Here is a 208,506-nt window from a genome sequence, read left to right as displayed (position 1 = left end):
CAATCTTATAAAATTAAAAAAGAGAATATAAATTAAATACATAGAAGGATACTGCAGATGCAACTCACATTGATTTAAATGGGAACTCGATATGCAGATAAGCTGCAGTTTTAGGGTCTTTCCCCACCCCCCCATCAAAAGGTAATAATCAGCATTTGGTAATCTCTGCCCCTGGAGGTAATGGTAGACTCTACCCAAGGTTGGGGTTTTTTTTGTTTTTGGGGGCGGGGAAGGGGTTGTGGGTTTTTTTTTAAATAGGCATTTTGACACTAAAGTTATCTTGAGGGTTTAAACTTGATTATGTCATTAATTATGGCGATTGTCAAATTTGACGTCATGTCATGAGAGGATCAGGTCCACGCCAATTGGGTGGTATCTGAGAGCTGCAGGTGCTCAGCATCTATTGTGGTCCTAATTCAGGGAATGCTTACTTGCATTCCTGAAATGGGGCCAGGATCAGGCCTTTTATTTCCACTGCCTGTTTTCTGTTGGAAAGATAAGAGTAGAGCCAATGCAAGGCTATTTTGATGAAAGCTAAATTCTGTAATTTTTAGAATAAAATATTGTGTTTAACAGGCTTGTTTTTAGATAATTCTACAAAAGATTGCAGCTTTCCTCTTACTTGCTACATAGCCAAAATATAACATCAGTGAGAAGAGTAACCAGTGCAGCATGCTGGACTCATGCCAAACGATGACAACTGGAAATGTTTTGAGTACTTACAAATGCCATATTTTTTATTAAATTATGTTTTCTGAAAATTAGCTATATTAGGCAGAAGTGAAATTACCTGATAATTTGAAATTTCCTAGAGGTTGCCAGGCTTCATGATAAGAATAATTGATGCAACCTTCCAATTTAATGGACTTTCCATTAATAAAAAGGCAGAATAAATCATTCTGTCAATGGCTCATGTAGGATATTAGCAACTATTTTTGGCAATTTTTTCCAAATGCTTTAGTTGCATCAATGTATTTCAATAAATTTAATATTCACAATGGAAGAATTCTCCTTGAATTCAGCACTGCCCTGAGACAGCTGTTCATATCCAGCCTTGGTCAGTAATGACTAAAAACCATTCCATCTGATGGTGGTTTGGTGACTTGCAGTATGTGAAATGACTTTGGTTGTCTCTATCCAGTTCTGAGTAGACATGTCTCCATCACAAAAACGATCACAGCTGGTAACGACTGGCAAACGTGGCAGAGAGAGTGCAAGAACTGAATTAGCAAGACTCAATTGTTCTTTCTCTTCTAAAGATGATGCCTTCAGGTCAATTCTGAGGAACAATGGTGGGAAAGGTTGCACCATGCGATACCTGTTCTATGGCTCAGCATAGGATTTAAATCTCCAGTGCCATCTCTCTTAGGTACTTATATATCTCCCATCACTGCAGTACCTGAGCACCTCACAACCCTTAAAACATTTATCTTCACAACACCCCTATGAGGTAAAGAAGTACGATTATCTCCATTTTACCGATGGTGAACTGAGGTTCAGAGAAGATAAGTGACTTGCACAGGATCACACAGGAAGTATGTGGCAGAGCTGGGAGCTGAACCTGAGTCCCAGGTTAGCACCCTAACAACCAGGACTCATGTCTTTGCACTTTCATAGAAACTATAGAAAAATAGGGCTGAAAATGACCTCAAGAGGTCATCTAGTTCAGTGTTTCTGAACCTTTTTGATACCAGACTACAGCTTGTTGCCTTCCTAAACTGTGTCATGGAAATCTCAGGGACTGGTGCTGGTCCACAGACCGGTCATTGAGAAATGTTGTTCTAGTCCACCCCCATACTGAGGCAGGATTAAGGTCATCCCTGAAAGGTGTTTGTCTAACCTGTTCTTTAAAACATCCAGTGAGGGGGATTTCAAAACCTCCCTAGGTAACCTGTTCCAGTGTTTAACTACCTTTATAGTTAGAAAACTTTTTCCTAATATCTAACCTAAATCTTCCGTGCTACAAACTAAATCAATTACTTTTTGTCCTTGCTTGATATGGAGAACAATTGACCTCCTTCCTCTTTGTAACAACTTTTTACATGTTTGAAGATTCATTATGTTCCCGCTTTTCCCTCCCCTCCCGTCCTCCCGGCCTTAGCCTTCTCGTATTTAGACTAAACTAGCCCAATTCTTTCACCATTTCCTCATAAGTCCTGTTTACTAAGCCATATATTTTTGTTACTTTCCTCTGGACTCTCTCCAATTTGTCCATTTTTTCATGAGCATAAACAAAACAGTAATGGCACATTTACATGATCTGATTTATTTTTGTGTGTGTGAAACTAAGCACCCCCATATTCATACCCTATGCACTATCATAATAATATTTGTACAAAATACAACATATCATTTGAATGTAAGGTATCATTTGAAAATTAACTCACTGATCATTAAGATTCTTTCGTGATGTATGTATGTGGTGGGTTTTAAGATTTATGGGTATATGGGAGAATTATGACTAAAGTGTGTTTAAACAGGCATGTCAGATCTGCCTTACACAAAGGAAAGGATATTTGATTCTCTGATCAGCCCAATCTTCAGGCAAAGATAATGAAGGTCCCTTTACAAATTAGGTAAACAAAGCTATTAAGCTAATAAATGGGGGAAGAAAGTGCATGGAGCTTCCTTTACCACCAGACTCCATGTCACCTTCCTGACAGCTTGAATAAACTTTAGTTTGAGGGGTTTACTAGTCTATAAAGATGGGGGCTCTGAACCTCAACTGATAAGCAATTGAGTCAATTTATAAAATATTATTGTATTATGAAAGTGCATAGAGTGAGGTCTTTTCTGTAAGCTAAGGACACAATGGTGATTAATATAATTGTGAAATGTCTGTATTATATATGAGGAAATATTGATACTTATATTATGCTTGAAAATCTGTGGCCAAATGGGGAGAAAAAGATATCTTTCCAGATAGGAGACAAGGCAGCCATCTACCTGTCTCCAGTGAGATTAAGCAGGGTGTGAGGCTGGCAGACCAGGTGCCAGCATAGGTGCTGGAACTAAGTGTGCTGGGGGTGCTGCCACACCCCCTGGCTTGAAATGGTTTCCATCATATATAGGGTTTACAGCAGTGGTGGGCAACCTGCAGCCCATGGGCCACAGGTGGCCCATCAGGATAATCTGCTGGCAGGCCACCAGACAGTTTGTTTACATTTGCACAGCTGCCCACACTCCCAGTGGCTGTGGTTCGCTGTTCTCGGCCAATGGGAGCTGCAGGAAGCGGTGCAGGCCATTTGTTTTATTTTTTTACTTTATTTTATTTTTACTTTATTTCAGTGTTGTGTTTGAAGGGAAGAGTGTATTTACTCCAGTTAAGTTAATAAGCTGTGATGTGTTCTGTGTCATTCAAGGAAAAAACCCTAACATTATTTCTCTGAACTGTCCAGGAGAGGGCTAAACATTCAAGATCACATGGTTTGGGGAAAATTCAGGAGTGGGAGTCACCTTGCTGGTTGTAACCAAGAGTGGTGGAAGCCAGAGTGGGGCTGTGGGACTGTAGACAGGCTGCGAAGCTCAGCTGCTGAACCAGGGCTGTCTAGCACACAGACACTTCAGTGTGTGACATGCATGATTGTAGGCTAGTTGTGAGCATCCCAGGCTGGGAGCTATAGCAGCAAAGCACTGTAAGTCACCCAGGGTTGTAGGGCAAGTGGTGATACAACCCCTCACTGGTCTGGATTGCTCCTCAAACCTAGTCACAATCTGATACATCTGGAGATCTTCATAGGTATGAACATTTTCCCCAAAAGACAGGCTTGAATGAAATAACTATTAAAGAGGTCCCTATTGTCTCTCTATATTAAACATACTGAAAATTTCATCAAAGTCTTCCACACAACATTTAATAGTTATTCCAGAATGTCTTAATGTCACACAAAATTCAAGTGTCTTCTTTAAATAACATACAGCCTTTTGTTTTGCTCAGCAAGTGTGATCACTAGGTACACAAGCTATATGGTTGATAACCACCCAAATTATTCGGGGGGGGGTCATTTTCCATAGCTTTGCTCATTTTTCAAATAACTTCAGTCTCTCAGGAGTGATCTATGAGCCTGTAATTCTTTTCCATTTATTGGGATACTTTTATTACAGATTATTTTCTAGCTCCCCATACAGAAACTGCCAAGTTGAATCTACATCCAAGATCACAGAATCATAGAACTGTAGGACTGGAAGGGACCTTGAGAGGTCATCTAGTCCAGTCCCCTGCACTTATGGCAGGGCTAAGTATTATCTAGACCATCCCTGACAGGTGTTTGTGAAATCTCCGTCATTGGAGATTTTTAAGAGCAGGTTAGACAATCTCCCCAGGCAATTTATTCCAATGCTTAACTACCCAATCTCTGTCATTCTATAATAATAAGATGAATTTTTAAAAGCCTATTCATAAGAAAGTTTAAAACATCTCTATTTCACCTGCATAAGTCTCTTTTTAAATGATTCCTTAATTTTGTATGGATGCAATAAGTTATCCACATTGTGGTCTTAAGTTCATGACCACTGAAGTACATTTGATGAAGGCGGCAAACTATCTAATGTTTTAAGGTAGCAGGGTTCTATCCTGGCTTGATTAAATATTGTTAGGAACAGAAAACTAGCAAAATGGAGCAGAAGCAGTGTCCTACAATAGTAAATAAGAGGTACATGGATCTATTCAGTATGATCAAATAGGAATATTTGACATCTCACCAGAAAGTAAAATAGTGAAGAATATTTTAGGTTTATATGGCACATTTCTTTCTGAAAGATCCCAAAGCATTCACACGTTGTATAGCATAACGATTTAGATAATTATAAAGCTGTACAGCACCTCTGGAATGCATCTGCTTCCCAGGTGGCAAAGAACAGCCAATCAGCACACTGCCCAGTACTAAGGCCAAGGGCACTGGGGTAAAACCCTATTTCTTACCCCCCAAAAAGTGCTATGAAACCTTTAATGTCCACACAAAGAAGCAGACAGGATGTTGTTTTTAAGAAAAAACAACAAGGAGTCCTTGTGGTACCTTAGAGACTCTCAAATTTATTTGGACATAAGCTTTCGTGGGCCAAAACCCAAGAAAGATACTCATACACAGAGGAGACTGTGATGTTACACCCCATACTCTTCATAGAAATGTGTTTCTGATATGACTATGGCTTAACTAAGATATATTTTATGCGAGGTGGATCTTGTAAGGTATTGGAAAGGTTATGATTTATTGAATGTGATTATATACAGAAATGACATGCATACAAATTGGATAAAGTTAAGAATATTGACTATGTAACAGTTACAACTGTGTGTATATTTGGGAGACATCCACCAGACAACCGGCCATCACAGCCTTGATGGGTCATCAGGAAGAAACAATAAGACTGTGAAGATACTAATCTCTCTCCTTCCTGATAGGCATCCTGGGACATTGCTGTGACACTATCAGGTCAGATGATAAGATCACCTGATACAAAGTGCCACCTTGAACACTGCTGGTCCTTTTCCTTGGTAGGGGGATGGGGATCAAACAACGGTTTCCTGCCTTTTAATCTGGACTCTCCTCCATTGCCTACCCAAGAAGAAGGGCTGCTGAAAGTACCTGAAGGGACAAAGGAATCAACCTGAGGTGAAAGGCCGGGGTGAGTCCAGACTGAGACAGGGGGTCCAGTCTGTAGAACAAATAAGTGGAACTCTAAGCTACAGAAACTCTGCAACTTGCCTAAAATAACATTTAGGATGAGAAATTACTTCTTGAAACCAGTCTCTTCAAGATCTTAAGCTTAGTGTGCATGTTTTGTTTTATTTGCTCAGTAATCTGCTTTGTTCTGCTTGATATCCCTTATAATCACTTAAAATCTGCCTTCTATAGCTAATAAATTTGTTTTGTTTATTTTTAAACCCAGTTTGTGCAATTTCTAACCGGGGGGGAGAAGTTGTGCATCTCTCTTCACATTGAGAGAGAGGGCAAATTTTTATGAGCTTGCGCTGTGCAGATCTTTCTATACAGCGCAAGACAATATCCCTTTGGGTCTGCACTCCAAGGGAGGTGGGCACCTAAGTGCTGGGGCACGTCCCTTAAACTGAGTCTTTCCAGAGCTGATCTCAGTGTCTGTGTCTTTCTGCAGCTGGGTCTGGCCCTGCCTGTGTGTGTGCTAGAGGAGACTTAAGAGCCTGGCTCAGCAAGACAGGGTAAAGAGGGCCCAGGCTGGCAGAACAGACGGGTTCAATGGTATCCTAGTACATCAGGTAGCACCTTAAAGTGGGGCAACCTGTCACAGAGATGTAATGGAACAATTTATTTTCCTCAGAACTGGGAGTTAGCCCTACCAAAATGTAAATGTTTGATTTCAGGGAGCATAGTATTCTAAATGTAAACGGCTATTACCTCCAGCTCGAAGAAAGAGTAGTGCAATATAAACCTGTGTTCAGATAGCCATGCATAGAGAAAAGGTACATAAACAGAAAGGCTCACTTCCTTTTTCTGACTCTCTGTGGTCTTGAGGCTGGTTTAGTCAATACCCTTGTGCAAAGTGGGTGCAAAATTCAATCAAATCCTAATCCTTCACTCACTGATGGTGGAGATAGTGTACATCCATGGTGCACAAGGATTGATTGTCAATGCAAGGTGGAAGACAGTGGCAAACCAGGGCCAGAGTTTCAATGTTCTGCATGGACCTGCTCCTCTTGAAGCCAATGGGGGTAAGTTCAGGCCCCATTGTCTTTTTCTTTTAGAGCAAGTCTACATTACAGCGCTACATCAATGTAGCTGCACCGATGCAGCTGTGCTGCTGTAGCGTGTCTGGTGAAGACACACTATGCCGACAGGAGAGCGCTCTGATGTCAGCATAATTACTCCACCTCAGCAAGAAGCAGAAGCTATTTTAGCTGGAGAGCATCTCCCACCGACATAGCACCAGTGTCGACAACGCAAAACTTGCGTTGCTTGGGGGGAGGGTCTATTTCACACCCTTGAGTGACATAAATTAGATTGATTTAAGTGGTAATGTAGACCTGCTCTCCGTCTTTTCTTTGATGTCAAATCACACTATACAGTACATGTTTATAGCAAAAACTATAAATTAGTGTCTTCATCCTTTACTTAACTATTTCTTCGTTCAAAATTGTATTTGTTTTGCTGCTTCTTTGTTTTTTATAACACAAATATTCTGCCAGCTTTCACTTTAAATTGTCTATAACCATTTTTATTTTTAATTAATCTAACATGATACTTATTCATCTGTTTCCTTTTGAATGATGAACCTGCAATAAAGTTAGTTGAGAAATTTCCATCTAAATTAAATATATGATAAAATAGATTTCCCCCAAAAAACATCTAAGTTTTCTACCTTCCAACTAGTTCTCCCACATAATCATTAATCTGTTCTGCATGGGAATAGCAAATCATCCAAAATTTATACTGGAAAAGTTTGTAAGTTACAATGTCTAATTTAAGCAAATAACAAGAATAGTAGTAATTTGCCACCTCACATTCTGCACCACTACAGTTGAATCGTTAGAAGATTCGGCTTGATGGTACCAGCCACTGTCTTTCCTATACTTGCCAACTGATTTAAACAAAATTGGAAAACCAAGCCAGAACCAATATATTTACAACTACATATTAGAGGAAGCCTTCCCATAGTCCCACTAGGCATGGGATCCTATTAGTACATGCAATAATCACAGGGCTTTGGAGCTGTGCTCCGGCTCCATTCCAGCTCTAGGCAAAAACCTGCAACTCCATTGCTCCGGAGCTGCTCCGCACTCCAGCTCTGGGCTCCGCTCCAAAGCCCTGAATAATCATGCTTACAACATAGAATATTTTGCCCTTTTTTCTATTACAGTGTCAACATATCATATGAGAAAGTGAATAATGTTTCTTCAGACTTCTAATTTTTAAACTTACTAGGATAAAACCCCAGTAGAAAGTCCTATTCCCTTCTCTTCCCCTAACTTTTTCTGACATAAATGATGGAGCAGAGTATTTCACCATAATTGGAAAGTTTCCCTACTCAATGAAGCATTCCATAGGTAAGAACCAGTTACACCAGGAGTGAAGGTAAAGGAAAACCCCTACCCACCCAAAGACTGATTATATTTTGCATGTCTAGAATAACAATAACTTTGCCTGGGTGTGGCACGCTCCCCTCTCTGCCTCCAGTGCCTCCACTGCAGACTACTGCAGGCAGGAGTTGCTAGAGCTAAGCTTGCCATTGGTAATGGAGTGCAGTATATAGAGTAATTATGAGCAGTCTTTGAGTGGGTGGGGGTTTTCCTTTACCTTCACTCCTGGTGTAACTGGTTCTTACCTATGGACGTATGTAGTAGTACTACATTGGGTTGACCACTTGGTCACCAGAAGTGGTCTACAGCCAACACTTGTGTAATCGCTGTGTGTCACTAGGCTGAGTCAGACTCTTGGGTTATATCTACACTGCAATTAGACACCCATGGCTGGCCCATGCTTTAATTACAGAGTAGAGTTAGGGTGTGGGGTGGAGTCTGACCTCTGGGACCATCCCAGGAGCCGAAAGCCCAGGCTCCTGAACGTCTACACAGCAAACAGCCCCTTAGCCAAGTGCCAAGAGCTGGAGTCAGCTGGCAAAGGCCAGTGCATGTGTCTAATGGCAGGGCAGACATACCCTTGGACAGGACAAGCCAGCTTTAGGGAAATGTTTACTATTTTCCCCTAGTCCAGCTCACTGAAATGGCCTTTAAGACATGTCCCTATTGTTCTTCCCAAGGAAGGCAATGCAGGGGTAAAGGCCAGTGGTGGAAGGGGTTTGTGAGGGGTCTGGAAGAAAAGTGGCGGTGGGGGAAGAAAAGTGGAGAGATTTGTGAGCGCAGGAGGAGAAGTGCGGGGGGCCACTAAAGACAACTTCCCTGGGTGCCCCCAGCTTCTCCTGCCAGTCTGTATAACTTACAGCGGGCGGCTGGTCCGGGGCTGACACCGCTGTGCGCTTGGGCTGTGTGCCAGAAGGCGCCCGGGTGCTGGGCTGGTGAGGCGGAAGCGCAGGTCTGTGGCGCGGCCAGGTGTGTCTGTCTCCTGCCTCCGCCCCACGCTCCCTCCTCCCGCGCCGGGGAGCCGCAGAGCGCAGTAGCGGCCACACGGGCGGAGCGGCGGTAGCAGCGGCAGCAGCAGCAGCAGCAGGAGGCGCCGAGCTCGCAGCGCAGCAGCAGAGCTCCGCTCAGCGCGCACACCCCGCGGCTCAGCCCCTGCCGCCCGAGAGCCGCCGCCGCGATGGCGAGGAAAGGCAGGAGGAGCTGCGACTGCCAGCGCTTCCTGAGGAACAACTGGCTGCTGCTCAGCACGGTCTGCGCCGTGGTGCTGGGTGAGTGGGGCCGGGCTGCGGGAGCTGCGGCATCCGCCCGGGCTGGGCTTGGGAGGATGCTGCTTCCAGCCAGGCGAGGAAGCAGCAGGGTGATTTCCGCGGCCCAGCCGCAGAGACCCCAGCCCCACCTCTCCCTCCAGCTATTCCTCTCCTGCCTCGTGGCTAAGCCCTGCTCTTCATCGTGGTCTTCAAAAGGGGGAGGGGGATAAAGGGCCGCTCTAACAGTCCCCCATCCACGCAGCCCCGGGGGGCTTACAGTCCGAATTCTCCCACCCCCAAATACCTTCCCTTGGGGCTTTCTGGAGCATGTCTCCGTGGAAACAGCTGCAGGAGAATCAGCATCCTAGTTTAGCCAGGCAGCGGCACGTTTGTGATGATGCTGATGAATGTTACGATCTCGCAGCGCAGCAATCCGATTACCGTATTTTACATTCACACGGTGTGTGTGTGAGAGAGAGCCAGTGCTGGAATGCCAGTAATGACAGGGATTCATTTCTATAGCACTGCCTACCCAGGGGCCCTATCCTGCGTTCCTTATGCACCAAAACGTTACTATTAAAATCAAGGGCGCTTTGGGTACACAAGGAATGGAAGATCCAGGTCCTAAAAGTCTTTCCTGAATGTCTGGCACAGGCACATTTGTTTTTTAATTCTCCTTCCTGGCATATATCAGGGATAATGTTCCCTCCCCCAAGATGGAGAGTTCTTTCAGTGTAATTATTTACCGGGGGCAGACACTTCAATCTCATGTAGGCAGGCTCTCTTTCAGCTTCGACTTGCCTCACTGTAAAATAAATAAAGACCCTCCGTGGTTTTCCTGCCAGGATTTGCTAAATAATTAATTTGTCATCTCATTTACTTGACAGATTGTATGGTGGATTGTTAGAAGTGGAAATTACTCTTATGTAGCCAATGCACTTCTCATAAAATATTAACACCTGTTAATGACAGAAACTTAAAATAATTAATAATAATTTGAGACAAATTGATGTCAGACTGAATAAATATTTTTCTGTTCCTGCATATTGGCTTTCTTGTTGGTTAAATTGTTTTTCAAGGTTAATGACAGAATATAATCATTACACTATAAAAATAAAACCACAGCTTGAACTTTGCTGTTCTGCTTGTTAAAAACAGAAGTTTTACACAAATTAAATAAACCAATTGCTGTTATAGCCACAACAAGAAAGGGGGGGGAGAAGTATTATGGACTCTCCTAAAATTTGATAGTATGCTTATCTAGCCCCTGTCTATGCCTTTTCTGCTACTTCATCACAGTCTCCAATATTTATGCCACAAACTTTGAATAATAAAAATATAATTAATAGGCCTCTGAAATTTTTTCAGTCTGACATGAAAAATCTGCAAACGTATCTTCTGTATCAATAGGGGGTTTAAAATGTCATGGGAATGTAATGCTCATTAGTGGTATCAGACTGATTGGCCCTGAAAAATTGAAGTCATTTGTGTATCCACACTACGGGTGCAACACACTGCAAGAAGCTTCCGCCTACAGACTTGTCAGCGTGCCTCAAATCTGACAAGAAAGACCCCCTCTAGATAAAGAGGGGAGTTCATTCTCAATGGCCCATTCAGTGTTAGGCCTGTAGGTTGAGGCTGTAAACAAAGATGCAAACAGTGGTGATGTTTTTTGTATTTGAGCATCTGCCTATCCAGGTCACAGGCCACTGAACTTTTGGTAATCTCTGATGCTTAGTTTGTGCCAGCATCCTACAGTGAAAAATTCTGCTTTTTGTTACCAATCCAATGTGCCATCTAGTTCCCTCTAAAGTGATTTCAAATGGATTTCAATATTTTAGGGAAGGATCATCTTTTTTTTCCCCCTGAGGAAAAAATGGCATGAATTTCTGCAAATCAGAGAATGTGACCAGAGTGGCTGAAAGAGTGGTTATTCAAGTTTTGCATGACACATTTAAAGATATTTTTGCATGAAATATAATACTTGTCACTGGCATATCTCCCACCCGTTTTCTTCTGGTTATTATTTTATGACTTTTTAGATGAGGACAGCATCCTTTACTTTTTTGCTCCTACACAGATATGTTGCTTCCATTGTTTTATTACTTACATTTGCCTTTGGACGTTTTTTGTTTTTTTCAGATTACTTAGTAAATTATTTGAAGTATGTGTGTGTTTGCGGGGGTATAATTATTATTATTATTATTATTTTGTGACTCCCCCCATACTCTAATCTGGAGATAAAATCAGTTTATGTCCTCATGCATGTTTTTGTGTGTGTGTGTTGTCATCTAAGGGCTAGATTTTCAAAATATCTGTGCTCAGTTAGGCACTACAATAAGTGGCCAGATTTTGAAAAGAGGTCATTACACTGGATGCTGAGCTCTATATACACCACCACTATTTGTTAATTATTATTATTACCCACACACAGTTATTGTTCTCAGATATGTTTTTCATGAACTGAACTAGTTATTTCCTAATTATAGAAATGCTACCAAACAATATTCATTTTCACATTAGCGTCAACAAATAGAACTGAAATTTATGGCCTGACTGCAACCCCAGGTAAGCAAAATGCCTGCTGACTCCAGGGGGAGTTATACAGTGCAAGAGTTAAACGAGGTGCCAAAATATTGAGGTTGAGTGATGTCGGAATTATGGGGAAGACTTTCAGATTACAAATAGGGGGCGTACATGCAAATTCCGTATGTGCCTTTGAAAATCAACAAACTAGAACCTTAGTCTGCTTTTTTGATTATTAACGGAGTAAATCAGCTTGATATAAAGCGATCTTCAGGAACAAAGTTGCCTATTGCAACAAGCTGCATGATATCTACTATATTTTTTATGTTTCTTGGTGGTGGTATAACTTATATACCACAACATCAATAAAACCCTTATCAGAACAATTTAATTGTAATAATAAAATGTCATTTCCTTATTACAGTCTGAGGAATGTTTGCAATATACCAGTGGTTCTCAAACTTTTGTACTGGTGACACGTTTCACATAGCAAGCCTCTGAGTGCAACCCCCCTAATAAATTAAAAACACGTTTTTATATATTTAACACCATTTTAAATGCTGGAGGCAAAGCAGGGTTTGGGGGTGGAGGCTGACAGCTCGTGACCTCCCAGGTAATAACCTCACAACCCCCGACCCGCAGTTTGAGAACCCCTGCAATATACCAAAACTCCATAAGTCTCAGAATTGTAAGCCTTTCTTAATTAAATTAGCAGACATACTGGTTTTCTGCATACTAGAGCACACAATTTAGTTAGGAAATAGCTTTTTTCTTTATAAAGATGGTTAGTTTGAAGGAGGAGTATAACATCCCATAAAGAGAAAGAGAATGTAATTCAGAGATCATTCTGATGATAGAAAAGATACCTGGCTTTTATAGAAAACTATATATATGGCAAGGGATGGATATGAATACTGCAAATTACTCAAAAGAATGTTTAAATTGTTAAACTATTTGGGGAAGCAAGCATTTTATGGTGGTTTGATATAGCTTTTGCCAGTCATCACTAAGGAAGATAAGTAAGCTAGAGAACAATATCACACTCACCTCTGGAGATTAAAAACAAAAACAAGAAAGGTTCAAGATTCTGGTGGGGTTTTCTTCCGCATACTTGTAATATAATGTGGGAAGCATTTATTTATCTGCCTGAGCTATTCATCTTTTCATATGAATAACCTTTTTCATTTTTAGAAACCCATCTTATGTAGTTTTGAATTTCTTTTTTTACAATCTGAAAAGAGATTTATGATCTGTGGTTTAAGATTTATGCAGAAAGCATTTTAGAAGCCTCATGCTCTTTTGTGTGTGAGTACATCCATCTGCATTAACTGAAGAGTAAGAATAAGGATTTTTTTAAAAAAGGATTTGTGTTCAGAACTGTTTATTCTTAGTTTCTAAGAAATACTGTGTGTATTCAGTGAAATAACACAGACAACATGCTATAATTTTTCAGATTTCAAGCAGAAGAACTTTTTGGAACAATTTTGGTTGGATTTTTTCTGTTTTAGTTTTTATTTGAAAATGACCCTTTGAATTAAAACTACAGACTGAAGTGATTATTTAGAAAGCATACTTTTTCTGGACTGGCTTACAGCTTTACAATCCAGACTGAGAAAAGGGTAAGAGCAGAGAAGGGACTGAACTGTCTCTCTGAGAGTCATGCTTGTGACTTTGAAATTTCCTTTTAACAAAAATATGTGTGCCTAAAATACAAATATTCAAGGAAAGAGCACAAGACTGGCCAAAGTGAATTCATTTATAAATTCAAAAGAAAGTTTACAGAAATTTTGTAGATTGTTTCTGTAGGTGAACCAGAGAGTTAATGCAGGTCAGATACCCTCTCTCTGTTTTAGCAGTTCACATTTCTTTGCCAGGGTAAGCAGTTACCAATAGTGCTACGTTCGTGTTGTCTAATTGCAAGACTACACAAAGGTGTGGAGGTAAGCAAGTTAATCTAGAACACTACAATGTTATTTATAGAGTGATTATATGTTTGGGTACCTGACATTAGATAGGTAGTTATTTAACTAATCAAGAAGAAAGACAATCTGGTCTAATTCACTCCTGAATTTGAGAATGAAAAACAAACCTTCCCCTCCACCCCCACCATCTCCTGCAACATACACTAAATAAAGAGAGTCACAAAGCATATTAACTAAAGAGAATGAAGTCATTTTGCTTGGAGGACTTTTAGACAAGCAACTATCCCACTCTCCCCCTCCATATTGTGCATCTGCTTAAGAATCAAAGCAACATTGACAGGTCAAATTTGTCCCAAATGTAGATTTTGTAAAAATAATATTTTACAGAATTGAAGGCCAATAGCTAAAGAACCTATAAGAGAAAATGACGAGACTATTTTCATTCTCTAACCCCAGAGAAAATCAAAAGTAAACAGAGAGCATCCATGATGGAAGTTACTGTTAAAAATTCTTTCACTTCTCAAACTGTAACATTACATGGAACATGGCCAACAAGATTTTAAAAATATGTTTGCTATATTGACAGTGCTGCCTGTCGATGGGACTGAGGATGACAAGATTCCCCTTCCGTGGTCAATTTTATATCCCATTTACCAAAATGACTGTAACCACTGCATTTGTGAGAAGTGAGGAATAGAGTTTCTGTACTCTGCCATTAACTCCCTTCTTTTCTCCACACTACATCTGCCTATTCACTTAGACTACTTCCTGAATTCCCAAACAGAACTCGGACTATAATGGTGGCCACTAAACAGTTAACATTTCTTACAGTCACCACATGCGAGGAAAGGAGATGATCAAAGAAGGCCAAAACATATGGCAGGGGTTAAAGAAGAGCTGGGAATGGGGTGTGGTAGGGTTTAGGGAAGTAGCAGGAGCTGTCCATGGTAGTTAGGAAGGCACAGCAATGGGAAAGAGACAGAAAATGGGTTGGGAGAGGGGGAGAAGGGTTGAGGAAACAGAGGAGGGGAAGGCAGCATAATAAGTGGGAATATAATTGATGGGGAGAGAAGGTTGATGGGGAGAGCAGAGAAGAGAGCAGGGAGAAGACGACATGCTTCTCTGCAAAGCACTTGTTAGCCAGAACCATGGAATCCTGCCAGAGGGAAAAAACAAAGAAAACTAAATTGAGAATCCTTGGTTCATCTCCATGCTGGAGGCAGGAGAGAAATGAGCTCATTGAAGGCCTGATCCTGCACCATTGAAGCTAATGGGAATTTGGTCATTGACTTCAATGAGCATGGGATCAGAGCCTTAGCTTGTCCAATCTTTTTATGAGAAGCATTACATCACTAATGCCATGTTTGTTTTCCCACCTTCATCTCCTTGGAGGAGGATGATATGTGCTAGGAGAAGAAACACTGGAGTAAATAAAAACAGTGTAATTAATGGTGAATTACAGAGCTATAATTCCTGCTCAGAATTTTGATTATTATACAAACTACAGGCGCTTCATTTCTGTTTTTAACAGTATCACTTCAGTAGTATCATAGGCCCAAATTCACCATTGCCCATTATTTATTCTAAAATTAAAATATGATTATTTTATATTTCATAGTAGTGACATATGTCTGTCTGATATCGTACACACAAAAATACATTAAAAGAACAGTAAGGCTGCAAAATCAAGCACTCAACAGTTAGGAAGTGCGAGAACTAAAGTTGCTTGTGCAACCTTAATTTGGCCTCCTTGTGTGTATGCATTGTGCTACACTCTTTAATTACACAATAACATATTACTATTTCCTCTGGACCCCTGCTTGATTCAGTGCACAGGATGGATTGTACATCCTTAATGAGTAGAGAGTCAATATTTTGTTGTCTTTTCATTGAACAATATCTGACCCCATGGCTTATTTACTGCACCGTATTCAAACCCTGTTCTGAAGGCAGAATTATTAATTTCCTCATGGGTTATTCCATAGCACTCATTGTAGTATCTCAGTGCTTCACAAACATTACCTTATTTTCACACCACAATGAGATAAAGGGTGGTATTATCCCAGTTTTACAGATGGACAAGTGATGCACAGAGAGATTAAGGTAAAAATATCCAGTAATTGTGGGTGCTCAATTTAAGAACCTTAGGACTCAATTTTGCAGTGTACTTAGCATTATATAGCACTTTGTATATTCAAAGCCTAGCTCCCATTGTCTTCAGTTGCAGAAGTAAGTCCTCAGCTACCTGACATGGAAATTTTCAACATTAAGAGTTAAAATTTGGCAAAGTTATAAGCAACTGAAAAAAGGGCCTTATACTGGGAAGAGTCAGGAACCCTTAATAATAGACAGAGTCAGAGAAGGGATAATGATGACGACACCTCATCTTTCAGGGATAAGATTACAAAATAGACTTTGGTTTCACGTCACTTATTAGACCTCCATTTTCCATTGGCCAATTAGTCACTCTTTGTAGTCATACATATTTTGTCCTGAGATCTCCCTGATACAGTTTAGCAAGGCAGTCCCTGGTATCAAAAAGGTTGAGAAACACTGTATCTGACAAAGGAAGGAAGTGTTATAATGAGGAAATTTACTTTTAGAGTAGCTGTGTAACTTCATCAACTCATTTATGAGTAAGGCTCCATGTCTGTGATGGAGGTCATGGATTCCATGACTTTCTGTGACCTCCGTGACTTCTGTGTCGGTTGGTGCAGCTGATCTGCTCGGTGCCCGAGCAGATCAGTTTTAGTTATGGGGTATATAGTACAAGTCATGAACAAGTCACAGGACATGAATTTTTGTTTACTGTCCATGACTTTTATTAAAAATGCCTGTGACTGAAATGTAGCCTTATTTATGAGATAGGAAACACAAAAATTCCACCTTGATTTGGGAAGGGTTAAAGATAAAAAGAAAATTAACCCCTCTGTAGCTGCAGTTGATGGGAGTGTCCAGCCAATCAGCAAGACTCTCCTCAACCTCAATACTCTAAGATGATAATGTTAGAGGCACTTGGGAATGTGTACAACAGGCACTTGGGAATGTGTACAACTTCTGGTTATTTCTTTATAGAGCAATCTTTACTTTGCTGTTATCAATTTATCATTTATTTTTACTACCATTGTGCCAGGAGCTCCCAAGCAAGATCAAGGTCTCAGTATGCTGGGTGCCATACATACACATGGTAGAAGATCTTTCCAGTCCTGAAAAGTTTACAATCTAGATAAGACAGACAAATGGGGGGAGAAAGGAAACACTGTTATCCTCATATTACATATTGGGAACTGAGGCACAAACAGATTAAGGACCAGAGCCCACTGAAGTTAAAGGGAGTTTTTTCAGACTCTGGGTTACACAAGGAGTCTATGGCAGACCTGAGAAATGAACCCAAATCTCCTGAGTCCCTGTTAAAAAGGGGAAAATCTTGTTAAACAGATGCTGGAGGAAAAAAAGAGTTTACCTAAGATTTTGAGGAGAAACACAGCCTTTCTTCAAAGTAAAAATATTAGTTTGACAATCTTCCATGGGACATGTTCATTTAAGAAAACACGGTGTGAGAATCTCATTGCCAAGGGCATGAGACTCTGCCTCTGGGTATAATTATATCTACTAAATTTTCTTACAAATGCCACTAATTAAATAGAGAGACAAGGTGGGTGAGGTGTAGTATCTTTTATTGGATCAACTTCTGTTGGCAAGAGAGATAAGCTTTCGAGCTACACAGAGCTCTTCTTCAAAATTTAGTAGGAGTGCTACGTATTTAATCATCGAAGGGCCTGCTGCAGTCAAATGTAACCATGGCTTTATGAGTTGAGCAAGCCCAGAAGGCCATAGATGCTGAATTAGTGGCAGGTCATCTATGCAGGAAGAGGAGCAATCGACTATAAAAAAAATAGCCTTATATATTTGGGCCACAGAGCCCTATCCAGGGAAAGGATCATTCTACCATGAATGCGTCCTACCCTTGGAGTAAACTCACTGCCTGACCTGAGGTGATACTGCTGGGGGTGTTCTCTGTAGGTATATATATCTTCTTACTATATGTTCCATTCTATGCATCTGATGAAAGTGGGCTGTAGCCCACGAAAGCTTATGCTCAAATAAATGTGTTAGTCTCTAAGGTGCCACAAGGACTCCTGTTCTTTTTGCAGATACAGACTAACACAGATGCTACTCTGAAACTAAATCATCTGTTTTCTTTATTTAAAAAACATTTTAAAGCTCTACATGTGTGTTTTTGAATATGGGGAGCATGGGTTTTTCCCAGCCACTGCAGTCTTGGTGGATGGGGGCTACCCCTTATTAGGAAAAATCCTTTCCGCCCCATCCCTGTTCAATCTCTTTTATTTTTAAAGGTGGGTGAGACTTTTGTCTGTTGTCAGCATCTGTTTAACAAGATTCCCCCCCAGTTTTTCCTCCTTCTTTCCAGCTACCAGGAATTGAACTGTTAGCTTCGAATATCCTCAGACATTTGGCCCCTATAAAGTTGAGTTGTTCTCTGAAAACTGCCTGTAGAAACGGCACAGGGAGATCCATGTCTACATTGTCTACACTGGGAGAAAAAAAAACAAGTGTGTTCTTAATTTGGGTTAAAATAGCAGTGTTGCCATGTCTTCACTGTTCTAACTTAGGTTAGTAGTTTGAGTTCAACCTCAGGCTCCCCTACAGGCTTTAACTCGAGCTGCTAAGAGCTGAGTGTTTGCAATTTCCATTTCCTTGTTCTGTTATCTCTGGGGTTCCCTTATCTTGGCTTTTCTCCTGAACCATTTCTGTGTACTTGCAAAACACAGCATGAAGCCTATAAAAAAGGATAAGCCATCATTGGAAACACATTTGTGAAAACAGAACTGTTCCTATTTTTGTGATTAGGACAAAACAAAGAGATTATGATAAAGCAAGTGAATTACTGTCTGATAGGTTCATGATAATGTTGGTTCTCCATTAAACATCTGATATTCACCTCCTTTCTTTAAATCTTCAAATACATCTTTTATTAATTTGGAATTTTTAATGAATGCAAACCAGACATCCTGAGTCGACAGTTAGTCTGGAAATTTAATGAGAGGTTTCAGTTTCTTCCTGCTGTGAAACTAAGTGTAACACAGTAGTACCTCTTTAAACAGCTGTGATGCTTGTCTCCCTTTCCTTCTCCAAAACTCAGTACAATTCAATTCAATTAACTTATACATAGTAGCACAGAAAGACAGAATCTGTGCTGTGAGTAACAAGACACAATCTCTAAAAGAGACTCTGGATTGACTATTAAGACACAAAACAGACGGTGGATGGCTTTATTTCAAAGTTTCACACTAGTGTTGAGGTTCGAAAAGCATCCTCAGACTAGAAATTTATCTACAGAACAAAAGCAAAGATAATTGAAGTTAAACTCAGTTCCTTTGCTGTCTGACAAGAAGTTCTGAAACATTTTTTTTTCAAAGCAAGATTTGTTCATTGATTTGACAATTAAAACATTCCCCTGCCTCTCATGTAAATTGGCTTTTTATTAGGGCTGTCAAGTGATTTAAAAAATTAATCTCAATTAATTGCACAATTAAAAAATTAATCTCAATTAATAGCATGATTAATCACACTGTTAAACAATAATAGAATACTAGGTCTGTCAAGCGATTAAAAAAAATCGCAATTGCGTGATTAAAAAATTAATCGCAATTAATCGTGCTGTTAAACAGTAATAGAATACCATTTATTTAAATATTTTTGGATGTTTTCTACATTTTGAAATATATTGATTTCAATTACAACACAGAATACAAAGTGTACAGTGCTCACTTTATATTTATTTTTATTACAAATATTTGCACTGTAAAAAACAAAAGAAATAGTATATTTCAGTTCATCTAATATAAGTACTGTAATGCAATCTCTTCTTCATGATGGTTTAACTAACAAATGTAGACTTATGTAAACATAAAACTGCATTCAAAAATAAAACAATGTAAAACTTTAGAGCCACTTGGTCCTACTTCAGCCAATCGCTCAGATAAACAAGTTTGTTTACATTTGCAGGAGATAATGTTGCCCACTTCTGGTTTACAATGTCACCTGAAAGTGAGAACAGGCGTTTGGATGGAACTGTTGTAACCGGCATCACAAGATATTTACGTGCCAGATGCACTAAAGATTCTTATGTCCCTTCATATTTCAACCACCATTCCAGAGGACATGCGTCCATGCTGATGACGGGTTCTGCTCGATAATGATCCAAAGCAAAGCGGACCGACGCATGTTCATTTTCATCATCTGAATCAGATGCCACCAGCATCTGGTTTTCTTTTTTGGTGGTTCAGGTTCTATATTTTCCTCATCGAAATATTGCTCTTTTAAGACTTCTGAAAGCATGCTCCACACCTCGTCCCCCTCAGATTTTGGAAGGCACTTCAGATGCTTAAACCTGCAGTCGAGTGCTGTAGCTATTTTTATAAATCTCCCATTGGTACCTTCTTTGCGTTTTGTCAAATCTGCAGTGAAAGTGTTTGTAAATCAAACAACATGTGCTGGGTCATCATCTGAGACTGCTATAACATGAAATATATGGCAGACTGTGGGTAAAACAGAATAGGAGATATAAAATTCTCCCCCAAGGAGTTCAGTCACAAATTTAATTAACGCATTATTTTTTTAAACTAATACCACCAGCATGAAAGCATGTCCTCCGGAAGGTTAGCTGAAGCATGAAGGGGCATACAAATGTTTAGCATATCTGGCATGCAAATACCTTGCAGTGCGGGCTACAAAAGAGCCATGCAAATGCATGTTCTCACTTTCAGGTGACATTGTAAATAAGAAGCAGGCAGCAGTATCTCCCGTAAATGTAAACAAACTTGTTTGTCTTAGCGATTGATTGGCTGAACAAGAAGTAGGACTGAGTGGACTTGTAGGCTCTAAAGTTTTACATTGTTTTATTTTTGAATGCAGTTATTTTTTGTACATAATTCTACATCTGTAAGTTCAACTTTCATGATAAAGAAATTGCACTACAGTACTTGTATTAGGTGAATTGAAAAATACTATTTCTTGTTTTTTACAGTGCAAATATTTGTAATAAAAAATAAATATAAATTGAGCACTGTACACTTTGTATTCTGTGTTGCAATTGAAATCAATATATTTGAAAATGTAGAAAACATCCAAAAATATTTAATAAATTTCAATTGGTATTCTATTGTTTAACAGTGCAATTAATCATGATTTATTTTGGGGGTTAATTGCGTGAGTTAACTGCAATTAATTGACAGCCCTATTTTGTACATGAAACTTCAGGCCTAGATCCACATGCAGAGTTCAAACTGATGAGCAATTTGGACATATAGATAAAGAACTTTATAAGAATTTTTCAATAGAGGGAGATTTGGAAGGAATGACTCTTAGGTGCCTTTCCATGCCATAAAACCCAAAATAGAGTAAAGCCACTGAAATTGATGGATCATTCCTCCCCTACCTGAAAAGCAATAAGACCACCAGTAAAATATTTCCTACCACTGATTTCCCACTGACTGTCTAAAAGAACCTCTGTAGGACTCCTGGTGCTGTTTTCCCATTCCACAAAAATATAAAGACACCTTCTGCCCATATGCCCCAGTAAACACAGATAATGCACCAATTGAGGCTAATCACAGATATTTGCATTGTAATCTACCTCTTCCTTTTCCAGAAACACTGTAGCATCTGTAGCATTCTTGCATCTGACCCTTGCAAGCAATACATCATCTGATGAGTACATATAGTCTCATGCCTTTAATTGCTTTCTAATGCTGAAGGGCATAACTATAACAGATTAAAAAATTGCCAGAGTCCAATTCATTTTTTTTAAATTGTTCCTCGTTTGAAGTGTTTCACATTCCATGCTTACTAGTTGACATCTTGAGAGACAGAGTGTAACACATCATGTCCATTTACAAAGATTACAAATTTTCCAACCCTAACACTTTCACAATATATTGCAAAACAAACATTTCTCAGACCTCGACACCTTTTAGGAATCACAAGCAAACTGACCTTGCTTAATCAGAACTCCATTTCTAGGTCATCTCTTTGATTTCTCAACTTTGCTGTAGGGATTAGTTTGAGTAATAGTTTCTCTACACGTCACTATTGTGTGTCTTCAGTTTCTTACTAAACAGCCTTTCCAATCTCAACTATTATAGCCAGAATAAAAGTTTTAAAAAAAATCATTCGGCATCAAATGAAACATTTTTTTTTATTTTGAGCTTTGTATGTTTTAGTTGTTTTTTCATTATATTAAATGAGATTTCTAAATAAAAATCCATTTCCAGCTGAAAAATTAAAACGGTTCATTTAGAACTTGTCAGAAATAAAATGTTTTTATTTTGGGGGAGAGGTGTTTTTTTATTTTTTTAAGAAACACAGACAATTTGGTAAAACCCATATGAATTCACAAAATGTTTTGGTGTCACCAAATCTGCATTTTTCACTGAAAAATGGTTCGGTCAAAGATTTTTGCCCTGCTGTACTCAGGAGAGGGCAAGTAGATTTGCCAGTCAATAGTTGAAGCCATGTGAGTGGAGGAGATTCTCCAAAGAAAGGGTGTAAAGTGAGATGGGAAGAAGGCTAAGAACAGAGACAGATGGTGAGTAACTCAAAGCTGATAAGCTTGTCTCCTGCAGACTGGAAGCTGAAATGAATATTATGTCTTGAGAAGACCCAGGTTTATTATTTGTCATCTATCTAGTCCTAGTAATCAAGAATAATTAATGACCAAAATAAAATTTAAAAATATCACAGTGAATGACATCAGATTTTTAGAACAACAAAAATAGAGGTCTGAAACCAATAGGTCACTAGAGTTGTTATCTTGACCCATCCAAAATAACTCATTAGGGGAAGCACGGAGATCTGATTGTTGGGAAATAAGCACGTTTTTCAGATTATATTTGAAATTATTTTGTAATAAAAACAAAGTGTTCATTATGTTGTGGCTATAAATATTTTACTTATTTGGCTGTCTGTAGGGATTCATTAGTTTTGTTCTATTTTCAGGTTGTGTTTGATCTATACAAAGAGCAAAAACGTATCTCTGGTGTAACTCATTGACTTCAGTGGAGTTACATCATGAATGAACTTGACGCCAAATAACTATGCTGTAAAGTTTTCATTATGTTGCTGAACAATGTCCATATTCAGATTAAATCTAAGGAGCAGTTCTCACATCTTTAGGAAATGTATGTACATGTATATACAGCACATAGAAAGTCCCCATGGATAAAACCCCATTCTTTCCTTCACTTTACCCTAACTTCCCAGCAGTATCATTTTATCTCAGTATTCTGAGCTACACGTTTTAAATATTTGGAAGTGGAGTGAATATAGAGTCTGCCTATGTCATATGTAAGTTCTTTGGGGCAGTGACTATCTTTTTGTTCTGTGTTTGTACAGTGCCTAGGGCAATGGGGTCACAGGCCATGACTCTATGGCTCCTAGGTGATACAGTAATACAAATAATAATAATTCAGATAGAAGGAAACTAAGTTTACAGTGAACAGAAAAGACATTCAGGTGGTCTAAATGAACTGCAATGTAAACATTACAGTCTGGTCATAATAGCAGCATTGCAAAACTCTGCTCATCCCTAGTCCTGGAGACATTCTTTCTCCCTCTCTACATGGGCAAATAAAGTATTTTTTAAAACAATCATCCTCGGTGTGTGATAGGTGGATGAGTAGAATGTGTGGCTTGGCGACTAAATTTTAATGCAAGGCTGCCTTATAGTGAAGTTGTTTTGAAAAAAAGTAACTTTGCTACAAGCCAAATCTTGGCCAAGTGTCTCTGTGATGTGGAATGTGGCTGGAAACTGCATGGCTCTCTGGTTGCAGAGGCCTACACCCGTTCTGTGAGTGAGGGGAACACCTCAGTGGTTACCACATAGTGCTTCTGTAGTACCCAACTTTTCCCCTCAACAGAACTCCACCTCACCTGCATTCATGGGGAGCACTGTACATTCAGAGCTTCTGACACTAGGCTCTTGGGCAGCTGGTTCCGCCCCAAGTGATTGACAGTTTGTGCATAGGTGCTAGAAGTAGGGCTGCTGTTGCATCCGCTAAGTTGAAGTGGTTTCCATCATATACAGGGTTTACAGTTTGGTTAAATGGCTCTCAGCACCCACACTATACAAATTGTTCCAGCACGTGTGAGATTGTGCACAGGAACTTACATGCGCTTTCCTGAAGACAATCTGCACCTGTGGCTGAATTGTTAGAGGGCCCAAGCAGGGTCCACCAGGCTAAAGAACCCATTATGCCTCCCTGTTCATTTCCCAGCAACATACCCATCTTTTTTTTTTTAAATAAGGATCTGGCTTTTGTTCTCCTCTCTTTCTTCATAGTATCTCCATGAGGAAAGTGCAGTCATGGGGGTCCAGTAGCCTCCATGTAGAGAATCTGTGGAGAGCTGCAGGAGTAAAACAGGGGATTTTATTTACCCAAGATGAACTTCCCTTTCTTTCCCAGAGCATGTTTGCACTGCCACCTGTGGAGCAGGTGTAGAGCCCCACCATCCCTCTCCAGTCTTCAGCTGACTAGCCACATTGGGCTGGTGTGCTGCCAGGCTACAGGCATAAGAATTTCATGGGTTACTCCATCAAAACCATGAGCTACTTCAGCAGAAGCATAGGCCAGGGTTTGGAGCTGTAAAAGGGTTTTACTGTACACATCTTTCTAAAGCAAGTTGGTAGTTTGGAAAATGCCAGCATTCTGAGGGTAAAAATCTGTTACTGCAATTTTAAAAATTGCTGGTGAGACTAAACCCTGACTTTGCGGGCCCATGCAGCTTTCTAGAGGCTCTCAGAATCTTGCCTGTGTTACATCAGCATCAGTATCTTTATCATAAAAGGCACTAGTTGTCAAGTAACATGCAAAACAAATCTGAGCAGAGATGAATTAAGAGGTTTATTGTAATCCACTTGTTACACACCTAGATTTTAGTACAATGTTGTTGCACTGGATACACCTGAGTGATTAAAAGTTAGTCAAACTATTATAAATCCTCTAGTAAGACCAGAAACAACATGGACCTTTATAAAATATTAATGAAGGAGAGCAGATTCTCTTGCAAAGTGAAACAAGTTGCCTGTCCATGTTGCAGTCTAACATGTTAAAGCTGAACAGTTTTTGTACTGCCTTTCAAAAGATGTCAGTTAACAGTGGTTCCTAAACTTGTCAATCCTATGAATGGTTAATCATAAAAAATAAACCATTTAATGACACTGTTGATATGAAAAAACAGAACAAAACTTTGTCCGCTACAAAGAATATACACAAAGCTGTCACAAGATGTATATTACTGTGGTCATGCTTCCGCAGCAGGGGTGGGCAAACTCTTTGGCCCGAGGGCAACATTGGGGTATGGAAATTGTGTGGCGGCCATGAATGCTCACAAAATTGGGGGCTGGGGCATGGGAGGGGGTGAGGGCTTTGGCTGGGGGTCTGGGTTCTGGGGTATGGCTGGGGATGAGGAGTTGGGGGTTCAGGAGGATATTCTGGGCTGAGACCGAGGGGTTTAGAGGGCAGGAGGGGGATCAGGGCTGGGACAGGCGATTGGGGCATGGGAGGGGGTTGGGCTGCAGGCTCCAGGCAGCATTTGCCTCAAGCAGCTCCTGGAAGCAGCACCATAAACTGTTGCTAGATTAGCATCTAACACAATGTAACAACAATACAAAGGAAATCGCGTCAGTCACTCCTACCATATCACCTGGGCAAATGGAAAATGGTAGATACATTAGAGGATTTGTGCCTCCTAATTCAAGGCCAGATTAGAGTTGGGCCATATGTGGATATACAGGAGTGCAAGGAGCCTTTACTCACCCCTCTTCTCTTGTGCAGCCCATGTAGAACCCAACTATTGTCTTTGTGCTTGGAAGAAGTGCAGGGGCTGCTTCCTCCATGCAACCCCGAGGCCATGGCCCTCCCTTGTTGCACCAGGAGAGCTAGCTGACTGGCTGTGGAGATATGAAGGCACATGGCTGCAGTGATGTAGCTCCACAAAGGCCCCCATGTGCACAGCTGAGTCCTGAGGAAACAGGAGAATGTTGACAAGGCACCTCTTTTATTTTTTTAATAATTCCTAAATTTCTGTCATTTGCCAGATAACACAATGGTTAAAGGGAAGAACCACTGTGACTGTAGTTATCTCCCTGCTAATGTTATGCACCAGTCCTAGAGAATGTTTCAAAAACAATAGCTATAAATAACAAGATGCAGAGACATACTTTAAAAGTGTGTCAGATTATGACAAACAGGTGAATGCCTACATGATGCCCCAAATGAGACAGGCACATCTAAGTACCTGGTTTGCAGCTGCACCATTTAGAGGGTTCCCTAATCACAGCTTACCTAGTCTCTGAGGTTCATACCCGCACAGAGCAGGCAGGTACTATCACCTACTTAGAGAGCTCCCATCCCTCACGGATTTTGAGAGGCCTCAGATTTGATAGGAGTAGCACCACAGTTCTGCTTTGCAGTGTAGCTAACTCCAGATGCTATCATTTCACATCATTTCCTGCTTCCTCTCCATTAGGCAGAGCTCTAGGAGAAGCACAGGGTTCCCTCTTCAAAAGGCAGGACACCATACTCTACAACTTTCTGTGGTGGAGACTCTTTTGTGATGAATTGGTGGGTAGTTACCCTCTCTTATCACACCTACTGCTATTAGGGTTAGTAAATAATTGATTTTTTCATTTGCTGGCAGTTCCAAAAATATTTTCGGTGGGAGCTGGGGTGGGGGGGACATTGATTCTGGTTGAAGCCAATCCAGAAATTAAAAAAAAAAATTCAGTAAATCAAAAAAGTCTATTTTGGGTTAAATGAAATGTGCTGTGCCTGTGCATTTTTAAAGGGCTTGAGTCACAAAAGGGGAAGGGGAGGAGCCCATCTTAATAACCATTAGCCAACTAGTTATAGGTGCTCAACTGGGATGTGGGAGATCTTGCTTCAATTCTTTCTTCTGCCTGATGTGGAACAGGGATTTGAACTTCAGTCTCTTCCCACACAGGAGTTTGCCTAGGGTTGCCAACTTTGGTTGGACATATTCCTGGAGGTTTCATCACATGACACCTTAGTTAAATCCTTAGTTAAAATTAATCTTTAATTCCTGGAGACTCCAGCCCAGCCCTGGAGGGTTGGCAACCCTAAGTGTGCCTGAATCATTGGGGTATTTTGGGGAAGAGGTGTCTCAATATCTCCTGTTGAAGCTGTTCCATTTTTATTTAAATAATTAAGTGGAGCAAGGAATTGAACCAAGAGCTCCCGCATCCCCTATTCTGCATCTTAAATACATCAGAAGCAGAAAGCCTACTAAACAATCAGTGGGGCTACTGGATGATCGAGATGCTAAAGGAGCACTCAAAGATGATAAGGCCACTGCAGAGAAACTAAATGAATTCTTTGCATCAGTCTTCACTGTTGAGGATGTGAGGGAGATTCCCAAACCTGAGCCATTCTTTCTGGGTGACAGATCTAAGGAACTGTCCCAAATTGAGGTGTCATTAGAGGAGGTTTTGGAACAAATTGATAAATTAAACAGTAATAAGTCTCCAGGACCTGATGGTATTCACCCAAGAGTTCTGAGGGAACTTAAATTTGAAATTACAGGACTATTTACTGTCATCTGTAACCTATCATTTAAATCAGCTTCTGTACCAAATGACTGGAGGATAGCTAATGTGACGCCAATTTTTAAAAAGGGCTCCAGAGGTGACCCTGGCAACTGCAGGCCAGTAAGCCTCACTTCAGTACTGGGAAAATTGGTTGAAACTATCATAAAGAACAAAATTGTCAGACACATAGATGAATATAATTTGTTGGGAAATAGTCAACATGGTTTTTGTAAAGGGAAATCATGCCTCACCAATCTATTAGAATTCTTTGGGGGGGTCAAAAAGCATGCAGACAAAGGAGATCCAGTGGATACAGCGTATTTAGATTTTCAGAAAGCCTTTGACAAGGTCCCTCACCAAAGGCTCTTAAGCAAAATAAACAGTCATGGATAAGAGGGAAGGTTCTCTCGTGGATTGGTAACTGGTTAAAAGATAGGAAACAAAGGGTAGGAATAAATGATCAGTTTTCAGAATGGAGAGAAGTAAATAGTGGTGTCCCTCAGGGATCTGTACTGGGCCCAGTCCTATTTAACATATTCATAAACGATCTGGAAAAAGGGGTAAACAGTGAGGTGGCAAAATTTGCAGATGATACAAAACTACTCAAGATAGTTAAGTCCCAGGCAGACTGCAAAGAGCTACAAAAGGATCTCACAAAACTGGGTGACTGGGCAATCAAATGGCAGATGAAATTTAATGTTGATAAATGCAAAGTAATGAACATTGGAAAACATAATCCTAACTATACATATACAATGATGAGGTCTAAATTAGCTGTTACCACTCAAGAAAGAGATCTTGGAGTCATTGTGGATAGTTCTCTGAAATCATCCACTCAATGTGCAGTGGCAGTCAAAAAAGCTAACAGAATGTTGGGAATCATCAAGAAAGGGATAGATAAGAAGACAGAAAATATCATATTGCCTCTATATAAATCCATGGTACACCCACACCTTGAATATTGTGTGCAGATGTGGTCGCCCCATCTCAAAAAAGATATACTAGAACTGGAAAAGGTTCAGAAAAGGGCAACAAAAATGATTAGGGGTATAATACAGCTTCCATAAGAGGAGAAAATCACCCAGATATATAACCATTTCATGAGTAAGTCACCATCTGGGATAATTAAAAAGACACTGTTCAAAGACATTTTTGACACTGTTCTTACAAGTAACACCTAAGATGACTGTAACTGAAAGAGATTAAAGGAAAAGAAATATTTTCCCTATTTTTCAACTTGCTTGCCATGTGCCTCTGACAGCTCTTTGGGTATAATCTGTTCCCTTTTTCCCCTGTCTAGTCAACTAGACCCAATCCTGGAGAAAGAGCACATAAGCTGGGCTCTCTGCAGAACCTGACTGAAATCAGTGGGGCTCTCTGCGAGTGCAGGGGTCAACCTGCACCATTGTCTTTGCAGAGCAAAGGCCTTAATCAGTTTTCCTGTTTGTGTTGGTCTTTTATGCAGCAATGTGGGAGAGAAACACGTTTTTTAAAATAGGACAATGTGCTTTGGAAACCACAAAAATTGTCCAGGAGGCACAAGGGCAAGTATAGCACCCAAAGCTACGTTGAACTCTGTTTTTTGAAACTGACTAGATTTTAAGTAGATGGTGTCTCTAGCATTCCCTTCTCCCCAATCCAATGCTGCCAGCCACTCTCAGTTCTTAATTTTCCATTTGCCCTCTCACCTAAATATTGCATACTTAGCAACACTGAACATTTCCGTGCATGGGCGGCTCCAGGCATTTTGCTGCCCCAAGCACGGCAGGCAGGCTGCCTTTGGTGGCTTGCCTGCGGAGGGTCCGCTGTTCCCGCTGCTTCAGCAGACGCCTGCGAGAGGTCCACTGAAGCCACGGGACTAGCGGACCCTCCGCAGGCAAGCCGCTGAAGGCAGCCTGCCTGCCGCCCTTGCGGCGACCGGCAGAGCGCCCCGTGTGGCTTGCCGCCCCAAGCACGCACTTGGCGTGCTGATGCCTGGAGCCGCCCCTGTTTCCGTGGCAGAAGTGATGGGTTCTCTTCAGCTCGTGGCTCAGCCTGACATCAGTTCATACTCCCTAGCTAGCACCTCTTTATCCTTAGAGTGGGAGATCAGTAGCTAATGTTTCCTTTTCCCATCTCACCCCTTGAAGGCATTTTGGAAAAGTTAGCCACATTTGCCCCCCAGCCAGAGCTCCTGCCTAGAGTAAAGGAAGTAAGAAGCAGATCTGTTAAATAGCAAGACTTTTTCCCTAAGATTTCAGAATTATTTTTAAAGACCAACCTTGCTCCAAGACTGTACCTATTCCATTCTATATTAACAAGCATTTGTATATATGATGGAGCTGTAGTTTATATATATTACAACACCTTATTTTAAATGTAAACTCCAGTCCTGAAAACACTTACAAATGTGCTTAACTTTAGGCATGTGAGTAATTGAAAACACTGGGATCTAAATTTAAACATGTACATAGGAGTTTGCAAGATCAGGGCGTTAGTGACTTACCTTGATAAGTACACATTCAGGGGTGTTTTTTTTTACATTTAGGGCTTTAAGAGCCTTCTTTGGAATTAACATAGAACTCAGACTAGTTCTTTTCCAACACATTTCATTTAGTCACTTAGATTAACAGCAGAGAGTTTTGTGTGTCTCCCTCCACTGATGAAGGACATTTACATAATATTGCAAATATCTTAAAGGTGGTTAAGATTCAGGGTGTTGCAGGAAGGTTAAACTGTCTGTGCTCCCTGATACAAATAAATCAGGAATAGCTTTTTAGTTGCTTAGGATTTGGCTGAAAGGTTAACTTGCACATACTTACAAGCAATATAAACAAGGTAGAAGTTCTGGCTTTGGAATCTATGATTCTATAATTATTTAGGGAAACAAGAGCTAAACAGCTGACAAAACATTAGTAAACGTGTCCTAACTCACTGATTTTCATTTCTTAGTCCAGGTTAAAATTGAAAATAAAGGGTTTGTTCAGTCAGAGTGGAGGGATTAACTCTCTTGGACTAGGATTTGTTTTCAATAATATTTACTATCTTTTACCTCATTCCTTTAAGCAGAGCAATCACCTAATTCATTTAAGAGAAAGATACGAATAAATACAGATGTGTCTAGTAATTTCTTTTAGCCATTGATTATACTGACTGGCTGGTATTTTCTGGGTGGCTCAAATGGTGGAATAATGCAAGTATAATTTGTTTGAGTAGTGGTTTAGGTTGATTGAATACCTGGTGATTATTAAACAAATGTAGGGACTACAATGATGCTGTGTGATTTTTCACATGATGTTTTTCTAACAATATGGAGTATATGAACTAAAAATATTGCTAATTTATATATATTTTAGTTGATATGGAGAAGCCAAATTAGAAAATTCCTTACATATCAGATCATCTTAGTTTCTTTTTTAATATACCAGTAGCATTAATGTGATAAATGTTTAATTTTTTAAAAATTCCATTTGCAAACCCTCCTGGTAGAGGTAAATAGAGTAAGCTGTACAAAGTCCTGCTGGCCTTGTAGTTACGGGACAGGGCTGAGCCTCAGAAGACCTACGCTAAGATTTTCCAAAAGAGATGCTTAAAGTTAGGCCCTTGTGTCCTTATTTGGTTGCCTAAATTAGTGATCCTCTCAACTTAGACATCTTATTTTATTAATTATTGTATTACTTTGTTACCTGACCATAAGGGAAAAGAGAAAAGACTAAGGTGTATGTATCTCTGTTGCTAACATGGAGTCATTTAAAAAGTCACATTACTTTGGGGAAAAAAAATTGGTAGCCAGTTTTGTTTTATCCATTTTCTTTAATACTTGTATTTTCTTCTCCTCCACCTCTATGTATTTATGACAACCTACTGCATAATCCTGAATATGTGTTATGTTTTTAATGTACCCTCTAGGTATTGGGGTAGGAGTTCTAGTACGAGAATATGGCAAGCTCTCCAATCTGGATAAATTCTACTTTGCATTTCCTGGAGAGGTTCTGATGAGAATGCTCAAACTCATCATTCTACCCTTGATCATATCAAGCATGATTACAGGTATGACTAGAAATATGCTGTTTGTTATATTCCTTCAACTACTGTTTGGTATTTCTTCTAAATTTTTATGAAAATAAAGTGTAAGAATATTTTATTAAACTCTTTTATCTGCAATCCTAGATTATAAAAATTCTATTTAAGTGAAATGTTTCTATATAGAATGTGAATGGAAATAGAAGATTAAGTCAGAATGTGATAGATAACACTGCTAAAAACCAAATGTATGATAAAACTCTCCCATAATCATTTGCAGGTTTTGTAAATCATCTCTCCCACCCCATTCTTGATGGTGGATTAAGTCCTTACCAATTATGGGTCGAAATCTGCAAATTCTAACTCTGAGTACTCTCTATGAATGCACGGAAATAAGTACTACAACTGGTAGTAAAATATTTGCAGGATCAAGCTTTAAATGCAAAAGGTGGCAGAACTGGCTGTCAAATATGCTCTAACTAAAAGGTCGTTGTGGTGTTTTTTTCATTTGTTTATTTTGTTTGTTTTTTATTCTCTCATTTTTTGTTCAGGAAACAAAAGCTCAAGTAGTCTTCCTTTAACATTCCATAATAAACCCACCCATGTTTGCCAAAGTGCTCTACTCTATCATCTCCACACAGTCTTTGCTTTTGGCTTGTGTTCAACATGCCCTTCGTTGTTTGGCTGGGTTATCATGGAAAGGCCTTAGGGATTTGACTGAGGAGAGGAAGATCACCTTGTGGTTGAAGAGTGAGTGAGAGAATGCTGAGCATAGGGATGGCATGAAAGAAGGGTTGAAGACAAGATTGGTAGGAAGGAATAAAAGCAGCAGTCAGAGGCGTGTACGCTGTAAGGGACTCAATCCTGAGTTTATTGAAGTCCACGGCAAAAATACCATTGATTTCAGTGGTGCAGGATCAAATGCTATGCAATAATTGCCAGGAAATGAGTGCAGCAATGGAGGCAGGAGTGGAGTTGGCCAAGCCTTGGAGGCATGATTATGGTATAAAGGTGAGAGGAAACCAGTGAAGGGATTTGAGATGAGAAGAAACAAGAGCAGCAGCAGAGAAGGGTTTTGTTTTGGTTTTTTTGTTGTTTGTTTTTTTGCGACATTATTTTGGATACACTAAAGGGAGACCAAAAAGGAAGTTGCAAGAATCAAGATGAGAAATGGCCACAACATAGACAAGGGTTTTATCAGAAGTGATTAAGATGAAAGAGGAGATTTTAGAGATTTCCCAACAGCCAGGATGTGGGGGGGAGAAAGAGAGGAGTAAAAATGCCCTGAGTTTTAAATGATGGAGAAAGCAGTGGCAATTTTATGGTGCTGGAGATGGGAGGGAGAAGAAAGCAAAGAGGAGTTCTATTTTTTATCATGTTGAATTTGAGTCAGTGATAAGAGTTCCAGGAAAAGCTATCAAGAGGAAATAAGCCCTTTTCTCTTTTCAAACAAGCTGTGAAGTAGGCTCGCTCCTTTGAGTGGTGAATGAAACTGGACCTGGATTTTCAAAATAAGTGATATAATCTGGTTAATTTGTACAGGCTTCAGAGGAGCCAAATTAATTATTTGTGAATAAGGCTACGATTTAATTGTGAGTATTTTTAGTAAAAGTCACGGACAGGTCACGGGCAAAAAACAAAAAACAGCCCCATGATCTGTCCATGCCTTTTACTAAAAATACTCATGATTCAATCTTGGGGGTGGGGTGCTGCAGGGGGAAATCCGGGGGCCTGCTGCCGCCAAAAGGGGAGTCCCACAGGGCCCGCCCCCACTCCAGCTGCCGCCAGGAGAGGGGAGCCTCAGGGGGCCCGCAGCCGCTCCAGACAGTGTCATTTCCTGGGCAATTGACATTCCAGTTCTTTTCAGTAGTTTATATATTGCTTTAAGTTCTGTAACTCCTGGAGATATTGACAATAACTTCCACTATCCAAATAGCTATGAAGTGCTTGCTAAGAAAACAAAACATGCAAGGTAGCTGTTTACACTGCTATCACTATTTTCCTTCCTCCTGCTGTGCAAGACATTGAGTGGATACTGCTTTTGCCACATGTACAGTACAATATGATAGTATTGAGGAACTGTCACAGACTGAGGTGTCATTAGAGGAGGTTTTGGAACAAATTGATAAACTAAACAGTAATAAGTCACCAGGACCAGATGGCATTCACCCAAGAGTTCTGAAGAACTCAGATGTGAAATTGCAGAACTACTATAATTTAAATCAGCTTCTGTACCAAATGAGTGGTGAATAGCGAATGTCATGCCAATTTTTAAAAAGGGCTCCAGAAGTGATCCCAGCAATTACAGGCCGGTAAGCCTGACTTCAGTACCAGGCAAACTGGTTGAAATTATAGTAAAGAACCAAATTGTCAGACACATAGATAAACATAATTTGTTGGGGAAGAGTCAACATGGTTTTTGTAAAGGGAAATCATGCCTCACCAATCTACTAGAATTCTTTGAGGGGGTCAACAAGCATGTGGACAAGGGGGATCCAGTTAATATAGTGTACTTAGATTTTCAGAAAGCCTTTGACAAGGTCCCTCACCAAAGGCTCTTAAGCAAAGTAAGCTGTCATGGGATAAGAGGGAAAGTTTTCTCATGGATTGGTAAGTGGTTAAAAGGTAGGAAACAAAGGGTAGGAATAAATGGTCAGTTTTCAGAATGGAGAGAGGTAAATAGTGGTGTCCCCCAGGGGTCTGTTCTGGGACCAGTCCTATTTGACATATTCATAAATGATCTGAAAAAAGCGGTAAACAGTGAGGTGGCAAAATTTGAAAACATAAATGGTTGTTACTAGGAGGAGAGAAGAATAGTTCTTCTTAACCTTTGAGGATAGGACAAGAAGCCAGGGCTTAAATTGCAGCAAGTGGGGTTCAGGTTGGACATTAGGAAAATCTTTTTAACTGCCAGGTGGTTAAGCACTGGAACAAATTGCCTTGCTTACAACACTCCTGCTAATACATGCCAGAATAATGTTTACCTTTTTTGCAACAGTGTTACACTGTTGACTCATATTTAGCTTGTGATCCACTATAACCCCCAGATCCATTTCCACTCCTTGCTAGGCAGTTATTTCCCATTTTGCATTTGTGCAGTTGATTGTTCCTTTCTCAATGGAGTACTTTGCATTTGTCCTTATTGAATTTCATCCTATTTACTTCAGACCATTTCTCCAGTTTGTCCAGTTCATTTTGAATTTTAATCCTATCCTCCAAAGCACTTGCAACTCCTCCCAGCTTGATATAGGCTGCAAACTTTATAAATGTACTTTTTATGCCATTATGTAAATCATTTATAATCTGGTCTCTGGAATTTCCCTTGATACAGGATACACTTTAAAATAAATTGACCATGATGGGTAAAATCTTAACCCCAATGAAGTAAATAGCAAAATTCCAAATGATTTCTTAAATGAGGCAAGGATTTTACCTGATGTATTTTCAACACTGGGAAGCAAAATCCTCCCTCTCTTGTGTAAATGGAGAGCTTGGCAAGAGATACTTTTCCTCTGCTGTCTTGGTTTCCCAAGCTGTAAAGGAGAGATGATAATACTTGCATGGCTACCTCACATAGGTATTGTGAGTATGAAAGGCCTACTCCTGTTGAAGCTAGTCAGAATTTAGCCTTTGATCTTATAGCGAAAAGGACCGGGCCCTAGTAGCTAGTCAATGTAAGTGCTAGGTGATAATATTATTTCTGACTTCCCATCTCCCCTGATAAAGCTTTAGAAGATCTTATTCAAATATGAGAAATGTGGTTATTAGGCTGTCAAGAGCTCTGGGAATATAGGAGATTCAGTATAATACAGTGTTCTTTTTAATTAATTTTAGTTTACCTCAGAGACCAAGTTGTAATTATTCTCATCTCCCCATAACTAATTTTATTGGCTAGTAGATATAAATTTGACTCTGTCCAAAGGGCCCATTAAAGATAATTTGGCCCAAAATAGCTAATTTATTTGGTGCTCACTGAAAAATTAATCTTTCAAAGTGCAATTTCCCTAAGACTGGTAACATTTTGGACTTTACCTGTATAAAGACATAAACGTCTTAATCAGCTAGAGGAAAAGAATGATATTTTACTCAGATTTGCCTAATAACGTGTCATTCATCTGCAGCAATTCTTCACATAAAGGTTATGGTTATGCCTAATAGGAAATAATAAGAAAGTTGTAGAACTGGCTAGAAAGGGACTAGATACAGTTCACTAGTGATTAGAGAAAGGGACTTGGTTAATGGATGAAATCAGTTATAATTGGAATGAAATACTGTTGAAGAGGGAGCCCGTGGGGAGTTTGTGGGCTATTGTGGGCTTGATTTACTAGAATTTAAAAAAATTCCAGAAGGTATGCAGATGCAGGGTATGTATCATCTATTAAACCTGTTTCCTAATAGAGCTCATCTGATTAGTTTCAGCCTCTGTTCTTCACAGACTTAAATTTACAAAGTGGTTGTTTTGCAGTCTAACTCTAGCAAATGTGAAAGCTGCTGATGAATACTGCAAATGCGTGAATAATGTTTAGTGACTGCCAAACATCAGTGCATAGAATCATCTGACTCCATATGCGTTAAGAGAAAGGAAGCGGTAGGAAATAAATGATGGACTGAAGTAATGAAAACAGATCATTCTTCTGAAGCAAAATGTAAATATTGTCAGCTTTGTGCTGATTCACCTAATCAAAATTTATCTTTCCTTGTAAGCGTGTAAACCCCGATTACCACAACAGGTGCAAACCCCAGCTTGTCCTTGTTTGCTGGTCAGCATCAGTGCAGTGGCAATGATTGCTAGCCATCAATGACTGAATCGGGGCTATTCCAAATGCAGATTAGACCTGAGTAAAAATCCTTTTCCCCTTACACTTGCTCAACTTTCACTGTTTGTTGTGATTATACCATTTTACTAGCTCTGAAGTCAGCACAGAGTGCTCCAGAGCAAATAAGACCTGCATTTCTATGTAAAAAAAAACAAAAACTTTTTTTTAAAAAGGAAAAATTGTTTATACCTTCTTTGTAAATCATAAAGGAGCTCCCCCCTCCCTCCCAAAAAAGGCATAAGCCAATTTTTGTTTCCTGTAGTGTTTAGGAATTAGGTAGTATCCCTTTAAATAGTTTTGACCCTTTAGTGTTCCTCACTGTCTTCTGTAGTTCAGAAGCCACTATAGTCTTGCAGAGCAGCAGTGTGTATATGTAGCTAGGCCCTACATATATATCATTAGTAAACAGTTATTTGGATCCCACTGTGCCCAGCTGGTTACTTTACATCATGTCTATTGTGTAAAGAGCAAAAATACACATTTCCCTTGTAAGTCACCTTTACATTTTTGGGCTGAAGGATGCCAAAAGCAAACACCCCATGATGTTCAGTGTTACTGAGGCAGAGAGAACTGCAGTGTCATGGGCTATTAATAGACAAGGATTTGCTTCCATTCTCTTAAGACTGTACAGCCAGTCCTGTCCCATCAATATTGGTTGCCATCATGAAACACAGGCAGGCTCTGCATTATTTAAGGTTTTTAATTATAATAATAAAATTTTGAAGTGCTGTTCTGGTTCACAGAGCATGATCACCACCAACTCTCAAGGGCAAAGAGTCTAGAGAAAGCATGCTGCAGTATCTGCAGCCTTCAATCTCTTTCCAACTCATGTCACTGAGGATCTATTGCTTGTGGCAATCTGATCAGACCAAAAGTTGAAGTAATCCACTGTGCTGTACTGGCTTTCTTTATGTGCCATGACCCCCTTCCTTTCCTGTATTTCCTTATATGTAGTAACATTAATGCCACAAGCAGTTAAAATACTTACTGTCTTAGAGTTTCCTTTGTAGGAGCCTGTAAGCTAATAATTGCCCCTCTGTTCCTTTGACTACTGGTAATGCCTGTCTAAATAAAGCATTTTCAGGGCTTGCCTCATTAGCAGTATTCACATCATATTTTATGTGCAGTAATTGGGAATTGCATGTCTCCTATATCCATTAACTAACTCTACATTTTCCTGTGAAATCAGTTAGCCTTTTTTGTTTGGCAGTGATGTGTTATCCCCCCTCTAATTTAGACTTTTAGTACATCCCACGTTCTACGTTCATATCATGGATTCAGAGCCATATAAAATCTGGTTTTGTTTAATGTATTCCTTAGTTTTGTGTGAGCTAAGTACTATACTAAGGGTTTTGTTAAACTTTAAAATGTACTGGAGAATGATCCCATATAACACTGTGGGAATTAATACTACAGGTAACCAGGTCACTAGCTATCATGAAATAGTCTATTTTGGAATATGTCTGTTGCCGGTAAAGCAGTAAGTATATCTCTTTGTGTGGAGCACAGGAAGTATCAAAGACTTTACTTAACCTAGTTATTGTGTCCCTTCAAGGAACAATAGTCATTAACTTGGACTTATCTAGCCTCTGAGACCTGATTAAAGTTCCCTGCAAATGTCATTTGCAAGTGTGTTAGTTTTTTCTTTTTTTTCTTCTAAAGTTGGATTCTGTCTCCTATGTTTTTGTCTTATGTTTTATTATCGAAATGACAACTTACTGAAATTTTGCAGCAAATGTTTCGGCAGTGAGCAAATTACTTTATATCCATCCATATAAAGTTTTAAAGTTGGTGAATTTGCATATTTGGTATGTGATGGTACTTTTTGTATTCAACACATATTAAACTGCTGATTACTAATTAGTCTCTCATATCTTTCAGGTATGGAAAAAGTTATTTGAAATGTTATATACTTATATTCTTCTAATAATTATGATTGATCACTTTTTCTATCATCTGTTTTTAATTCATTTGTGTCTTTTATTCTGAAAACGTTCAGTAGATACTTTTTAAAAAATCAATTAGTGAGTGAGTTTAGCTTTCCATGAGTTGTCAGAGCAAATGACAAACATTTAAGTGTCTTCTTTATACTCTATCGAAACTATCTCTTGCTGCGCTTGGTTATAACTGACAGTATTCTTTCATTCTGTTAACAACAACAAAAGCTAGGTAGTGCATTCTTGACTGGACAGCTAGAATGGGTTTCATTCTTGGGTCTAATTCTAGAACAAGCAGAAACCAATATGTGATTAGTGTATAATCCTTACCTATGCATTTATTTTTCAGCAGCCCTGCAGTTGAGATCCCACTCACTGTCAGATATGCCCAAAAAACCTACATCAGCATCATAGTGCAAATTGCTCAGCCCATACTATATGCAGAGGCACACTACCTTTTTTCCTAATTATTTGGTGGCGAGGGGTTAAACTAAGGACTGAAACGACCCCCAAACTTCCATTATAATTCATTGAACAGTGAGCAGTCCTATACAGAGAAAAGCAAGTGCCAGGATTTTCAATAATGCTCGGTTAGATTCCTAAGCCCATATTTAAATTCCTAACTGACTGGACTGATTTTGAAAAGTGCTGAGCACCCAACAGCTTCCATTAAATACAACTCACAATCTGGCAGCCCGCTCCCTTCATCATAAAATATTTCCTTACAGTTAAAATTTTAGGGCCAAACTTAACCTTTACAAGCAAACAAATGTAAACTGTGTGTTTTATTAGCAGTCATAGAATGCCTCAACACTAGAAAGGTTTACACTGAATTTTGCTGTGAAAACACTTAACAACTGTGGAGCAGTGACAATTACACCAGTGTTTAATGTAAGGGTTATGCTAGCTGCTCTAGATGTAGATAGACAACATTTTAAAGCTCTTTCATAATTCTTAGGTCATCTAGTCCTGGAGAATGAACGGCCTTAGTCAAGACTAGATCCCTCTCTTCTCCCCTGCCCCCTATGCAAACTCTAGTGTTCCATGAGTAGAGATGGTTGGAAAATGGAAGGTTTTTCTTTGTTTATTTTTACTCCCCAAAATGTCTTGTTTTTCCATCAAAACATCTTTGACCTGAGTTTTCTGACCACATTCTGGCTCCAGTTCAGCAAGGTACTTTAGCATAGTAAGAGCATGTCTACACCACAACTGAAGATGTGATTGCAGCTCAGGGAGGCATACCCATTCTAGCTTTAATTTAGCTAGCATGGCTAAAACTAGCAGTGAAGAAGCGGTGGCATGGACCTCAGCACAGGCTAGTTGTGTCAGTGGCTACCCAGGGTTCCAGGCAGGTTTGTACAGCCCACATTGCTGCATCTTCACTGCTATTTTTGGCCATGCTAGCTAGATTAATGCTAATGTGAATATGCCTATCCGAACTGCAATCACACCTCCAATTGCAGTGCATACATAGCCTAAGACACAAAGAAAGAAGGATTTACTGTGCAATCCAGATAAGGGAATAAATTTAATTTTCATGTATTATACTTTATAAAGTCAAGATTCGTGGCCATTGTGGAAGAGATGAGTTTTTGGAAAGGGTGTGAATAAGGAGAGAGTGGTGTCATTGTAAACTAGGACTGGAAGATGATTCCAGATATGGGGGCAGTATAGAAAAGACAGAACCAGAAACGGGAAAAGGGAAATTGACAGGAGGGTAAAAACTGGCATCATTGAACCATAGGAGTAGGCTGCTCTTAATTATGCTGGGGTCACACTGACTGGGATTAACTGCAGCACAGCACTTTCCAGCCAGACCCTTTCCACTGCTGAGGGTGGTAGGCGTGCAGCACAGAACTATTGTGGCAACTTCATGCTGCTGGGAGCATCACTTTACAGCAGCGGTAGTGCTTGGGGTTTGTTTCCACACTCCTTTTAAGCTGTTCCAATGTACAGCAAACTCTGCCCTCCTATGTCGTGAGTCTGGCTCAGTTTTGTCTTCTGTATTTCCACATTTACTTCTCTCCTTTAACCTACTTGTCTTACTAAAATAGACCAGTTGGTTGGTTGGGGGTTTTTTTAACGTTGAAAACTGGCCATTTTATGGCATACACAATCACATTCCACTTCAAGTCAACCTGCAAGATAGCGCAATTTACAGATATGGTACACTCTATTTGGTGAAAATATTTCAGGACACTTTATGCAATAACACAGGTGCATACTCCTGCCCAGTGACACTTTGTATAGCCATATCTTCTATACTTAGGGCTTGATACTCATTTACAGTAAAATCAAATACAATGCTTTTAAAAGTGTAGATTTCACCCACTTTTAGGAACACTGCCAGAATGGTGTGAATGGTGTGAAATAATTTCTCTAACTTCATGAATGCAGCCAGAATGAGCTCTCAAGCCAAAAGCATAACAATTAGACTACTAGTTGAATATGTCATTCTGCAGACTATTTGAATGAGCTCTCCAAAACTCAGTTTACAACCTTTTTTTTTAAAAAAAAAAATGTTCATCTACTCTGAGTTTGTGAAAGGAGACAGGATGAGTTACAGTATAACTGCTGGAGCAAGAAAAACTGAATGCTCTGTAACACTAATTGCAGATTCAGATGCGCTAATTAAAAAAAAAACACTACCAGTTGTTAAGCCAACTACATGCAGGGAATCCTTTGCTCAGGCTGCTTCATCTCAGCTCATCCTGGCCATATCTAGATACTGCAGAGATCTTCTAATTGTGTGTGAGCTTGAATGGACTTTATGGTACAGAAGTTTAACACATCAGAAAGGAGACTGCAGTTGTAGAGCCAGTCACAGGGAGCACCAGTGGGGATGCATCAGCTCTGCAGCATACTCACCCATTTCCTTCTGACCCACTGGGGATGTTTTGTGGGGTTCTGGGAGGTTCAGATTCTGCATATGGGCAGGGGGACAAACTGGGGAGAAGGCTGATTTTGTGTAACAAGAATACTGTACAATGTGTAGTGTTATTACCATGCCAAACTTCAGCACCTGGAATGGCAAGACAATCGCTACTACAGTAAGAGCTATGCACTGTGACTTGAATGATGTGATCTTTGAAGTATACATATTATACAAAATCTGTTATGGTTCTTCTGCGAGTTCAAGGATTCCCCTAGCCCCGTGCACTCTAGGGAATCTCTCAGACCCATAGTTTAAGGGCCAGTATACACTGCAGTCAGCGGCATTTCTGCTCCCCACTGCAGCAGGATGACAAAGTTATACTGCCAGACTGAGGGTTTGGACAGAAACAGTTTACTAGCTATCCCTCTGGGATACTGGGTGGGAGAAGCAAGGCAATGGACAGCTAATGAAGGAACGGTAGGGAGGAGCAGGCCAGTCATCTACCCCTGAAAATATGAGGTGAGTGTGTTCCCTTCCTCTCAAGGAGAGGGGGAGTCTGGGGCGTGTTACCAGAGGAGTATTCTAGAGTCAGCAGACTTCTCCCAGACCCGGGCATCTGAAGAAGTCAATGCTCGGGGCCGGGACAGCATGCAGAGACCCCATCCCCAGGGGCCGCAGGAACGTGTCGGCTGCTTCCAGGAGCGGTGTGGAGCAGCGGAGCGAAGATGGGCAGGAAGCCTGCCCTAGCCCTGCTGTGCTGGCGGCCGGGGGCCCCCGGGCCCTTTTAAATCGACCAGTCCTCTGGTCAATTGCCCCCTTGCCCCACCTCCCATCAGCAGGCCTGAGGCCAGGGATTATTTGCTCCCACTGATGGTCGTGAGGAGGGGAAGTGCCCAGGCCTGCTGATGTTACATTGCAAATAAAACAAATATGTTTTCATTTGATTCACCCATTCTTTATTGTCAGGCAGGTGAATACAACATTCGCCCCTACTTAGATACAGTGGTATTGCTCATTTCCTAAAATGGCTTTGAGTTCATCCTGCTCTACTCAGTCATAAAGGAGACCACATGCATGAAGACATGCAAGCTGAATGCACATGTCACTGGAGAGCTGAATTTAAGATCACAGACCTTTCAAGAAATTGCAGAATAGTGTAAAAGACCCTTCTCCATGTGAAAAGATATTTGCATCTATAGCCTGATGTAACATATGATGGCATGAATTACATGAAAACATGGTAGAAACAATACTTGCAGAGTCTAATATTAAATTTTCCAAATTTCACTGCAACTAACATCCATATATGTTTGTTACTACTAATTAGCATTAATGTCCTATGGAAGATGAATATAAACTTGAATTCTTTTATATAATAAAAAGAGGAGGAGTATATGTAATAAGACTCCAACACTGGACATAGAACCCTGGATTTTCAGTTCCTAGAGATAAAAGAGTAACTCTCATAGCGGGTAGCAGTAGTAAGTGCTGATCCTTATTAGACTAGCCACTAGAGGACGATACAACACTCTTGCCCAGCAAGTTACAAATAGGCAGAATAACTTTCCTTAGATTTGATTATTTTATATTCTCATTAAATTCAGATTCAAATTTGGATAAAAGTGAGGAACAACCCCTGGATTTGAGTGTTTACAGGGCTTTTGTGTGTGGGTAGCTCCAGTGGTCACCCTTAAAAATTTAGTAATCTCTTTAGATAAATTTTCAAAACTGATGAATGATTTCAAGTGCCTCAATTTTAGGGTAACCTCTTGCGATGCCTTGAAGGACAGGGCCAGCCTGGGGGGTGATATGGGTGGTTGCCCTAGCCACCACCATCCAGGGGCACCAATGAATATCCGGGCACACTGCCTGGCTGCTCTGACATTTTTTGTGTTTTGGCTCAGTTGCTCGGGGGTGCCAGAAACGAACTTAATTTCCTCCTTTGACAGGGTTACTGCCCTAAAGGACAGAGAGGAAGCAGTAGATGTGATATATCTTGATTTTTAGTAAGGGTTTTGACACAGTCCCACATGACATTCTCACAAACAAACTAGGGAAATGTGGTCTAGATTAAATTACTTAGGTACACAGCTGGTTGAAAGACTGTACTCAAACAGTAGTTATCAATGGTTCACTGTCAAAATGGGAGGACATATCTAGAGGAGTCCCACAGGGATCAGTCATGGGTCCAGAACTATTCAATATTTTCATTAATTAGTTTGATCATGGAGTGAAGAGTATGCTTATAAAATTTGCAGATGACACCAAATTGGGAGGTGTTGCACACTTGACAAATTGGAAAACTGGTCTGAAATCAAGATGAAATTCAGTAAGGATAAGTATAAAATTCTACACTTGTGCATTTGATTTTTCCTTCCTAACTACAAAATGGGGAATAGCTGGATAGGTGGGAGTACTGCTGGAAAGGATCTGGGGGTTATAGTGAATCACAATTTGAATATGAGTCAACAATGTGATACATTTGCAAAAATGACTAATATCATTTTAGGGTGTATTAACAGGAATGTCATATGTAAGAGACGGGAGGTAACTGTCCCACTGTACTGGGCCATGGTGAAGCCTCAGCTGGAGTGTTGTGTCCAATTCTGGGTGCCACACTTTAGAAAAGATGTGAACAAATTGGAGACAGACCAAAGGACAGCAACAAAAATTATAAAAGGTTTAAAAAATCTGAACTATGAGGAAAGGTTAAAAAAATTGGGTATGTTTAGTCTTGAGAAAAGAAGACTGAAGCGGGACTTGATAACCATCTTCAAATATGTTAAGGGCTGTTATAACAAGGACTGTAATCAATTGTTCTCTATGTCCACCAGCACTAGGATAATAAGTAATGGGCATAATCTGCAGTAAAGGAGATTTAGGTTCCTTATTAGGAAAACTTTCTAACGGTAAGTATAGTTAAGCTCTGGAATAGGTTTCAAAGGGAGGCTGTGGTTTTTAAGAACAGGTTGGTCAAACACCTATCAGAGATGGCCTACGTTTACCTGGTCCTGCCTCAGTGCAGGGGGCTGGACTTGATGCATTCTCAAGGTCCCTTCCAACCTTATATTTCTATGATTCTATGCTCATACTAACAAAACTACACTACTGTTACTGCCTGCTGAAAAGCACTAACTGCATTTTGAGATGTCTTATGTATTTCCCCCATTCATGCTACTGTTGTGACAGCCTATAAATAAAATTTAAACATATGGTTCTGTTTACATAGGATGTCCATGGTGGCATTTCCAGAGCTTAGTATTGGGAGGTGGCAGCTGGAATGGCTAAAATAAATGAATAAAATAAAGCAGCAGCAAGCAGCAGTAGTACTGGTGTGAGCTGAACACTGCACTAATGGTTCCCTGAGCTGCTGCAGAAATTTCTCATTTCAAGCAGTGAAGCAGATGCAATTTGGTGCAGTTTTAAACTGCATTTTATCCATGGATCAGCCTCTGAATTACTATGCAAATATAGATAATAGGGGCGTGAACAAAGGGGGACAAGCAGGGGTATGGGCCCTGGGGCCGCGACAGGGGCACAGAGCTCCTCCAGCCATGGGCCATGGTGGGGGCACAGAGGTCCTGTAGCCCTGAGGCCACGACGGGGAGAGTGAGCGCCTCCAGCCCCAGGGCCTCAGTGGGAGCTGACAGCTCCTCTGCCCCGGCCAGGGCACAGAACGTGCCTCTCCAAAAGCGGTCAAATTTAAATTCCTGTGCACGCTCCTGATAATAAACATGATGCAAACAGATGCAAAAGCTCATTCTTCCTCTCAAGGGCCCTTACTTCTGTTTAATATATTTTACAATGGCAAATTAGGTTCTAGAGAATGGGGGCGGGGGGAGGGAGCTGACCCCTATGATGCCCCAGTGGGCATGTCCCTAAATGTCAATTATTTCCCTGCAACAGTGTGATTTGGTTTCTCTACAGACCAAATACAAATACCATGCAGGATTTTGGGTGGCTGGTGGTTGTTGGCCAGGCAGTAAACACCATAATCTTTTCATTAAAGTAACAGAGGAAGTGGAATGGTCCTTTGATTAAGTCGTTTGTCTCAGCAGTCAATTCCACACAGAGCACAACCAGTTGCCATCTGGCTGGGAATTGGCCAAGTAAGCAGTATGAAATCAGTCTCAGTATACAGAGAGTTTAAGTATTGGTCATCAAATGTAGCACCACTGAAAAACACAGTTAAATAGTCTGCCTTTTGCTGATTCTACTTAATGGCCAATTTATTGTGTGGGCTATGTGGGATGGTGGAAGAAATGGATTCTGTCAGTTTCCACTAATCTTAAATTGACTTGTTTCAGTCTTGCTAAGAGAACTGATGAGAAATACTGCAGATATGCATTTGATGATGACTTTCACTATTTCTAGAGCAGGGTGGGCAAACATTTTGGCCTGAGGGCCGCATCTGGGTATGGAAATTGTATGGCAGGCCATGAATGCCTGGTGGGGAAGGGGGACTCAATGGGGTGTAACCTGGGGGGGCTCTAGAAGGGATGTTACCGAGCAGGGGCAGGGAGGACTCATGGGGTGTGGCACAGGGCATGGGCAGCTCTACAGGGACAGTACCAGGGACTCGTAGGGGCCCTGCCGGCAGTGACACCAAGGCAGCCATACCAGGCACCGCCATGGGCGGAGGCACTCTAGCTGGGACGAGTGCGGCCCCTGGGCGGTTTTGAGGCTCTCAAGGGTGGGGCTGTTGGAGACCGTGAGGGGATTGGGGTGCTGCCGTGTGGGGGGGGGCTGCCACATAGGGGCGGGGTTCTGATCCTGGAAACAGCACAGTGAAGTCGTGCCTGCACACTGTGGCTCTGCGTGCCAGAAGATGAGGCATATCATGGGAATTATGAATTAGGGGCTGGGAAGCCCCTGACCCCGCTCCCCAGTGGGAGCTCGAGGGATGGATAAAAACGTCTGATGGGCTGGAAGTGGCCCGTGGGCTGTAGTTTGCCCACCCCTGTTCTAGAGTCATAAAAAAAGTTGTAGGTTTCCGAGTGGTAGCCATGTTTGTCTGTATCAGCAAAAAGAACGAGGAGTACTTGTGGCACCTTAGAGATTAACAAATTTATTTGAGCATAAGCTTTCATGGGCTAAAACCCACTTCATCAGATGCATGTAGTGGAAAATACAGTAGGAAGATATATATACACAGAGGACATGAAAAAATGGGTGTTACCATACTAACTATAACAAGAGTAATCAGTTAAGATGGGCTATTATCAGCAGGAGAAAAAAAATCTTTTGTAGTGATAATCAGGATGGCCCATTTCCAACAGTTGACAAGAAGGTGTGAGTAACAGTAGGGGGAAAAATAGCATGAGGAAATAGGTAGTAGCTCGATGTGAGACTTGGTCTTGGACTGGGACCACTACAAAAGCGGTTGCATTAACATGGACATCATCCGTAAGGGGCAATGGAAAAAGAAGTCTCAAGAATTTAAGCCCTTGCTCTCAAACAGAATAGCTCCTGAGACAGGTGAAAGGAATGAGAAACATGCCAGGACAGAGCTGCTCATCCACCGAAGAGACCATAAATATCCGTAGTATATAGCTCCACCCGGTTTACTTCCAAATCTCTAGGGACTTTTGAATTAACTAAGTAGAGTTCTAATAAAGCAGAGTGATACAAATTTGGCATGGCAGTATAATGAATGAGTGGCAACGTTTAGGAAACAATAAGAAAGTTATAGAACTATTCAGAAGCCTAGAGGAAAGGAGAATAGGTAGAGTTCATTGGTGATTGGACAGAGTGAGCCTTGTGTAGGTAGTAGGGGCAAAGAGTTGTCTGTTACTGGAAGAAGAAAAGAGAGGAGTTCATGGAGCTAAAAACAATGAGGGATTATTATTTTGAAACTTCTGAAAGAAAGTTGTCAAGCAGCAAGACAGAAAAGACTGGTGCCCATCTCAAAAAGTGTAAAAAAACCTGATCTCTTCTGATTCTTCAAGATCAAATGTACTATTGGATGAAAACTTCGTCTATTGAAATAGAAGATCAAAACAGTAATGATCCTGCAAAATATACCAGCAATAAGATGTTAAAAGTTTTCAAGCAGCTCTTAAACATCAGCTTCATTCAGGAACAGTCTCGGATCCTCTTTGATACTCAGGATTATTCCATAAAGTAAAATGAAATGCAAAAACTTGATTTTGAGGAAACTGAAAGTTTCTTTTATAGTAACACATCACATTCAATGTAGCACAAACGAAGCATCTGAAAGAAATGATTGATGCCCCAGCTTCTCAATGACTCTCGGTGGCACTTTAAGGAACATTGTGTTTCTGCATTTGCCTTCAGCTTTGCACTGGGCAAGAGGAAGATTTTGATCAGAACACATCATTCATTTTATACAACAAGGGTTTTCAGAGAGCAGCAGTAATTTAACAAAAGAAAATCAAAAGAGGTTTTGGGGAGATTTAAGAGATTACAGGTGACTGTCGCTAGTCTCCAGTGTAAGTGGAAATTTGGCTTGATGTAATTAACAAAGAATTGGTATCACACAAATACAAAATTTAAAAAATGGGCCAGAGAAGCTATGAATCTTTTCTATTACTTAGCCAGCATCACTGATCCCAAATGCAAACATCAAAGATTGAATCCCGAAAGGAAGAAACATGACAATTGTCAATGTTGCCACTTCTGGTATTTTTATCAGAAGTCTTGCCATATTTTGTGTTTTTCTTAAAGACCAAGCTCCTGAAGTCTTGTAATAATGTAAGAATCTCACTTTTTTAAAGTTAAGTCTCTAGCCCTCACAACTGAGGAGAAAAGCAAGAAAAAGTTACCTCCCCTAAAAGCTCAAAAACTAGAACGTAAATAGAAAAAGCTCATTTTTTTTTTAATTTCAATCATTATTTTTGAACGATTATAATACTTATATACTATAACCTAAAATTATTTCCTTCTCTTCTAAAACTGAAGATCCATATTTCTGCACTAAATTTCTGTTTGCAGAGAATTTTGCGTTTTAGTCCATTATGTCAATATGGTGACAAATTGTGGAAGTAAAATCCCAGAAGATAGGACAATTGATTTCAGAATGTTGTTACATTTTAAGATGCCTGCATTCTGTTCCAGCACATTTGATACATAGATTTATAGATTACAAGGCCAGAAGGGACCATTGTGATAATCTAGTCTGATGTCCTGCTTAACACAGGCCATAGAACTTCCAGGAATTAATTCCTGTTCAAGTCCAATAGCTGTGGTTGAACTAGAGCATGTCTTTAGGAAAACATCCAATCTTGATTTAGACTTCCAATAACTGAGAATCTACCACATTTTCCTCTATACAGTACATTTTCCGCTATACAGTACATTTTCACTCTGTTCCAGTACACTTGGATGGTTTGGTCAAAACTTGATACCTATCAAGGTGCTAAAAAGTAAATAAAACCGGTAAAAAATTATGGTATCTAAGGGCAGATACAAAAGCATGGTAGGGCTATTATTGTATTCTCATATTTTACTTACAGAATTGCAAGCTTTATGTTTTTGATAATGTGTTTGCCACATTTGAGCAATAAATATGCTTATGAACTGAAACATGTAGTGTGTTTTCTGTGTTTCATTTTATAAAACCTCCAATACTCTTTTCAATTTTTTCTACTGGGATTTTTGAGTGATTTTTTTTTTCAGAAAAAAGATTTTGGGGGCAGGGGCCGGGGGGAAAGAGGGAGTACAACACCCTTGTGCTATGCCAGTATGGTAAATTACTCAATCACTCCTTGCTAATGGGGGACTAATGCATTTGTGTGAGAATTGTTTTCTACTTTTTAAAAATAAAGTGTACACTGCGTTTTTCTATGTGAAACAAATCCCAGCAAAGGAAAAGTGCACATTTTTAAAATCAGCCTGATGTACCAGTATAGATCTCCGTCTCTAGACACTGTCTGTGGGAGTTGTCATGAAATACTGCTTTGCTCTCGAGGTTGGTGGTGTAATCATAAAATCTGAAGAAAATCCATTTTTCTATAAGTACTTTTTTTAAAAGTATAGCTCTTCTCTGAAAAATGACTGCATGAGAATAGCATGTTTTTACTCAGAGCAGCTCACCATCACCTCAGTTTATGTTACTGGCAAATATATTTTTGGACTCTTTTTTTAGGTTTGGACTACTTTTTACTGCTATTAATGCAGCACACCTAGTACTGCAATGGGCGAGTAAGCTGAATTCTAGCATGGCTTGCTCATCAGCAACAGAATTGTTAAATGAGTTAAAAATGCAGGGCCATATTTTGCCTTAAGTTACGCCACTCTAACTCCATTGAACACAATGAGACTGCATAGGAACATCATTTTGGAGCCAATAGAATTGCTGTGACAGGAACTTATCTTAGTTCTAGAATCTTTATTATTAAATACATGAGGGAAATAACCTAGCTTGATTTTTCAGCTCTCAGGTTGAGTTAGCAAGGCTAGCAGATTGAAGAGAATCTTAAATCAGAGACTTGTTTTTAAGGAACCCCATCCCTTTTAATGTTTATGGTAGGGTTTATATTTTATTACTACTGAAGCCACACTTGGAGGCCAGAACTGATACTAAGTGCAACAAGGTTTAATACAAAATACATAGTTTCCTTAACTTTATATTTCCTACCAAAATATGATTTGTATTTTAGCAAAAATCTATCCATTTCCTTTTTACAAAATGGTTTAAAATCTTGTAAGTGAATTTATCATTTGTGGGAGGTGTGGGATTGACAACCCGGGAAACCAAAATCCTTTTATTATACATAAAGCCAGTATAAAATTCATTATCACACATATCTCAAGAGCACTTATAATTATGATATCCAAGCATGGACAGTGGCAGTGCAAACTCCCCCACTCTACCCTATGTATTATACCAACTTCCTGACATGAAAAGTGAAAAATGATAGTCTGGTCTCCCTGCACATTTGCTTCTTTGATGGGATTGCTACCACAAAGATACAATCAGCACTAATTGTGGTGCTGTTTTTTCTGCTGATGACCTGAGAATTCTGGGAAATGGGCTTTGTCCATTTGCAATATATATATATATATAAAGGGCTTTTTACTGTGCCCAGAGTGTTTGTTTCATCGTACATATAGTCTTACTGTACATAACCTGGTTCTTCTCTGTTCTCTGTTAGGTCTTGTAATACCATGAAAGTCCAAGTAGTCAAATAGTTATGGGTCTATTACAGGAGTGGATGGGTGAGGTTCTGTAGTCTGCACTGTGCAGAAGGTCAGACTAGATGATCATGATGGTCCATTCTGACCTTAAAGTCTATGAGAAGAAAACAACATACTAAGAGAATCTCCATACTTTTTTTAAATTGTTGTTTATATATATTGTGGAAAACGATTGAATAGTACTATCAGGATATTATCTAAGCACCTGATGCTCAAGCTATTGTTATCATGTGCACAGAGTACATTTGCCACAATCCTTGCTTTGGAGAGAGGTCCATATGTGAGATTTTTGTCTTTGAAAATATTTAAACTTACACCCACTCACTTTTCTGAGGTTAAACATCATGAGTAAGTCGTTTCTTTTCTAGTCTGAAGAGAAGCCAACCAACCTCTGAGAACCTGACTGCATATACTGATGAGTGCAAACATGAGGGGATCTCAGAGGTATAACAAATAGATAGTAGTGAGTCATTAACTAGCTGTGGTTATAGATTATTGAGTTTCAGAACCTGTTTTGGTGCTTGTTTTACAATTGTACCCTGGTTATTGAACTTAAGATATGTGGGCATGATTGTAAATCTTTGAAATAGTTAAATCTTCAGTGCAGAATTGCTTTGAACTTAAGAGAACCCCTCTCAAAAGCCTGGTATTTGATATATCATTGCCAGAGGTTAACATTTCTTAAAGGTGACTTCAAATACAAACTCCACATCAGAATTCCTGCTTGACTCCTGCACCATCAAAAACTGTTCTCTCTTACTGGCAGTGGCAGATCTAAGCACAGTGGTGGAAGCAGCTCTACTCACTCCTGCCCTTGTCAGAAGAATTTTAAGTTTTCACTTTTAAACAGAAAATAAGTTTTTTGCTTTTCTGGTTACAAAGAAAAACCTTCCATGGCAGAACCAATGCATTGTTTCTTGCCTGAGTATGTACCCAAGCAGACTGAAACAATAGCTCCGAGTGGCATGAACTGCCTTCATGCTTTTCAGTGGGTACTAATTCTGAAGCCAAGTGGCAACTTACAAATCTGAGATCTTTTAAAAGTGAATATTCCAACAGCTTGGGAAAAATTCCATTATATCCAGATAGGGGTGATAAGTCACTTGCCTCAGCAAGTTAGCAAAACACTGAAGCTTTTTCCTGCAAGCTCCACACATGCGAACAGAATGTGGTGTCTCAAGCAAACACTGTAAGCCTGTTACAGAAAGTTTTCCAGGGTATTATTAGTACTGGGTGCTTGCTAGTTGTTTAGGAAGATTTAGGATGATGAACTATCTCCTTCATAGAAATAAATCACTTTATATACACAACACGTTTAGTCTTTAAAATCGGTTCATTTCTTTTTTTTCTCCAGGTGTTGCTGCTTTGGACTCCAGCGTTTCTGGGAAGATTGGTTTGCGTGCCGTTGTATATTATTTCTGCACTACAGTCATAGCTGTAATTCTAGGTAATATCTGTAGCCTTTAGAAACCTTAAAATATTGTATAATTGGAAGTTTACAGCATCATGCAAATACTGGGTTTTCACTGCTAACATGGAGATTAGCACTTGAATCAATTCTCAGTGATCCAACTTCTAAAGTCGGGTAAGATCTTTCTTAGGGGCCTGTGACAAACCTGTAATGAATATGGGGATTTCAAGAAAGAATCTAAAGGCCTGATCCCATACTTCTGAAATAAGTGGGAGTTTTGCTATGGATTTCAGTTCAGGGACTCTCTGCCCAGGTAAAGTTTAATTATCAGCATGGTGTAATTGACTGAAGAGTATTCTGCCTTTTTGCAGGCCAAACATAAAAGCAGATAGAATCTTCTCAACCAGAGTCCAAAAAGCAAAGTTATAAATTGAGACTTGTTTCAGCCACAGTCCTAGAAGCACAAATACACAGTGTGACTCACCGCCCCGGAGAGAGAGAAACCCTGCTGCTGCTTCCCTGGTCAGCTCCTTCCCTCTCTCCTTCTCACTGCCAGGTTCCACTCCTGCCTTCCTGCAGCACAGCCCTCTTGTAGTCCACTAATTCTATGCAGCAGCCCAGTCCAGCCACCTTGCAATTCCCTGCACTCAGGGCAGGCATCAGTGGCCCTTCTTCTTAATCCAGAGGAGAGAATTAACCCCCTATATGCCAACTTCTCTGTAGGGTCAAACACAAGAACAAATTATGGGCCCAGATATCTCCCATTTTTGGAAATAGTGTAAACTCATTTAAAAGCAGAAGTCTGCTCCAAAAATGACCCATTTGCACATGGAAAGGCTACTTAACAGTTGAAAAAATGGGAGTGTCGATGCATGAGCCTGATTCATCCCTAGCAAAACTTCACTGATGTCAAATACCAGGATAAATTTGGCCTGTGACTTGCTGAGCTTAGGATAATACTTTATTTAGTTTAAATATGTGTGTGAGGAACTTTCAGTGATTAATTGCAAACCAAGATTGAATACAGAATACGTTGGGAGTTTCTGGTTCCTGCTTTAGAATTTCAATTTCTGAGGGGAGTTTACACGAGGTTAGTTCTGCCTGTATCAATAAAAGTAATTCATTGACAGGGGTGTTGAGGGATCACGGAGCTACAATTTGATTTATTTTTGTTCATTTATTTTGAACAAGAAGGAACACCATGACAAGGGCTTAGCTTTTATTATTCCACTGATCCCACTCAAGTCAATGGAAGTTTTGTCATTGACTTCATTGTGAGCAAGACTAGGCCCTATGTTTACAGTATGTTTACAGATATTTTTAGTTCTGTCTGTTTCTGAAACCTAGTCTTATGTGAACCTAATGCTCTAGGCTATCTTTACAAAAGCAAATTCAGTTCTGTGGATTCATGGAATGAGGCAATCCCATTATCATCTGAAAGCAGTAATGAAAACTAGCTGTGTGAGGAAAAATTAGACCAGCTCTTGAAAACATCACAGCAGGAAAAAGCAACCATTTGTTCTTAAAGTAATTGCTCTTGAAATATATAGTTTGAATAGATAATAAACTCAAGAAGAAGAATGTCAGTAGGGTCTGACTCTACCAGTAGCATCATAGAACTGCCACTGCCACTCTATTCTATTGGTAGAACCTACTCTTTAAGGATTCCAACTACGGGGTTTCTCTTGATTACAGGGATTGTGCTAGTTGTGACCATCAAACCTGGTGTATCTCAGAAAGCTGATGAAATTGACAGAACAGGCAGTACCCCTGAAGTCACAACAGTGGATGCCATGCTAGATCTGATTAGGTGAGTTTTTCAGCTTCCATACTGTTGCTTCAAAAGGCTAAATGATAAAGCACAATGATTAAAGTTCATAACATACAAATGCTTCACAATATCATTTGGAAGAGTAAGGATACAGAAAAAAACCTATGTTCCCACAGGTTAGATAAATGATCACATAGCTTTAGATGGATTCCTACAAAACAGTTTTGTAAAATACCCTTTTGCCTACACTAGCACCTGCCTGGGTTGCTTTTGCATATAAGGTGGTGTACATGAGACACTTCCGATAGTAACTCACCCAAGGATCCAGCATCAACATTGCTCCTGCCATTTATTTCCTCTGCCTCCAATGGAAACAAAATTTTACACTTATTGTCCTATCATGAGAAGAGTATCCAAAAAAAGACAGATCAAAAGGCTAGTTGCCCCATGGCAGCTCTGGAATTCTGTTTCCTAGAGCACAGAAGACTGCATAGTGTAGCTGTGCTTTCTCTTCTCAATAAAGGAACAAAGGTAACTGATATACAGCATGTTTGTACATTTCCTCTGCTTGCCTAGTCTACTGGTTTGCTGTGTCATCTGGTTTCAAAGCAATCTGGTTACTTGCCTTCCCTGTCCACAGTACTGTACAATGATGGATAAATGAAGTGGTTAGAAAAAAACAGCCAGGTGAAGTCTGTACAAAAGACCTGAGCTACTGGTCTCCCCAATACAATTTTTCATCCATGGCATCAGCTGAATAATATATAATTTGTTGAGAGGAATGCCGACATCAGACCAATGGGCTTCTTTCCCAGTAATGGGTCAGTAATGATAACAATGTTTTATGGCTTCCCAACTCGCCCCTCCCCCCCACAATTACAGTTAGACATTGCCCAGAATCACTTACATCTGTGGATGCTTTTCTTTCTGTGGCATTTTTGCTTAATTTCTAATCTAAAAATCAACAGCTGAACAGCTAGGATAGATGTTCTCATCACCTTTCACTATCAAAGAAACCAAAAACTGGCTGATGATTACAGCAAATCTTTATTGGCATGATATTCATAAAATATCTGTCCCTCCTCTACCATCTTCACAGCTCACAAGGAGGCCTGTGTGACACCACCACGACCATAGTTCTTACTGGTGCCACTGTGTCCCCCACCCCAAAGCCTGACATTCCCAGTCTCTGTTCCCCTCTCACTTTGCAAAGCAGGAGCAGCAGGTGGCTGAAGAAAACCATCTCTCCCTATTGCAGCATAGCTGCAGCAGAAGCACTCAGCTGGGCTCCACCTGGTCAGCCATGCTGGAAAACTTAAGGTGGCCTGTTGCTCACCATTTCGGCAATGCATATGATCATGTAGGCATAGCATGCACAATGATTCTGTAAATGCACAAGAGGAGCATATGCAGGTTTAGAAAAAGTAATTGAATTACTTTTAGTTTAGATAATTGTCCAGTTTTAGTCACAATCTCATGGCTACCAGTCTCGTAAACCACCTGGAGGTCATGACCTAAAAGTTATGATGGAGATCTAAAATTCTGCTACTATGAATTATAGCCACTTTTGCATCTCAACTGTTTTTAAGGGAAAATCCTGATGTCCTGGTTCTGGTTTCACTCAGTCCATACTTGTGCAGAGTGCCCAAGACGTCAAAGGAATTTTGCCTGACTAAAGAATCTGAAAAATAAAGAGGATTTTAAAAATTATTTGGAAGGGATATAAATCCTCATGCTTCAGGGCACAAGTCAACCTCTAAATAATGGGGTTAGGAAGAAACGTTCCATCAGGGTAGGTTATCCCATAATTGCTCATTACAGAGTTTCTTGCCACTTCCTTTGATGCATCTGGCACTGGCCACTGTCTGAGACAAGCAACTGGATTACATTGACCTCTGGTCTGATCCAGCATTGTGATTTCTGTGTTCCTAATTTTTTCATTAAATGAAAATGGTTCTTGATGTTGGAACATGTGGGAATCTTCCAACAGCCAAGATTTATTTTGGAATCCAGGCTTATAACAAAAAACCTGTTCCCCCACCACAATGTTAATAAACATCATTCCTCTTCCTGTATATCTCTGCCCGATACATGGTGAACTATATAAAAATGAGTTTAGACTGATTACTGTACTCCTCATGCAAATGAGGGAGACAGCACAGTATAGAGGAAGGATCCTGGATCTGGTGGTTCATCAATTTAAATGTCAAATACTGAAAAGTCACCCTGGAATTCCACATTAGATTAAACAGACACCTTAGCATTATAAATCTTGAAGCTTTGTCTTGGCCAGTGCTTCAAAGCAGACAGTGATAAATTCACCACTGTTTGGAAAGAGTGATTGTGTACAACAGCAATACGCCCCATTCTGTTTTTCGACTAGCTGGTTATTTTATTTGGGAAAATAGATTGTTTTTAGTACACTATAATATTGTAAAGTCTTTAATTTATTTAACAGGAATATGTTCCCAGAAAACCTCGTCCAGGCTTGTTTTCAACAGGTAAGGTCAAATATTTTTTGTTGTTGCAGTTTTTATTCCCACCTGTTCAGTTCTTCTTATTTCCAAGCCCCGAGGATGTTCCTTTGCATTGCAATGTAGTAGGAATTAGTTATGAAAAAGGATGGCTCTTGCACAACACTGAGACAAATGTCTAGTGGTAAGAGTTCTATTGTTAAAAAATCTCATTTTCCTTTCCACTGAAATAGACTTTTTATTGCTGGCTCAAAAAAATGTATTCATCCCTTCCAAGACCCACTGCTTTGGGAACTAGAAGAGCCACCAAAGCAATATGTGAGCATAAAGTTTGCTCTTCAGAGATAATGCATGGGCAGAAGTGTAATAATTTTATAATTACCTGATTGCCCTGTTCTTACAGTTCCATTGAGAAAATCTTTAAACTCTTCCTCTGTCTGATGAAATCTGTATGCACACACCCCTAACTCGCCCCCTACACACCCCACACATGTCTCTCAAATCTGCTGTAGATGGATGGAACTGATGTCTGGGTGTCTACTCTGCATGATATACACAGATTATAGTTGAAAGATCTCTCTTAGAAAGAATTAGACCTAGAAGAGTTAAGGTTTTTATTGGTGCTACAGCAGAGATAAAAAGATCCGTCCACCCAACAGTCCTGTTCCCGATTCATTCGCATCTAAAACTGGGGAAAAGACCTTTGAGGAAATTCACAAATATATTTGTTGAACTTCATGATGTCGTCTGCTTCCCTTTTTTTGCCTTCCTTAACAGTTGCCTACCAGAGTTATTGCAGGGCAATAAAGCTCATCTAATACAGAACTAAACTTTTCCCAAGAAAAGATGTTAATCTTTCTGTACAAAATACTGTGTGTGTGTGTTCAGTATGTATAAGTATTTATAGCAGTAGTAATTTTGTATGTATATTTTAAGGACAAATCCTGCTCCTTGCACCAGTCTTGCGAAAGGCTTCCCTGCAATAACCCATCTTTGTACCCTCATGGCTACAGCATCTCCCTCGTGGAGTATATGTTCTCCACCAGCAAATGAGGAATAGCTGGTGGAGCTACATAGTTGCTCTGGCTCCATCTTCACTACCAACCTCTCAACAGTGACTCTCAGAAATTCCTCTTTGAACGTCTGCTCCACTATACCCGCATATTGCAGATCTCTTGTGCTGGGTTCAGGAATCCTGCTCTGTCCCCACAGAACTGCACAAGTTCCACACTGCACCAGAAGGGTGGGGAGCAGAATTTGCATGATGGTATCTGTGTATGAGTGTGCCCCTTTCCAGTGGCTCAAATGGAGAAATTCAGTCACTCAAAGTCATTTGAAAGCTTTACGTGTTTGTATGTAATTGCTGGCCAAAAACCTTATGAAAGTCAGAATTACATCTTTTCCTCAGAATTACTGGGTAGATTTGCCATTGTTAATTTTCCTACTGTAATAAATGTTATCATTTCCTCCCACAAATTTTAGTATAAAACCAAACGTGAAGAAGTGAAACTTACAAATGAACTGGAAAAAAACAGCACCACAGTTACAGAAGAGCCTGTTACAATTGTCATGACAACAGAGGTTTTGGAGGTGCGGTTTTTATTATTGTATTCTGTGTTACGAAGAGAGGTATAAGAAATAGGGAAGGATTTGTAGACTGATATGTGGTTTGTTCAATATATTAATGATCTGGAGGAGGAAGTAAACAGCAAGTTGGTGAAATTTATCTTGGACAAAAATAAGGTAATACGCAATGAGGGAAAATAATCTAAAGTTCTCATGTGATGAACTCTAAACTTGCTGACTCACTGAAGGAAATAGTCATTACGGATGGCTTGCTCAAGATATATGCCTAATGTGCAATAGAGATTAAAGAAGCAAATAAAATAGCTGTGGGTATTACAAAAAGAAAAAGAAAAGAAAAGAATGTGACCACATGATGGCATTCTGATAAATGGTAGTAGTTAAACGTTCTTGCGTTTTGGTAGTTCCTCAAGAAAAATATAGTACAGAATGAAAAATAAAGAAGAGATTTAACAAATATGAGCACAAGTATGGAAAGACTTACATATGATGACAGCTTGCAAAGGCTAGAGTTAGCCTGGAGAAGAGAAGAGTAAGAAGGGATTTAATAGATGAACACAGAATTATGAGCAGAACAGTATAATTAATATTGATCAGATGCTCTTTTTTTAAAGCTGGCATCTCATAATATAAGAGCAAAGGGAGATTTACTTAACTTAAATGCTAAAGTGGAAGGCAGTGGAGAATCAGGCCCTGTGTCTATTTAACTTTTTCCTCATACAATTATACTGCACTTAAGATCCATATCCAAATCAGATCACGGCGGTCTGTAGCACACCCCAAGCACTATCTCAGGGGAGGCTCTAGTAGCTTTCCTCCCCAATATGATTTTTGCCCAGACAGAGTCTGTCTTATCCATTCCATCCCTTCTTATTTCTTTACAGTCTACCTCATCATTGATATACAATGCTATTCCACCACCTTTGCCTTTATTTCTGGCTTTCCTAAACAGCACATACCCTTCAATACCTGTATTCCAGTCATGACTACTATTCCACCATATTTCTGTTATCCCTATAATATCCGGTTTTACTTCCTGCACCAGTAACTCTAGTTCCTCCATTTTGTTACCTAGGCTCCTCGCATTGGTGTACAAACATCCTAATTCTTGCTGTTTGGCTTCACTCACATTCTTTACCCGATTAGGCCCAGACGTTCTACCACCAGTATCACCTATTAGAATTGTATCTACAGTACCCTTCCTCCGTATGTCCATTCTCCTACCCATGACAGTATCCTTTCTTGCTTGGTTTTCTTCCCTCTCAATGTTAAAATTCGGCGTGGAGATTACCTGGACATCTCCCAACCATCTCCCCCCAATTCCTAGTTTAAAGCTCTCAATCAATTGTGCCAGCCTCCATCCTAGAAGTCTATTTCCCTCCCTACTCAGGTGAAGTCCATCCCAAGAGAACAGTCCTCTGTCCATGAATGCTTCCCAGTGGCCATACATCCCAAAGCTCTCCTTATAGCACCACTGCCTGAGCCATCTGTTGATCACCATAATCTTGTCACACCTTTGTTGTCCTTCTCTAGGAACAGGCAGAATCCCACTGAAGATCACCTGAGCCTTGATTTCCTTAAGTGTCTTCCCCAGTCTGGCATAGTCTCCCTTGATACGTTCCAGCGAGAATCTAGACGCATCATTCGTTCCCACATTAAGGACAATCAGCAGATTCTTTCCCACTCCCGTTAGGATCCTCTTCAGCCTCAGATACATCCCATATCTTAGCACCTGGGGGACAGCACACCCTTCTGTTCTCTGGATCAGCTCTGGTTAAAGGCCTGTCTATTCTTCTCAATAAGGAGTCCCCAATCACCTAGACCTGCCTTTTCCTGGTGACGGTGCGATTCTCCGGTCTATCTCCTGTTCCTTCTGGCCGCAAGTCCTCTCGATTCCTATTCACCCTTGCAATCCTCTGCAACCCATCCCATATCCTCCTGGGGCTCATGTTTGGTGTCATCTCCATTGACTCTTCCCCTCTCCTTATAGGACTAGCTGCTCTTCTCTTCTTCCTTGCCCTCTCACCTTCAACGGCCACCTGCTGTGCCCCTTCTTCATTTTCCAACTCCGCAAACCTGTTCCTGAGCTCCATTGCACCTTCACTAGCCCGTCTTTTCCTCTGCCTGGTTCGCTTAGTCACATGCTTCCACCGTCCACTTTCCTCACCCAGCGGTCTCCTCTCAAGAGTTCTTTGGTCCTGCTTCCATCTGCAAGTCTGAACTTTTCCCTTCACCCTTCTAAACTCGACCAGAGTTTCCACCTGCATCTCCAATCCTTGGCTCTTTTCTTCCATCAGCTCTATCAGGCGGCACTTCATGCAGACGAAACTCTTTTCAGGTACCCCCTCCAGGATCATATACATGCTGCAGCTTCCACATCCAGTCATCTTCATTGTGTCTTCCATTGCTTGGGTCACTACAACTGCTGCCTCTGTATCTGTCATAGGCTTCCCACCTAAATCCTGTAAATTTGGGAAACACAAACCAACCCAAAACACCACCATCCACAGCAAAACAAACCCTCCACAAGCACCAAGACACTGCTAGAACACTGCACACTCCTTTCAGTAGCCTGTGTGTTCTTCTGCCTGCCTCTCTTAGTCTTCCCCAAAACTCCCCCTGTGAACTCCCACTCAGACTCCCCTGTTTACAGCTCTGTTTGCTGGCTCCTGTGCTTAGGGATTAATACGAAGAACTGTTGTTATAAACTGGGGAGGCATCAGTTGGAAGTAACAGGAGGAGAAGGACCTCGGAGTATTGGTCGATCACAGGATGACTATGAGCCACCAATGTGATATGGCCATGAAAAAAACTAATGCGGTCTTGGGATGCATCAGGCGAGGTATTTCCAGTAAAGATAAGGAGGTGTTAGTACCGTTATACAAGGCACTGGTGAGACCTCATCTGGAATACTGTGTGCAGTTCTGGTCTCCCATGTTTAAGAAGGATGAATTCAAACTGTAACAGGTTCAGAGAAGGGCTACTAGGATGATCCGAGGAATGGAAAACCTGTCATATGAAAGGAGACTCAAAGAGCTTGGCTTGTTTAGCCTAACCAAAAGAAGGCTGAGGGGAGATATGATTGCTCTCTATAAATATATCAGAGGAATAAATACCAGGGAGGTAGAGGAATTTTTTAAGCTCAGTACCAATGTGGACACAAGAACAAATGAATATAAACTGGCTATCAGGAAGTTTAGACTTGAAATTAGACGAAGGTTTCTAACCGTCAGAGGAGTGAAGTTCTGGAACAGCCTTCCAAAGGGAGTAGTGGGGGCAAAAGACATATCTGGCTTCAAGACTAAGCTTGATAAGTTTATGGAGGGGATGGTATAATGGGATAGCCTAATTTTGGCAATTAATTCGTCTTTGACTACCAGTGGCTTGTGATGGGATGCTAGATAGGGTGGGATCTGAGTTACTACAGAGAATTCTTTCCTGGGTGCTGGCTGGTGAGTCTTGCCCACATGCTCAGGGTTTCGCTGATCACCATATTTGGGGTTGGGAAGGAATTTTCCTCCAGGGCAGATTGGCAGAAGCCCTGGGGGTTTTTCATCTTCCTCTGCAGCATGGGGCATGGGTCACTTGCTGGAGGATTCTCTGCACCTTGAAGTCTTTAAACCATGATTTGAGGACTTCAATGGCTCAGACACAGGTTTGATACAGGAGTGGGTGGGTGAGATTCTGTGGCCTGCATTGTGCAGGAGGTCAGACTAGATGATCATAATGGTCCCCTCTGACCTTAAAGTCTCTGATTCTAAGACCCATAACTAATTGAATAATACAATTTAGGTCTTTCATTGAAATATCATGCATCAGATTCTACCTCATTATACTCATGCAAATCCACTAACTTCAGATGAATTATATTCATGTAACTAAGGGCAAAACTGGATACCTTGAACATGATTCTCAGTTGCACTAAGGCCCCTTTACAGTGATCTGGATATTGGCCCCTGCACAGAGGGCCTCCCTGTCTGGCACAGAGTTGGCATAAGAGCTGTACTGTACATCAGCCCTGCTTTTAATCCCCAGTGCAGGAAGTGAATCATGTTCATGTTGGGGGTGTGGGTAGAGCACACTATGCTATAGTTATTCTCTGCTTCCCAGGGCCCTGGGAAACTGTGCAAATTAGACCAGCCCCGGGGCCACTGTAACTTACCCTACAGTATGGACAGGTCCTTGCATTCATAGGAGCTGGAACTAGGGGTGCTGGAGGTGCAGCAGCACCCTCTGCCTTGAAGTAGTTTCCATCATATACAGGGTTTACAGTTTGGTTCAATGGCTCTCGGCACCCCCACTATACAGATTGTTCCAGCACCCCTGCTTGCATAATTTAGGATCATAAAGGCATCTTAAAGCCACCTTAACCTCCCCCCACCCCCACCCCCACACACTCCCTGCTGTAAGTGTGAGACCAGAGAATCAGGCACCTTGTTTTTTCAGTGAAAGATCTAAGATGTGGTTTCATTTTAGGACTCATGTAAACTAAATATACTGTTCCTGTTCAGTAACTCTCTTCTTGGTTTCAATCTACAGAACAAAACCAAAGAATACAAAATAGTGGGCATGTATTCCGATGGCATTAATGTGCTGGGCTTGATTGTCTTTTGTCTTGTCTTTGGAATTGTTATTGGGAAAATGGGAGAAAAGGGACAAGTTCTGGTGGACTTTTTCAATGCACTGAACGATGCTACAATGAAAATTGTTCAGATAATCATGTGGTGAGTACAATGATATCCTGATATTTCCTATTACCTCCTTTAAGCAAGTTTTTTCATTAACTTTAATGGAAGCAGGATCACGCTCTGTGTTTATTTTTTTTTACATCGCTTCTTGCAGCAAACTACTTTAAAAGAAAAGTAAGTCCAATAAATGGCTTGCAAATTCAAAATACGAAACAATAATATGAGCCAGTTTAGAATTTGAACCCTCATTTATTCGGAATTCACAAATACAAAGTGGTTGCGTAATTTAAAACTTCAGCATCATTAGCCTAATACTAATAGGTTTTGTGAGATTATACTACATATACTTTGGACAAGGAAACCAGATTACAAACACAGGTCTTGATCTTGAAATTGAAGTACAGTTGAACCCTGTTATGTCGCCGGCCTAGGGGTTTGCCAAAAAGCGTCGAGGTAACCGGGGAAGCGGGGGAGCGGGCGGGCCGGGCGGGCGGGCGGGCGGGACCGGGAAGCGGGGCCGGGGCGGGCGGGCGGCGAGGACCAGCGGGCGGGCGGGCGGGACCGGGGAAGCGGGGCCGGGGCGGGCGGACAGGCGGGCGCGGCGGGACCGGGAAGCGGGGCCGGGCGGGCGGGTACACGGGAACCGCGGGCTGGGAGCCGGGAGCGGGCGACCGGGAAGCGGGCGGGCGGCGGGCGGCAGGCGAACCGGGAACCGGGTATGCGGGGCCGGGCGGGCGGCCGGGGACCGGGGAAGCGGGGCCGGCGGGACCGGGAAGCGGGCGGGGAGCCGGGCGGCTGGGGGCTGGGACGAGGCGGGCGGCTGGGGGCGCGTGGGTCGGGGATGCCGGGAGCGGGGCCGGGGGCGGCGCGGCTGGGGACGCGGGGCTGGGTGGCCGGTGAGCGGGCGGCTGGGGGCGGGGAGCCGGGGCGGGGACACGGGAGCCGGGGGCCAGGGACGTGGGGCGGAGCCGTGGGCGGGGCAGGAGCAGCGGGGCGGGCCGCGGGGCGGGGGCGAGCGGGGCGCGGGGGCCGGGGGGCGAGGCGCGCGGCTGGGGCGCGGGGCTGGGGGCGGTGAGCGGGCGGCTGGGACGCGGGAGCTGGGCGGCTGGGGCTGGGAGCCGGGTGGCCGGGCGGCCGGGGCCGCGAGCCGGGCGGCGGGGGCTGGGAGCCGGGGCGGCCGGGGACGCGGGGAGCCGGGCGGCGGGGCGGGAGCGGGAGTCGCGGGGCCGGGCAGGAGTCGCGCGGCCGGGGACGCGGGGCCAGGGCAGGAGCTGGGCAGGGCCGCCGCCGGAGTTAGTAGTTTACCGGTAAGTGGCAAATTCAGCGCTCTTCTGTGCTCGAGATATTAGGGTTCGGCGAGATTAAAGAATCGACATAACCGATGAGAAACCGATAAGACAAAGAGGGAGTTTGGCGGTTCCACTTCTAAAACGTCGACTTAATACGATTGGCAAGTTAACCGAGGTCGAGATAAATGGGTTCGACTGTAAAATCCTGCAGCCTGACCACACAGCTGTTCAGTACTCCATCATCTGTACTAGGACTTTGTGGAAATCAGATTACAGGATCAGGGCCATAATTTTCACCCAGGCCTTTATAGGATTTGACCCTGAAAACACTTGATAATGAGAGTGTGTTGTTTACTACTGTGACCTGAAAAGGACCGCCACTCCTGGCAGTGTGCATTATACACGCTAATAAGAGTTTATAGGATCGGGCTATAAGCATGTGAGATCACATGTGAACAGAGCCAGAGGTGATCTGGCTGTAAAGCAATAGCTTTTGCCTTAATTAAATGGTAGTTCTGTTCTTTATTACACAATGCGAAGACCAATGCATTGTCCTGATATAGTAAAATGTATATTCTTGTATAAAGATATAGACCCTGATTCTGCACTGCAGTCCATGTGAGAAGAAGGGAACTTTCCCACCTCGATCTCTTTGCAGGGTAAGGTTATAGGCCCCAATCCTGCAAACTCGTACATATGTGAGCAAAGTTATGCACATGCATAAGATTCTGCAGGGTTGGGGCATAGTCTGTAATCGCTCACCCTTCTCTCCAACCTCTGTTAATATGTCTTTACTCATTACATGTAGGACTGTGGTTACTGCTATATTTACTTTGATGCCTAAACAGGCAAACACTAATGTTTTAATATTAAAAATCACTTCTAATGTAGTACATTTGAAAGTAAGTACAGCTGTATTGCAGAATCCTCTATCAAATTCTCCTTTATTTTTACAGTGATGAAAACAAATCTTTCTTCTTGCAGAAAGAAAATGTTATTGTGCCAGATCTGTATAGCAACATTAGCTTTAAAAAAGGATGCGTTTTTAATTAGGCTGTTTTGTGCACCGTAGGTATATGCCACTTGGCATTTTGTTCTTGATTGCTGGGAAGATAATAGAAGTTGAGGACTGGGAAATCTTTCGCAAACTGGGTCTTTATATGGCTACAGTACTAAGCGGGTATGTCATTCCTTGAAGGTAAAATGAAAATGTATGATTTGATTGGACCACACTTTATTAGGTTTTAATTATCTACAAGAAACCAGCCTCTGCTATACCCAGAAAGAGAATGATATAAAAATAAGATCTGAGAAAAGATCCCATCTATGAAGTCATTTGAGGATAATTTGCATTAGAAGTGCACCCTTTACTTTAAACTATCAGCTGCCTTCCAGCCACGGGTGCTGGAATAATTTTTATTGTGGGGGTGCTGATGATGGAAACCATAGTGTTTGTTATTACTGCTTCAATCCAGCACCCCTAGTTCCAGCACCAGTGCTTGCAGCATAAAATGAAAAGGTGCATATGGAACTCAGTACTTTCCCTCTCTCTTAGCTGGCTCCTCAGTAGGTATGTTGCTTTTGAAAATGGGGTGATGCCTCCACTAAACACAGGAAAGATGGGGCCAGGGAAGGAAGTCTCCTGGTATGAAGAACCCTGCTGCTCCCGCCAACTTCTTGTTGGTGGCCCGGGTTTGCCAACCTATTGACAAGGATGTGTTGCCCTCCTCAAATTTGGTAGCTCCCTACGGATCTTTGGGAAGTGAGAGTGATCTGCATCGAGGACCTGTGCCCCTACACCAGTGGTAGCCTCTGGTGGCTTAACTCCAGCTCCATTGTGTGGGAGAGGGAGAGGAAATGGTGCCAGGGAGGCAGCTGTACCCCATTTCCACACAGAGCAGGCGATTTGCATCCAGAGCGTCTACACTGTGAATTGGTTTGGAGGCATGATCTGAGACATTGGTTCTTCAAGACAAGAGTAGCTGACAAAGCCACAAAAGCAGTATTTACTCTCTAATTTTAATCCAGGGCAACTCAAAGAAAAAAAAATCTATTTTAGACCCCATGACTCTGCAAAGTGCTCCTTGTGTGTGGACACTTACACTACACTAATCCCTTTGCAGGTCTGGGGCCTTAGAAAGGACAGTTTAACTGCTGTAAGCAATTTATCTTATAGCAATAGATAATCCACATCTCTGAGGAATATCCCACAAAGAACACTGTTAGAAAGATAAATACACGCTTACAGTACCATTAAGTTAGGTGTATTTAAATGTCTGTTTCCAAGGCACTGAAGCATAGCATCCAGATTGTGTTGGTTCACTGCCGTAAGCTTCAGCTCTTCAAAATTTCATCAGCATACTGATGATTTATTCATGTTTTGTTTAGAGGCCAGATCCAAAGTAGCTTCAGAGCTTCTGCCCCCTTTGTATACAGGCACACACTATTCTTCAAAAGCATTTCACAAGCTTTCTGAAAACTGAGCAGGGGGGAAGGTAATATAAATGGGTTTAGCACAAGCCACTCTAAAAAGAAATGGAAGGATCTGATCTTTATTTTTTAGTGAATCTTTGTTAGATACTGGGTTTTTTATTTCAAAAGTTTTTGGTTTTTGTTTTTTTTTTAATTGTGTACACTTTCATGTTGGGACTAGCAAGAAAAAAATTTAAACTTCAAATAATTATTGTTTGAAATGTAATGACTATATAAATATTCAGAAATGGAATATTTGATTCTGATATTTCTGGACTATTATTGCCCTTTGACTTCAGTTTTATCTAGGACACTAAATATTATTATTATTTATGTGGTAGCACCCTAAGGCCCCCAATCAGGCCCCTGTCTTCCTGGGTGCTGTACAAACACACAGGTAGAGACACTCCCTGCCCTGGAGTACTTACACTGTAAATGAAGTATTGTTACGCATATTATCTTTCTGTTTAGATAGCAGCCAAATGCCCCAGGGCATAACAATTGTAAATAAGTCCCCAAGTGCTCCTTCGAAGGTCAAGAGCTCTGACTTTTCAGCTTTGCAGAGAATAGGCTCTCACTCTGCAAGGCCCAGTGATGCACACTCCTTGACTATGCAGGAACTTATGGGAAACTCTGCAGAGAGCCATGCTCTAGCTGCCATGGGGAAAGGCAAAGGGCAGCACATTCTCTGCAACTGTGAACAGAAGGGAAAGGGTTTCATGACAAGATTCACAGAAGTGAGGGTGACAATGTATGTAACGGGCATTAGACAGCAGGGTCAGGGAAAGGTGCCTGCTCTTCCTTCTCCCATCTTTAGGCAGCTAAATACCTAGCTCCCCTTTACTATGTAGGAGAGCACAGTAGTTGTCCCTCCTCATCCTCATTACTATATTTTCCCCTAGACTCAGCTGGGTTTTCATTATTAATCTCTTCCATTTTGACCTTCTTTCTTGTTCTTCTCTGTCTTTATATTTTGGTCTCCTCTTTTTCTGCAGGTTTCTGTTCTGATTTTTCTGCAATCATCTTTTCATTTTTTCCCTATGCCTCTCTTTGGGTTTTATCCATGTGTGATGTAGAACACCCTCAACTTCCATTGCATTCACCCTTTATCGTTTGTCCCTGTCTTTGTACACTCCTTTCACTCCATCCCCTCTTTCCCTCTCCTGTCTCCAGCTCCCATCTCCTATCTCATCTCTTCCCAGATTTCTTTCTTCTGTCCTTCCACTTTTTAATGTGTTCCTCAATTACCCCATGTCTCTTTCTCTCCCTCTATTCCACTCCCCCAAATCCCTGTATAATTTCTCTCACATCCCCAAACGTCTTCATGTTTCTGAACCCCATTATGTCTCACTCTCAGATTTGTTGTAATGCATCTCACCCCCAATGTCTCTCCTTCAAGTCATCCAAGGGTATGTTGCTCCCAGTGTCTCCCCCACCCAAACCCTAATTGGTTCCAATGTCTCCCTCCTTCACTCTCTGTCTTCCCCAGTATCTCTCTACCCCAGTGTGTACTTCTCCATCTCACAGATGATGTGTTAAAATGGGGACACTTTAGCAGCCTAAAGAAAGAGGAATTGACCTAAGATGCACCATGAGCAGGCCAGAGGAACCAGGGCCCAAAGAGAAGCTGGGGAGGAGAGGACAGGGGACTAAGTGGTGTCCCTGTAATCTGCTCCTTCTGCTCCTTTAAAAGGCAAAGAACTGCTTAAATCCTGATGTTTTTCTATGTTCTTGGGCAACAGGCTTCTATCTCAGGAAGAGCTCTATTTCCCAGAACTTCCCTTCTTGCTGCTGATAGGATTATTTTTTAAACTGTAAAAATTTTATCATCAACTGAGAAAGGAAGTTTTATGGAAATAAATTTTCATAAATAGTAGAGCAAGATATGACTAAATTACTGGCATGAGTACTGAGATGAGCACAAACATATTTACTTGGGATAATTCTGATTAATTACTGATTCTAATAATACCTAAGAATACAATTTTCAAAAGTGCTTAAGTCAGTTGGGAGTTGTTAAGCCCTAAGTCACTTAGGCCCTATAGAAAATTTTACCTTTAGTAACTTTTTGTAAAAGAGGTCCCAACACCAGCACATAACATTCTTTCCATTCTCTCTTTATTCACTTGTTGTGTTGGATCTAAAATATCCTTTCTGTGCATCATCATAAAGGGCTTGATTTATTTTCTGTTAAACACCTGGTTCAGACTTTTTAGAGACAACCATTCTGTCCAAATTTGGCTTAAATGATTAGATATATACTGTAATTTTGTTTTTCACACTTATGGTTTAACCAGCTCCCTAAAATTCTGCTTTCGTCCTGTTTATAGGCCAATGATCATTAAATTTGCTTTTACAAGAAAAGTGAAAAAGTTCCTTTTTCCAATATTACAAAGAGTAAAAATCCTTCTCCATCCACTTCCTTAGCCCCCAGAATCTCTCAACACTTCCATTCTGCTTGCTGGACCAAGCACTCACATTACAGATTTAAAACTATGAAGTCCAATGGTGTAAAACAGATCTCTCTTCCTACAGTCTGATAACTTGCCCATTTTATGTGCCACTGTAAATTTCTGTTCTGTAGGTAGCTATTGCTGTGTTAATTGCCTGATTTTGGCAGAACAGGTGGTCCCAGACTTTCTCAATATCTTTATCAGCTGCTGTGAGATCATTAAATGGTGTTGCAAACACACTCGTGCTCCCAAGAACATCCTGTGATGGTACTATAGGAGTTCCAAGATGGTACATGCCACGTATATGGTCTACGCCTTTTCCAGGCTCTGACTATTCCTATCTATGACAATTGCTGTTGCTGTGATGGCATGTGACCTTGGAATGCCAGAAGTATTTTGCAGACCTTTCATAAACATTTCACTTCAAATATACTTAACATAAGCTATATACCTCCAGCCTCATAAGAACATAAGAATGGCCATACTGGGTCAGACCAAAGATCCATTCAGCCCAGTATCCTGTCTTCTGACAGTGGCCAGTGCCAGGGGCCCCGGAGGGAGTGAACCTAACAGGTAATGATCAAGTGATCTCTCTCCTGCCGTCCATCTCCACCTTCTGACAAACAGAGGCTAGGGACACCATTCCTTACCCATCCTGGCTAACAGCCATTTATGGACTTAACCTCCATGAATTTATCCAGTTCTCTTTTAAACCCTGTTAGAGTCCTAGCCTTCACAACCTTCTCAGGCAAAGATTTCCATAGGGTGACTGTGCTCTGTGTGAAGAAGAACTTCCTTTTATTTGTTTTTAACCTGCTGCCCATTAATTTCATTTGGTGGCCCCTACTTCTTATATTATGGGAACAAGTAAATAACTTTTCCTTATTCACTTTCTCCACATCACTCATGATTTTATATATCTCTATCATATCCCCCCTTAGTCTCCTCTTTTCCAAGCTGAAAAGTCCTAGCCTCTTTAGTCTCTCCTCATCTGGGACCTGTTCCAAACCCCTAATCATTTTAGTTGCCCTTCTCTAAACCTTTTCTAATACCAGTATATCTTTTTTGAGATGAGGAGACCACATCTGTACACAGTATTCAAGATATGGGCGTACCATCGATTTATATAAGGGCAATGCCGATAAAGGAGCTACAGCATTCACATTCATGACCTCTGTGCTCAGATTACCAGATGTGTGCTAGGCAAGTATAGTAATTAAAACACCCAGGGCCAAAATCTTCCTTCAGATACATGCTCACAACTCCAATTAACTTCAGCAGGAGTTGCTCCCATATATCTGAGGGGAGAATTTTGTCCTCCTTATTCTATCAATACAAATAAAAGTGATCTAAGTAACAGTGTTAAATGACAATCCTTCAGCATCTAACAACATTCAGTACTGCAGGGCAATATACTTTCATTTACACCAGGATAAATCAGGAATAACTCAGTTGAATTTAATCGAGATTTACACTAATTTAACAGAGTAGAATTTGAACCAAATTTACATCTGCAATTTCCCACAGTACAAAAATGTGATGTTGAGATGGATGTAATCAAAGCCATTATGAAAACCCATCTGTAAACCAAATTTCCCTTTAACCCCAATCAGAAAATATTTCCAAAGGTGATATAATACTTTTTAATAGTGCTAATCCATTTTTTAGCTCTAGCCTCTAGTCTTAGTTATAAGAATATTTTGGACTTTTTCAACACTGCCCCTGTTCTTCTGTTTAAATATTCTTCATTTCTTTTATTTGTTTTACCATCTTCAGTTTAACTTTGTTCCTAACATATTAATTAGTTCATCTGATTTCATATTGTACATTGAAAACAGAGACATACAATGCCTATCCCCCCCAAAAAATGTTTCAGGAGAAGTGCATCTGTCCAAAAATTACTAACATAAATTGGGCATAATTTGCCCTGGAACACATGCATGTAATTATCATTGAAGTCAATCTGAGTTGCACACAGGTATCTGAGGGCAGAATTGGACACAGGTTAACACCTCCTCATTAAGACCATGAGATCAGATAGATCTAACTATTTGAACAGGCTGTTTTCTTTTGCAGACTTGCAATCCATTCCGTTGTAGTTCTGCCACTGATCTACTTAATAACAGTAAGGAAAAACCCTTTTCAGTTTGCCATAGGGATGGCTCAGGCACTTCTGACAGCCCTCATGATCTCCTCCAGGTAATCAAAATAATTTTTTCCCCTCCAGCATTAATATACTTTGTAATCATCATCTCTTTAGTTTATCTGTTGCTCTGATTTTATTGCTGCCTGTATTTCTCATCCTGATCTCACATGAACCATTGTAAATCCATTGGGTGTAAACCTAGAGGAAGTATTACTCTTATAATTATTTTTTATATAGCACCCAAAAGTGTGCTGTTGACTACAATGGAGTTATCCTGGATTTATACCAATGCTTTTGAGATTAGTTTCTAGTCTCTTGAGTGTAAATCCAGGAAATAGTGCTGTAAATTAGTTCATTGCTCACAAAATAGCTGAAGCTAAATTGTGTCATTGCTTTATTGTGTTATTTTAAGAATAATTAAAACTTTCAGTTATTGTTCCAGGAATTAGAAGAGATGGGAATTATGATTTCAATCCAAGGGACAAACTGTACTTTCATTGTATGGGCACAATTCTCCTTTACACCCCAGGGCAGAATTTGACTGCAGTTTGGCTTGGGGAAAAAAAAAAAAGTACATCAGATTAATAAAAAACAGGCATCCTAGTGGTGTGGTGCTTATTTGTTTGTTTATTTATGACCCAGTTCAGCAACTTTGCCTGTCACCTTTCGCTGTGCAGAAGAAAAAAACCATGTCGACAAAAGAATTACCAGATTTGTTTTACCAGTCGGAGCTACAATCAACATGGATGGAACAGCCCTATATGAAGCTGTGGCAGCTGTGTTTATTGCACAGCTTAATGACTTAGAGTTGGATGTTGGCAAAATAATTACCATTAGGTGAGGGTGATACCATAACATGAGTTGTGTTATTTTTGTTACTGAATTGTGGATTTACTTCAGGCACCCTAATAGAATCTTGCTGATTTCACACCTGTCATTCACACCACTTAGCAATAAGAGTCAAATGTTCACCTCTTCCACAAATCCTCAGTAAATAAGCCTTGCACAGAGGACCTATCTAGGAATTTGGGGTGGGGAACGAGGTAGCAGTGCATGGGGCCAGAGTGTCTGGAAGCTGTAGGTACAGTAACAGCTGAAGCTTGCAGTACACCCCCAACCTGGACATTTTGTCCAGTAGATCTGCATACTTTGCAATCCCATTGGCCATGCCCCTTACCCCTTCTAAATTCCTCCTCAGTGCTGCTGTTTAGACAGCTCCAAAGCCCCCAGGCTGGAATAGTCACCATGGTGATTGCCCTGTGCAGCAGAACCATGGTAGCTCCATAGCCTGTACGCCTTGTTTGCCTGCCCCAGGAAAGGCCAGGATCTACCCCTAAATGTGATCAGCCACTATGTCAACAACAATGCTGATAAAAACATCTGCAAATGATAGAAACCCAATGGGGCCCTGGATCCCACATGCCTCTATGCAGGTATAACTCCCAGTGAAGTATGGGATTGGCATGAAGAAAGATTTTTAAACATTAGTTTTATATTTCAATGAGCACACAATTCTGAATGTAGCAGAGAAATCCACGCAGGAGGAGGACATTTTCAAACTGTCTTTTCACTGATTTGTCTGGGATTTAGTGTCACAGCTACTGCAGCCAGCATCGGAGCTGCAGGGGTCCCCCAGGCTGGACTCGTCACCATGGTGATTGTGCTGAGCGCAGTTGGGCTGCCTGCTGAAGATGTTACCCTTATCATAGCAGTTGACTGGCTTCTGTAAGTTTAATATATTCAGCATTTAATTATTTCAGTAGTGTATTTTATACATGGTGCATGAACATCTGTGACCGGACTTTTAACCTGAATTTATTTCTCCTTCTAACTAGGCTGTTCAATAATATGTTTAAAAATTAACTAGAAATAAAGCTGGTTAGAGATAACACTGCCACACATCTGATTTGTAATACAATTATATAAGCAACATCATTGTTAATCAAAACAGCTAACAGTCTGATCAGATCTGGGCCCTTTTTATTATTCTTTTATGTGAAGATGACATACAAGGCCAGATTTTGATAAAAAAAACAAGGACCAAGATCTGTACACTCTATACATACAAAAATTACCACAATTGCATATGCACCTCAATAGTTAAATACCTGTTTATACCCCCATGTGCCCCAATTCACCAATGCAGTTATGGTAACTGCATATACAGAGTACACAAGAAAATGGCCTCAGTTCATGAAAATCTAACTCAAAATATACAGACTACAAAATGTAACTAAGAAAAGAACTGTAAGCAAAAATATCCATTTCAATCAGAGGGTATTTGTAAAATAATGTTATGGTAGTTACATAATTTATTTGCAGTAATCAGATGCAAGCCACAAACATAACATTCCAGCTAATTTTCACAAAGCAAACCCTTTACTTCTGTTATTTTTGTTTTGTTTTAGAGGGGAAAAGTTCTAAGCACATGTCCAATGTACAGTCGCACAGGGCTTCTGCAGTGGCAACTTATTTCCTGCATGAGCTGCTCTCCACACTGAAAGATCGACATGGACATGCCCCTCCCACCCCCCACACACACCTTGATTCCCCCTTTCCAGCTCATGAAAACTTTCCTGATCCCGTTAAGCTATTTTTCCAGGGGAGGGACAAAGATCTCCTGGGAGCTTGTCATGTGCCTTTTACTCACAGACCTCTCTCCAGGAAGAAAGGTCTCAAAAGTGTTGGCCTTGCCCATTTGGTTATCTTGGGGCACCCCTAATGCCAGGTGCTGGACTGATGGAGGAGAAAGTATCCTCTGATTAAGAATGAGACACCCAAGCCCCAGGGAAGCAACATGATGAGGTGCTGGAGTAGAAGACTGGAGTAAGATCCTGGGTCCTGACTGTCATGGATGTACAGTGTTAGCTGGAGCAGAGCAGCTGCTCTGTGCCTCAGTTTCCCTATCTGTCATTTGGAGATAGTGGTGCTACCCACTTTGTAAGAGGCTTAGAGACCTATAGGTGAAAAGTTTGACCAAGTATTACTCTTAAAAAAAAGGAAACCATAGCAGGAAAAATCTCTGATCTGTGAGCCACCCACTTTGTGCAGCCATCCATTCCTCCTGTGTGTTACAGTCAGACAGCTGATGGCTGTCAGAGTTATAACAGGATGAGCATTTCTATTTCTGTATTCCCAAAACAGCCAGATAAAGTCTCTCCAGGGTCGTCTTAGCTGTCAGCTGCCTTAATGTTGCCTGAGACTCTCTGGAGTTGTCAATCAGTATCTGCAAAGTGGGCTAACAGATGGGGGAACAGTGGAATCCTCTCCCTAAGGCCCTGTCTAGACTAGGAATGTAGTATAATTTATAAACACAACTTAGCTCATGTTTTTATACACAATCTATGTCCTAGTCTAGACATAGGCATACAAGCGAGGAAGAACCACTGATGGTCTATGCCATCTTCACTGAGCCACAGAAAACAAATGAACAGGGCAGTGGGATTGTCATTTGTTTTTATTATTATGAAGTGTTTTGTACTATCAGGGTCCCATTAAATTTAATTTAGACATACAAAGCTCCCCTCAATGAACAAAACTCCCATCCCCTCACCAATGGACTGATGCATCCAACCCACAATGGGGAGCCAATCTAGGACAACTCACACATAACCTATCTTTGTTTGCATGAAAAGTGTTTGGAAGAGGTCAGAATGCTTTTACCAGAAAACCCTCCTCTGGGAAGTGCTATGCCCTTAAATAGAAAGATTTTTCAGTGCTAAAGATGCCTTTAGATGGCTGTTACTGTGCTACCCATAGTAGTAATGTGACCAGTCCCAAACTCAGGAACCATAAAACTTTTATAATACCACATACCATATATTTCATAGGGCAGATTTTCAAGACCAGACCTTCCTACCCTGGAATCTCCTAAAGAAGTTTGTTGTTGCCATAGCTGTTAAACCAGGACCTGTGATCTTCTAGTTAACATCAGCAATGTGAAATTACTTGAAAGGAAGAGAATCTAAATGAGAGAGCACCATGCAAAAGAAAAGATGGGCTGTTCCTAAGGATTCAGTATAATCACAAAATTCTACACTATGTGCTTTTAACCAGTGTACTGATATTTACAGCCAGTTAACTTTACTGCACAGTGCCTGTAAATTGGTAATATTCCACCTCTTTTTAAGTTAGTGTTTTGTGTCTTATGCAGATTCTTTCCTCCCTTGAACTTTGGATTCTGCAATCTTACATTTATATGCACTGAAATTTGATTTCCTACCACTCTTAAGCAACAGTCAGTTTTAGTACAAATAACACAAAACTGGATCCATAAAGTAAAATCCCTTTATCAGCAAAGCTCTAAAGATAATGACTAATGATAGCACCTGCATGGCAGAGAAGAGGCAGCTGCTTCTGCAGTACCTAGCTCTGCAATGAGTCTGTGCCAAACAAAATATTTTTCTGATTCAATCATCTTAAATAGATTAATTCATTTTTTAAAATGTAATTAACATCAGGCTGATTTTTCCACCAGCGTGTTCAGATGGGGTTCAGCATGGGTGTACTGCAGGCCAGGGCTTGGGAAGCGTTCCTGTGCAGAAAGAAGCCAGAATTTTCCAGCTGCGCTCCCCAAGTGAGGAGTTGCTAGCCAGCTGGCAGCAAAGGGCTGTGTTTCTGAGTGGGCTGAGTTAGCAGCCAGGCCTCCCACACCACCTCACCCGGAAGGATTTGCTGAAGGAGCACACAATTCATAGTTCATAGACTTTAAGGTCAGAAGGGACCATTATGATCGTCGAGTCTGACCTCCTGCACAATGCAGGCCACAGAATCTCACCCACCCACTCCTGTATCAAACCTGTGTCTGAGCCATTGAAGTCCTCAAATCATGGTTTAAAGACTTCAAGGTGCAGAGAATCTTCCAGCAAGTGACCCGTGCCCCACGCACAGCTTCAGCTGGTGCATATCACATAGCATACCACCAAAGTCAGCAGAGCTATTTTACACCAGCTGAGGACCTGAGCCTGTGTCTTTCAAAAGCTAATGCAAGGGCTGCTCTTCAGTGTGCTCCCCCATTTCCCAGAAGCATTCCACCTACACTATGTTAGCGTAATGCCTTCAGCTAGCACTGCTCCTCTCCCTTCCTGCTCCCAGCACAGCTTCACCTCTAAGGGTACATCTTCACTACAGGGTTAACTCAGGCGCTTCCTCGTGTGATACATGGTATCCATACAAGAGTATTTTGTGAGTAGAACATAAATACACTTCACTGGTGTTTGCAATCCCTTTGTATTTGGGAACATTTGACTTTTTATTTGCAAGAATAGTCACAAAACTACCATGAATAAACATTTGTGCAAGTATTACCACCAGAGGCACTATCATGGCCATTTTGAAAAGCTTCTTGCCTCCACCCCATGCACTGGCATCAACATCCCTCAAAGTCTCAACCATGCAGAGGTCACATGGAAGGAAAGTCTTCAGCCTCCAACAGCTGGCGGCAGGGGGAACAGACACACTAGTTTTCACATTCCCTGTCCCAGTTCCATGCCAATTTACATCTGGCCCCAAATTTCAAACTACACTACACGACAAAGTATGGTCACTCCTCTGCCAAGTGGTAGCATTATTATTTATTATTAAGCAGCAAATTTTGTGCCTTTCTGGTCAGTTTCTCATTGTAGAGGAAACCAGTGACATGGTGCCCAGCTATTTTTTAGTGTAATTTGTTTTATGTACACTTCAGACACCTGTTTTTAAACAGAGATAGACAAACAGCACACAGGCAACCCCTCTTTCTGGACTCTCAGCCAAAACTGCCCTCTTCCCAGGGAGCAACTCTGCAATGAAAACTGATTCCAGTTGGAACGATTAAGGCAGAGAGCAAACTCTCCAGCTGGTCACCAGAGCTCCCCCGCCCCCTGCAAAAAACAAAACAAAAGCTTCATAATAAAACAACCAACAGCACAGCATTTCTTCAAAGACTGGATAGTGCTCACATGAAAAAGAACTTGTAAGAAAGCTGGGCAAAAAAATTTGGAGGAATAGTTATTCTCCCCCAAAACACAGTTTTGACCAACCATGAACTGTGTCAATTCACTAAATAGTACTGACAACCCTGCTCCCCTCCCACTCTCCCCCCAAAAAGGCTTTTCCGGACTCTGATGCATTGCAGCAGTGGCTTCTCTTATAACTTTTAGCCCAGTTGGTAGGGCACTCACCTGGGTTTGAGAGGCCTGGTTACAACTCTCCCCTTGGCCTGAAGTCACCCACATTGCAAGATAGTGTCCTGGCCATTAGGTTAAGGGATCTCACCTGATTATACTGTTCGACTATGTATAAACAGTCATTGGAGCAGGGACTTCAACTTGGGTCTCCCACATTCTAGCAGCACTCTAACCAGGTATAGAGGCATTCTCACTCATTTTTCCTGCCCCTCTGACTTTTCATTGTCAATACAACAGACAATGAATTTGTTTAGCCCTAAACTGACTTTTTCAATTTGCCAGAATGTTTCACAATTTTTAGATGTAGTTTGACCTGAACTGATTTTCTTTTCTTTTTTGGGGGGGGGGGGGGAGGAGGAGTGGGAAGATGGGGGGGTGGAAACAGGACAGAGAATCAAAAAAATCACTTGTTTGCCGAGCTCTATTTGTAAAATGACATGTAACCGCCACCTGGTAACTTCTGCCATAACAGAAATGTAATGTTACTTACTGTTTCTAAAAAATCACTTTTTAGTACCAATAATTCCAAGTTTTTTCAAATTAATATTGCCTAGAGGAAAGAGTGAAAAAATTCTGCTCCTAATTCCTACACCAGTGAAAAGCCAAAGTAAACCCACTGGAGTTACACCAGTATAACATCTGGCTCAGTGTCTACAGTATAGTTTAATTTTAAACTGATTAATAAAAAATATTTGTATTTAAATAACGTACAGTTTCTAAGAAAGCACATTGGAACCAGAAATCCTGGCATGTCTAACACAACATTTTTACTCCATAGGGACCGGTTCAGAACAATGGTAAACGTCCTTGGAGATGCCTTTGGTGCAGGGATTGTGGAGAAGCTCTCTAAAAGAGAGCTAGAGCAAATGAATGTCTCTTCTGAAGTCAACATAGTCAATCCTTTTGCCTTGGAAACAACAATACTCGATAATGATGAACCAGAGACCAAGAAATCCTACGTCAATGGAGGTTTTGCCATAGATAAATCTGACACCATATCATTCACCCAGACATCACAGTTCTGAAGCCTACAGTTCCGCTGGCACTGAAGGATAATTAAGAAAAAGCTAACAACAAACTTGAGTATATTTGATTTGATACACAGACTTCCGGTTTTTTCCCCACTGTTTGGATTCGCAGCATTTGGTCCCTGTGGGCAAGTTGTAAAATGTGTCATTTTTTAATCCTGTAAAATGGATGAGGCTTTGGAATGCCTATTTGGAATCATCTAGCTCATAAGCTGGATGTTAGAACCAGGCCAGTGAAGTGAAGCAAATGTGCTTCTCTTGGGCAAAATGCAGTGCTTCGCACCTCTCTTCCATTTCCCCACTCTCTGTATGGAATTCTTCTTAATATTTTTGCCTTTCACATTTTTACAAATGACACTGCATATAAAACACCTACTGTAACTTGATAATGTGCCAAATTGTTCAAACCAGCTGCAGAAGTGAACAACACATAGGACAAACAGTTTTAGAAAGAAAACAGGCCTTAAGGGTTCTGCAATAAGTGTTTTAACATTTATGAGGTTTTATGTTGCTTTTATTTTAAGCATTATGGATGTTGGAAGTTATTGGTCAAGGAAAAGCTTCTAATGTTATATAGTTGATTTTTCCGCCCTATGAATGCCAACAGAGAGCAGAACTGAACTCTGCATGTGAAGCAAATTGCTACAGGTTTGCTCTTCTTATACTTGAATGAATTATTGCAAAATGAAATTCTCTGCCAACTTAGGTCCACTTTGATAGTTTATTAAAACATCTCGATTGGAAGTAGCAAGAAGACAGCTTCAGTATTGTCCATTTTTTATTTTAGCCTAGTATTTCTCAGATGCAGGGCAGGCAGAGGTCATGAAGATTAAAATAGCTACTCCTAGGGTGACTTCCAAATCTTTTCTGCTCGGAAAAAGGAGGACATAATATCAAGTGTAGATGAGGCACTCCTTTTTCTAGAGAGATGCTACTGGCTAGCTAAGCTTTTACACAGCTAGTTTGTTTGTTTGCTCCTTGGTTTAACTTCTTGGTTGAACATGTGTTATTTTGCAGCTGCAAAAGCCCTATGCCCCACCATTTCAGTGCCAAACCCTACCAGCTAAATCATACTGTTTTATCAAAGTTTCTGGACTAAGGAAGCCGTGTGTTTTAGTGACTTGTTATACAAAGTGACGACATCACCATGGGCTTCTTCATAAACACATTCCATAATGTCAAGCATTCTATACAATGCTGGATACGATATTTCCATGGTGCAACATCATTCCCCAGAGGGAGGAATCGCTGTTAAGAACAAACTGTTTGCCTTGCATATCTACGTCATGTCAACCATCTGATTTGCAGAGCAAATTGAAATTCATACCCAAAAGTCTCTTTTTTCTTAAATAAGCTTGTAGTAAACACAAAATTACATTTACATGCTGTCAAAATATTCAAGTTCCTGGATTGTTAGATAGTAAATTCAACTCTACACTTTTGTATTTACGTAAACCTGGAAATGTGCCAAAGAGAACTGAGAAGAAAATAATCCTTATGGTAGGTTTTGATAAATTGCACCTTAAATTAAATCTGCAAGACAATATCCTGTATGTATTTAAAATAAACATTGTAAACTATAACACAGCGTGATTCTAAAGTAAAAATACTGATATGTTTATACAAAATAAAGGAGTGTACAAATTAAGTAAATCAATGCTTTACCGTGTGCAGAACTAGTATATAAAATCTTCATTTGTACAGCATTGTTAATAGGAGGAAAAAACCCACCAATTCCCATAGTTGTCTATAGTGTGCTTTGCCTTTTTTTTTTTTTTTTTAAAGTATTTTTTTGTAACCAGCCTCTTATAAGGCACTATGGATACTGTTCCCATTGTGATCTAAATAAATATTTATTTCATTATTTCTCCATCCTACCATCCCCTCTTCATCCCTCTGTGGAATTCTGTATTTCTCCTGTTATGGCAGGAAGAAACAGATGAACTGCTAATACACTACTAAATCGCTTTTGCTCGCAAACATTTGTCATTTTACTATGTATGGATTGCCCTTTTCAGTAAGGAAAGCAGACTGTTCCCTCAGGGACCCAATTTTAAGACGGCAAGCAAAGCCTTTACCTACAGAGGGGCTAGGGGAAAGGATCCGTCTATCCAACACATGCTTTAGCACTAAGGATCCCATGCAGCCAACCTGCAACTGATACTGCTAGGTATGGGGAGCCGCAGCACCAGACAACGTACCCATATACTGAAGATATTAAGTCCAGGAGTGCCCGTCCTCACATGTAGTTTTGGCCACATAGCTTGTTAGTGTGTGAACCACCAAGTATAACTCAAGCGCTTGCCTTCTCCCTCCACATTATCCTGCTGAGATTCCACACCAAAAATCACTTCCCTTGCATGCAGGTGTGATTCCTTCTTCCAGGGTTCGCCACATATCTGGCCCCCCACACAAGGGAAACAGAATGTTACTGCTGCCTTCGGCCCTTATGTGACTGCACAAGCAACCTCGGAATTGGACCCAACACTCTTTAAGTGGCACACGTGGTTTTAGCTATGCCATTTCCACTGAAATCAGTGGGAGTCACTTGTTCATAATCATGCACAACTCTTAAAACCCTTCAGGCTGGATTGTCCAAATTTAGTGAGACTGGAGGTCTCAATGGAAACCTTTCTAGGAACTAATGGAGAAGAAAGGGACTTCAACTAGTTAGCATATATGATACATTTATGTAAACTTTAGAAGATAAAAATGAAGCCACACAAACATGACGTGCTATTTGCTTATACCTGTATCTTCCTTGAGAAGAACAGAAATTGCTTATTGTTTGTTTTCACCAGCAAAAAACTGCAGACTAACAGCTTTATCCTTCCTCTGGGTTACAGGGGTTCAGGCCCCATTGGACCACCAGATTGCACCTGGACCCCTCTCCTTTAGAACGCTCTGTGTGTGCGCACACAGGTGCATGTACGCACACCACCAAGGCCTAACCAGTTTGCTGAAGGGATGGGGCCATGTTCCTAATGTTACCTTGTAAAGGCTAATGCTAGCTCTACCATGGAGCAGTGGTTCTCTGTCCCTCCTATGTTGCAGCTGGTACCTGAGCACATATGCAAAGAGGTCATCTGGCTTAGGGATGTAAATATCAGTTTTAAAAGTTAACCAGTTAAATGATTAAAATTATATCGTTTAACCAGTTAAGTGTTAACTGATGTCGCTCCGGTGGCGGGCTGGCGTGGGGTGGCAGGGGCTGGGATCCCACTGAGGCCAGGGCCGCTCCAGCCCACCAGCATGGCTGGGGTCCTGTGGGCCCGCCCAGCAGGGGCCGCTCCAGCCCACCTGGCCCAGTAGGGGCAGGGCCATGGTCCCGCCGGCCGGCCCAGCGCAGCCATCCACAGGGGTTAATGGTTAAGGTCCGGTTAACGGTAAGCCTAATGCTTACCAGTTAACTGGTTAACCTTTTACATCCCTAGTCTGGAGGTGGGGTAGGGGGGAGAAAAAGCTCTTGGCACCCTCCCCTCATGTGCACCTGTGACGGACCAACCACAATTGGCACAGAAAGTGGAGTGATAACCACAGTTGGGAGTGATAACCTAGAGAGTGTTGAGTTAGTAAACACAGTATTACTACAACATTTCTACAGCCTGGCGATCATTATCACCACTTTCAACAACATCAAAATGGCACCAGTGCACGTTTTGTTTTATTTTAATAAGAAAGAAAGAAAGAAAGAAAGAAAGAAAGAAAGAAAGAAAGAAAGAAAATACAAATATATTTTAAATAATAAAGAAAGACGAGTGGTGGCTATCATGGATTTTCCTATGACCAATTCCTGGCCCCACCAAAGTCAAAAGAATAACTCCCACTGGCTTCACTGAAACCCAGCAATTACCATCTAAAGAGCCATATTTTGCCCTTTCGTTTTCACACAGAAGTTCCCATTGAAACTGAGTTGTGCCTAACAACAGGTCAGAATGTGACCCAGAGGAATTTGCTGATCTCATTTAGCCTTGACAACGAAAAGAAAGTGGCAAATACCATTCTAAACAAAACCTTTTTCTCTCTTCCAAGCCTGCTTCTTTTCTCATCTCCATCACTTTTACTCCTACATTGCTCTGTATATGGTGTATGGTGGTGTAAGTCAGGAGGAAAATCAGGCCCATAGACTTTCATACAGTAACACACACACACAGTCTGTGCATTCTTACTGTATGCTTCTGCCTGAGAATACATCTCCAGGGTACACAGAAAAGGGTGACAGTGGAACTAGAGCATAGAGTATTTCAGTCTAACCCTAAATTTTAAGTGTATCACCACAACCAGTCATGGTCTCCCTCTGTAACAAGCACCGGATTTGTTACTGTAGTTACGACATGCTGAGCAATTATTAAATGAAATGAGGAAGTCAGTGTCCAGTCTCTTTTTCTTAGCAAATGGGTGTCATTCTTTAAGTTATGCTCCCACTTACAGCAGGTAAATCCATGGCAATTTCATCATGATGGCAGAAAAAGTTTTACTGTTACTATCTATTATTTGTATTAATGTACCTAGGAAACCCAGTCAAAGATCTGGGCCCCATGCCGTACAGATGAATACTTTAAACTCCATCCACTGTTGGTCATGGCTGCAGTTGATAGCATGGACTCTGAGCATTTTACAACTCTCCGTTCTGCTTGCTCATTGTTTTCCTGCTGCAATAGCAGGGATTTTTTCCCCACCTGTAGTTGTAGTATATTAACTAGAAATATAGCTGGGGTTCTCTTTCTCAGCCTGGAGTGCTAACAGGGCCGTCCCTAGGAGGGTACAGGGCCCGGGGCAGAAGTGATGGATTCGTCTCTTCCGGGACTGACCGCGCTGGCCAATTGCACCAGCCCGCAGGGCCCCCCCAGAGCGTGGGGCCCAGAGCGGTCTCCCCGATTTGCCCTACCCAAGGGACGGCTCTGATCGCTAATGAATACAAAAGTCACAAAATGGCATCCTACATTGTTAAGAAAAAAGCATTTGTCATGCAAGGAAACCCATGATTATTAGTTACAATTTACTAAGCACAAGGGGACAGATTCCTAAAAAGTGTGGCACTTATGGATGGCTTAATCTTGAAATCCTCTCATGTGAGTGACAATAACAGGGTTAGGCTCCTGGTCTTTATAAAATGAAAAAGCAGCAGCTCAGAGCTACACAGCAGCAGTCAGATGGATAACTAGTTATCCTACATACATGTTATTGTGGTCTCTAGTGTGATACAGCAGGGCCAGAGGGGAGCAGGAGAGTGATAGATGGGAGGTATACAAGCCCCAGGATGATCAGGGCCTTATTCCCTGTGGACTGAGGAGAGGAGAGGAGACTACAGGTTAATTAGAGCACTTGGAGCCAATTAAGGCCCTGCCAGAGACCTAATAAAAAAACCCTTCTTCAGTCAGACAGGAGAAGGGACAGAGAGCTGATAGTAGTTTGGTGGAGTACTGTTATTGACCAGAGGATCAGAAAACCAGGGGAAGGGAAACCCTGCCCACGCAGAGCAGAGGGACTCCCCAGGCACAGAAGACCAAGAGAAACCCTACCCAAGGGGAAAGAGGGTAAGAAGCCTATGAAGCCTTGTATAAGTAGGAGCATTGCCAGCAGATCGAGGGACGTGATCATTCCCCTCTATTCGACATTGGTGAGGCCTCATCTGGAGTACTGTTGTCCAGTTTTGGGCCCCACACTACAAGAAGGATGTGGAAAAATTGGAAAGAGTCCAGCGGAGGGCAACAAAAATGATTAGGGGGCTGGAGCACATGACTTATGAGAAGAGGCTGAGGGAACTGGGATTGTTTAGTCTGCAGAAGAGAAGAATGAGGGGGGATTTGATAGCAGCCTTCAACTACCTGAAAGGGGGTTCCAAAGAGGATGGATCTAGACCAGGGGTGGGCAAACTACGGCCCGCGGGCCACATCCGGCCCGCGGGACTGTCCTGCCCGGCCCCCGAGCTCCTGACCCAGGAGGCTCACCCTTGGCCCCTCCCTTGCTAACCCCCATCCCCCGCAGCCTCAGCTCGCTCGCTCCGCCGCTGGCGCAATGCTCTGGGCGGTGGGGCTGAGAGCTCCTGGGGCAGCGAGCTGCGGAGCCCGGCCTGACCCAGTCTCTGTGCTGCACGGTGGCGGCGGCTGCGTGGCTGTAGCGCCGCCAGCCAGCGGTGCTCCAGGCAGTATGGTAAGGGGGCAGGGGACAGGGGGGGTTGGATAGAGGGCAGAGGAGTTCGGGGTGGTGGTCAGAGGGCGCGGGTGTGGATAGGGCAGAGGTGGGCAAATTACGGACCGCGAGCCACATCTGGCGTGCGGGGCCATCCTGCCCAGCCCCTGAGCTCCCAGCTGGCTCCGGCCCCTCCCCGGCTGTCCTTCCTCCCCCACAGCCTCAGCTTGCTGTGCTGGCAGCGCGGCATCCTGGCTGGCTCCGGGGCTGGGCGGTGCGGTGCAGGGGCAGATTTACAAGTGAACACAGGGTGCCCTGGCAAAGGCCCCCCAACAACAGGGGGACCCAGGGCCGGGCACTCGGGCAACTCAACACTGGCTGCACTGAAATCATATGCAGGCGGGCGGTGCAGATGGCGGGAGCGCAGGGAACGCAGGCGGAGGACTCAGGGGGAGCACTGGGAGGCCACGCAGCCGGCCAGAGAGAAGCGGCCCTTTGAAGGGGAAACCGCCGCTTCTCTCTGGCTGTGCGGCTGCCCCTGCTCCTGTTGAGTCCTCCACCCATGTTTGCGGGGCCACATTCCGAAAGGGGCTGGGGAAAGATGGATAAGGGTAGGGTCCTGGAAGGGGTGGTCAGGGGTGGGGTGGATGGAGGGGGTCGGTTGGGGACAAGGAGCAGAGGGGTTGGATGGGTTTGGAGGTTCTTAGGGGGGGCAGGAAGTGGGAGGGGGTGGATAAGGGGTGGGGGGCAGGCTGTTTGGGAGGGGGCACAGTCTTCCCTACCTGGCCCTCCATACTGTTTTGCAACCCCAATGCGGCCCTTGGGCCAAAAAGTTTGCCCACCCCTGATCTAGACTGTTCTCAGTGGTACCTGATGACAGAACAAGGAGTAATGGTCTCAAGTTGCAGTGGGGGAGATTTAGGTTGGATATTAGGAAAAACTTTTTCACTCAGAGAGTGGTGAAGCACTGGAATGGGTTAGCTAGGGAGGTGGTGGAATCTCCTTCCTTAGAGGTTTTTAAGGTCAGGCTCGACAAAGCCCTGACTGGGATGATTTAGTTGGTAATTGGTCCTGCTTTCAGTAGGTGGTTGGACTAGATGACCTCCTGAGGTCCCTTCCAACCCTGATATTCTATGATTCTAAGCCAAAAGGGGCTGGGACTTGGAGTAGGGAGTGGACCCGGGTCCTTTCCCCACTCCCCTTTCCCCCCCCAACCAGGGCACTAGTGGAGCCATTGCTGCCCAAGAATAGGGGCAAGGGGCGGCGCCCTGATCCATCACACCAAGGAAAAGCTTTGGACCCACCACAATAGTGTCGGCCATTTGCCACACTAGGCACATCACATATTAAAAACCATCAACCAGCATGGCTCACACAGGTCAGGAATAATAGCCATCCTATCGGCCACAGCAACCCGCACAGGACAAACCCCCAAGGGCCCGATCCTGCATTTCTTGTGCATCCCAAACAATAACTTGAAGTGGGCAAATGGCGGATTGGGCTCAGACAGTTCCTAGTGTCCTGAACCTAGGCATGAGAATCTTGAAATCAGTGTTGAGATCAGTGGTTGAGGAGTCATTTCAACTGCAGCTTTAGTTTTCTGCTGTCACCAAATGGCTCATACAGTGAGTAGCAAATGAGCTAGAAAGCAATGCTGGTATTCATTAGATGAAACTCTGAGCAACCCACGCAGGCGAGAAAGAGTTAGGGGCAGATCCCCAGCTGGGATAAACAGGGGGAGGGATAGCTCAGTGGTTTGAGCATTGGCCTGCTAAACCCAGGGCTGTGAGCTCAATCCTTGAGGGGGCCACTTAGGGATCTGGGGCAAAAATCAGTACTTGGTCCTGCTAGTGAAGGCAGGGGGCTGGACTCAATGACCTTTCAGGGTCCTTTCCAGTTCTAGGAGATAGGATATCTCCATTATTTTTTTTCATAGGATCTGCTCCTAGTCTCCACACATTATCCATAACATAGCAGGGGGGACAGTACCTCCTTAAGAAAGACAAGCCATCTGAATTCTTCATTGACACACAGCCACTTTTTACACAGCACTTGAAGGTAGTAAGTCTCGTCTCCAAAGAGCTTGCAGGGCATATTCTTGTGAAGGATTCTACTTGGCACCAAGCCTATGCTATTGCTACTTGACAGTTACTTAGGACTTAATCTATAGATCCTTCCTCTGCCAAGTATTCCAGTAGTGGGGTCACAACTGCTGAAGGAAAGGAAACACTGACAGCTTGGAGGCACTTGTGCCAGTCTGACACCTGATCTCCTGAAGAATTAATTGACCAAGAAAGCCATTTGGGAAAAGCTCCATCAAGGCAACTCCAGTCTGAGAGCAAAAGTGATGCTGAGAACAGCCTAGAGTTGACCGCTTGTCCTGTACCCAGGCCCGGCTCCAGACACCAGCCTACCAAGCATGTGCTTGGGGCGGTACTCGGGGTTTGTTTTTGGTTTTTTTGGTTCGGCCAGGCGGCACTGGGGGGAGGCGAGGCGAGGCTTGGGAGGCGTGGCACCATGCTGGGGGAGTGGGGACTTCGGCGACGCGGCGCTCAGCGGGGTGGGGACTTGGGCAGTGCAACGCAACGCTCGGGGGGGCGGGGACTTGGGCGGCGCAGTGCGGTGCTCAGGGGGGTGGGGGACTTGGGTGGCACGGAGTGACGCGACGCTCGGGGGGGCGGGGGACTGGGGCAGTGCGACGCTCGGGGGTGGGGGGCGCTCTTTGTTTTTGCTTGGGGCGGCAAAAATGTTAGAGCCGGCCCTGCCTGTACCAGTCATCTGGATGCATGGAGGACCTCAGCCACCCAAGGCTGCCAGCTAGACTTTTCCACCAGCATTTCATCCATTTAATTTTTTTGTAAATAAACTACTTGGCAGAAGAAACAGGGTGGCTGTAACAAAGTGCAGGAAAATGGCCTTGTACTAGGCAGGGCTTGAGCATTCTTGGTGAAATCCTGGCTCCACTGAAGTCAATGACAAAATTCCCACTGGCTTCAGTGGGGCCAGGACTTCACCCTCTGTTTCATTTGGTCAGCGAGGGTGGTAGCGTGCAGGGGCTTGGGTTTTCTTTTTTGTTTTCAGCACAGGTGATGTCGAGTGCGTCAGAAGGATTAATTCTCTGCTGATTTTATTTTAAAAAGAGCTCCTTGGGGCTCTGCTACCCAGTTCCTACAGACAGCAATGCCACAAATGGAAAATTAGAAAGGCTGGATGAAGGGGTGAGCAATTTAGACCCCTCCCTCCACATACTCAATTCCTTTTCATCTACTTTACATTTATTTAGAACAAATAATAATAAAATTAAAATTACAAAAATAGAAACAAAGTTCTTCCTCAGGTTTAATAATAGCTCCTTAGTACGTCTCCTTCAATGGGACTACTCATGAAGTGAGGTTCTATTCAGTGTGAGTACGGATATCACAATCAGACCCTAAATTAATCCCCCTCTCTGTATGAGCTCTTACACTGAACAGTACCTGTCACCATGAGTCCTTTTAAATCATCTGGGAAAGTTGTGCAGTAAGATACCAGCCAGTATAAACAGGTGTCACAATCTGGCCCTATCATTTCCATTTTCTGGAATTGATGCCCCAGGTCCCCAAGCATTGGTTATTCCCCACTTTTCTCACAGCTGTTTGCCACCATCCTAGCACCTATATGGACTCTTTCTTCCAAAATTATTGTCATTTCTTCTCCAGGGAAAAAACAGTTCCAACTGTTGCAGCAGACACTCCCTTAGTCAGAAGCCAGATGTGTCAACTCAAGGTGCATCCCAAATGCAGGTCTTTTACCTGTAAGGATGAAGGGCCATTGACAATCACTAGGACAGCTATGGGTTTTTTTAATAACTTTTAAAAATGATGGTATTGTGTGTTTCTGAAACTTCGGTGTGCCATTACTTATCCCAGTAAGACTAGCTAGAAGCGCTGGAGAGATTGCATTGACTTCCACTGTGGTCTTCTGCAAGTCATCTATATCTGTGCTTTAGTTTCCTTACCTGTAAAATGGGAAATGTTTTTGTTTGTTACAATTCAAACTCATAATTCCATTACCAGGGACCGGTTTCACTTGTTCTTAGTTTGCCCAACACCATATTTAAATCCTAAAATGGATGGATTTCCTCTGTGGAACCCAGAGAAAGAATCACTGTTTGAAAGAGGGAGGTGTTGTCGCGACCAGAGTGCTATCATTCTAGCCTCTTTGCTGCTGCTGCTGCATCACCTCACCTGGCTTGTTGTTGAAATCCATGGAACATCAAGATGGATGTGACACATCCGGCAGCACTTTGCAGACCAACGTAAGTCAAAAATTGATCAAATGTCGTAACTTGAGTACTGAGATTTTAGATTAAGAGACCAGATTCTGATTTCAAAAGCTGCACTGAAGCTAGCCTATTTTTCCTAAATCTCTACCATTTCCCCCACTGCAACAGCCCCATGAGAGGTAGCAATTGTGCTCCTTTGTAGCCCATACACTGCCGTTTTAGCTATGGTGTCATTTAACCCTGCTCACAACAGTGCCGAGAAGGCCAGTGCCCTGCATACACCACTGCTCCCATCAGTGCAGCAGCAAAGATAACAGCAACTGGGGGAAACGTTAGGGTAGAAAAGGCAGTGTAGACAAGACCAGTTACATTGGTGTAAATCCTACTCACCAGCGAAGTTACACTAGATTTACAGCAGTGTAATAGAATCAACCCAAGATGTTTGTGATTAGAGGGAGAGACCTTTGTGTTGAGTTAAAAATAGAAATGTGGCACATGTGGAAAGATCAGTGACTGCAAAGAAGGAATGTTCCCTAGGGTAGAAAGATAATGGTGTGTCTCGGAAAGAACCCCAACAGATTGCATGGAGGATGGAGTTTCAACTGAAGAAACAATTGCTGCAATAGGTGAAAAGTGCCTGGATCTGAATTAAAGGCAAACAAAGAAGAACTGAAGCGTGAGAGAGCTGTGTGTGCTTAGAATAGCTCAGGACTTCTTCTAGCGAGCAAGAAGAATGCAGTTCACTGTACTGTCAGGCTGGAATGACGTCAGCTACAGTATAAAGGGGAAAATGTGTGGGCTACCGATTGGACAAAATTTGACGGTGTAAGGGCAAACAAGCTGAGACTGCATTGGTCCAGACAAATATTCTATTCACGGCATATATGCCACCATGGATTCCATTTCTGGAGAGCAACATCTCTTATGTATATTAACAGAGTTTTGTTTTCCATCTAGCTTTTGGGGCAAGCAGCAAAACTCTGTAGAACCTAGATCTCTGAGGCACTATCTGCTGGCATTTCAGAGATCAGGAATCAAGTGTGGGTTGCTGTCTGGCCTATGCACAATACAGAAAAAGAGTAAGAATGGACAAGTGCAGCAATGGGAACATAGGGATGCTACGTTGTGTGGTGAGGAATGTATCAGGCCAGTACACAGAGCCTGCTCCAGTTCAAAAGCTGCCCGTTTGGGGCATGTTGAATACATTTAAGCAAATCAGGATTCCTGGGTGCACATTTCAATGTCCATGCTCAATGTTCAGTGCTTTCCGAGCTCATGTTTGAGCTAAGAAAACAAATGAGGGGACAGACTTGCATTGGGAAACACAGGACCCCCGTTTTTCTCCCACTTACAAGAGTGAGAATGAGGAGTGTCCCCTGTGCTATCAGTGGAGGTATACCAGTATAAAGCCGTGCATAAGCAGAACCAGGCCTAGGGAGTTTTCTTCTGGGCCTACTGCCAGGAAAGCAGCACACAGTAATGCAGTCGTAACACACACACACACACACAGTAGAAGTACCATTAATAAACACTTTCTTTTGTATTAACATCTTTGTGGCGGACCATCTCCCCCTCCCTCATTGTCCAACTGCCTTCTCAATAGCAGGTGTGTGTATATACAGCCAATTTTTTTTCTTTTTTGATCAATGTTCCTTTCCTGATGATCAGAGTAAAATGTCATGGGCCTGCCAAAGTAATTCTTTGTCTTTGTTGCCAAAATTTTGCGTTGTCTGTCCCAGTACAGAAGGGTGTTAGGCAAAAACATAGACTTTCCACTCAGTGAGCTTACGTTAAATACTGCAGTGCACATGGGAAGCAGGACAGCAAAGGAAACCAGACATGGGCCTTCATTTACCCCAAAAACGTAAGCAAATCCTTTATCCTAAATGCAATGACTGTGTCTTTTTGGACACTACAGGCTTCCAACTATAACAGAAAGTCCCAGGAACATTGTTACAAGGTATTCCAAGTAATAAAAAGTAGACATGATAAATGTTTTCTATTTATCTCTTGGCATTATGATTTGTGATCAATAATGAAACCATAATGTCACCTACCACAATACACAAAGACAAATCTGGGAGAGTAGAGAGTAACCCAGTTCAAATTAGAACACTCCAAATTGCTATTGTAGGAACTATTAATTTTAAAAGCAATATAACAATCCTCCAGGGACGCTGTACCTTGCCAATTTATTTTCAAATAAGAAATTATTAGATGGTGTTGCCCCTCTTTCTGCATTTTTAATGGCAATTTTTACAAATTTTAAAACTGCAGAGCTTTGGTTTCCTTGCAGCTACAGTCTATTACTGTAAATGGAGGAGGAAACTTATTAAGCCTAAAAGATTATGCCTGTGCCACAGTATGCCTTTATAAGAGAATATGGCTAATACAACAGCCACTTAGTACTATATGACTGTATTCATTCAAGGGGACTCCCATTATACCATGGAGTTGGGTGATGCTTAATCAATTTGTGATGGCATCAGAATCTTGAGATATCCACCTCTATTAGTATACAATTTATACCACCATAACCATAACATACAGAGTGTGCAGTGTGACTGTGCTGGCATTGCGAAAGCACCATTAACTTTTGGAATCTCTTGATTTTTTGTGCATTTTATTTCACAAGCTGCAGTAACCCTACTTTTCTCCATTTAAGGTCCAGTCCTGTTCCCACTGAAGTCCAATACTTCAAGTCCCATTGACTTAAATAAGAGCAGGATCAGATCAAATAAAGATGAAGTGTCATTTGTATGTTGTCATCTGAGGTGTAATTATTTCACATATCCATCCATGTGGCTCATTTGAAGCAGGAGTTGCAACATATTCATCTTTTAAATTTGCTAATACAGTATTTACTCGTGTGTGCTATATATGGTCCCTCGCTGATCTAGAGTTAGATACCCATAGTTTGAAAACTTTTAAGCTAAACTTTTTTTTTTAATTTTCTGATGATTACTTACATTTCTTTGTATGGACTGTGCATTCTGTAAATTGTTGAGTTTATTTCACTCTTGACGGGCATAGCATACAGGAATGCTTAAAGGCCTGAGCCAGCAGCATATTTAAGCACCTGCCTAACTTTGAGCACCTGGTTAGTCCCACTGACTTCCACAAGACAAGTCACATGGTTAAAGTCATGCACATTCTTAAGTACCTGGATGAACCAGGGCCATAGTACTGAAAGTTAACCTATAGGGTCATCACTCTCAGACAGCACTATACATTGACTTGCATGCATAGCAGAAAAGTTCAACAATCCCGTAGGAAAAGGTCCTCTCCTACAGTTACTCAGACAAAATGCCCATTGACTACAATGGAAGTTCTTGATCAAAATCCAGTCAATGGGACACAAGTGAGCTGTAAATATACCAGAGCTCAAGTGCTACAGAGAGCTGTGCAAAGTTAAGGAGACCTGGGGGAGGGGAAATCAGCTTTTGCGCTCAGGCAAGTTCTTTATTTTTTTGGTTCCAGGCCCATCCACAATGGTCTAGGCACTTTCCAAACATGAGCAAAGGCACGGCCCCCATCTTTCAAAGATTACATTCTTTACAAAATAAATTATGATGGTGCTGTTTGTTGCTGTTATTAGGATTACTACAGCACCCACTCAGAGCACCTACTGTGTGCTAGGAGCATACAGACCCAGTCCTTGTCCCAAACAGTTCACAATCTTAAGATAACAAGCAACAGACAATGGGTGAGGGAGAGGGATAAACACAAAATACATTTTTAAAAATTAGATATCAACTGTCTGCAACTACCCCCCAGCCTAGCCATTATTAGTTGCCTAATAACTTACTGGCATCACAGTAGATGTTGGTCTTGAGGAGGGATTTGAAGGAGAGAGTAAAGACCTTAGAGTAAGGTTAAATCAATCAGTACTGCCAACCAATTGTAGGAATCAGAAATTCAATCCATGCCCACTCTTCTTGGCTAGCTTTACAACATAGTACACCCTTCGACATCTGGCAGTTCATGTAAGATGATCTGCAGAGTCTAGCTCTCTCCTATATTATAAGTAAAAACATTTGAAAACATATGGTCAGAGGCTTAGCTGCTGCAAATTGGCACAGCCGAATATTTGGCCCTTAAAAGATACCAGAAAATGTCACTTGCTTTCTTCAACAACAAAAAAGAAATCTAGGCTACTAGCACTGGAGTCAGATAAGACAGTGTAAGGCTTGATATGACAAGAAGTTACAGACTAAGAGTTCTGTAACATGACATTATGTAGTCAGAGTAGTTCAACAATACTAGTGATGTCTATTGGCCTGTTTGCTTCTTAAAATGTGTGTTTGTGGAGGTGGGAAATTCAATACAGATTTATAAACTTGTTTAGCTACAGTGTGAGAATGACAAAGTGTGGAAAACTGTACAGTAGTTACTGGAAAAATTATGCCGTGTAAACATTAACCGTAATGCACTGTAAATCTGACTTTATCATACATGACTAGTTTCCATTCTTGATTTGAAGGTACTAGTTTTGTACACAGTATTTTGTGCCACTTCTAAAGAACTAAGAGTTCATTTGCACTGTTAGTTATGATGTTCAAGGAAAAATGAGGCAGCAATAAAACAACATGAACCTGGTACAGTGAACGTTATGTATATATGAAATATTTAATCTTTCTTGCAGCAGGTGGAGGAAATAGCTTTGCTCTCCAAATTTAATAGTGTTGCTGCTTTAATTCATCCTGGAGAACTAATTATAAAATAAATCTACAGATTTACTTAGAGCCTTAGTCATAGTTTACTTTTTAAACAGTGGGGGGGGTCACAAAGGGCCATAGAATCATAGAACTGGAAGGGCCCTCGAGAGGTCATCTAGTCCAGTCCCCTGCACTCAAGGCAGGACTAAGTATTATCTAGACCATCCCCGACAGCTGTTTGTCCAACCTGCTCTTAAAAATCCCCAATGATGGAGATTCCACAACCTCCCTAGGCAATTTATTCCAGTGCCTAACCACTCTGACAGTTAGGAAGTGTTTCCTAATGTCCAACCTAAACTGCCCTTGTTACAATTTAACCCCATTGCTTCTTGTCCTATCCTCAGAGGTTAAGAAGAAAAATTTTCTTCCTCCTCCTTATAATAACCTTTTATGTACTTGAAAACTGTTATCATGACCCCTCTCAGTCTTCTCTTCTCCAGGCTAAACAAACCCAATTTTTTCAATCTTCCCTCATGGGTCATGTTTTCTAAACCTTTAATCATTTTTGTTGCTCTTCTCTGGACTCTCTCCAATTTGTCCACATCTTTCCTGAAATGTGGCGCCCAGAACTGGACACAATACTCCAGTTGAAGCCTAATCAACGTGGAGTAGAGAGGAAGAATTACTTCTCGTGTCTTGCTTACAGTACTCCTGGTAATACAGCCCAGAATGTTTGCTTTTTTTGTAACAGTGTTACACTGTTGACTCTCATTTAGCTTGTGATTCACTATGACCCCCAGATCCCTTTCCTCTGTACTCCTTCCTAGGAAGTCATTTCCCATTTTGTATGTGTGCAACTGATTGTTCCTTCCTAAGTGGAGTACTTTGCATTTGTCCTTATTGAATTTCATCCTATTTACTTCCTATTTACCCTGTCAAAGAAAGCTATCAGGTTGGTTTGACACGATATGTTCATGACAAATCCATGCTGACTGTTACTTATCACCTCATTATCTTCTAGGTGATTGCAAATTGATTTCTTAATTATTTGCTCCTTTATCTTTCTGGGTACAGAAGTTAAGCTGACAGGTCTGTAATTCCCCGGGTCATCCTTATTTCCCTTTTTATAGATGGGCACTATATTTACCCTTTTCCAGTCTTCTGGAATGTCTCCTGTCTTCCATGACTTTTCAAAGATAATTGCTAATGGCTCAGATATCTCCTCGAGTATTCTAGGATGCATTTCATCAGGCCCTGGTGACTTGAAGACATCTAACTTGTCTAAGTAATTTTTGCCTTGTTCTTTCCCTATTTCAGACTCTGGTCCTATCTCATTTTCACTGGCATTCACTATGTTAGATGTCCAATCGCCACCAACCTTCTTGGTGAAAACTGAAACAAAGAAGTAATTAAGCATTTCCACCTTTTCTGTTATTGTCTTTAACAGAGTTCCTGTTATTTCAGACTGCAAATCGCCATCTGTTTCTACACCCTTTTTTCAGAGAGATGAGAATTCTTTACAATAGTTCTAATCTGTATCACTGCACCCCATAAACTGTTCCAGCCCTTTCCTCTTCCAGATATTGCATCCAAATGGAATTTTCATGTTAAAGATTCTTAATTGACAGACAGGAGAAACATATTTGGAACTCTGTGGTAGACTTATTCAAGAAATATGGGAGTGGAAAGAAGAAGCTGCGTCCTTCTCCTGCTATGTGGGATTTTACTCCTTCCAAGGTTAAGTGACACTATTGATCAAAATGAATTGAAAACTACAGCCCTGTGGCTGTGCACTGTGGAGTATCGAAGTGGAAATAAGGAGTTCTGCCATTGCTTTTCATTTCTATAAATCACTTCCACAACGTGCTGATCATGGACAAACATTTAAAGCAGCAATTTTTAAAGAAGATTACTTTGATCTTCTTCCAACTGATCAAACATGAAGTAAAAGTTCTGATTCCTTTGAGAGAAAACATTAGGATATTCCAAGGTCACCTTATTTTATCTTTAAAAAGCACCAAAAAGCCAAAACCAAAGTTAATCGGATTCTACCACTGAAGATAGCGTCCTCCTCTTCCCCAAATGAAGTCCTATGACACCAATGACATCAAGTCTTAGCTAGAGCCTGCAAGGTTTATTTAGGAAATAATAATAGGTTTTCCCTATTATTTTGTAATGGCCGCTCTTATGACTGAAAGCAGAGGCACCCAATAACAGGAGAGAGAAAGCTGTTGCTTCATCCCCGCTCTTTTAGAGATCCATACAAAAGGGACTAAAGAGATGCTTGCTCATACTGACTGATTTAGATGTCCAACAACTGAGAATAAACAAGGGAGTATTAATACTGCATAAGCTACAAGCAAACTCAATAGGTTTCAGAGTCGACAAGGTAACATATGGCATAAAAATACCAATGTCATGGATTTACCACATCACACTAGAGATTCAGAGAAGTCCTATGGCCTGTGCTACGCAGGAGGTCATATTAGATGATCACAATGGTCCCTTCTGGCCTGTGAATACTGTGAATCTATGAGGCTGACAGAATGTATGTTTTCTGGACCATATTATCATTGGCTTTTATGTCCTTGCCTAGTTGAGATGGTTTCAATGCTTTTCTTTGATTTTTCTTTGTACAGTATCACATTTCAATGCAACTATAACGGCGTTAATTTGGGGGCTAATACCTGCTGTCTGCACATCTCTGGGAATGAAAGAATCTCTGCTCTTGGGAGCAGGAAAAGAATGCAGGTTGCCCCAAAATAACAAACTTCATGAGCAGTGACTCGGGCAGAGCTTTGGTCTCATTCCTGAGAGGAGACACTGTCAGCAGATGGATGTCAGTGGTGATATAAAGGGAGCCCTACAATCTCAGTGAATTCTGATGCCTAAGTAAATTTGACTGACATGCAACATGCCTGTCATGCAACATGTCAGTAGCCTCCCTGTGTGACCTGTATTAGCTGTTATAAATTCCTGTCCTCTGCTCCATCTCCTTACTAGCTCCCCTGTAACTTGCAATTTCTGAAAACCAGCCTCTGGACTATAAGGAGACCCATTCTGTGTGCAAGAGAAATGCAGGGAGAAGAAATCTCCCTTGGTGATGAATGTCACCACTGCAAATCACTGACATCCCTCTTTAGAGGGTGTTTTAGTTTAAACCCAAATAAGAGGGTCATCTCTGCACCAAGATGGGAACAATCCATCTTGGGATGCAAAGAGATACATAAATCTGATCTGTGATAAACAATCTCAGAAAATGACAGTTTGGAGACAGTTTTCCTGGCTCAGAGAGACAGATAACAATGAAATGGAAATGAATGGCCTTTGAAGTTTACCTGCTTTAAGAAGAGAGATGAGACAAAATTCCAAGCTTTTTTTTTGCTTCTCATTACGTGGAGACTTATCTCAGGAGTTCAACTCCACATGGAATATGGAAACAGCATATCACCTGTCCCAAAGGGAATTAATGATGAAATAAGAGCCTAGAGCCCTCTGAAAAAGTGAGTGTCCAGGAGACTCAGTTAATTATCTTCATTTGCTGACACCAGTTTTTCCGAAGTGTGATGAGTGACTGCAGATTACTTCAGGGAAGATGTGAACTGACATAGCAAAAAACTTTAGGGAATGAAAAACTACAGTTTCTCAAGCAGGGCAAAATTATGATTGGCCCCTCTCTTTACAATGTCATTGCAGTACTATAATTCTGAACTATACTTTGTAATTAAATAGCATCTCAGCCTTTTTTTTTTTAAGCTACCAATTGACTGTCCTTAAAGGAACATAATCCTATGAAGTATCTCAGGCAGCTGTTTAAATACTGAAAACATGCTCACCATCACTGTTACATAGGTGTGACACCATTACTCCTGAGTTATACCAGTGTAAGATCAAAGCACAGACCAACTAACATTTAAAAAATAATTGTTTTGAGTCTTTAGCGACTCAAACCAAACAATGCCAAGGAACCAAGCATTAACTGAAAACTATTAATGCATATTCCTTAATATGTACAACGTACTGGCTTGGATTTGCCTTGTTTTAAGCAATGTCAATACAAGGAGTGAAACAGATTGACAATGTCTTTTAATAAAGTTATGGCTCAATCCTGTGCACACAGACAAGTGGTAAACTGTGACTTCTCTTTTTCTTCTGAACGGTCTGTTTTTCTGTTCCCTAGTCCTCCTAGCCCATCCCTATCCAGTTTGTCCTGTCTGGTATTTATATTGGGAGCTTTCTGGGGCACAGAATGTCTTCCTTGATACTTGTGGCGCACACACCATCACAATGGAGCCTGATTCTTGATTGGAGCTCCTAGTTATTACTCTAAATAAATAGTAATAACAGCAAGAGTCACATGTTCCTGCAGATTACTCTATATTCAATTACAATAGAACAAAAACCACTGCTATGGCACCTACCCTCATTTAGAAGAAAGAATTAATAGCCCTAATACAACTAACATGCAAATACCCTATCCCTGTATAATAGATGCTAGAGCTGGCAAATAACATTTGAACAATTTATTCCAATAATTTCACATAATTATTCAGATTTCTCTAGCAATCACTGTAGCACATATTTATATAGACAAGGATCACATTGCTTCTGTGCATAGCTAGACTTCTGGGGCCTCTAACATCCAGTAGTAGAGAATCCAAGTAATTTGCAAAAAAATTTACACTCTGCTGTAAACTAGCCTGAAGCATATCTTGACAGCTCAGTTTTAGCTACACACTTTCACATGCTCTCAGCCTTCACTCCTAGACTGTGAATCAGCTATTTTAGAACACTCTTGAAATATGCTAAGATGAAATAGCCAACATCTACATTAGCAAGTCTCAGTATATGTGGTGTATTTTAATACTGGGTATATAAAGCAGTCACACCCTAGTTAACGAGCCACAAGCAATGTTCATATTAAGGGTCCAATGGTCTGCCAAAGGCAGCAACTGTGACAAAGCCATCACCCCTGAAGAAGAGAAAGCTCAAGGAGGTGGAAAGTCACTGAAGGGTAACTCCAAAAGATTATCCTAATGGTGTAACATCTCTTCCCTGAAGCCCAACAAGTGAAACAGGAAGCACACTGAAGAGCTGGGTCTTCCAGTCTCCTCCTGCCCACAACATTACAGAGTGAGACTTGGGCACTTGCTTACCTGAAGAAACTTCTTTCCTACTGTTTTAGCTCTCCGCTGGATCCAGGAGCACACTAGAAGACCAGCTGCGCTTGCTCACTGTTGTGAGATGCCATTTTGGCATCAGGTGATTGGACCCCATGCCAGTATCGCTGATTTATAACCTCATACTGCCCCACCTGGTGGCAGAAATGTAGTAGTGCAGCGTCCCATTGAGATGAATGGGACGTTGCAAAAGCTGTTTTTGTTTCTTCATTTTTCTTTCCTTTGACTTGTCATTTCATGGGTGAATGGTTTTGGTTTCCCTTTACTTCCACCTGGTCAGAGAAGACTGGGATATTATGTCAATAGTGTCACAAAGCCAAACATACACACACAAAAAGCTAATGTAATGGAGGGGATGAAGTTTGAGGCTCAAAGCCATTCTCCTTCCTCGGGGCAAAGCAGACCAGAACAAATGAATTGCAGGCCAGAACTATGCAAGGCACAGAGTTTCTTAGCAAAACAGGGATGCGTTGTAAGGGGTAATTCTTTCCTGAACTGCTATAGCGTGGTTCAATTCATTCAGTGATGAATATTTAAATGAAAAAAAATCAAGGTTCTTTTTATTATAGAGCACAACCATAACTTGTTTCCATCCTTCCTGCCACCACTAAGGTGAGTCTGCAACTCCCAATTTCCATTCTATGGGCCAAATCCTCTGCCCTGCCAAGATCTCTGTGCAGTCAGCGAGGCAAAGCCAGGATTGTCCTGGTGTTGGGGACTCCGGGACTGGGGGAAGGCTTGCTATGTTGCTCTTACACCAGCCCCTGTTGGTACACACATTGCCCACTGCCACACAGGGTGTGTGGGGGGGGAGAGGTGCCGGGGGTGTTGTGCCTGGCTGTAGGTGGAAGGGAGCCGGACCACAGAGTGATGCTCTCAGCCTCTCCCCAAATGGAGGAATGCTCCCTAGGGAACTGCTCTACAGTGTCAATACGAGCAGCTCCAGGACCAGGGGAGGCATAAGCCATCTTTGCCTTCCCTCACTTAACTACACCCAGCACATGCTCAGTGCTAGTGAGGTGCAGCAATCTCTTTTTAATGACAATGTTTGGCCAGGCATGCTGCCTCGACTCTGCAAGATCAATCTGCATTACCTCCACCAATAACCTCTAAGGGCTTACCCTCCACTCAGGATACACATCAGTATGGATTACTGGGATTTGTACATGCTCTTGAGTTTTGCACCAATGTCAAAACTGGTCCCCAGTGTCCTGAGTTCCTGCCTTAGCTATGATATATCATGAAGAGAAACTTTACCTTCAGAATCAGAACATCTTTCCACATTTATTGTATCCCTTACACATTTTTACTAGAGAAATCCCAAAGCACACTTTATCATAATAAATAATAAATTAGTTGTTGCCAGATTAATACACCTTAACAAGAAATAACACCCCAGAACCAGATGCCCATCACAATATAAAACTATGATTTAAAACATTTTGCTGTAATATTCTGTCATATTTCATTTACAAAAGTAAAATGTATGTTTATGAATCTTAAGTGAACTGACTTCAGAGCCAGGAAGGGTCTTAGAGACTAATTTTAGAGCTCTTTAGGTTCTAAAACAGTCAGGAAACTGTTTCCTGCCAGTTAAATTGACTACTGACTTAAAGATGTACATTTTGAAACACAATAAACCTGCAACGTCTCACTTCTGTTTTTACCATTAATCTTTATTGTTTTAAAATATGTAGATCACTCATTCAATTTACCAGAAGAACATAGGAATGGCCCTACTGGATCAGACCAAAGGTCCATCTAGCCCAGTATCCTGTCTTTCAACAGTGGCCAGTGCCAGGTGCCCCAATGGGAACGAACAGAATAGGTAAACATCAAGTGATCTATCCCCTGTTGCTCATTCCCAGCTTCTGGCAAAAAGATTTCATCTGGAATCTGAGAGACAAGCTGGGTGGGTTTTTGTTGTTATTGGGAAGAGGTGTTTTTTTGTTTGCTTTGGGGGTGGAGAGGGCTTGTACATTATCTAGTGTAACACAGATTGTGCCAACACACATACAACCACACTGAAGACACTGAGTTTGCACAGGAAAAAGGGAAGGCAGAATTTGGCCCTGCAGCTAGAATATCATTAATAAACCTGTTGAGTATGTGAGAGACAGAAACTAATCCAGCTCATTCACTCATAGCTGTGATGGCTCTGCAGTACCTAGAAAATGAAAAGCAATAAAAATATATATTTTCCCACTGAAGTAAGCATCTATGATCATGAATGTACACAAGCAGTAGATCTAACAAATTTGAAGTACTTTTTTTAGAGTAAAATTGCATGATAAGGACAAAATACTTGAAGGCGTTTCAACCATCCTTCAAATTTGCACACTTCTATTTTGGTGCTTACTTTTGAGATTGTGCAAAACTTGAACAAGGGTGCCCAAAGTGTTTGCATGCACAGAGTGAGAAATTGAGGCCTACGAGGTGCTGAGCACCCTTCATTTCCATTCACTTCAAAAGGAGTTGAAAGGACTCAGAACCCAGCACCTAACTCACCAATCTACCTGCTTTGTATGTGCAAATACATTTGTGAATCCACAATGGAATTTTGCCCACCTGAGAATTAAAAGGCAAAAAGTAAGTGCATAAAAACATCAGCACACAAATCCAGAGGCCATTTCAAATAACTGGCCCCAAATGAAGGAAAACTAAAGCCAACATTTGGTTTCTGTTGCAGTACTTGTGTTAATCTTATTTTTACAATATTCAAAACATAAGCAAAGTTGGAAAACCCATTAGACTGAGGATGGTATAAGGCTGCCATACAGGGAATAGTCTTAAAGAAAGTAAGACAAACTCCATTTTAAACAAGACTGTACTACTAGCACCCCAAAATATAGAAAACATCCCTGAAAGAGCAATCCTTCACTGGCAGGAGGATGGAATGGATGACCTGTCTTTCTCCAGGTTTGCTTGCTGTGATTCTGTGATTCTTGGGTTCAGGCTAAATTAACTCCTGCTGGTGAAGGGAATCCAGAGTGGGGATTCAGCCTGGAGAAGGTCACTCAGCGGAAGTGAGTTCTTCCAGGGAAGGGCTGATTTAATCTCCACCCAGACATTATACAAGTCCTGCAGGTGGAAACTGCAGTGGGTATGTGCTGCATAAACTTCTTTGGGCACGTTCTTTCCCTGGCCAGCATCAATCATTCTGGGGACTTAGCTGTCTGGCTGTGTGACCCTCAGCAGAGAGGAGACTGAGTACATCATGCTTTCCACAACCCCGCGCAAGGCCGACTTTCTGCTGCAGGGGGCCTTCTCAGGGGCATTTGCAGGGGGCATTTGCGCAGATCCTATGTTTACCTGGCCCTTGGTTTCTGGACTAGCCATGGCCATCAATACTACACAGTTCCTGGGGCCGGGTGTCCCTCATGTCACTTACAGTAGCTGAGAGAGAGAGACAATAGGTTTTGCTGATTTGGTCCTGAGGGGGTGTAATAGAATTCTTACTAGAGAATGCAGGTGCTAAGTGAGACATTATATGGGAGAGACAAGGCACGATGAGGGTGGGAATGATGAGGCCTGCAGGACAGACGTCAATTCTAGTCTTGGTCGGGCAGAGTCAAACCTACAGGGGTCATAGATGGAAAAGATTTATTAGACCTTCTAGTGCCTCCTTCTGCCAGTACCAGACTTAGCATCTCACTGCTAAAAATAATATGCAAAACTTCCACATTTCAAATAAGGGAGTGCTGGTAAGGAAACAGCTGTGTGTTGGTTACTACCAGCAGCTGACATGGTACTGAGCTCATTTCTATAGATATGAGATCATTACCCTGACTTTTCATTAGCTTCTGATTAATTCATGAATGACCTTTCTATTTCTGAAAAGCTTTTCACGGATTGCAAAGAAAAAGCCTTCAAACCCAAAGAGAAGTCAGCAACACGCAGTTTGGATAAATACCACACAGCAGCTGAACAGCCTAAACAAAGTGACTGTTGAAGTCTGCAAATGACGTGATCCTTTACACTCCTCTACCGCAGCAGTCTATAAAATGCCTGCAATGAGAATCTTAAAGGCTTTAAAAATAGTTTTTGTTCGTTCCTACTTTATTATTCCCATTGCACTCCTGAGAATTGGACAAGCATGACTGTGAGTGTGATCCTGCTAACCCTTACTCCAGAGGCGCTAACTCTGTGGGTGCTCCGGGGCTGGAGCACCCACGAGGAAAAATTGGTGGGTGCTCTGCACCCACCGGCAGCTCCCCGCCCCGCTCCAGCTCACCTCTGCCTCAGCTCACCTCCGCCACTGCCTCCTCCCCTGAGTGCGACATCCCCACTTCTCCTCCCAGCGCTTGCCACCGAGAAACAGCTGTTTCACGGCATAACAAGCTGTGTGAGGGAGAGGGCAAGAGCAGGAACGTGGCGCGCTCAAGGGAGGAGGTGGGGAAGAAGTGGGGCTGGGGCGGAGATTTGGGGAAGGAGTCAAATAAGGGCACGGAGGGGCGGAGTTGGGGTGGGGACTTTGGGGAAGGGGTTGGAATGGGGGTGTGGCAGGGGTGGAGCCGCGGGTGGGGAGGTGTGAGCACCCACCGGCACTAGGAGAAGTTGACGCCTATGCCTTATTCACATGAGCAGTCCTATGATGCAACAAATCAGCCCTGAGCAAGAAGTAGCCCACAGGGAACAGATAATGAAGAGTTAACTCAGTCACTTATCCTAATTATAATAAAGTCTAATATGGATGCCTAAAGGCAAGATGCACACTACAGAGCTGGTTTCTTCCATTCTCCTACCCACAGTCTTGCAGGAAAACTCAAGCATTTACTTACTTTCCTTAGGAAACTACTGTCTTAGCAGTCTGGCCCTGGACCTTAGAAGAAGGCAGCAGTGCTCTCACATGTGGGGATCCCCTGGGGAGTGCTGCTGATTTACATCTTCACACAGCTTCCCACAGCGGCAGATGTAGTACAGTATTGCAGACTCCCATTCAGATGAATGGTAAACTGAAAATGGTCTTTTTCTGTATTTATTTATTCTGTTCTCATGTCTGAATGGTGTCATTTGCCCTTTACCATCTCTTTGTCAGTCAATGGTTTAAAACTCTCACAAAACCCATGGGGCTGATAGACTAAAGCCATCAGTCGAGGGCAATAGAGCTGGTTTCCAGAGACCAGACAAGGCAGTTCATATTATGACTCTGAAAAGGCCAGATCTCACCAACAAAAGAGTGCTTCTTGATAAGGTTAAATTATTTTCTGAAATGGGGTGTTCTTCTAATGGAATATTACGTAACATGGATTTTGTTATAGAACAGACTCCTGACTGGGCTCAGTTCATTCTCTCCTTCCTATACAAAGCTGAGCTTACAGCCTATGGATCCTATGTACAGCTATAGAATAACCAGACTTGCTGAATTCAATGAGGCTACCTGCATGAAATGCAGGCTACTAAATGTTCACATTGGAAAGTCCGCCATCACCTTTAGCAGACTAACTAAAAGAGCAAGGAACAACTCGAAGCTTACTATTAAAACCAAAATGCTAGTGTACCAAGCTTGCGTCCTCAGCACTCTCATGTATGGTGAGGAAAGATGGACAACTTATGCTCATTGGGAGAAAAGGTTAAACAGTTTCCACCTACGTTGTTTACGCCACACTATCCTGCCATTTGGTGTTGAGTAAGCCACCAACACAGAGGTTCTTTAAAGGGCAAATTTACCAAAATGTGACAGCCCTGCTCAAGCAAAGATGACTGCACTGGCTGGGCCATCTGAGTAGGTTGGAATACGGACGTATATCCAAGGACATGCTATACGGGGAGCTATCAGAGGGAACAAGAACAACAGGACGTCCCAAGCTTCGCTATAAAGACACATGCAAGCGAGATATGAAGGAATTTGGAATTGATCCTGACCAATGGGAAATCTTGGCAAGTGATCATAACAAGTGGTGCCGTTGTCGCCATCAGGGTATCAAAGTCCATGACAGGAGCTGGCTCCTACAGCTTGAAGAGAAAAGAGCCCGTAGGAAGCAAGGAGCTCCCAACAAAGATACATAAATTTGCAATAACTGCCAAAGATCATGCAAATCTTGGATTGGACTATTCAGTCACATGAGACATTGCAAACCATCTACATCATAGGCTGCAATTCCCACCGTCTCTCACAGATGAAAGGATGCCAACAAACAACCACCTGCATGAGTAAGACTGGTTCATTTAAGGGTTAGCTGGAGGTCAGACTAGATGATCATGATGGTCCCTTCCCTTAAAGTCTATAAGTCTATGAGGACAGTCGGACTCACAGTCTTTAGTTAGGCTCTCATCCTGCAAAGACAGAGCATGTGCTTAGCTTTACACACTGTGAGCAGTCCCATTCACCGCAAAAAGCTAACCATATGCATAGATCTTGGTAGGATCAAGGCACTGGAAGGGATGATGCCACTGTTTTCATTCTGACTCTCTCCAATGCATTTTAGTGGGGCTACAGCAGAACTTTTAGTTTCCCTCCAAAGATCTCTTATAATTCCTTTCCAATGTTTGCATCTATGACTTTCTCTTATTTCTCTGTACCCTGTGTGGTTGGTTTGTACTTGGCAAGCCTCTGACAATAATTCTCTTGTATTATTATGAATAATAACTTAGCATAACACCATAAATGATGCTTCACCAGACAAGCCTACAGTTAAACATGCAGAAAAAGGTTCTAGATGCTATCTTCATAATTTTATTACAACTTCATTTTAAATAAAATTATTTTATTTAATGCAATTATTTGAAATATTTTATTAAAAGAAATGTTTCAAGAAAGGATACACATTTAACATAGGTTCATTTTAACTGGTTGTCTGAAAAAATGTATGTCATACAGTAATTCAGTATTCAAAGGGTCTTGTTTCCTCTCTATACAAGTGCACCAACGAGAATGATGTGCATATATTGAGAAGAGAACTGACTTCTGAAAAAAGCAACTCATTCTAGACAGTCAGTTCTAATGCTGGAACAGTCGCAGGTAAGGTCATTCCAAAAGTGATACTTGCAGAAAATTCTGCCAACAACCAAAGCCCAAAGATCTCCAGCACCATTATTATTATTTTTAGTCCTTAATGAGCTAATATATGTACACTCTTATGAAAATATCTGAGCCACACACTGCAATCATTTAATCAGACGTGCTTATCCAGCACAATACAGAGTCTCACTTTAAGAAAGAGATTAGACATAATGCCACACAGAAAATGAACCCCTGATCAACTCTGAGATGGAGATGTCCGTCTCAACTCTTCACATTGGAGTCCAGCAGTCGTTGAGTTGTCCCTGCTAAAGGAGTTAGAGTGTATATTACAAAATAGCTCCAAGAATTTTTGTTTAAAAAATTATTTTTGAAGTCTGTTTTCCAGGCAAGTAGTTTTTTAGGTAATTGTAAATTGTAATCTCAGAGAAATACAATTTTGAAAAACTATTTTAAGTTACAGGACACAAAATTAAGTCCTCTTAATGTACTTATTAATTTATCTCCAGTTAACAATGTTTCCCGTACCCAAAAGATAAGCAAAGAGAGCCTAATCCTGCACTCCTAATTTGGGTGAAACTCCCGCCCAATCTGATGTGACTTTTGCCTGAGTCAGGTCTACAGGATTTGGACCAGGATTATTATCCTTTTGTGCAGATCTTACCTTGCTTCCAAAGAAGGGGATTCAGTCACTCTGTGGCACCACCCCAATTCTCTGTTTCTGCAGTAAGCCACATATGGAGAGGGGCAGATGGGACAGTGTGCTATGCACATTATCCCCTTCAAAACTGCAGAGTCAATTGAAAAGGTAAGAGAGCCTAAGGCTTTATTACTTTTTCTGTAGCTTGCTTTTGTGCCATTGACCTCAAAATTCCTGGAAGGGATGTTCAAGAGGGAGTGGCCCGGGAGGGAAACCCTGTTAAAGTGCCTCCATTACAGCTGTACTGCTTGCCAAGGAGCTTGCTAGGGCACCCAGGGCCCTGGAGTCAGTGTGGGGGAATAGACCATCCTGGCTTCCTATGGATCAACTCTTAGGAGTTCTGGGGCTGAACTCTCTGCACACACTGTGCCCTTCCTATCTCCCCCAAAATGATCTCGGAAAAATCTGAGGGAAACCTCCCAGTCTCTCTGGCTCCCATGAATCTTCCATGGAAATGATCAATCTGGCCTATAGTAATTACCCCAGTCCTGTCAGGAGGATTTTCTGTTGTAAAATGTAATTACTATGCAATTAAGTACATGAAATTTACCACCTAAGTACTCTCTATATAACCCTTCGATTTTAAGTCTGAACTTGTAATTCTACCAGCCAAACTAAGTCTTTAGTGCAACTTTACATTTCTCAAGCAGAAACTGTTACTTGCACTATCAGTGCTCTGTGAAACTTCTCACTGAGAGAAGCACCTCTGGCCATGTACAGCCTCAGAGATGGATTCCTGTTAAAAATGAGATGGATTTAAATAAGCTATAGGAGAATTTGGTTAGGGTGGAGACTGAAGCAGTTCGTTAATCCATAAACCAGATACAGCATAATCAGTAGCAGTGCAAGCATCACCACAAAGCTCCCCCATATGACTCCAATTTGACCTAGAGGGAACACTTGTAGATTGTGAGAGAGCTGTTCAGTTTCCATGCCCATTCAACCTTTAGCCTCTCAGTTCAGGCAATAAGAAAACCAGTTACTGTCATCTGTGAAAATTACATTTTAAATTATACTTGGCATTTCAGAGACAGTTATAAGCAGCATCCAGTTCAAGAGTGTCATCAATTGTGACAGCAGCCATACAGAACAGGATCCACATAACTTTTCTTAAAGTCACTGCACACCTTGAAGAGAACATAGTCCTAGGCTGAGGAGCAGCAGCATGACTAGAAGCTCACATAGGCTATCTCAGTGCTAATTACACAAGTAGGGAATTTCCACCTTTCTTGCCATCCTTTATGTTCACCCTAGTCTTGCCAGCACTGGTGGCTGCTCACGCGGATGCCAGGTATAGTAAAGGAGAAAGAACTACAGGGGCTGCTGTCTGCAATTCTCCCATGTTAGGAGGTCATCTTGTCAGATGTCATAAGCTAAGAGTGAGACTGTCTCAATATTTGGATGGGAAAACCCCAGCAATGCCCTTATTGCAGCAGGAAGTAGTGCCGGTGAAAAGTGGTGCACTTCTTTTTAAGGCCTTACTGAACATATGGCCTTGTATAGTGTTGGGGACACTGTGCTATGGGAGAGGACACCTTTCAAATGAGACATGAAAGATAGGTCCTGGCTGCAGGGTGGTCATCAAAGATACTCTGGCTCCTTTTGCAAGAACGTGATTGTTGTTGCAGCAGCAAAGAATCCTGTGGCACCTTATAGACTAACAGACGTTTTGCAGCATGAGCTTTCGTGGGTGAATACCCACTTCTTCGGATGCAAGCCCGATTGTTGTTAATCCTGGTGTCCCAATCAAATTCCCATTTGAATTACAGTAAAACCCTGATTATCCAAAACCTAGTTAAGTAAAACAAGGAGGGTGAGGTAATATCTTTTATTGGACCAATTCCGTTATCCAAGGGTTGGAACTATCCGTTTTGTTGTATTGCATCCTCAGCTGCAGAGGAAGGTGGAGAAAGGTGCTCCCTCAGGGCTTGTCTAAATGAATACTTTCTGCAATAGTTTTTTTGCAGTAGCTGCTCCAGGCTTGTCCCCCTTGTAGGTAAGCCCTCAATTATATGTGTGCGACTCAACTAAAGTTAACAGGGTTGAATTTGTGCATGATTAACTGAGAGCAGAATTTTGCCCAGTTTTTCATTAATAAAAAATGTTAATATCCCATCCAAATGAGTGACATTTAGGTTAAAAAAAAAAAAAAAGCAAGCGTGTGATGGAGAAGAAAATATTTAACATACTCTTTAGGGATATGCTGACAGGTGTGTTTACTCACAGGATTTGTCCTTTAAAATCCAAATGAACTAAATCACAGTGAGCCAAATTCTGAAGTCCTTAATTGGGCAAAGTTCCCCTGGACTTAAATGGGATTTCACTCAATGTACGCATGATAGAATCTGGCCCTTCGTTTGCTGGCTGAGAAATCAAATCACAGACTGCTGTTTCACACAGAGTCAATGGATCAAAAATTAGGTCTCCAGTGAAGAAAAATGTTTGAGAAATAGAAACATATTAAAGTGTGGTTATGGTCAGAAAAGGGGCTGTGTAAAAATGCCATCTTCTTACTCATCAAATCTGCTCCATGTATGTATCTTGAGCCATGTCACCATACACTAGAGACCTCAGTCATTTTTCCTAATTTTAATAGCTGACCAGTTTTTTACTCCTGCTAATAATGTAGAGGTAACATCTAGGAAGACTGAGCTGGATTCCTGTTCTCTCTTATAACAATGGCTGAGATTTGCACAAGAGCCTGAGATTGTTAGGCACCCAAATCCCACTGAAATTCAATGGAAGTTGGGCACCTTAACTTGCCTAGACTCCTTTGAAAAACCTAACAAGAACTGTTAAACAAAGTTCCAGCTACAGAATCTTTGCTGTCAGTGATGATGTACTAACCAGAAAGAACCTAGAATGACTTTCAGATCCCACTATGATGTTTGCAGCGTTGGCAATTGGTAAACAAAAAGAAAGAGAGAGAGCGAGCGAGAAAGAGAAATGTTTTTCATGTAAACTAATGAAATGGTATCCTAGAGAGACGACAAACAAGGAAATCCATTATGCCACTTTTAGAGTCACTTTTTTGAGTATAATGGCTCTTAAAGTGACTAGGAGTTTAAGAACACAAAAAATATAGCTTATTTTGGCAATTACAAGTAAATTGCAGTTGTATAGTCAGGAAATAAGGCTGCTTAGCATACTTTTACAATAGATTTTCCTGCAGAAATACTAGAAATTTATAAACTTCCTGGATCCGAAATAATTCCAGTAAATCTAAAAGTGAAGAGAAGCATTTAAGCAGCTTACCTTTCTGATGACAACTACTTAGTAATATCTTTGCTCCAGAGGGGAGTCATCCTGAGGGGAACTCCTCAAAGAGATGGACCTTCTTTCAAGGACATCATCAATTTCAGAATCAGTGGCTCCCTGAAAAAGCCTGTCTGATTAATTTCATTGTTCATCTTCATAAGCACTGTTAATGTACTTAGCCAAAAGCAAACCTATCAGCTGTTTCCAGGGGAGTTAAAACACTGTCATATCGGCACCAGCTGCTCTCGAGTAGTAATATTAATACTCACAAAAGAAAGTCTCTGCTTTGCCTGGTTTGAGGTTAGGAGATTCTGCACTCTCTTGTGGATCTTTTCCCAACTGAAATGAGGATTGGAGTATAACCTGCAAAAATGTATCAAAACAGTCACATCTCAAATTCTCCTCTGTCATAAAGACTTTTTTTTTTGCCCAGTACCTTATTCATAATGTCCTTTTTCACACACTGGCCCATTAAATCTGGAGCTGGCAGGTATAACCAGTTCAAGAAAAAGCAAGAGAATTTCATGTCATGTCACTGAGAATATGACCCACTATTTAAAGGACCCACTTAAGATGGGACTCATCAATCTTTTGGCTGTGTTCTTCTTACATGGATGTGTTAGTACTGTACAAATAAAGAGGAGAGGAGAAACTGTTGTATTCTAATAATGTATCTTAGCAGATATTAGTGGCCAAGGCCACAGTTCAGTAAGGCATGTGATTTCCATTGATTTCAACTCACATATTTCAAGTTACACACATATTTAAGTGTCTTGCTGATCTAAAGCGCAATAGGTATTTTCTTCCTTCTTCTCCTTCTTTCCCTTTTCTGATCTTTCACCCCATCTTTGCCCTTCTGTATCTTTATGAACCTTTTCCTCTCTCATTTTCATTTTTGTCTCCCTCACACTCATTATTCTCAAACGTGCAATAGTTTTACCGGCGGCTGGTTTCTCACCAACCACCCACCTACCCCTTCATGCTATTTTTCTTTTATTCTGCCATTTCCTTCAGCTTTTTATTATCTCCATTCATCTCTCGCTCACTCACCCTCTCTCCCTGCTCACATTTGGTGATACTTACTGCTCATTCCTATTCCTTCACTTGAATTACGTTTCATTTTCCTTTTGCTGACATTTTCTCCTTTCTCCCCCACACCAGGTTCCCAGCTCATTCTTCCCCTCACGCTCTCCCCATTTTTCCTAACCTTTCCCCCGTCTCCTCAAATATTTTCCTTTTCCCCACCATTCTCTTTCTCTCCCCTTTGATGCTGTCTTCTGCTCTCTTGCACCATCCCTCCTCCCCCCACTGCATACAGCAAAATAATCCAAAAAAGTCTTCCCCTCCCCTGCTGGCAGCATTCCCTCCCCTGCACAGAGTGCCATCAATCAACTATAACACCTTTAAAAGATTGCATTATAGATGGTTCTGCCATGTAACTAAATGCACAAATGAACGTTATCACTGAAGCTTCCAGGCAATTTGGACATTCGGTTTAAGTCACGCCTAGTACGTGCTGCAGTGCAGGATTTGTACTCTCTTGGGCAGGACCAGTGCATTGATAACAAGTAGGAAATGAATAAGCAAAGTAAAATTTGCAGGCAATGTCACCTGCTGGTTAGAACAAAAGGCCAAACCTCTGGGTTCTAGCCTGCTCTGCCACTCCCTTACTTTCAGGTGAAGACACTTAACCACTGTATGCTTCAGGTACCCACTTGGTAAAAGGGCCTAATGTTGTTTCCTAACTTACAGATGAGGTGTGAGGATTAATCAATGTGCATTAACAATAACATTATTGAGAAGTAGTGCAGCTAGACCTGCTTTGATTATTATAAGCAAATGCAAGACTGCTCCTTTATTCCTTGAGAGATAAAGTCCAGGATAAAGATGTTTTTTTCTTTTGTCCAAAAGCTCACATTAAAGTAAATGAACATGAAAAAGCACCAGAATGATTCTTCTTATAGTCAATAAACATCAACCGCCAAGGAACAACACGTATTCATCAACGAAGTGCAGCGCTCAGCACCATACTTCCATTATGCGCAGCAATTCAGAGAGTAACTATGCTTTGCAACTCCAGTAAAAGAAAACAGTATTTTACAGAGCTGATCCGCAAAGTGCAGAGCCAACATATTGTTTGCACATAATGATAATGAACAGAAAGAATCCAGTTCTTTAAGTGCAGTCCTGGTGATCTCCAGTGTTACTCTGATATTATCTCAGTTTAGCCCTGCAGTATATTGCACCACAAAACTATCTCCACAAGCTGCCATTTCATAAGCTGCCAGAAAATCATAACTTTCCAACAACAACAAAAAACACCTTAGGTTTAATGAGTTAAACTGTTCAAAATCCTATTCTGCAAGAGCTGCCTAATTCATTTGTTTGCTCACAGATACAACCAATCTTGATAAAACTCTGACACAAACCACACGTGTACCAATAACATTCACACTGCTGTGTATAATGGGACAAGTTTTCAAAACACAGCCTCTACACACACAATTTTTTTTTTTTGCACATTAGTATTTGCAAGTGATCTCCTAATGGAAGCTCTGTCTCCATGTGCAAAATGGCATAAAATACACTTAAATTGGATTTGAACATATAAATGATATCACTTGACACAGCCAAGAGATCTTGCACACACAAAAATCACAGGGGCAGGCAACTGTGTGCACAAAAAGAGGCTACTTTGAAAATTTGGCCCCACAAGTTCATCCTACCCTTGTGGCCATAATCAAGAGTTTCATGCGAGATTTGGACTTTGCTGAATTGGTGAAGATGGCCTCTTCCACAGAACAATCATGCTACTATATCTGTGAAATAAGAGGCTGTCATTTTTCTAAGTTCCATCCCAACCTGGCTGCCCTGAAGTTATCAATGATTTTAGCCATTTAGTCTACCCAGAAAGAGAGGCTAGGATAGGAAACTTGAGCAGAGAACTGCTCGTGCCAGAAAACCATTGGAGCAGCATAAAGGAAGGAAAGCTCTTTATTAAAGAAACAGCATGTAAAAGGATGCTTTATTAATCAGAAAACACCACAGCTACTTCCGTACCTGTTGGGTTGTATAAGTAAAGGAATTGGATACTTAGCTTTTTGAACTTTAGGCATCTGAATATGAAAGTTTAGTCCTAATCGCCCATTTATATTATAGTTAAAATTGTTTGAGCACCTAATCAAAACGCTTTGCAATATAATTTGTCCCATCTACACAGACAAACATATTAGAGGAACCCTCTTACAACCCTATGTTTTTCTGTTCTTGATGATCTCTTGAAGATAAAGAGTCACCAGTGCTTTATTTTCACATGGCATGTAATGAAGGGGAATTTAGCCAAATTAAGCCATCCTTAGTCTGAGGCTAGTCAGCGCCTCTTTTTTCACACAGAAGCACCTATTTTCCCATCCGTTACACAGACCTATAAACAGAAAGTAAATGGAACATTATCTTTCTGGACTCTTCAGCCTACATACTACATAGAACCTAGCAGTTAGAGAATCAGTGCAAACTGGACAAGGAATAATCAGCAACAAGCCATTCCTAACAAAGACCCTGATCCAGCAAAGCACTTAAGCATGTGCTTAACTATAAGCATATGAGTATTCCCAGTGACTTTATTGTAGCAAAACTGGGACTACTTTCATGGTTAAGTTAACTACATGCTTAAGTGCTTTGCTGAATTGATGCCTAATGGGAAAATGATTTAAAAGTTATTTTGATTGATATCCAAAATACTCTGTGTATGGAGGACTGCGGGGGGATGGGAGGAAGGTGGGATTAACGATTATTCTGAAAGACCCAAGCAGAGACACAACTGTTCCTTAGATTTTCAGACCTTGGGGCAGGGACTGTCTTTTTGTTCTGTGTTTGTACAGCACCTAGCACAACAGGGTTCTGGTTCAATACAAATAAACAAACAATAATATATGTTTTTGACCATTTTTCTCAGAAAAAAAGACCATTTTTTCTGCCCTATTAAGTTTCCCATGTGCTCTCTGAAGTGTAGAGCTTTTTCCATTTCTACTGCAAAACATACTGAACTAGCTCCAGCCTCCCCCCCCAGTGCAACATGTAGCTGCCAACAAACTGTTCTAACCTCTGACCTGCATGTTCTGCAATACAGGACCAATGGACACCAGAGAAATTATTCTTCTTGTACTTTTGGCAACAAATTTCCCCATTCAGCCAAGGCAATCAACAGCCCTTAACATATTTTAGGGTGATAGGCAGACTGAACTCAGCAATGATATCAGCCTTAATTTCTGACTATCAGGTTAAAGTAAGACTCAGGCTGTATTTATAGATAGATACATTAAAGGAAGATTGAAAAGATTGGGACTGTTCCGTTTTAAAAGTCAAATATCTTGGGACATGATACGGATAAAGACTAATGAATGGTGCAGAGAAGATAAATCCTAGCTATTCTTTCTCACAATATAAGAGCAAGGTGGGCAGTCAGTGAAGCTTAAAGGCAACAGATTTAAAGCTGATGAAAGAAATACATTTGTTGTCTGTTTTTCACACAATGGATCAGTTGTGTGTGGAACTAATTATTACTAGATATTATTGAGGCCAAGAGTGCATTTTTATGGCTAATAAGAACATCCAGTTAGATAAAGTATGATTTAAAAGATCTTTACAGTACATAAACCTCACATATCAGAACAGAAGCCATTAACCATTAATTGACTGGGGTTAGGAAGAAACTTCTTCTATGAATGTATTTTTCCCCAATTGTTCACAATGGGGTTCTTGTACGTTCCTCTCAAGCATCTGGTATTAGTCACTGTCAGAGACAGGATATACTAGACTAGAAGAACCACTGGTTTGTTGCTGTGTACGTTCCCATGAACGTTCCTACGTTCCCATGTACGTTCTCACAGGTCTATATCTTTCAATAATCACTCTCTGAGTACTGTCAACATGATCCACAGAAACATATCTGAGAGTCACAAACTCAACACCCTTAGAAAGTAGCTTGAATGTTTTTGGTCATTCAACATCACTGCTCCTACTTACAGCATCATGTCACTCAATTACAGATTTTTATATAAGATCAATAACCTGTGTTGCAGAGGAGAGTGACTCCGAACAGGACTAGGTGATCTGTAATGTGGGGAGGTGGCAAATGACGCTGTGCGGTGAAATGTCAAATCTCCTTGAGTAGAACTGCCCGGGTAATTTACAAGTTCATCTGTTTCAAGAGATGATGAATCATGTTCAGATGTGGCCTGTTCATCCGGTTCCCTGATAACCTGTGGAACAAATAAATATTTTATTTAGTTAGAAAGGACACAGGGGGAAGGGAAGGGGTTGGGGAGAGACAGACAGAGGGGAAGGGAGGAAATAGTGACAGTCTGCAGTATTTTGTTCCAATGAAGGGGGGGTGGGAATATCAGGCTGAAGTTGAAAACTCATAATGCCATATCTATAAATGGACTGTTTTAAGTATGAGCAAACCCCAGATCTGGGCAGGTAAATGGGAGCACTTCAAAAATGTGGACCAAGCAGAAGCTCTTAGTTGTGAGCCACATTTTCTAATAATAAACAGAATCTATCACACTGCTGGACAGCTAACCATTAATCACTCACAAAAGCTAATAAAAGTCAACATTTCAGCCAGTCAGAAACAAGTTTATTTGTGAAAATGCAGCGTAGCGTAGGAACAGATAAGCAAGCGATTTCTACTGTAATGCTCTAAACCTTAATTGTGCTGTATTAGAATGAAGCTCCTTCCCACACAGTCAGCCATCTTGACTTTTGATGTTGCAAGGGATTAAGTAGAAAAACAACACAAAGAAGGGCAGTGAAAAAGGCCTATAAAAAAACCCGCACCTGCCAGTTGGGAGTTTGCCAGTTGGGAGTTTTTTGGAATATTGACTTCAAGGTGCTTGTGATAGGACAACAAAGAAGTCTGTCTACAGAGCTTATAATTAAATACAGGGCCAGAGCTTGTGCAACAATGTCGCTCCAAGCAAACAACTCCATTCTCTCAGTCCCTGAAGCAGTCCAACTTTGGATACTGCTCTTCAGTTCTCTGGCTAAAACCCAACCGAAACCTTGTAGAATCCAAACCTGTTGCAAGGTGGTGTGTCATATTCTGTCCCAGTTACACCCATCTTACCCACCTCACTGAAGTTAATGACATTGCTGGGTAAAAAGGAGAGCAGAATTTGGCACACTTTCTTTAGAAGAGCCACCTGGGGCAAAAGTACCTCATTCCATTGTTTGCCACAAAAATATACCTGTAAGACACTTTCCCATTTCCCATTCAAATCAGTCAGTGACGAAGCAGTGTAACACAGTTCAACAAGAGACAGGGTGACTTCCAAATGAGCTCACTCATCAGATATTCTGCTATGGAGAAAGACTCGGGGGCACTGTAAAAGGACGAGACTTTTACTTCACTCGTAATGCAGCACAAGCACAATGGAATTTGGTCCAAACTCACCCCATCCCTGGTATTTGCATTTATTCTTAACTAATGCAAGGGCTGAGGCAAATCTTAGCCCGAGCTCCTTCCTGAGCAACCTGTGCTTCAGGATCCTCCCTGTAATAGCTCTGGTCAAACCATGTGACTCTCTCTTGGCTCAGAGAACTCCTCTTTAGACTTTTACATTCCTGGGGTCAAGCTAATGAGCTCCTCCTAGCCTAGCTACCAGGGCAAGTCAGCTCAGTCGCTTTGCTCCCCTGCACATGGTCGTGTGTGCTGACTCCTGGTCATAAATGCTGATAGATAAGCCAGTCTCTGATCACAGTCCTTTTTATTCTATGGGTGGACTGTAGTGCCAGGAACTAACACTGATAGTGCTATCTTGATTAAGCCAGGTAAGTGTGGTGCAACTTTGCACAATACACCTCAATCCTGATCCAAAATACCCATATCTATTTCAGCCCCATACATCTCTTTTGAGCCAAGACTTCTGACTGTGCAAGACAGCCTGGTGTTTTTGTTTGATGGGCAGATGGGAACCAGGGTGAGAACAACAAACTCATTTCCACTAGTAATCTAAAGCAGGATTTAAAGCTCTCTCTTCAGAGATGAAGGACATATACAACTAATCCCCTGGACACCTCTCCCTCCCCTCCTTTAGTACAACAGGCAAATTCTCTAAGCTAGCCAGAACACAGCAAGAGTGCAGCACACTAATACAACTATCTGTGGCATGACTATCCAATAGCTAAAATAATTACATTTATACCAGTCACTTGGGACAATAGAAATAAAGTCACTATAACAGAACAATGTCATAGGATTAGCATCTCCTTTTCTGGAAATAAATGATTTGCCCATGCCTCAACATTCAGCTAATAGCAGCAGATGGTTATCCTTTCACTATGTTCTATTCCATTCATATTCTCTATCGATCATTCTATAAGAACAGGAATGGCTCTGGGTTAGGGATTTTGCAGAATCTTAACCTTCAGCTGTATCATACTCTATCTATACAAAGTCATTTTGGATCAATGGAGAGCAAGGGGGTGAGGAAGGGTTCTTTGGTCTAATATCTGTTATACATCATTAATTATGAGGTTGATATTTAGGGAGAAAAACAACCAGCATTTATTAACAGTAAATTAATAGGACAGGATTTGAAAATTTGCTGCAATTTCCTTGAGAGACCTCCATAGATATTTTCCCAAATCCACACTTTATTCATGTCATATATCATTGTTCAAGAGCCATTTTATTTAGAGAAAAGAGTAAAAAATGAACATTGGAGGGCACTTTTTGACTCCTAGCCTAGAACTGGTAATAGGATATGGAACTTTCCACCTCTAGGTCAATCTGGCTAGCTTGGTGATGACTGACAGTTGTCACTGTCTGATGGCTCTTTGATGGTCTGTGTGACATGATTTGGTCTGATCTTTTGTAAACTAGTGTCAAAATCAGAAAAAAAATATAATCACAATTGGCGCTAACACATCTACTACAGTGGCCAATGATTGAATGGGAATGGAGAATGGGCAACCTTTTTCCTCCAATGTGGTCTTAGATTTTTGCACATTGATAGGATTTAAATATTTCAAAGTGAATTTAGTACTGGTGAAAGATGGTAGATTGAGAGCACCGGAGATGGAGATGTGTATTGCAGAACAGTAATGCAAACCCTCTGATGCTATCCTATCGATGTGCCTCAACCCAGATGTGTACAGACCGTGTAGAAGTGAGATAGTTCACATTTATTTCTTGGCCTTTCTGCTAAAGTTGCTGAGAAGGATATCAATCAGAGTGGCAGCGGATTTTTTTTATGTGAATACCAGTCCAAACTGAGACTATTAACTAATTTCACAGAGACATACAGTAGCTTACCAAACAGCTGTCAGATAGTAATGACTTCCTGTTAATACTGCTCTGAGATTGAATTGAAGTGATGACTTCAGGGCAAATGGCGCCATATTCCATTAAAACTGTATTTTTGTCTAGGACATGATTTCTGTTATAACAGATTTCCATGTAGGTTTGTCACAGCTTTAATATCTAAAGTCCTGGGTCTTTGTCACCCTGGCCAGATCTCTAGTGAGCTAGATTCTTCTAAGGAGTTTTACAAATTTGGCTCCGTAGCTGTCCAGTGTAATGAAGTATGGGTAACTGGCCTGATTTTTAAATGGTTTCAACCTATTTTTATGGTAAAATAAAGAATTTTTGCTGAAAACAATGTGACCTGTAACTTTTTGACATCGTGTTCTACATATTTGTGAGGTTTTTTTCCCCCATAACTAGAGCAGGACTTTTCTCATAATTTCCCATTACAGATAACCAGACTTAGCCATTACTATCCCCCGAGCCATCAACTCCCCTCATTTAATTCTCTTTTTAAAATATGTAGATTAAACTACTAATGGAAGAGATGTAATTTTACAGTTATTTTTTAAATTACCTTAACTGAGGAATTTGATGCGTCACAGCTATCAAAAGATAAAACTAAAAGAAAAAAGACATTTCAATGGCTGATTATTAGCATTTACTCTTACATTACTATTTTCACTGTTCATCAACATATCAGCATTGAACTCAAAACAATCACAAGATGACTAAAAATGTTCCTTGTAGAGTATAGGAATATAAGAGCTGCCATACTGGGTCAGACCATCTTGCTTGGTACCCTATCTTTGACAGTGGCCAGTACCAGAGCTTCAGGGGGAGTGCAGAGGGGCATGGATCAGCATTCATGTCGCATTCCCTGTCAGTACCCAGCCAGGGCCAGGGAAACCAATGATCCACCCAGCAGACCAAATTTGGTGATGAATCCCAGCCACATGCCACTTAAACCTATCTCCTAGAACTGGAAGTGACCTTGAAAGGTCATTGAGTCCAGCCCCCTGCCTTCACTAGCAGGACCAAGGACCAAGTGCCCCAGATCTCTAAGTGGCCCCTCAAGGATTGAACTCACAACCCTGGGTTTAGTATGCCAATGCTCAAACAACTGAGCTATCCCTCCGCCCACTTGAAGCATGTTGCACATACACTAAGAAGAAGGAGGAGTGTATAGAACAGAGCAATTATGGAGTCTTGCACACCCGACTTCTGGTAGTCAGAGGTTTGGGTAATGCCAAGCATGGTGTTACATCCCGGACCATCTTGATTTAATAGCCACAGAAGGACCTATCCTCCCATGAACTTATCCAGTTATTTTCTGAATCCAATTATTCTTCTGGACATCACAACATCCCAAAGCAACAAATTCCACAGTTTTGCTGTGTGTCGTGTGAAAAAATACTTCATTTTGTTTGCATTAAACCTGCTCCCTATTCATTTCATTGGGTGACCCCTGGTTCTTGTATTGTGGTAAAGGAGAAACAACACTTCTCTGTTCACTTTTTTCACACCAGTCATAATTTTATAGACCTCTATCATATCCCCCCTTAGCCGTCTTTTCTAAGATGAGTAGCCCTAATCTTTTTAGTCTCTCCTTATAGGGAAGCCATTCCATACCCTTGATCATCTTTGTGACCCTTCTCTGAACTTTTCCAGTTTCACTATATCCTTTCTGAGATGGGTCAGTCAGAACCAGACACAGTATTCAAGGTGGCATTATGGTATTTTCTGGCTTATTTTCTATCCCTTCCTTAATAGCTCCTAACATACTGTCAGCCTTTTTGACTATCGCTGCACACTGAGCAGAAGTTTTCAGAGAACCACCCATGGGTGACTCCAAGATCTCTTTCGTGGGTGGGACTAGCTAATTTAGAATCCATCATTGTATTTGTATAATTGGGATTATTTCTTTCCAATATGCATTATTTTGTACTTATCAGTGTTGAATTTAATCTGCCATTTTGCTGTCCAGTCACCCATTTTTGTGAGATCCCTCTGTAACTCACTGCCACTTACAATTTCTACAGCCTGATGTAACAGTCATAATTTAAAACCTCCCGTTGGTCAAAGGAATTGCAACAGATGATCTAGTCTCTTTAGACTGCCAACTGCAGAAGTAATACATAGTGCAGTGGTTCTCAACCAGGGATCCAGGGACCCCTGGGAGGCTGTGAGCAAGTTTCAGGGGGTCTGCCAAAACAAAGCAGAGAGCAGGGCCAGCGTTACATTCGCTAGATCCCAGAGCAGAAAGCTGAAGCCCGAGTCCTGTCGCCTGGTGCTGAAGGCAAAGCTCAAGCAACTTAGCTTCATGGGCCCCCCTGTGGCATGGGGACCCAGGCAATTGCCCTGCTTGCTACTCACTAACACCAGCCCTGGCTTTTTATCTACTGGATATGAAGAAAAACAGATGGGTGGTGAAGTTTTTACAGTATGTTGAGGGGGCCTCAAAAAGAAAAAGATTGAGAACCCCTGTCAGTGGATATGTTGAGGTTAATTCAAATGACCAAGAAACTGAAATATTATGGTCCAGATTCTCTCCTTTGCCAACATCCGTTTGGCATAGAGAGGAGGAGCTGCAAGGATCAGGGAGGGGGATCTGAATGTCAGACTTTGTTGTCTCCATCTTGTGAATTATTACCAATGAGAAAGGCTCTAGAGGCACTGAAGTTTTGCCAGGTGAAATGCACTGGAGGATCATGTCCTCAGTAGTACCTGTGATGGCTCTGCAGGGCTAACAGGAGCAAAGAGAACTATAAACATAGCATTGTTAAGAAATGCAACAGACATGAATTTAACTACCCTAAAGGAAATATCTGAGTAAGAAGGTGGCATTTTTACAAAGTCACTTTTCCGAGTAGAAGTGACCATTTGAAGAACTTCCTCTTTGAGTATATGGCTTTATTTCTTTTCCCAATGTGCTGATTACTTGATGAATATTCAGCTTGTGACAAGAATCAGAACAAAGAATACAAAAAATTATATATCTTCATGGCCTCAGGGGGCCTGATCCAAAGCACGTTGAAGGCAATGGGAGTATTTCTACTGACTTCAAAGGCCTTTGGATAAGTCCCTTAGAGAAAAGACTTCCTGACTGAGGTAGCACATAACAATGGAGAAGAGGAGGTAATGTTGGTCTGTGGGCAACAACTCTTTCCTTCAAAAAAGCATGCTACTAAACAAGAGAGAAATCAGCTCCCACGCTAAACTGTCATGTAGTATTGATGTATACTGTAAAACAGCAGTCATGTTCCTCTATCCCAGCAATGGCTGCAATTCAGCAGTGAGCATATTTTTGCATTTCAGGCCAGATTCTGCCACCCTTACTCACTCCAAGTAGTGCTTCAATCCTCAAACAGCCTCTTTGAAATGGGAGTGGAAGAATGCGAGCCATAGTTTTCAAACACCTTTAGAATTAGGATGAATGGTGCTATTACTTCTATAATTAGCATCATTTTATTTTTTATTAAAAACAAATTATAAGTACCTCGTTTCAATTGAAATTCAAGCGAATTCCTTGCTGAGCTCACATTTTGTTTTGGATTTCGATAAGGTAACTGTGATGAAGTTTTTTCACCAAATGGGTTAGCACTGTCTACCTGAAATGAAAGAGATATGGTATGAGGTAATATCTTCTATTGGACCAACCTCTGTTGGTGGAAGGGACAAGCTTTCGAGCTTCACACGGTTCTTCTTCAGGTCTGGAGAAGGTTTCCAGAGGTCCAGGCTAAATACAAGGTGGGACTGATTGCTAGGTTCACACATGTTGTAGGAGACCACTTAAAATGAAGTGGGCAATTAACACTTCTGCAGAAGTAGGCTAATGGGGGTTATTAGGCAGCAGGATATGTCACAAACAGTTGTCATGGGCCATAAAATCAGTGTCTCTACTCATATATTCAGCATGTGACAACAATCAGAAACACTGAAAACAACTATCTAAAATGAAGGAATAATATGAAGCTGCATTTTTATTCTGTGAAAACTAGGTCTGGACATGAACATATTTGCAGCTGTGTACAGCCTATAAAGAAAAGAATAAAAAAATATTGTTTCTTCCCTTCCCTCTGTTTCTTTCACAACTACAAAAATATACAAAAGAGGAGAACAGTATACACAGCACAGTGCAGAGATTTCAGCAAAACCACCTAGTTTAAAAAACACTGGGATTCTGACATTACTGATGTTTTTAGAATAAGGAAATGACCAGTATATAGACATCATCTTGTTATAAAAGAGGTAGTGGATGTTGTGATGGGTTGGATCACAGAATCCCCCTTGGGAGCTGGCACCCGATGTGCCAAGACTACTTCTATCCCTGCCTTCCCTGCCAGCTTGAGGCACCAGCACCCTGTCCTGCTGAGCCAGACACGCCCGTCTGCTCCAACAAAGACCCAGGGTCTGAATTACTTGCCCCAAAGCTGCAGGTTTACCTGAAAGCAGCTAACAGAAGTGTTCTTGTCTTTAACACTCAGATGCCCAATTCCCAATGGGGTCTAAACCCAAATAAATAAATAAAGCTTATGCAGGGTAAACTAATAAATTGTTCGCCCTCTAGAACACTGATAGAGAGATATGCACAGTTGTTTGGTCCCCCAGGTATTAATACAGACTCTGAGTTAATTAATAAGTAAAAGGTGATTTTATTAAATACAGAAAGTAGAATCTAAGTGGTTCCAAGTAGTAACAGACAAAACAAAGTAAGTGACGAAGCAAAAGAAAAGAAAATGTGCAAATCTATGTCTACTCAAACTGAATACAGATAAGATCTTCACCAGTTCCAGAATGCTCCCTTTTACAGACTAGTCTCCTTTTAGCCTGGGTCCAGCAATCACTCACACTGTAGTCACTGTCCTTTGTTCTAATTTCTTTCAGGTATCCTAGGGGGGTGGAGAGGCTCTCTCTTTAGCCAGCTGAAGACAAAATGGAGGGGTCTCCCAAGGGTTTAAATAGACTTTCTCTTGTGGGTGGAGACCCCTCCTCACTCCTATGCAAAGTCCAGCTCCAAGATGGAGTTTAGGAATCACCTGGGCAAGTCACATGTCCATGCATGACTCACAATTTGTACAGGCAGCATCCACTGTTTACATGCTACCTTGAAGGTCCTCAAGTAGACTTCTTATGTGGATTGGAGCATTCCAAGATCCACTGTCCTTTGAGTGTTTCTTGATTAGGTACTAAATTTCAACATTCCTTTCTCCAGGAACTGACCAAATGCTCTACTAAGGTTATTTAGAAATCAAGGCAGTACACAGCCAACATTCATAACATTCAAAGCTTCAAATACAAAAATGATACATGCATACAAATAGGATTAATACATTCAGTAGATCATAACCTTTGAGATATGTTACATGGCATATGTAGTATAAAACACATTCTAAGCATATTTCCATAAAGCCTTATGGGAGGTACCGTCACAGATGTGGCACTAGAACTTCGAGTTTTCTTTTAAATTTGTGGTTAGGACAGTTTTGAAAAATGCATTCATCTTCATGGAACAGGGGACTCAAAAAATGTATGCCCCTCACAGATTGCAACAGGGTATCTATGCATCCGAAGAAGTGAGCTGTAGCTCATGAAAGCTCATGCTACAACAAATTTGTTAGTCTTTAAGGTGCCACAAGTACTCCTGTTCTTTTTGAGGGTATCTATAGAATTTTAAAACATTATAAATGACCGTTTAAAATAAAGTAAAACTACAAACTGGGGGAAAAGATACACAGATAATTTAGTGGACTGGCTGGGGTGTTAGGTAGATAGATAAGTAACTAGATATATACACACGCACACCTCACATGGGCACTGTGATACTTAATTAGCTAGTGTTTGTAAATTACTTTGAGATCTTCAGATGAAAGGCCCCATCAGTTCAAAGCCCACTGAAATCAATGGAAGTCTTCCCACTGACTTGAATGTTCTCTAGATTCGCCATTTAAGAAATCCAATGTAGAAAAAAAATGGGGTTTGTTATACCTTGCTACACTAATGGTCCATCTAGTCCTATGTCCTGTCTCTGAGAGTGACCAGCACTGGATGCTTCAGAGGAAGGTGGAAGAAATCTTATGATGAACCATTAAGGAAAAACCTGCCCCATGAAGACAGCTTCTTCCTAACCCCAGACAGCTAGTGGTTTGTTTATGGCCTAAAGAATGAGGGTTTAAGTCTCTTATAATTTTTATCCCATCTAAATGTAACTTTGGATGTCCTTATTAATCATACAAATGTCTAATCTTTTCCTGAATCTGCTAACTAGCTGACCTCAATACTATCTAGTGGCAGTGAGTTCCACAGATCAATTAAGCATTTCTTTTTACATTTACAAATTTGCTGCTGGTTAATTTCTCTGAGTCTCCTCTTGCTCTTGTTTTAGAAAGGATAACAGAAGCACCCAATTTACTCTAATATCACAATAATAAAAAAATAATTTAGTAACAGCAATTTTAAGACTTACATGTCTAACAACAAATGGTGGCCTGGTTTCAGCATCCAGTTTGTACCCAAGAGATCCCAGGCTTAGCCTTGATTGCTGCTGTTGGTTTTCTTTGCAGAACTGACACAGGCGCTTTGTAGCATTTGGAGATGGAGAGCGGGATCTTAATAATCTTGTAAGACTCTTACAGATCCTATTATCCTTTTTCTTTGTTTTCTTACATCGTGCTGGTGAAATGCTCCTTCGCCTGGGTGATACAGAGGCAGATCTTTGTATCCTCATTCTGTTTCTGCCCTGCTAGATAAATTAATTGTCTCATAAAGTAATTATCCAAGCAGAAACATGTACAAGCTATTTGCAAACCTCTCTGTAAAAGACAGTCAGCTGAGCAGTGTTTAAAGTCAATGGGAGGCTCCTACACATCTAAGAGCAGAATATGGCTCTATGTGGCTACAAATTAAAACTGGGGAATCTGTGATTCTGTGCTGAGAAGCGACAGAAAGTCAATAACAGAAAGAAGGGAGCAGGGACTCAGGCCTATCTTTTTTATCCATTTTACCTTTGTTTGACAACTTCTCATCCAGGGCTTGATCCTGCGAGATGCTGATTGCCCCTTGTGTGGTGCTAGTAGAGGTCTGTCTCATCTTACGCTGGGGTTACGTTCCGCAGTCAGCGCGTAAAGCGAAAATTGCGTATAGTCAAAATTACATTGAGTGTAATAGCGGGCACAATCGCCCGCACTACAGAAACAGTATTTAAATTATTTTTTTCTTTTTTATTGTTTTTTTCTTGTTTTTGCTGAACATGTAAAGCTGAAATCGCACATATTAGATGTGTCTAAGATGCAACAGACCTGTAGTCCCAACATCTATTGAATTAAACTGGAGTTAAGAGAATCTCTAAAGAAGCATTCAGCAGCTTGAAGGATTGAGACCTAAAGTCAAAATCCTGAGTTCATGACTTCAATGAGAGCTTGCTTGAGTAAGGACCTGAGCATTTGGCTCTGAAGAAGCAGTAATTCTGAAGGAGCCAAATTCTGTAACCTTTAATTGAAAAAAAGCTCCCTTGACTTCAGTGAGAACTTCGTTCCAGAAAGGACTGCAAAATTTGGACCATAAAGAATAATTATCTGGTAATGTACCTAACCCTGCTGGTGCAGAGGAACAAATGACACTGGAGATTGTGTCTTGGCTAGTTCCAGAGAAAACTGAAGCTATGTTGGGGGGCTTGGGGGAACCAAGCAGAAGAAACAGCAACCAAGAGCTTGAAAAAAATGAAACACTCACAGCCAGAAGCAAACCATTCTCAGTAAAGGCCCATGGGTCAGGGAAATCCTTCCCACCAGAAATCACAATCAGCCCAAGTCTAGCCTCTTTTAGGAGACAATGCAAGCCCCATTCTTTTGTGTTGGCCTTTCCCAGAATAATCAGCAACATCCTCCTGACAATAACCACCAAATAATGAGCCCTCTTGTCATAGCAGGTGAACTGAGGGAAGAATAAAGAGATTTTGCCTTTCAGTGCAGAATCAGTGTGATTCTTATTGCTGTATGAGGCACTTAAATGCAATGGTGACAGGTGCACTGTGACAGATCAGATCAAACATTAATGTTTCTGTCCACGTGTGTGTGTCCTTTATTTAAAATACTTACATAAAACTGCTTTCTATATTGAAGTGGAAGCTCAATGATGGTTGTTCTTGTAGAAAACTCTATTTTTGGTGCAATTCCCTTAAAAATAATACAGAGGTGAAATCACTAAAAATAATGTCACAGTGCAGGTGTTACAATTTTATAGAGATGAGCAACCGCACCTCTAATTCAGTAACATTTCCTCAAGCTTCTTAATTATTTCAGAATCAGAAGTGACTAGAGGAAGCACTAAAACCAAAAAGGGGTAATAACAGATAGCAAAATGAGAATGAACTTGCAATGCAAAATGGCAGCAAAAAGAAGCAAAGTGCTCTTGGGTTGCATATTCAGGCAACACGATATTAAGCAGGGAGGCAATGCCCTCTTTGTGGACCTAATCCTTGCAAAGTGGAGAAAGATGATGGTCGAGAAAAACAATGTAGAAAAATATGTAAGATACTAGCACAACCCCAGAGATATCCCATGGCTCAAAGAGTAAGAGCTGGGATGAAATGGGAGAATAATTCTTTTTATAGATTTGAGGGGGCAGGCAGCTCTTTCCTGTTTGTTTAACAGCTGTATTTACTAAACACCAGTCTTCCTAATGGGCCCTTCACACTCCAAATGACACCCTCCAAACAGCTGTGAAAACTGAATCAATATCTCAGTTTTCCTTTCAAGGTAGGTGAAATGGTGACAAATATTGCAGAAAGACAATTATAATCTGTAATTAACAAACACAATCTGTTAACTTGCAATCAGCTTTGGAATTTGTATTTAATGTAGTTCCGATTTCTTTAAAAGCAGTAACTATGAAGTCACCATAACTGTACGAACATTAAGGACCAAGTTATACCTGCCCCTACATTTTTGCACTGAGATGGCGAGAGACGGAGCAAGAAGCCATAAACTTTCTGCAGTATAAAGGGTAGTGCCAGCTAGCAGTGCCTGCGAGGCTCAGAGCCCTAGAGAAAGTGCATCTGCACAGGGAAAAGACAGATCAGGGCCCTATCCTGTGCACAGGCAGCAACTGTAAGCAAGGGACCTCTGTGGGAAGCACTGGCTATACTTTTATGAGGACTTCTACACACTATCACTTACATTTGTATAACTAATGTAACTCAGGGTTGTACATAAGCCACTCCCCTGAGCGACATACGTTACATCGACCTAACCGGTGTGGACAGCGCTACTGCTGCTGATAGGGGCTGGAGTAATTAAGTCGACAGGAGAGCTCTCTCCCATGGGCTTAGAGCATCTGCACTAGCAGCACTGCAGAACTGCTGTAAGCTCTGTAATGTAGCCAGAGCCTAAATGTATAGCAGCAAGTCCTGCTGCTCACCACACTTCTCCAAAAGTTCTCCCCCTCCCTCACATCACTTTACCCTCTAAGAGGCACAATTTAGCACTAAAGGGAGACATTCAATTTCCAATCTAGTCTGTTTCAAAATTGAGTTATGTTATGTCTCCCGAAATCCATTCAGTCCATCATGACTTTTAGCTTAACTATAATGACTTTAGCTGGATCAGAACAATAAAATTAACAACCAAATGATCAAGTTAGCACAGTGAGAGAGGCTTCCTTGATTACAAGATGCATTCAGGCACATTTTATTCTTAGGTTCAATCTCCGGTCAACGACACTTGCTATTAATGGCCAACTGAAAACTGTTTTGAACTCCTTAAGGGTAACAAATTTGAAGGGGCAAGAACTTCTGGGACTGTGTTGCCAACACTGCAGAAAAATCAAATTTATCTGCTTGAAGCTGCTATTGAACATTTGGATGCCAGCAGCCTCATCAGGCTATAGAAATCAGCATTCCTATTGTTTCAGTGCTTTTACTCCACATAGTGGCTTAGTGACTAAAGAAGAATCAACCCATTATGACAATGTACAAACTGACAATCTGCTAGGCCACTTTACCCAGGTACTGAGTGAGGAGGGAAAGGAGAGGAATATGTCAGTTGTTGTCTCTAAAATTACATTTAAATACTATGAAATTTGCAACAAATGACAGAGTGCAGGAACATTTAACAAAGCTGTTAACCACCAGGCCACCTGCTTTCAGGACATATTGACCTTGATGGAAATTCCGTTTTCATTGTTCAATTGCATTACAGTGGAAGAACATGGGTCTCTGTATGAATTTAATTGAACTAAACAAGCCCAGGCACATAGAGGCAGCAAAGCACATGCCAGGACTTGATGTAGAAACATGTGAATGACTCAGAGTAGAAGACCTTCCCGCCCCATCAGACTATTCTTTTCTGGCTTGACAGGGAACATTTACAGATTCACTCACAGTTACAACAGGCAGCACTAATGGAGCACTTCACTTGTCCTACTCCGTATGAGCCTGAGGTCAAGGTGTCTTTCCATTTATTTCAGTGGGCTTTGGATCAGGCCCTATGGTCAGATCTAGATTTCTAGAAGTCCACTTGGACACTTCACATAATATTATTGAGTATTAGAATTTTCTTCTCAGTTTCTTAATGAATTGTTACATACTCTCAGTTCTGACTCATTGTCTCAGACTGGTGGAGGCAATGGCATTTAAATTTATATTAAAAGAGGGACAAAATAAAACACATAACACCAAGTGAGATCAGACACACTAAAAATAAGAGACTAAAAATGAGACACCTGGTCACAGCAGCATAAAACTGAACAAGCAGAATGCAGAGAAATGCCGTAGACAACCACAGCAGCAACAATATTTAACTTTACATTTACTTAAGAGAAAGAGACAGTCCCACAACTGGATCAACCACTTTTCAGTTGAAAAGTCAGAGCTGAATTCTTAGGTACCAGTGGACAAGTGACTAGAATTTTTGCCCGAGGGGAGGACACTGAAGATGTAATTAATTTCAAGACAATAAACTGGAATCCTACAAAACTAGTGTTTTACAGAGTCACTTTCCACAGTAGAACAGTATTTAAGGTTGAATGTTTGGACTTAAGTTTTGCACTTCCTGATTTGAGGGTTTAACTGTGTAACCTTAATGCTGCACTAACACAGCTTTACTGCATTTAATCTCTAAATATTACAAATGCTTTATGTTGACTGTAAAACACTGCAAAACAGGTAGTTTTCTTTATTACACAGTCTCACAATCTAGGAGTATCAAACTGTAATGTGGTGGCAAGATTCTTCTGTTGATCCACCCTGTTGGCAGATGATGGACCCCTCAGGGAGATGCCCCTTGATTCCTGCTAAGTCATTGTGGCAGATGTGGCTCATTAACTCTACCCTATATGTGAAGGAAGTGACAGAGGCTTTGCGCATAGGGAGCCTGGGTCTAGGACAGAGAGCTCTCTGTAGGGAAACCCTAGGAACAGCTACGCTTAGGAAGATGCTTACATTTACTTGTTGATATTTCAGTTGTCAGTAAAGCCAAACCTCACAAAGGGGTGGACATGCAGAGTGGACATGATTCTGCTCCCATTTACAATGCTATAAATCAGGAGTAAATGTGGTGAACGCAATGGATTTACAGCAATGTAACAACAGCCTGACATAAAAATCCCAGTGTCCAAAGATTCTGCTCAGAGAAAGTCCAGGAAAGGACACATTCAGGGCCCAATCCTGCCAGCCTTACTCGTATTAGTGGCTGCAGTTATTTCAATATAACTGCTCATATGAGTGAAGTGTTCACATGAGTCAACCTGCAGGTTGAGCCGTTAGGTAACATATAGTATCAATAGAAAATTCAAATGATGTACAAAAATACATTCTCAGTCAGTCAGGATCATAATATGGGACTTAGCAATGTGATCGAAAATGTGGATGGCCCAGTGCATTTGACTTTTGACTTTTGCTTTGCTGGACACAGAGGGTTTATTCATCCAGTTTTGCAAGTCACCAAACCATCCTGTCAAAAATATAAATGGGAGTGAGAGAAGGCCACTGTGTTAGTAGTAAGTCATCAATATAATAGTGAAAATCTAGACTATTGCAGTAAATAAAGTCACAATTAAAGTATGAATGCAATGTACTCCGCAGAGAATTATAAACAGCACAAGACTGGACCTGGAAAATCAAGATAGCTCAACTGAAAAATGTATACGTTGTTAACAGAAACAATCAGACACGGCAAATAAGAGTAGTTAGATAAACCTAGAACATCACATGGACTAGAATACTGAAAAAATTAAGGATGACAACAAAAGAGATGAATGTGGTATCAAGAATACAGTAATGTATTATAATAATTAACAGAATTAGTCTTAATAAGACAACATTAATCAAAACCTAGCTATTAGCTGCTATAATCTTAGCACTATTAGTGGAGCCCCATTTTAGATAATTAAATCTAATGCTGCCTTCTATTTTTTGCCCACATTGAAATCTCAGCATGAAGAAATGCAATGGGCTATTTTTACATTCAATCCTTGCAGCCCAAATACTTCTTTATAAATGAAGTTCCAGCACTGGTCCTACAAAGCAGTTGGGAAGATTTGAAGGGGAGCCGTACAACGCCAGTACCAACAGACTTACTAACTGAGACAGTGATGATATCTAGAAAAAGAGAATCTGCTGCAATAGTGGGCATTGTTAATATGCTAAGTGATGAGTTAGCTAAATTACCAGGATTTTAGAGTGGATCATAGTTTGACCCTTTCTCCCCTGTGAAAAATATCAGGATGTGCATGGGCAGGTTGGTTAGTAGAAAATAAGTGAGCAGAATTAGCCTTGTTTTGCTGAATTGCATGATTGACGTAGATGTCACTTTTGTCTCTCTCAACAGACAATTAGAATGAGAGAAAGAACGGAAGTAAGCGTGTACAGAAATTTTAACTCTCAATCAAGGCAATGGTAATTTTTTTTTAATCTTAATTATAGGGAACATCAGGAAGCTGAGGTTAATAAAGCCATTCAAAGGCTTGTTACCTGAAACACTGACTGCCTTAACATTGAGAAATTATTCTTCTCTCATTACTGTGGCAACCAATAAAATATTCAGATTTCCAACACCACATCAAAATACTCAACATGATCATCTCCAGATAATCTGCCCTTGACCTACCTAACACACTAGATAAAATGCTACACATGTGGCTGATATTAATTATATTATTTTATAATATTCCATTCTCATAAAAGAAAACTGGATTAAATGTACAACAGTAACTCAGGTGTTATAAGTTTATATGGGGCCATTAAAGTATCTCTGTATTAGGCAGAACTTGCCAATGGTGAGTAGAAAAATGTTCCTGGTATGTGTGAAACTAAACCAGCAATTTATGCAGAATTTAAATTTTTATTTAAAACTAATTACATTCCTCGCCCTTATGGTATTGAAAATATTTTTCTAAATGTGAACCAATGCAGCTTTGAGACTCCAGCAGAGTATTGCTGCTCATAGCTTTCCCAAGCAGTAACGGAATAAAATGAACAAAACCTTGGTCAATTTTATTGCTTCTACTGCATAATCCAATCAGTGTCAGTGAAACTGATGAGAATTTTGTCAGTTTTATTCTTGTGTTTCTGCTTCAGAAAACTAAGAGCATCAGGAAAGACAGGCACTGGACACATTTACAAGGACAGAAGACCCCCCAAAAAAGACGATTCGGAGAAGAGTAGGCTAAACTAAGGAAGAGAGAGAGAGTGTGTGTGTGTTAGCATGTATGTATGTGTGTGCATGTTTGTGTGTACATGTGTTTAAATGGCTAGGAAAGACTGTGCCCCCTAGCACAGTCAATGAGCAGCGCCCTGGAAATTTACCCAACACCCTGCCCTTTCACAGCAGCTGAGGATGGGAACTTTGCGGCCGGGCCCCCTCACCCATCTTTTACATTGGCCTCTGGCTAGTAGGTTTAATCTTCAGTCAGGTAATGCCTGGTACTTTTTCAGGACAGTACAGAGCCATACAAGGTACTTGAGCATGTCTCTCTGTTCAAGAGCAGTCCAAATTCATGTCTCAAACTGAGATCCTCCCAAAGTAGCACGCCCTGTTACACTAGCCTGCTGGGCCAGACCTCTCCCACTTTCTTCTTTTCAGCTACCCATGTCAAACACCCATTTGGAGACAACTTACTGGGAAACTAGGAGATGTTTTCATTAGTAACTCTCTCTCCACACCAGGATACACAGGAGTCAGCTTGGGCTCTGGGAAGAGAAAATCTCGAGTATTCTCTTCATAAAAAGCGAGACTGTCCCCCACTGAAAGAGTGAAAAAAAGGAAGAACTGTTTCCAAGATGGTTAATATTTTTTTTAAAAGTCACACGTTCTATAGCAAGCCCTTGACAGAGTGTGCAAGCCCTCCCTGGCTCACTAGGAGACCTGCCCCTCTTTCCACATTAGGAATGACTCAGTCAGGAGTACATGAGGTCTTTGGGATAGGTGTGCACCAGCAGGAGTGTCACAGGGAATCACAAAGGGTGGTATCCCCTGTGGATCTGCTTTGAGATTGTATGAGGAGGTTCACAAGTCCTTTGGGCCATGATGTAGGAAGCTTTCAGGACAGCGGCACTTTGCTCCTCTTTGGTATACTGCCCTTCTCCAAATGGTAAATGGGGGACCCTCAGCAGTGTAATGAAAACAACAGCAACACTGATAATCAGTGAACACTCTCCATTCTGCTGTGTGCTCATTTTTAATTTGTGAGAAAGGCTCCAGTAAGGTCATACTTCTAATTTTAGGGACTGAGAAAATAACTGCTTTTAAATCAAATGACTTGTTAGTCTCATTTCCATTGCGCTGACTACTCTGCTTCTGATTAATGTCTCTATCTTGAAAGTGAAATGAAGGAGGCAGAAGGGAGAGAGTCCATTTATTCCTCCATCTGTAATGAAAGATTAGGCTTAGCACAGCAACACTGCAGCTTGATGCCATCTTTAACACTCAGTTTGTCACCAGTGCCCCAAACTATTTTGGGATCGGAATGACTGCATAACCTCAGAGACAAAACGATCCACATGTATTGTGGGGAATTTCCAAAGCAGTGCAACTTTGGAGAGCACACCAAATTCAAATCTGTCCTTCGCTTTTCCTTTATTAGGGCCCAAGCTTAGGGGACCTGAGCACCATCAATCTCACTGACGTGACTAGGAGAAGAAAGCATTCAAGATTCTGCCTTTACAGAGCATGGCCCTTCCAGAATATGCAGAGTGTATTTGTCTATCCATACAGGGTCAAATCCTGATCTCACTGATGTACACTGGGAGTTTTCTTAATATCCTCATGGCACTAGGATTTAGCTCATTAGCATTTAGAGAGAGCTTTACTTTTTTGAAGCACTGTACAAACTACTAATTAACCTAATTAATTGTCTATTTAAATAAAATCAAACAGGAATGTTTGTAATGGGCTTATAAAAATCATATTTACACGTTTATGTTTGTTCAGTATAGCTATCGTCATAAAGTGATTTGCAGTGCTGTTGTAGCCGTGTTGGTCCCAGGATATGAGAAAGAGAAGGTGGGTGAGGCAATATCTTTTATTGGACCAACTTCTGTTGGTGGAAAGGACAAGCTTTCGAGCGATACCAAACTCCTGTGGTCTGGAACAGGTAACCAGAGCGTCTGAGCTTAACACAAGGTGGGACAGACTGTTAAGCATAAGTGGGCAACAAAAGGTTAGATTGTTAAGCATAAGAGGTTCACACATGCTGTGGTCCCTTTATGCTTAACAATCTAATCCGTTATGGCCCACTTCATCTAAAGGTGTCTTCTATAGTATGTATGTATCCCTCATGCTTAACAACCTGCCCCACCTTGTGTTTATCTCAGACACTTGGTTCCCTGCTTCAGATCTAAAGAAGAGTGATGTGTAGCTCGAAAGCTTGACCCTTTCGCCAGCAGAAGTTGGTCCAATAAAAGATATTACTTCATCACAAGTGATGACAGGAAAAATAATAGGGGTTACTTACCAAGGAAACTTTTGTTCTTTGAATGTACTCTCTCCATACAGCCACACTGCAGGAGTCACATACCCAGCCACCCAACCATGGAACCCTTTTGAGTACTGCTGAGTCCAGGCTTCAATTGACTTAGAGTAAAAATATCCCCACCTTTCTAACCATCCTGTTGTTCTTCTCTATTTCTAGAAGCCCATGACATTGAGCTCTGAAGCAGAGGGGAGGAGAGCGGTCAGGGTGGCACTATATAAGCTATATATTCAGAGACAAAGGCCACTTTGGTAAGCAACTCGTTTTTCTCCTTCATCACATTGCTTCCCCAGGATAGGAGACTAACACGGAGGTGGACTGTGACGCATCATTTGCTAAACTGTGACTGATGCACAGCCTTCCTGAAACCAGCATCTAAACTTGCTGCAGTGTCAAGCAAACACCAGTTCATGAACCCCAAGTAGCAGCCCTGCAAATTTCTGATAAGAACATGTTCTGAATACCTGCCAGAAAAGTTGCTACTCCCCTGCTTGAATGGATTCTGTGACATTCAAATACAAGGACCCTGGCTCACTCATAATGAGACTAAAGGCAAAGCCTTATCCACCTAGAATATATGCCTACACTGCAGTTAGACACCTGCGACTGGCCCTTGCCAGTCGATGTGGGCTCACCAGGCTCAGGGGCTGTTGGACATTCAGACTTAGTCTAAGGCCCTCCCACCTCGCAGTGGTCCTAGAGTCTGAGTCCCAGCCCAATCCCAAACAATCTACACTGCAATTAAGCAGCCCCTTAGCCCGAGCTCTACGAGCCCAAGTCAACGGGCACGGACCAGCCTCAGGTTTTTAATTGCAGTGGAGACATACCCTTAGACAACCTTTGAACTAAAACACCCTAAACTTCAGACTTTTCTCCAAAGGCAATGTATGGCCTATTGGTTTTCATAAAAGGCTTTGGGCCAGATTTTCAAAGACCTTAACTCCTAAGTAGGCACATAAATGAAATAGTAACATTTTCAGAGTGTTCAACTTTTGGAATGACCACACTGGGAGGTACTGAGTGCTGTGCAAGTTTTGAAAATCTGGCCTTTACTTCTGTCTAATGAGCAGCTGCCAGTTCTCACCCTCTAGAGTGTGCAATCAGGCTACTGATGGAAGGTGGTGAAGCTTTGGGAAAAACACAGAGAGATGTATTGCGTCAAAAGAAAATCAACTATTTTTGTTCAAAATTTAGGGTAACGGCTACGCTGCAGTTTGTTCTTATGAAAGATGCTGCATATTGTAGCGATGGCATATTAGAGCCTGCAGCTCTGATGCTAGCACAACTAAGAGTCAAAAAGATAGAAAACTATAGTAAAAGGTAATAAAGAGAGCAAGATTCTTAATCCTTCTCAGCTTGATCCTTTATAGCTGGGTCATTTTTAGGGGCTCTCTAGAACTCCCTCTTGGGCCTTGTTTACACTAGAAAATAGAAACATGGCAGCAACCAGTTTCACTGCACTGGTGCTGACCCTGGTACAAGACAAACTGGAGTCCGTGCTGGTTTCACTATCAAGCATTACATTTGGATTTTTTAAAAGTTGAGCAAAATCCCTTCATCCACTTTTTGAGTGAAGAAAGAGTGAAAAAGATACAAACTTCCCATTGTAAAAAAAAAAACTACATATTTTTGCAGGGCTACAACAAAAAATGGAGCTCTACATTATTATTTGTGTTATATTTACATATCATTGATGAACCATAATGGTAACAGAGATGAGAAAATCTAGAAAAAGAAATTAAAGTAATTTGAATACTCCTAACAAAGCAACCGGTAATATAAAAATGCATTAAATATATTATATTAGTGGTAGAGCACTACCTATTTTTCAGTAATGAAAACTGCCAGTGATTTTACCACACATACAATTGTTCCATATTTGATTACCTTAAAGAGTAGGGTTATTCTGCCACCCTGTGTCCACTTGATTTTTCTAACTCATAAAAACCACAAAAAAAGTTGTTATAGAGCCAATGCTAATATCTGCTAAATGGAACTCTAAATTATTATTCATGTTACATTTAAATATCATTGGTGAACAATAATAGTGACAGAGATGAGAAAGAAATTAGATCAATGACAGGGGAAAGAAACAAAGAATCCTGTGGCACCTTATAGACTAACAGACGTTTTGCAGCATGAGCTTTCGTGGGTGAATACCCACTTCTTCGGATGCAAGGGGAAAGAAATTAGATCAATTTGAATAATTCTAACAAATCAACCAGTAAGTCACTAGTCAGAAAATGTATCTTATTTTCGCTGGTAGATGATCAAAGTGTATGCAGAGTTGGGGCTGGGGACAGCAAATAGTTGAAGCCCCTAGAAGAGGAGATGGGAAAGAGGAAGAAAGTGGGGAGGCAAGGCTCAAAGTTAACACCCACTGGGATGCTCCTTTCAATGTCTAATAAACTGCTATTTTGTAAAATATTTACTAGCCCATTACCTGAAGATACTAGTTGAATTAATCCAAACGTTGTTACATTGCCTAGAAAAAGACAAAAAAAAGTCAAGGTGGCTGAGAAATTATAATATATTCAAAATACTCCTGTAGCATAACAATAAAAAATAAGGATGGATAGAAAGATTTGGAGCAACTACACTGTCTTCAGTTATACATGCACTCAGAATGTTCTTTGAATGTTATTCTTAACCTTTTCCAGAGGTATGGCTGGAGAGTCTTGCCCGCATGCTCGGGGTTCAGCTGACCGCATATTTGGGGTCGGGGAAGAATTTTCCTCCAGGGAAGACATGCACTCAGAATGTTCTTTAAATTATACTTACTTTCAAGCATCTCTGTTACAGCAGCCGGGTCTACAGCACTTTCAAATACCTACAGGAAAGTAATACCGAGTATATTCGTCCTTTATAATACAAAAAGCATTTTTATAATCTAGCAGTTATATGAACATTTTTATATATTCAACAAATATTTCCCTACACCATGCTGTGTTGTCATTAAGCAAAACAAACAAACTTGGGAAATACTATATATTTTACTCCGTGTGACATGTTTATTAATGTCAGCTGTAAAATACTGTAACAATTTGTTTAAAAAGTTATGTAAAGTCTTGAAAATCTTAGTTGTTTAAACCTGAAATTTCACACACTGTAGCCTCTGAGTCAGACTTAGAAGTGAGTCTAAAGGGTTTTTCAGGAAATCTCCCACTGTTGCACTAACATTAGTATAGTTCTACTAGTAGAAGCAATGGTGGAAGAGCTAGTGCAGAGGGGACACAGGGTTTTTTTTGAGAATACAGGGTTCTTGATCAAACCATGGGCCTCAACCCACAGTGCTGGCTGCCATCAGTGCCCTGGCTGCCATCACCCTGAAGCACAGGACAAGCCCTATATAGGCAAGAGAGGAGTTCAGGCGTCTAAGGCAGTGGTTCCTAAACTTGTTTCACCACTTGTGCAGGGAAAGCCCCTGGCGGGCCAGGCCAGTTTGTGTACCTGCCACGTCCACAGGTTCAGCCAATTGCGGCTCCCAGTGGCCACAGTTTGCTGCTCCAGGCCAATAGGAGCTGCTGAAAGCGGTGCGGGCCAAAGGACATACTGGCCACTGCTTCCAGCAGCTCCCATTGACCTGGAGCCACGATCGGCTGGACCTGCGGATGCGGCAGGTACACAAACCGGCCCAGCCCGCCAGGGGCTTTCCCTATACAAGTGACGGAACAAGTTTGGGAACCACTGGTCTAAGGTGACAATCCTATTTGTTATTATATAATTTGCAAAGACTGTACATAAAATCAGAACATTTTATGAACATGAAATAAATATAAATACATTTTACTTTGCTTAATTTCATCCCATTACTCCTAGCCACAATTTGCTGGTCCACCCTAAAAGAGATTCCTCTGCCTTGGGGTGAAAACATGACCTCTTTGAAGTCAATGTGAGTTTTGCCATTGACTTTAATAGGGCCAGGATTTAACCCTTAGTATTTTACCTCGTTCAAGCAGCTGTGGTCAGCTATATCTCCACTGAGTCATGTTTTAACCCCGCCCTTAAGCATTTTTGTTGCTTTTCACAGAACCATAGAAATGTAGGGCTGGAAGGGACCTCAAGAGATTATTTAGCCTATCCCTCTGTGCTGAGATAGGATTAAGGATTTTTTTTTCCACCCAATTTGTCAACATCTTTCAACCTCTGATAATATTGAAGCTTTCAGGACAGTACTTCAGTGGTAGGCTTTTTGGAGGAAGGAAACTCAAAGAGTGCATCTTTGCTAGGAAAAAAGGTATGGTCTTATGTCATGTAAGATAACACCTGGTAACAAAAATGAGGCACTATCTTAGTGAAAACATGGCAGCTTGTAGTTTTCATACACATTAGCAGGTCAAAGTAAAGACTATGTGGGAGCCTAGGATTTATCTTGACCTGCTAACACTTGTTAAAACTATAACTCCCTAGTCTTCACAGGATTTTACTTCGTGTTAGTTATTGCGGATTAGCTAACACAAGGTAAGAACACACCTTTTTTCCTAGTGAAGACAAGGCTCATTTCACTCTCAAGTCATCTTCAACTGTCACTAAAGGCCTAGGAAGTGAAAGGCATTTAATCATATTCCTTAGAAAGTGGAATCTTATGAGAGATGTGGTAAAATTTATTTGTGAAAACAGAGCCACACAGAAAGCTGTATGCAAAAAGCAGGGATTCTCCTAACAGAGCAGAGCAAGAGCCATTAGGGAAAGAATAAGGGTAACAGATGAGCTCTGTACTCTTAAAAAATTTCTACATGTGTATTAAAACGATGTTACCTGTAGTGGCTTCAACATAGTTTTCTTGTCACTATGGGCAACGCCAAACTGTGCTAAAATCATTTTTAAAAAACATCATCAAGCATAAATCACCATTCATCAATATACAGATCCAGACTAACACGGCTACCCCTCTGGTACTATTCATCAATATGATAGCCAATGAGCAGAGAGAGTTTGTTGGGTTTTTTAAATCTTTTATAAACATTTTGGAGTTAGCCAAATCATTTACTCCAAGGAAATTCAGGCTGAAGACTTGTGTTCTTGGTTATTTCAGATTTTAAAATGGTATGTAAAATGTTGGTTAAAACATTCATCTGTCACTTATTTGAGTCATTATATTTAATTCTATTCCTGCCAGGATCATGAAAATCAGATGATAGTCATCCCATAGTGGAGATGTTATTTTGTTTCCACAGAAATGGGATCACAACCAAATAAATACCAAGCAAGAGAACTAACACACTTATGTCCTTTCTGGGATTATATAGGATTGTTTGCCCGGGAGCACACTCCAGTTTAACCAGTGAGCCACAACCTTGGGTGTTATTGCCATGAATAAAAATTCAGATAGCAAAATGTTAAATTTTAGAACCTGTTCCCAGTTACAGTCCCTCAAAGATATAACAGATCTGATTCTTTGCTACCTTGCATAGGAATCAAGTGTAAAATGATACTAAATCAAAATTTTCTACTAACTCTACACTGGTGGTAGCATTTTACACCCACTTTGCACAGGTGTAAATTACTATCCATAGTGGAAGGCAGTAGAGAATCAATCCCAAAGCATGTAATAAGTGAGAATCACCTTTTCAAACCACATCTTCTCATGAAACAAGAGAGGGAAAATTGGAGGAAGGCATTCTGTCTCCTTGTATTGGCCCAGGATGCAGACACTGAGGTAAATGTCATGCTTCTCTGGCAGGAACACACCAGGGCAAGTGACCTTATGAAAGAGAGAAAACAATCATGGTGATGAGAATTCTTTTAGGGCAGCCTTCCCCGCTTTGTCCCATCAATGTGCCTCATGCACAATCTGCAGGGACTACCATTATGGTCAAGTAGGTAGTACAATATCTGTGCTCTGGGCTTCTCTGTTGACAAGGGTGCCAGTTAGGGTCCAGTTCTATCTTCAGTTACACCAGAGGTGGGCAAACTACGGCCCATGGGCCACATCCGGCCCGCGGGACCCTCCTCCCCAGCCCCTGAGCTCCTATCCCAGAGGCTAGCCCCCGACCCCTACCCTGCTGTTCCCCCTCCCCCGCAGCCTCAGCTCACTGCACCGCCAGCACAATGCTCTGGGCGGCAGGGCTGCGAGCTCCTGGGGCAGAGCAGCTGCAGAGCCGCGGCCTAACCCGGTGCTCTGTGCTGTGCAGTGGCGTGGCTGGCTCCAGCTGGGTGGCACAGCTGCCTGTCCTGGTGCTCTGGGCAGTGCAGCTGTAGCACCGCCAGCCACTGGTACTCCAGGCAGCACAGTAAGGGGCAGAGAGCACGGGGGGTTGGATAGAGGGCAGGGGAGCTCGTGGGAGTGGTCGGGGGTGAGGCTGTGGATAGGGATCGGGGCGGTCAGAGGGCAGGGAACAGAGGGGTTGAATGGGGGCAAAGATCCTGGGGGGGGCAGTCAGGAATGAGAGGAGGGGTTGGATGGGGCAGCGGGGCGCAGTCAGGGGACTGGGAGCGGGGGTTGGTAGATGGGGTAGAGGCCGTGGGGGTGCCATCAGGGAATGGAGGAGGGGTGGATGGGGCAGGAGTCCCAGGGGGGCCATCAGAGGGCGAGACTCAGGGGGGGTCAGATAGGGGACGGGCCACACCTGGCTGTTTGGGAAGGTACAGCCTCCCCTAACCGGCCCTCCATACAATTTCAGAAACCTGATGTGGCCCTCAGGCCAAAAAGTTTGCCCACCTCTGAGTTACACCAATGGAAGTTACAGCTGTATAACTAAGGGCAGAATTGAGTTTTTGGAATGGAATTTTCAAAAGTGGCTAAAAGTGTACCTCTACACTGCAGAAAAACACCTGTGGCTGTGTGAGCTGGCCCAAAATGTTTTCTTTAGTTTTGCTCCTTTTATTTAAAAAAGTGTTAGTGTGTTGTGCATTTGCTGGTTTTATGCTTCCTATATTTGGGACTTTCTTTTTTCAATAACTGTATTCATGGTGATGAAATGTCATGGATTTTAACATTTTACTGAACAGATACTAAAATATTTTAATCTGATGCCAGAATAGGAAATTCAAAGGCTAAGAGATGAGAGAAATGTTTAAAAATAACTATTTGCATATCTGATGAAAAGCACTATACAAAAAATAGATTATTATTATCTGCTCTTGCTAGACTATGAATTGACACAATAATCCCTAAAAAGACTATTACACAATTAATATTGCACAGTGTTGTAGAGTCCTGACATTTACCTAACCTTTACCATTAAACCCCTTTCCCCTTGATTTAGATCACACCCTTCTGTGTACTTCCCATTGTTTCCACAGTACAGGCAGTGTACATCGTATATGAAATCAGGGCTGCCATCCATCACGTCCTAGGGCTGAAGTGCGAAGGCCGTGTAAAAGCAATTAGAAGGTCATTTCGTTTTGCTTCACAGAGTGTTTATTATTTATTTACAAGTTACCGCATAGAATCCTTTAAAGACGCAGTTTCCTTTAAGTGCCGCTGAGAAGGGCGAAGACAGCGCTAACCCGGCTGTGCTACACGAAGCACTCCACGCACAGCTCCGGGGACAGGGGCAGCGGAGTGGTGATGCAGGTCAGGGCTCGGTGTTGTCGCGTGTACTTACCCGGGAAGGCTGTATGTGCCGCTCGCGCCCCTTGGAGCCCTGTCCACTTTTTGCCCTGCCCCTCCCTCGCTCGCTCGCTGCCCTGGCTAGTGCTGGCCCTGCACCCGCCTCACCGCGTGGATCTGCAGCTCCACCACCACCTTCAGCGGCATCCTGGGGCGGGGGGTTCTCCCCGCCTCCGCCCCCGCGCCCCGCTGTCCCGGTCACCCCGCGGCCGCTGCTGTCCGGAAGGGGAAGCGTCCCGTTGCCGTGGAGACTCAAACGCGCCAACGTTCGCCTTCGGAACGCGGAGGCAGCCGGCGCGCGCCCCCTGGAGCCCGGGGAAGCGAGGCGCACGCGAGGCTGTAGCTAAGGCTCCCTGCGAACCGCGAGAAGCGGCGGGTTGGGGGAATGCTCCCCAAGCGACGCTTGAGGGCGGAATGCAAGCATGCCATGGAGCCTGCCCAGAGCTATGCATGTAACTACTGTGTGCAATCTGCGTGCATGCAGGGGGGTTGCGTGTAGGCCTGGGCTATGTGTGTAATACGTGTCTATAAGATTTGTAACACATGCCTATCTTGTGTGAGTTCTGTAGATGTGGCACGTGTGATGTATGTGACATGCATGCATAAACACAAGGCTGTGTGCATATAGTCATAGAAATGTAGGGCTGGAAGGGACCTCATAAACCCATAGGATTCCACAACCTCCTTTGGTAACCTATTCCAGCCCTTAACTATCATTATAATTAACTATCCTTACAGTTTGACATTGTAATTTGAGTGTGTATAGTTGTGTGAGTACATGATGCAATGGGTTTTATGTACAAGGTTGTCTGTATAAAGTAATGTGTCTATGCAATGTTTGGTGTAGGGCTGTGCATATTAACATCTATGTAGAACCGTGTGACAGTTTCTCTTATAAAAAGCCCAAGTTTTATGTCCCTCCTACCCCCAACTTTCTGGAAATAGTCTCCCTTCCACTTGACCTTTTACTTGTGCAGCCTCCAGCCAAAGCAGATTATTTTCTGTAAAGGGTAAAGCTAATCAGACAGGTAATTTGTAACATATTGGACTTTGGAAAAACAAACACAAGCTTTTAATCTTTTTAAAAGTCTAAACTTTTGTCCACATATACTACAAAACTAGTTTGGTCTAAAAAGAAGTTACCAAATTGGTCAAGGGACCGTTGCTGATCCAAGGTGTAATTGCTAATGGTCTGGGCAGAACTGGTTGGTCACTTAGGGATGTTTTTTCTCTTAAACCCCAATCCTGCAAGCATGTACAAATGTGCATAGTTTTGCTCAGATGAGTAGACATCAATGGTACTATGCACACAAGTAAAGTTACACATGTGCTTAAGTGTTTGTGTAACCCACACACCTCTTGGGTGTGGTGCTCTGTTCCATCCAGTGGCACCGAGACAACTTAGAGAAAGATTGAGTCTGCTCTATGGCCTTAGCTAAGAGGCATATGGCTTTTAATTCATGTGGTAGAGACTCATGCATTTAGCTCCAGAGGTCCCAGATTCGATCCTGCTCACCAATGTTACATTTGCAGGATTGGGGATTTTGTTTCCAACTTCTAAATCTCATTAAAATACAATATTGACTAATATCACTTTCCAACTTGGAAATCCAAATTAGAGTTTTTTTATTTAAATTGGATTTCTTTGATAAAATGCCTTTTGAAGAAAAACCCTATCTAAAGATAGTTTTAATTAAGGTACATTATATCTCAAAGATATCTCATCATAGAATAGGGATTATAAATTCTAATTCTATAGTATGAGACAATATATTCATGTAATGTTTAAGAAAAGTTTTGTAAATGAGTTCCAGTAGTTCATGGATTAGGGACCCAATTTTATGGGATTCCAGGGGCTTCTGTATAGATCAGGGGTAGGCAACCTATGGCACGCGTGCCAAAGGCGGCACGTGAGCTGATTTTCAGTGGCACTCACACTGCCTGGGTCCTGGCCATCAGTCCCGTGGGGTCTGCATTTTAATTTAATTTTAAATGAAGCTTCTTAAACATTTAAAAAACCTTATTTACTTTACATACAACAATAGTTTAGTTATATATTATAGACTTATAGAAAGAGACCTTCTAAAAACATTTACATGCATTACTGGCATGTGAAACCTTAAATTAGAGTGAATAAATGAAGATTTGGCACACCACTTCTGAAAGGTTGCCGACCCCTGGTATAGATTATTCAGGTTAATCTTTCTATCTACCAATGGGACTCAGTGCTCAGGTTAGAATAGGGGTCAGCAACCTCTGGCACACTGCTCGCCAGGATAAGCACTGTGGCGGGCCGGGCCAGTTTGTTTACCTGCCACGTCGGCAGGTTCGGCCGATCGTGGCTCCCACTGGCTGCGGTTCGCCGCTCCAGGCCAATGGGGGTGGCGGGAAGCCGCGGCCAGCACATCCCTCGGGGTGGGAGGTACCACTCCATCACCCTCACTTGGTCACTTCCTACCAGAGTCTGCACTGGGTCTCCCATGAGATGTCGGGTTCTCTGTTGTCAGCAGGGCCAGTCTCCTCCAATGGCTCCTCCAGTCGCCGGGGTGCAGGTGAGCCCAGGGCGGCTCTGATTCCCGGTGCAGTCAGGGGCTGTGGCTGGCCCACTACAGACGCTTCCCAGACAAGTCCTTTCCCTGCAGCCTCCAGCCCAGAATGAGCTGGGTTCCTTCCCTTTATACTGCTTGAGCATTTGGAGCATGCTCAGTCTCGCCAGGGAGGCAGGACTTCCGCTGTCAATCGTATGGTCTTAACCCTGTTTCTGCTAGTGCAGGGTAAGCAGACTCCATCACAGTATCCAAGATGAGAAGAAATTTAGAAGAGAGTCCCAAGCTAATAACATACAGTTGCAGTGCTCATTTGATGCACCTCCTAGCCAAAGACTTCAGTGTTCCAGAAATAAAGGCGAATGTTGTTGAAATTGCAAAATACTTTCATAACAACCACTTTGCAGCAGCTGCTTTAAAAAAATGGGAGGAACCAAGCTAACTCTCCCATAAGACATGTGATGGAACTCAGTAGTGGACTGTTTTGAGCACTATATCAAGAACTGGCCTAATCTGATGACAGTTTGTGAACAAAATCATGAAAAAATAGATTTTGTCTATCACAGCCAAAGTTCTCAACATTGGCCTTAAGAGAAACATTGAACACATGCTGAGTACTCTGAAGCCTATTTCTGTAGCTCTGAACAAAATGCAGGGAAATAGCTGTTTTATTGCTGACACGGTTGAAATTTGGAAGGAGCTGAGTGAGATCTTAAAAAGAGAACTATGCAATGACAGAGTTAAATAACAAGCATTAAAAAAACAAATGGGACAAACACTATCTCCAGCTCATTTTCTTGCAAATATTCTCAATACTCAGTACGAGAGTCAAACCTTAACTGTTGAAGAAGAGGAGTTGGCTATGACATGGAGAGCCAGCACTCATCCCTCCATAATGCCAACTATAATAAACTTCAGAGCTAAGGGTGAACCATTCAAGAAATATATGTTTGCTGATGATGTTTTAAAGAAAGTCACACCAGTGAACTGGTGGAAGTTACTTAAGCACTTGGATTCAGAGACTGTTGAAGAGATAATCTCACTTTTAACAGTAGTAGCTTCTTCTGCTGGTGTAGAAAGAATATTTTCTTCCTTTGGACTAATTCATTCCAAACTGAGAAATCATTTGGTAACCTGAAAAAGCAGAAAAGCTTGTTTTTCTTTTCCAGATTATGAACAAACAGGAAAATGAAGGTGAAGATGACTGAGTTAGCTGCAGAAACCAATATTTTAAGTTTCTCATGTTGACCTGGCTGACAGAGTCGATTTAATTTTTTTTTAAATATTTCATTTAACTATTTTAGTTAAAAACAATTTTAACAAAAACAAACCAGATTTTAAAAAACTTGAATGTTTAACTAAATTCAAAAATTCATGTGCTTGTTTTGTTAAAGTATTATATATTTGCTGTTGAAGAAAAAATCCAGAATACATAATGTTGTTGTTTTAGTTAAATAAAACAATTTAAATGTCTGTCTGGTGATGTTCTCCTCCTAATACAGCATGGCAAGAAAATCCTCCAAATATTAATGATTAACCTGTTGAATTGGAGATAGTTCACCTCCCAATTACTTCATAAATATCTGCTTCAATTACCTTTGGTAAATGAAATAAACAAACAATCATTCATTTTCTGATATAGCTGTAAAACTAATCTGAAAAGTTTTCAAAATAAATCACTTTAAAAATGTATAGTGTGTACCTTCTAAAAATTAAATCTACATCTCTCTCTCTGAGTTGTGAAGAAAGGTATGTATTAAGGTTATAACAAACAACTAAAATGCATTTTTATGTAGAAATCCATGCTTAAATCGAGTCTTCCTGACTAGTGATTTAAATCATGATTTAAATTAATTTGATGTAAATCAAATCCACCCTGACTTGGATGCTCTGAAATGTTACATTGTTTAGTTTTTGAGTGCAGTTATGTAACAAATAAAATCTATATTTATAAATTGCAGTTTCACGACAAAGAGATTGCACTACAGTACTTGTATCAGGTGAATTGAAAAATACTATTTCTTTGGTTTATTTTTACAGTGCAAATATTTGTAATAAAAAATAATATACACTTTGATTTCAGTTACAACACAGAATACAGTATCTATGAAAATGTGGAAAAGCATCGAAAATATTTAATAGATTTCAATTTGTATTCTATTGTTTAACAGTGTAATTAAAACTGATTAATCATGATTAATTTTTTGAGTTAATTGCGTGAATTAACTGCGATTAATCAACAGCCCTAGAGAAAATATATTATTTTGCCCATGTTAAAACATTTTTTCAACTGTTTCATTGAGAAGCCCTAGCATGTTTGGTACAGGGACTTGAAATTTGGCAAAGGGGTTGTTGCTCCTGGGTCAGGGATATGCCTTTTTGCCACCCTCATGAAAATCTGCCAAAATTCAGCCAAGTTACAAGCTTTCTCAGTTTAAATAGGCTCAGTACAGTCTTGTTAGAATTTTTCAGCTAAATTCTCTGAAGATTCCATCTGTGCTGAGCATGCTCCAGCCTTGGGCTATAGGATATTAGCAGGACTTTCCTGGCAATTGCTCTTTTTCTCAGCTGGGGGCTGCTGTGGAGCCAGATACAGGAACTGAGAGGAGGAAAAGTCTCTTCTGTGCTCTCAAAGCTCCCTCTACTTGTAGCACTTAGGATAAGAAGAACTCAGCCTGGCTGGAATGCAGAAAGGGGTGGAGAAGGAGAAGCAGAGACAATTAGTGCTGGGGAGAAATAGGGGCACAGTGCAGACAGAGACAGATTGTGGGGATAGAGCCAAAGAAAAGTGTGTGGGGATAGGGACATAGAATGGAAGCCGAGATAGGCTGCACAGAGGGATAGATGTGGAGGGGGCAGACGTAGGCTGGAGGGATAGGAACAGTGGGGACAAAAAGCCTACGAGAGAGGATAGGGCAGTGGTCCCCAACGCAGTGCCCGCGGGCGCCATGGTGCTCACTGGGGCATTTATGTGCGCCTGCCTAGTGCACCCGCCTGACAGAGATAGAGAACTCAGGGTGCGGGCGCAGTGTTCTCTGTTCCCGGCAGGTGTGGGCCTTGCCTAGTGCCCAGCAGGGGAGAGAAGCCACGGCCCAGCGCCTGCCGAGGACAGAGAACTCTGGGGCTGCAGGCTGCAGGTGCCGGTGTTCTCGGTCCCAGGCAGGTACAGGGCCGCGGCTTAAGCCGGAGAGAAGCCGCGGCCCCACGCCTGCCGGGAACAGAGAACTCCGGGGCTGCAGGCTGCGGGTGCCTGTGTTCTCTGTCCCCGGCAGGTGCGGGGCCCGCCTAGTGCCCAGCAGAGGAGAGAAGCCGGGGCCCCGCGCCTGCTGGGGACAGAGTATTCTGGGGCTGCGGGCGCCAGCTTCTCTCTGGATTCATATATTATGTAATATTAAATATGATGTTTTTTGTATTATTTAATGTACAAATACAAAATAAGCCTTGAAAAATTGTTGGCACCCGCCACACTCTTCTGAAAACATGAATGTGCTACTGGCCACAAAAAGGTTGAGGACCACTGGGATAGGGCTAGAGACAAGCTATGGGGGGATAGGGCAGAGGGGACAGCAGAGAGAAGATGCAGTGGCAGAAGCTGTGGGGGTGGATAGTGCTCAGTGTGGGGAGGAGATAAAGACTGTAGCATCATAGGAGCACAAATAGGCAGTGGGGGTGGATACAGGGCCGACTCCAGCTTTTCTGCTGCCCCAAGCGGCAAAAAAAAAAAAAGACGAGTGGCGGCACTTCGGTGGCAGCTCAACCGCGCCGCTTCTTCTGTGGCAGTTTGGCGGCGAGTCCTCCCTCTCTTCCTCTTTGGCAGCAATTCGGCAGCAGCTCAGAGAGGAAGAGAGGGAATGAGGGACCCACCGCTGAATTTCCGCCGAAGACCCGGACATGCCGCCCCAATACCGGACGGAGTGCAACCCCTTAAAAATTGGCCGCCCCAAGCACCTGCTTGCTACGCTGGTGCCTGGAGCTGGCCCTAGGAGGATAGAAGCAGAGAGGGGAAAAGAAACAGGCTGCCTGGATACATGCTAGGGCAAGGGTAGGAAACCTATGGCACGGGTGCCGAAGGCAGCACGCGAGCTGATTTTCAGTGGCACTCACACTGCCTGGGTCCTGGCCACCAGTCCGGGGGGCTCTGCATTTTCATTTAATTTTAAATGAAGCTTCTTAAAAATTTTGAAACCTTATTTACTTTACAATAGTTATTTACTAAAAAATAGTTTAGTTATATATTATAGACTTCTAGAAAGAGACCTTCTAAAAACATTAAAATGTATTACTGGCACGCGAGACCTTAAATTAAAGTGAATAAATGAAGACTTGGCACACCACTTCTGAAAGGTTGCCGACCCCTGAGCTATGCTACAGTTTGAACCCAGTGCCTCTTGGCCTGCCCTCTGTGGCAAGAGAGAACAACTTTTCTCCATCTTTTTTATGACAGCCTTTCAAGTATTTGAGGACTGTTATCATGTCCACTCTTAATCTCCTTTTTTTGCAAACTAAACATACCCAGTGCCTTCAGCCTTTGCTCACAAGGCTTGCATTCCATCCTTTTTATCATCTTTGTTGCTCACCTCTGAATCCTTTCATTTTTCCACATCCATTCTATACATTGGTGACCAAAATTGGACACAGTACACCAGCCGAAGCCTAACCTAAACCAGCACTAAGTAGAGCTGTACTATCACCTTCCGTGATATACAAATAAACTATGTTAAAATAAAATTAAGAGTGCAGTCAAGCCTTCAAAAGTTAAGAAATGATAGAATTCAGGCTGCCTGTGCAACTTTAGTTTGGACCCCTTTGTATATGCATTAAGATACAGTCTTTAATTACATGATCATTTTATTTTTTTCCACAGAATTCCCCCCCCCCCCCCAGGCTCCCATTCAGTGCACAGGGTGGATAATTAAGAGGGGAACGAGTTGTTTTTCAAAGTGCTGAGAACAGTGATTTTACCTAAAAAATTACCAAAAAATGAGAGTCTAGGAAAACAAGAAACTGTAGACCAGAATTTAATGATTCTGGCCTGCAATTCAGGGATGTGACTGCCACTATTTTAGAGAGAAAGGTGGGCAAGGTTCTATCTGTTATTGAACCAACTTCTGTGGCAAAAGAGATGAGCTCTTCAGGTCTTCTGGGTATAAGCTTTAAAGCTTTTCTCTCTGACCAACAGAAGTTGGTCCAATACAAGATATGACCTCACCCCACTTGTCTCTCTAATATCCTAGGGCCAACATGACTACAACAACTCTGCAAACATTATCTTAATTCTGGCATTTCCTAACTTTTGACTTTGCAGCCATAACTTTATTTTAACAAAGGATTATTTTGGCACATCCATCTGTCAGATTAAAAATGCTTAAATCGGTATGTTCTGCTATGACAAAGGTGTTAATAAAAATAATGTAATTAATTATGGATTACAATAACCTTGCAAACAGTTACCTGTTTGTATGCACTGGATACATTAGTGGAGATATCTGCAAAACATCCCAAGTTTAATTTGTGGACCGTGATTATTAGAAGCCCATTCTAAAGCTGTATTTGGGCGCTATGAGGGACACACGTCCGTGCTGGCTGGGCAGACAAACGGATGGAGGAGATCGGAGTGTTTATGGGACTTTTGCTATGAATTCTAACGACACCAAGCGGAGTCACATTTATCTTAGGGGGGGGTTCCGTTGGCCAATTTCCTCCTTTTGCCAAAGGCTCCAGAGCCAGACGTACGCTGCGCTTCCTCAGCCCCGCGCGGGGCCAGCATCACCTCTCTCTAGTCAGTTTCCCAACGAGGCTTAAAGAACAAACGTGGCCCCGCCCCCGCGCTCCTGCAGCACGAGCTGGCTGGCAGCCTCCCACGTCCCGTGGCTCTCAGCGGGCGGTGGCGTGCGCCGTGAGGTCACACTGGCGGCCCACCCGCCCCCTGTTTCCGGAAGTGACGCTCGGCCTAATTTCCGGCCAGGCTGGTAACGGTAACGGGCCTGCGCGAGGGGAGGAGCCAGGCGGGGGCTGGAGGGGCCGAGGCGGTGGCGCGCGTCTCTGCGCGGGGATGGCGCTGTGGCCGCCGCGCTCCCGGGGTCTCCGCGCGGGGGAGGGGCAGGACCCGGACCCGGACCCGCCCTGCGCGCCCCGCCCGCCGGACCCGCAGGTACGTTCTCCCCCCACTCCCGGGATCGGGCCCTGCGCTGGGCTCGCTGCCCTCTCGCGTGGCCGTGACTGCGGCTGCCCCGCCGGCCCGCTCCTAGCAGCGCGGCCAAACCGCCCGCCCGCCCTTGGGCGGCGCTTCCAGCGGGGGTCGCAGAGCTGGCAAAGCCCCCGGGCCTGCTGCGAGTCCGGCCCTGCCAGAGCTGCTCCCTCCTCAGCGTGGAGCCGTGGGCCCCGCTCGGCTCCTCCAGCCCCGGCTCCGCCCGCATGGGGTGAGCAGAGCCCCGGGGCGCTCGGTAACCCACCCCCCATTAGATCCTGCCCGGCGGCCCTCGCCGGCTGCCGTTCGCCCGCGTTGGTGGCGAGTAGGGTGACCAGATGTCTCGATTTTGGGGTATTTTACTTATATGGGCTCCTATTACCCCCCACCCCCTGCCCCGATTCTTCACACTTGCTGTCTGGTCACCCTAGCGGCGAGTGCGACGTGACGCTCCTGATGGGAGCCAAGTGTGAAGCCTCTGCAGTGAAGTGATGCTGAAGGAGGCGCAGTGTTTCCTGCAAGGAGAGGTGGCCGTAGCGTGCGCCTACCCTTACGCCAGTGTGTGCCCCCCCAGTCACTCAGCGCTGGGTTTGTGGGTGGTCGCCAGGCCAGCACTTGAGTGTCACGCTGCCTTTTCCCATTCTCCATTGCACTGCTGGGTGTGACTGACAGAATGAACTATGTGCAGCAGAGTTGCATAAACACTTATTCCATCACTGTTGTGTTGAAAAAGTCAATGTACAGATATATGGGGCTCCTTTTTGAGAGGTAACAGTCTGGGTTTGTAACAAGCAGGAACTGGAAATCCTAGAGAGGCCGCATAGTTAACTCCTTGGAATACTATATATCTCGTTCCTTTCAAGACATTCTCTTCACCTTTGATTCTTGGGTAAGTTTGAGCAAGCAGCAACTTGTCCCCTTTCGTTAAAAGAAGATCTACCATGTTTCAAAGCCCAGAGTAAGCATGAGAAACTGCAGATAGCTATATAGGAATTCATACTCTTTTTTCTGGGTGTCTGAAATGGGGTTTATATGTACTAAAAATCCCGCCTATGTTTATCTGAGAACTAAGTAAAATAGGTTATTTTTCTACATATCTGTCCTTTATACAAGGCGTTTTAAGCAAAGAATATTAATCTGTTTGGCATTTAAGCAATACTCAGAAAGTCCAGTTATGGTCAGACACTGTAAAAATGCCACTTTCTTATTACAGATTTATATGTATTTAGAGTTAATTCTGGTGTTTTGGCTATTGTTAGCACTGCAGAACCAGAACAGCTAAGAGAGAGCCAGCTGGATCCTATTTTCGCCCATACTTCTTCATAAAAATTGTTTTCTGCTGTTTGGTTGGAGAAGCTTTGTTACTGCTGATACATGATCCCTGAGTTTGCAAGTCTGGGAGTTATTAAAATGTATTTTATGTGTAAACTGAGCTAATTTAATGTGGAAATCATTGAAGTAAACATCCAACTGTATAATATCAATTTTAGTCACTGTTCAGAATTTAACCTCACTTTTCACAAATTTGCCATCTCAGAATTCTGTTCTGCAACTAACCTTACTTGTTTGCGTGCTATCTAAATTCTCTCCACTTTTCCAAATAAACAAATCTGATTTTTTTTTCCCCCATACAGATATATGGCCATGGGATTGAATTGGCTTGCCAAAAACAAAAGGAGTTTGTGAAGAGCTCTGTGGAATGCAAATGGAATTTAGCAGAAGCCCAGCAGAAACTTGGTAGTTTAGCACTGCATAACTCTGAGTCCCTGGATCAGGAACATGCCAAAGCACAGACTGATGCTTCAGAATTGAGACAGAGGGAGGAAGAATGGAGACAGAAAGAAGAGGCCCTAATACAGAGGGAAACACAAAATCTGTGGAACACAGATTCTGTTAGCAAGGACGTATTTAATAAGGTACGAACCATATCAACATGCATAAAAGCAGGTAAAAACAAGGGATAGAACTGGTAGGTAAATCAAGTTATTTATATGGCACTTGTCACTGTAACATTGTGAGTGTTGTTCGTATCCAGAACAGTCCATATGACAAGATTAAGTTCTGAATGAGTATCCTTTCATTAATTTTATTAAAATCCACCAAAAAGTACGTCCTGCTCTGATATCAAAACATAAGAAATGTTTTTGTACTGCTAGCAGGGATCTCACATTGCATTGCTCCAAAACAGCAGTTGTCTCCAAATGATAAAGTTAGCATCAAATCCTACCTTCTTCATATTAATACTTCAATATTAAACTTATAAATACACCTCTACCTCGATGTAACACGACCCGATATAACACGAATTCGGATCTAACGTGGTAAAGCAGTGCTCCGGGGGGGTGGGGAGGGCTGCCCATTCTGGTGGATCAAAGCAAGTTCGATATAACACGGTTTCACTTATAACGCGGTAAGATTTTTTTGGCTCCCGAGGACAGCGTTATCTCGAGGTAGAGGTGTACTAAGGGGGGGAAAAGTTAGGCATTTCTCGAGTTTTAAGGACTCAGTGCCTTGCTACCTGCCGTGTTAAATACTTTAGTAGATGACAATGCTATTCCAAGCAATAATCCAGGACCAGACGTTAGAAGGAGTCATTTTTTTAACGCTGGTGTTAATTGTCAAAAAGCCCAGTTTCTCAGACACCACCTCATGTACGTTAAATTAAGTATATGCATCAGTGTGTTTGCAGGTTTTTGGCCTACAACTATAAGCATTACTTTTTAAATGGAAATTCAATAAAATGGTGTTCGCATAATGATATAGTTTAAAATAGCATAAAAAAGGATTCTATGATTAAGCTCTCTCCCTCCTCCCCTCCCCACAGAGTTTTATTAATCAAAAGAAAAGAAAAGAAATAGAAGATGAAGACAAATCCAAATCATTCATGCAGAAACATGAACAAAAAATTAGACATTTTGGTAAGTACCTCTCTTTTCCAGCTTTGGTAGTTTTAGCTTTATGCATTCTGTTTAGATAGACACTTCGAAATCAAGCATCTGGCTAGCAGAATCAAGCTTCAGGTTTCTGGTCTATTAGGGTTTGGGACTTTCTTTGATAGTCATTACAAAATAGTCCTTTCCAAGTAAGAGGATGCATGCTGCAGAAGTTTATTGAATCCTACAGTCAATAATGCTTTTTAGATAAACACTGTTTTAGTGCTCAGCATAACTTACGTCCTTGCAAAAGAGAGGGTTCTGTCTACTTTATCTGACACGTCATGAAAAGTGATACTAGAACAGTGGTATTGTAAATTCTGAAGCATTTTTCTTTTAAAGGGAAGCATTTTTTTCCTCAATGTTTATCAAAAGTGTATCCTGCCATGGAAATGGCAGCTAAGTAGCTAAATTTCTAATATTTTAGTTCAGTTATTAGACTCTCTTGTAGACTACAGCTGTGTTTTCTGGTTGAACACAAAGAACCTACAGGTCCAAGAAAGTTTTGGCTTTGGGGGAAAAGACCTTTTAAAAAAAATACTGTTGAGAGCACTAATTAGTTGCAAACAAACAAAAGATGGAAGGAGCACCACTGCTTGGATGGAAGATGAAGATTTCTCTTCCACACTAAAGCTACTTGGTTGCAGCTGGGGCATCAGGGGTTCTGGTATGCTCCTCCTAACCTCTTTTAGAATCCTTTCTGTGACTAGCTCTAGTGCAGGGATGGGCAAACTTTTTGGGCCGAGGGCCACATCTGGGTGGAGAAATTGTATGCGGGGCAGGGGGTTGGTGTGTGGGAGGGAGTGCAGGGTGTGGGAGGGGGTGTGGTGTGCAGGAAGGGGCTCAGGGCAGGGGTACGGACTGCGGGAGGGGGCTCAGGGCAGGGAGTTGGGATGCAGGAGGGGTGCGAAGTGCAGGAGGGGGCTCAGGGCAGGGGTGCAGACTGCAGGAGAGGGCTCAGGGCAGGGGGTTGGGCTGGGGGGGTATATGAGGGGGCTCAGGGCAAGGAGTTAGGGTGCATGGTGCAGGCAGGGGGCTTAGGGCAGGGAGTTGAGAGTGCAGGATGCAGGAGGGGTTTGGGCTCCAGGGTAGCAGTGGCACGCACCGGGGCCAGGGCAGGCTCTCTGCATGCCTGTCCTGTCCCTAGCCCTGCGCCACTCCGGGGAGGGGGCGGCAGAGGGCTCTGCATGCGTTGCCCTCGCTGCGCTTCCAGGAACCTCCCCGAAGCTCCCATTGGCCGTGGTTCCCTGTTCCCAGCCATGGGAGCTGCGGGGGGTGGTTCCTGGAGGCAAGGGCCCCGGGGCCGCAGGGATGTTGGCCCGGCCGCTGCTGAGAGTGGCTCGGGGTTCGTGGCGCCACGGGGCGCAATCCTGTGGGCTGGATCCAAAGCCCTGAGGCCGGATCCAGCCCGCGGGCCATAGTTCACCCACCCCTGCTCTAGTGCCTGCCTTGGCTGCTGCTTGCAGCTTTCACCAAGCAAGAACATAGTGAGCAACTCTTGTTTGCTGATTGGGGAAAGAGATAAGCAGCATTAGCAATGATGGCCTTATGTGCAGAATCAGGAAAAAAGCGCTGCATCAGCTTAAAATCTGCGGAAATTGATTAGTACTTCCCAAACCTCCTTACTGCCAGACCCTTTACATGTACATGTGCTTCAGAGTGAACACTATTTACTGGGCATTGAGTGGATTTTTCAAGTCCTGTGTATTAAATACTTAACACCTTTACATACATCTTTGCCATGTAAGCCACAAGAGGAATAGCTGTAATACACATGAGGGATTTACTACTGAAAATAACTTTTTAGTCAAATAACCATCTATTAATAGTAACCCAGGTGTAGAGTAGTTTAGCCAAGTATATCAGACTATCCACTAGGTGTCACTTTAACTCTATAATTGAAATGTGATCAAAACCATTGTACTCAAATGCCCTTTGTCATGTAGTGTTCTGAAATTTTGATGAATATCTTGAATGTGTCCCATTGTTCTGAGTCTTTGATTGGTTCCTGTATGTGTAGGGGCATAGCTGTATTGGGGCTGTTGATTACCTGATGGAAATCATCCCTCCAACCAGGGATGGGGTTGAGTTGGCACTTGGTATGCCATACTGGCTTTTCTTTGTGGTGGTATATTTTTTAAAACAAAAATGGTTTCTAGTCCTCTTAGTTTCAGAACAAACCATGCAAATGTGAAGTGATGCATGAGGCTGTCTCAGTATATGCCGACAGACGTGATTGACCTGCCTCCACGTCACTGAAATAACTTTGAAGTCCAAGGATGACCACACAAGGAACAATATTAACTGTTCCCCCACTAATCATTTTAGCAGAAATATCTACTTACTAGCTTTCTGGGTGGAATGCAAAGTACCAAATTTGTGTTTAGACTGACTTCTGCTAGGACTCAAATACTTAATTGTTTTGTAATCTCATAATTTCTGAATATGGTGAATGAAATAAGGTAAATATATAAAACCTTGCGGACTTCATGAGACTCTTTAAACTTTTTTTTTATTTTTTATTATTATTATTTATTATTTTTATTATTATTTTTATTATTTATTATTATATTATAAATATAATTATTATTATTTTATTTATTATTATTATTATTTTTTATTTTTTATTTTATTCTGACTTCACTAGTGGTTTTGGTTTTAAAGGTTTTTAATATAACTTTTCCACTTTGTTTAGGACAGTTGCAAGCCATACAACTTGATGATTTCTCCTCCTGGTTCATACCATTTTACACTTTGGTCTGTTTGTATTTGGTCTCTGCATTTTAACATCCTACCTATAAATCAGAGGTAGATTAATTACTTTGTCTAATAGTACCTTTTTCCGCTTCTGACTTCAAACCTGGATTAGTCTCTTATAGTTGAGAAATTGCCTACTGGGTAGTGTTCTAGAATTGATCCCATACCGTGTAGCTCAGTCACCTTGGACAGAAATTCATAAAACCTAATATTCCTTTATTGATGCTCTTGTGTTCTAAAGAAAAGCTCTAAGTAAATGAGAAATTCTAAATGCTAAACTCACTTCTAATTTTTATGTATAGGAGACATCTAACGTGCAGATATATCCAGAAATATTTTCCACAGTTTCCTCTATGAGGCGTTCTTAAACTTTTTTTTTATCATATGAAATTTTTAATAGCCAGCAACATGTGGTTAGCCAGCTAGCTCTCTGCAGCCCACCAAGAAGTGTTCCACAGGTATCCAGTGGTCAAAGGCCTGTAGTTTGACAACTGATGCACTAGATAACATGGAATATCCTGGTTTTCTAGTGTTGCAGAAGTTCAGTTAATGAGCCTCTTTTTGTCTCATATCTTTGGATCATGTTGAGTTTAGTTGAACTATGTGCATTATACAGGAAAATTATAGAGGAAATTTATTTTGTTCTTTCTGTCTTCATTCTTCAGCTGTATTGGTAGTTGAGAAGCTGAAGTACTCTAGCCACTGAAGAGATACAGAAGAGGCAGTGCAAGCTTCTCTAGCCTCAATCCTGTTATAGAAACCACATTTACAAGTGAAAGTGTCAGTCAGTCTTTAATGGACTCTTAACATGGTCTTTCTGCTGAAACTAGCAAAAAAGGTGCCAATCATTATTTTGGTCACATGTCAATTAGGAGTTGGAATGAGACTAGCTCACTTAGCCTTAGTCTTCTGTGTCACTCTTCTGATGGCAGGTTGAGCATTCATTGAGTGGTAATGAATTTGTCATTATGCTATGTCTACACTGGCACTTTTGGCAGTAAAACTTTTGTTGGTCAGGGTGTAAAAAAAATAAATAAATAAAATAACACACACCCCGACAAACAATACACCAGTGGGGACAGCACTATGCCGCCAGCCTAGCTACTGCTGCTCATTGGGGTGGTTTAATTATGTTGGCGGGAGAGTGGCTATACGGGAGACCTTACAGCGGTGCAGCTGTAGCAGTACAGCTGTGCCGCTATAAAGTCTGCAGTGTAAACATAGCCTAAAACTCTCTATCATATGGGGTCAAGTAATAACTATCTGGTCTCCATTGCCATTCAAATACCATAAGCAGTGTACTTTTATGGTAACACTTGGCTTTCTAATTCCTTTTCACCAGGCATGCTAAGCAGATGGGATGATAGCCAGAGATTTTTGTCTGACCATCCGTACCTTGTATGTGAAGATACAGCTAAATATCTCATCTTATGGTGTTTTCACCTAGAAGCAGAACAGGTATTAGGCAAATCTTAAATTGCTTTGAATCTGGGAGAAGGTATACATTTTTCCTGCTTATGCTACAGAAGACTATCCACATAGATCACATTAAATGATTTATCTATTCCCCCTTCCCCTTACCCCCCCCCCCCCATGTTTCCAGTTATCTTACTGAAGGGAACCTCGATAATACCGTGCATTATGTCTGTTCTTCAGTAGTTCTGTCTCCGTTCCCCCCCACACACACACACACGCATCCCCACTTTCAGCCCACTTTCAGTTTGATCTTGTAAGATGAGAACTGGTGATCATGAAAGTAAAACACATTTGAAATCTTAGTTACATGCTTACAGTCTCTTTAAAAATGTAACTTTGTAACTTTTGTTTCCAGAAAAGAGCTCTCATGGAACAAGTAGCACACCAGGCAGTTGTTATGCAGTTTATTATAGAAATGGCCAAAAGTTGTAATGTGGATCCCAGAGGCTGTTTTCGTCTATTTTTCCAAAGAGCAAAAGTAAGTCATGATTTCATTTTAATGCTAGAGAAGCTCTTGCAGCATCTGAGAGGGATCAGTGTTCAAGAGCAGCTGAGATTTCTTCCTGACAGCTGCAAGCTAAATATGTGCTAAGGGAATAGCCCCAGGCTCTAGGGGAAAGGTTGAGTTGTTGGCAGCCCTTTGTGCAATAATGGTCAGTGTAACCATGAGAATGGAAGCTCTGTGGATGTTGTTGTGCTGTTGTGAGTGTCTAAAAGGAGAACAGAACATAAAATCAATGTGTACTTCATTTATAATCATACAATAAATGTAACATTCTTTCATGCACAAGTAATATAGAATGGTGAAAACTCTCCCATTTCCTCTAGACCCTTACTCTCTGAAAGAGTAGAGTTCCTGCAGAATCAATAGTTTGTGCTCTAAAAACTAACTGTAGAAGAAGCTATAGACACTGGACAGGAGGTGTCTCCATTGCACTGCTTAACCAGAGAGAGAGATTCAGGACTAGATTAACTTCTAAAGCAGCTGGGCTCATGGTGTGCCATGGAGACTTCATGCGCCTTCTTAAGGAAAGGGCACATTTTTATGCCTCTGTAATGACCAAGTATAGCCATCCAGGAGCAACAGTATCAGGCTCCAGAGAGCTATGACTTGAAGGCATGTTAAAATCTTGGGATGGGGGCAAAGAGGTCTTGTGGAATGCCCTCTATCTATTGCAGTGCCCATTTGCCCCCCTCGCCATGCTCCCAAATAAAAATGCTATTCCAGAAGAATTGCATGAGCAGTGTGGTCAGCAACTTTCTTCAGAAACTCTGGTCCAGTTGAATAAACTAGCATCTGGTCTGGCAACTACTCCATCACAGTAGTGCAAAATTAATGTGTAATACATTTAATTAAAACTTAGTACAGAACTGCTTAATCATAGTTAAAAGTATTTTTGCTGAACAGTGTGTGCAGTTCACAGCTCCAGAGTGCTTCACAAATATTAAATGAAGTGTTCTAGAATCCTAATGAAAGATGGAGTTCTTGAAATATGAATTGATGTTGGGGAACACACCCTAACGTTATTGTAAGAATTCAAGAACTCCATATTTCATCATAAATTTGAAATCAGTGATGTTTAACTGCAAAATCCACTTTTGTCTGAGTAAGTTTTAAATTGTACACTCTAGCAAAAAAGCCCATCCAAGCTGATGATGTCAAGATTTAATTGTAAACAGGAGTTAGAGATGCTAAGCAGGCAAAGTGATTTCTAAGTCGCAACTAATAAAGCATATTTAAGGACTTGGTGTCCCTGTTAGCTTGTTTTCAAGGACTCCGTTGTTTACCCTGACTTGGGTCAGTCTTTGTCACAGCCTTCCACTTAACAGCATTTTTGTATCACTGTAGTGCACCTTTCTGTACCCACTTCTGCAGTTTGTACTGTTCCTGGCTGGATTGCTGCAAATCAAAGGATGTCTTTAAAGTGCTCATAGGGGCTGAATTTGTGCATCGCTGTGAACATTTCAAGTACTTAGTCTGACTGTTCATACTGGCAGATTCACTTGGGAGGGAGAGTGCCTTGTCAGTTAATGGGGGCCCAGCTTTAACTAGTGTTGACTTGCTTCTGAAAAGTCCAGTACTGAGGATCACCTCTCCTTTCAGCTTCTAGGATGGGATGAAGAATGGCTTAAATTAGGATCTATTCACCGCTCCTCAGCTGCAAGAAAATAGCCTTTTATCATTATCCCAGCCAAAAATATTAAAAACACACTTCAAAAAAAAATCAAGAAACCTACTGATTTTTCATAAAGCTGCTACTGGTTTCTCTCCAAGACTTTCATCAAAGTTTAGGGTGGTGGTGTTTTCCCTTTTCTGTGCTTCATTGTGTAGCTTTTTTTTTTTTCCCAGTAATGTATATACTTATATAGCCAAAGTTTTACTTATAGTTTTGAGTTTAGGGCAATACTTAATTGACAATCTTTTCTTTCTACAGGCAGAGGAAGAAGGTTATTTTGAGGCTTTTAAAAATGAACTCGAAGGATTTAAATCAAGAGTGAAAATCTCTTCACAATCACAAAGTTTTCAGGCTATGTCAGTTCAGAATCCCATTGCCCATACTGGTCTCAGTTCCTTAGGCATGTTGGAGTTTTTGCCACAGGTAGGTTTTTAATAAATCCATTTACAGAAATCATGTAATTGTTTTAGGGCCAGAGTCTGCCATCTTTGCTCATGTGAAGTAGTACCTTTGATTTCAAATAGGACTACTTATGGAGTAAGGTACTAGCTGGGACTAAAGTTAAATATTCTGTACATAAACTATTTGCCCTCCATATAGATACTGAAAAAGCTACCTTTTTGTCTCCTAGACCCCAAATAGCATCCAAGTACAAATCCAAATGCACTTTATAACCTGATAATTCAGCCCTAATGCATTAGATATTCATATACTTAACCTACTCGCAAGTAATTTTATCTGCCACAAGTATGCTGGAGCAAACACTTATTATAAAAATGATTCTGTAATTAAATTTTGAATTTTATATTATAGGAGGTGAAAATGAGTTTCCAAGTGAAAATGAGCATAGTGTTCTCATTAATGGAAACCTACAAGTAATCAAACCTAAGAAAAATGCAGCCTGTGATAAGAGAATGGGAACTGCAAGATACCTTTAATAAAACACTGAGGTTTCAGTGTAGGTGGCTTTGGATTACAAAGCATGATTTAAATGTTAGTTTAATGGTTATCTCACAGACATAAAAGAAACCGAAGGGTTTTTCCCCACTTGGATAGTTGAATTGGGATCAAAATTAAGACATCCTTTTGATCAAGATATTTATTTACACAGGTTCACCTGCATCTGAGGTAACTTAGAATAGGATTACAGTAGCTCCTTGCTTAATGCTGTAGTTATGTTCGTGAAAAATGCTACTTTACATTAATTCTTATGGGGAAATTGGATTTGCTTAAATAGGGGATGTTAGGTTCTAGGAACATTTTTTTTGTCAGACAAAAGACTATATATATACACACAGTATAAGTTTTAATCAAACAATTTTAATACTGTACACAGCAATGATGATTGTGAAGCTTGATTGAGGTGGTGGAGTCAGATGGTGGGATATTTCCCAGGGAATGCCTTGCTTCTAAATGATGAACTAGCACTCAGCTGAGCCCTCAAGGGTTAACACGTTGTTAATGTAGCCTCACACTCTACAAGGCAGCAGGGATGGTGGGAGGGGAGACAGCATGGCAGAGAGACACACTGTGTGTGAGAGAAGGAGGTGCATTGCCCTTTAAATACGCTGACCCCACTCTAAGTACACTGGCTTTTTAAGTAGATCAGCAAATTGACAGCAGCTGCTGCCAGCAAGCTCCCTCCCTCATCCTGAGTCTTGTCATCCTGAGCCCTTTCATGTCCCCCACTGCTCTGTGGAGATGGGGGGCAGGAGTGGGGGAGAGGGACACCCTGACATTAGCGCCCCCCCGCTCCTACCTGCACAGCAAGGCAGGAGGCTCCTGGGAGCAGCTCCAAGGCAGAGGGCAGGAGCAGCACACCACAGTGCTGGGAGGGACAACTGAACTGCCTGGCAAGTGATAGCCTGCTGGGTGGCTGCTGCACAGGGAACTTGGGGGAGCAGGGAGCTGATGGGGGGGACTGCCGTCCACCCTGGTTGCAAGCCCCCACCAGCTAGCTCCAATGGGCTGCTCTTTCCACAAGCAGTTGACAAAGCAGGCGGCTGCCAAACAACGTTATAAGGGAGCATTGCACAACTTTAAATGCGCATGTTTTCTAATTGATCAGCAATGTAGCAAAGAAACAATGTTAACCGGGACGATTTTAAGTGAGGAGTTACTGTATGTATATTTCTCTTTAGGCTCTCTTTCCATACAAGATGAATAAAAGCTTAGTACAGTCAAAAGGCTTCCTAAATTTTGAGGGGATACATTTTTAATAAGCTAAATTACCATTACTATTAGTCACAGGCAAATCCTTATGCATCACATTCAAACTTGCGTCCTGAGTGTGAGATGCAGACAATTAAAGGGAGCTAGGCAACTGACTGTGAAAGCACAAGGTGCAAAATTAGAATCTCAGTATTTACTGGTGTAGAATTAATGTTGTTTTCTCCTGTTGCAGACTGCAGATTCTCTTCAAAGCTGCGTAAACACAGGTCTCTTTAATTTAAACTCATTGGTACACCGAGATGATGAGGAACCCAAAATGATGGACACAATATAGTACTGTTAAGACTGAGGCCAAGTACTTTTATTACAAAGAAAAGAACGTGGCTCTTTTCTTGACACTTACTTTTCTGGGTGCTGCACTTTATTTTTTGCGTTTGGTTTTTGGAAGGAGGGTAATCCAGAAACACATTTGTCATTTTGTTTGAAAATGTGCTGCTAGATTTTTGGTCCTCTTCTAGGAGAGGGGTTCTCATATGTTACCGAATGTGAAACTGGATGTTGTTTCTGCTACTTAAACTTGCCTTTATTCTTAATTTTAGGAATCAAAGTATGACAAACAAATCTGCACAAATACAATGTTTACGAGAAGTGGTTGATTCTAGTTGGAATCTGCTATAATCTTTTATTATGGACATGGACGTGTCTTGCTCTATGAATACTAAAGATCACAATTGTACTCATGCTATACTGCTGACATAGTAAGCGCTCAAATCCAATTTTATCATATTAATAGCAATAAATCAAAAGCTGATATCAACTTGGAGGCTCAGATTAAAGCAGTGGTTTTTTTACCTCTACTACAGGGATTAAAATTTTACTTCATGCTTTCAAAGGACTTATTTCTGATAAGTTATGTACATTTTAGAGACAAAGTGTATAATTGCTTAGTGAGTTTTGAGCTGCATTTCTAGCAGCATGGTCACTGAGAAGCTGATTCTTCTGTCTAACATTTAGTGTTAACTTAAAATATTAAGGTTGCATTACAAAGTTCCAGTGTGAATAAATATTTCGGGTGAGGGAGATTGAGGGTGGGGGAAACAACTTCAGGATAAGATTGTACTGCAGCCAGGTTCTCTCCTTCATACCAGTAACAACGAAAGCCTGAGTGCCAAAGACTGAGTGAACAGTATTGATTTACAATTCAGATTTGTTATGGTATTTCAAGCTTTCCTCAGTTTAAAAGGAAGAGAGTTCTGTTTCAATATCAGCCGAATGATTGAGGCCAAGTGGTTAACTGCTGAGAGTAACCATATATAGGGCAGTATCTTAAGAGCCCTCTGCTTTAGAGCTCTGCAAAGGTCAAACTCTTTAATATTTTCAGAATTTTGCCATAACAGTCTTTGCAATCCAAAACTACTGCTTCGCTGTAAAATGAGAAAATATCTAGGCATTTGTACTGTGGTATCAGGGAGGGTCAGTCCTATACTGAAACAGCCCAGATACATAGAGGCTGTGTACACAGGTGAAAAAAATATAGAAAACAATTAGGAAAGCTTAATAGCAATGTATTAGTTTATATATACTTCTTGAGTCACATTCTCTACTGCTTACTAACCCTTTTGCATTGCTTAAGTGGCATAAAGGGGCTGGAAAGCAGCCAAATTTCTTCAGCCTACAGAATACCTAGGCTGGTGCAGAACTAGCATTGCTGGTCAGCTTCCTCTGCAATCCCTCTGTAGCCACAAGTGAAGGGAGCAAGTTTGAAGAACTACTGTGATTTGGCTTTTCTTTGCTAGTGGGTGACCACAGGCGGTAGTTGTACCTTGGAGTGGCTCCTAGTCTGTCCTAAGGCATGCAGGGGCCAGTGGTGGCACAGAACCGGTGTCAGAAAAGGAACCACTTCTCTGCTCTCCCACCCCACCCCACCCCACCCCCCCCGTGGCCAGCACAATTTGGGCCTTTGTCTCCATGTTCTGTGAGGAGCAGGCCCATCACATGCTTGGTTATAGAGAACCATAAGAGCATTTCTTCTTTTAAGTACTAAAGAAGCCTTATGGATGGGAATTTTGGGGTGAGAACAGTCAAGCTTCAAAAACATTTGCTGGGCCTTCATTGAAATGTCTGTCAGCTACTAGCATGAGGGGGCTGATCTGTGTTTCTGATATGGTTGAGATACAGAAACGACTTTAGTGGCACATTCTAATTTTAGGTCTCCAGTACACCAGCCTAAACACTTGTGATTCCTCTGGCAGTCCCTTACTGAGAGAAGATAACAGCTCTCAGTGGGCTCTAGCCAAAAGCTGCAGAAAACATGAGTATATTCTCCAATGCTATAAAACCTGTTGTAGCTGAGTAGTGTCGGTGGAATACAGTGAGGGAAAGATTGCAAAAGGGCATGTCATTTCTCTTATCACTAACTTCCCCCTCAGAATGTCTGCACAGTATGAGACGTGACCTAGCTATGCCGTAGTTCATCTCCTAAACACAGTTAATCCTGTATCCTACAGAAAGAACTGAAGTGCCATCTGCAGGTGCCTGTTGCTCTGGTATCTAAGCCCTGAGGTTGTTGCAGGCATGTGAAGAACAGAACACACTTCTGCTAAAAACCTCAGGGCCATCTTGGAGAAAGGGCAGCCAATATCCTGTTCTTATGGAAAGTGAAGAAATGTGCATTTAGGCTAGTGCAAAGGTGGGGAGAGCTGTTGCTTTTTGTCCGGAAATGGTCCGGAAACCCCAGTAATGCTGGTGTCAAATGGAAATATAGAATCAAAGTTTTGTATGGGAATGCTAAGGCAACTGTCCAAAGGAATCTAGTCTCCAAGGAACATGTGTATGTCTAGAGGTGTCTCTAAGGACATAAAGGCTGGTGGCTGCAAAATTTGTCACTTTTCTTTAAAAAAAAAAGACCCAAACTGAACAGTACCTACCTCAATAGCCTTACACTTACAACAAATGAAAAGCTTTCCAAATTCCTCAGATGCTTTTCTTGGAATGTGTCAGTACTGGTGATGATAATACTTTGGAGTAAAAACCCTACTGTAAAGTATTTTAACTGTGCTGGCACTACTACTAGATGACCTGTTTGGATCAATACCAGAGAGGAGTGATGCTCTCAGCAGCATGGTCTGCTGTCAGTTATACCGGTTTCATAAAGTTTAACTATCTGGATGTGATGATTACATTGATTTCTGTACCTAGATCTTGCTGACCAGTTTCTGAAAAAGTGGGATTGAGGGAAATGAAATCAACAGTCTGTAAAGCTGAAAAAATGGGTATGAGAGTTCCTTGTAAAGACTAGCAGTAGCTACAAAAATCTGGACTGCTTGGTATTTGAAAGAGCCAGGCTTACAGAGGGCTGTTGACCTCAGCCATCAGAGTCCAGTGTGGAATGGGAATGAGGCTGTTTCCCTACCACCAAAATATGCAATGTACTCATCTCTATTAATATTACGGAAGAGACTATTACCCTACTGTTAATCTCTGCTCTATAACCTCATTAACTGAGGATTAAAGTTACTCTACCACACCAAATGTGGTTTTGTTTCCAGTGGGACTCTTCTAGGTGCAACTAGGTAGTCAGAATTTTGTTAATGTTGTAACTTAGTGGAGTGAAATAGCAAAAAGGTCAGTTTTGTAACTTTAAATGTGGATAAATAAAGGCTTCAAGATAGATAGCTATGTTTTGTCAAGCTAACATGTTTAATCAAAGAAGCTTGAATACTCTTGTGGCAAGATTCTCCCCCACTGCTTTGGAAATGAGATTTTAATTTTCTGTAATAAAACATTTTATTGTAGTGCTGCGTGTGACTGAAATTTTAAGATGACCAGAACCCCTTCTTGACTATTGTATAGTGTCAATGTTCAGGATTCACTGTATTCATGAAAATAAGATCTCTAATCCATTTTCTTCCGTATGCTTTCTAGTGCTTTTTCTAATCAAGCTTCTCAAATAAGGGTGGCTTCTTACATTAAGTAAGAGGCCAGGCCATAGCCTCATTGATCTCAGGAGCAAATTTTTCATTCTAAACTTGACTCTTCTGAATTACATTCCATTACTCCTAGGAGTACAAGCCCCAATGATTAGTCTTCCTTCAGGCAAGTAGATCTACATGCTGCTACTGCTGGAGTAGTCCAACTAGATGTGTAATATCTAGGGCCAGCCCCAGAAAGGCACTAGTACTCTTAATGTCCATTGACTTCAGTGGAAGTCAGGAGCCTATGTGCCTTTGTGGATCTGGCCCTACTTTCTTCCATTGTAATTCAGTAGCTCTCATGAATTCTCATTTTACCCCTCTGCTAATAGAGGGAACAGATCCTTACAGAGAATTATCTCCTTGTGGGCTAGGAATGTAGCCAAAGTTACCTTGACCTTTTTCTTGACCTCACATTGCAAATTCATGGCTTTGAATATTAAGTCTGGTATGCTCTGCACTCATGTGCCTAAATCTCATACAGCTGTCAAGTTTTTTTCCCCTTTCATTGAATGGCTTTTTGGATTAAGTTTTCCAGATGAATTTTCTGCACTGTTCAAAGTGACTGGTCAGCATTTGCCTAAGCCATTTTGTGAAAGCTTACCAGGTGAGGTACAAAATCCTTACCATGATCATAAGCAAAGTTTCAGTTTTCCATTGCCTGTTGAATTAATTCCATGGGGGCAGAATGGTGCATTGGGTTACTGTTACCAGTAACCCCACTGATACTAGGATCTTCAAATTTTCACTGTGTGATTTACATTGTGACAATGATCCAGTTCGGAAGAGTGGGGCTATCAAGACAACCTAATCCTACGAACAAGTACAGGAGTTTGAACCGTAACCGACTGTGAGAAAGTTATTGTTTTCCTTACTCAGCCTCCAGCTACACCACTTTCGCTACATGACTTTGGTATCCACAGTATCTAGCTAAAGGCATCTTTTCCACAGTATAGTAAGTACAGTATAAATATGCATTGTTCTACATTTGCTGAAAGGTGCTTGGTAAGCATGAGCAGTTGTGACACTTGCTGTAATGTGAATTTTGAACACTTCTGCTCATGAGTTTTTATAAGCCATCTTGCTTAATGCATGTTGAGAAAAAAAGTGTGCCTTTACTCAAATTCATTTTTCTAAAAATCCACCTAAGCGTTTCAGAAAAAGGACACTGACTTTTTTTGGCAAATGCAGACATAAAACTTTAGTTGCTTTTATTACAATTAGTCACTATTTTACAAGAATTAGGTAAATTTAATATAAAAATACAGCTTTAAAATTAGAGAAGTGAAATCTGAATGCACAAAGTTGAAAAGCTGAGGGGTGACAGTTTGAAATTCAGTCTTAGCTACTGATCCATTTGGCATATAAAACAGTAAAACAAAACCATGAATGTTTGCAAGTTTCTAACATTCTGGACAGAATCACTCTGAAAATGGAGACAGCCGGTAGCTTGTGCTTATCAATAAAGATCCAACTTCATCTGTGTGGGGCAGCTTCCTCCTGGCTCACTTCTGGTAATTTGGTTTGGAGGAAAGCATGCACCATTGGCCAGATCTTGTTGGTTTCTGTTCCAGAGAAAGATTCCAGTACACCTTTCTTCCTAAAGGGGAGACAAAAGAACAAATGTAGACAAATCAGTTTTGTCCATTCTATCAGCATCTCCACTTCAGAGTTGAAAGATACTTCAAAGGTTATCCAGGTGGAGGAGTATTAGCAACATTGTTGACATGTAAGAGTTCAGCCCCAACAGCAACCCTAGTTTCTTCTTTTAGAAAACAAAAGGATGTCAAAGGTTTCATGCTTTGTTTCTGGAGTGGTACACATGAAAGGGTGAGTGAAGTTAGTGACCATATCAGATCTGGTCTATTCCAAAGGACAAAAAGCACTCTGACGTAGTCACTACAGAACTATGAAGAAAATGGAAACAAAGAATGAAGGTTTCAGAGTGGTAGCCATGTTAGTCTTTATCAGCAAAAAGAACAGAACAGGAGTACTTGTAGCACCTTAGAGATTAACAAATTTATTTGAGCATAAGCTTTCATGGGCTAATGAAGGGTCAGTCCTAAGGTAAGCAGATATTACATAATCATTGCTGAACATAAAATGACATAGCCCTAAAACAAGGCTTTTAGAGGCAATCAAATACAGTCTATTTCATTGTTATATATAGCCTAGTGGGCAACATACTAAATTTTTAAGTTATTCCATGTAAACAGTAAAGCTGTAACTAGAATTTGCCTTGGGAGTGTCTGTTTAGTTGCCACAGATGTTCTGTCAATGGCATTTTTACATAGAGTACACTGTCGTCGTACTATGACTTGATAAAATACATCTGTGCCCGCAAGGAAGTCCACTGAAGTCAGTAAAACCATTGCTGACCTAAAGTACCCTCTCCAACCTCTTCTCTCCAGAGAAAGCACTCCCTCCCTGTCCAAGACATGCAGGGAAATTACTGGGAGGCTTTGGACTATTGAGTGACAAACGGTCAATGTAGTATTTGGGTAAATGTCTAACATCTACATCCATTACCACCCTAATGGTATTCATAAGATATCTGCACATTAACTAGAGCACCTTTGCTTAAAGAGACAGATTTGGAAAAACCCATCAACTATTCCAAGGCTTGAGTACTTTTCTCTCCCCACTTTCCCCCTGCAGTGCAGCATACCATGTTCACATCACACTCCTGTTTTTAAAGTATCTGACTCAAATTTTGTATGTATTCACAAATTTTTCTACCCACTCTCCTGTCTTATCTTACTGATTTTTAGCCCATTATCCCCTAGCAACTTTTACTACCCTAAGTCCTTGACCAGCCAGTGAGGTAAAAACAATTGGCAGACATTTGATACAATGAAAATTCTGGGAAGAAAATAGCTACTGAAACAGAGCTCCACAGTTGTGGAACTTGCCCTTGCTTTTGAAGTGTTGATCATTTTGATTGTTACTGTAAAGCTTCCTATGACAGCAGTAAAAGGTGCTATACATGACTGTACCTTTTAGTTCCTGAAGTACTATTGGAAAAGAGGTTTTAATCAAGTAAATAGCAGGGGGGAATCTACCAGTAATATAACATATACCATTATGAGAGGGAAAGTGACTTAAATGCTAAATAGTTATTCACCAATGTGGCATTTGTGCATTTTAAGAGAAAAACAGATGTTCCTGTTCATCCTAATGTGGTGAGAAGTATTTTTGTTTATTTACTACTTACCGGTAATAGTCCAGAACAGGCTTTGTCTGTGCCTCATAAGCCTTCAGTCTCTTGGTAACAGTCTCTGGCTTATCATCATCACGCTGAACAAGTGGCTCTCTGGTAATATCATCAAGGCCCTAATTGTGGTTAAGAGCAAAATGGCTTTATATATCTGTTTAAGTGGACGTTGTGTTATTCTGTTAGTATCAATTTCTAGTTAGTCAAAGGAAAAACAGCTCTCAGCTAAACTAGAGGACAAGCTACCATCCATATCTTATCTGGTGAGATGTTTACTTTCAGCAGTTTACAAAACATACTTCCTCAAACACCAGATGCATGGAGTAGCTGTGGTTTTCAGATTGTAGTAGAGGAGCACAAGTCAGTGAAGTCACATGTACTACACACAGGAACCTATGCATAGTGACCCTTGATGTATGGTGGAGCAGAATGGATGTCTAGAATTGTTTCAGTAATGTCATGGACAACTGGCAGAACTAAAAGGCAGATATGATTTATGGTCTCTGAGAACAGATTGTAAAAGGTGAAGAGTAGCATGGCCATATGGTTGGAAGTTAGAATATGGAAGAGATGTTACAATGATTAGTGTACAGCAAACAGCATAAAAACCAGCAGAACATTTGCAGGAATGACCAAACAGAATGTGGGCCTAAATAGCAGGTTTTTACTTGAACCTCACCTTGCACTTTCAATTGTTTTTGGAGGCACTTTACATCTTAAAATAGTGAGGTTGAGTAATTTAAAACAGCACTAATGTCTTCTCAGGCTACTGCTAACAAGTGGAAGTCATTAGAACTTAATCTTACATGAGATACAAGTTTTGCCCTCACTTACACACATGCAACACTCATTAAAGTCATTTTTGTGTAGATCAGAGGACAGAATTTGGCCCAAAGTACACTGAAACCTAAGTGTTCTCTTAACAGTTTTGACTAGCCATTTATTAAGCTGATTTGACCTGTGAGTTATACTAGCAAGTAGTTTTGGAATTGTTTTAAAAATACTTTAACAAATTGCACCGGTAGCATCCTGTGATAAGCATATCAAAAGTCAGTAATGAAAAAACATCATGCTCTTATAAGGACTCTGTTGCATTTCAACCATTCGAGAATCCACATCTTGATTTCGCTCCTGTTCCAAACTATTTCAATGCACTACAATATGCATATTATAATTCCAGGACCTCTGCTTGAAGTAGGGAAAGAATGGGTTCCAGGTGCATTAGATAAATACAATCACAACTCTCACTTAGCTTTACATCTTACAACTTAACACTTACAACATCTTTGGGAGGATTGAATTCAAGATTGTAGACTCTGCCACTAGCAGGATGGATCCAGCGTGCAGTGAGCCGTTGTTTAATGGTCTCAAATGGCACATCCAAGTTAATCACAGTATCTATCTGACATGTTTCATCCAGAGCCTCTGCCTGTGGAACTGTTCTGGGAAAACCTTTAAGGAAAAATAAAACTAGTAGGAGAGCAAAGGCAGAGTTACATTATTTAACACATAGTAAATGGCCTGGATCCAACATAAAAGAAACTGGTAGTCAGATAGCACAACAATCTCTACTCTGGAGTATCACTTAACTTGGGGTTACCTCACCCCCTTTAGTTTTTCTGGATATTGTCCCAGAGTGTCTCCACTCCCTTTTGTTAGTCCTCTCCTACCCTCTTTGCTCATTTCACTTGCCAGCTACCTCCAAGACAAAGTAAAATTCCATAGCTGCTTTTATTTCCTGTTTCCTCCCATTCATCTTTGTTCCATCACTAGCCACTTTGACTGGACATCAGATTTTGAAAAGTTCTCCACAAAATCCATTCTGAGCAGCCTGGGTGGTTTCAACATTCATTACAAAACTGATTTATTTCCAAAGTAGTGCAAAAGTCAGGACTAAGTAGGGAAGTAACTGGTAGTAGCCATAAAGGGTCAAATTCATCCTTTGTGTCACCACTGAAGTTTACTGGAGATGTTCCAGGGATTATGTTGTTTAAAAGGAAACTAACAACAGGCTCTGCCCTAAACTATCTAGTGTCCAAAGTTCTACTAAAGAACAAAGTCAGTAAAAATATTTACTTAGATTGTATAGGAGTCTGTGGCATCATTAACAAAAACTAGAAATATACTGATTTTTTTTGCCCTTTCAACCATACTTTTGAATCAAGGCAGTAGTTAATTTTAATAAAATTATTTCAGATTAATAACAGATCTGAGCAATGGGGTGTCTTTAAGATAACATCTTCGTTCCTGAATAAACCTAATCTACCTTAAGAGAAAGAGAACCAATGTCTCTGCAAAAAGAGTTTAAGCACCTACTTCTAAAGCCTTTTTTACATGGGGCAATTGACCAGCAATAGCTACAGCAGAAGCAACTATTCCACTATTGCTATTATTCTAGAATAAAAGTTACTTTTCTGGAATAGTGTCCATAGGGTAAGTTATTCCAGAATATCTAATTCCATTTTAGCTATGGCAGTAAATTTCCCCATGTAGACAAGCTCTAGCAGGTTTAAACTGAAGAAAGCCCTTTTTGTGTAGTATTAGGAAATGGCAATTACCGCCCTATCACCACAGTAAGGACAAATAAGGCAAATGAGCCTTACAACAAAGCACATATTGAAAAATCTGAGAAGGCCTTACAGCTAGTATTTCATCTTAATGACATGCCACAAAGCGAGGAACTGGTTCACTTATGCCAAGTACTTCACTTTGTGTGTATATGTTACAGTCCTTCGGATCCCATTTGTGTTACAACAGGTAATCCTCTCATTCCATTTCCGAGATGACCTGTAGATGAGGGAAGGTGTCTAAAAAATTAGATGTGTGAGAGTTGGGACTTGCAGCTCTATTGCTGACTCACTTTGTGACTGTCACTCAGCCATGCTGTGCCTCTGTTTACTCAATTGGAAAACAGGTTTTACACTTCACAGGGTTGTTATGAGAGCTGAAGTGCTTCAAGATACTTGGATGAAAGGTGCAGTAAGTACCATTTCAGTGAAATCATATTTGACCCACTGCTATATCAAAAAAGGTATGTATACAAACCCCAAAAAGTATATGCAGAGGTACAATGAACAATGGATATAGTTTGAGTGCAGCGAAAAAGCATTTACAGCTCTGCAAAAAGAAACCTTACTCTAAAAAGGTCACTTCAGTGCCTATAAGTCTCTCCATCTGTAGTGGTTCAGTAAAAGCCAATAAACTGTTTTCAGCCTATGGAAACTCATACTTTGCCATATCAGCAGCTCAGTAAGCAACTCAGTCTGCCCTGGAGCTATCCATGATGAACTGCAGTTACAGAACTAAGGACTTTCAGATGAACATGTTTAGTAGACCAATATTATTTACATAGCATATAAACTCTATTGAACTCCACTGAATTACACTAACAATGATTTTGGCCTTAGGTCCCTGTCCCAAAGAGTTTGCAATCTAAACTGAGAGAGGACATGGGGACAGCATGTTTCAACTGTGGAGCCTTGCTTCATTCTGTCCAATGAAGGCCAAAAATGCTGTCAGCTATACGGCTGCACATTCAGATTCACACTGTTGCAATTGACATCAAATGTGTCTAAAAGTAAGGCACAGATCTGAAGAACATCTGTCTTATTGAGTAGGTATTCCTGGCCCCATTCACTCACAGGATTAAATCTATGTATTCCAACAAGATAGAGATCCTGCTGGGGAAAAAGACAAGCCAGTATGTGAACATGTAATTTCAGACTGCATACATACAAGAGGGCACAGCTGAATGTGTGAGTGTAATCTCAGTTCTGGAATTTTGTGGCTTGACTTTCACTTTGTAACTTTGCAAAAAAAATGGTTATACGCTGAAAGAATCAGGATTTTTTTAAAAAAGAAAAAACTTCTAGAACAAAAATTCTGCTATTTGTATTACACCATATGACCTAGGAGCCCCAGTCATGGATGAGATCCCCATTGTGATAGGCCTTGTATGAACTAATGCCATTTTGATCTTTTGCCTTCCATCCAAGAATCACAAAACCCTTTATTAACATTAATTAAGCTTCACACTATCCCTGTAAAGTAGAATACATACTATTATCTGCATTTTATGTATGGGGAAACTGAGGCAGAAAGGCTGTAATTTGCCCAAGGTCATATAGCAGGTTAATGGAAGAGTCAGAAGCAGAATTCTGATTTTCTGACTCTCAAGACCCTGGCATAATTACTAAGTGTCCACTAATTGTCATAGAAATAGATTGGAAAGATTTTGTCCCTTTCACATTTCCTGTTTTTCCCCACACACAAATGATTTCTCCTTGTATCTTAACTTACCATCCAGCAGCCAGTGGTACCGGTGTAGATTTTTCAGCTCATTCAACATCAGCCGTGTCATGAGGTCATCTGGAATAAGCTGCCCTTGATCGATGTAGGTCTTGGCAATGACACCGACCTCTATGGAAGCAAAACAAACATATACCAATGTAGCAATACCCCTCGCAGCCCAGAAATCTACAAATAACTTTAGGTCAGAAGCCTGAGGGTGGAAGGGTTGCAAATTATCAGTGACTGACACGTATCTTTTAAAAATCTAAAAAAAAAAAATTCCTCTTCATTTTCACTACAACTTAAAGCAGATGCCAGTGAAGCTATTCACACTGAGTAAAGTTACTCATGTGTGTTTGCAGGATCAAGTCCTAAGACTGAAAACAGAGTCACCAGTGGAGCCTCCTTAAAAAGGTAGAACAAACCAAGAAAACGAATGCACTGGGTCCAGTAAGAATGAAAGGGCCTAACTCTGCCTCATATTTCCTGTTCAAAAAGTTAAGGTCCTATTGACTATTTTTCTGCATGTAGTTTAGCAGCATTAAGTTCTACAGTCTGGTGAATGTTAATGTCTTTTTCAGGTGGAGGATGTTTTCACTAAAAGACAATATCTAAGTTCCAACTAGATGCCTCCTTGAGTATTTAAGAAAGCAACATGTGTCTGAAACACTATAGTTAGAGAATGTTATTTCTTTCAATTTATCCAGATTTACAAGGGAGTGTTTATAAGTGATCTGCTTTCATAAATCGTTTGTGGACACTATTGTATTCACATGGTATTGACTAACATTTAGTACCAGCACTCCCTCATTGGTTTGGTTAGATGGCAACCATTTATTATGGTTGATTTCTTCAAAAAACACGTACACAAAACATGCCTTCACAAATTGCTATGTAAATATGCTATAGCTTAAGCAGAAGTTAGGGGTCTGATGCAGACATCATTTGATGAGGTCCTTTGACTGATGTTATCCTGGTCAACTAGATCATTGGTTCTCAACCAGGGGTATGGATACTCCTAGGGGTAAACAGAGATCTTCCAGGGGGTACATCAGCTTATCTAGATATTTGCCTAGTTTTACAACAGGCTACATAAAAAGCACTTGCAAAGTCAGTACAAACTAAAATTTCATAGAGACAATGGCTTGTTTATACAGCTCTATATACTATATGCTGAAATGAAAGTACATTTATATTCCAATTGATTTATTTTATATTATATGGTAAAAATGAGAAAGTGAACAATTTTTCAGTAATAATGTGCTGTGACACTTTTATATTTTTAAGTGAAGTGAAACTTGGGGGTACGCAAGACAAATCAGCCTCCTGAAAGGGGTACATTAGTCTGGAAAGGTTAAGAGCCACTGAACTAGAGGATCTTAATAGTCCCTTCTGTCCTTTAACTACGAAATTAGGACCCAGTCCTTGCACTGTAGAACATGATTGATTTTATACATGGGAGATTTTCAGAACTGGATCATTACTGTTCATTCAGATACTTACTTTCTTCTTGAGCTAGCTACAGGACCCCAAACAGGAGAGTTGTATGGAGATGGGAAGACACTGAAAAACTGCAAGTGCCAAAACCTTACAATTTTTAAGATCTTGGCTGCAGTTTGTCTAATTACAGTTTTCTGTATGCTTAAAGACCTAGGAGAAGGCACTCAAGTACTATGGTGACAATGGCAGTAAGCAAACCTGAAGAGAAACAGAAGCTTTCCATTTACAGAGTATTACTAGCTCCTTCCTTAGCAAGTCTCACATGCCTCGCAACTGATGCACTCAAGCACTGGAAAAAGTGGCCTTCAGGTTTTGTTTGTTTTTAAAGCAGCAATAGAAGGGCAGGAACATCTTCCTTAATTAAGGCAAAGTGTTCATATTCACAACTAGTCTTTGAAATAGCACTTTCACTTAGAGATGGACATCAGCCACACCAATCAGGTCCAGATTTCAAATATCCCAAGTCTAGGAACGATCAAATTCAGAGTCATGGCAGTTTTAAAATCAAAACAACTTGTATTCAGACACTTCTATTTCTTTGCGCCCATGCTACCCCTTTCCTAGTCCCAGGATGTGCTCTTGGCCCATCCTTCTCCAAAAGGCCCGGTTTTCCTTACTCTGCCTACATTGCGGAAAGATTTCCCTCACCATGATCAGCTACACAAAAGGAAGAAGACATGGAAACCTGGCCCTCACGAGTTTAGTCCTGGTTAGCTAGATACAGTTACATGGGGTGGGAGAACCTCTTCTTCATAAAAATGGAAGGCGAGCCTCTCTCCACCACAGAATGGAGCTCCTAGGACCATATATTCCCCTCTGCTGGGGCCCTGAGGTTTTGGTGGCAGGGGAACACAAAGCCGGGGATTACACTCCTTTGCAGTCCCACCAGTTCCCACACAACAGCATGTGGGCAATTTAGGTTTTAGTTGTATAAACTCACTCTACTTTATCTCCACTGTAGTTACCCCAGAGCAGCCATAGGGCAGGAACTCAGTCAATGGCACTACAGTTCCTCAGGAAAAAACTCTCATGCATTGAAATTCCAAGTCTTTATCAAACAGTATTTTCTCCAGCCACCCAAAAGCAAACTGCAGAGTAGCCAGGATCTAAAAACCTCTCATGCAGGCACAAAGTGATCACTTTACTAATGGGGCCAGAGATGAAGGAGGGCTTCAAGAGCAGAGTACATACAACTGAAAGCATTAATCTGCCAACTACTATACTAATCAGGCTAGGAATATATTTTTATACTGTCCACATCATCCTATATACACACATTTTGCAAAGACTATAAACCTTTGACTCAAATACCTAGTATCCTGTAAAGTTTCTCATTCAAGGGGTGTTATACTAGGGAAATGTAGCTGAGTTAAAGCTGGTCCTGAGTGTCTTATCCTGGAGGAGACTGTGTCACACATTTTAGAAATCCAAATATTCAATCTTCTCTATTCCTCTCATTTTATGCGAGTTCAAGTAATTTAGTAAACAGTGTCTACCACCACCACAATATCATGAAACCAGCTCTCAGTGCTAACATCGTGCGCTCATCATGCATATGCCTAGCTTAACCTGCTTTATTAGCATTACTGAGAGCTCCCCACCCTTGTTACCATGTCCATTTGCCACAACTGGCACGGATCCCATACCCACCCAGTTCTGGGTGTGGTTAGGGAAAAAGGGCAGGGACAACATACATTCCCCTACTGCAACTGCCAAGCAAGTAGTTGCTTCAAGACAGATTAAAAGTGTATTTTAAAATACACTTTTAAAGAATGTCAACTCTCCACCTGCTGCCATACTACTTTTATCCCGGGTGCTCTAGCAGTAAGGCTAGTGGGGAATTCCCATTAATGACATTGCAGGCACACACTACAGACCCATGCTACTAGCACGGAGGGCTGGATTCATCACTCTAGTGCAAGTTTAGCTATTTTCATTTAGCAATGAAACAAAGAGCAATTGGGACTGGGTTTTCATTTTTTTTTCTTTGAGGGAGGGGGGAGCAGGAAGGGAAGTGTCCGTACTGTGAGCAAAACCTTGCTAGTTTAAACCCTGCTGTAACACTGCAGCAGTGTCAGGAACACCAGGGTTGTCCTAGTGTTTCAAAAATTGGAATGTTTTGCAAACTGGAAAGAGGATCTCAATATGAGAGGTTGGGGGAAGGAACTGGCTCTATTCTTTAATATACCTTATTTCATTGCTGCAGCAGAGAACCATTGGCCTCATCTACACATGCAAATTGTACCTCTTATACTGATACAACTAAAGTGGTACACCCTCTAAGTGCAGACAGGGAAGGGGAATAAACTTATTACTCCTGGGGAGATTCTGTGCATATTTTATTTGTCAAATAATGCAATATAATCACATCAGTTTCAATTGTTTTGGTAATTTATTTAAACTACAATACAGAAAAAAGAAGTCACAATAACTATTCAGCATTTCCTAAACACATGAAAGTTAAGTTACAAACACTTGGTAACTAATACCCTGCATTCAAGTTATAATCCTGAATTTTCATTTAAATTACATTACAGAACTCCAAACAGGGGAGGGAAAAAAAGTAAAATGACATTTTAAATTGCTCAGACGTTCACACATGAAAGTCATACAGTTTTGCTAATCATTATCCTGGACCTGGCTGGGTACTTTGAGAAGTGCTTGGTTCTGATTGTCCTGATATTTTATTGACTGCTTGTTAAAAGTTTTATTTGCCCTCAAAGTCTTTTTTTTTTCCCCCCCTCTCTCTAAATGGGTAAGTAAAATAAATCCTGAGCTACTCTATTATGCCACTCTAGCACAGGAAAAAAGTGAAGAAGATCTGTGTGCTTTCTATCTGAGGATTCCCTTACTGTCATTTATAATAAGGCTCCTTTACATAACTCTGGCAATGTAGGGGCCTTAAAACTTTCACAGGTTTTATGCTCCTGGGAGAATTGACTGAGAATGCTCCTGGGAGAATTGACAGTTAACTAACAATAGAAACATTAACAATGTTACTATGTAGGCAGCTGCTACATTTTTGCTTCAGAGAATGAGATCAATTAACTCAGGCAGGCTGCTACATTTCTGCCTCTAGTCTGCCTCATGCATAATAAAAAGCTCTACACTTCCATGCCAGTAGAGTGACCAGACAGCAAGTATGAAAAATCAGGACGGGGGTGGGGGCGAAGGGGGTAATAGGAGCCTATATAAGAAAAAGACCCAAAAATTGGGACTGTCCCTATAAAATCGGGACATCTGGTCACCCAACACGTCAGTGAGCTGCAGTTGTCTCCCCCTCCCCAGCCCTGCCTCCCACACGCCCACGGTGATCAATCACCCAGGCGCACACACCCAGACCCCCACCCCTATCTCTGAGGCTGCTCCAGACACACTGGAACAGACGTGCTGCCTGGTCTGCCAGGGAAGAGGCGTGTGTCCCATGGCAGGTTTTTTTTTTTTTTTGGCGTTTTTCTGAATGGGGGGGAACAGAAAAATGTGGGCCATATGAATTCTGTCAGGAGTAACTTCTACCTGACTAAGGCTCTTTATGCCAGTATAACTACATCCACACTAAGGTCATGCTAACTGAAATAGTTATACTGGTACAAAACCTGCATGTATACGAGGCCATACATTTTTACAGAAATCTGGGCCCTGAAAATAATGTAGGACATGGTCTGGTGAACTGTGGACCTAGAGCCATTATAATTCTCGGTTCCTGCCAAAAGCATAAAATGGATGTCTATTTAGAAAACTTCTGCAATAGTTTAGGGTGTCCTTGTGGGAAGTTACTGCACAGAGCCAACAAATTTCGACCATGTTCACCAGGCAACAGGTTGCTTAGCAACAGAGAAGAGATCACAAAATCTCCTCTCCAAAGCAGGAAAGCATGATAATAAATGCAGACTTCTCAGGACCCTCAAGAACATGCATTCAATAGGATTCTTCTTTTCAACAACTGAACCCTTGCCAACGTTTTTAACAAGGTGGCAGATGCTGAAAAGGCAAAGTCTAACTCTAGTTAACCTTCTATGGATTAGTAAACAGTTGTAAATCTTTTTGCTTTTCAAAATAAGACCTGCTATAGAATTGAGAAATGTGGGTTTTTTTCCACTATTTATTTCTTTGTGGAAAACAAGATGGTTACCCCCAGTTTTCCTACACAGTAATGTTAAAACTTTGAGAGGCATTTCCAAATAGCCTCCCATCCATCCCCTTCCTCCCAGTTACCAAACTTCTTGAGTGTGCCATCTACACCCACTCTCTCAGCTTCTGTCTTGATACTCACTCAAGATGGCTCTGCTCTCCTCAAGGTCACCAATGACCTCCCAGTGAACAAAATATATAAGGGATCCAGAACTTGCTATATAACGCCTTCCAAAAGTCTCTTCTCTATTCTCCTTCTCCACTGTGGTAGGCGCTGTACAAATACAACCTCAAAGAGCTTACAGTCTAAACGCAGAACAACAAAACAACAGGTAACTACAGACAAGACTGATGTAGGAATACAAGGAAACAATGAGACAATATTGGTCACCATGATAGGCAGTGATCGCATGATAGCACAAGAGCAGCCTAACCACTGTCCAGTTAGTTATAGGCATCATAGCAAATGAGAATTTTTAAGAAGGAATTTAAATAAAGTAGCAGCTTTGCAGGTGTTTACAGGGACCGACCTGGTGTGAGAAGTAGCACAGGAGAAATAACAATAGTGCTCGTCTGAAAATTTAACAAGGGAGCAACAGTGTCTGGGATCATATGCCGATCGGAGGTGGGAGTCAACACCTCAATGAGAGATAATAGGTACGGGGGTGGGGGGAGAGAGGGGGAAATAGGCCATGCAGGGCCTTGAAAGTAAAGACAAGTAGCTTATGTTTGATGCAAAAGAAAAAAAAAAGAGCCAGTGAAGGGATGCAAAGGGGCCGAAAGAGTCAAAGCAACAGGTAAGGAAAATGATCTTTGCAGCTGAATGTATATGAGTAGGGCAAATTAAAACCAACCAATTGATTTCATATGAGAGAGAGAGAGAGAGAGAGAGAGAATGACTTTTTTTAAAACTACACATCTAATTTTTAATCTATAGAACAAAATCACTTAAGAAAATTTTTAGGTAATTGTGAAAGGTGCTAGATTAACTGCTCTAGTGACTGAAATGTTTTAGTTACCTCAATAGGTATAGCATCGGTAGTGCAAGAATACTTCATACCTACGTAACTCATTATAGCGTCAAAGTGCTGAAAATCAACGATTACCTATACACTCCTGTATAAACTCAAATTGTTCTGCCAAGACAACTGAAGAGAAGGTTTATATGCAAGTCAAAGAATGCTTAGAGTGTCCTGTCCACACTACAATCAAAATGTTAGGAATGTTTAGCTTGTCTTAAAAGACAACCGTGTACCAATCTAAGGCCTTGTCTACACTGCCACTTTACAGCGCTGAAACTTTCTTGCTCAAGGGTGTGAAAAAGCACAACCCTGAGTGATGCAAGTTTCAGTGCTGTTAAGTGGCAGCATAGACAGTGCACCAGCAATGGGAGCTACTCCTCTTGTGGGAGTGGGTTTTTTACAGCGCTCTCTCCCAGCACTGGTGCCTCGACTATACAGCCACATTAAAGCCACCGTGGCAGCGCTTTAATGTTGGTAGTGAAGACTTACCATCAGAGTCTGATGGGAGTAAGACTATCAGCTGACATCACTATTATTATTAGTCAGTATCCACACACAGCGTAGCTATGTTTAAACCCAACTACTTACAAACAATTAAAATGTTAGTGTAGACAATACCCACATTTGAAAATTCTGCCCATTGTTTTTTAAACAGTCACTGCTGACACAGTTACAACAGCTCCTTGTAAACAAGGTAATATTAGGGCTTTGGTCTTTGTTTGTTTTTAAAGACACAAGACTAAGGCAACATTTTGAAAAGCAATCACTGATTTCAGGTTCCTCATTTTCTGGTAGGTGAACCTGAGACATCTTAAAGAGGCCTAATTTTGAAAGAAAGTACTTAGCACTTTCTGAAAAGGCAGACCTCTTAAAAATCATAGAATATCAGAGTTGAAAGGGACCTCAGGAGGTCATTTAATCCAACCCCTGCTCAAAGCAGGACCAATCCCCAGACAGATTTTTGCCCCAAATCCCTAAATGCCCCCCTCAAGGATTGAACTCACAACCCTGGGTTTAGCAGGCCAATGCTCAAACCACTGAGCTATCACTCTCCCATCCGAGTTTGGGCATCCAATATTTGAGGCACCTCAAAATCACTAGATACTTCTGAAAATCTTGGCCTACGTCACTAAAAAGTCAAATAATGTTTGGCTAATAAGGGGTGAGGGGCAGGGCTGGCTTCAGGCACCAGCCCAGCAAGCAGGTGCTTGGGGTAGCCACAGGGAAGGGGCGGCATGTCCGGCTCTTTGGTGGCAGGTCCCTTGGTCCTTCTCAGAGCGAAGGACTTGCCGCCGAATACTGAAGCAGCGACAGTAGAGCTCCCGCAGATCGCGATCACAGTTTTTTTGCTGCTTGGGGCGGCAAAAACCCTGGAGCCGGCCCTGGTGGGGGGGTGGGGGGAGGAAGCTACAACCCATCCATGCTTACAAATACAACCATGACAGCAGTGAGCACCTTTAAATATTCCCTAACTTAAGGGGTCATCTCAACTCTTTTTTACTTCCATGGGTGTTAGGACTCGGCCCACAGGAAACAATGCAGTATAGATGGAACCTCAGTGCGTGCTTATGAGACTTTTTATGCCTTGTCCAGGGACAACATCTAAGAGTCTAGGTTTAAGATACAATTTAATGTTAAAACCACTAGAACTAAACACTGAACAATACACTGTATTTTTACAGAGCACTGCTTTATATCCAAGTGCTTTCAAGACATTAAAATCCTCTTATATAAATATTCCACAGAGATAGTCATGCATTAAATGAGTTTCATGCCAGCTGCCAAAGCAAACACATAAAAAACCCTCTGCAGATGGATAACATTGTAAAAAAAATTAAGGGGAATGCTTTAACCTATACTGCATGTAGAGTCCAGCCACACTCAATGCTTCATCTATTTTTAACAAAACATTAGAAAGAGGTGAAACACAGATGACCGTTTTATAAATGTGCACAATTAATATTAACCCCATTTCTGCTGGTTCCTGATAAAGCTCTCTGCTGTAAAGCTCCCAGCATTCCATCTGTGGTGTCAGGACTGTACCTTACCCCCCCTACCCAATGCAGTAAAATGGTTAAACCACAGTTCATCCAACTGTGGTCCATGGACTATAGGGACGGGTGTCCTGTGGATAATTAGCTAATTGCATGATACTGTCTAGGAAAGGGAATTAAGGAACAGCTAAAAATGCTTCTAATAATACCACCATTACTTTTCCCTGTAAACTGTGACTGTAGTTGCCACAGGAATGTTATGTGATCACGAATAAGAAGGGACATGTTTCACAAGATAATTTCTCTATTAAGATATGGTTCATATGAGAAAAAGTATGACAGCCCTAAATTCAACAAAAAGCCTTAAGTCATCAGTATCACTGCCAAGAAGCAGTGTTTCACTATTATGAAATGCGACTGCTTAACCAGTTATTTGGGACACTAAATCTACCCCCTTACCTCCAGATGATTGTGTTTCTATTTAACTATATGTACACATAAGATTTGTTTCTCAGCACCTCAACACTTTTTAAGTATTTTATTTAATTTAAACACATGACCAAAAAGGCCCCCCTGCATTTCACCAGTTCAGCTCTCCCAATTTGCATCCCTTAACCAAACTCCCCTCTTACCAACCTTTGGAATCTCTGAAAGGAGGAGCTGTTGTCTCCTTCTGGACTCACTCTCTCCCTCCCAGTTGATCTTATTAATCATATCACGCATTTATGTAGCACCTTCTGACCCAAAAGAACCCAATGCACTTTACAAACTATAACCCAAGTCTTCAGAAGTCCCCCTGCTAATTGTGATGTCATGCCATAATGAGGGCAAGGCGAGTGAGGCACTTGCCTGGGGCGCACAAAGCTGAGGGGCACAGAAAGCGGTGGAGATATTTATAACTTGGGTGATCTCCCCCCCCCCCACCTGCCACCCCCCGCACCTTCCCCGAGTGCCCCTGGGCCCCAACTTGCTCCCCAGCCCCGCCTTCCCAGTCCCGGAGCAAAGAGTCCCTGTCTTTCCCCTGCAGCTCCATGCTGCCTTCCTGCAGCAACTGCTGCCGCAGGGTCCTAGTGCCCCCTATCTCGACTGCCAGGGCAGACTGACTCTGAGCCTGCCCTTCCACCTCAGACCCTTCCCTTTTCCAGCGGGACCCTCCACCAGCACAGGGGGCCCCCCACCCGCAGTCACCACTCCTGCCCCATGCTGGGCAAGGAGGCAGCCCCTTCCCTCACCCCCAGTGAGGCTACAGTCAGGGGCAACAGCAGGGGAGAAGGTGCACGCAACACCCGATGGCACCCACTATGGGGGAAGCAAAGGAGATTCCTGGACCTGAGAGGGGCCCCAGGAGCGCATGCAGTGACAGTGGTGGGGGTGAGTGTGCTGCTGGGGGGGCAGGGAAGGGGAGCTCCTCCCCCAGAGCTTGCTGCTGCCGGCAGGGAAAGGGCTGGGGGGAGTCCTCCTCTCTGTCCCCGGAGCAGCCTGCCTGCACCCCAAACTCTTCCCCAGCTCTGCCCTACCCCAGAGCCCACACTGCCAGACAGAGCTTTCACACCCCCACTGCCCTACTCTCTGCCCTAGCCCGGAGCCTCTCCAGCATCCCAAACACTCATCCCCAGCCTCAGACAGAGCCCTCACCCCCCACACTCCTACTCTCACCCTGAGCCCCTCCCACACCCCAAACCTCCCAGCCCCAGACAGAGCCCTCACCCCAACTCTCGCCCTGAGCCCCTCCCACACTCCAAAACCCTCATCTGCAGTCACAACCCACAGTCCTCACCCCTGCACCCCATCCCTCTGCACCCTTCCCATCTCCCTCACAGAATCTGTACCCCCTCCCTCTGCATCCCCTCCCATCCCCAAACTCCTGCCCCAGCCTAGGGCCTGCACCCCAGACCTCCTCCCTCACCCAAACTCCCTCCCAGAGCCTTGGGCGGGGGGGGGCCGAGTTTGGGTGGGGGCGGGTTCTGGGCACCACCAAAATTTCTACAAACCTGCCACCCCTGATCCTGCCCTGCAGACCTGAACTCCCAGCATTCTCAGGACACATGCTGATCCCTAGTGGCTACTGTTGATATCCAGCACCTCCCTCGTCTCTTAACCTGTGAGTCCCTCTCTGGATTGGAACTGGACTGGAACCAAAGACCATCTTGGAAGCAACTTTACCAGCCCAAGCAGCCAAAAATCATGAGTTAGACCCCCCCAAAAATCACAGGCTCTACCGCCACCGCTTCATTCATTCTTCGGCAATTCGGTGGCAGGCCCTTCCCTCCGAGAGGGACTGAGGGACCCACCACCAAAGAGCCGGCCCTTGGGGAGGGCACAATTTTATATTCTTGCCTTGGGCACAAAAATACCTAGTTACGGCTCTGTTCCAAAGTCAATAACTTGGGCCCTGTTTTTTAGAGCACCCAAAACTTCGACTGAAGTCCATCAGAGATGTGAGCACTCAGTACCTCTGGAGGAAAGATATGCCAGGCATCTCAAACAGTGGAGATTTGTTAACAAGCATGCAACTGTTTCACCACTGAAGTGCAAACAGCTGGCAGCGGGAATGGGTGGACCACTAGCATGCAACCTGAGTAAGAGAGGTATGACCAAGGACACCCAGGCAAACTCTTCACTGAGTGCAGTGAACGCACTCCACCACAGGCTATTTTGATTTACTGATCTCAGAAGGACAAAGGGCCCACACAGTCCCCGAAGGGAATTCAAGTTCAGCTCTAGGCAAGGGAGCGGGGGACAGCAGGATCCCCATTACCCAGACACCTGTGGCTACAGCCAGTTCATTCAGGCGTAAGGAGCTGGGCTGTCACTACACAGGGCAGCTCCTAGCACTCCCGTTCCTTGGCGACAGGATAAATGTCACAGCCAGGGGTGGGTAGGCTGGGTACACGGGGTCTTACTGGACTTCGGATCCTCCCTGTGCCAGCTCAACCATCCCCCCTTTCAGGGTCACTTCACCAGCCAGCCTCAGGCTCTGCAGGGCCCGCAGCCTCTGGGAGGAGACACGGCTGCTGCTGCCGCTGCCTGTGCCCCCTACCAGCCAGCCCGCCCCTACCTGTCCTTCTCTGCAGGTGGTCCCGGAGCAGGTCCCCGCTGGAGAGGTGCTTCAGGGCGAAGCGCTTGACGATGCGGGAGGACACGGTGCCCTTGCCGGAGCCCGGCGGGCCCATGATCACGGCCCGCAGCAGCTGCTGCACCACCATGCCGAGCCGCCGCGCTAGGGCGCGGGGAGGGAACCGTTCCGCTGGCCGGCGCCCGGGAGCCTCAGCCGGGGCTGCAGCAGGGCTAGTGCCGCGGGTGCGGGCTCAGCAGGAGGCAGCTGCTACTGCGGGACCGCGCTGCACTCGCGGGGCCAGGAAGTGGAAGCGCTGCCTAAAAAGCCCAGCCCAGCCCCTCCTCCCCGCCTCCAGCCTTCCCTTCCCCGCTGCAGCAGGGCCCCCCGTCTCTCCCCCTACCCCAGCCAGCAGCTCGAGCTCCCCCCGAGCCCACACTCCCTACAGCAGGCGGCCCCGACCCTTCCCCGCTGCGCTGGGCCTGGGAGGTTGCAGGCTGGAGGCGGGGCGGGGACGCTGGTAGGAGCAAGTGGCGCTGGTTATAAAAGGCGCCTCATGCCCCATCGAGCACTCACACGGCAGCCGAGGGCAGAGCAGCCCCTAGCTTAGCTGCTGGCCCTGGGTCGGGCTCCCTGGGCTCGTTGGGTGACAGGAGGGAAAGAAGAAAAGTCGGAGCGGGAGAGACAGAGGCAGGAAGGGAAGCGGGAAGATACAGAAGGAAAGAAAGAAGATACTGACAGGGCAGGAAAGCGGGCAGCTGTAAAGGTGCCCTCCGCGGGTCATGAATCAGTGGCACAGTTCAAAAGCACTTGCCAGGTTCTGAGTGGGAATTAACAGAGGAGATAAAGTAGGGGATTCCTGATTAATTTCATATCAACCCTATAACATTGCCCCCAGAGTGAAAGTTTTAGCACTGCTCTAGTCATCTCCTTGAAGGCCTTGGCTGGGACATCATGCTTGGCAAACAAGTCCAGTATTCTAGCTAAGACAATGAAGCACTGCTGTACAACAGTTCACAGGCTGCAAGACAGCTCTGTGTCCAGTAGTTCCTCAGGGAACTAAGTGTAGCAGCTCAAGAAGCAAACAATCAAAGATGAAACTTTTCAAGACAATAATTCTGGCACAGAGACAAAAAATGCTGAAGAGGTTGCTGTCAGTCCGATATTGGATGCCAATGCCATGTGGCAAATGGTCTTGGGTTAATATTTTCATAGCTGCTAAGAAAATGCAGAAAAAGGTGGGTGCCAGTGCACAGGGCCGACGGGGGGCGTAGCCGGTACAAATTACAGGGGCCCGGTGGTCCGGAAGGGGGCCCGGGGCCCAGAAGGGGGCCCGGGGCCCAGTGATCCGGAAGGGGGCCCGGGGCCCGGCTTTATCGGCCCTGTTTAGCTGGTCCGCCCTTCCTGGGGGGCTCAAAAAAAATTTCACCGGGGCCCAAACCCACTCTTGGCGGCTCTGCCAGTACACAGTTTTACACCAGTTCAGATGACAAAGGGCTCAGAGGTAGAGCCACTGCACAGAATGGAGGCAGTCATCTGATCGTGGGCTATAAAATAGGGGTAAATATATTACAAAAATCAGCTCTGTAATAAAAAACATCATTGACTCTGCCACAGGCGAGCTCCTTGTTCTAGTGGGGTTTCATCATAGCTGCAACATAGAAGGATAGAGAGGAGGCAAACTCACATAGGATTTGTTGTAGTGCAGTACATCATTGGTCCATCAAAGTCTAAATTAATTTATCTATGTAATTGTGCAATCCTGTATGTAGAAGAAAAGTATTTTTCCTGACATCAGCATGTGCCTGAAGCATGAGATTTGATTACCCTTATCTTAACATGCTAAGTAACCATTAACTAAAGTTTAACTTGGTTATGTGCTGAATGCCCTTCTCACTGCTGCTGGGCCTGCTCTTTACTCATGTGTAAAACTAAAAGCTATAGGACCAGGACTCTTCTTGAGAGCATTCGTCACTGTTTTGGCTTTTGCTCTTTACACAATAGCATAATATAAAGAAACTACATGGGCATGGGGAATCCATATAACCATGCTTATTATATAGACACAACATGTAAGGCCAGCTATACTTCTGCTTTGGCTGGGTTCAGGGGTCTTCTAGAACACAGAACACAATGAGAACCACTAAAAAGCTCATAAACTATTTAAAGAAATAGGATATTCTACATTAATATAGCCCCACAGTTAGGTCATTCTTGGAATATGCAGAGGTCACCTTTAAAACCTTTTTGACCAAGTGGTTCCTAGATTTACAACTTTCCATTGGCAGTACATTTACAATTTGCAGTTAAAGGTTCCTATCAAATATTCTATCTGAATCCACACATTTTAATAACTAATGCTTTTACATATCTTTGAAAACAGGGTATAACATAAAATAATATAGAATTTTAATTCAAAAAATAAGTTATAAAGCTGCACTTCAGAATCTGTATGAATACACTTGCAGGTAACAAACAAGATTTAATGGCTGAGTTGTTATTTTCCTTGACATGGGGGCGGGGGGAAGGCTCTGTCACATTGGGAGAAAGCAAAGCCCTCCTAAGAATTTTCTTAATTAGCTTGAATATTTCAAATAATTAAACAACCAACCAAAACATAAGCTGTCATTCTCCAAGCATCGTGTTTCTGAAAATAATTGTATATCTTAAAAAATCAGTAAAGGTAAGTTTGTAATAACCTAGTATTCTAAGAATAAATTATATTAACAATTTTGTAATCTACATTGAGGTCTACCTGCTACGTCCCTTACCCTCTCCTAGGCCCCTGAATGTCAGTCAGAGATGAGGGAATGGGACTTTCCTCTGTAGATCCAAGCATCCCTGGACTCCTGGTCCCAAGCACCAGTGGGGTGCCAGCCAGGGGAAGGAGGATACATCTTTTTGTTGCATAAATATAGCAATACATTCATATAGCATCTGTTCCTTTCGTCACATAAACTTGCCAGCTGAGCTGTATTCTGCAGCTTTCTTTCCAGGGACCCTCTCAGGAGCATCTTATCATGATTTCTGACACCAGGATACCCTGGCTGCCAGCAGAGTGTCAGTTGTGGGACATGCTAGTGTTGTAAAATAGTAGTCTGGAAAGACAGCAAATTATTTCCCTTTGTTTGGATATGGCTGCACATGGAACTGACACTAGGGATTTGTATAACAAATGACAGTGAGAAGGCCTTGGAGGGTAACAGACAGCAATGGGATGAGACAGAAAGGGCCGCAAAGAGGCAATGTGTGCATGGGGGGGAGAGAAAGAAAAGAGAAAGAACACAAAGGAATAGAGTAGAAATGAGTGAAAGAGGAAAGCCGGGAATATTCTATGCAAATCAAGATTTATGAGATATAGATTTTCTTAGGATTGTGTAGTTGAAAACATCTGTGACCCAGCTGGAAACATCTGAAGCTCATTTATGCAGTTGTTCCATATGAGCAATTCCTATTGAATTCAATAGGAGTCTGTCTATCTTAACAGAAGGTTAAGTGACTTGATTACAGTCTACAAGTACCTACACAGGGAGCAAATATTTAATAATGGTCTCTTCAGTCTAACTGAGAAAGGTATAACACAATCCAATGGCTGGAAATTGCAGCTAGACTGGAAATGAAATGAAAATTTTAACAGTAATTAATTATCAATTGGAACAATTTACCAAGGGTCATGGTGGATTCTCTATCAAGGACAATTTTTTAATGAAGACTGGATGTTTTCTAAAAGATCTGCTCTAGGAATTATTTTGGGGAAATTCTATGGCCTGTGTTCTACAGAAGATCAGACCAGATGACACAATGGTCCATTCTGGAAGGCGAATCTATCATCTCTTTTCTTATACTAATCATTTTTTTAGCCACCAGTAGCTGTATAATTAGTGTCCTAAGGTTCTGCAAAAAAAAGTAGTGAATATAGCTCAGCTGAAAAATAGAAAACTGTCAGTGCATCAGATTTCTTCCTCATTAAGTACAGTCTAGAATTCAGCATTATATGATTTGGAGTTTCCACAACCACACATTTCTGAAATGCAAAGGAAACATGCAGAGTTTTGGCTTAACTTCATGAGTTGGAAGCAGGGAAGCAATTGTTGCTTTGTCAAGAATTTGTTAACTAACATGCTTGGCAGTATCATGTGCTTAAGAATTCATACACATATAAAGCTACATTGCTTTAGATCCTCAGAAACATGATATCAGAGCACTTAAATTCTAATCTCTCTATAAAGATATTTGTGTAATTGGAGGAGTTCCAGTATTTCACTTGGCTTAGGCATTGTGTACTATAGCTAAGCGTGAATTAAGTCCCAGTTAAGTCCCAGGCAGACTGCAAAGAGCTACAAGGGTATCTCTCAGAACTGGGTTATTGGGCAACAAAATGGCAGATGAAATTCAATGTTGATAAATGCAAAGTAATGCACATTGGAAAACATAATCTCAACTATACATATAAAAGGATGGGATCTAAATTAGCTGTTACCACTCAAGAAAGAGATCTTGCAGTCATTGGAGATAGTTCTCTGAAAACATCCACTCAATGTGCAGCGGCAGTCAAAAAAGCAAACAGAATGTTGGGAATCATTAAGAAAGGGATAGATAATAAGACGGAAAATATAATATTGTCTCTATATATAAATCCATGGCACATCCACATCTTGAATACGGCGTGCAGATGTGGTCGCCCCATATGAAAAAACATATATTGGAATTGGAAAAGGTTCGGAAAAGGGCAACAAAATTATTAGGGGTATGGAATGGCTGCCATATGAGGAGAGATTAATAAGACTGGGACTTTTCAGCTTGGAAAGAGATGATTAAGGGGGGATATGATAGAGGTCTATAAAATCATGACTGCTCTGGAGAAAGTAAATAAGGAAGTGTTATTTACTCCTTCTCATAACACAAGAACTCATAACACATTTCACCAAATGAAATTAATAGGCAGCAGGTTTAAAACAAACAAAGGGAAGTATTTTTTCACACAATGCACAGTCAACCTGTGGAACTCCTTGCCAGAGGATATTGTGAAGGCCAAGACTATAACAAAGTTCAAAAAAGAACTAGATAAATTCATGGAGGATGGGTCCATCAATGGCTATTTGCCAGGATGAGCAGGGATGGAGTCCCTAGCCTCTGTTTGCCAGAAGCTGGGAATGGGCAACAGGACGGATCACTTGATGATAGGGTGACCAGACAGCAAATGTGAAAAACTAGGACAGGGGGTGGAAGGTAATAGGAGCCTATATAAGAAAAAGACCCAAAAATCAGGACTGTCCCTATAAAATCGGGACATCTGGTCACCCTACTTGATGATTACCTGTTCTGTTCATTCCCTCTGGGGCACCTGGCACTGGCCACTGTTGGAAGACAGGACACTGAACTAGACAGACCTTTGGTCTGACCCAGTATGGCCGCTGTGATGTTCTTATGTTCTAATTCCAGCTTCCTTTCTGAGACCCCTTTCTCAAAAATTTCTCAAACCACATTTAAGTGAATTTTTCCTGCTTTATCTCTGCCCAGAGATTATATTGTTTGGGGAAAGTTTGAGCCAAAATCAGACCAGCGTTTTTGATGTACTGGGTGCTTTAAAACACCCTTTTCCCCATGTGTGCAGAAATGTTGTCCATAGATAACAAAAGAATGGCTTGGGAGGATGCAGGGGAGGAGGGAAATAAGGGCCTGGAAATCAATGGGAATCTTTCCACTGATTTCCATCAGGTTTGGATTAGACCCTTAGGCCTGGTCTACACTAGGGGGTGGGGTCGAACTAAGGTACGCAACTTCAGCTACGCGAATAGCGTAGTTGAAGTCAAACTACCTTAGTTCAAACTACTTACCTGTCCTCACGGCGCGGGATCAAAGTCCACGGCTCCCCCGTCGACTCCGCCACCGCCGTTCGCGGTGGTGGAGTTCCGGAGTCGACGGGAGCGCGTTTGGAGTTCGATATATCGCGTCTAGATGAGATGCGATATATCGAACTCCGATAAGTCGATTGCTACCCGCCGATCCGGCAGGTAGTATGGACATACCCTAAGTTTGTCTGTTGATCATAGTTTTGTAGATGCTTGGGAAATCATAAGTATAAGCCAGGCTTGAAGAAAATTGATCCAGTGCGTTTTAAGGATGAATGTTTAAAGTGGGAGATTTCACACTAACAAGGTAGAATTTGCTATGAGTGGTTTTGCTTGTTTGTCATCCTAAAAAGTTTGAGCAGCAAATGTGAAAAATTGAGATGAGGGTGGGGGGTAATAGAAGCCTATATAAGAAAAAGACCCAAAAATCAGGACTGTCCCTATAAAATCGGGACATCTGGTCACCCTATTTAAGGTTGATCATCCATTCAAAGTCTGTCAAGCCCAAGAGCTCCAGATCAAGACAATTATATGTGCTATTTGGCATTCTTACTCTGTTTAAAAACAAGGACATTCCTTGTAGATAGGAGTGTCAGCTCAACATCCAGGTTGAGAAATCAAACAACCACTCAAAAGACAGGAAACGCAGACTAATGAACCACCTTACACTTGTTTCTTTGTTCTTATGCCTTGAATATAGCAGAATGAAAAGGGGTTACACCACCGTCTCCTATGGATCAAAGAGAACCAAGCTGCTCTCAGGAGATCACCTGGAAGCAGAGTCATCTTTATAGAGAGTGTCTTAATTTCTTAGGGCATGATGGACTGTGTGAGGAGTAAGGACTTGTCTACATGTGGAGTTATTCTGGAATAGCTATTGCTCTTTAAATTCACACCCTACCTTACTCCAAATTAATTTTAAAGCGTAGACAAGCCTTAAGGGTATTTGAACCTGGGCCCCAGCAAAGCTCTCACAAATACTATTGAGATCAATTTCCTCTGGCACTGATTCAATCTCAGTAGAGGATCTGAAACAAACTATGATTTATCTTACGCTTCCATTTTCAGAAGGTCACCTATTGCATGTAAATTTAATTCTCCAATATCTGAACTATTATAAAGCGGGGGACAACAAAGGAATGGTATATTGAACTCCAACCGGGAAAGGCAAGGACATGCAGGGTTAAAGGTGATCCTCAGTTCTACACATAATAAACAGACACAGCGTGATCTGAAGTATCACAAGTGTTGTGATACTCAAGAGCAACAAAGTTCAGAAGGGACTGATTTTTACCTTTATCTTTGCATATCTTGGTCTTTGTAGGATTCAGTCAAACCCAAAGAACATATCAATGATTTTTGCATGCAAGTTACCTCAATTCAAGATGAAAAATTGCCCCTTAATGAAATGTAAATGAATCTTTAACATAGATGTCAACAACATTTTGGTCAATAGGTGTCGCTAACAGGACATTTAAAAATGCAGTTGCTCATTGTGGGCATTTTCGGAGGCTTTGATAACCATAAAATTATTTGACACAGGCCTTCTTTCTTCTATTTTCCAGCCTTTCTTCTTGTATCAAAGTTCTTTGTGGTACCAGGTTATCCACCCCATTAGATGTTTTAGGTGGGCTGCCAGATAATATTTGACAAAGTGAGAAAAATCCAGTCCCACAGATTATTTATCTTGCAGGTAATTTTACTTGATTCTGCTTCTCTTCTCTTCCCAAATGAACCATGTAAACATGTGAGTTCACAGCTAACCAGTTAGGAGTATCAGGGTCAGGAAAGAGGAACAAGAAAGAGGAATTGTAGGAGGACATTCATTTCAATAGTTCCTACTCTGCCTGCTAGAAATAGAACTGACTATTTTGTTCAAATAGTGTGAGACAGTGTTTCTCAAAACCAGATCCTCAATTGGCATAAATTGGTGTAGCTTCAGTTGAGATATACCAGTTTACCCCAGCCAAGCATCTGACTCCTACAGTCTTTATATTCAAGTGGGTTACTGCCATGGTATCAATAGCCCTCTTTATTCCATTCCATGGTGCCATGTTTCCAAGGGTAGATGTTCTCTTAGCATCATTCCTATCTTAGATATGTTTATTCTGAATAGATATTGAAATTATGCTGGATTCCTGTATTAGGCTAAAAATTGTGGGCAATGATGTGGGAAAGATGGTTTTGAGGCAACATGTATATGGAGGAGAGGACTCAGTAGCTTTAAGGGAGGCAGAGATACTGTAGATGGAACAGTGCAAGAGAAGGAGCAAAACCTGTAGTGAGCAGGGAGCCAATACCAGAATGAATGGGCAGGCTGTAGGTGGTATGCAGTCAGAGTTGGTGTGGGACAGGCCTTTGCAGAGCTCTGAAAAGCAGAATAGCAGTTTGGAACTGGATTTGTTTTTAACTGAGATTTCACTTCATGACTAAAATAAAAAGTAATTTTGATTGGATTTTAGCTTAAATGCCATTGTCCTTCCTCCTAATAGTGTTGAATATTCTTCATGACAGCTTCAGCCCTTGCATCCTGTGTTTGTTATTTTGTTTTTAAATTCAGCTTTTGATGTTTGGGAGTTCTTACTATTTCAAACTATTGTAAATAACAATCTAAAGTGAGAAAATATGCATTCCTTTCCCCATTTCATGTGAACAAGCCCCAGCACAGAATTTGCCATGGGCAAGCTGATCCATAATGTGTTTCCTTTTGTTCTCCTGGCTACTCCTTACAAAAATATCACCACCTGCGCTCATCGGTCACCTTTTTCAGTTCCCACGCACCTAGAGAAGTTGTAGTAACTTATGTCTCCTTTCACTCAGAGCTATCACTCAGGCTGTTTTCAGAATATCCAGTAGCAGCTGAGTCAGTTAATTAGAAATTCCACATACACCCAACACCCAGTATAAAAAGGACCCTTGGCCCTCTCCACTCTCCAACCCTCCACCCCAAGGCATAAGAGGAGCTCCAGATCCTTCCACCGACCTCAACTCCCAATCTCTTTCCTCTTCCCTTCCCCATATCTCCTTATCCTCAAGGCAAATAAAGGAGCTCCAGGTCCCTTGGCTCCCACCCACTTTCTAGGGCAAAAGGACCCTCAGAGGTTCCTGTTCTCTCTTGTCCCAGCCCATGACTCCCCAGTCTGACCCAGAGGAAAAAAAGGCCATTTCAAATAATAAAGTCCAGAGAGCCTTAGAATGAAATTCTGCACTGAATAGAAATTCTATTCACTTCATTTCAGCTTGTATATTTCTTCTAGTGCTCTTTACTTGGCAACTTCGCTGTTATCTATCTTGTACCTCCCATTTTTGAGGCAGAAGAGTGAAAGGGAACCAGATCTGCATGTTGGCTACAAAGAATAGGAGGAGAAGGGCAATTGAGTGAAGAGGAGTGGTCAGCAGGGGGAGTGGAGTTGAGAACCAAAGAGGGATAAAATAAAAATTCTTGTTTTATTTAAAATGACTCAGAAATTACACAAATAGTTACCTAAAGACTTTATTAGTGTTTCCATATGGGTTGAGAGGGGAAATGTTACATACCTTTCTGGTAAGTGTTCTTTGAGATGTGTTGCTTACAGCCATTTATTTCCACTCCCTCTATAATACGTAATATAGCAGTACTTTCTGTATTCTCAAATGTAAAGATTTGATTTCTATCTGTCAACATGCCCCTTTAAACTCTACTTTAGACAATGTTGCAAATTCTAAAGTTTGTTGCAGCTTTTGGGTAACTTAGGCATCACTTCCTGTGGGGATATAACACAATATGTATTCTATAGGACTAAGTCGCCCCTAGTTATGTTGGTGTGTTCTTTTTTGTTTTGGCCCCGATTCCAGCCACTGGTGCAGCTTTGTAACTGCAAGCCCCTTGTAAAAGAGAGACAAAGCTTCTATTTGCATTGATGGTGCCTACCCCGATTTCCAGCCAAAGTAACTTCCCTTGGTGCAAATAGAAGTTTATTATAGGGATTGCATTAATGTAGGTATGCAGGTGGCTAACTGGTCACGGTCAGCTGGAATCAGGCAAATCCAGTGTAGACAAGGCCTTAGATACAGAAGTTTCTAGCATAAATAGAAGTCTTCATCACAGGCATTAGAAATAGAATGACCTTCTCATTGAAACATGCTTGGTGGTGCTATATACACATCAGTAGTTTTATACTCAAGGTTATTCTTTTATTAATAGATGGGTTTAAATGAAACGTATAGGCCAGTGGTTCTCAACCAGGGGTCCACATATCCCTGGGAGTACACAGCAGTTTTCCAGGGCATTAGTCAACTCATCTAGATCAGTGTTTCTCAACCTGGGGGTCACAACCCCCAGGGAAGTCACAGGACAGGTTTAGGGGGGTCACAAGTGCAGAACGGGCAATAGAGGATGGCAAGGCAATCCCCTGGGGCTCCATGCCACAGGGGCCCCGAAAGTTAAGTTATATGCTTGAGCCCCAGTCAGCAGGGCTTGGGCATCAGGGCTCGGGCTTCAGCCTCCTGAAAGGGGCACAGTAATCTGGAAAGGTTGAGAACCACTGAGCTAGACAAACAACAACCTTGATTTAATTATGTGTATATGTGAAACTGAGCTTTCTATTTTTGTATATTATAACACAATCGTGTATAAGAGAGAATGTCATTTTGTTCTTTATTCCCCCTTAAGAAATGGAGTACATGGATTTGTGTGTGGGTCTATCTTTAGCGATAACACAAAATAGTAGCAAACATTGGCCTTCGTATTTCAAGATGAGTTAAAGTAGTAGCCCTGCATGGAGCGTAGTGGAAAATGGGGTTAGGAAATAGCAACTAACTACATATTTGTTACAAGGGGCTGTTTTGAATCTCTTCAGCTTCTCAGAATACCTGTCACATTTATCTCACCCACTCTCCAGTTATATGGCGGGACAGAATCCAGCTGAACTGTAGACAATGGTCTAAAAGTGTGATTGATTTGTCTTGTTGATAGTTAATAATGAACCTAAGGAATGAATTATTATATTTCAGTATTAAAACTGCATATTCGAAAGACCTGGTTTCTTATTCCTGCCCAAATGGCAATCCTCTGAATTCTCTTCTGTCCCCTTCCAACTTAATTTAAGCGATCATTCCACAACGAATTTATTCTTATACCTTTCCAGAAGTATGTTGATTAAGGTAACAGCCTGACAAGGAGACATAAATAAGACACTTCTCACAGTGCACTCTGTATGTTGCACAACCTAAACCATGCTAGGGCTTCAATTATGTGTTTTGATCCAAAGTAAATAACCACCCTGTATATTATTTGTATTGCAACCAGACTTTTGGGTGTGTTTTGCATTTCTCTCTTCAGTTTTAAACATCAAAATGAAAGGTGACTTTTGAGAAATGAGTTAGAAGCTCCTGGTCCAGTGCCTAGTAAACAGCTGTCCAGGTCACAGAAACCATTATTAGCATTGACATTAATTAGTATTCTTGTTGGCAGTTCCTGAAATGCAACCACCTCAAGGGGTGAAACGTGGCTGCTAATTTAGCTAATTAACATTTTAGAGCAATGTTACACAATTGTTTTAAACAGAAAGTCCATCACAGAAATTAAACTGCCGGGACAATAACTTAGTTAGACAAAATATTACATTGTAATTAATATAAATGCAATAGAAAAGTCAATACAACCCAATTGAAAGAAAATGGTGTCAAAACAAAACATTCCAACCTTGTCAAAATGAGAAAGTTAGAAATTCTTTGTCTGAAAATTGTCAAAGTGGAAATGTTCCTATGAAACCTTTCTATTTTGACAAAACAACATTTTCCAATGGACAAATGTTCCCTCAAATATTGTTCAACCAGCTCTCCCTGTAATATACTTGAGGAGCTAAATGCTACAAAGTATACTTGTGAGGTAATGTACGTATGCAGACTTCATCCAGCATATTTGTTTGCTCCAACGGAACCATTGCTGTCAGACCCTGATGACCAAGGCTCTGGGTACTATGTGGCATATTAGGTCCAAAATATGTGCTAAAGATCCCTATTTATATAGCCGAACTGCACTAGACTCTGAGTCAAGACTTGTTATTTTGTTTTTTACCCATTTTGTTATTTACCCATTCACCACTTGTGGTTTAGCATCAATTATCTGGTAAGGATTCTCTGGGTAAGAAGCCAGCACATCTTTGGCACTGATTTTTCCCCTCCTCAAAGAGAGCTTTGTCAGGCAGATAAGAGTCTTTGTTGTGCGTGTACTGTGATGCTTTTAAGATATAGACTTGAAACTCTTCTCAGTTCAGTAACAAATGTATGACTGAACAGGTGAAAATGATTAGCAGGAGCCAGCATAGAGGGGAAAGGAAAGATTAAGTCTGCAGAAATCTCACATCAAACTTTTCATGAGCTTTCATCCAGCAAAGTGGATGAGGGGAAAGCAGAGTTGGCATTAGGCTGATCACAAGCCACTCAGAAAGTTTATGATTTGTAAGGATATTAAACCTACATTTTGGAACCAAAGTGAGAAAAATTAAATATGTAAGAAAAAGCATTATGCAGTTACAATATATGAGAGTGTCTTTTAAAAGCATCATAATGCATTTATAGAGTTATGTTCATATAAACAGTTTATGTTTCATATATAGAAATTAGATTAAAAACATAAAATACTCTTGCTGGACAGTTGCACCAAACACTAATTTCTTAGAATTCAGAACCCTAACACACAAGAACCCCAAAACACAGAGAGAGAAAGCAGGCTGCACCCTAAAATAGAAAGGCACAATTCATCCTACCTTGTGTAGGCTAACTCTCTCCACACTTATTGCACAAGACCCAGATTACAGGCTTCCTTACAGAGCCCAGCGTACAGAAGGACCAAGAAACCCCTTCAAATTACAAGCTCTCACTCTAAGTGAGACAGTTTTCAATATGCCACAGCAGTAAAGTCTACAATGCTTGATATGCATAGACTGCAGGCCTCAATAATCATCCTATTCCAGCAGCCATTATAGGCTGTTCCTTTCCACATCATGGTTGAAACTCTGGTACACTGTTCACACTGCTGTTGTTATCAGGGTTTCTTTAGAAGTTACAGTAGTTTCCCTGATTAGTGGGGACCAGGATTCTATCCTGAGAACCATACTGTCAAATTATGTTATCCCTGGAGGTAGCTTACGAGGTGGCTTTATAAGAAAAAAAATGTATGTAGTATGCACACTAATCAAAGAAGCTGTACTAACAACAGTGAGTCCTAATCACAACTATTGCAAATGCAGTTTTAACTCTACTGTTGATAAGTCCTGTCAGTTTCAGTATGTGGGAGAGCACTCTTGTTGAAACAGTCCATGGAATTTAATGGAGAATAATGGAGCCAATACTGTCTCTCAGTCTGTCCCCTACATATGCTTCTCTAGCAGCATTTAGGGGCAATTCCTCTGGTACAGAAGCAGTATACAGCCACCATATGCAGCCCTATGCTGTGCCTTCCCCCACCCCTTCCCACAGCATAGATTGGGGACATCCCAGCAGTGAGGTGGGGATGGAATGGGGTGAGTCATGAGTAGGAGGAGAAACCACTGCAGTGCTCTGCACGCCAGAGAGTCTGAGCTGCTCCAGACTGTGAAGCGGCCAGTAGAAGATCCTCAAAAAGCCACTGTAAATTAGAGAAGCCACCAGGGCTGTTCTAATTTATGTTAGGGGCCACTCTGGCTTCCAGGCAGCCCAGAGTCCAGATGTGCAAAGGTGGTTTAATGCTTCCTATTCCCCCTCCCCGTGGGGCTGTATTGTCTATGCTGCTAACTACTCCTGTAGGACTGTTAAAGAAAGACATATGGAGACGATATTCTCTATTAAATTCTGTAGGTGTTTATAGTAATTTCTCTAGAATCTTATTACATTTGTATAGAACTTAAATTCTATAGGACTTTCCCATAAAGAAATAAATTAACATTGGTCACAGTGGAGAGAATGAGAGAGCAGCCCCATCTACAGGAGAAATTGAGTCATATTACACATCAGTCCCCTTGATGAACACAGTGTAGCTACGGATGTGGATAGGGTCAAATTGTAGTCAGCATCTAGTGTGATCATCCCTGCTCATAGGCGCCGACTTCCCCTCTTTCCTGGGGGTGCTCGACCACCATCTCTGCCCCCACTCCACCTCTTCCCCACCCCCATTCCAACTCCTTCCCAAAATCCCCGCCTCGGTCCCACCTCTTCCCTTCCTACTCCCCTGAGTGCACCATGTTCCTGCTCCACACACACACACCCCCGAAGCATGCTAATGCCACCAAACAGCTGTTTGGTGGCGGCCAGGTGGGAAGTACTGGGAGGTAGGCGGAGAAGCGGGAACACGGCACACTCAGAGGGGAGGAGGAGGTGGGGCAGGTGAGGAGGGGAACTTGGCCGCCGGTGGGTACAGAGCACCCACTAATTTTTCCCTGTGGGTGCTGCAGCTCTGGAGCACCCACAGAGTCAGCGCCTATGTCCCTGCTAGAATGAGGAACCACAATGCTCTCTGCATTAGGTGTGGAATTTGGCTTGACCTTATCTAAAACAGCATTAAAATTGTGTTCAACCATGTCTGAGAAAGATCAGAGGTGTGGCATTGGATGTCAGATATAGATCCATTTCCAGTTTAGATAAAGCCAGAGCATGTGTGTGTGAGAGAGACAGAAAGCGTACCACATGTATGTAGAGAATGGGGTGAGTGAAAGGAAAGGAGTGGAGGAAAGGAAGCATGAATGAACCTTCTCAATAAAATACTAGCACATTTTACAACAGTGGTCCAAAACACACCACATCACAATTGAGTTATTTCATTGTTTTAGATCATTTATTGTAGAACACTGGTCTCATTGTTATAAAGATGTGTGCAGCTAAACAAGTTGTAAAGACACACATAGGTTGCTACTGCTCATTCTGAAAAATGCAGAACAGTTCTGATTTTGAACACTTATGCTGCATTCAAATCTTCTGTAAAGCACAACAATTAATGTGAAAAGGATAATTAAAATGTTTAAAGCTGCTATAGTACCATACATTTGTTTATATTCAAGATAGATAGATAGATATATATATATATATATATATATATATATATATACACACACACACACACATATACACATTCGAAAACTAAGGTCAAGAGTTTTAAAACTGGGTGCCTAAAATAAGGCTGCTAAATCCACATTGAGCCACCTAAATAAGTTTACTTCTGGGGGAATTCTGCGCCCCTGCGCATGCACAGAATTCATGTCCCCCACAGATTACTTTCTGATGGCAAAGCACAGGGAAGCCGCAAGAGTGGTCATGCACTGCTCCCCAGCAGTCTGGGTGCATAATTTCAGGTGCCAGGAGCATCCAGCAGAAAGGTAAATCACTGGGGGGAAGGGCCGGGGACGCCCTGGCCAGTGGCTTCTACCCAGCTGCTAGTCCCGGCTAGGCTGGAAGGACGGGACTTCCTCTTCCCCTGCAAGGAGCATGCAGGGCTAGGTCAGATTCACCCCCAGAAATCTCTCTGGCTGCAGGAAGCTCCGCACCCTTACGCTTCCTGCCTCCATCGCTCCTCAGCTGTGGTGGGAAGGGTCACTGTATGGGGATCTGCTCCATCAAACCTCACCCCCTACACCAAGCCCCTGCACCTGAACCCACACTCTGACAAGACTCACCCTCTGCATCTGGAGCCCCTCTGAACCCAGAACCCCCACTGAGCCCCACCTCCCTGCATCCAGACCCCACTGCTGCACCCAGACTGCCCCCCACAACTGATCCCCCACCCCAACAAGCCCACCCCACCTGCACCTGGACCACTCCAACAAGCCACCCACACCCAGACCCACACCCCACTGAGCCACACCAATCCAGCACCCAGACACACCCCACAAAGCCAGCATCCAGACCCCCCTGCTGAGCTCTCCACACCCAGACTCCCCCAATGAGCCCCCAACCATCTTCACCTGGACCCCCTTGCAGAGTCTCATTGTCCCTGCACCTGGAAATCCCGCCCCCGCCCCCCCCCCAACGAGCCCCTGTTCATCCGGATCCCTCCGGCACCGAGATTGCTCCACCCAGAAACACACCTGGATCTCCTCACACTAAGCCCCTCCACACTTGGATCCTGATGGTCTGAGCTTGCCTGCCTACATCTAGTGTGCTTGGCATGTACTGCAATACAACTAATAAATAATAAATCATTATTACATTAAGTGAAAGCTAATATTGGTTACATTATCTAGTTCATAGATCCTTCCCAACTTCTACAATGTAAAGCCATTTTGTAGCATATCACCTCCAGGAGTAACTTTTCTACTTAAATAAATATAGACAGTGAATGATAAATTACAGTTATAAATATAGATAGCCTCATAATTCTGTTCAAGAAGTTCTGGTGACTGCACCAACCAATTAAGCTTCACTCTTGTGATTTATGATATCACTAGCACCCTTTGGAAATAATTATAGTACTGTTATTCAAAATTAGTTTGCCTTTTTATTTGTCTGAATACACTGCTTCTTCTCCCCTTCCCATCCTACCACTCCTGTTTCTGCACCACCCTTCTCCTCACACTGCAGCTTCACCTCTTCTGCTCCATACGGACAAAGCTACTTTACATCTTGCTCTGGTGGCATTATTTTCCCTGCTGAAAATATTGCCAGCCCTAAGCATTCACAAATCATGAATCAGGCTTAAAAACAAAACAAAACAAAACAAAAGACCACCACAAGGCTGGCTTTATATATATATGCTTAGGGATCTTTCTATTTACCTTCTGGTTTCTGACTTTCTAGGTTAAACTCAGCTTCTCTCCAGAGCCACAGCAGGTAGAAACTTATTTTTGAAAATGAAAGCTGAGATTTTCACCTAATCAGTTGATTCCCAGGAGCTGGGGCTTTAAGAAAAACACCAGATATCATGAGACTTGCAATAAAATCATGAGAGTTGGCAACACTACTTCATTAATTTTTTACTCCACATCACTGAAGCAATAAGAAACTTCTTCTCTAGCAGTGGTGATTGGTTTGGTTTCAAAGTGAAATATTGTGCCTGCAAATCTGATTGGAGAGTTGTGTAACATATTTCTAAAGGTGCCCAGTTCCATACTGCACTCATGAGTGGAGCCAGCTGGGCTGCAGGCAGTCATGCCTAGTGGTTGAAACAAGAGTTCAGCATACTAATTGGAGCTGGGTTCAAGGGGGGTAAAGTCCAGGAACAAGCCAACAGTCAGTACCAGAGAGAGAAGCCAAATGCCAGAGTGTCAACCAGTCATAAGCCACAGGCAGAGCTAGGGATTGAAGCCAGAGGGAGCTGGAGACAGAAACAAGGTGCACATTGAGCAACCACTGATGTGTTGCAGGGGCCAGGCTTATAAACAGGGCTGCTAAACCAGCAGCGAGTCAGTGTTCTGTGGCCATTGGCTGTCAATTCCAAGGCAGTGCAGCTGGGCTCATTGCTTGCCTAGAAATCAGGGAGCAGCCGAGCAGCTAGTCCTAGCTGCGCTGGCCCCCGACAATGAGTGAGGAGAGGTGTCTGCGGGGTTGTTTGTTATTTCTGTACATGAATCACAGCAATCCATGTATTATTCTACATTTTAAGTATTGCTTCAACTGCTTCCTTCTTCCTGCAAAAAGTTGGCAACATGAGTCTCGAAGTTTGATTTCCAGTGAACATAGTGTCTTCAAGAGATGCATGATCTTATGCTTTCTTGCACACCATATAATAACACATAGATATAAGCATTTTAAAAGTGACCATGTACTGAAAAGCAGGTGGGGAAAATAAAGAATGATACTGTTCATTTTTACAGCATCTTTCACCTGAATTTCTGAAAGCACTTTTAAATAAGCCTCACAATACTCCTATAAAATAGGTAAGTCTGTGGGGCCACTATGCCAGCAGAGATCATCTGAAACCCACTCAAGATGACTGTCCCTAGATTTAAACATCTGGAGGCTGGTACGGTTCATTCTCAGTGGACAGTACTGCTCTTTCTGTGCTGGTCTGATAGAGCCAAGAGCTCTGAGCTGGGGCTGGTGTAACTGAGAAAAGAAAAGTATCAGAGGGGTAGCCGTGTTAGTCTGGTTCTGTAGAAGCAGCAAAGAATCCTGTTATAGACTAACAGATGTTTTGCAGCATGAGCTTTCGTGGGTGAATACCCACTTCTTCGGATGCAAGCAGTGGAAATTTCCAGGGGCAGGTGTGTATATATAAGCCAGCAAGAAGCAGGCTAGAGATAACGAGGTTAGATCAATCAGGGAGGATGGGGCCCTGTTCCAGCAGCTGAGGTGTGAAAACCAAGGGAGGAGAAACTGGTTCTGTAATTGGCAAGCCATTCACAGTCTTTGTTTAGTCCTAAACTGATGGTGTTAAATTTGCAAATGAATTGGAGCTCAGCAGTTTCTCTCTGGAGTCTGGTCCTAAAGTTTTTTTGCTGGAGGATGGCCACCTTAAAATCTGCTATTGTGTGGCCAGGGAGGTTGAAGTGTTCTCCTACAGGTTTTTGTATATTGCCATTCCTAATGTCTGATTTGTGTCCATTTATCCTTTTCCTTAGAGACTGTCCAGTTTGGCCGATGTACATAGCAGAGGGGCATTGCTGGCATATGATGGCATATATTACATTGGTGGACGTGCAGGTGAATGAACCGGTGATGGTGTGGCTGATCTGGTTAGGTCCTGTGATGGTGTTGCTGGTGTAGATATGTGGGCAGAGTTGGCATCGAGGTTTGTTGCATGGGTTGGTTCCTGAGCTAGAGTTACTATGGTGCGGTGTGCAGTTGCTGGTGAGAATATGCTTCAGGTTGGCAGGTTGTCTGTGGGCGAGGACTGGCCTGCCACCCAAGGCCTGTGAAAGTGTGGGATCATTGTCCAGGATGGGTTGTAGATCCCTGATGATGCGGTGGAGGGGTTTGAGCTGGGGACTGTATGTGATGGCCAGTGGAGTCCTGTTGGTTTCTTTCTTGGGCTTGTCTTGCAGTAGGAGGCTTCTGGGTACACATCTGGCTCTGTTGATCTGTTTCCTTATTTCCTCATGTGGGTACTGTAGTCTTGAGAATGCTTGGTGGAGATTTTCTAAGTGTTGGTCTCTGTCTGCGGGGTTAGAGCAGATACGGTTGTACCTCAGTGCTTGGCTGTAGACAATGGATCTTGTGGTGTGCCCGGGATGGAAGCTGGAGGCATGAAGGTAGGCATAGCGGTCTGTAGGTTTTCGGTGTAGGGTGGTGTTAATGTGACCACCACTTATTTGCACCGTGGTGTCTAGGAAGTGGACCTCCCGTGTAGATAGGTCCAGGCTGAGGTTGATGGAGGGGTGGAAGCTGTTGAAATCATGGTGGAATTTTTCTAGAGTCTCCTTCCCATGGGTCCAGATGATGAAGATGTCATCAATGTAGCGTAGGTAGAGAAGCAGCGTGAGTGGACAGGAGCTGAGGAAGCGTTGTTCCAGGTCAGCCATAAAAATATTGGCATATTGTGGGGCCATGCGGGTGCCCATAAGCGGTGCCACTGATCTGGAGATATATATTGTCATTAAATTTGAAATAGTTGTGTGTGAGGATAAAGGCACAGAGCTCAGCAACCAGTTGTGCTGTGGCATCATCAGGATACTGTTCCTGACAGCTTGTATTCCATCAGTGTGTGGGATGTTTGTGTAGAGAGCCTCTACATCCATGGTGGCTAGGATGGTGTTCTCTGGAAGGTCACCAATGCATTGTAGTTTCCTCAGGAAATCAGTGGTGTCACGGAGATAGCTGGGAGTGCTGGTAACATAGGGTCTGAGTAGGGAGTCCACATATCCAGACAGTCCTTCAGTGAGAGTTCCAATGCCAGAGATGATGGGGCGTCCAGGATTACCAGGTTTGTGGATCTTAGGTAGTAGATAGAATAACCCTGGTCGAGGTTCTAAGGGTATGTTGATTTGTTCCGGTGTTAGTGTAGGGAGTGTCCTGAGTAGATGGTGCAGTTTCTTAGTGTATTCCTCAGTGGGATCTGAGGGAAGTAGCTTGTAAAATTTGGTATTGGAGAGTTGTCTGATGGCCTCCTTTTGGTAGTCAGACCTGTTCATGATGACAACAGCACCTCCTTTATCAGCCTCTTTGATTATAATGTCAGGATGGTTTCTGAGGCTGTGGATGGCATTGCGTTCTGCACGACTTAGGTTGTGAGGCAAGCGATGTTGTTTTTCCACAATTTCTGCCTGTGAAAAGAAATTGGCCCCAGGACTAGGAATCATACATGGCTCTCCCACAGTGAAGTTGGTGGAGCAGCAGCACAAAGTGACTGCAACACAACCAAGAACCAATTCCTCAGCATTACCATTCAGTGCATGGTCCAAGTCACATCTCTTTCCTCAAGCATTTGCCTAGTGTGAGGTGTACGTGCTGGGAGATAGTTTATTTGTCTTTCCATTTCTGCTGGTTAACTGTAGCAAAAATTGTATGCAGTTCTTAGTTAGGGAGATGCAACCTGAGACTTGAGAAGTGGACACATTTTATACTTAATGATGCACATAGAAGTGCCAATTTTAATTCATAATAAATAAAATCAGTATATAATTTGTCCATTTTAGAGGCAAAACACACAGAGGCTGAATAACTAGCCCATGATCATGCAGCAAATCAATGCAGAGCTGAGAATTGTACACCAAAGTGCTGATTCCCAGGCCACTGCTTTGTTGGAACTCTAAGGGTCCTCCTCCATTTTACCCCACTTGGTACACCTCGTCCTCTGGGCCCTACATTGCCATTAATGCCCTTCAGGTTATAACTTTCCTTCAAAGGAGCTCAGTATTGCTCTTTGATTAGTAACAGGCTTGCTTTTGTATGATTCAAGAAACTACTTTCTCTAAACACAAGCACACACCACAGATTGACCCTGTTATCTCTACAGTATTCCATGCTCTGATCAATGCAGACCAGAAGATCAAGGGCCAACTTCTGCTCTCAGTAACATCAGAAAGTAAACCTGCACCACCAAAGAAATTAACTGCAGGACCAGGAATCAGACCAGTGCTCCCAAACCAGGCTGGCCTTTCTGCTTTAATTTTCCTTCAGTTGACAGGATATTTCAGCAGAGCAAGGCAGCCAATGATAAATTACTAAAAAGATAGCGCTGCCTGAAGGAAAATGCCATCCAGAAGCAGATTTAGTCTTGCCTTGGGACAGTATCCAGTTCCTTATACCGCATTTCACTCTAGGATTTGAATTATTTACATGTCAATAAATGCAGAGCTGAAGGGTTTCAGAGAAATGAAATCACTCAGTGACACAGCATAACATAACAGTGCTACTAAGGACTGTTAACGTCTATGGCCACATACCACACAAACACCACACTTGTAAACCAAACACACACATATGGAGTCAGATATAGAATTAAGAGTTAGTAATTAGTATACACAGTGATTTTCATCTACAGGATATTTACAAACATTAATAAATTTTTATAGCATTCCTGCATCGCAAGGATTATTATCTCCATTTTATGGATAGTTGTAGTTAGTTATTATTAATAATATTATTATCCCTCTGTATTATATCATAGGGATTTTTTTGAACAAATAGCCTTCACAACATACAAAATCTTTAAGCATAAAAGGAGAAAGCATCTGGGTATAGATTATCCACAAAAACAATTTATCCCCCATGACCATGAACTGACTTCATAGGTTTGGGTAGATAAACCCTCTGCAGAATTCCTGCATTTTATGTGCTCAAATGCACTCATTCTCCTTTGATTTTCCTTAAAATTCTCACAGTGCCTAAGAGTGCTGTCCTCTGGGGGTCACGGATTGTGATGTCTTGCACTCCTAACGTGTTCCTGAGCTGCTCATTTGTACCCATAGGGATAGTTCCAAGTACTCCAATAAAATCACTGGGGACATCTTTGTTCCAGTTTTCCATAATCATTCCTCTTCATGATAGAGTTCTTCATACTTTGCCATTTTCTCTTTGTGTTTCTTTTTTTGTGTGTCTGTCTGCTGGTATGGCAATATCAATTACCATGGTCTTGTTTGTCTTCTTTTCTATAATGACTATGTCTGACCTGTTTGCCTGCACTGTTCAGTCTGTGACAATTGCCAGATCCTTTAAAATCTTAGCCTCTTCATTCTCTAGAGTACTTTCAATTTGGTGGTTGTAATACTGCATCATTGGTTTAACTTCATACCTGCCACAGAGGTTCCAATGCAGATGCTTGGCAATCTCATTGTGTCTGTTCATATATTCTCTCCCAGCCAGGCTCTTTCAGGGAGTCAATACATGCTCCACCAACTCTTCCTTTTTGAAACACATCCTGCAGTTTAAGGAGCAGTTCTGTTGGTCAGTTTTGTTTGGAATGTAATTAAGCCTTAAGAGCTGCTTTTGTATACTCATGAGGCTCTGTCTCTCTTTTGATGTATCCTTCTACAAGCCATGAGTTTGTTAAATATTTGTATAATAGTACTGAGGATCCCAAAGTACCTTACAAATATTAATTAATTTAGCTTCACAAGACTCTTGAGAGGTGGGTAAGTATTATTATCCGGACTTTGCCTTGTCTGTTGCTCATTTTTTGGCTGCTGCTTTTTCTTCATTTTGAGGAGGTGGTTTGAGAGTTTGAGGTTGGCAGATTCAATAACTCAAGAGGAAACTTTTGGTGGTGGGCAAGGAACTATTTGAAGAGTAAGTAACTAATCAGTATCAGTAAAGATGGTCATTACATTTTTAGAAAATAAATTTTTTGGTATGTTATTGTCATGCTGGGAGTTGGGTGAAACCTCACTGAAAGTGGTGGGTGTAAACAGCTGCCCTTCAAAATGTAAGAAACAATTACTCACACTTCTTGTCAACTGTTGGAAATGGGTCATCCTGATTATCAGTACAAAAGTTTTTTTTCTCTTGCTGATAATAGCCCACCTTAATCAATTACTCTCGTTACAGTTGATATGGCAACACCCATTATTTCATGTTCTCTGTGCATATATATATATATCTTCGTACTGTATTTTCCACTGTGTGCATCCGGTGAAGTGGGTTTTAGCCCACGAAAGCTTATGCTCAAATAAATTTGTTAGTCTCTAAGGTGCCACAAGTACTCCTCGTTCTTTCTGGAATGAGATAGCTGACACAATAGAAGCTACCATTCAAAACACATTCAACACTGTTCAGCAGTCCAACTCCAAGCTACATGAGCAGAGGAGGTTGGGTATTGCTGAGGTGGAACTATGCTTGTGTGTGCAAAGAGAAACAGCAGAAACTCCCAGAGAAGCTGACAGAGAAGCAGCAGAAATCCAAGGAGACAGCCAGACCAAGCACTGGGAGCATGGTCCTGAAAAAAAGGCCTAGAAAGAGATTTTTTATAGTAAAGTGCTGGCTGAAAGAGGCTTGGAACTGTCAGTAAAGAAACTGTCTCCTGCTCTTTGATTCCTGCTGTACTCAGGGCAACAGGACTTTATGTACGTTGTTTATAAATAAACAGGAGTGGATCAAGAAATAGCTGACTCCATCACCAATTTCTCCTACTGGAAAAAGCCTTCAAGACCCCAGATATTGGCTAATTGCTTGGTTCAATAGGATCATGTAGAAGCTGCAAGTCAACTATTGACATCCACTCCTCTAGCCTTACTCCATAGTGGGAATGGTGTGAATTAAAATCACCACAGTAGTCTGAAGGTCCTGAGAAGATGGACAGAAGAGGAGTTGGTCAGTTGGCAGATGGAGGTTTATAGACACCGATAAGAGTAATGTCTTTCACTTTTATAGCCTGCCATTCAGTTACATCATTTAGACCTAATGATTAAACTAGAGTTGCTGGAATACGTTTCCTGATGTAGGATGCCATCCTATGTTGCCTATGATGAAGATGAGACACAACAGCAAAACCAGGAATTGATAATTGAGTGTCAGTAGTAGAGTGTGTTTCCTGACGTAAGATGACGTGTGCTTCTTGTTCTATAACCAACTGGAGGAGGATATACCTCTTGGTCACTGAGATTCCCTCAATATTGAGGTGCAACACCTTGAAAGCTGACCCAGTGCTAGGGTTTGTGATGTTGGCCCTGAAAAGAACCTCATTGGAGGACTCCTTCTGGCTGTATTTGTCTTTCACTTTTTATGATGAGAACTTGAGATCCTGTTTGTTTTGCATTTTGTCTACTTTAGCTTAGTTTTTTGCTGTTAATAGGGTGTTCCATATGAAGACAGTATACTTGCTCCCCTATATTAATGATAGCTGCATGAGAAGACTCATGTTACTATTAGGGGTCTTGATACTGCAACTTTTACTCATGTGAACAATACCTTGCTGGACACATAGTTCCATTGAAGACTATCTTTGTCATGATTACTATTAAAAATACAGTCATGAGTGTAATTCAAGCAAGCGACACTAGCCGTTCCCTCCCAGTATCTTAACCTTAGTGCCTTACAAGCTTAGTACCCAAATTCAGATCTATGCAGCCATTAGATAATTTTTTAATAACGTTGGACTGTGCCACAAGGACAGCTGCAAATAAGGGGTGGTGAATGCTACACGGCTCCAGGAGCATTCCAGGAAAGGAACTGTAGTTCAGGAGCCACAATCCCTTCTGCTCAGCCTCTTGTTCAAGGAGATAGTAGTTTGCTGCTGGCCATCCCAGCAGCCTACGTTATTAAAGTGAATGTTA

General features: G+C 41.9%; 4 protein-coding genes and 1 long non-coding RNA gene across 12 annotated transcripts; 2 read left to right on the top strand and 3 right to left on the bottom strand.

Annotated features, from left to right (window-relative positions):
- The first annotated feature begins 9,124 nt into the window (after positions 1-9,124).
- SLC1A1 (solute carrier family 1 member 1) lies at positions 9,125-79,373 on the top strand. Its single transcript, XM_039545736.1, has 12 exons — positions 9,125-9,318; positions 31,264-31,404; positions 51,520-51,612; positions 53,272-53,386; positions 55,806-55,848; positions 57,304-57,411; positions 61,945-62,129; positions 64,455-64,562; positions 70,384-70,506; positions 71,096-71,290; positions 72,044-72,178; positions 77,399-79,373. The coding sequence occupies exons 1-12, from the start codon at positions 9,228-9,230 to the stop codon at positions 77,643-77,645; spliced, it is 1,584 nt and encodes a 527-aa protein (XP_039401670.1). The 5' UTR covers positions 9,125-9,227; the 3' UTR covers positions 77,646-79,373.
- On the bottom strand, positions 10,009-97,952 carry LOC120408607. Its single transcript, XR_005600818.1, has 4 exons — positions 97,859-97,952; positions 25,586-25,790; positions 24,052-24,173; positions 10,009-10,102 (listed from the first exon to the last, which is right to left on the bottom strand). It is a non-coding gene; the product is annotated as an uncharacterized LOC120408607 (long non-coding RNA).
- A 7,020-nt stretch (positions 97,953-104,972) lies between these two features.
- Positions 104,973-149,057, bottom strand: SPATA6L (spermatogenesis associated 6 like). Of its 6 annotated transcripts, none has more exons than XM_039543554.1 (14): positions 148,631-149,057; positions 144,223-144,313; positions 138,645-138,782; positions 135,860-135,908; positions 135,522-135,563; positions 131,227-131,351; positions 125,209-125,286; positions 123,579-123,854; positions 120,612-120,723; positions 117,690-117,733; positions 113,872-114,062; positions 109,071-109,164; positions 108,799-108,918; positions 104,973-105,151 (listed from the first exon to the last, which is right to left on the bottom strand). In XM_039543554.1, the coding sequence occupies exons 1-13, from the start codon at positions 148,651-148,653 to the stop codon at positions 108,817-108,819; spliced, it is 1,365 nt and encodes a 454-aa protein (XP_039399488.1). In that variant the 5' UTR covers positions 148,654-149,057; the 3' UTR covers positions 104,973-105,151; positions 108,799-108,816. The 6 variants fall into 6 exon arrangements, with proteins under 6 accessions (XP_039399488.1, XP_039399489.1, XP_039399494.1 ...); XM_039543555.1 differs by having other exon boundaries at positions 123,579-123,851; XM_039543560.1 differs by lacking the exon at positions 144,223-144,313 and having other exon boundaries at positions 148,631-149,054.
- Positions 149,058-149,170: 113 nt separating this feature from the next.
- On the top strand, positions 149,171-164,675 carry CDC37L1 (cell division cycle 37 like 1). 3 transcript variants are annotated; one of them, XM_039543563.1, is made up of 7 exons: positions 149,171-149,330; positions 151,001-151,282; positions 152,191-152,284; positions 156,399-156,514; positions 156,888-157,010; positions 158,968-159,132; positions 163,389-164,675. In XM_039543563.1, the coding sequence occupies exons 1-7, from the start codon at positions 149,232-149,234 to the stop codon at positions 163,440-163,442; spliced, it is 933 nt and encodes a 310-aa protein (XP_039399497.1). In that variant the 5' UTR covers positions 149,171-149,231; the 3' UTR covers positions 163,443-164,675. The 3 variants fall into 3 exon arrangements, with proteins under 3 accessions (XP_039399497.1, XP_039399495.1, XP_039399496.1); XM_039543561.1 differs by lacking the exon at positions 163,389-164,675 and adding an exon at positions 161,114-161,768 and having other exon boundaries at positions 149,172-149,330; XM_039543562.1 differs by lacking the exon at positions 163,389-164,675 and adding an exon at positions 161,114-161,768 and having other exon boundaries at positions 149,182-149,294; positions 150,998-151,282.
- Positions 164,676-165,525: 850 nt separating this feature from the next.
- AK3 (adenylate kinase 3) lies at positions 165,526-184,427 on the bottom strand. Its single transcript, XM_039543564.1, has 5 exons — positions 184,062-184,427; positions 172,366-172,485; positions 169,346-169,518; positions 168,067-168,185; positions 165,526-166,452 (listed from the first exon to the last, which is right to left on the bottom strand). The coding sequence occupies exons 1-5, from the start codon at positions 184,207-184,209 to the stop codon at positions 166,329-166,331; spliced, it is 684 nt and encodes a 227-aa protein (XP_039399498.1). The 5' UTR covers positions 184,210-184,427; the 3' UTR covers positions 165,526-166,328.
- Positions 184,428-208,506: the final 24,079 nt, after the last annotated feature.

Source organism: Mauremys reevesii, linkage group 6 (genome assembly GCF_016161935.1).
Source record: "Mauremys reevesii isolate NIE-2019 linkage group 6, ASM1616193v1, whole genome shotgun sequence".
Lineage (NCBI taxonomy): Eukaryota > Metazoa > Chordata > Testudines > Geoemydidae > Mauremys > Mauremys reevesii.
This window is presented reverse-complemented; position numbering and strand designations above follow the sequence as displayed.

Excerpts from the sequence above, each read along its gene's own strand:
- SLC1A1 (XM_039545736.1), top strand. The coding sequence starts at position 9,228 with ATGGCGAGGAAAGGCAGGAGGAGCTGCGACTGCCAGCGCTTCCTGAGG. Across the intron at positions 31,405-51,519 it reads CATATCAAGCATGATTACAG|GTGTTGCTGCTTTGGACTCC; the intron begins GTATGACTAGAA and ends TTTTTTCTCCAG. Across the intron at positions 70,507-71,095 it reads GCCCTCATGATCTCCTCCAG|TTCAGCAACTTTGCCTGTCA; the intron begins GTAATCAAAATA and ends TTTATGACCCAG.
- SPATA6L (XM_039543554.1), bottom strand. The coding sequence starts at position 148,653 with ATGTATCCAGTGCATACAAACAG. Across the intron at positions 144,314-148,630 it reads TATCCAGTGCATACAAACAG|GTTACCAAATGATTTCTCAG; the intron begins GTAACTGTTTGC and ends CTGCTTTTTCAG. Across the intron at positions 108,919-109,070 it reads CAAAGCAGAGACTTTCTTTT|GGAGCCACTGATTCTGAAAT; the intron begins GTGAGTATTAAT and ends AGGCTTTTTCAG.
- CDC37L1 (XM_039543561.1), top strand. The coding sequence starts at position 149,232 with ATGGCGCTGTGGCCGCCGCGCTCCCGGGGTCTCCGCGCGGGGGAGGGG. Across the intron at positions 156,515-156,887 it reads TTCACCTAGAAGCAGAACAG|AAAAGAGCTCTCATGGAACA; the intron begins GTATTAGGCAAA and ends TTTTGTTTCCAG. Across the intron at positions 157,011-158,967 it reads TATTTTTCCAAAGAGCAAAA|GCAGAGGAAGAAGGTTATTT; the intron begins GTAAGTCATGAT and ends TTCTTTCTACAG.
- AK3 (XM_039543564.1), bottom strand. The coding sequence starts at position 184,209 with ATGGTGGTGCAGCAGCTGCTGCGGGCCGTGATCATGGGCCCGCCGGGC. Across the intron at positions 172,486-184,061 it reads CCACCTGCAGAGAAGGACAG|AGGTCGGTGTCATTGCCAAG; the intron begins GTAGGGGCGGGC and ends TTGCTTCCATAG. Across the intron at positions 168,186-169,345 it reads TCAATCCTCCCAAAGATGTT|GGCCTTGATGATATTACCAG; the intron begins GTAAGTGTTAAG and ends AACCACAATTAG.